The sequence below is a fragment of the Falco peregrinus genome, chromosome 17, assembly GCF_023634155.1.
Source record: "Falco peregrinus isolate bFalPer1 chromosome 17, bFalPer1.pri, whole genome shotgun sequence".
NCBI classification, from domain to species: Eukaryota; Metazoa; Chordata; class Aves; order Falconiformes; family Falconidae; genus Falco; species Falco peregrinus.
This window is the reverse complement of record NC_073737.1, coordinates 1,361,392-1,649,749: the sequence shown is the minus strand read 5'-3', so window position 1 is coordinate 1,649,749 and position 288,358 is coordinate 1,361,392. Positions and strand designations below refer to the sequence as shown.

At 39.9% G+C, this 288,358-nt stretch overlaps 1 protein-coding gene across 2 annotated transcripts; it reads left to right on the top strand.

The window, feature by feature from the left end:
• Nucleotides 1–85,228: 85,228 nt before the first annotated feature.
• Nucleotides 85,229–253,722, top strand: UNC5D (unc-5 netrin receptor D). Of its 2 annotated transcripts, none has more exons than XM_055820374.1 (16): nucleotides 85,229–85,442; nucleotides 164,290–164,508; nucleotides 171,272–171,415; nucleotides 175,805–175,908; nucleotides 200,844–201,024; nucleotides 201,888–202,055; nucleotides 203,350–203,514; nucleotides 215,226–215,330; nucleotides 217,476–217,853; nucleotides 219,183–219,267; nucleotides 231,017–231,185; nucleotides 232,908–233,135; nucleotides 235,951–236,100; nucleotides 241,203–241,367; nucleotides 243,253–243,431; nucleotides 245,667–253,722. In XM_055820374.1, the coding sequence occupies exons 1-16, from the start codon at nucleotides 85,346–85,348 to the stop codon at nucleotides 245,869–245,871; spliced, it is 2,742 nt and encodes a 913-aa protein (XP_055676349.1). In that variant the 5' UTR covers nucleotides 85,229–85,345; the 3' UTR covers nucleotides 245,872–253,722. The 2 variants fall into 2 exon arrangements, with proteins under 2 accessions (XP_055676349.1, XP_055676348.1); XM_055820373.1 differs by having other exon boundaries at nucleotides 215,226–215,411.
• Nucleotides 253,723–288,358: the final 34,636 nt, after the last annotated feature.

Here is a 288,358-nt window from a genome sequence, read left to right as displayed (position 1 = left end):
GAAATTGGGTAAATCTCAGGCAGCATACTTCTACCAAATGTATTCTCCTGCCAGAGCAGTGGCTCACTGCCACTGTGTGTCAGTCACATCCCTGTGTACACGTTCTTCTGGGCTGGAAGCGGTGGGGAAGGTACACATTTATTTCAGAGAAAGGCTTTTTAAATTAAGTGGGAAAGTAAGGGAGCAATGAGAGTTCACAGGGACAAATGCTATGTGCTGGATTGCTGCTTTCTGTGTGAGATTGGGTGGCAGGTCAGGTCAGGAATGGACTCGCAAGCGCAGCAGGACGGGGAAGGACCCACATTTGCCTTCCTCAGTCCTGTATTTGCTGAGGTCATGAGACATTGCCTGCTTGCCCTTGCCCTGTTCCACTCAAAAACAAGGGTGTGCCAATTAGTAGACATTTCCATCTATTATAAAACCATTAGCAGTATGGAATAAGACTTATAGCTTGGCAAACAAGTGAAAAATGAAGCTTGGCGTAACCGACCCCTGGGGAATGGCAGCCAACACAGCCATGTTGTGTAGCATTTATATGATGGCCTGTAAAATAGATTCACAGGGTAGGCTATTAGAACAGAATCAGTCTTTACAATTAGAACACTGCTTATAAGAAAATCCGAACTCACACGTTCCAGGAAAGATAATGATTTAAGTGAATTATCTGAGCCTTTGAACTAAAACAGCTGAGTTCATGGGTGATTTACAGTTCTCCATCAGCAGCTGGTGGCTCCACTTTCATCTAAACCAAAGTTAAAGAAGTCTCCCTGCCTTCATCTGTTTAGTGGCGTCATCTCTTGCAAAAGAAAAAAAGCTCATTATCCAGGTTGGTTAAAAAAAAAAAAAAAGAAAAGTCTTTCAGCTCATCTTTAGCTTCTATTTTCTGGCAAATGTTAGTCCAAGCAGATGCATTCCGTACATAATTCAGACTCTCAAGAATTCTTTTGAGTTGATTTCTACAGCATTTCTGGTACCTCTTAAGTTTTAAATACAAGATAAAATTATGATCCAGAAAACAGATTGTCAAGACTTGTACTGTGTAATAACAAAAGCACACAATACTTTTGATATCCAAAACTTTGTTTATTCTGGGGTGCAGATGTTGAAGAGGAATAGCATGCTTAGTAGCTGAGGGAATATAAGAAGAACAATATTTTCTCATTTCTATTATATTCATCACCATGGTGTCCAGGCACACTTTTATGATGTTTGAGCTGTAAATAATCCCCCTTTAGTAGCTGAAGTAGTTGTATTTACCTTGAACTGATCCAAGTCAGGAGTGAAGGGAGAGAAGTGGGAGACCACACAGCGATTTAAAGAACCATAGTTTCCTACCCCAAGTTCTTGATCAGCTTGTAGGAAGGGCTTTGTATCGGAATATTGCTGGGAGAGTTAAACCGGTCTGGCCATGATTGAGATTAACGGACTAGATGAATTATCAGCGATCACTTACAGTCCTAGCAAATCTTAGGTATTGCAAATTCATTAACAGAGAAAATCAAAGAAAACAAAAGGTTTTTTTTCAAGCGAGGTGAAAAGAAAAAGAGGATATGGGAAGACCTGGCAAAGCAGGGTTGCATGAATATTCTTATGTGTGAAAACCAGAAAAGAGACTGGAATCAAATGAATGTGTATGATTTGTTGGGCCATTAGCAAATACATATGATGCATATCATTTATTATCCTTCATTTTCCAAATTCATGCAGAACTTGGCCACATTTTCTTAGGAATACCTTATCTTTTTTCCCCCACCTCCCATAACACTTCTGTACCAAGAGAGCTCTCTATAAATATCTGTAAAGCCAATATTACTTTCAGATCACATTCTTCCCTTCGCATCCCACATAAGAATTCCCTCTCTTGTAATACCTTCAAAATAGTTTCATTGCAATTTAGATTACCTGTATGTTAAGACTATTGCTTATAAACACAGGGCTCAGATTTTGATCTTTTGTTACCTTCAATTATGTGCTGCATCCAGCTAGGGTCTTTTATCCTATATTTAGGCTGCTGGCTCTTCAGCTCAAGAACGTTTTTTTTCACCTCATGTTTATACAGTGCCCAATGCAAGTATTCACATGAGGCCACAGTTACTGGGTGAAAATCTGCATGGATGAAAATGTGGGAGCGCAGTCTGGAGATCTGAGTTCACACAGGAGACACTGGGAGTACTGGGTAGCATAAACAATCTGAAAGGAGAGGAGGTAATTTTTATTATTGTTCATAATATTATCATCCTTTCTGTTTGCTATTTAAGAAGCGATGATTAGGAAAGTGATCCAAAAGCCATGGAATGGGCATACACTGCTGTAAGCAAAGCGAAACTGTTTACTTCTTGGTTGATTTCCCTCACTTGTAACAGGTAAAGCACTCCCATAATCATGTTTTACTAAAGCCATGGCTCAAGGTACACTAAAACAGTCATTTTCTCTGCCTTGATCTGGAGCATTCAATTGAATCTCTATCTTGTTAAGAACAAAATAATAATTAAAAGAAGGAGGGGAGGGTTGCTTAATCTACAAGGCCATATCCAGCATACAGATGAGTGATTAGACAGCTTTTAATGTAGTGGTTTGCCCTTATTGCTGCGAAATGACTAACTGTCATCAGACATGTACAGACAGAGCGCGACAAAGCTTTAACATCAAAACTGTCACTACCATCTCAAGGTGTTTCTAACAGTCACATCAAAGGAAAAAGCTCCCACAGTGAGATCAGGAGCTGCACAGTCCGCAGCCTGGCTTTGTTATTACACTGTTGTGCAAAAAAAAAGCTCATTAAAGTTGCATTACAGGAAGGTAACAATGAAAGATTTCATTATTCCTCTTCTAGTCTGACACCGCCCCCACCCCTCCCCTCAAGAACAACAGACGCTCTTTGAAATGGGCTTGTAGTCAGACATAACGTGTTAAAACAGTGGGATATAGCAGAATTAAAGCCAAGGTGTGACAAAGGCAACTCAGTGGACAGGGGGACTCGCATTAGGTGTGTTTGTGTGTGAATACGCATTCTAGAACGGCCCCATTACTATTGCTTGTGGCAAATGCTTCACTTCAGGTAGAACAGAAATAAGATCACCCCTGTTTTATCAGTGCAGAGTTGAGTCACAAGGAAGTAAGTTGCCTGCCAAAGGTGTGAAGATGCAGACGTTTCTGGGTTCTCTGTGCTCAAAAACATACCTTTCAGGTGCAATTTGGTTTGTCTTACCAGGAGAAGTGATAAGTCATGGTGGATTCTGCCTTTTGGTATGAGCCAGTGGAAACAAGGAAGGGGAAACACGTCTCTCTCCATGCTGTGTCATTGCTGAATTAAAAGAGCAGATGAAACTCACAGAAGAGTGAGGAGAAGGAGCACACAGATAGGAATAAATGAGCAGAGGGAAGAGAGAAGAAGGTAGCCACTAAAATATGGTGTAGAAGGACCTGAATCAGGAAAGCACACAAGCAGAAAGGAACCTTGTTCTAAAGGTCACAGCACCTGCACATATCTCACAAAATAATCCAAACAAATGGCAAAGAGGTACTTCTTTATAGAAGAAGTTACCCAGAGCTAAGTAAAGGATACGCTCCAGCTGGCCTGCAGGCTTTGGCTGCTGCTTTCGATACAAACCAGCGTAGCTGACCTGCCTGGGATGCGGTTTGGATTAGGGATACGAGAGCGCATCTGGGTACGCCGCCAGCATGAGCCGCAGGTTTGAATTGCTGCTGGTGAGCTCGGGATGTCTGTCATGTTTATCTCATCCAGTCCACCCTTTTATTACTCGCTAGAAACGCAGCCAAAGTCAAGGCGGTGTGCTGATAGCATGCTTTATTTGTCTTCCTGGGAGTTAATAATGGACTTAGAGAAATGAGTTATTATACTGATCATCAAAATTAAGAAGGGTTGCTATTGGGAGGCTGTGGTTCTGTGTTCCTGGCCAAACAGCAGTCCCCTGAATTTCCTGCCCTTCTCTTCCCAGCGATTCAGCCCAAGTGTTTGCTGTGGTGGCCTCCCTGACGGACTTCCACGCTTCCCTCGATGCGCGGAGCAGCCTGAGGAAGAGCAGCGCTCCTCAGAGTGCAAAACGTGTGGCGCTTGTCATTGTGCTGGAAGGTCAAGGCTGGTTTTTAGTCCGAGGTAAGTAAGGGCGGTGGAGACCTGTATGACAACCTGACCTTGGTGCGTTTTCCTTTAGCCCTTGACTCTGAAGATCTCAGTGAACGTGTGACCTTGGTGAAATGACTTAGAGGATCCAAATCTTGCCCCTGTTCAGGAGATATCCAGGCCAGGGATGCTTTTATGCTCCTTTAGTGCTGAAATTGCATTAAAAAAACGGAAATTTATATTTAGGATTCTTGGAAATTACTTTCCTTACAGTTGAATAAAGAAAATAATATTTTTGAACTTGAAACAGAGTCATCAGGTTAAAAGATAAAGCACTTCTATTTAAATTTTTACCTGAATTGACCACCTTGAATTTTTTGGAGATATATAGAGATATATATATATATATATATCTCCAGGTTTTGTCACCAAGTGCTTAATATTAGAATCAAAGTTAATGAAACCATTGATGTACAGTAAGACAATATTAGTATTACCATATAGCTGTTATAATTAATTTGCTGCCAGATGAAAAGGAAACACTAGGTCCTTTTAGTGTTGGTGATTAAAGCAAAAAGTAAACCTTTGAAGGCCAGATTTGCATGTACAACATGTTGCACTAATTCCAGCAGATCACTTGGAAATTGTTAGTGTATTTGGAGTCACATTGCAAAGTTTTGGATAAAAGACTTACTGACTTGCAGGAGAAAAAGTCTGATCTGTGCCAGGATATTGAAAATTCTGGCAGTGTAAGGCTTGCTAAACTTATATTTTAGCTTAATTTGCTTATAAATTATAAATTATTGCAGGTCAGGTTTTTAGCAAAAGGTGGTATCCACAATAACAGATACATCCATTTAAAACCTAGGAAAGGAGAAGGGGGAGGTCAATTGATTCTGTAGAGATTTAATGTGTTTTTAGTAACCAGTCCAGCCTGGCTTGTTTTTACAGCTATATATTCACTCAAATAACTGAATACCTGTTCTGAGACAAGCTTGATAATTTGAGTTAACACAGTTTGTGCTGTTGCTTGCAGTTTGAGTGCTTTCACTGGTGCTTAAACTTATCTCAGGTTATCTCAAGGTAGGCACCTCTGTTTCACTATAGCTTTGTGAAGGCCTTGAAGCCAAATGATTTGCTTTAGAGTTGTACCATGTCAGAATGATACTGTCACTCCTGTTTTCAAGTTAGTCCTTTCTAGAAATACCATAACAGACTTGAAAAAAAAATCAATTTCAGGTTTACCATTTGAAGCAAGATGCATAACTCTGCTCTGTACTTTTCCTTATAGTGTGATGAAAGAATAAGGATGTAAGCTGCAGTCACCTTTGCTTGTAACAAGTTCTGTGTTGGGCCCGTGTGTGAATCCAGGATATCTGTGCTCCATATCTTTTAAAATCAGTGTTTCCATGGACTTTAGGGGCTCTGAATCCAGCCCAGTCGTTACGTTGCTGTTTTCTGCCTCCTCGCTTTGCAAGGCTCAGTAGAGGAAAATGAAGCGAGACCCTTCGTTTGCAGTGCGTGTTGGTTATGAACCTTCTGCTAGATGAGAGAAAGCCCTTCCCTGTGTTCCCAAAGTAGTTTATGCTGGTTCAAGTACCGTCAGTCATCTTGCAAATGGCATAAAGCTGTCCTAAAAGGTATATAGCTGGCATAAACTCTGTATTATGTTTGGAAGATCAGTCACAACTGATCCAAATAAAAATAATACCACTGGGTTCATCTGACAGAGCATACATTCAGTGTTAATGACCATGGAGCCGTGGTTGGAATGATTTTGTGTGACTTTCTACAAACCGTTTAACTGCTCCATGCAATGATTGTAAAGGCTTTCCTGATTCCCAGGTGCAGTTTCAGGCTTAATTAATTAACGTCTGCAAAGCACTTTAAAATCTTAGGTGAAAGATATCACAGAAGAGCAAGTATCATTATAAATTACATATTTTGAAGGAAAAACTTTGAGGAGTGATTGAAGTTTGCACGTAGTTGGAATATTCAATTTATGTTAGGTGAGGACAGACTTAATCCCTGCAGATGGTGGTTATATTGATGCGGTGGTGTGGTTTGCATGTTTACAAGCTATCTCGTCTCTCTGCCCTTCTAGGAATAATTGAAAACCCTAATACTGGACTCAAACTATAATTTGACATCATACTGAAACATGCTCTCAAAGGAATTTTCCTCCCAGCGCTGAATTTTCATAGTGATTATAAATTAGTCAAGTTATTTACATCTTTCACTCTCACTTCACTTAATGATAGTCAAATAAAAGAAACCCTGCAAACTGCTTTTCCTAATGTTTGATTTTCCTTGTATAATTATGCCCTAAAGGCTAGTTCTTTATACTCGGTCTGCAGCCCTTGATGAATGCAGAAAGGACAGAAGGGAAGAAAATATCCAGTACTTTATCTTGGGCTTTGATTTCCAAAAAGGCAACTCACATACATTACTTTCGTGTAGCCGTATCCCTTACTCTGGTGGCTCTTCTGCTTTTTCAGTGAGGTAACACCTGAGGCTGTAGATAGGCAGGTGAAATTTTCAACTGTGGATGGCCTCTAGCCTATCGAGATTAAAAATAAAAATCGTGTAGTGATTTCCTTATCCTTCCATATTACCCAGTTTCTCAGGTGCAAAAATATTTCCTGCTGAATCAACATGACACTTTCATCCTTGCATAATTTTTCTAATCTATGTGTTTACAAGAAAACCAGCAGCACTTAGATGTGAGTCTAGAAAACTGAGGAAAATAACAATACACTTTTAAATTAATCTGCAAGTACTAAATATTAAGTTTTATTATTATTTATACCCAGTGCGAATTTTTGAGCCTTTATGAAAAAATGAGTTTCACTCTAACTTATTTTTCCCTCATTGAAAATTCCATCACAGATTTTATGTGAGTTAATGGTACCAACAGTAACAGTTGCTGCTTGTCAGAGATCCTTTAATTTTCCATATTTCCAAATCAGGATGTCGTTCTACTCCCTTCCTCCAAAATAATTTTATATCATCATTAGCAAGGAAAGTGTACTGCTCTCCACCTGTATTACTGCTTGGAATTATGAGTCCATCACTTATGCCCAAACTGATGATTCACTCTATTTTCCCCATGCAAAATAAGCACGCAGTGAAGACCAAAATAGAATTCTGCATTTTCCAGCTTAGGAAAGCAATAAATGAAACAAGCTTTGCTCATTTTTTTTAAGGGCTTATATTTATCTGAACGTGTCGTATTTGTCACTCAAGCGCTATTCATTCTGCAGTAGTATAAAAAGTACATAAGGAGCAAAGAGTCTGGTGAATTCAAGGCATCGTCTTCACAATGCAGTAAGATCCACTTGGATGAAAGACATTATAAAATATAATTTTATGATTAGTGTGTTCCATATAAATACACTTCTAAACCTTATAAATCCTCCATTCCTCTAGCAGCAGCAAACATTTAAGAGACTTATTTGTAGTGGTTCCTGTTGAGGTTTTCTTTAACAGCACCAAGGAGTTTCATAATATTAAGTGGAAAATAATTATAATGTCACCAATATTTTTAAAATCTCATTATACTTTTTCTTTTCTTCAGATAAGTGATTTACAGAACAATAATTAAATGTCAGGAAATGAATCGCAAATAAGATACCAACATTTGATAGTGTTTTGTAAACAAACTAAATGAGTCCAGAGAGAGGTGGCAACTATTGACCTTCCCATAAAAAAAAAAAAAGTCTCCACAGAGCCTCTGGAAGGAGGATCTGTTATTGAATGTAAATACAGGAGCCTGATAAAGGTGGACTGTATTCTATTAGGGAAAGGAGGTGTTTAGATTCTCGATAATTGAAATGTGAAGCTCAGGAGACTGATTCCCACCAGCTGTCATCACTTGTGAAATAAGGGGGGTTGGCACTTTTTTTCTCCCTGGCTTTGCTCCCCAGAAATTTGAGGCGATGAGCAGTTAAGAGGTTTGAAGACTTCCACTTACATGAAAAATAGCGTGTTCCAGTCCAATGTTAACAGAATGGCAGATGCAAGGGGAAGCTGGAAAGCCTGAAAAATTACTGATCACTTTTTAGAAATGTATTAAGCACATGCACTTTATAAGAATTTGAATGCACATACGATCTTAGTTTTCCTTATTTATATTACCAGTAGATAGAACTAGGTGGCTTCTTAGCATTGCTGGTTCTACTGCTGATCTCATGCCATAAAAGTTAAAATTGAACTGAAGAAAATGATAACAAATAGATCTGTTCTCCTAATATTGTATTTATATGTTCTTTAAATATTCCTTAGAAAATTGAGAAGTCATTCAAGTCCTTCTTCCAGAACTTTGTGAATTACAGTTTTGAAGGAGAACTCTGGGAAAACTTGAGGACAGCTGTTCTGATTAGTACTTAGTTTACCTGAAAAGGATTATTCAAGTCTTGACTAATAGTTACTTGTGTTGATTACTGTTATCTATTAAGGCACTGTGGAAGATACAGAAGAGATACTGCCTGAACTGAAGAACTTGGAATATAAATGAAATAGTGCATCGGTTGTTAGTGTCTTGACATAAGTCAGCGCATGTTGTATAACAGTGCAATAGAAATGTTATGATTTGATTAATTATATGGAGTAATCTCACTCCCTGAATTATTGGTTTGCAATAAATTAGTATAGGAAATAGGTTTCATAATAAAGATGTGTTTTTTCCTGTTCCTACATCTGTACTATGGATCCTGCAGTGAAATGCAATGATTAATCAGTACGCAAACAGCTGCTATTAAAAACATTCTCTGAGAAAAATAAAAGAGAGGGCACTGAAAACCATGAATTAAGTCACCGTTTTAGCAAATAGCTTCACAGGGATGAAGGTAAAACTGTGAGGAGTGTTTATCGAGTGTATTGGCACAATTCTAGAAAGATGAGACTTAATTAATGTGTGAAGAGTGAGCTTCAATGCCTTCCCTGAATTAAGCCTTGGGAAGTAAGAAGGATCGTATGTCTCCAGGAGCATCCGGCGAAGCCACAGATCTTTTGAGGGCAGGGCCAGTTCTGGATACAGACTGACAGCTACACACACAGGTTTAGGTGCACAAATACATAACTTCATGGATGCTGAATTGTGTCTTTTTTCTGATTTTCCTTAGCTAATGTGGAAAAGAGAGAAGGTGCTCTTCTACCTGTGATCTGTCTGTTTGGCTGTAAGCTTTTATTATGAGTTTGTACAGTATGAAGCAAAATAAAGCCCTCACCTCGCATGTTTAGATGGTGCTGTTAAATAAATTACTATTTCATGTTACTTTTGATCCCAGGTGGGCTATTTTTTTAGTTTACAGAAAGCTTAAATTAATAAGGCTTATGTGCAGCTGTGAGGGGAGTGATGCGGCCATACATCTTAAAATGTATTGAAATGCGGAGCGACGTTCTCTGTGTCCAGAATATTTCAAATGCACCGATGAATGGTGGCAGGTGCCTACATCCTTGCACTTTGTCAGCCACAAACAAAGTTGGATGTGGCACAAGCTCCCAGCAAATGTATAAAATCAAGTATGGTGCTGGTAGGGATTTCTTTGTTTTCTTACCATTGTTTCCCCAAAATGAAATATGCAGTTGTGATAAAAAAAATGACATGGCAAAAGCTCCTTATGTGAGGGATTAAAAGTTAACTCTGTTTTTGTTCTAATTTCCTTCTCTTCTATTTCAATACATTGAGCAAATGAAGCTGATTTTCATTCTGTCCAAAGTCACAGCAGCTTGACTTTTTTGCATTAAACAGTGGAAATGTGGGTTTACTTCAGACAGTCCTTTAGGCAAGCAGAGAGTTTCCAAAGAGGAATTTTATTCATGTACAAGGTAAACGATCTTGCAGTTTCCTCCCTGCACCTTCCCAATTGACTCAGACTGCAGAAAAGTTCATTTACTGTAATCAATATCACTTTACCTCATGCCTCAATGAAAAAATACCTTCTGCAGTCAATAGCAATTAAAGAGACAGACAGGGACAGAAATATTGATGAAGATGAAACCAGCGATTTACACCTCCATGCTATCTTTTCTGAATATGTAACAGGACAACTCCTAATTGTAAAATATTGTATTTAACAAATGTTTATTGAGAAACTGCCTGGAGAGGGAATCACATTTCCAGTGGTGCGGGAGACAAAATCAGGTTTGGGGCAGTAGTTTGCTCAGTTACGTGGAAGGTAAATGCAGTGAACTTCAGGGGCACCAGTGGGGCCATGCTGGGTGTACCCAGCTGGAAACTGGCTGTAGGGCCAAGGGACAGGGTAGTGGAACTGCCCGCCCTTCCACTCCTGCAGAAATAGTCTGTGCTCTAATATCAATGGTCCTTTTTTTTTTTTTTTTTTTAACAGTGAGTGTAATGAGTGACTTGAATAATTTATGTAGAGATGGTGTGTGGTTAATTGGTACCTGCATTCTTTAAATAGAAAGGATATGTCTCTCTAAGAGGCAGTTCATCAAAAAGATACCTGCTTTACAGGGAAACCATCTCATGACACTTGCTGGCCCATATTGTATAAGTCAGGCTGTCTGGATCATAATGATCTACTCTGGCTTTTCTAAATCTTTAAGCGGCATCTTATCTCCAGCCTTCCCAGATGCAAGAGGAAGGCTTTTGTAACCAATCTCGTTTAGACACTCTGAGACCACTCCACATGTCTACCAAAGCATAGGAAATAGGGATGATCGGGCAATTTACTTCAAAGGCACATTCCTTATCTGAACTAACATGCTAATCCAAAACCGGCAGCATTCAATACCTGTGAAGGGGGAATGAAAAAAATGAAATCAAAAGCAGGGAGTATACAGTGTGCCTTGGGTGATAAAGCTCGTGCTGAGGGAAGTTCACCTTCCTGCAAAGGGTCCTGCAGAAGTCCCGTACCAAGTGTGTGTTGAAAGGCTCGGTGCTGTGTACACTGCCTGAAATTCTGAAATTCCTAATCAGTTTAAAAAACGAATCGTGAAGTTTTTAAAAGTTTCTTTAGGAAGTTACGCTACTGTGATGTATTGATTTAACCCATAATATGATCCTTTTGTAAAGAAATTCCTTCGGATTATTACAGCATTCATTTGTATTACAATAGCATCGAGGATTTATCATAGAAAATCATCTCCTGGTGCTGCCATCATACAAATGGAAAAATATCATCATCCTACATATTAACACCGCACTCATTCTGTTTATGTTTTGTGAGATGCTGTGTGATGTAACAAAGGTTGGGAAGATCTGTAACTACAATAAAGTGGGGAAATGAGTTTCCTTACAGTTAGTTTGTGAAGCTCCGGTTACTTCATATTAACATGGATCTGCTATTAACGGTCTACTTAAATCAGTTCATTTATCAGAATTGGGAATCTGGCTCCAGTCTACCCAGTCAAAAAACCTGTCAGAATCAGATTGTTTAATGGTGCATAAACCCTTCCCCCAGCTTGATATTAAACAAAAAAATCTACATGAAAAATGTATTTAAGTGCTTTAAAAAGCAGAACTAAGTGTTATATATTTATTATCCTCCTTCTAGCTGTTCTTTATTAGAACAACAAGTCTTTAAATTTGTGATCCAGTGACTCTAATGACAGGATCATCAGGACATTCTCCTCAGCAGCCTTTTTGTATTAGAACTGAAGTAAAAGAAAAATATGCAAGATTCAGTCAAGCGTTTTCTGCATAACATTTCAAACTGCCATTTAAAATGTACAAACATTCCTGAACAAGGGAGATTCTTTTCTTCTTCCATCCTTTTATTCTTTTGTGGTAACTTTCCCTGACAGTACCTTTGACAGCTAAACATGGTTTCTGACTTCTGATCAAAACTGCATGAAAGCTCAGTCAGTTCTTCCACTTTTCCCTCCCCACATCTCCCTTTCCTTTGCAGAGCCTGCCCTATAAAAATCAAATCTAATGCCCCCACTGAAAGACACTAGTTATCAAATAAGTAATTATTTCTGCTGTCACTCTGTTAAACCTTTGTTACCCCAGCAATGTATTTAACTGAGGTGGGGGGAGGACTGTAATTGAAATATATAGGAAATCTATAACTTGCAAATGGAAATGCAAAAAGAAAGGAGTGTAACTGGTGTGTAATGGAAGCACCACCTTGTGAGCTTCCAATGACCTTTTAGAGGAAACAGCAGTGATAATCATGCACTGCCAGGCTGCCGAGATTCTCACCATAAAAGTGTGTGTGGATCTCACAACGCTTTTTTTCAAACTCTGCAGGCTACATCTAAATATCATTATTGTCCATTTTAAAAAAGTCAGCCAAAAGATGCTTTTATATTTAGTAATGTAGCATCGTAATTCCTGTGTGATTCATCTTCCCATTATAAAGCCACTGGTTTTCTGCCTTAAACGTGCATTTCAACATCCACCGTTTATCTGAACTCAGGAATGGAGGAGTTTAGAAGTTGGGTTTGTGATTGACTGCTGTCCATTGCATCTAGCATGGCTGGCATCATGCAGCAACTTTCTTTTAAAACTTCACGTTTAATATTCTCCAGTAAAGTCCCTTTTATGTTTGTCTAGTATGATCTGACACAGGTAAAACAAATTAATTAATTCTTCTCTCATTGACAACATGATAAAATCTCAATTGTATGACAGCTGATGCCTCCTTTCATCTTTTTGTTTAGAATCTGATGCAGTGAAATGTCCCAATTTTTTTTGGTGGAAGGAACAAGGAAGATCCTCTGTCTACACAGGAGCAAGGTTGGTATTTTGTAGGATAATACTTAAGTGAAATCCGAGTCATGTCAATTCCAGACCTTTTTATTAGTCACTTTGTTCTCTGTTTCATGCATGTGTTATCTTTGTGTCTTTTACACTTACTGTGGCGTGGTAGGAAGAAGCAGACTTAGAGACTTCTGTCTGTATGGCAATGTAAAAGTATTATGGTGAAATAATAATGAAATAGTACTGGCATCATAATATTATTTCAGTAAATTGTGAGTACTAAATAATGTCAATACAGGAGCCTCTGCATCAGTATAACGTCAGTGCTAGGGGATGTATTAATCATGCAGCAACTATTAAGAAACAGAATGGTGCAGAAGATTCATACCGGGGGGCTGTTACTGAAGGGTTGAGATACCAACTGTGCTGAAACCTGTAGAAATTATGTTCAAGTGAGCAACTAGCGAAGTCCCGTTCCACACAACCTTCCCTATGCAACATGTACAAAGCAGAGGTCCAGTTCTTTCCCCAGCCTTATTTTTCATGTTGCACACATGCTGCTTAAAAATAATACCTGTAATATTTTACACTCTGCTTCAGAATGCTGTTAGCTGTCAGACAGAGACTTTTTAAAAAATGTTTTATTCATGTGTCATTTGACTGTTCATTTGCTAAGGGTTTACAAATGCTTCATCAATTATTAACAGTCCTGATACCTACCTGTTTTTTTGTTGTTGTGTGTTTATTTATTTATTTCTTTTTTAAGGAGGTGTGTGAGGGTGGAAGAGAACACTACAAATTTAAGAAAAGAGAGATTAAAGGAAGAATTAAATAATTTACATCCACTTGCTGCATTATTCCAGCCAACTTAATTTTTTAAAGGAAAAGTTATACTAGACACAGTTGAATTGTATCGAGTTTGTAATGAGTACAGAACACCTGTGTACCCTCTTGGTGCAGGCAGTATGCTAAAGAGATCAGCTTGTATGCTCTCAAGAAAGGGAATACACACAAGATTGTTTGAAAACAAAATGTAAGAGTGTACTTAACCCTGTCTTGCCACCTGAAATGAAATGGGTTGGTTCAAGGAATGAAGATCACATCATTTTAGTGATCAAGGTGCAAAAGGAGGGGTGTTCTGGCCTCTGCACAGATGTGAATTGTGATGCTACAAAAGGCGGCATCTAATGCAACATCTTTCTTTCATGCTTTTGTCTCTTTCAGAAGCTTCTGTTGCTTTTCCACCAGTACAGCTGTATGAGTAGATATACAGGCAAAAATAAGGCTTAAGTAAATGCTGACTTATTTATCAGAGTTTCATCCTACACGTTCCCCAGGTAAACAGGCAAGCGTAAGTGATTTTTTTCCTGCTTTTGTTTTCTAGAAGGCAACAAAATAACAAACATTTGCTGTTTTTATTTTCATTAGTAATTTATTAATACATTTATAAACTATTTAATAACTGTCATTTCCAGAAGAAGGAGAGCAGTGTTTCTTCCTTCTTCAAAAGAATAAACTCAAAAGGAAATTTTGCAAAACTGACTGAAAACTTGGACTGCTGGAATAGCAGCCTTTCCACAAATGCCTTCAGAGTTGTCTGTTCTCTTGTCCCTTTGAAAATTGTTCAGGAAATCTGCAGCTCTCTGTGCTGAAAGCCCTGTTTTGCTGAACAAATCAATACATGGGATTTCTTTCTACAAAGCCCTTTGAAGCTCGAGCAATTGTCTTGATGGGCTGTGACTCACTGCCAGGAAGACCACAATCAATTATCTAATCTCATGAAAACAAAGTACAGGAGGGAGCACGCGCGCTGCACGTGGTGCTGGCTCTGGCGCTGGGCAGCGTGTTAACACCTCACGCCAAGTACGGCTGGAAAATACGGCGATCATTATAAAAACATCAGCCTGTTTTTAAAAGTTAATGGTGGGCTTTCGGAGGGAGCAGTGCATTAAACGTGAGGATGGATAAACAGACTAATCTGCAGCAGGCATGAAGTTACTGCGCTTAAAGCACTGAGGGGGAGAAGCGGAGGCTCCAGGAGCCCCTCAGCGCTGGGGAGCTGAGGTAAAGCTTGAGCCCGCCTCCCCACCCTGCCCTGGCCAATGGGGCTGAGCCCCGCCTCGCCCCAGCCAATGGGGCAGAGCCCCTCCTGCCCTCAGCGTGGGCGTGGCTGGCTGTGCCTGAGCTGGTCGTCACACCCTTGCTTCCAGAAGCTTCTGCTGTGGCTGTCTCTGTCTTCCAGCTGCCCAGGCAAGCCCAGGGTCCCTGTCCTGAGCTGTGTTCCTCTCCCCAAGCAAGGAGTGTCCCCGAGGAGCTCTCTGGGGCAGAAATTCCTCTTTTGTACTTTTTTTCTCCTCAGAGTTCGTTGGGTGCTCTGGACTTGGGTGGGTTTCAGGGCAGCGCAGGCTCTGCTCATGGGGAGCAATGGGCCTCGGGCAGCAACAGCAGTTTGAAAGCTCGCGGGCCAGGCCCCAGAAGCACAACGTGGCCATGGGTTTGTATTTGCGGGAGAAAAGAGGGAGGAATGGGCTGACGGGGATGACTTACTCTGAGCTCAGATCACCTAGAAGAATGTAGTAGTTTAAGGCTGGCTTAGAAGTAACTATCTAGGCTGCATGCATCCTGTGGGTGGGCTGTTGCATGGATTTCCCCTCAGGCTGCTCTCTCCCTGCAGTGAACTGGAGAGGGCTGATCTCCACAGCAGTCTGCCCCGTGTTAGATTTAGTAGTTTCATACCTGAATCCACAGAGAGTCTGTCTTTACTACAAGTCACTCACATCCACCTTCCAAGGTATTGCCTCTGTGTTATCAAATAAAAGGCTTAATTTCATAATCATTTTGTAAAAGACAAAAATGTCAACACCCACCTATTTTAGTTTTAAGCTATTTTTGCAGCTAAACAGAGCTGTGCTCATTATTTCACTCCAAGAAATTAAATAGACTTATGTTTTTGTGTTCAGGTCTAATCTCACAAGATGTATAGTAAATACTCTCAAGAAATACTAAGGAGTACTTCTTTATAGAAGAAGTTACCCAGAGCTAAGTAAAGGATACGCTCCAGCTGGCCTGCAGACTTTGGCTGCTGCTTTCGATACAAACCAGCGTAGCTGACCTGCCTGGGATGCGGTTTGGATTAGGGATACGAGAGCGCATCTGGGTACGCCGCCAGCATGAGCCGCAGGTTTGAATTGCTGCTGGTGAGCTCGGGATGTCTGTCATGTTTATCTCATCCAGTCCACCCTTTTATTACTCGCTAGAAACGCAGCCAAAGTCAAGGCGGTGTGCTGATAGCATGCTTTATTTGTCTTCCTGGGAGTTAATAATGGACTTAGAGAAATGAGTTATTATACTGATCATCAAAATTAAGAAGGGTTGCTATTGGGAGGCTGTGGTTCTGTGTTCCTGGCCAAACAGCAGTCCCCTGAATTTCCTGCCCTTCTCTTCCCAGCGATTCAGCCCAAGTGTTTGCTGTGGTGGCCTCCCTGACGGACTTCCACGCTTCCCTCGATGCGCGGAGCAGCCTGAGGAAGAGCAGCGCTCCTCAGAGTGCAAAACGTGTGGCGCTTGTCATTGTGCTGGAAGGTCAAGGCTGGTTTTTAGTCCGAGGTAAGTAAGGGCGGTGGAGACCTGTATGACAACCTGACCTTGGTGCGTTTTCCTTTAGCCCTTGACTCTGAAGATCTCAGTGAACGTGTGACCTTGGTGAAATGACTTAGAGGATCCAAATCTTGCCCCTGTTCGGGAGATATCCAGACCAGAGAAGCTATCATCTAAACTAAGTTGACATTAATTAAGTTTTCTTGTTAGCAATTTCTGAAATGATGCCATCTCAAGGGTAAAATATAGCAACTAATTAATAGAACTTAATTTACACAGTGTCATTGTGATACCTCCACTAATACATAATCACAACAGTAAAAATATTAACAATAATAATGATAATATTCTTTGTTACTCAGAAAGCTTTTTAAATCCTGCTATAGCTGATCACATTTGTCAGTCTTTCTGGCACAAAGGAAAGGCAACATTATTTTTGTTATTCTTAGATGTGACTGTGCTTATTGCTTTTTTTAGTATGTTTGCCTTCAACTTTTTAAATCTAAATATTTCATTTTAATTTAAATTGTACCTTGTGATATATTTATACACTTTTCAACTAACTTTTATACTTACAGGAAACCGATTATTATATCTGAGCATCCCAGAGTTAATATCTTTGGGTTTGAACTTCACTTTATTTGAGACTATATAAGTAAGGTTCTCGTGAAGTATTTATACTTCTGTTATGGTTTAACCCCAGCTGGCAACTAAGCCTCACACAGCTACTCACTCGCTCCCTCACAGTGGGATGGGGGAGAGAATCGGAAGGGTAGAAGTGAGAAAACTTGTGGGCTGAGATAAAGACACTTTAATAGGTAAAGACAAAGCAACACGAGCAAAGCAGAACAAGGAATTCATTCACTGCTTCCCATCAGCAGGCAGGTGTTCAGCCATCTCCAGGACAGCAGGGCTCCATCATGTGTAACGGTGACTTGGGAAGACAAAGGCCATCACTCCAAACATCCCCCATTCCTTCTTCCCCCAGCTTTACATGCTGATGTCCTACGGTGTGGAGTATCCCTTGGGTCAGTTTGGGTCAGTTTTCCTGGCTGTGTCCCCTCCCAACTTCTCGTGCTCCCCCTGCCTGCTCGCTGGTGGGGTGGGGTGAGAGGCAGAAGAGGCCTTGACTCCGTGTAAGTGCTGCTCAGCAGTGACTGAAACATCCCTGTGTTACCAGCACTGTTTTCAGCACAAATCCCAAACATAGCCCCATACCAGCTACTATAAAGAAAATTAACTCTGCCCCAGCCAAAACCAGCACAACACTCTAACAGCTCAGGGAAAGAAACGGAAGCAATGAGTAAATAGTGAAGAATCAGATACTATTTGTGCTTTTACAAATGGAGAACTTGTTTTAAAACCTCTGTAAATTTTTAAATTCTTAAAGGAAAAGAAAACCAAACTTAGTTGTCACATGAAACCAAGACTCATTCTGTGTTGGTGAGATTCTACATTTGTTAACTCTTTTTGTCATGGTGATCTGGTTTTGCCAAAGTGAGTTATATTTATTTTATGCTTGTAATTAGCTCTATATACAGAGTTAACCATCACATACCCCTCTCCTATATAGGTGCATATCTCACACATGCATACATGTCTGTGTGTATAATCATGAACACACACCCTTAGCTATAACTAGTTAGCCACTTACTAATTTATCTGTGTCATGAAATACATAGCGTGCCTTTCAAATTCATTACCTCCTCTCTGTGATGATGCCACACGTCCTCTGCTCTTTCAGTGATGTGTGTTCAACTTCTGAAACCTTGGTGCAGATGGCTTTGGATAGATTTTATTTAATCCAAATATCAACGAAAACTCTCTTGTTTGAATTGTATCTAATTTGGTCTGTGTGTGATTTACTGGCATGTATGCAGCATTTATCACGGTAAGAACAGACATGAAATGTCTTAATAGCCTCATTGTGCTCATTTGGGTTGAAATTTGTCTTCTTCCTCATGCAGTGGCATTCACTCCATAAGTTGCTGTCCCAGTCTTATGCTAGTAAGTTCTTCATATCAAGCATTACCATCAATTATTCTCTGTCTCTTTGGCCTGAATTTGTAAATTGCTGAACACCTTCAGCTCTTTTTTGCAGTGATGAGAGCTGAGCTCACAACCCCTTTTTAGTATGGGATTTAAAATAAACCACATTCATCAGTGTATCCAACTCTACAACAAGTAATTATGTCTTCTTGAGATAATATCATTCGCATATACATTTATAACTCTGTGAGTGTTCTTAGAAACTTTAAAAATTAGGCTTTCATTTCCATGATTTTGTCTGTCTTTGTGCTGCTCCCACTGTTTTTTATTTTAGGGCTCCTTTCTCCATGGAGGGTTTTTTTGATGACCCTTCAATGTCTTCTAAAGACATTTATCCTACATGCATTGAATGTGATTTGATTTAGCCCTCCCCCCACCTCTGTTTTATAAATGTTTCTGAAACACAGGGGTGTAACAATATGCTGTGATTCAGCACATTTCCATCACATAAAAATCAAATTTCAGTGGCTCTGATTACTCCTTATTGTGCTGAGATCAATAGAAGGGAGAACCCTTAACCTAGCAGCGTGCCAGAGTGACCGACATGTATTCATAAGAACAGTCTATAAATTCAATAGAAATACTAGGTTGAGGGGGCATTCATGCTTTGAATAGCAAGGATTTTTTGTAAGCTATTCTACCTTGCTTTACACAAATTGGTTTCCTAAAAAGGCTTTGAGTCCTTCAGAGTTTGTACTTTGTAACGGGGTAATAGAGAGATATAGATAGTTATACAGTATCTGCCAAAATAATGATTCCCTAGGGACTGAGTCACACTTCATTTATATTCCCCAATTATAACATTAATTCTGAATTTCACCTGTTAAAACTGCTTTCCCACCCTGGTATTCTATATTGTACAACATGTGATATTACAAAGTATTGTATTTCATAGAAAATTAATTTCTAATTCAGGCTGCTGTATACTTAAGTGGGAAGAGGACACACTCCCTTTTAAACTCAGTGTTATGAATCTGGAATACTCTTCTGAAAACCACTGGAACGAACGTAGATTTTAGTGGTAAAAGCAAGAGGAGGACTTGACCCTCAGTGTAAAGATGGGCAGAAAAATATAGTGTCACTATTTGCAGTACTAGTTACGACTCCAATAAACAAACTATTGTGCCTTACATTAGGTTCCTTTTGTATAAAAGTTGTCAGTCAATAACTGATAGAAAGTTTGCAATTTTGACATGAAATTGAAAAAAATACATTATTTTCCAAGTTGGCATTTGATTCAGGATAAACTGTTGGCTTTGTATAAAAAAATATGAGCCAAATCTTGATGTAAATTAGTGTAGCTTCTTTAAAATTTTCCAATTCATGCCAGGGTTATTTTTGCCCTTTAAATGATGATAATTAATATTTTTACAGAACCTTGAAACTGGTCATATTGGTGTTTTGTGCACAAATACGCATCCTATATATTTGCTCTTAAGAACCTGCACTCCAATTGGATGAAATCTATCTTCACTAAAGAGAGCAGGCACCATTTTTATGTACCATTTTAAGGGTCATAGCTTTACTTCCTCTCTGCAACAAAAATGAGTGTCATCTATACTGCTTGACAAATCAGTACTCCACCCTCTTTTTCAGAAGAAATTCAGATTTGCAAGAATATACACAGCATAAAAACCATTTGTCTTGCTGAAACCCTGCCTCTGTGCAAATAAAATTCAAGTAAGCCTATTTTTATTTATTCAAACACAGCCTCTTTAGAGCTGATGAAATTGTTTTATTAAGATGCATCCTCTGATGAATTTGTGCATATGTATAGAATTTGTGAGAAAGGAACAAGGATGCTTTGTTTTGACAAGTACTACATCTCTCTCTTCCATGGAGTATAATGCTCTTTCAAACACATGAAATCAAAAGTCTCCCACCACAGGCAGGTTTTTGTGGTAGCTGGTTTAATTTTTCATGAAAAATTTGCCATGGGCTGTTTTGAAAAGTGCGTTGCTGTTGAGGTTGCAGAGCAACACATTTGTTTCACATGAATGGTGGCAAATTCCAAGACTGACTTACACCCTTCTCTACAGTTTTCTAGCACCGGTTTCTGAGAGTGCCAGACATAGCTACGTGCACTGAGACAACATCTCTGACTCTAACTATTAAAGATTTATCTGGCTTGAGAACATGTTTTGGTTTTGCAGATGATTACAAATGGCAAGGAGGCTGAAGACTGGCACTAGAGACAGTACAGTGTGATCCTGATGAGCTACCTGATAGACATCACAAAATAGAAACAACCTCGATTTCCACTCACATGCTATTGCAGGCCTTCCGAGCAACCAGCAACGGAAATAAGTGCATTTCACAGGTAAGTCTTAGCAGTTTATTTATGGTAACTTAAGACTTGTGATGTTCCTATTTTCTGAAATGCAAGTCAACGTGAAGTTTGTCAGGTCACTGTAAAGCCATCTTATAAACAGCTCTTTTCCATATTTATTATTTCTTATTACACATAAAGCATCTCTTTCACAGATGTTGCAAAATACTTCATGGAGAATATTTTCATCAGAACAAAATTCCTTTTCTGCTTACATACTGTCTAGAGATGACATTAAATACCTGAAACTATTAAATATATTTCTGTTTACAAGAAAATGACCTTGTATATGAAAAACCAAAGAAAATTATCAGATATCTTATGAATTGTAATGCGAGGTACTTTTTTTTTTTTTGTAGACTACTTACATGCTGTACTTGAATGCTTTTTGTTAATGTGTGGTCTAAAAAAAAAATCAGAGTTCTGAGTGGACCTTATTTTGATAGCACTTTGCCAAGTCTGGAATTTTGTCTAAAGCAGAATAACACCAAAGTTTAATAAGACTTCCACAAGGTCGCAAGAGAAATTAGCTTTTCTGCATCAAGACTTATAGGTCTTACAGGACTATACTTCTTCCTTGAAGTCGTTTCTTGTCAAACGGAAGAACCTCAGGAACATTTTTAGGTACCTACCTTTAAATTAGAAGAGTTGTTGAATACAGAAGAAACAAGGGTTATTAATAAAACACAGTTGGTTTCATCTACTATAAATGTGCCTATGGATTGGTATAGCCACCAATGTGCTTTTTTTATTGATATTATTCTTTCTTGTTTGCCTGCTTTCTTTTTCACCACTGCTACAGCCTGTCTTCATTGGCAAAATCAATCTTTTCTGTCCTTCTGTTTTTTATTAAAACCATTGTTGCCTTTTGTTGTATGTCCAGAATTGATCCCTTGTGATAAGGAAAGGTTGGGTGGAAGGAGGGCCATAAATAGAGTAAATCACAGCCAAAAGAGCGTGATATTTAACAGCTTGGGTTTGCAGCAGTAAAGGGCAAATTCGCAGGTGTCACATAGAGTGCTTTCATCGCCCAGAGGGGCAATTCCAACAAGGACTGCCTGCTGCAAAGTACAATGGTGTGAGGTGATTCGTGGGTCACCTGCACACAGTTCTCTTGATGGATAGCAGAAACTTTCTCTTGTACTGATCTTAGCTACATCCTTGCTGCCTGGGGTTTTCTGACAGGCCTTTTCTTCCGTCAGTAATGGACTCTGCCTCCTGTTCAGTATCTTTTTCAAGCTAGTTACAGAAAATCCCCTGTGATCTATCGCATAGAGCTGGCAATCCAAAGAATTGTGCCCATGGTGTACTACTTTATTCTTTGCTCTCTCCGAAGCAGTTGACCCTTTTGCAACATTGGCAGTTGGATTAATGTACACAATATGCACTTTTCAGATAATGCTATTGACTGCATCTTCACCTACTGAGGGAAAGGAATCCAGAAGGGTAAATGGGATTTCTGGTGACTGGGAGGAATGTGATTAACTGCCTGAGGTAACGCCAGCTAAAGTAAGCAGAATGGTTCCAGCTAATTCCATTGGACATTAGAGCAAGCCTTTTTGGACTAGACCTCAAAAACTCAGACAGTAATTTTTAGTAACAGCAGAACTGAATGGATGAAAGGGCTAAACTTCACATATTGGTTGTATCAGAGTGAAAAGCTGAAATACTATACAAGGTTTTTCTAACAGTGGTCATTAATAGAGTTTGACTGCTGAATCCGTACCAAGACCTCACAAGCAACAGGCAAAAAAATGAAAAGGTTTTAATACTAGAAAGCTTTTGTCCTTCTGTGACTGTGCACAAATATTAGCCCACATACGCACAACTTGGTAACTTTACAGTCAGAATGTTGGAACTGGCATTTTCCCAAATTTTGATAATGTAAATCTGAATTTAACCCCTTGGCTTAACTGCATCAGTTAGAAATGGCATTTGGTTTTGTCCCAGAAATTTCAAGGCATTCCACATCCACTGATCTGTGCAGTAAGCACTATTTTTTTTTCTGAGGTGAGAGAAATTATAGAGGCGTAAAGAGACACAGTTCAACTGCTCTTCAGATATTTCATTTCTGCAAAACCGGTGCAGCACAGAACTCCACACCAATTAAAAATAAGTGAATTACAAAGAAAAATCAGCTGTGAGAACATGGACTAATTGGGCTGGAAGGAGAAAAATAATAAAGTGGATACATATTTTGAGAAGTGCTCACAATAAATAAAAAGGAGAGACACTTTGCAGCCACTCCATTTTTGCTTTATATAGAGTGATGCTCAAGGCAGGGCGATTCATGTGATGAAAGAGAAGATCTGAGCAGATAATAGTTTGCCAATTCCCTGAGCTGCTCACAGGACACAGAAGGTTGTCCAATTAATCCCTCTTGTTTGGATTAATCATGCCAGTCTGTTCTATAGAAGCAGCAGTGACCAAGTAAGAGCAGAAGAAATGCCTCTTAGGAGGGATTTCACTCAGAAAAGAACTTTGGACTACATCAGTATCCTGAATTAATGCAATAATATTCACAATTAAATAAAAATCCCTCTCCTATTCACTTTCAATGTATATTACATATTGATTAAAGTAAATCGTATACAATAAGTTTGTAAATTCTGATATACTAGGTATCATACTCTCAAATTATCACCCTTACTTCAGGAAGGCTTTGTGCAACACCATTGCTTACAGCTCGAGTCCTGCAGACCTGCCATGTTTACTACTTCCTTTGTACCTTTCCCATAATTTTCAACTTCTTTCATGCTAGTCTCTTTTCCTAAGGCATAACAGAATGAAACAAAGAATGATCCTTCTGTGATGGATCCTAATATCTGTGTTACCTCATTAATACATCTTCTGAATACGCGAGAAGTATTCAGATACCACAAAGATAAGGACAGAATAAGACAATACAAGATAGTACTAGATAAGCTTTTTTTTTTTTTTTTATGTTCTGATTCTTGTGTAAAAAGGTATGATTGCTGCCATTTGTATCATTCTGTACACGTTTTGCAGGAATTCACTGCTCTACTTTGGTGTTAAATTGCTGATACATACTTGAAGAGGGTATCTGAAAGTGTGGAAGTGCCCCATGGAAATGACTGTGTTCTTTAAAGGCTATCTCAGACCCAATCTTATTTTACCTGCATTAATTGCAAAATATGTAGGCTGCAGCAAACTGGGAGTTTAAAAATGTCTGTGGAAGTCTACACACTATGTCACACTTTCCTCAAGCAAGTTTTGAAGTTTGGAAAGAAGCAGTTGCATAATTGTTTTAAAATCACACTTTTAGCGTAGTTCTTTTCCACATCGTTCCTATTCGCGTACTTGTACGCACACGCGTACACAAACAGGGCACGTTTCAGTCAATGTAGCTACCTGAAGCAGGACTGAGTTGCTGAATGTTCTCTGAGCCTTTGGAAGGTTAGCTGTTGTGCATGCTCCTCCGTGTGTCTCCTTCACGGCCATTCAGCTAATTGCAGCAGGGCCCTAGAAGGTCCACAGCCCTTAGTTGGAACAATCAGAAAAAAAATCCCTTGTAAACACAGAGGGGTGAAAGGAAGATTGCCTTGGGTGGTATACTATCACAGAAACCGTAATTACATCTCATTACAAAAGAGGGTAATTCCTAATTGCATCTAATTACAAAGGAGGGTAAATGATCAGCACAGCAACCACTTAAAATGTGCCTTAAATTTATTAAAAGAAATAGGAATGGAACTTCAGTCTCCAGAGGTAAAGTTTTATATGAGGCCAAGGTCAATTATCCCTAGTTTTTAGGTTTTACATGAAGACTTTGTGTCTTTCTAAGAAAAAGTTTAGCTCATACTGCAGTTTTGAGGTAGAAACAAAAATTAATGAATGAAGCTTTTATGACCTTTGTTATTCCCACATCTGTCCAGATGATTATGCTGTTGCCTTTCAGCTTTAGAGTTTAAGAGGCTGCGAATCTTATCATGAAAGTGTGTTTTCAGCAGTAACAGGGAGCTTTCATTCCCACTTGCTCAAAGACTGAACAATTTCATACTTTCATTTTCACCTCTTCATCTAAACACTTAAAATTCTGAGAAAAATTGAGAAATTTTTACAAAATGTTGCTTGTTAAAAAGCTGGCTTTACATCAAAAATATCCCAATGAAATATGCTAAGCAGATAAGTGGTTGTCTGCTGAAAAATGTTTTCATGCTTATGTTATTTCAATGGAAATATTTGTACAGATCAGTTCTGAAACATTGGCCTTGCTTTCCAGCTAGTGACACAGAAGCTGAAAGAGGCAGTTACGCCATTTGAATTGTCTGGGTCATCTTACTTTTTACTTTAACATTAGCCAGAGTTTCAGAATACCCGGTACCCTTCAGCTCCCTTTGTTCTGGCTCTTAGTACTCATGCCCCTGTGTTCTTCTGTCAGTGTTGTGCACAGGGCATCCGCACCATGTGTCAGCATGCAGAAGTGTAAAGCTGGCACAGGGTCAGGATCCGGCACAGGGTTTATAAATTGGTAGATAACGTTAAGGTTACTGTGCCCTGTGTGAAAATGAAGGTGCTATGGAAATGTAAGCTCAAGGGCATTGCCTTGTGAAATACAAAAGAAAAGATTCTACAGAACTGCTTTAATTTATTTTAAGTGCCTTTGCCCACATCTTTATCCCTCATTTCTGTCCTTCCTTCCTATGGATGCTCAGAGATTTGTATCACTTTATTTGTATCATTCTTGCAGTCTGAAGGCTTGAGGGGAGAGTCAAGAGAAGAATAAAGTCCTGGCCAAGCAGGGCCTGAATTTTCCCCTAGGAAGACTTGTCTTTTTATTGGCAAAGCTCATATTGATAAGAGAGAGGTGTGATTCTCACGTTTAATGAAATTCCTGTAACCTGAGGCATTCACTTAACATCTGCTATGTGGTGAAGATGCACTGAAGGTTATTCTGTGCGCTGTATTCGGTTAAGAGAACCCGTTAGCATGCTCCCCTGTGTAGCAAAAAATCAGAATCTGAAAATGGTCCCAGTGCCTGTTTAGGAAGCCAAAGCAAGCCACCTGACTGAAACATTTCCTAGCACGTGGAACGCCTGTTGTCCAATCTTGTAAGCAGTCCTGCTTCCAGCTGTCAAGGGGCTGGTGTCCTATAGAAATAAATCAAGGCTGACAAACTGTAGTTTAGCAACAACAAGCACCCTGGGTTGGAACTGCATGATTGGCAACCATGATAAATTTCTGTAATTACTATTGACTCTGGGCAGACTTTAAATGCTTTAACGTATTGCTAGAGCAGTGAAGTTTTGATTAGTTTAAAAAGATGTATTGCACATAACTTTCGAATGCTGGTAGACTCTTTTGGTGCCTTAAGACAGGTAACAATATCCTGCTGAAGATAACGGTGACAGAGCTAGTAACTCCTCTTATCCTTTCCTGAAAAAATTCTCTCTGTTGATGACAGAAATGATTGCTCTTGCTGTGATCTTGCTAATCTGTCTGTGATTTTCCATCCACCACAATTACTCATCTCTCTTTTCCCCCCGTTATGTACATTGTTATTGCTACTTTTATACGGTATCAGATGAGACAGTACTGCAAAGGGATGCCTAACTGGGTTTTGCTTCTGGGGCATAAGGCTTTTGATGACAATGGGAGTTCAGTAAATACACGCAGACATGCTGAGGTTAAGAATGTGAAGAACTGGCTTGGAATTTTGCATATTGTAATTTCTATTTTTCACACTGTTCTCATTATAAGCGTCGAGTTTATTTCTTTATCTGTCCATGTTGTCTCTTTCTCTATCCATGATGCCTAGTCACATCTCTCTGTTGGCAGCACTTCTCTCTCTTTCCCCCCCGCCCCCCGAAATGATCACAGAGAGCATGGACTCTCATATAACCTGTCCCTCATACTCTTCCCCAGTCTATCAAACTAAGGTTAAATCTGGTAAAAAGTTTTCAGTCCATCTGTGACAGACATATGTGACATGTAGAGAAAAATAAAAACAAGATTATATAACCATAATATTTTCTGGAGGAAGAAAATAAGAGGCAAAAAAGCAGGTACATTAGAAACAAAGTTAGCTCTGGAAAAATGCTACTGAAACATAAATATTCCTAGCCACTCTTCTGAAATTTTACTGAGTCTTTGGAACGATCTTAAGTCATACTCCTTTTATGTCCCAATCACTATGCTGTGCAGCAGTAAATTAAGTCCTGTTTCTACAAGCTCTGATTGAAAGGGACATGCATTCTTTTAAGTGTCCACCTCTGAACACCCGCAGCAGGACTAATATTAAATTAAACTTACAATCTTGGCATAATTAAAGTATAGAGCCTGCATGAATATTGCATTAGGCTTGTTGATCTGGAAATTATTATTTGACCACAGCTAAGCTTTTAGGATATATCTACAACCAGTTTTTTGCTGTCAAAAAAGGAATATCTGAATTGTCATGTCACTGTTTTATCTAGTCTCTAAGAATGATTCAAACCAAGAAGTCTCTACTTTCTGTACCATAACTTTATTATTTGTATTCCTGTGAGCCTTACAGCTCTGTTCTTTCAATACATTCAAGTATATATTCAGAAAAAGTTCTCGTACTGATGAGTTTGCAAGAGCAGTGAATTATCTAATGGGAGGTTAGAGAAGGAATTAAAGGAAAAGGAGAGAAGAAAGAGAAAGAAGAAACGTATTGTAATTCCCATTTTACAGGTGAGAATGACTGAGATGCAAAGATTTCAGATCAGGAAGATGTACTGATGAATTGATGTAATGTGTAATGAATGTTTGCTTAATTTTGAACATATACATAACTTCCACATAGAAGGCTACAGCCACAGAATCTATTCCACATACTCCCACCCGTAAGTTGTGTGTTGTTGTAATTGGGAGTAGTGAGTGAGATTCCTTTTCAACACCCACAGCTGATCATTTACTTGCAAAGGTCGACATCTGATTGTGTCTGCATGTAGTATTAATTTATCTTACACAGCTATAAAAGCAATTAATGGTCATTAAGTTATGGAGTACACTAATTATATCTATTGCTCTTCTTTCTTTCATAGATATACATCTGTGTGTGTACAAGTGTATATGTGTTTTTGAATAGTACATTATGGTGTAGTTAAGTAATAAGATAAGTGTTGCTGTACTGTGATTGAATTATGTATCTCCAAACTCATTCTGTCAGTTTGTTATGGAAGAAATGTATATTGTGTGTCCCTGTGGTGGTGCAGTTGTAGATATAAATGAGATTTTTTGAATTTCTGTTTACACCACAGATGGTTTAAGAAACACTGGGACAGAGCCTTGTCTGGCAACTGCCGTCACAGGAGATACAGATGATCGTAGTACCAAGGATTTGTTGTTAACAATATATCTAGAACATGTTTTGACTGCAAAAGAAATATATATCCATTTTAGAAGATAGCCATGAGTAAATAAAGGGGTCTCTATGTAAATAAGAATTTGTCATTTTGCAGTATAGCATTGAATTATTTTGAAAAGCACCAGTTTACTTCAAATAAAATGCACTTCAGCTGGTGCTTTCCAAAAAAGTTTGGTCTCATTGATTGTGATCATCTGTCTATGCCCTGAGATTCCTGAAGGTGGCTGAAAATTGACTAAAACTGCATTATGCATATTCTCAAAGGCTAAAGAATGTTTCTTTTCTTGGTCTTGGCAACGGTCTTTACTGGAACCAGCTAGACAGGCAGGCAGAGCTAATTGGCAAGACACAAGTGAATGACATAATTGGCTGCAGCATATCATTATCTTGGTGTACCAGCTATAATGAATGCCATTCACACAGGCCAGATGCAGCATCCCAACAATATGCTGGGGCAGAAAGAGTGTTTTATCAGTGGTGCTCATTCCTGGTGCTCAGTGTTGTCTTCGCTGCGAGAAATGAGCTCTGCCAAGATGCATTAAATCCATAAGATGTGCTTCATGCAAAATGTAACATAAGAAGGATTATAAAATTAAAGGGAGAACTCAGTTTAATCCTTGCTCAATAGATCAAATTTAATAGGGGCACTGTGTCTTGTTGGTGAAATTCCCATACTGAGAGTCTCAAGTTCTCTTTCTTGGTAATCTCAGGTAGTATCTCCACAACCACTTGCTTTCCCCGTAAATGGGAAAGATTACTGTGACCTTTCATTGTTCAGTACAAGAAGATATGGGTTGCAGAAATGCTGTTGATTTTTGAAACTTCTGTATCGGGTGTGTGTGTGCAAACTTATTCTGAGGTTGGTTTAGGATAGTTGTTTTCTGTGGTTGTGAATCTTAGTTTGACAAGGTACAGCTTTCAAACTGCAGTCATTGCTTTAGATAGAATCCAACTACACTCATGTCTATATGTACATCCTAGATTAAACCTTCTCCTCTGAATCCAAACTAAAGATCCAATAAACTCAGGAGACAAGATTATTTCACATATTTCCAATTATAATCAGCTCTGAAGAGAGACTTGTAGGTAACAAATTACCTGCACAATCTTTAACCCCAATTATCAGCTACTTGTGCTCATCCATAATTGTCTTTCTTGAAAACTCTTTCTTCCTGAGAAAGTAAATGATGAATTGAAGTTGCGGCTGTCTGTGGGTGGTTCCAAATTGATGTATTGTTTGAAGGTTCCAGTTTCCTCAAACGCAGATATTGGCAATCCCTTCAGGCACCACATAATCCTTCTGAGCTCCTCCCCGCTTATGCATATACCCCAGGAAGAAAAAAAAAAAAAAAGAAGTGATATGGAACTTTCCAATGCAAATTCAGCTTAAAAGACACCGGAAAGGGAGTGATTGTGGCAATTATCAATTGTTTTTTATTGAATTGGCTGGTCTGCACTAAACAGCATTTGAGTAGTAGCCCTGAATTTAAATTAACGAGGGTTGCAGTATTAACCAAGCTCTGAAATTTTAAAGTCATGGGTCATAAACTTTACATATGTTTACTTCAAGTGCTAAGTTCTTACTTGCTTTCTAGATTGTAGACTAGTCGGTTGCTCAGCCGGTGTTTTCAAACACTTCTGTGAAGTCATAAGGATTAGAAATACATTCCTCATTGAAGAAAACTTGGGATGCTTATTCTGTCTGGGGACTGAGGACTCCACGTACCTCGGTCAGATATTGCCAGACACAACCAAACAGCAGCAGTTGGGTGTGAATGGCTTCATCGTGGGTTTAAACTAGGAAGAGGTAATGTGATAATGTGTGCTGCCAGCGTTGGACTGCACGATGTGATTGCAAGCATATAGTGCCAGCTGGTGCTAGTGGGGACAAAAAGGAGAAAGGAGGAGAATTTCAAACTGGTGGGACTCCTTAGTTTTGTCCTACCAAGTAGATCTGTGTGTGAGATAACCATGGTAGACATGCAGTCTGAGTAGAGATTTTATATATGTAATTTCATCTCATGAAATGATGATGGCTGCACTAAAGACATCCAGATGATCTATGGAACTATGGCTTCAAATATAATAAAACAGAAAATAGAGTGGAAGTATATGGATTTTAGCACAGATACAAAAGCAAGTGTTCTTGTGATTGATAGCTCTCTTGCAGGCATTGAAGTGAATTGCTAGTAGCTTGGCAATGAATGAGCTCAGCCTACTTAAGAGGTAGCATTTAATACTGCTAATTTTCCTCTTCTGATCTGTTTGCAGAAATCCTGCAGTGTGAAAAACAACCCATATCTATTTTCTAATCTCTGAATGGATTGTGTAAGTAGGGAATCAAAAATCCTGTCCCTTCTTTCAGGTATGTTTGATATTCTTGTTATGTCCTGCTTTATGGGCAGGGCAGTGTGGCTGGCTTACAGGAGAGAGGATCTCTGTATCTCCACCACCTCCATAACTCTCCCTCTCTCTTCCTGGAAGCTGTTTTTCTTGTTATTATAGCATTCTTTATGATCCATTGAAAAGCCTCATGGTGCTAGGATTGGCAGTGCTGTTCTTCAGACCCATTGCTGCTGAATGCAGCATGTAAAGTAACTGTGGGAGGTGATGGGTAGGAAGGAGAGGAAAGGAGGGAGTACAGCTTAACCCAATATTAGATACTTTTATCTGTGCATTTGCATGAAAAAATCAAACCAAGGAATGACCTTGCAGATGATAAATATTACCTATGCTGGTACATTGAGATTGGGTTACTCAGAGTGGTGTGGGAACACGAAAAACACAGGATGATGGCATAAGTGCAGGCAAGTAGGAGAAACAAAGCTTCTGGATCATTTAATCCAAATGACATTAGTCTGCTTTGGAGAGCAGTGAAATCAGCAAAACCCCTTCCTTTATTCCTCACAACAATTTTGTGCTTGGCCACACAGTGGCTGAGAGCTTTTATTTTAACTTTACAAGAGAAAAATAACAAAATATTGTGCCAAATTCATTATGACTTAAATAAATTTCACAAATGATGATCAGGAGAAACTACACCATTAACTGGGCAAATGCAAATATTGCTAACTCACTGCCTGTGAGAGAGAGCCTCAGGTATTCTCCAAGAGTAAACAGATGTAATTGCATTGAGTTTAGCTGAGTTATACTGACTTATATCAGCAGGAGATCTGGTCCAAAATACATATCCAACTATCTCATGGAAAAATCTCAAAGTAATTCATACTCAATCTTTGATAGCAAATTTTACTGTACTTTGTACTGAACTCAGTGTTATGACTTGTTTGGAGCAGGCTTTTTACACTGGGCCTTGCAGGGGAGTTATGCATTTGAGTGCTTAGTGTCAGAATATTAAATAACCCCTGACATTACAGACATGCCAGCATGCTCAGTCCAGCCAAGCCATTCTTCTGTTTTCTGGTGTAATCAAATAATTCATTTTTTTTCTGGAAGAGAAAAAAAGCCACTGCATAAGAAACAGAACCTGTCATGGTCAGGAACTGGTCAGAAACAAGAAAAGCTGCAGAAAGTCTTTCATTGTTCTTATCATATCTTATCATTCATTCATTCTCTTATGGCTGGAGGATCAAGAGGCATCCTGTGCTTGACAGATAGCCTCTGCAGCTACGCCTTCCAGTGCTGGTGCTTTCCAGGAGCTTATTGAAGGTTTTGCAGCTCAGACTGGGGAGACGAGGTTGCTTAGATGGCTGACCTGTTTGGTTTTGACCTTGTAAGGAAGATTTCATTTCTTTACCAGTGCTTGTTTTAAAGAATCAGGTGTAACTTTGAAAATGAAAGTCCCTGTATTTGAGCATCTGCAAGCATAAAAAGTGTAAAATAGAGAGGATTTAGCCCAAAGAACTTCCAGCTTATTCCCACTTATTTTTTCTTTGTGACTCAAAATACATGTCTTTTGGCATACAGAACGTACTGTGTTTTTATGCAAGTAGAAAGGTAATGTTGAATGTCAATTCAATGTCTTGAATGCTTTAAGAATCTAAATATGTGATAACCTAAGGGGTATAGATTGCCAGTCTGCTTGCCAGATGAAAAGAGTACTGGGTAGCTCAAAGTTTACAAAGGAGTTCAGGAAATCTCCTTAAAACTCAAAGTATCTGTTGCAACATCAGTGGTGTTTTATCAGTTAATATAAAAGGTGTTTGCAGCTCAGTGAAACCCAAACATTAAGATTATTGCACATTTTATTGGCCTTTCCTGAGCTCTGAAACTTGAAATTCATCTGCCGCTAACCTTTTTCACCCAAGTCAGTTTCATACATAAGTAAAGAGCGAGCTGAAGTTACAGGGAGCTTTTAAGGAATGAATTGACTTGCTTTCTTCTTTCAAAACTGATATTAAAATATGTGAGGCACAATTGTCAAACTAAGAAATTGCAGGATGATTCGTAGGGAATGAATGGCCAGCCTGCTAGTCTTCCTGCTCCCTTACATTACTGATTTTTAACACTCTGAAAGGGAAGACATTTGCTTGTCATCTACAGGAAAATAGAAATGAGGAGGGGGTAGAGGGAAGGCAACATCTCTGCGCAGCTGCTATGTGCATATTGCAGATAATGCCAATCACCAGAGCATGCTGGAGATGTTAGATGTTTTAGTAAACAGCTTGTAAATGAAAACACAGAGGAATTGCCTTTCCCCCCTCCACCATATTTCATCCTTCCCGTTTTCTAAAAGATACTTGTCAAGCAACACTGTGTTTGTCAGTGTCATAGCCCAGCATCCAGGAGTAAAATATAAACCAAAATTGATTTGTACATTCAAGGGTGAATTTTCACTCCAGTTTGCTGAGCTACAGCAGTGAAGCATGTCTATTTAATTTGCAACATAAAAAAGGATAAGTGGCATGCCAGCTTTGTGAATGCTGTTGGTTCTACATGGGTAGCGAGGGCTAGAGGTATCATATAAACTGGGGCCTTGATCCTGGGATTCTGCACAGATGAGTACACTGCTACCTTCTAATGCAACTGAGTGAAGATATTAAGCACAAGTTCAATAACTTTAATGTTAAAAGCATCTTCCAAATTCCATTAAAACAAATTAAGGCTGGGGATATGCAGGCTGGAAAAATGGTTCAGTTGGTATCAGAGGACCTCAGATAAAGGGCATGTTCAGGCTCCAAACTGGACTCAGTAATCCCAGCTACGCAGCCCCTTCACCTGGACATGCAGACATGGTGGAAGGTAGGCAGAAAACAGGTGGTTTCCAAAAGGCATGTCAGAAGAGAGAGCATTCAGTGAAAGGGTTAATTGAACAGTCCCTCTTTCCCTGTTGGTGTTCCTTCCAAGGCCTGAGGTGTTAGTTACGTTGTTGAGATTTAGGGCTTTTTAGATAATGTTATAAAGATTTAATCAAACTTTTCTTCCTCAAACTTTTTACTTAAGATAAATGCATTCCATCTATTAACATAGTATTCATGTAACTTGTTCTTCAAAAATAGTTGTCTGCTTTTTTTTTTTTTTTTTTTTTTTGTGTCCAGCTTCTGTATATCCTAGTGCTAAGATGCAGGCAGTATTTGAAATGATACTATAATCTAGATTTTTGGTGGCTAGGTCTTGTAATGTTATTCACTTTTCATGCATTCTTGTCTTAAAACTACATAGAATTAAGTATGTCCATTTTTCCTTCTCCTTGTGTCCTAAAACAGTGCTTCAGTCAAAGTAAACTTGCTTTACTGGCATAGCTCTGCAATGTGGATATTCCCAGTGAGGTTTCTTTTTGGGTTTTTTCCCCCCTATTTTTTTGACACCGATGCTTATGAGAAGATCTGAATTTACCAAATTGAGTATATATTCTGTGCTGTAGTGGTGATTTCACTTTCCCACTGTAGCATTTTCCTGCTAGTACACCTTGAAAAATTCCAAAATATGAACAGTGCTTTTATCGCCTTGTTTAGCATTCACAATGGCTTTCTTTGCTAGTAGCTTTCTCACCTTTTAACCCTCTAATTATATCTTCCATTTCTTTGTTTCCAACATGAGATAGTACAGTGCCTAACTAAAGGTGTTACAACACAGGCAACCAAGTGGAGTCTGTTGAACCAGCCTTAAAGTGTTTCTGCCCATTTACGTACTCTTTCCATTGAAGCCTTTCCTTGCTTGTATTTGCCAGCACCTTTTGCTCTTTTCAGCTTACCGGTTAAAGTGGCCTTGAGTCCAGAGTGTTTATTCTTATCTCTTACAGCACCTCTTCAGCTTTTTCTGATGAATTGCTTCCTCTTCCATCTTCCCTGTTTTGCTGCTTTCCATTCTACTTTCCCTGTTTTGAGGAGTTCCTTGTTTTGGCCTGTTTTTTTTCTTTCATATGATTCCACATGTTCTCAGTTACTTGAACTCTGATTTCCTGACCTTGTACACCTGTTATTGTGACATCTATTACAGTGTCCAGCATGAAAGACTATGTCATACTAACGTTGACTACTGTGGTATAACTTGTAGTTGGGAGTCTTAAAGTGCCTGATATCTGTTCTTCAAATTCAGTTTGAAATGGTGACTGTAGGTCTCATCACGTCACTTTTTGCAATGCTCTCAGCAGTTCTGTGTTTCTGGAGTTTGACACTTAGTGTCACCACGCAGATGATTGCTTCCAATGTAAGTTATTTTCTATGTTCTGACACTTGGAAGGATTGGTCTTAATGTTCTTCTGTAATAAATATGATCACTGGCTTCTGGTGACTCCATCTGGGGCATCCCAGATTGTTTTGTGTGTGGCTTCTTCTGGAATGCTGTACAATCATTTATAAGCTGTGATCCCAGAACCACTTCCAATATTATTTTCATCATTTGGATTTTGTTATGTATTCCTTTCTCTTCTGAGCATTGTAAGCACTAATACTGGAAACAGCAACCACCATTGTAGAACATATGGCTCATCTGAGCATGCGATCAGTCACTGTTTGTAGGCTTTCATAGAACTGATCTTTGATCTCATCAATGTAGTTGTCTGCAAGTAAAAACCATCATCATACCATGTTTAAAACTTTGCTTAGAGAAATTAGCTGTGAATAGACTTCCAGACTATGAGTGATACCTGTTTTGAACTCCTTAATACTCTTCCCTTCCAGCAGTAAGGACTCTGCATTCTGAAAATACTATTGCTCCCCTCCCAGTACTGTTGCATCCGTTCCTGGCTGCTTACAAGCACACATTCAAAGTATTTCATGATAATATGTACCCAAAACTTCTCATTAGTTGTGTAGCTTGCATAGTTGCAGCTGCTTGGATGGTTCAGCAGCAAACTTTTGTAATTTCAGAAACTTCAGTCTTTGCTTTCTGATTACTTTTATCAAGATGTTAGCTAGACAGATTCCATTACTTTGGCACAGTGTCTGTCAGAATGGCCACACACCACACTGTGTCCCTAAAACTTGAAGGGCTCTTGAGGTCGATAATTCTCCTGTCAGCCCCTAACTTGTAGAACTCCTGAACTGCTTTTCCCCTGATACCTATTCTTTCACATTGCTTGGGCTGTCCTACCAGACTCCTACCTGCAGGACCCATACCCCCAAATCAATGCAGTACCTTCCCACAGCAAGGAAAGTTGCTAGAAGACAAAATAAGAAAAGCACAATTATCCATGATTCATCCCTGGTCTGACATCAGCTGAAGTGCTTTAGTTAGAGTTGTAGTTTTAAACTGTATTCAATGGAGGGAATAACTCAGACAATTTAACATCAGAATCATCCTTTAGCAGTTCCTGTTTTACTCACTGCTAAGAGCTGAGGACTGCTACCACTTCCATTGACTATGTAGATCACCCAGGTCATTGTGGTGTCAGCCTGGGCACTTTTGAGCGTCTAACACCACGCAGAATGAACCCTGTACACGTGAGCAGAATTTCTTTTTGAGGGTGAGGAAAAAAGACTTGCTGAAACAGATCTGCTACCACTGTCTGTCTAGTGGATCTTTCCTCAAACAGGGAGTAGGCAAGCATCTGGTTTATGCAAATTAGTCAATCTCTTTTGTGTTACTGTGACTGTAACCATCAGTGCAAACTAATCTCAACTCCCACCATTTTTCTGATGCTGAAGTCTGTTTATTAAAGCACCCGATATTTCTTTGTGTGATTGCATTCCTGTCAGAAGCGTGTAGATCCTTTCCCAGTGTTTTGCTTGCAGTATGCATCCTTGTAGAACCAGAGTTGATGTCATTTCTTCATGACATTTTTCTTTATCCTGTCAAGTTTTGACAAGATAAACTATTTTTTTACTGCTTATAAAAACAGAGGAGGTGGTCAATTTTATTTTTTTTTAAATTGCTTGTCACCTTTCCATTTTGGGCTTAAGATGTTCTGTGATTGAACCTTGTAACCAAACCAAGAAAAAAAATGTAACTGAATAACCTGAAGATGCTTTTTTATTAAAAAAAAAGTGCGCTGCATAATGTGTTTTGCCATTAAATCTTTAGCATAGCATATCTCTGCAATCAATATATTTAATTTATGATTTCCCTACAAATAAAATTACAGAAGTAATTGCTTAGGTTGAAAATTCTCAATTCCACAAGTAGTTTGTTGTTAAGTGGAAGTCTTGTAAAAGCCTTAAAAGCCTGGAAATTAGATGAGGTTTTCAAGGTGAAGAAAACTTCACACAGCGCATCAAGTAATTTGATGATTAGGGAGGTGTCTGTACAGCAGGTATCTGTGTTCCTGTCTATGGACAGCAGACAATTAGGTGTTGAAAATGCATTTGAATAATTGTACGGTGCTGTGCATTCCTCTCCAGAACACTTGTCCTGATAGGTGGGAATTCCCTATGATGGTTACAATTTATGCTTTTCATTGAAAAACCTCGATGTTTTCACTTTGCAAATGTTAAAAGTACGCATATCAGGGCAATATTATTGTTTTAGTTTTAATGTAATAATCTGCCCAAAAGCTTCTGTGCCTCCATTAGAAATAACCATTTAGCTAGAAACACTGAACGTTTATGTTGAGAAAGGCTTTTTTTCCTGAAGTACTGGAACAGCTCTGAAATACAGTAATTGTAATTCTCGTTGCTTCAGAAATTGTCTTCTAGAACTGAAGTAATTTTAAATAGATTTTAGGTACTACTTTTTAGGTATTGCAAGAATTTCCAAATACCCTATGGAGGCAAAATGTTCTTTTTTGCTGATAAGCTTGTTTTCTTTTTAAAAAGAAAACAAAATCATCCTCTGTGTTCTTACAGCTTCTTGCAGTACACAAGCTTCAATCATTAAGGTGAGGGTAGTTCAAAAAACCTTGCTGCACTCCCACTTATTCTTGACTGGAAGGCTCATTGTTTAAAAAATAACAACAAAACAAACAAAAAAAAAAGGTAGGGTTCCACTGTTGTGGGAATCTTCAGGGTTTGCTTTGGTCAGTTCTGATGCTGAATGTGAAGGGAATATTGCCAGGAGAACCCTGCATGAGGTTGACTGCTTACTGCAAGAGGTGCAAGACATTCCTATAGCAACTAATTCTCTGTTTCGACAGAACTTTCTACCCTGAGCACTAACTGCAGCATCTTTGTTCTGAGTTGTTCTGACTTTCAACCGCACAAAGAAGCCCAAGCATGGTTCTCATGTTGGCTGCAGCCCTGCTTCGTAGTAGTTCAGATCAGAAGGACTGGAGCATTGAAAGCATGGATTTCAGTGTGCAATTAAATTATTGCTGTTCATGAGCATCACTCACAGCTAAACTGTTTGCCTAGTGACAGAGAGGCTGATTGTCTGACTTTCTGCATTATATTCAAATAACATTGTCCTATTTCTCAAGGGATCCATTGGTGCACTTACAAGTTCTTTAGGGCTTTGGCTAGGCTTAATGAAAGACGATGGATTTGAACTGGCATCTTATGCAGTGAAGCTGGTGTTGTAGATGCCAATTAAAACTAAACCCTTCTCCTGTGCAAGAGTCTTATAAAACTTCACTGAGAACAAATGTTCTATAAGGAAATAGGAAGGACCAGAGAGTTATTTATCAGGAATAAAATTTTCTACCTGCATTTATAATGTTTTACAAGATTCTTCAGAAGGACAAAATCTAGAAAAGTCCCAGGTTTCTTCAAGTGAAAACCTCATTATGAACTTTTATGCAAACATGAATGCAATAGGATGTGAGGCAGGAGAAATAAGGGAAGAGATGAACTGCAATGACTGGAAAAAGCATGAAAAGATGGCAGAAATACTACTGAATTTCCTCCTTTCTCTAAACAAAATCAGTTTGTTCAGACAAAAAAAAATTTGCTTAGTTCAGGCTGGGGAAGTTTGAAAAATACTACGGTGAAATGGAAGAGTTGTTTCCTGGAGAAATACTGGTTTCCTTATCACGACATATTTTCTTTACTATTAGAAGAACGCAGGTTTTTCTGTGGCTGGTTTCCATTGTCACGTGTCAGCTTCAATTCTACCAGATTCTGTAGGACTTACTGGGAGAGTTGTTTTGTTTTTCTCATTTGCCTCTCTCTGCAAGTTACAACAGCAACACGTTTCTAAAAGTAAGAATCTGACTGTTCATTGCCTTGTATCTTCTGTTTTTATCTTCCCCGGTGCAAAGTGTGCGTATATATTTGCCCTCAAATTATTTCCTGAAAACCCTTATCAAGTCAGGGTGGCAATATGTTATACCTGATGTTCATGCTTTCTGTCTGGTAGGTTAGCAATCGAAAGATGCAAGCTAAATGTCCAGCTTGACTTCCGAGGTCATTGTGACACTGGGCAAGTCAGTTATGTTCTTTAAGGATTTCTTCCTTATATGTTTATGAACATACAATTTTTTTCTTTCATCAGTGTCTGTCACGTCTGCTTAGATTGCAAACTCCTTGAAGTCAGATATTGTGCCCTAATAGCTGTTCATATCATATTCTGTATGCGGCATCATGGCATTCAGTCCAATTCGGGGCTTCAAGATAAATTTCATTATGTCCAAGTGAGGGATTTTGTAGCCGTTGGTTTCAGGGTTGAGTGCACATGTTCTTTTCCAGAGCTACCTGGACTAGTCAGAGGTACTAAAGTGCCCGGCGGCCTGTTGGTGGCTGTCAGCTGGAGGTTTCGGAGTCCCTTCCACAGAACAGCCCACAGAACAGTGTGCACTAAACTGCTAGTGCACAAAATGACCCAAATGAGATAAACCCACTTTCATCAGCATTTGATGTTAATTTATATGACCCTGAAGAGGTGAAGAGGAAGAAGGTGTTTTGTTCTGTCAGCTCAGGTATAAAGATAAGAACAAGCAGTGCCTTAAACCATCTTAAGTGCTTGCAAAATAAATAAACACCTCTGTGACCTGGGAACCAGAAAAAATGCCTCAGAATTCTGAAGAGGTGCCAGACAGTAAAATCTGCTGGTCAGTTTGTAACCAAGGTTGAAACAGGAGCGAGGGTGCCTTTCTGGCATTCAGTATGTAGCCTTTCATAGCTCACTTTCCTGAAGTAATATCCCAATTAGGAACATGTTTGTGCTGCAGGGAAATCATGGAGCACCCTACAGAGTGCATCTCTGCCTGCTCAGAGTAATGAAGAAAACACAAGGAAAGGGCAATAGAAAATGTGTAATATCTAATAACTTTGTGAAGCTGTTCCTAAAGCTGGAATAGGGCAAGCTAGAGGGCGGTTGCTCAGTGAGTCAGTAAATAAGATTAATTAATAAAATATCTTATGGAAAACTCTGCATTGCAATTGCAGCTGCAAAAGCTCTTAAAAGCCTACACTCTATTATTAAATATTGGTGGAAAGAACTGGGGAATAGGTCTTATTTTGTCCTCTAGACTACAATTTTGTGTAAGTGCAGGTCAGATCCCATTGATTCCTAAATAAATCTGGGCTCTTGGCAAAATGGTGCCAGAAGCCTTGCTGAATGCTTGGGTGCAATCTCCATAGCAAAATTTATCTGATGCAGCCTTAGGTCTCTTGAAGGATTACTTCACTTATTCGTAACTATTTTCTGCAAGCATTTTAATCAGCTGCTAATCCTTATCTCTTCACTTACATTGTATAATTAAATCAAGATTATTATTTTTAAGTATTCCCTCAAAACCAGTGATCCTTATGAAAATGGGTAAGAATGAATGTGAAATGTCATAGATGAGGGTTTTCTTTCTTTTGGGAACTGTTCTGTGTCTTTTATTTAACGTTATGATGACAAGCTGTTTATGAGATATCTTCTTTCTTCATGGTGTACAGTGGGCCAGTGTTGAAACTACATTGCTAGGGAATCACTTTTGGGATGAGCTGTGGAACAATGTGGGACAGTTGTGAACTGCTCAAGGAGGAAATGAAGGAGCAGGTGGAAAGGAGGAAACAGAAGCCATTTCTAAAAACATTCTAAGATCTATGTGACAGGGTGTTACCAAGGCAAAACAGTGAATGGAAATACTCTGACTGTTTATTAAGTAGAGCACAATCAAAAGTCATCAAAAGCAAAGTAAATATATTAGCCTTACCCTTCTGAAAGGGACTGCTGAAAAATGGCAAAGCTCTGGGATGAAAATGGCTTACTGAAAAGATTAATAATCTCTTGAAATTTTTCTGTTGATACTTTTCCAGTATGGAGACAACTCATAACACGAGGATTGTTGCAGTCATCTAAAGATCCAAAATATTTTGGCACCTTGAATTAAATTCATTTCCCATGAGCAAAACCCAGGTTGGATAGCTGGAACTGCTCTATAAAAGGAAAAAGCCCAAACCCCTTCATATCTGTAGACTGCCAAAACCACTTGGAGGTTCTAATAGGGGTGGCCTAGAAAAGCTGTAGGGCTGAGTATGAAGCCGTTCAGCAAAAAAAACCCATAGGAAGACAGGAAGAATTGACAGGAATATCAGAGTAGTCTACATAAACAAAAACATGGAAAGCTGCTTAGGGGATAGCAGCAGAGTAACACATCTGAGTCAATGCGTCATAGGTGTTGCAGAGGACTGTAAGATACATTAGGGAAATTTGTGCTTTAAGTTTGTTTGTGTGGATGAGTGTGTGGTGCTGTACAGACAGATCTGAATGCATTGTTAGCTATTTTCGGAAGGAATGGATAACGCCAAGTTTCTGGTAGGCTGTTTTCACCTTTTAGCACTTATTTTTACTCAAAAAGACAGATAATAAATGTAATGATTTGATAGTAGTAGCTTCTAAGAGATTTTTGATAAATGAAGGTACTTGTCAAAAACAGCAACAGACAAATTATGGAACCAGAGTTAAATATGCATTGAATCCCCATAGACATATCTGAAAGACCTTGTTAGATATAATTGTTCTTATGTTCCACTTTTTCTTCCCTCAGGTTTTGTTACCGTAGGTAATACCAATAAAATCATCTTTGCCTGTATGATTAATCTGCCTTATGGCTTCTGCAGTCACCAAAACCTGTTTGTAGCATTTACCCTTATAGCAGTTGAGATATATTAGAAAGCCTTGGACCTGTGGACACACATGCATTGCACAGTGCCAATAAAAGCAAATTATCTTTTCATTTTTTGCACATCCTTAAACTTCAGGTGGCGTTGGCACATGATCCAAGATGTCTTGGATCAGATACTGTAACTTAACAAGATATTAAAGGCTACTGAACTCATACCTTGTTCTGCATTTGGTGGGCTAAGTCAGCAAACAGCAGGAAAGCATGGTCTCTGAAATGTCTGAGTCGCTGTTAGCATTGGAATGAGGATCTTGCATCACTTAGATACTTCTAAATCTCTTCACTTTTGACTATGTGGTTCTGGGTTCATTACTCTGTAGCAACACCAAGACTAGAACCAAAGTCTGATCCCTCACCGGTGATTTATATACAGTACCATCCTACTATTTCTCCATTATTTGTCTATTTTTTCTTAAGAGAACTTTGTGAATCCAGCAGGAGTTGAATTTTAATTAAATATGGCAATGCTTCTGTACACTAAGTCACTCTCCTGCTAGCATTAATGCCCACTTACTTACTGTAGCAGCCACCAATATTCAGGATTTAAATCTGTAAATGAAACATTTCTGTACTACTAGAGAGTAGGAGGTGCATAAGTAAAACAAAGTAATGAATTAAGCAGTACAAAAACCAACAACTGTTTCCAGCATTAATGTGTAATGTAGGAGACTCCCAAAGCATATCAAGTGAAGCCCATCAGGGAAATTCTACCAAGCCTCGACTCCTTGAATATCAGAGAGATTATTTTGTGTAAGCCATCTGAAAGGTATTGTAAAATAATTAGTTGTTCAGAGTTGTAGGAAGCTGCTTGCCAATTCTTCATGGATTTCATTTGTAATTTGCCTCAGGAGTGTGGAAGCTGCTTCAAAACCTGTTTAAAGAGAATTCTACAGAGGTAAGAGTATAAATATCCATGTAAGGTTAAGCAGCATTAGCATGGTTGAGCTGTTAGAGCCACTGTGGTTTGGCTAAAATGCAAACAAAATGGAACTTGCCTCTGTTGGGATCATTTTAAAACCACTAACTTTCTGTAGTCTGTACGTATAGAACTGTCGTGGTCTGGATGGACGTTTAGTTTGTCACTACTTCGTACTTTAGCTATTAATAGGTTTATCTAATTACATTCTTTGTAAGGTGCGCTAAGAAAAGTTACTTATTAAAATTCTGTGTCCTTCCTTTTTAAATGCATGACTTATTAAAAGTGTAATCTTTCAAGGGGAAATGAAGCATTGGGAATTATATTTATTTATACAGAGAGAACGAAAACCTTCTGAAGTCAGTGGAAATTTTTCTATTCATCTCAATGACTTTTGCATCAGACCTGTAAGATACAAGTAGAGGCAACTTCAAACCATCTTAATTGTTCTCATGTACAAGATGATATTTAATGGCTGGGAGTACTTGCCTTCTTTTCTGTTCCACGTGAAATATGCTGCACGACAGCTTTGGCAAAACAATATGAGACAAACCTGCAGTTGCTAAAAAAAAGGCTAGAGTCAGCATTTTTAAAGATGGAAAAAGAATTTTGGAATACAAATAATATTGTAAGTTAATATATTTGCATTCATAACTCTTCCAGGTTTTAATATCTTTTGTTAAACACTGTCCCAAAGGGAAACTGTGAAGTAAGTAGGTTATTTGAGTTGGGTTTGACTTTGGTACTGTTACTGATTTAAATTCTAGTTTTACAAAAGTTAATTCTTACTATTTTCTGAGGAAGTTTAAATGATTGTCTGGTTCCCACATCCTCCATTCATTTTTCCTTCCATCAGTGTTCTGCTTAGTTTGTTGGGCAAAGAAACATTGTGTATTGCTAGGGCTGTGCCATGATCTCAGCCAGTAATGACAAATAATTAACCTACTTGCTTGGATGATAAAAAAGTGAGACGTTATTGCAGAGGTTTTTGATATGTGAAATCATGGTTCTGCTGGAGACAGCTGGATCTCTGCCTCAACCATATGAGTTTGTGAGGAAATGATGAAAGCAGTGAAATGAATTGACTTCAGATTCCCATTCCTCTGCAGCTATGATTAGAAACTCAGTTCCTTTTCTCCCTTACCCATGGACAATTTCAAAAATCTTGGCCATTGTGTTTATTTCTGAGCCTTAAGATTTTATCCTGTTTCTGTCACGTTTATACGTCACTATTTGTTAACCATTTTTTATATGCAGTGATATTTTAACTGATTTGCTGAGTTATGCAATAATATATGTAAAATCTCCTTGGTGATATTTTGCAAAGAGGGTTAAAATAAAGCTGTGCAGGGAAGTGATGTTCAGAAATACAAGCTTTATCCTGGCTGACTTCATGTTATGTCCCAGTGCAAATCTTCTGTTACTTGAGAGTAAGAAGACTTAATTCTATTTTATTCACAAATCCAAAATTGAATCTGTTGCTTTCTCCGGTGATGAAGAGCAACACAAATATTACAATTAGTGGGGTTGCCTTGCATCAGCCGGAAGGACCGTTAGATCTGATAGTGTATAAGGATTTTTAGATAAATTTTACCTGTGGGAAATCTCCGGGTTTTCATTACATTTCTGGAATAATTGTCCTCCCCTTTTGTTCATTTCTAGAGGGAAAGATAACACCTCTCTTTCATTAATGAGCCTTCTTTTATCTAAATTATTTAAATACAAGGCAAGGTCCCTGCTCATTCTCCTGCAATATAGGCAGTCCTATACTGAGATGCTAAGGACACTTCTAAATGAGATTTAATAATATAGTAGGACATTTAGCATATATTAATTAAATATCAGCAGATGGTAAGGAGAGCCCTCGCTGAGAGTGAATAAGTAGAGAGAAATATAACTGCCATGTAATTAAGCCAAACCTGCTGAAACAATGAAGGTGCAATTACTTTTTTATTAACACATTACACTTGCATGCAATGCCGAGGAATTTAATCACTACCTAACTTCAATTATGTTCAGCTCTGGAGATGGTTCAAGTAACAAAAGTTCTGAATCTGGAGATCTGCAAAGTGTAAAGGTGTTTGGATCCACAGCTGCATGCCATCTAAACTGCATGAATAGCTATACTCTTAGCAGTCCAACGGTGTCAACATAGAAAAAGGATTTGTAAAGCCCTATTTTTCCATCCTTCCTTTTTTCTTTCTCCTAAACCTACTGGTGCCCACTGATGAGCTGCACTGAAAACCTTGTATTCTAACCCTGCCGGGTCACAGTTGTGAGTTTAGACGTGTTGTGTTATATGGGGCTCTGAGGTTCCTGACTTCCTGCCTCTGCAGCCTGTAACTGGTGGTAAGTCTGGAAAGGGAGATGATTCCGTATGTCACTGCTGTTAGAAACCTGCGCAAGAGTAGATAGAGCTCTGGCATGGGTGTAGGCGCAAGGTAGAATGTAAGTTGTGCATAAGGCTTAGGTGGTCTGAGGGAACTCTCGTGAGTCAACCTGAAAATTGATGTAAAATTTACAAAACCTAAATCATCTGAGTGCCATCACCATTGGAAGAAATGCATGGTGTCATGACAACAACTATGAATTCTATAGTTTTGCCAGGCCAAATAAACAGCGAGCTTTTTCCCCATCTCCTCCAAGCTTCTGTCTGTTATGTGTTCTCAAAGCCTTTTCTTGGGTGTTCCACATTATAATTAAAATGTAAACAGATGTGGGTATAATATTTTAATAGGATTAAAAGTCAACGCTTACAAAGAATGCCATAAAATCCTTAAAGATCTGTAAGAACTTTAGGTTTTCCATCCCATTTTAAAGGCAGCATTGCATGTATGCCTGGAGGCAGATACGGGTGAGCGCGCGCACACCAGAAAAGTACTTGTCAGGCATATGTGGGTTTGTACGTATAGTTCTCATTGGGTCATTAGGGGGGGAAAACTAACAATTAACACTAGCTAGCTAAGATGTATCCCCTGAGACGTGAGTGGTTGTCTAAAAATAAACCGATACTTTAATCCTGAGGATTTTTCAGGAAAAATGTCTGCATTTGCACGTTATTCCAGGGGAAAATTATATTTAGTTCCAGAAGCAGCTCTGTTAACTTACATTGGTAGAGACCCTGTTATATTCAACCTGACATAAAATCCCAAGAAATGGGCAAGAATGACATTTAAATGCATGGAATCGGCATACCTACCTGTAGGTGTGGGTTTATTGGATTTTTTTTTTTTCTAAATAATAATGAAAAGATACATTTGCCACACAATTCTACCACCTTAAAGTACCTTGTTTGACGTTTTACTGTGATGAGTGAAACTTTAACAAGGTCATTAGCTTTGAAGGATTTTCTCCTGGGATTGTGGAAAGCAGTTTATTCTAAATAGCCTGGAAAAGAGAAGAAAATATAAATAAATAAAAATAACACTGTGGTAACTGTGAAAGATTTAATTTGTAAAGAACATAAAGTGGTAGTCTCCAAAAAAAATCCAGCCCTTCACGAATACAGCAGTCATTCAAATAGAGAAATAAATTTAACCACACCAAAAATAACTTAATAACAAATCCCCTTTCATTGTTTATAATACAGGAGTAACTGCATTCACGGAATCTGAAGTACTACATTCAGTTCTGAACAGCCTGGTGCTAGAACTAAAAAACAATCACAAAAGAATTGCCACTGAACTTCAGAGGTAACCAGGGAGTAAATTAAAGGTTAGGCAGTAATAAGAATATAAATGGTCAGATTTGTACTTAAAAAGCAAATGTGAATGCAAAGAGATGAAAGCTGGAAGCAACCCTGATACCAGACCAGAACTTGATAAAACATGGTCTGTACACTCTGCAACTAAGTGGTGCAAAAGGCTCCTGCAGGGTAAGTACAGGGCGTTATTTGCAGCTAGGTTTGAACATCCGTGCGATCCTGGCCCTGCAGACTTTTTGATCTTCAAATCAGTTTGGGACAGCATTCATTTATTCTGTGAACTCATTGTCCCGGCCACCAGTATTGGAGACACATTGAACAACTTGATAGTGACGGTATTTCCCAGCGTGTGAAGCTATTTCACCAGCGTTGCCTGGGTGTTGCTGTGGGGTTTCTTTTTGTGAAGTGAAAAAAGGTTCAGGCTAGGTTCTGCCTCTTCCCATTTGCTAGATCAGCATTTGCCAGGAAACTGATGGATGATCTGTCATTCACTGGCATGGATTATCAGCCTGTTAAAGGTCACAATGGATATCTGCAGGAGACTTAATGCAATAAGATAATATGGACAAAGCAGTTCCATTTCACTAGAAATTGAGGTTATACCTGCTGAAATCCCTGTATTTGGAAGCCAACAAGGTAATGGAAAAATTGCCTTTAATATTTCTCTTTTCATAATTCGCTCCACTACTGCTTACTTTTCCTCTAATGAGTCTCATAATTATGTTTAGAGAAACAACCTTAAAGTTTCCTCCTTCAGCTCCCAGCGTTGGGATGAATTCTGAGTATCAGATCACTCCCAGTGGTGTTTTTGTGCCTTGTTCAGATGCACCCATACTTGAAAATACAGCTTTGCTTCCTGAAAAAAAAGCAGCAGTATGGAATGGTGATAAAACCTTATGCTACTGCATTTCACAAGATGCTGTTATTGTTGTGGCTAAGCAGGACTAGAACTCAGAGTGAATCTGGTGCGATTTCCTCATGTCGGATATGCTATGTTTTCCTCAAAAACTCCTTTAAATAATTATTTTTAGGTTTTCATGGTTCAACCCCAGCTGGCAACTAAGCCTCACACAGCCGCTCGCTCACTCCCCTGCAGTGGGATGTGGGACAGAACTGGAATAGTAAAAGTGAGGAAACTTGTGGGCTGAGATAAAGACAGTTTAATAGGTAAAGCCAAAGCAGCACAAGCAAAGCAGAACCAGGAATTCAGTCACCGCTTCCCATCGGCAGGCAGGTGTTGAGTACAAGGTATGGATGCAGACAAACCGGTGTAGTTTAGTATGGCCTCACATGGGAAGAGCTTGAAACAACCACAGATATGGTGCCGTAGCCCTGACTATCACCCTCATTTATTACATGACAGAGAGGAGACCCGTCGGGTGGTGTGATTCTTGTAGGGTGGTTTGTCTCCTGCTTTTTAGGGGCCTTGCTGGAAATGACATATTAATCTTCATTTTTCCATACAAGGTATTCAACAGGCCAATGCACATTTTCTGGTTTTATTCTGGTGAATGATCCAGGTGTTAAGTGGTGTGTAAGTCTTATGCTAGTCCTCTGCACACAGCCAACTTTTATTCTTATTTAACGTGTTTTTTTCTAGCTAGTCTTCTGTTAAGTATTCAGTGAAAGCTTTGTCCCTCTTGCCCAAGATTCATTCAGCAGGTTTACAAACTCATCCACTGAAAATATCATCTCAACTTCTTTTCTTTAGCTCTTCCTTCCTCTAAAGAACCCCGGTGGAAACACTTAATCACATTTTCCAAAGGAAGATAGCAGTTTGGCTGTTGCCGCTCTTCTGTATTTGTATCACAGGTGTGAAATTGAATGCCTGTGAGTTCTGCGCTGTAAGGATCAAAGTCCTTTTATCCAGATGAGTGCACAAGGTTATGTGACAAACCTCTGAGCTGAGGACCAGCCAGGTTATAACTAGAGAGTGATGGGGACTGCAGTGTCACAACTCCAGCTAACTATTTGAGAGGGTTTGGAATAACTGGATAATGAAAACTGCTTAGAGTCTTAAAAATTATCACGATGTTACTTATTTCACTCGGCAAGGTTGTTATATGACAGACAACAATGCTTAATTCTTCTTTTTCTCTTAAACTTTTTTCTTAAAACACTGAATTCTGAGAAGGTAAATCCTGGAAATAGTCTTTTACCCTATGAAGTGAGTGGTCCAAAGCCACCAATAGCTGGCTTTGATTATTGACTTAGGGAGAGACCAGGGGTACATTTTACAAATTTTCATTCAGCATGTATACATTGCAGACTATTAGTTGCAGCGCTCTGATCTTTTGCTCTCCTCAAGGTCATATAGTCCTCTGACCACTAATATGTGCACGGACCCTTTCATCACTGGATTAAAATAAAATCATCCACCTAGCATTCAAGAGGAATGATACCTGAATTTGCAGATCATCTTGCCTTGCCTGTATCTTAAGAAGGCACCTGCACTCCGCTTCTGTCCATCCCCTTTGACAATTTCCTGACATACTTCACTGCTTTGAAGGCTCTCATTTCAGACTCAAATGGAAGAGCCAGGCTATCACTGAGAAACCGAGTGCTATAAAGGGAAATAGAATGGAACAGAACAATGATTTGTGTGCCCCTGTGCCTGGTCTCTGACAGCAGACAATGCTGGATGCTTCACAAAGAAGATGTAATAATTTCCCTGTCCCCAGCCAATACAAAGCATGCAGGTAAGCCACTCGGTGTCATATCATACAGTTGACTTCTCTTCCTGACTGCTGATGACAGTGAAGAAACAGTAGTATTCTAGTAGCATTGGGTAGCAACACAGAACTGTGTGTTAACTTTGTGCTTTCTAAACTTCATTCCCTGTAATGCATTTTTAATTTTTTATTTTTTTAAATATAATTGTAACAATCCATTGTAATACATGAAATAAGAAGTACAATTGGGAATAGAACCCTGGAATCCTGTTCTCAATAGCAGGGTAAACACCTTGTTTACCTTGACAAGGGAAAACAGATTCTGTCTGAATCTTTTTGGCAAACAGTAACACCAAGTTCTTCAGCTATACTCAGAAGTAATTTATCCTTTTTCAAATTAATTTGCAACAGGCTAGGCAAACTCGTACAAAGATATAACACACCCGTATAAAAATAATTACAGCAAGTATAATCCAGTAAATGGGCAGCAGCATGAATTCCATTTTAAAACTGTGTGGATCCTGTGACTACTATGTGCTATATAGTGTTTCTGTGTATCTCTATTAATGCAGGCAGGACTCAAACCTGACAGATACTGACAGCAAAGTATTACAGTGTAGAGATCAAGTAAATGCTCTAGAGAGAGTGCTTGAGACATCTTTCTCAACTTATCAACATTAAGTGCAGACCAGAGCAAATAGTTGTTTCAGCCTAATTGACTGGATATCACATTAATTGTACTATTTAGTAAGTTATTATCAATGAACTCTGGAAGAAATTTTAATATATTTATTTTCTGCAGGAAACAGGAAACAAATCTTCTGTTTAATACACAAATATGTTGCACCTTATCTCTTGTTTCACAAGGGATTTGTTTAACTAAGACTCTGGCTGATATGAGCAGTTTCTTAAATTGAAAAATTGCAATTCATTCCCCCACAACTTTGATACAAGTCTTATCAGCATGAGGAAGTGACAAAAACATATCTCTTCTCCAAGACAGTGTAAGGATTAGCTGAGCAGCAAAAGACACTTCATTTTGTATCACAGAATGAAAATAATAGGTAAAAAGCTTTGTCCTTTATTGAAAGCAGGGGTGTAGACATAGGGGTTGATGTTATACCCAGGTTTACCCCTACTTATCAGCAAGGCTGCATCGTCTTTTCATTGCTCCTCTGACTTCAACTGTGCACTGGTTCTCAAGGTGTGAAATGCATCACGGAAAGGGAATGTAAGGAGCGAGCTAACTAGAAGTTGAGCAACACCACTGAATGTTGTTTATAATGAATTACTTTAGCTCAGGTCTGGAGCCAAGATTTGTTGTCTTCAGATGCTCGTTAAATCTTGGCCGTGGTGTTGTAATTTGTGATACTTCCTAAGACGTATATTTTATGGATTTTCATTCAGCCTAAGAGTTTCTTTGCTCAACGAAATTACTGCAAACTCAGAACCAAAGTGTGGTTTTAACCTCAAAAGAGCTTACAGTAAGTATAAGCCAGCTGACAACAGTTGGATACAGACATGAGATAAGAGGAAAACTGGATGATGCTCTAAGAATGGAACTGATTAACTGTTTTCAAGAGTCCTGGAGGAAAAGGATTCTTTTGAAATGAAATAGGAACTTCCTGAATGAGGAATGGAGATAAGGTGAAATGCCCAAGTTCACACCACAGATCTGTGACAGGTTCAGGACACGAAGGCAGCTCTTAATTTCCCAGTTCCATCAACAATGGAAAATGCTTCTTCTGAGGAGTGTACCCAAATGTAAAGAACTGGAAGAAGCCCTTTGCTGTTGATTGCACCCCAAGGAATTATCAATGTAATAGTCCTTATAGAGATTACAGTACTGTGGCCTCTCCGGTATTTTGCCTCCAATTACAGGAGTTATCTAGAGCTCATGACTTCGTGCAAAGCTGTCTGTGACTATGTGCTTTGCTTGTTTGCATGTATATGCCTCATGCTGTTGGCACCGAATCCATTACTGTAAAGTGGATAAGAGCACCTTGAATGTGAAAGAGGCTGTTTAAATCCAACTTACATTTAACTTACATTCTCTCTAGCAGCAAACACTCTCAAAAGGATGGGTATTTTATAAATATATAAATGAATTATACTGAATGTACCTAGGGATAAGAGACTGTAGACATTAATCTTTAAGGGAGTTGGAAAAAAAAATAACTCTGTGAAATCTCTCCCTGTATTAATTTCTAAGATAGTCAGCCAGCCAGAGATTCCTTTTTGAGCTTTCAGCATTTCTCAAAATACTTCTTGTAAAGGAAAAGGGATAGGGCTGGAAAATCTTAACTATATGGACCAGGACAAGATGTTTTCCACTCGTAGTTTGCTCTCTAAAGATGGTGTGCAACAGCTGATGACCAGGTAGGCTGCAGAGCTGGTGTTTGCTGACTGGATTAAATCATACTGTATGTGAGGCAGTGCAGTCCACTGGTCATAGACAGCAAGCAAAGTCAAATAATCTGAGGGGTTTTTTTTACAGCTTTACCATAAATGTCAAGTGTTGGTGAACACACTGAGAACACTTCAGTGTAGCTCTGCTTGACCTCTTCCCCTCTCATTTCTCCTTTCCAGACCCACAAAGGGATTGAAACCTGGCACCTTGATCTCATGGTCTCAACATCCTACTGTGCTGTAGTTTCCCTCTTTTGTCTGAAAGAAATAATTCAATCTCTGCGTGAGAATTTTGAGTGATAATAGCACTTCTCTCTCTCAGCATGTGAACATAAATACATTAAAGACTCTAGGTATGCAGATTACTATGGTAATGAGGCCATGTAAATACCTTGGATAGAAACTGATACAGTCATAAAACAGTTTAAAACCTTTTACAGATTAAAAAGTAATAGAGTTAAGCATAGTTATTTCACTAAACACAAGTCAATCGTTTATTGTCAGTCCTTTTGTACCCCATCTCTTACGTTTTCCTTTGAAATTCGAAGCTGCAACTGCCCACACACATGAACATCTTTATAAACAACCCAGTGCCCTATAATCAGGTGCAGGAGTCCTCTAAAGAAATGTAGCTTGTTACTTTAACCACTTACTCTAATAAGCCCACACAGGGCCTAGGTTACCAGTATTTTTTATGGAAAGGAAATTGTGAAGAGAAAAGCCCGTAATGATATTTGCTCCTTGCTTGTGCATTTTTATTGAGCTACAGGCACAATCATGCCTAATTAAGCCCCTTTGTTATTTTTCATCATTTTTGCTCTAGTCCTGTAGGTACACATACTAGTGGCTTAATTCTTAAAGAGGATCAATGGGTGGGATTTATGATTTAGCTGAATGGAAACTTTATTGAATGATAAATATGTAATACTTTTAATAATCGATATGTGATGGGAAACTGCTTAAAAGCACAAGACTCTCCAGGTCAGCTACAAACAGTTGAATTTACTAGCTTTTAAAATGTCTGGTAGCAAATCTGCAAAAAAAAAGGGGCTCATTATGTGACTGAACATCTAAGATCTGTCAGTCTAAAACATTCTTACATTACATTTATGTTCAAATTTAATTCTAGCTAAAATGTGTAACTCAGCCTTCTGTGTCTTTGAAAATAGTACGGCCCATGTCTTAGTCCTAATTATCTAAGATGGTGTCTGACTATATTGAGAGAAATTTATGTGAGATCTCTATTTCCCACTTAAAATTCCACAACTGCAGTTACAGTTGAGTGGAGTTATTCTCACAGAGGAGAATTGCTTCAATTCATCCAAATATGGATCGCTTTTGCTCTCCTTTAAAGGAAGAGGAAAAATAACTCAATTAAAGTGACATTGTATTAATGGTGGATTATGTCAGCTAATAAATAGTCAATGCTTTCCACGCCACATTTAGGTTTCTTCCTTCTATTTAAATAGCAGCACAATTTCACACTTGTGTGTGTTAAATCTTCTCTAGTAGACACCGTGAGCAATGAATTAAGTGTGAAAATCAGAATAACATTCTGGAAAGAAAAGGAACTTGTCAAACTCCTTTCTGACAAGTGCCTGAATGAGGATCATGACAGTTCGCATGTAGAAGTTGTACCGGACGGCAAACTGCATGGGCCATCAAGGACCAAAATGGAATTGAACTTGTAATTTCTTGCAAAACACTCTTCCTTCCAGTACAATAAGTATTCTTTTTTTCTTCATTACTAACATCTTTGTTATTTAATAACCTGTGTGAAGAAGAACATTTCCTTTTAGCTCTATCACTCTAACAGGTATTTAGTGTTTCATTCTATCATCAAAAATCCAGGCTTTACAACTATATAATTCCAAAATGTTTTACAAGTGGCCCTGATCCAGCAAAGACCTATCCATCTGTTTACTTGAATAACAATAAGCATTTATATTCCAATAGTGCCCTTTATCTTGCCTGGTCTTTACACAGAACCATCTGCTTCAAATTGACTGTCTTTCAGATTGAGCTCGCCAAGAGCGCTGACCTTGTAATCTCATCTATGCCTTTGACCTTGCAGAGCTTCCCTGAATGAAGGATTAGGGTCTGCCACACGCAAGGCGGCTTATGAAAGCTGTGTTTAACATTGCAAGTTTGTAATTGGAGTCAATGAAGTTTTCCTGAATATGACTTGAATTTCTGATTTACTTTGCAGTAAGACAAAGCCAGAGATGGAATGCAAGTTCACCTGTTCCATGTGTCGTCTTGTCTGAAAGTCACTTCTTGGTCAACTAAAGGTAAAGTAAGGTAAATCTCTGGCAGTTAGGCTGGACTGTTTATTCTACCCGCTGATTTTTATCTCTTTTCCAAAAAAATAAATGCATTATATAAGGCTTAGCAAAGCACGTAAAGGTATCACTACACAAGGGAGTACTTCTAACAAGCAGGATTTCAAGCAAGCAAGAACATTGTCCACTGAAGCATGTGTTTGATGGTAAATGAGTTGTATTTGTGAATTGCCTCCTATTTACTGTAAGGCTTTCACCAGTGATCTTTCTTGAGCTAAATTACGTTATCACAATAAAGTTGAAAGGACTATGATTTCTTCAGCCAAACCTACTTAATCATCAAGCACCCCAGTTGCTTTGAAGTGTTGCTGCAGCCTTAACTAATAGAAGATACTCTCAGACTTACCAACATGTGGCCTTGCCTTTCACAGAGACCTTACTGATAAAGTGAGAAGCATGCAGAGAGCACATGTGGAATATGAATGCATTAAGTCTGCTTGGTCTTTCCAATTTGAGACTGACTGTTCTGTGCCTTGATGCCCCTCTGCTCTAGCAGCATGAAGTACTAGCTTGCTTTAGAGGATTTTAAATTATTTTCTTCTCCCCTATATCCCTATCTTCCCTTCCTTTTCTTAACCCTATATTCTTGTCCATTTGCTGGAGAGAGAAATAGAGAAATTTTTGCTGTTTCTTATATACATCCAGTGACTGCAGTTCTCAGAAGAGCCTTTCACTTTTCAACAATGAACTCTGATTTCTTCTTTGATATTGGAAGCTACAAGAGTAAGAGATATAAACTCCTCCAAACTATTCTATCTTGAGGTCAAAATGTGCAATCAGCCTAATTTTTAGATGATCAACGCTTATAAGGACCATTAACCTCATGTTCTGGTCCTGTTTTGAGCAGGCGATTGAACAAGGTGACCTCCAGAGGTCCCTCCAAAGTAAATTATTGGAAGAATCTACGATTCCGGTCTATTGGATGATGCTGTTAACTGTACAGGTCCCTTGACTCTGCAGCTGTGAGATGTGGAAACTAGGGGTGAATATTTAACTGCAATCTCTTGTATTGACCCGGTTGCAGTCATGCTTTAAATTAATAACAAATTCTCTTAATTGTGTTTTTGGCATATTTTCTGTGATAAATTATTCTCATACTTTATAGCTCCTTAACTTTTTTTTGTAGCACTGTTTGCAAACCCATAGGAAGGGATGCCCGAAAAAACAGACAATAGAAGAGATATTACAAACTGCAATTGCATGTAATTGCTGCTTTGTAAGTATTCATGGGGGAAAGAAAAGACTTCCTTACTCTTTCAAATTTGACATTCAATGCGTAAATGTTTGTAAATCTGTCCTTTTCTTTTCTAATTTTTTTTCTGTTTGTTTGCCCTAATCATGCACAGAGAATGTTTGCAGGCTGTTAGGCATACCATAACCAGGATATGCAACAGTCAGGAACTGCTCAGAATCACTCCCATGATAACACTGTGTCTTTCTGACTTGTGGTGAAGCTTGGGGGAAACTTAGAATATTTCATTCTATTGGGCAGTTGATTGCTTTCATGCTTTTTAAAACTCAGTCTTTGTTTTTGCAGTTTTCTGCTCTTCAGAACTTCATAGACAGAAGTTGCCTCAGTTTTACCCTTAGAAATCCTGAGGAACATGATGTGGTTAGTTGTTACTATCCAAAATTTGACAAGAGTTCTTGTCTTCCTTACATATTGGGGGTTTCAGGATAGAAACAATAATCAGTTAGACTCTGAGTCCTTTCCCACAGATAAAAGAGAATGCCTGAAAGCAAACGGAGTGTATCTGAAGTGTTTTGCATTTTACATTGTGACATCCTGTGTCATCGCTTACAGCAATGAATGTGTTAAATGTTACCTCTTCAGGACAGTGGCACAGTTATTTTTCAGAGGTGCAGAAGGCACGCAGAATGGTAAATCTATTCTAAATACTTTGTGCTGCTATTTCAAGTGATCTAGTGTGGCAGGGGCCTGTCAAAACAATTTACACAAGTAACAGGTGATATAAGTAAAGAAAGAATTACCGGCAAAAGGTAGCAAATAATCTCCTTTTCTGATAATCTGAAGATGTTAGAAAGCTTTCTAATGCCTTTGCCCTTTGTCTGTTCCTAGCATGTTTCTCAGACTTCCTCTGGAATGTATTATGCTCCTCATAATTAGTTGCCTGTCTTCTGCTGGGAAAACAGAAAGCTGAAGAAGGAGGGGGGAGACCTTGAGATGATGTCTAAGCAATAAGTTCCCAGTGTTTTATTGAGAATCCCACATTTCTGTTAAGTAATTTCCCCCAGCAGCTGGGATTTACTCAGTGTTCCTTGTTATAATTAAATGATAAATCTCAGCATGGACAGCATCCAATATAGAGTAAGTCAGTTCTGCTGAAGTGGAGTAGAACCCAAGATACATTTAACTAGGAAAACAACCCAGCTTGGGAAGGCTCTGTTCCCCTGTCAGAGGCCAGACAAAAGGCAGACATCACTGCTTAGTAACCCGAGAGCTCTTTGGCAAGTAAAGAGTATCAGCCATATTCTGCAATATGCGATTTTCTATAAAACAAATTTATAAAAGGGCCTAATTTTTCATCATCAATGTGAGTTGTTCTTACAGGGCTCTCTAGTGCTGCTACTTGCAAGAAGAATCCCTGGTAAAAGAGTATGTTGATGAGTGAAGATACATTACAACGTACTTATTTATTGCTTTATACATTTCCATAAACCATTAAAACCCCATTTTAGATATGTCAGTCAGTTGGCCTTTATAAAACATTGTCATTAAATGTTTACATGACGGGGCCCAAGCCAGCACTGCAGCTCAGTAGCAGGTGTCGCCCGCTCTTCTGCGCATCAACAGGTTCAGCTGAACTCGGGCGTCTTTCCAGTTCTCTCTCTGGTTTTAGTCTTTGGATCTGTGTTAATCTAGACTGAAGCTGACCTAATGAAGAACGATCTCTTACTGACTTTACAGGGGAGACTCCTGACTAGAACGTCCTTATTATGGACAATGTCTCTTTAATCATTAGTGAAAGCTGCCTAGTTCATTAAGCATTCAAAGCAATCAGGAGGTTAAATCATACAGAACAAACACCAGTAGCTAATGTATATGCAATATAATACAGCAGAGGAAGTATCTCTTGTGGGCAGAGAGTGGCAGGACTAGTAATTTTGTGAATTGTATCATTAATAAAATATATTTTATTCTATTTGATGCTGACTTTGGAAGGTTCCTGTATGATTATTACATTTTTAAGCATCAGATTTTTTTTTTTCTAAAGGCTTTACTGGAGGCTAAATTGAGATCTAATACAAAATTCAAAGAGGTTCTGCTGAAATACCATTAAAATTTTAACTTTATGTTCTTTCAGGGGTTTAAAAGTTATAGAGGCAAAGCTGTACAAGCCAAAAGGAATTTAACTGTAAGATTCCTCTGTTCTGTAATAGGTAGAATGTCCAACTGATGTAGATTCTTTGTTGGGTTATGTATTCTGAATATTTGGGGTTTTTTCTTAGTAAATGGATGTGTTCACTAAGGGATTTTAAGCACTTGATCTTTTCAAGTGTTTTTCACTATGAAATTTCAAGCCTTTCTGTCCTGCTAAATTAAAATTAGACAGAGATTTCTAAATTGGTGATATGATGATATTGCTCTTCAGAGCTTGTCTGTGCAGTTATGGCACATCTGAAAGAAGCCGGGAAGGTGATAAACCTTTATTGCTTTTAGCCAGGACCCGTTGCTTTGATGTTGACTGTCAAGTTCCAGTAGTTGCATAGTGGTCTCTGACCGCAGTCTGTGTACGGATTGCATGACCCAGGATGCTGCTCAGTGCTGGCCTGACTCCTACCCAGCAGTATATACCAGGTATATACCAACCCGCCTCTGCCCCTTCTCTTGGTGGGAAGGGATTCTTGGTGGTGGGACTGTAACAGAGCTGAGGCACAGGCACCTCTGACCGTGTCCCCATCGCAATATCTGTTTGCCAGTAAATGTCTCGTTTGACAGAGCTAATAGGTAAGAAGCTGAAATATTCAGAGCATCCCCAAAAGACACAATTTTCCTGCTTTCTATGAAGAAAATTACCTTTTGGAAAATGTAACTGTTTGTGATATGTGAGGAACAAGTCCTTGGCCCATCGCTGACTCTATATGATATGTATGTGTCTTCATGGGTTTATTGCATGTTACCTCCTGTGATGGTTTTAATTTACAATCCAGAGTTATAAAACCCTGGGAAAAATGTCTTTTGCAGTCTGTTAAGCATTAGCATTCTCATATAATATTTTTAATATGCCACAGACACTCATGACAATTAAAATGCCTGCTGATGTCAGAAGTATCTCCTATGGCAATTCTGCTTTATACTATCCAGGAAAAAAACCCCAAGTTCTCATGCTTCTCTGAAATTATTCCACACTGGTTTTAATTTTGATGATAGCTGCTGAAAAATTTATGAATAAGCTTGTCTGCTATCAGAAACCACATCATGGAACTTTACTATATTGACACCCCATCATGATAGGGAAATATGTATCATCTCATTTAGTTTTGGAGAATGTGTCTGCAGGAGGTCAGGCATAGTTAATGACTCCAAATAGGCAGCTCTAAAAAACATAGACTGTATTTATCTCTGCTGTGAACCCAGAGCAAGTAGCAGTGCTACAAATCCCCCGTCTTCTCTCTCCATCCAAAATTCCTTATTTACCCTGCCAACATATCTCAGGTTTGAGCAGAGGGGAACGCTACTGGGGATGAGCACACAGTTGTTACCTCTATGACTGCAGAGTCATTGGGAGATCAGACCTTTCCAGCCACTGGAAATGAGGATTATATTGCTCTCTGGCAGAGAGCCTGAGTGTGGGACACCCCAGCCCCCTGTGGAAATGGTGCTCTCTAGGAGCAGCCCGTGTGCTGCTCTGTGCCATAGGTGCGCCTCACGTTAGGGGGGATGAATCCTTCCAGTGTGAGCTTTTTAATGTAGACACCTCAAACAGCAGCCTGGTTATGAACATGTGTTTTGCTGTGGTGCTAGAGTGTTGGTGGTGGTAGAGCAACCGGGCAAAAGATTTGTTTTCACTATACTATTTATAAATGGGAAGCAAATGTGCCAAAATAAAAGGCAGTAGAAAGTAACATAGTACTTTTATAGTCAACTGCCTCTGACAAACAAATTGGCCAGCAGCACTTCATTACGCAGATCACCTTGCCCAGCACACACTGCTGTAAGATTAAGTTTTGCCAGAAGTCATTGCAGTTTACTAATGAAAGATGCTTGGATAGTTTGCGTGAAGTCTCTTTGGTTTTATTTTTCTTTATTTAATTTGAAGATGTCAAACAAAAACCACTTTATAACTCCCTTGATCATGCTGTGTTGTTTTATGTGGAATATTTATTCATGCCTGTTTTAGGGTGGGAGTCAGCATGTACAAGAACTCACAGATAAAGTAAGTGCAGTGGGAAGTGCAGACATCAGTTGAAGGGTCAGCTGGGCTGGATGTGGAGGGCAGTGCTTGGACTTTATTTCTTTTGTTTTGCTTTCTTCACTGTATTTACACCCTTAGGGAGGTTTTTGTGTGTGTGTGTGTCAGAGGAATGGAATAGGAAACTGATTTGTTCCTTTGAGAACACTGGTTAGGAAAAAAACCCTTTCTCTTCTAATGTTCCTGACCGATATTACCTTTAGTAATTGTCAATGTGCTGGCTGTATGATTCATTCCTGTGTAACTATTAATTTAGGGACCTAAAACTGGACTTGGAAATATTACATAGCTGAATTCCAAAGTGAAATTCTGATTTCTTTTCCTTAGACATTGCCCAAGCCTAGAGGTGACCTGAGCCTTCCCAGCCATCAGCCCTGAGCTTCCGTGTTGGATTTATGGTGCCATTTGTAAGCATTTTCCCATGTGTGCAGCATCCTTCCTGCACTGGAAGGATTCTGCCCAGGGGACCTGAGCAACACTAGATTATTCTAAAGTAGCACCATGGAAGGGTTAAAATACCATGAACAGGGGGGTAGGCTGGAAAAATCTCCTGCTGTGTCATATCCATGCTACAAAAACAGGGGGCAGGAGGAATAGAGGCAAGGCAAGAAAGAAAATGAAAAAACCTTCAGGTTTCTACTTTCCTCCTAACCCCAGACTTTACAGCTTGCAGTTCCCTTTCACTATCTGTGCATTCAAGAGTAAAATTGCACCCTAGACAGGATGCTGTGATCTGCTACCTGAGCAACAGTGCTGGGTTATTAACAGGAGTTTCTTGGTACCCAGCTTGCTGCTTGTTCCCCTAGATCAGGGTGCCTTAGGTATGCACGTGAAAGGTCGGGTAATGCATATTGCTCGACTGGGCTGGCCCTTGGAAAAAGTTTTTGATCAGAGGCACAGAACAGAAATACTTTAAAAAGCATGACGCCTAACTTTTTCAAGCCTTTAAAAGCTTGCTTACTTCTCATAAACACAAATTAAAGAGATGGAAAGAGACCGAAGGAAACAGATAAAGCAGGATGTATTGTAAGAAGACGAAGGAAAAAAATGAGTGTGTAACTGGGGTATGATCCAGCTTCTAAGGAGATCTGGGCTCGAGGAATTTGGATGATGTAGTAAGGATTATCTTTTGCTGCTGGCTTTCTGCAGCAGCATTACAGTAATCATAGGGAGAATTATGACTTCAGTTCCTATGAGTGCACCCATACGTATGTTATGAACAAGAAACAAGTAAATATGCATGTATATGTGTATATATACACATTAAAAATACTGCAAAATCCATTACTTCTTTCTGACTCCGTTTTATAACACAAACTGAATTTTCTTATGCTTATTCTTTATAAATTTTGTCCTACTTGCTCACACAACTGTTTCTTAAAAATCTGCATGCTTTTGTTTTGACAGGGTTTAACATTCCCCAAAGGGTTATATGCGTTCATGTGTAAAAGCAAAAAAAACCAGTTCCTTGCTGTAGCAAGAATGACCCAAAATGCACATCTTCACTCCAAAGCATAGTTCTTGATCCCCTGAGTGGCTAACCATGTCAACAAGCTGTTATTATCAAAGTTTAATTGAATTATTTCTACAAGGTAATGTGCTAGTGTATAGGGTTATTTTTAATTCTTTTGTTTTCGTTTCAATGGAATGGAACAGATAGAAATCAAATCTTTTGGGGAGAAAGGGAATGAAAAGGGAGGGCATTAGAACATGTAGAGAGTGAGCTGGTCTTGCTCCTTTGGTTTTATGCCTCTCTCATTATCACTTCATGTAGCATCACATCTGTGTTCAATAGAAAATTTGAATCTTTCTTGCACAAAATGCTCTGGTGCAAAAAGCAGTATTAGATGAGCAAAGTACTGACACATCAAGATTTAAGATTTTGCTACACGTATGTTACATTATACATTTAACATATACAGACATACTAAAACCTGAAATTCCTGATAGCTAAATCTCTAGGCCAGTTATTTCCTGTCCTGCTTCTTAATGACATTCAACTGTTTCACTTTGTCTTATCCTTCAATCAAGCTAAATAGATTCTTGAATTCTGAAGGTTTAGTTCATTAGGGAATTGTGATTTTGATACCTTGGCAATACTTGGGTTTCAGCAATTCATCTCTTTTTCATACAACAAAACATGTAGTCTGATGGTAGGTGAGGAATTAACACCCATACTCACTCACATCATTATAATCTCATGATTGTGCTTTATTAAAATAAGATGCTGAGCAATTACAGACAGCCTACTCACTAGTTACTGAATGCTTAAAGGAAGGATTCAGTTTGCATTTCTAAAGACTTACAGTTAGAAATGGCTACCTACTACTACTTTTCCTTTGAGAGTCAGTAGAAAAGTATGGCTTAAGAGAATAGTAAAAAAAAATAATTCACATGCCTTCCATGTACAGTACCAGTAACAGATGAATTTGCAGGTGGCACGTACCACTTATGCTGGAATGATCACTTGGATTTAGTTGTTTGTGTTTGTGCTTAAAAAGATAAACTGTCCGTATTGGTTCTTAACAGCAAATGCACCAATGTTTATCCAGGAAAAATGTGAACTGTAATGAACTCAAGATGTGATCTGACTTAATCTCAAATTTTATACTGAAATAACTGAGATCCTGTCCACCCAATCCCTTGCATCTGTGACTGTCAATTGGAAAGAAAATTGGTACTAATTCTGCCTGAAATGCGAAGCTTCAGAAAGTTGCATTGATGAGTGTCACAGGAGTTACTCCTGACTTGCATTAACCTAACTGATGACAGCTTTCCATTGTCTGAATTTGTTGTTATTTTTGTTTGTTAGTTTCACACTGAAATAAGGAGCGTTTAGTTCCACAGAAGTCAGTGGAGCCTCCTCTGATTTATACCGACACCGGTACTGTGCTCACCACATGGCTGTGTTTAACCCTGCTTAGTATTTGTGCTCTCTTAACTTACCAGAATAACTACTGTTAGTGAAGGGCTTACTGATTCATTTAAAAGTCTTAAATGAAACACATGGTGCTTGCTGGGAGTGTGAATGAGCAGGGCACACTTTATCTCCTGTGTTGTGAGAGTGCCAGAACGCTAGGCTATTTTGGGATGAGGTAACAGAAAGAATTAATGTGGTCTCTGACAGAAGTCGGGCCAGGGTTTTCATATTATTTATTCTGCGGATGAGGGTAAGGGTTTCTGTTTTGTCTTTAAAACTATCACACTTTTTTCAGCGATTTGGATTAAGAGATGCCTTAGCAGTCACAAGATGGGTTTCATGAAAATTGGATGTCATCGCCTTCACTAAATAGCCAACTGGTGCAGAGAGCCCAAGCAAGCTGGGTAATTTCCCTCTAGAGAGGGTTTCGTTTAAATTAGTGGATAAAATTGATACTTTTTCAGAACATCTGTTCCTGCTTCTAGACTCTTGATCATGGGGGTAATAATATCAAGTGCAACTATCCCATTTTTTCTCACCCATGTTTTCTAAATCTTGGCTATTGATATTGTTTAGCGTTGTTAATCAGTCTCTCTGTTTTTCCTCTCCTTTTTACAGGCTTGCCTTTTTAGACATGATTAGACTTTGTTTATGCACATATTTTGTAAGCAGCTGTGTCACTCATTTTGGTAAGTTCAAGACTTCATGTTGTGGTGAGCTTCTAAATGTTCATTAAAATCTTAAATCAGGCAGACCAAAGGAAAAAAAAAATAGCATAAAATGCAATTAAAAGCCAGCTCGCATCTATGTCTAGGTAAACAGAAAGAATGAGAAGAACCAGATTAGAAGCCTCCAATGACTGACATGCAGCGTTTCTTCTGAGTGGCTGCCAAAAAGTTCATTTATAAATATATTGAACAAAATGTGCACTTGGTAGCATCTGACTTCTAACCTTTGGTCACGGTGAAAACTGATCTTTTATTTCTACTCTTGTCTTTTAATCACGACAGTGCTCTGCATCTCGCTCTTAAATTCTTAGCTTCCCGAATAGCCTCCTCAGAGATATTTTGAGGAATTTTATATTTAAAAGAATTCAAAAGCTAGATTTAAAAGCTTATTTTTTGACACTAAATTGCATCTGAGCTTTCTAAAAAATGGTGAGAGATTTCCCCTCTCGTTCTACAGTGTTTAAGTTGACACCTAATGATGTCTAATTCTAGATAAGCAGAGGACAGGTAATACTTAAATTTGGTTGTGCTTCATCCCGTATCAGTGCCAGCTGGATTCACACATGGACATTGGTGCTTCAGCTTGGCATCCTTCAATGCAGGATCTGTAAACACCACAAAAGGTGATTAAAACAGAAAAGAGTTTCCTGAAGTATATAGCTAGGTGACAACTACACTTTAAGTGCCAAAATTGCTAAGAATTTGTTTTTCACAGGCAGGCTGCGCAGAGTTCTAATATTGATGCCACTTTAAAAAAATGGTTTAAACTTGTGTGTGTGTGCGCATGCACGTTTCTATTACCGCAGCCACATTTTATTTTGAAAAAAAAATTTGTTTCATTTTACTTGTGTTTTTGATAGCTGGCTTTTCAGCTAGCGAAGACATGAAAATGTTCTAAAAATGCACTGCTGTCATATCCCCAAGTTCAACATGTCAGCGCTAGCACACCGACAGCCCTGCTGAGGGCCGCTAGCATTTCTGGTGCTGTTGGTTGGGCTCTGAACAAACTGACGGAGTGATACAGACAAAGAAGGCGGCAGGCTGTCTGCATCAGGTTCCCAGTGCTGGAGCAGCTGCGGTCTGAGTTTGTGTTTGCAGCAGAAAAATTAGAGTGCTTGTAAATAAGTCTGCTGTAGGATTCTTGTGCATAAACACAGTAGATACACGCTGCTGCCAGCGTGTGTGTTCAGTCCCTCCAACTCACAGGAAGTTACTGGGAATCAGCAGCAAAGGGAACTCCCTAAAGGGTGTTCCCAAAGGGTGTTCCCAAAGGGTATTCCTTAGTTTTCCCATCTCAAGAACAAGACTTGGTGCAGTCAGGTAGAACATAAACATTCTTTGATGCAGTAACTGTGGCCATGTGTTTCCCTTGGGAAACGATGGAGGGTTTTATTCATTAGTTTTTTGAAATGTTACCACTGGTAAATTTAGGTTTGGGCTCCTTTATTTCTTTTGGGGTTTGGAATACATTTCTCCCACTCACTTATTTATTACTGTTCTCAAAAAGTGAAATGAAATGGAAAGCAAGCCTTTTTTTCTAAGGAACATTGTCTGTTCCAGAGCCCTGGGTTTGTGGAATCTGGGTTTATTATCCAATCTTTTTAAAAATCTGAAGAAAATGCTCAATTCCTTGTTTTCTCATAACCTCTTTTCTTGCTTCAAACATGTTTATCAGAGGGATTTTTTCACAGGGTTACAATGAAATTATATGCATGGATATGTCTTTCTTATTAACTTTTTCTATATTCCAACTTTGCCAATAATCTTAGGTGTTTCATCAGTTTTTTTGTATTAAAATCATGCCAAAAAGCTTTAGTAGGGTCCCTCAATGCTACTCATTGCATGCACTTAGAGTTAAAATGTTTACCAAGTAGTTAAAATAGATAAGACAAAGGATGATGGGTATAGTCTCATGATCGTTCATTTTATAGGTAAAGGCACAGCGACAGCGATCAAGGGGCTCACCTGAGTTCATGCCTTGTCTGTGTGGTAGAGCTGGGGCCAGAGGAACATCTTTTACCCCTTTCTTGGCCTCAACATTAAAAACGTTAATAACAGCGATGGTAATATTGTGTGTGTCTATATACCTGTCTATAACTATGCACTGCACAAACAGAAAAAAGTTTGTACCTACTTCAAAAAGTAGTTTGTCCTTTGGCTTTTCTCTCTACTGCTCTGTAGCGATGGAGATCAGTTTGGATGCTTGAAGAAAGCTGTGTTGTACGAGGAGCTCCCTTCCTGGTTTAAGAAATTAAGAAATGAGAAATCAAAGGGAATTCTCATTAAGTTTAGCCATACTTCTGTTTATAGTAAACACATTACCTCAGCTGGTGATGCAGTGAGGGTGGTTAATTGCTTTTCTTATCAAGACAGATTCTGCATAGGTTCCTATTGTTGCGTTCTGTGTGCCTGAGTGTAAGCAAGCGAGTGTGAACTATCAGTGAGAACTGATAGTTCTGAAATGTCTTCATGAGAAGCAGCAAATATATCCTTAAAATTCCATTCAAGTATGCTTTCTGTCAATAACTCGTCTTGCAGTGACATGTTGGATATGCTTACTAAAATGATTCTGATATGTGATATTAAAGGCATTATATTTAAATAAGAGCACTTACAGTCACATAAAACCATGTTAAAAGGCCTATGAGCCTTCACATTTCTTGGCATAAATGACAAGCAAGTTTTCCTTGTTTTCTGGTTACTCCAAAGTAGCTCCCCAGGATGCTGCAAAATGTCTGGTCGACACCTTTCCTGGCAAAAGAAAATGGGATGAATTGTGTCCTGAGCTCAGTCCAAAGCAGCGGTTGCTCTGTTCCTCTGTGCAAAAACGGCTTGACGTTAGGTGTTGCCAAAAAAGTTGCCAAGGCAGTCCTCCTGAATTTGAGGACTGCTGACTGCAATGGGGAGAATTTATTGGCCATTTAACAGCTGTGTGTAGTGCACTCAAAGGATGAATAAACAGTAATGAATTAGAGCAGCTTATGCTTTATTTATTTATTTTTGATAGTGGAATTGGTAAGTAGTTTTGAATTATCTGCGCTGCTTCTGGTCCTTGCAGTGGGTAATTATCTCCTAGGCTTCCTATGGTTTGTACCGTACTCTGTCCATCTGCATTTCACCTGGGGAAATCCACCGTATGAGCTAAGCACAGCATTGCTGGCTTCGGTAGGGGGAAGGGATAAAGTCTTGGTATTTTCAGAGTAGAGCTGGCAGATTGTTGTTGTTGCCGAGCTGCTCGGTTTACTGCTGTCTTGTGCTAGTGACACGATGTTCCACGGTGGGGAAATGTCAGCTTCATGGATGAGCCATCCAATGTGGGGATCAGTTCTCTCAACAGGATGAGATCCTGGCTGAAACGAGTAACCGCCTGTGTGTGCATCTATCCTGGAGTCAGCCAGTTAGAGGGAGGAAATATTATCCTGCCCTTTTCTCTCTGTTAACTCTTTATTTCCATCTTTTAAAATACAATTCTCAGTAGGTGTTCTTACTGATATACATGTAAATCCTTATCTTACTTAGCTTTCTAAACCAGGTGCACACATGCCAACTGCAGCAGCAAAAGCAGATGGTGTAACTTGCTGAGGTCCCCTGGTACTTTTTGGAAGAGGAGATATTATTCTGAATATCCTGGCTAATTATACTGTATGCAATTGCAATTTATCTGTCTGTGCTTTCCCTTTCTTTTGTTTGAGGAAGCTGTGTATTTTTAAAAAACTGCTTCAGAATTAAAGGTGACTTACTGTGTTTTTAGAGCTGAGCATACAGAATTCTCACCTTTTCATAGCCAGTGAAGTTGAATATGCAGAAATGCTTGATGCTTGGTTAGATATTACGCTTTTGTTGAAGATTGTGACAAAAAGTGTGTGTTCAAGGCTAGTTGAAATGTAGAGGCATTTCTCTATTAAAAATTCAGTTTCAATAGTAGTATTAAATAAAATTAAATATTACTTAGGAGCAGGCTAAGAGAAAATTAGAAAATTTACTTCCTTTGGCTGTTTATGTTTTGTCTACAATATAAATTTAGAAGCGAGGACACAAGAAACAAAATATTACTGTAAGAAATCACCGGAACCAAAAATTAAAATGGACAGTTGAAATGGAGTCTGGAACATGCACACCTTTCTCTGATGCAGCTGACACTGGCCACAGTCAACCAGCATCCTACCAAAGAGATTCTTTCCAGGCACTTAGTAAGTTTCTGGCTGGCTGTGAGCTCAGCTGCCCTGTCTCACAAATTGTGTTACACATATTTTGAGATGATTTGGAAAAGAAGGGTGTCTGCAAAACACAAGTGATACAAGTTAATTTTAAGACTTTTTTTCTTCCTATCTTCCCTAGCCAATCACTAAGAACAAAATGCTGATGTACTGGTGACAGGAACTAGGATGAATGAATAAACTAGACTTGTACATATGGGACTTGAAGCCAAATAATGTAGGAAAAATATGCACGTGAAAAGATAACATTCATGACTGAAGACAGATATTGGAAAGCATGCACTGTTTAGATCACATAGAAGTAAAGGTTAAACGGGTCAAATAGCATCATATGTCAGTAAAAGGAGAGATACCAGAGCCAAGACTCTGTGAACAAAAAATCTATTTAGGTCAAAATCAATTTTAGGAAGAATGGCAAACAGTTTAAGTAAAATAGAACTGCAAGGCTTCTACAGCCCCTTGCAAGCTTATTTTAGTAATGACCGCATCTCTGCAACCAGAATTGGGTCATTGTAATAGATTGTTGCTTCTCAGATATGGTATAGAGAACAAATGCTACCAACAACTCCTGGTACAAATATTCCTGGATGAAATCCAAAAGCAGCCTTTCCCAGCTCGTCATTGAACCACCAGGAGGCAAATGCTGATGTCTTTGCGTCTAGCACTCGTGAAAACTTCAGAATTCTTCTCACAATGCACATTACGTGGATTCAAAAAGGGCCTTTTGCTGCCTCAGCTGTAAGGATTGGCAAGGCCAGCTGCAAGACAGCAGCAATACTTTCAGGGTTTGTTAGTTTGAACTGTTTCCACAAACTTAAAAAAATGTCAAGAAAACCTCAGGGTCTGAGCAGGAGACCCAGCACAAATCCAGCGGACAAAGCAGCAAGGGTTCCCCTGTTTCACTTATGCGTAGGTGACGTCAAAGCCAGACGCCAGCATTACAACTGCGATCTAGCTTAAACAAAACCCCAGGACCTCAGTTCTGTGAGACACTCAATATTGTGCTTTCAGGCGTTCAGGACATTTGCTCCCATCAGTGAAGGCCAGCTTTGTCTGGCTCCCTCTCCTCCATCCGTAGCTGGAGCAGCTGCAGCGCCCGCCAATGAGAAGCCAGCCAGGGAAGGGCTCCGGTGCTTGCTGCACTCAGAAAGAAATACGGAAACATCAAACAGAACCCGTACCTCTTTTAAATTGTATCAGCATTTGTTATCCTATCAAAATACATATGGATGAGGAAGATAAAACTATTTTTTTGAAGACTACTTCATTAAGTTCTGATTAATTTATATAATATACCTGCTACTGTTCTTTATTTTATTGTGAATATCATTATCAGCTGCCAAATTCCTTTAGTGACTTTCCTTTCATGATTTTTTTTGAGCTAAACCAATGCATTTTAGAGAAGCTACAGACACCTTGAATCTAACATTTGACCAGGAAACTGTATTCTCTCATGCATCTTCAGTTTGAAAATTATTTGGGGTCTGAATGAACCCCTCTTAGTAGCCTTTTATTACTAGTTGGACTGCTATTGAGTTTAGTAGAAGGGGAAAGATAAGTTTAGGAGGAGGAGCTCCGTTCCCAAAAAAGGGGGTTTGTTGCTTTATCTTTGGATAAGTGGAGATAGGATATGCAGGAACTCCACAAAGGCAGGGAACTCCTGTTCTCCAGCTGAGCTATGTTTAAGGGTCCACAGGTGCTTTCCACCCATTGCAGCAGTTAAGTAGAGGCAGCTGTGTGTGTGCATTAAGCCACCTGATGGTGTTAGATACTGCCTTCTCTTGTGGGGAGAGAGCATGGCGAGGGAGTTAATGCAGCTCAGCTGATGAATGGTAACTAATGAAGCCAGAGTGCTTCAGCTGTTTGTGATCATCTGTACAGACCCCAGACAACACCACTCCCAAAGTAGTTTAAGCTCTTTGTTTAGGTTCCCCAGCAGAGGAGGATATTTAATTAGCTGAATAGTGTGGTAGGGCTGTTCCTGCTACCCGTGTAGTAACAGACAGAGTAATTAAAAATCAGAAAGATACTCAGGCTGTACTTTATGGCTTTTTTCCCTCCCTGATTCAGAACTTGTCTGTTAGTAGCTGTGGAGTCACAGAAGCATGGCTTTTCAGCATGGGGTAGGCACACCAGCTTGCTCTGTTGCATTAGCTCTGCGCTTGCTTGGAAGAACAAATATGGCTTGCGGATGCATGGATGTAGTTACCTGAAAAAGAAAAGGTTGGTTTTGGTGCCTGTGACACCAAGAAACCTGCGGGAATCCAGGGCTGCGACACAGCTCTGCCTCCTTTGGAGTTGCTGAGTGTTTGTTCTGGCTGTGCAAAGACCAGACCACCTCGAGGGGTCTGTCAGTTTATTTGGCTGAGTCAGAGAAGTGAAAGAATGAAGTCAAAGTATAGAAACCGCAGTGTGGCAATTCCCTCCTACTGCTTCTGTTCCACAGGAGATCGTTAAACCTTAAAGGTAAGAGGGATGCTGTAACCCTTTCTTCCTTGTGTCCTAAAAACTAATGGCTGTATTTAGAAAAACAAATACAGTCACTTTGGTTTTTAATGAGACTTTTGAAAATGTACTTAAGAACCTGTCCTCTCCCAGGAGTTAATTGATATTAAAATTGGTATTTCTCCTACTAATAAATTACAGGAAAGGAACAAAACTTTCCACAGGGAAACAGCATCCAGCAACTCCTCTTGCTCTCTCTGCTCTGGCTTTCAGCACAGAGCAGTGACTATGACTACATGCTGCAGTGTGACCCCAGAGAAATAAGGGATTTCGTTGGAGTGTGGTTTTCACTCTGTCGTCCCCCAGTGATCTAACGGAGTTTGTTTAATAACATTTCCTTTTGTTCTGGCAGATAATCATGGGCTGGCCCAGATAGCATCACAAATTTGCTCCTTTCTGATAATAGGATCTTATCAGGGCTTCAGCAGCATATAGCATTTTACAGGATATGGCTTTAATTAAAATGACAATATGGGACAGCTGAGGTTAGATTCCCTAGTCTGGCATCTTTGTAACGTCAGGGACAGGGTAATAAATGTCTTTCATCTGGTATTAGAGAGAAGGCAGAGAACTATTTTGCTGACATATTAATCATCTATTGCTGCAGTTACTGCACTTGCATGGTCTAAGGTAAGCTGTTTGTGAAGGCATGCAGTAACTATAGACCCTGCTGATGGGTCCCAAAATGGGCCAAAACTGAAATGGCAGGGGTTACGCCTTTCCTTTCCATCATTAGTGATGGGAACCTCGGGTCTTGTGATGTGGAACACAAGACTATTGGAGTTCCTTGCAAGTCTATGGCTGTTCCTCCAATACCTTCTGTGTTTGAGCTGCATATAACAGGCAATGTGGTTCGAGCCTGTGCGTGCTATCACAAAAGAAATAAGCATTGTAAGCGGTATTTCTAAGGTAGTGGGGTGGTTTGGAAAACAAGCAGTATCCTCTACTCACGGTTCATCAACTTTGCAATTCAGAAATTATGAAAGACTGAATTTGCCTGGCTCTGAAAAAACAGCTGGGGGAGGGGGACACATTCTATGCACAGCACAGTGCACAAGTAGATTTATAACTTGAAGCTAGTTCTTCGGCGCCTTACATCAGATCTGTGCTGGTGCTGAGTGCTTAGGTAGATGAGAAACTTTTGGCAGCTCTGTGAACACACTCTTGAATGCCCCATACAGTCAAAGTTCCAACTTCTTTAAAGTTCACATATCAGAATTCACAAATCAATAGTAACCCCCAGCCAGGTGAAGGTTCCTTATCTTTGTGCTGCTTAATGCTTGCTGCTAGAGAAATCAGGCAAGGGATAGCGAGTCCTGCCTTATCTGTAGCAAAAGGCTGGCTATCAAAAAATCTGCAATATGCAGAGCCTCACCTCCTCTTCCCATCTGCCATCTCAAGAACTCTGCAGTCCTTGTTCCTACTCCCCAATTCAGTTTCATATTGACAACAGCCTGTTCTCCCTCGCCCTGTCCATCAAAGATCAATAGGAGACAGTGTTGTACTGCTGGTTACGGACCTTACTGAGATTGTGATAATGTTGATAGCTGATGAAAGAACAGGAATTTTTTCAGTAACAATTCCCCTCTGGAAAAGGTTGGTTCCTTGTAACCCCAGCTTCCTAACGGGCAAGGGGCCCCAGAAGTCCTAGGAGACAGCGTGCTTGTGCAGGACTTGATGTCAAACCTAATTTTCAAAGCTGCTAGCTAGCTGCAGTCATCTCTTAACTTCTGGAAGTTTTCAGTCTTTGAAGGTGCAACTGTGACACAGCAACACATCAAAGCAGGCATCTACCTTTAAGCAAGTTGACACACTCTAAGTTTTTTCAAGTACTAAGCATCTTCTAAATTGGAATTTCATTCTTTTAACACCATGACACGATCAAGGCTAGTTATACGATGTCCTAAATAACAAGAGATGACAATGGATGAAAAGACACCAGAAATCAGCTGACTTAAGGGAAACTAATTACTTTTACTCAGCAAAGCTGAAGTTAATATTTTTGAAGCCTTGAACCACCTGATAGAAACCTCTTAAGAGAAGGATTTTTTCCTAATAATCTTAGCAGTTTTTCTTGCTGTGTTATATTCCTTTGTATTTTGTAGCTTTAAAAAGCTAAATAAAAGTGCTTTATATCCTGTTATTATTGGCTTTGAAATCAGAGGTTAAAGAAAATCACTCAATGTAGTTCTCTTCCTGAATTTATAGGGTTTATTCCCTTGCTGAATATCATGTTCTGAAAGCCTGATGTGATTTTCTACTTTGGTGATATAATGTAATACACAATAATTAGATTGGTTTTAAATGTTTTCATGTCAAGGTCATGTCACTTGCAGTGCAGATTTCACTTACAGAGCACTGGAAGAATTGGTTTTGTGTTTTACTCTGCAAAGCTCTTGGATTTGTTAAAATATATGTGTAAGTGTGTTTAACTGCATGTGAAATACAAACTTCCTATTAAAAAACATCTGTGTTCTGATCTGGAGAGCACAAATTGTGCTGTGAACTGAAGCACTGTAGACTTTCTGTTACTGTAAGAACTTTATTGCAAGTCACAGCTTTGCCTCTAATCCAAGTGCAGTCTCCTGGTAATACCTGGTTGGAGTCACATTTGCAGCTTAAAATATAGTATCTGGCTTAGAAATGTGACATGTCTTTTTATCTTAGTTCATTACAACTACCCTTTAAATAATCAGTAATTACTATCCTTTAACCTTTAGTTCTAACTTGAGACAGCAGTTATTTAATATTATTGTATCTTAACTGTTGAGGAAAGTAAAAATCTGTATTTCAAAGCAATTTACTTTTAAGTTTTTATCATATGATGTGTGCTTCTAATAACTACTTTTTTTTTTTCTTTTTTTTTTTTTTTTTACCTGGACTGTCATCTTCTGCCTCCCTTCCTCGCAAATCTTCTTTATAGCATGATCAAGGAATTGTCTACTTCAGCTACTTGTGCTTGGAGGCATAAAGAAGACTCAAAGCATGAAGTGCCCTGGCTGGAGGCTAAAGGAAAAACTCCATGGTAAGCACTACACATCTCAAAACTATGTACTTCAGTATGTGCTCTGGGTTTTGCTGTGTAACATCTTTTGCAATGAAAGGTCATATTTGAATTGATATGATTCTAATTATCCCATTCTCTGGACTTATATTACAGTCACACTTAGATTCTCCAAGCAAAAGTTGGAGCCTTGCTTTGTAGAAATTATGCAAAGTGTGAGATGATGCCTGACCCAAGTGCACTGGGCTTTAAATGTGTAACAGAGCCCCAGAAACCAGAGGGGAGATGTGACTTGGAGTGAACTGACCTGCCCTGAAGCCTTCAACCAGGTTAGTGGTCTCCTGCAGCCCAGCCTAGTGGCCTAGTGTTCTTTCTTCTATTTATTATAAGGAAGAATAAAAATAAAACAAAAAAACACCAAAACAAAACCAAAAAGCCCACCTCCAAACCAAAACAAAATACCAGTGACCTCAGATAACTTATCCATGAATTTTGAGGGAATGTTTGACCTTGAATCGTTCTTCAAGAAGTGGAGTGGGAGCAGGAGAGTTAAATTTTCATTTGTCTAGGTTGAAATTCCATTTTCAGTGTCATAATTGTGTTTGTTACCTGTTTGGGAGTTATAATCCACTTACAGAAGTTGAAATACTTCTTGTAGGCCCTGTTGCCTACTATAAAAGTGAAAGAAGAATTGTGTGTGATGAAATGCATTCAATTCTTTTAATTGTTTTGCAATGACAAATACCTGAACTATGGGAGAAAAGGGTCGAAATCATACTGCAGGTGAGTTTTATGCACTGCTTAGTTCCAGTACAGAGGTAAATTGCACTCAAATAAAACATAAAATGTGCATGCTTTAAATACTAAAAATATATTGTAAGCAAAGTATTTCCTCCTTTGTCTCTCTGCCAGCACTTGAATATAGGGATGTATTTTCATGTACTAAAGCACATGTGTTTGTAAATCCTTAAGATACTTTTAAGATTAGAGGAAATTTCTTTTCTGTTGTTAGCAAGTTTTCCTGGTAAAACACCCAACACATGAAGTCAGGTCTTGATACGAAAAGCAAACCCCCCTGCGCTCCCCTTCTTTCTTTTCAGAGCGTGGGGAGTTTTCCCTAAAGCCTGAGCAAATTCTCCTTCATCTTTCGCAGAAGGCCACTCCCGCTAAGCCGCTGCCTTTGCGGTCTCTTGTGTGATTACTTGTGACAGAGTTCATTGTATTTTGTTTGAGAACATAATTAAGTCTGTAGCGCGTGACAGCCGGCTGGCTGGGCCGCGTCGCGGTGCTGCTGCTTCCCCCGCCGCCAGCCCCGGCACCGCTGTGCTGCCGTGCTGCTTGGCTCCACCTCGACTGGAAACTTCCCGGGAAAGGTCCAGTTGATCCAGGTAACTTCAGCCGAGAGTCTGGCTTGGGTGGTGCAGTGGTTTGCATCACTGAGTGTTCTTGCCGGTGACATTCCAATGTCGCCAAGGCTCTGAGCTGCGTGCCATTGGGTCTGTGCACCAGGGAGGCAGATCTTACTGGCCTTTACTGGTCTGGTGCTTGGGAGGGTTTGTACACACCGTACTAGAAGGACTGCTCTTAGTGCACCTGGGGCCCATTTGCATTTCAATCTGCTAGATGTCACTGTGATTTTAGTAACTTGCAGAATCTTTTGGAGGTGGTGAAAAAACACCTAGGGCTTGGTGCCGCTTGCAGGAGGGTTTACTAAATCCTGTGCAGCCTTTTATCGGTTTTCACTGTAATGTATATATCAAACCCCAGAGAAGCATTTGTATGGCCTGTTCTTGACAGGTGGAATAGGTTAATTCCTCTGAAAAAGAAGCAGTTGGATGTTAAAGAGATTATTGAAATGGTGGACAGGCAGGCTTGCTTTCTACATCCCTATAGGGTGGTTCTCTGATACTGCAAAACATCTGCTAAGCATTGTGCTAGCTGTTATCTAGTGCAAGGACAGAACAGTGTTTTCCACTTGTCCACACCTGCTGAAAACAACAGAAAGAGTTAATTCCAGTAAGCAGCCTCCAAACACTGCAGGCCGATAGGGGATATAGAGTGGGATTCATCTTCACTTTAGCTAAATTGCACAAACCCTGTAAAGTGGACCCAAGACAAATTAGACAGTGAAGTCGTGTCACAGGTTTGCGAGCTTTAACGTCAGAGTGCTGTTATTCTTACCGGTATTGATAGTGTTGTACGCGGGAGGCAAGGAACATTGGGTTAAGTTGAAAATGTGAACACTGTCACCACAGCCTATTAAACCAACTGATGTCATTTTCTGTATATATGCAGGATATTTATTTATTTATTTATTGTAAACTATTTGAGTACATTAGCTTAATTTCTGAGAGATTTCCTCATCAAATGGTCTACTGAAGATGTTGCAGGGTGGGGAGGAAAAGATGATAATGCCCAGCTTAAGAGCATCTAGTATCATGAATGATTTTGAGGTAGAGGGAGTCATCCCATTACATGAACAATATTAGCCACGTATTTTTTTTCACTTCTCATTTCTTTTGTTTGGTTGGTTTTTTTAGTTGTTGTTGTTGGGGTTTTTGTGGTGTGGGTTTTGGTTGGGTTTTTTTTCTAGCTTGCAACGGTTCTGCCTCTGAGAAAGGAAACAGGGTGTGAGTCTGGACAGACTCATTAGCCCAGAATTAGAAAGCTCAGAAAAGTGCTGCAGAATTTGCTATGACTGCTAGCAGGCCATGAATGTTGTGTGCCTGATACAGTTGTGTGCAGTGTACTCTTATTATTGGATACTAGTAATAGGAATAAAACCCTGAAAAGCTTAATAGGAGCAAAAGCCTGTGGGGCTATCTGAATTTGTCATGTTAGGAATTGTGCTGGGAAACTTACAGGTTTAACAAAATACAGCAAATCTTCTATGCTGGTTATAAAACTCTCTATCAAAATTTCAGAATGTTTGGCACCGTCCAGCAGTGAACTCTCATTTATATTCTATGAGAACTTTTATAAAAAGGAAGCTGAACTACAACTTCAAAATGAGAGCTTATGTCGCAAAATCTGCTTTGTCAGAGGACTTTTCAGTGACACCCTCATATGCTGTGCTTCTCCTGATCTAGGAATATGCTGTAATTGCAGTGCTGAAGGACCGTGTTTGCCCCTTCCTGAACATGCAGGCTGAGCTACTGCTATACAGTAATTAAGCAGGATTTTATGACCTAGACCTGTCATCTCCACCCACATGCCACTCCTGGCACCGTGCATTTCTGTTATGTGGTGAACCACATCAGGGAATTAATCTGATTTGAAGAAAAACCCTTCTTAGTGGCATATTTCATCTGTATCTGTCTTGATATCTGCTGTCTGACATGGCTTTTCCAGTACTTGTACTGGCACGGCCCTTGGTGTGTAGTGAGGCTGGGAACGAGGAGCTGGGGCAGAGGGGCCAAAAAGTGCTTCTCTTCACAGCCAGCTGCTCGGTGTCAAGCATCACCTGCAGGCTACAGGACTGAAAGTAAATTTTCTTTTATTACACGGTTTCTTGTTCTGCTGTGCATTTAAACACTGGGTAAAAAACATGATTATACAAAAAAGCACTGAAGCTGAAACATAGAAATAAGTGACTGACAAGTATGTGTCTGTTATCAGAGGGCATGTTTTGTTACAAAGTGGGAGAAGCTGATGTCTGAACAGTGTTTCTCACAGGAATTGCCTCTTAATTCAGGAGCTGGTTGCAATGGTTGTGTAGCTGCCATCTCTCTGCACAGTTGCATCACTTGCTCAGCTGTAGAAAGTCACTGAAAATCTTTTGTCAGTGTTGCAATGGTACCTCATCCCTGCCACGCAACACTTGTTCATCTTGCAGTGGAGTTATATGGATCCTTTGATGTGTTTTTTTAAATTACAGTTGCCTGAGAGATACTTAGTTCCTTTCTTAATTAACATGTTTGAGATTCTTTAATATCTCTCTTTTTTTTTTTTTTTTCCCCTTCAAAATCTTCAAGCAATTGTAGAAGTGAGTGGACGGCCAGTGGATCTGCCACTCTTCTAGACATGTGCTATGTTACACTTCTACAGCTTCCTTTTCCACCTGTATGTACACAACTGCGTTGGAAGAGGGCAAAATCTTCCCAGCAAGAGACCTATGTGTTGTGGTAGAACGCGGGTGGCTCCATGGCAGGACGTGCTACAGCATGATGGTTTCTCTGCTACAGTGACCTCCGTCTGGGAATGATTTACCAGGTTCTCCACATTCCTGCTGTGGTCCCCAGAATGGTGCATGGGCAGGTTCCTCCACCCTTCTGCAGCCTGGGAAACAGCCTAAGGGACGTGTACTTAGCAGCAGAAACCAGCGCAGTCATCTACCAGAGCAGTGTTCAGGGAGTGGCAAGAGGTTAGCAAGCACACTTCATGAGAATGGTAGGAGCTGTCAATAATTGGGTCCTTTGCCTTCTAATCACATTAAATGGGAAGAACAGCTTAGCTAGCTCTTTGGTACTTGATTGATACGTGTTAACTGCCACTTTCCAGAAAATGGTATCGCTTGCACCGAAGTGGGCTTCTATTGTTTCACTGCCTTGTAGCTGAAATAGTGTTTTAATAGTTAAGGAACTACTCAACTACTTGTTGTCTTTCACACCCGAGATCGTAAAACAGTTCATTTCATGATGTGTGACTAATTATGAATAATTCAGAACTGTGGTTACTAGGTGGATGCCCTCTGCTTTTGTGCCAGAGATTAAAATGAAAATAATAAAGAAAAGAGTACGCTTCCCCCTTTTCCTCTCGTTACTGAAAAGTCATTATTATGTGGCTGTTTCAGAGGCACAATTAGGTAACTTAATAATGACACCTGTGTATTTCCAGTTCTGACAAAATTGCACTTAATTAGGGTAAAAATAATCTCCCATTTCTCATGACTCACCGTGAGGCTTCACGCACTGGTTAGCAAAAAGGGGAGACAGGAACTGCGTGCGATTAGTCCAATAGTTTCAGCAAATCAAAGCAGGGTGAAGTGTCCCTAATCAAGCTAAACACGTTTACAATGTAAATGACCAGTGCCTGCTTCAGCATCTTTCCCCAAGCACCTCATGCTTCGCAGGAAACATGGCAACGTCCAGCCTAAAACTCAGACTGGCTCATTAGCCCTAGTCTGGAGCACAAGCCTCTTACCTGGCAAGTTAGCTGATGATCTTTCTTTGCCAGGTTCCATCCAAGGATTTTCTGGCCTTTTCAGGTTGGTTTTGGGTTTTGTTTTGGTTTGATTTTTTTGGGGGGAGAGGTGGGGAGGAGTGAGGGGGAGATTCAGCTCTCCAGTTATAAAGGAACTCCTTTATGTGTTTCTGTTGTCTTATGACCTGTGATTCTATCCATCTGCATTTGATGACCGGACTGCAGTCGTGCGTAGTTACTCAATATCTCTCAGCCTTCGCTGGTTAATTGCCAGAGGGAAGGTCTTGGTGGATTCTGCTTTTCAGTGCTGTGTAAGTTTGGATGGAAAAAAAAAAAAAAAAAAAGGTGGCAATAACTTCCCACTTGATGAGAAGGTTCTGAACTTATTCAGTAATAGCTTTTTGAGAATAACACTGCCTCTGACTGAGGCTGAAATAGCTAGACATGTCACTCACTTTTTCCTGTGCTGGCAGAACAGAAACAGACTTGCCCAGTGTTTCTTGTCCCTTGCCCTCTAACTATGCTCTTGCTCACAGACAGTAGCATCCCTGCCAGCTCTGAACTGCACAGCAATGTCTGCAATGTTTTGAAGAATCTCTCAGATAGTCTCTTACTGCTTGAACATGTAACCTTTTTTCTTTTTTTTCTTAACCACAAATTACGGATAGCTAAGCTACTGAATTGCTTGTCTAATGTCCTGCTGCTTTTGATTTTCTTTGTTTGCTCTCAAAGCACACCTTCTAATGCATGTGCATCTCACCCTTGCATCATCTATTTATTGTCGTGCACCTCCTATTCCAAGTAAAAGTTCAGACAGGAAGATCTGAGCCAGGATGCGAAGTCTGGAATAGATACTCAGTGAGTGACTTTAAAAGGTGGGGAGTACCGGTGAAGCGTGCTTTCCATTTGCAGCCCGAGCCCTTTGTACAGAGGTTAGAGCGTATTGAATAACTACCCTCTGCCTGTAATCCAGCTGCAGCCACAAGAAAAATGCCTGGATGTGTGACGAGTGAATGTAGGTGGGATCAGTATTGCTTTATGTGGAGAAATCTAAAAGGGCACGGAAATAAAATAATAATTAATGCTAAAGTAGGCATTCTTCTTTGTCCAATTGAAGGAAGTGCTGCAGGTAAAATTTCAAGTGCATCTGATTTCTCCAAATTGCAAATCAAGGAGTGAATTAGGTATTAAGATTATGACATTTTCTAAATGCCTGGGTCTTATGATTCTTAAAATCGATTAGTGAAGTTCAGATGTTCCTCACCCCCTTGGCATGTTAATCCATGGTTTCCTATTTGTATGCACAGCCAACCACTTCAGCATTTTGCTTTTTATCAGATTAACTTTGCTGTGTGGTGTCTGTCGATTTTTGGAATGAGTAAACACAGGAAAATGCAAATAGTTTGTATTGTATTTCATCTTAGATTAATCAATATAAAAATGTTTACATTTAATTTTAAATCTAAAAAAATTAAAAATAAGATAGACTAATTCATCAGAAATGATGGTTTGTGACAGCTGAAATGCTGACTTCACTTTAAAGCAAGTGGGACAGAATTGTTTAAAATAACATCATGGGCTTTTTTAAGGCTTCCCTCCCACCCCATTTCTGAGGAAGCTGAAGTTTATCCTTTGGAATAAATGTATTTCTATAACTTTTTTATTTATATGGAAATAAAATAATACAAAACTTGAAAGCAACACTCTCGTTTCAACTTACTAAAATGTAGAATAAGGAAAAAGCTTTCTGAAGTAAAGCAAAGCAGAGTTAGGTACCTTGCAAATAGTGAGACTACGTTATGAATCGGAGGTAAACATGCTACTGTGATTTCCTGATGGAAGTTAAAGCAGAAATTGGCATATGTACCCGTCACTCTCATGGTACTCTGTCCAGCAACGAGTCGGGGTTATACTGCAGAACAGAATAATGCAAAAATCCTGAGATGCTCTGAAGTAAGTCTTACTAAGCTTTAGAAAAGTAGATATGAGCTTTCTGACAGGAAATCTAAATAATATATTCCGATATGTGTGTATATACAGTAAATTATTCAGCCCCTAGATGTCCTAATGCAAAGCTGCAAATCCAATGTGAGCAACGGTGCACAAAAAGTACAAAGCTGGGACTGAAAACACGTAGATGATCTGGTTTTAGCTTATGTACTCTCAATTACTAGAATACTGCTAAGAGACTGTAAAACACAACTGAAAATGAAACTCTTCATGGAAGGCTTATATGCAGGCTGTGGCTGACTGATTAATTGCCCCATCATATGTATATGTTATGTTTTGATACTGGTATAGCAGATGCTATGGCAACTCAGTCCGTTAGCCATTGTTTCCAAGTACCGCATTTCTGGACCCAGTATTGTATCTTGCTGCTAAATATTTTTGTTGTGCTTGGGGTGATAGGTCATACTATTTTGTAAGATTTTACAAAGTCATGTAAAGATACAGACAGTTCTAGAGGAAACGCATCCTTGCAACCCTGATCTTATGGAGAGGAGCGAGGAATATTGCACAAGAGGAGAAGAAAATGATAAAACGGTTCTTTGATATACTGTATTTTTTAAATGTCTATGTTATAAGTTGTGGAAATGCAAGACCCTCATTTTGAAGTTGCGTGCTCTGCCCACCGAATCCCACCTCTCACGGGGCTGGCAGCGCACAGAACTGCCTGCATGACGCGCGCAGTGAAAGCAGCTGTGGCAGAACAGGTACGCCATGCTTAGGAAGAGCTTTGAGGCAGACCTTGTTGCGGAGATGGAGAAATGGTTGGATAGAACTAATACCTGGCCATTGTTTTTTATTGTTGGCCTGGCAGAGCGCATTCTTTAAAGGGAGAGGGATAAGGGACTGTGTTCTTTAAATGTCAGGGGATCCAAAGCTCCTCACTAATACATCCATCTCTGTATTTTGTTCAGAGACAGCCCTATAGAAGAGCACAGAGGCAGCTATATACTATCATAAACTTGAGGGCAAAGGTAAAAGAACAGGTTGAATTTCAGCTGTGTTTCTGCGTATTCATGATGTCTTGTGGAATGCTACACTCATCCGTTTCCTCTGTGTGTTTGGTGCATAAGAATAGCTTTGCTGGTCAGACTCTTAATGGTTCATCTGCCCTGTAACCCACCTCTGAGAGAAGTACTACACGCTTACACAAAGTATAGTATGCTTTTCATGCTCTCATAATTTGGCCATTGATGTACAGGCTCTTCCCAGAGTGGAGGTTGCTTATACAATATATTGGGTTTAATATTCACTGATGTGCTTATTGCCCATCAGTTTGGCTAGTTCCTTTTGAGCCCTGCTCTCGTGTCCTCTAGGATTGCTTTATAAAATACGTGTGTAGGACTCCGAAAGATCTCCACAACTGAAAATGTATCAGGCTGGAGTTACTCTTCAGTAATGATCTAGAGCACATCTGTGTGGTCCAGGAAGCACTCCTTTTACATTTGGGCGATCCAAATACAGACCCTACTGTCAAAATGTGTGGAAAACTCAAAATCAAGCTATAACTGCTGTGAGCAAGTAGTATCTTGAACCACATTGTGGAAGACGGGGACCCTTAAGACACTAATACCATCTCATACGTCCTGTACAGCCTTGGAACATGTATGATGGCGGCTCTCCTGTCCTTCAGGTGCTAAAGCACTTCATTTATACTAGCATCTACAGAACGAATGCATTGTTTGTATTCTATGTTTGGAATGCAGTGGGGAGAAAACTGGAATGTTTTCCTTTCTTCTGACACATGCACGCGCACCTCGGTCTTCAGACCAAAAGAATGCCTTCTCAGTACGTGGGGAGTGCTGAGAGCTACCACAGGGGAATTTAATCCACATTTACCTTTGCTACATGGCAAGAACTTGTAATAAATCATGTGAGCCCAGACTTCCTCTTTTTCTTACATTATCACAGACTGGAGCCATTTCTTTAGTCTGATGCCATAAAATGAAACACCCGATTCAATGGAATGCATTTTGAGGACAAAGGCTTGACCCTATGTTATTTCTGTGTGTAATCAGACTGGGGGCTTGTAGGTGCTGCTGAATCAAGCCAGGCAGTATCACAACTTGCTTAGAATTACGGCTCTTCTGGGGCTGTGGGTCATTTTTCAGATCCCATTTTGTTTAGGATGCGAGAGAGAGAGAAGGGGAAGGATAAATGTTGGAAATATGCTAAAAGCAAGTAGGATTTTTCTTTTTATTGGCTTCTTCCACTACAACTGAGCCCGCTCAAAGTGCTTCACATAATTGCACAACTTATTTGTTGTTACAGTTGGATGTTCCTACTTGCTCCTGAGTGAGTTGCCTCTTGTACGCATGTGAATACTTGCATTAGTGCCAACTGGTATGTGTCTAATGTTCTCTGTGATATACATCAATGATTCAGAAGCATTTATTCTCCTTTTATCATTATATATGGTAAGCAGAACAATAGTATGTTCTAGCAGATTCCAGTGCCATCTCAGGTATGTTTATATTTGCAAGAGCTGCAAAATAAAGCAGCTGTCTTTTCATCTGCTCCTGAGAGTATGTCAGCAATGATCCTCCCCCAGCTTATTATCTGACAAACAGGTGAGGTGCATTCTGATTTATTGCAAATCACAGGTGGGTTACTCCAAGGTCATACATCAAATAAGAAACAAAATGTAATCACCTGGCTGCAAATTTTTATGTTGCTCTTGAGAAGAGAGAGAGAGAGACCGAAAGCCCCTTTGCAAACTCAGCTGGAACATTCTGCCGAGCTTCCAGGGTGGAGGAGGTGATTTATTTTTTATTTTTCTTTACTCCTTTAGGCTGTAGCTGTACAGTTTATTGAAAATTATTAGGGTATTGACATATTCTAGCTAGAAGAATTTACTTCACGGTTGTCAAGTGCTGTATGTTTAGTAAGTTAATGTGGTTGAAGACTGTAGAAATCTCTTCAGCAACCAGCTCAACGGCACATCCAAGAGGTGACCTGAGATGCAGAGAAGTGGGGAAAAATGTGCTTAGAAGCATCTGTTGAGTGGGGTGGTGGGCAGAGCTGGAGATCAGAGTTGAGGCTTTCAGTTACAGATTCTGCCTGTCCCTCCTGTAGGCACTTTCCTACTGCCTGGGTATATGGTTGATGCAATTAAGGTATTCAAGAAAGTTGCTTTGGTTTTCTTTGTTTCTCTTTTTAATTTCTGTTTATGTTGTTTTCAGCAGCTGCATCAGACTTTAGACTTTCGAATTCTAGGAAGTCTAGAATCCCAGATGTGGAATATGGACTTTGTCAGAAAATGAATATTGCTTATTGTAAAGTTTAACCCTTGAAGTGCTAGAGAAGAACAAATGTCTTCCTTGCAGCGTTTTCAGCTTCTCCATTAATTTTTCTTAATTTTCCTCCATTAATGACATTAATCCACTTTGGCTCGATTCCTGTCTTAGCTTTCATTCTTGCTTACACCCTGGTATGAAAAGTAGATTCTTGCTTTCCCTGTGACTTTCCACTTGTTGAAATGCTGTGTAAATAGTCCCCATTCATAGAAATACAGCAGCATGTTGGACTGCCATAGCATATATCGAGCTTTGTTTCTGTAAAGTGCTGTGCGTTATCAGTGTGCATCGGTGCTTAAAGGACGTGTAATTTCATCTTTAGCTGATTTCACCAGCTCAGACTGCCACGTGCTTCCCCTGCCCTGAGATTTTAACTTTGTGGAATATTCTTATTTATGTTTCCAAGTGCACTGATTGGAGTTACCAGCTGTTGCCCTTTTTTCTACTTTTGCTCTCTCTTCCCAATCATAATTGCATTATAAACTGAGAGCTGGATATTTTTATCTAGAGCACCAAACACGGACTTGGTGGCATAGGCAAAAATAGATAATTAGATAAGCTTGAAGCAAAAGTGGCTGTATGTGTGTGCTAGAAAATAGCACTATGTTGCTGACACGCTAAGACTTTAAAGGCAGTATGCTAGATGCTCTGACGTTTAAAAACTTTCCTGTGGAGCTTCTGAGTTCTGGTCCACAATGTTTTTTTGTTTTGTGTTTGTGGGGTTTTTTCCTTTCCTTGGAACCCATTGAATGTGGAGAATGATCTAAAAGGCTGTTGAAGAAAATGTATTTTTCATATATTTGCTCTCTGCCTTTGCAGCTTTGCTCTTCATTGTGAGCTGAAGTCTAGCAAACACATGATGGAAAGGGAATAAGATCTTCTGATGTGATGTTCTGGGATATTGATTTTTTTCCTCTTAAAATTCTGTTTACAAATTCCTTTTGCTTTAATTATTTGCTCCTGAAAACAGTACAAAGCTAGCCTGCAGGAGGACCAATTGACAAGCCTTGTTCTTAAATATATGTAACTAACCCTACTGCATTTTTCCTGAATTTATCAGTCAGGGATTTCAGAACATTTTGTAAATAGTAACTGAGTCCCCCTCAACTTGAGATATGTGCACGCTTTAGGTTTTGTGGAGCTGGAGCAGAGTGAGCTTCAGTGCAATTGCTCGAGTGTAAAGCATGGATGGGAATAAACCCTGCCGTCTGACTCTTGCGGTCTTGGCACCTGATGAAAACAGAGTTTATTTCCAAAAGAAAAGGAAATGGATAGCAAACATGGTATTTCAGGGGTATGAACGCTGTAATAGCTTGGCTAGGACTATTCCGTGTTTGGCTTCCACGGCGATAACTTAGTCACAATGATACAAACGTGATCCATTTGTTCGGATCCTGCAGCGTGGTAGGAATCTCACGGTGAGATACTTTGTTAGTCTGAAACCTCATTTTGTACCTTTTTCTGCTCTATTACTGCAGCTTTTGCATCCCACTGAAGCACTTGACACCCCAAGTTCCGCTGTGGCCTTTTTCCCTTTCCTCCCCTACTCTGCCCCCACCCCTAGGGTAAGGACAACCGTGCTAATGCCTGGAATGGGGTGTGTTGGTCGAGGGCTGCTCCGGCAGCCTCCCTGTTCTGGGCGCTACCCTGGATTTCTGATTTCTTATCGATCAAATCTATCCAGAGTAGGAACAGCAGCAATTTCACTTGAGCAAACCGGTGATTTTTTGGCCTTATAATTTGCTTGGATGTGTGTCATCCTTCCTTATCAGGTATGCAATAAAAATATTTATATGCAATTAGTTGGGGGGGAAGGGAGAGTGAAACAGTGACACTCCTGGCAAGAAAAAGAATTTTTGATCACAGGACCATGCAATATTAATAAAGATGGCACAAAATGTGTTTGCTTTGGGTGTGGGGGATGGCTGTTGTAGTATTTTCCTCATGTTCTTGTTAACAGTAGTACTTCCTTTTTTTTTTTTTCTTTTGTTGTTGTTGGTTAAGGGGTGTGTGACTGTAAGGGGGGAAGAGCGGTGGCAGCGCGTGTGTGTGTCCCCCCCCGGCACGGGCCGGGCACACAGTGCGCCCGGCGGCAGCTGCGCCTGCACCCCCGCGGAGGGGGCACGGGGTCCGGGGGCTCGAGGCGCACCTGCCCTGCCCCCCCCCCCCCCCCCAACCATCCCGGCCCCGCGCTGCCGCGGCAGAGCCCGCCCAGCGCGCGCCTAATTGGCTGCGGGGGCGGGGCGGCTCATTAGGGCTGCGGGCGCGCGCGCCGCTCGCGAGCCGGCGGCGGCTGGAGCGGGGAGCGGAGCGGAGCGGCTGCACCGGCGCTGCCCGCCCTCGCCTCGCCCGGCCGGGCGCGGGGCGCCTCCCGCCGCTGCGGGGAGGGGGGGAGAGGGGAGGCGGGGAAAGAAGGGGGAAGAGGAAGGGAAAAAAAAAAAAAAGCCAACCAAACCCCTAACCCACAAAAAAAAAAAAAAAAAAGAGGCGAATTGTCTGGCTTGAGCTCGGCTCCGGAGGGACCGCGAGGAGCTTTGCATCGCTCCCGCCGCCGGCGGCGCGGGGCTGCGCGGCCAGGATGGGCGGCGGGGCCGCGCGGAGCAGCTGCCCCCCGCGCCCGGAGCGGCGGCTGCTGTTGCTGCTGGGGCTCTGCAGCTGGACGGCCGCGCTGCGAGGTAAGCGGGCACCCGCCGCCCCCGGGGCTCGCCTGTCCCCCCGGCCGGGCAGCCCGCAGCCGTGCCGGCGGCAAGTTTGCAGGGGGGTGCGGGGTGTGTGTGTGTGTGTGGGGGGGGGGGGGGTCCCACCGGTTGCTCCGCGCGCGCCGGCGGTGCTGCCGCGTGCGCTTTCCCGCGCCTCCGCGGCCGGGGAGAGGGGCGCGCGCCCGGCGGCTGTCGCCTGCGGGGCTGAGGGGAGACCCCGGCAGGGAGAGAGACCCCCCCCAGCCCCCCGGGACGGGGACGGGGCGGCCCCTCCCTTCCCCCCCCCCGGGCCGGGGCACCGTGCGCTGCGGCGGGACGGCCCGGGCGGAGCTGCGTGCGGGGGGAGCGAGGGGCACGGCGGCCGGAGCGGTGGTGGCGCCCGTCCCTCCGACCCCGGGAGCCGAGGTAACGTACCGCGAGTGGTGGCTTCGTGGGCAGGGAGGGCTCCAGGCTGAGGTGCACAAGCATCCCTGGGAATCCAGCGTGTGCGTGGATCCTTTGGGCACCGTCTTCGTGACATAGTCACGATAGCCCTGGCGACTTGGGGCTGTCCCGAAATGGTGGGGTTGGGGACGGTCGGTGATGTCTGGCAGCGGGAATCTGATTACCTGGCAGAGAACGCCAGCGCCTGAGGCTGGGTGCGCATACACCTGAGCGCGTGTATTTTTTAACGTACCTGTGAGGTATTTGACATGCTGGGAGCCCTTTTTTTTTTAATTAAACTTTTCCCTGGTAAATCACGTGAGTGACACAATCTCTTTAGGGTAAATAGCCCAAGGATGCGGGCAGCTCCTCGCCGGCTGGCATCCCTGACACCTGGGCTGGCGCTGCTGGACTTGTCAAAGTCCTGGGGGTGCCTGGGGAGCAGGGGGCAACCGAGCGTTACCTTATCCCTTCTGCTGTTGATAAGACATAGTTTCTGTATTTTGAGTCTGTAATCACACATTTTTACAGACGGCTTATTTTTACAGAACGGAGTAATCGGACTTGTTAAGTCCTAAAAGATTGCTCTCGCTGTTTGGATGCTAGCAGCTCTGTGGAGGGCTCTCTGCGTGCCCCTTGTGTCTGTGCTTCCATTTTCTGTTGTGTGCGCTGTATTGGGTTTGGGCTCTGTATAGGAGCTCATCCGCGGGCAGCTGGCAAGTTGTGGCGTCTGGCCACAGCTCCTGGGAGCCTCGCTGGCCCCTTGCCTGCTGTGCTCTGTCAAGTCCAGTGACTGGTCCAGCAGAGGGGAGTTCTGAGAGGCTCCTGTGTAACGGATAAAATATGGCCTTTTGGTGGTTCTTTGGAAAAAAACCCCAAACAAACAAACAAACCCCTCACACGCTTCACAGAACAGTGAAATGAATGATGAGTCTAGAATGAAGTCTAGTATTTCTTAGCACTTTCGTCAAGAAACACCTGTGACTGCAAAAGAATGCATGTGTATTAGTGGTGTGAGGTGGTTATTGCCTTTTGTTTTACACGTCTGGTACAACTCCGTAGCAGTTTTGCACTGCGTGAAGTACGGTCAGGATCAGGCCCTGTAAGCATCTGAAATTTCATACTGCAAGTCATGTGTAGCAGGGTGGCTCTTCTGTTGCTGTTAAGGAAAAAAAATTCAACTATTTAATTAAAATCTGCCACACAGGACATTTCAAGTTCTAGACTGGAGCAGAGTTGGTTTTGGACGTTATTCTGAGGAAGAACAGTGTGGTTTTTTCATCAGTTTGGTGCCTGCAGTCTGTCAGTTGTGATGTTGCATAGTGTTTACTTGTAGCTTTGGCTTAAGCAGTTAACAACCCATTGAGCTGTGAGATTTTAGTTTATGAAGTTGTTTAAAAGCTGCCTTTGAAACATTATATTCCAGGATTCTATTCTGAATGGGGATTCAAAAAAGAAATGATTGTAGATACTCTTCACACAGCATTTTAGATCTATTGGAATTAATATACATATATATAGCTTTGGGCATTTATTTTACAGGGAAAATTACAAAGACACTATGGTAATTTGAAAATGAGTCGCTAATATTTATTATCTAATTGATGCATTGAACTGATTTGGGGCTGCATGTGTCTGAATAAAGATGTCTGTAAAACATGAACATTAGTATTCTTCTGTGTCTTGATATTAAAGCCTAAAGCTATGTGTTACATGCTGGGCTTAGATCTGAGTACGTTTTGTTCTAAACAAGCATTGTTTAGGGATTTTCCTTTTCCAATAGTATGGCACTTACTGTACGGCTTGGTAGCCACTGCATATTGCTGCTGATTTTATTATGATAAAAGGCTTCACTAAGCTACCTAATGGAATATGGGTGGGTCTGTGGGCAGTAAGCTGTTGAAGCAAGTATCTCCTTTGAGCTTGAAAATTTTGCAGTATTTTTTTAAATTGTTTTTTAACATAAAAAGCACTGACAACGTGCAGTCCAGAAAGCTGCATATTTGAAGTATTATTCTGCATCTAGCAAACAAGACAACAAACCAGCCTCTGGACAGGAGAGCTCTTGGAGAAATAATGCTGGTTTTAGGAAAGTAAAAATAGCAAATTCTATTGATGCTGAAATAAATCTAGTGGTGAAGACAGGATTGGTGTGCAAGTTATCTGTGTCCTGATTGTACCTTTTGTCTTGCATTTAATAATGCCCTTGTGCAAATTAGATGAGCTTCCATTTATTTCAAGTGGGCTAGAATTTCATTTGCGTATCTGAGAATTCTGTCCATATTTGCAGAGTACTTCATTGTTACCAGCTTAGAGCCGTGTAGGAGCTATCACTGGTGCTCTATTTGAGGAATGTTGTTGACTTGCTGCGGCCAGCTCTGCTTCAGAGTTTACACTGCATTAGCGGAGTAGGGAGGGTTTTTTTAGGTGTCCCGATTTCTGCATCCAAAAGAAAGTATTTTATTTCTGATGCTTTATTAGACTGTCTCAAGTTTTCTTTCTCTGTTCCTGATACCCTGCTGAGAGTAAAGCTGTTTTGATTATTTGTAAGTACTTTCAACAGTTTACTATTTGAAATATTCCTGACATGCCAGCCCCAACTGAATACGCACTGTGTCAGCATATTGATTTATTTGATCTTAAAGTGTGCATGTTATTAATATCTCAGCTAGGTGTAGACTTGAAATATTCTTAATGAGTGACATAGGAGTAAACAAAAATTAAGGCAAGACATGGGTGCTTTAGGAATCTCTTTTATGACTTTGTTCAAATCACTCTATTCAGATAATGTTGTATTTTTGGTTTGTTAGGACAAAACTTTCATTACAGTAGCAAACCACATGTTCTGCTTTGAGCCATCCTTCAGGGTTGAAGTGTGTCGTGTGTTAAATGGGTTTCTCTGTCAATGTTTGTATTGCTTAACTTTGTAACTATTCAGAAAACAAACTTCCTTTACATGTGGGTTTGTTTACTAAACAGTTTATCACCTTTCTGAGATCTTCACAATGATACAGGCTCAGTTTGACAGGGATAGCATTGCTCAGTAAGGTTTCAAAAGAAATAATTTTTTTCTAAAACCACAGGAAATCTGGGGGCTCTAAAGATCTGGGTGCAGGATGCAGAAGTTGTCACATTACATTTTGGAACTCATGAAGTATCTATGTGTGTATCTTTTTTCAAGTCATTGTCCAGTTTTGTTAAGGCTTCTGTTCAGTCCTGAATTTTTTTCTGCATTCATTGCTGTCTTGTAACATAGGAAAGAGTGGGAAAGTCTGAACATTCCTTTTGAGTGTAAGACATGAATGTGCTCTGGTTTTGTCTCTTATAGAATGATAATCCTTATGAGGATTGTTTTAGTTTGCACTCTGATAATACTTGAGTACATTACTGCTTTGCACAGGGAGCATACTATGAATTTCTGGAATGTCACAGATCAGAATGGCAGTAAGTTTTCCGTGTTTTACTCAAACAAAAACCTGAAGAGCTACGCATGTGATCCTGTCCTGGAAGCGAGGTGTGCACAGCCTCCACCATGTGCTTTCTAACACATGCATCTCTGTGAAAATACTTAATTTTTGGAAAGACAGGATAATTTCTCCCTTTAAGGCGGTGTATTGCAGGGGTGGTTTTTCTTGGCTTATCCTTTGTACACACGTGCTTGTTCATATATGTCCTCAAGAGATGTGTAATTTCTGTCTCTTCAGATGTAGAGAATAAAGCTTGAGATGTACAGGGGTGAAATGAGCTTTCCGTGCCATGAAAAAAAATTTCCGTCTTCATTACAGTATGAGGACTCGTATCAAGATGAATTTTCACCAGGGCAGAATAGAAGCTAATCTGGTGATATTTTCCACAGTGAATTGCAGAGGGCAAATACAAATAGTATGGTGTATGCTAAGATGGAAAATTACTTATGGTGCGAGGGACTCCACAGGGCCACTTGATGTATCTTTTCTGTATTTTGAGTCCTGCTTTCTGTTGAAAGGTGGAGTCTGGGAAAAAGAACAGAGTTTTAACACCAGAGGCTGCTGTTTCAGTTGTTTTTAGATGCTGCTGCTGTTGCAGTGAAGCAGATGGTCAGATTCATTTCTATAAAATACAAAAATGTTTCGTTTTCTGTTTATTCTTTTAAAGAACTTTGATAGTCATGTATCATGTGGCCTTAGCTTAAAGCATGAGTATTTGCAAGTATGAATTTTTCTGTGCTTCATCATATCTTGTTAGAGGTCAATAAACCACATTTCAGAGCACTTGCAAGTAGGCATTAGAAGATGCAAATACCATGTACAAGATGAAGTAATCTAAACCTTGTAGTTCACCTGCATTATTATGATCAATGACATTTTCAACCGTCTTCCCCTCCCCACCCACCCTTTTGTGGCCTTCTTTGACACCATTAAAAAAAATTCTGTTAATAAAGAAACCGTTATTGCAGGCTTCTGGTTGGTGGAGTGCAGTTACTTGCCTGATACTGTTTAGTGCCAAATGCTTTATAGGAACTTCCATGCAGGGGATGCTGGAGGGCAATTACACTCAAATGTGATGTACCCTAATGAGTATTCTGCCGATTACTGCTGTAGGTGCTTTTGTCTGCTTTTTGCCTGTTTCTTTTTTGAATTTTAGAAAGTTATAGACCTCAGTGAAGCCCTAATGCACTGAGTTCATTTCGGTTAAAATATTTCTGTTAGGAAGCTTAGCATGGCTTGAATTTATTCAGCAATTAGCTTGCTTTTGGATTATTGAAGAGGATGAATAGGCAGTATCTAATTAATTTACTTATACAAGGTATTCTCTGTGCAATACTGTGTCTGTATTGAGGTAGAACAATGATGTATTAACGTGGTTTTTCAGACAAGAATATATATGTGAGATTACATGCATGCATCGTAAACAGAATTTCAGCACACAGCTATCCTACCCTTTACATGCTTTGCTGAAGTGTTACCGTACATGTTTGAAATTCTTACTGTGAACATCTCATTGGAAACCTCTGCTTAGTGTGTCACGGAAAGAGAAAAATACAAGCCGCCAATGACCTTAATTTCTGGTTAACAATGTCCTGAAGAGTTTTCGAAAGACACAAACCTATTGCAAGCCACTGAAGGAGAAGCAGCCTGCATCTGGACAGTTCCTATGGAAGACCAATGCAAACTGGCAAGTCCTAATGCTGGTTAGCCACTCTGCATCCAGCTGATGCTGGCCACGACTAGGTTGCCATCCAAGGGGAAGCTGGCCTGTGAAGGGGCTCGCTTTAGATGCCAAGTATGTGCTCTACGCATCTACTGTTTCACAGAAAAAAATGTTTTGAGTAAAATCTCTGCCTTTAATGGGCATGCCAGGCAGCTTTACAAGGTGGAGGTGGCATAAAGCTGTAGCAGCCAGTCTGTGAATGCTACAGACCAGTTTTCTGTCCTGTCTGGACTGTATAATTGCAGTCATTACCAGTTCTGTAACTGTCATGACTAGGGAATTAGGGAACCTGCGATTTAGTTGCAGCTCCAGAGCTGACCGGTGTGTAACCTTGCAGAAAGTGACTTTGTGGTGAGAGTTAACTTCCCTGGCCCTGTGTACAGTATCGGCCCAGTAAGGGTTCGGGCGTAATTTTAAATGGTCTCTGTACTTTGAAGGTCCAATGGATGCTTGAATACTTGAACTGCCATAATAGAAGTGCATAATTAATCTGTAGATAGAGCTTATTGAATGTGTCTAAACATAAAAATTGTAGTCAAAATGAATGGAAATAGTATAGCCGAGCTCTTTTTTGTTTTGTTGCGTCCATGCCTGTTTTGAAAAAGCAATAGGAACAACAAGAGGAAAACTTTTTAGAAATTGCTTCTGCCTTTTTCCAGGAGACCTGCTTTTTGTCTTTAGGCTGAATGGAGAATTAAAATAACATTTAACAGGCTTTTATGTCTAACTTGTGTTGAATGTCAAAAAGCTTTTTGAGAAAAATCTGCTTCTGGTTGATGAGAGTTTTATTTGTAGAAGGATAAACCAAATATTTTGGATTTTGTACTGTGCATGTTTTAGTGCTCTTTGACTCGCTGCACAGAAAACTGAAATATCATTGCAGGTTGCTCATGTGTAAATGGTTAAAAGAAGTGTTATCTTGTTGTGTGGTTAGATATGCTTAATTTTTTTTCAGCAGAAAGTGCTTTTGTGGATCTAAAACTTCTTTTCTGTGAGCGTTTCTGCATGTGGAATTGAATTGCTTGAATCCTGGCAGACAGTGAACATAAAAAGAGCAAACATGGAGATTTCTTATAAATTGTGAACAGTTATTCACAAAATTGCTTCTATACTTGCACCATTCCAATTAATGAATTGCATTACAGAAAAACAAATTTGCTCTATTAATTGAATTCAACCTTTCATGTAAAGCCGTATCTGATTTGCGGTTCCACAGATGTGTCTATGACTTTTATGGTGACAGATGCTTCAGGTTAGCTGTGTTCTAGGCCAGATTTAAAACTGCTAAAGATCTGTGGTAAGCCGTTACTCTTTGAAATATTAATTTCAACTTCTACCTTCTTGTCCGATAGGACAAGGGGTAATGGCTTTACACTGAAAGAGGGTAAACTTAGATGAGATATTGGGCAGAAATTCTGTGCTGTGAGGGCGGTGAGGTGCTGGCACGGGCTGCCCAGAGCAGCTGTGGGTGCCCCATCCCTGGCAGTGCCCAGGGCCCGGCTGGACGGGGCTGGGGGCTGCTGGGAGGGGTCCCTGCCCGTGGCAGGGGGTGGCACTGGGTGGGCTTTAAGATCCCTTCCAACACAAACCGTTCTATGATTCAGGAGGTATTTGCTGCTGCTGACACATACAGTGCTAGTTTTGAGTTGGAACTTTTTGGTTTGTGTCTTTCAACTTGGCTGTAAAGAACATGGGCTGTTTGAAATAAAAACGTTGTGTTGGGTAGCGGTTAACAACACTTCGCCTGTCGGAGCTCTGTACCGCAGGTCAGTTGTGAGTAGGGGGGACACACTTGAAGGCAGTAGCCGGTGCATATACTTAATGCATGTCATTCCTCTTTAGCAGTACATCCTAAATGAAGGCTTCCAGATAAAATTCGGAATGTTGTTAATCACATCATGTAGTTCTCAGAGCAAAGTAATTTTGCAATAATACAGATTTGTTAAAATAGCTTTATAATTCTGGATATATTCTTTTCCTGGAAAATTGTGCGTTCTTAAGACTTTGAGCCTCCTTATATGGCTCATAGTCAAATAATAAGTGATTTCCCTTTTATAAAAAGAGTAAAAGGAGCTGACAAGTATTCTGGTGATAAATATAGCAGTGAAAAAAATGCGTATTTAGCATTATAAACTATAGAATCCTGATAGAATCAATGGGTCAAATGTGTAGATCCAAGGTTGAAGTGACTTGGTATATCTTAAGCTAAGATGGAGTAACATGAAGTGAGATGCTGGAGATTTGTCTTCTTTTTCTGCCTGCTGCGTTCATTCTGATGTTGTTTGAGGTTTTTGGGACCTGTAATAAGCTAGAGCGGTATCAGGCCTGGTATATATTATTTATTTTTGAGTGAATGCTAACATCTCAATTTATTGCAAAGGGCTATGCAGTGAATAATTTTGTATAACGAAAAGTTTCCAGGTCTCAACATTTAATTTTGATCAACCAAAGTATGAAACTAGCCTTTTGAAAGGTTTTGTGAGTAAAATACCAGGACAGTAAGTAATCTTGTAGCTAGGGCTTTCGTGTAGAGCAGAAAGGGTCTGTATGTAGGTTTGGGGAGTCTGTCTGGCAGTTGCATCTGGGACTGAGAAACATTGCTGTAAGGTGTTTTGCTGGTGCTGAAGCACGGCGGTTTCTCGGAGGAGAACGGAGGAGGATTGCTTGGAGCTTTCAGGCTGCTCCATTGTTGGAGGTACGCCGGCCTGACTTCAGGAGCAGAAGGTTGGCAGTATATTTAACCCTATTTTTGTATATGTAACCCTATTTTTAACACTTTGTTATAGGGAAAACATGTTTATTTGTGCATTCTTTCTTGTTATCAGTCCAGCTTTTTAGGCTTCTTCTAAATAGAAAGCAAATTCAGTAAAATTAATTTGGTTTCTAATAAATAGTGGTAGTACGTTGAAAGTGGAAGCAAGTTAGTCCTTTCCAGTTGTCATCTGGTAACATCGTTTATAGTTCTACTGAATACCCAGAGGCATTCCATTATTACTGAATTTGCCACAGTAACAGCAAAACTCCTTCTACTCCCACTATAATATTAAAAACGTAGGACTTATTTTGTGTCAAATGAGCTAACAAAATAAAAGATGAATTTAAAGTATTTAATCTGTCAGCATCAATGAATCTAAGAGGATTATCATTCCATTATGGTTAATAGATTTTTTTCCAAAGATAACTTTGCTACTTGACTTGCCTATTTCTGTGAAGATTGTTGCAGATCTAATTTAGACTACAATTTAAATATTCCTGCTCTATTTTGATTGAATCTGGGAGTTAGTAACGTGGTACCTGCCTTATGCTGAGCTTGATAACTTTGTTTCAATTACCTGAATGCAAGCTCTCATTCTTGTATCTTTAATTCTTCCTAAAGATTGTGTAGTGTTTTCTGTTTTGAGTTGTACTAAACATGGCTTAACAGTTCAAGCTTGAGAGCTGTAATTTAGCAACTGACGTGCCAACCTCTCCTTGCTTCCTTCCTAAGGAATTAATGAGAAATTGGAATAGTGAGAATAAAAATCAGGGTTACCCTTGTGATGGTTTTCTTCCTACTCCATAAAATGAGTAGCAAAATTCCCATTGATGTACCCTAGTGTAAGGAAAAGGCCCTGAAGATTGGGTTTCTTATCTTCTGAGCCATCATATCTTCATCCACATGTTGAAGTGGACAGCGATGTGTTAAGTTTCTAAGAGATAAACTGGTATAACTTCATTTGATGCCCTAAAGAAATAGAACGCGAACACTTGTATCTTCCTTCCACCTCCCCATACAAACTCTGTGGAGGAGAGAGAAGAGTACATAGTAGGTGGAGAAACTCCCTGATTTTAGTGAGAGCCCTGGGCTGTAACTTTTGACTTACGTAACTATAATAATGCCCTCACAAAGGTCTTGCAGTTCAACGATTAGAAGTGCAGTAGTAAAAGGAGAGTGTATGGTGATAGATATTAGTCCCAGCAAGTAAGATCGCACTATCATATTACATGCTGAATTTTTCGTCAGAAGGTTATCATGAGATTTTGCAGCATATATGATATTTCACTAAGTTGTAGGTAAAAATTAGAAAGTTTTCAGTGATGCTAACCACTAGTGAGTTGTAATGAGGTGTTGTTACTGTTTGGTTAGTGGAATTATTTTAGCTACATCTGGGTGGAGTGATGCACCCCTAAAATTTAGAATTTAGCAGATCCTTAGTCCTTTCGTAAGACAAACCACAGATATGTGTAAATGAAGACTGAATCAACCTCTTACAGCTGTAATCATCTCCCAAATTAGCATCACAGTGCTGTAGTTTATGATGTCAGACTGAATTACATGGCTATTGAAATGCCACGGTGTACTTAAAAAACTGTTTGAAATCTGTGAATAATTTAAGGACTTTCAGTTTCCAATATTATTTAGTGCTTTTCTCTAGTTTGCTGTTTCTAATCACCAAGGGTTTTTTTTGATGAATACATTAAATGCAGAAAAGCTGGCAAATGTAAGAGCAAGACCCCTTCACAAGTTGAACAGTGATGGAATACTGTGGTAGGAGGGGAGCAGACTAGTAAAACACTGTAAATGGTGACCACAGTGTTCTGAGCTCTCATCACCTATTTGATGTAAGGTTGTGTCTGTAACTGTGTGACATTTCTAGCTGGCTGGTTTTACCATTTCCAGTAGAACAGCTTCAGCAGCCATGAACTGATTTGTGCATTTGTGTTTGAAATACAGCCATGCTCTTTAGCACTTTTACCCCTTGAAGATATGAAAGCACTCAAGAGATTTTGTTTTTTTTTTTCAAAGGGCAGGAGCAATGTTAGTAAAAGGGAGGAGGGGTACAGAAAACTGACTGATCTCCCTCTATATTTTTTTGAAAGTACTGTTACTGAAATACTCTATAAATGTTCTCTGGCATCTTCTAGTTGAATGAAGGGGTAGCGGAGGTGAAAGGTGAAGGACCTTCTTTCTGCTGCCCAGATGTTCTGGCATTGTGTGGACTGTTTGCTGTTTCTCTTTAGAGATTTACCTCACGTAAAAGATAAAATAAGACTAAATGTATTGGAGCTAATTCAGACTCCTGCTGCTGCCTGCTGTGGTGGTGGTTAGCCAGCCTACAAGCCCCCCTCAATGAAATCATAGCCATTAAGAACCTAGCAGAACTATTCTCGAGAGATTTTTGTGCTTTCAGAATGTCAGTTACAGTTACAGTCTCCTCAGTCCTGTGGGGACAAAAGATACACCTGTCACAATGGAAACAAGTAACAACCGCTCTGCGGTCCCCTTGCGTTCAGCTGTACTGCACCTGCTGCAGTACCATGCAACCTGGAATGTTCCGTCATCCTGGCCTGTCACACTTCACCTCTAAAGCAACTTCACATGAGAAGGTAGAAAAAGCTGCTACTGGAAAATAGGACTTTGCCTGGTTTTGGTTCGTGTTTTTAACCCCTGCTTTCTTTGCAGGCATACACAGTAAAAATCCACAGAATGCTCACAGCTCACACAGTGGAGGTTTGGTGGTTGTTTTTCTTTTGAAATGCTTTAGTTGATCTAGATTTATAATGCTTTGTTAAAGGTATAAAATGTTTTATAGGGGATCAAGCTGTTTTTCATATGGGGTAGACAGGAAGGAACCCCATTAATTCAAGAGTTGTTACGGAGGTGGGGGAGTACCTGCTTCATTTTTTTCAGTGCGCAGTACATCTGGAAGTAAACAACTGCATATTCTTGCTTTCTGTTTTTATTGTTCTTGTGTGTTTGGTTTTTTTTTAAGCTGGCCAGTGACAGAATGACATATCGTGTCCAGCCAAAACATTGGCTTGTATACATAGGACTACAGTTTGCTGCCCTGTGGGTCTTTTTGCCATGTCACGCAGAAGGAATGTCACATGTCACACAAAAAGGGAAGCAATGAATTTTGACTCAGCCTCAAATGAAACTTGTAGAAACAAGCTTTGATTAAAAAAAAAATAATAATAATGGGGACCCTGTGCTCTAAGTTGGCTTCTGATTACTTTAGATGGGGTTGATCTTTGCACAGGTACTTGTAAAGGGGCATTCCACCTGCAAAGAATCTGAACTTTTGGGAGAGCAAAAAGCTCTGCTGTTGCTAGAGTAACTTAGGAGATACTCATTCTGATCTGGGCTCCAGTGTCCTGCAAGCAAGCTGTATTTCTCTGCGGTGAAGGCTCACTATTAAGCCCTAGCTGATGATGATGCATAGTAATGGCTTGTCGTGCTTCTCCAGAGCTAGCCTGACCCAGCAGCCAGCTTAAAATTCATGTATGGTATCAGTTGTGAAGCAATGTCTGAAACCCATAAAGAGGGCTGCAATATTCTAATTTATTACTAGTACCTCTTTTATGCCCATTGAACTGTTCCAGTCTTTCCACAGTTGATTGTTCTTTCCTGCAGTAATGGTGGAGGGGGAAGGAAGGAGAGAAAAAGTTCCCTTCCCACATAGGCATGTTGCTACTTCCAAGCAACCTTTTGCCTCTAAAATAGGTATCTCTAATAAGATAATGCAAGAGAAATGGATCACTTAATAAAGGGGAGTCAAGTGCATATGGAATAAATAACATCTATAAACAGTAGTTTGTTATAATGAGATCTGCCACAGCTGAGGGAAGTTTGCTTCCATTTTTATATAATTACTTTAGCTTGGTAATGCTAAAGTGCATTCTTGAAAAAACTTCAAATCAAGCTAGAGAGGGTGATTTTTTGCTGTGAATGAATTGAACACATTGCACTATCTTTCAAAACACTTCAATGTGTATTATCAAGACTTCTTATTTAACCAAGCTTTGTGGTGAAATCCTTTATTATCTGTTGCGACATGCGTTGTGCTCACACACCATGCTTACTTCATGGAGTTTCCAGTGTGACTTTCAAATTTCCAGTATTTTCAACAAAATGTAGCTGACATCTAAAAACCTCCAGGTGGAAACATTGTTTCATTATTTGTTAGCTGCTTTTTTGTTTGTCTTCTAGTGCTTTTCTCTTGGTTTAGGCTGAAGATTTTCTTTTCTCTTGCCTCTGTGGGATTAAGTTGGATCTGAGATTGAAAAGAGATAGCAGTTAGACAGGGAATGAGGATGAGGAAATACAATCTATATAAATAAAATAGCTTCCATTCCTAGGAACAAGCACAGAACTTGTTTTAAGCCCAAGCTGTTCTTGCAGCAGTAAGAGAAACCCTCTTCATGGCTATTTAAAGTGCTGTCTCAGTGGTTTAATAAAAACAATTCATGAAATTCTGCTCAAGCATCTGATACTGCACGTATCATAGCAATGAAACACAGCTATTATTTTTGCTCTTGATAGTGATGTGTGCCTCAAAAGGGATGTTGCAACATACCGCTTTCTCTGTTAGTGAAGGAAGTTCTGTTGCAATTCCTTGTCTCTGTTGTCTCCTTAATGCAGAAAAAGTGGGTAACTCATATGTAGTATTTCAGCCATTCCCCAGCTGTCCTTGAAATACTGGTACAGAACAGTGTTACATGTGTGTTGGTTTTGTGAAGGAAGTACAAGATACTAGTGAGCAAGCTGGATTTTGATCAGGGCAGCTAAGCATTCTGCTGCTGCTGTCCTAATGTATCTGTGATTTCCGCTTGCTAGTAGCGCTATGACTTTAAGCAGGCTACAGTCACCTTTGCAACCCTTTTTGTGTAGACTGCTTTGTAATATTTATTGCTACGTAGCTGTCCACAGACAATGCATCTTGATAGTTTTTAATACTAAAATACTGGAAACAAGGGTACTTGTTTTACTTTAGTGCATTGTCTGGAAGAACTTGCTTACAAGTGTAGAGCAAATAGGGTTGATCAAAGGATTGTAGCCTTATTTTTTAGGTGGTGAATGTATTATATTGGCTGTTGAGTGGCTTCCCAGTAAAACAGATTTGTCACTGGCAAGTATTAATAAAGATTTAGACTGTTCCATGAATAGACTTCTATACAGAGTACTGAGGTGATGTCTTGTATTTATGAAAACAGATTTTGACCTCTGCATTATCTTTAAGCTATTTCTGCTGGAGATCAGCAAATCTCCTGTGGCTATTACTGTTGTAGTAACCTATTCCACTGATTTGGCAATACAAATTTCTCAGTAACAACACAAAGTGAGTTCTTTTCATAAAGAGAAGATAATGACAAGGTGACTATTGAGAGTGTCTTTTTATCATGTCAAGAATCTTTTAAGACTTTAATTGAAGAAGTTGGGTAGCTGTTAGTGGTCCTGCAGACACACGTTTGCATATTTGTGCATAGTTTTTGTGGGACTGGTTAGAAGACTAGAGATCTACAGGATTCACAGAAGATTACGCAGTTGGGTAGGTGTATGAGTTGCCTACATATTTCCTACCTCCAGTTCAGCAGTCAGAGGAGGATATGTGATCTTTCAGCAATTCTTCATTTGCTGTATGTGACTTCTAAGATGCATCCAGAAAGGTTTGGTTTCCATGAGTGACATTGAGGCAAGTAAGAATGAAAGTAATTTCATTTATAGTATGGTTACTTGCAGTCTTTTCTTTATCTTCATGTTTGCTTTCAAATGATAGATAAGCTTGTTGATGGATGGAAATGAAAACTTCACTACTTAAACAGGGTCAGTACCTCTCGGGTAAATTCAGTCTCTACCAAATACTCATTTCATAATTGGGTGAATGTAAGTAGTGATATAAAAAGTACCTCCCTAGTTGTACAGTGGGTTAAAATTAAGAAAACCTCCACTATTTTATTCCAGCCACTGGAGTATAACACCTAACTGTGTATCTGTGCAGAAATCAACAAGGTAATACATATACATTTGAAAAGCTGGGGTACAATAGAGATCTCCAACATGCTGTGTTATTTTGTTATTCTGCGTAGTGTCTATAGAAATGATCACATTACATTTTTAAAACATCTATGACACCCTTCCCTTTGCGCAAGATGAGTCAATAAATTAGTAAGTTGTAACTGTCCTGCTGGTGGTGGTACTCCTCGTAGGCTGCTCATTGTGAGCATGTAAGTTAAATGTAGTGTGTCTGCTACAGTACGAAACTGAGTTCATAATCAGCATTTGCTGTCCCTGATTCTGTGTCTGCTTTCCATGCTTGAAGTGATAACTGAGATGCTGATGTGAGAATACACAATGTGCTTAGTCGCATAATGAAATCGGCATTTAAACTGAAATCCCCTTTATCTTGCTCTTAGGAGATTACCCCCTTGTAACCTATAACTCAGCACATCTAGATCTGGTCTGACAAGGCTTTTCTGGTTGATGGGCTCAGCCAATGAGTAAGGCTTTAGACTACCTTCAGTGGGTTGTCTAGAGCGCTTGATCACCCTTTATGGTTTGTTTTCCTCTTAACAGATAGCGATGGTCTAGAGTGAAATTTAAGAAAGTGAAATTCATTATTTGTGCCTTGGTTCCTCCTTTGTTGTTCTCCCTCATTCTTCAGTACTGCAGGGATACAAAGAATGAACCTGATACTGCAGTAGTTTGGGCAAGCTGTACAATTGTTAGCTCAATCCTAAATTTTCATAGAATACTATGCAGCAAATCCTTATGTTTATAAAGAATAAGTCTTCTTCCACACTGGAATAAGCTAGGAAGCTACTGAATTAATGAAACACTGAAAGTGCATGTGCTGAAGCTGTTCTCTTGCTTGGTTTATATCTTCCAGTAGATGCCTGTAAACTACTTGATTTAGCCTGCATTTTGAGCACAGCAGAAATGAAAGACTGGTGGGGGCTATTTCAACAAATATTCACTTACATTTTAGGTTTTTTTGGTTTGTACTTACTTTATGGAAGGACACTTACTTGTGGCAGAGCGTGTGCCACGTGGCGTTCAGAGGGGAGGTTCTGGAGTCAGTTCCCTGGGTTGGGCATTGATGGGAAAATGGATAACAAATGTCAAGTAAAAGCAATAATCACTTACTTATAGCAGAAGGAAACACTGTGCGCATTGCTCATCTGTTCTGAGTGGAGGAAACAGGAAAAAACCACCATTGGGTTCTTGTAGACCTGTACTTGTAATATACAAGAGAATAAAGAAAGAATTAACTGCCCGTAGCCTGTAAATTGTTCCTAGCCTGCATCACACTTTGCCAAATGAAGACCAATTGCCAGTATTATGTTTTAGTTGTGTTCACAGCAACAACTACTGAGCAAAGGTGTGGATTTTGAATAGTACCACCTCCTTTCTCTCATCTTATGCTAGTTAATAACCTGGACTGTCTCATTGCTCGTTGGATTCTCCTCCTCTTTCCCCTCTCCATTTATTTGCATCTTTTAAAAATGACCTCATTATATTTTCAGAAGACAAATTCTAGTGGAGGCAGGCTGCAATAGCTGCTGGCTTTCACAAGCAGAGTTCTCTGGCTTCCAATTAGCTGCAGAAGAAATCCATCTGACAAGGAAAAGATGGACTTTGTGTAAGCAGCTGCATGTAATCAGGACATAAACCACCCCGTAACATGCTTCAACAGGGCCTGCAATAGCAGTTTTAAAGATATTTATTATGTTCTGTAGAGAAAGGGTTCTATTTGTGGTTTTACATGTGACCTAGACTATGATCTTGCCTGATATTGTAGAATATTCTGTCAGTCTTCCACTCTGCTGTGAAATCCCAGTGTTGCCCTGGCTTACTAAAACCTTTCAGGAGACTTTGGGTTATGTTCCCAGCTTCTCTCAGTGAGATTTCTTGAGTGCTGGAACATCTCTGTTACATGTATTTTGTGAACAGGTTTTCTGCTGATTATTATTCTGAGATTTCTTTGAGACATGATTGTTTTGCATATACCCCCTCCTTCTGTAAAATTACATAGTAACTCCTTGTTATTAATAGTTTTCCCTAATTTTAAGTTGCCCTGTGAAGTAGTATTTGAGTGGCTTTTTACCATGACTAGAATAGCAAAAAAGCACGGTGCCCTGCTGTTTAAATGTCACAACATTGTTAAACTGTGTTTGGTTTCTTGTCTTTATTAATAGCAATTCAAACCTCAAGGTTCTTCATATCTAGATCTTGTCGTATGACTGTTTCTCTAGAAGTGGTAGTTGTCTTTAAAAAAACAGTGTGAAACCTAAGATGTCTGCCTGCCTCAGTAGTCTCAGTATTTGACTATTATTACAAAATTGCAGAGAATTTCTTTATATTAGATTTTTGGCAGACGTTTCTGTATATGCCAGTATGCTTATCAACTGCTCTGTAATTATTAAAAAAAATATTAGTAGTTATTCAAATACTTCATACTGTGAAGTTTTGGAGCAGGGAAGGAAAGAGTCTGAATGAAATTTCCTTATTTTACTGGATTGCTGAGTTATCAATGAGATTTGCATCCTCTGTTTTCCATCGTTAACTCAGAAAGACTGAAGCAGATAGAGTATTTTCTTTGACTTACTGCACCTCTTTTTGCATTTTTGCATACGTATTTCTAATTCTTTCATCTAGGTTTATAGCATGAGTTTGGTTTTGTTGCACAAACTAAATAGTCTTGCACTAATTCCAAAGTGAGTTCATTTGAGTCTGTCATGATTACCTTTAATTTGGTTGTCTATGTATGGTGTTTCTTCCAGAAACAGTTTTCCTAGTTTTCACCTTTATCAGAGGGCTTTGGAGAGAAAAATTTCCAAAGCTATCGTAAGGAGGCTACATGGTAATTTCATACTCCTTTGATCAAGATACTGATACTGCATCAGACTTTGTTTTCTGCTGCAGCTCTGTGGATGAGACTTCCTAAATATTATACACAAAGCATTACGTCTATGTGTGTATGTTTATAAATCATATACAGAAAACAAAAGTAACCTATAAAAGTTTTGAGTTACGAATGTGTAGTTTGCTGTTTGTTGGTGCTGCAAATTTGGGTACTGCTCTAGAAAGAATTCAGCTGGTGCTGAGTAGGCAGGTGAGAATAATTTTTATTTTATGTTGTGTTCTGAAAGGAGTTTTCTACAAATATCTGCAAAGTTATTACTTTTGTCTTTCTAAAAATAATTCCTTAGAACTGTCCTTTATCAAAACGTTTACAAAAACTTAGGAATTAAACTCACAGTGTGCTGAAACTCCCAGCCATCAGGCCACGCTCAGGAAGATACGTTCACTCTATCAATGCAGGTGGTTTTTAAGGCTATGGAGAAGACTGTAAACCTGCCATGAGCCCTGTCCCTCCTGCCTTCCAGCCACATGGTGTCTTTTTTTTCCAGTATCCTCCGTGACTGTCTAGAGTTGTACGCACCTTCAGAGAGCACAGAGACATCTGGAGAATTCTCAGCCTGAAAAGGCGTTCTGCAGCCACAGGCACTTGAGACATGCTTTCAGGGTCTCTGCATGCATAACTTTTGCGTCTGGTCTGCAGAGATGCCTTACAGTTGCTAAAGTGTCAAGGTAAACACAGCCAGTATGTCTTTTGTCCTCTTTTGACTTATCTTAGCCCCGGAGAGTCTAATACAAATAATGTTTTACTAGGAATAATTCTGCACTTGAAGGCAAGCAGAAGAGATGACCTAAATAGATGCCTTTCACCTATGAATATCGCTATCAGACAGTTCTTTGTATCAGTCTGGCCGTGAGAGATAAAAAATACAGAACAGTGCTGGCTTTTAAAAAGTTTGAGAAATTCTTAGTAACGCTGTGAACTAATAAATTATTGCTTATCAGAAATATGAATGTCATGTCTCAATGTCTGCATTTTTAAAAGAAACTTCAAAAGAATATCTTTGTCTTACAGATTCCCTAGCTTTTTATAAAAGGCTGAAAAACACTTTCTGGAACCTTAAACTGCTGACTTCTCTCAAATCTGTCTTGACAACTGTTTAATGGTATTATCATCACAAATGGCCTTCACCAACACTGGAGACATGTGAGCAATTTTAAATGTCATTGGAGTTCATGTAGGCATTCTGCCTAGAAAGTAGCTAGATTAAAGGCTAAACTCATCTTGTTTGCTGTGAGCTGCGGTATATCCAATGTAGTAAATGGTAGCGTGATAGGCCAGAAGCTGGAGAGAGAGCAAGATGGAAAGAAAACAGTACTAAAGACTAGCGAGCGGGGGTGTGGGTACTTTGGTGATGGCATTAACGTACTATCCAGAAGCATGGGCTCGTTTCTAATCACCATTTTTCTGATCAGCATAACTCCTGAGGCTGTGCACAATAAGCCTCTGGTTTCCTCATTTCAAGCTCTTAACCTGGGTTCTTCAGCTTAAAGCTTTTGGGGAAGGATTTCAGTGCTTGTGAGATGGGGGAGAGAAGAAAGCATACAACTCACTAAAATTTTACTATTGAAATCAGTTCTGTCTCTTGGACAACGGCTTTAGATCTGACTTGGAGCAGGTTGTGAATAAAACATAAAGCTGGCTGTTGTGTGGACTTCAGGAATATGTGTATGATTAGAAGGTACTGGCAAGGGAGCATGTGTCCGTGCGCTTTGCGATGCCGTGATGGGCGCTGATTGTTTTGTAGGGTTTTTTCCCTGAATTAGTTTCATTTTCAGGTGACCGTACAAGCTTTAGGCCTGACATGTTCCACATGTTTCACAATACGTGAAAAGTTTTAAGCTGTGTATTAGCTGTCCAGATCACATATTTCTATAATAGTTTTATTGCAGAATTTTATTAAATAGCCTTAAGTCACCCCAAACAATTCTGCATCTGTAAGTGGATATTACTTTCTAAAACTCCAAACAACAAAATAAAATAAAAAAAATAGAGCACGTTGAATGTTACAGTTTTTCTTAGTTATTACTTTCCAAACCAACTCACTTCAGAAGTCTTTATGCTTATTATCCTTGCACTGAATGTGCTATGGGCTTTCTCTCTGGAAGCTGTCCCTATGATCCCGCAACTGCTCTTAGACTTCATCATTCCCAGGTGTCAAGTTGTTGTACAAACCCATCCTTTTAACTCCTATTTTTTTTCTCTTTAATGAATAGGCAGGAGACTTTCTGTTGTCCTTGCAGGTCAGGTGTTGTGGGTCACCCTTACAACCGCACCTCTGTGAGAGCCTCCCTGTGTTCAGAAAGGTGATGTGAAGGCTGATAATGCTTTAGGGAAGGGAATCACATGAAGTCTTGTTTGTGATCCAAACGCATAACACTCAGACTACAGAATATTTTTTTTCTTATCTGTAAGGTGAAGATAGCTTAGTGAATGCATTTGGTAAATATTTCTAACTGATATCTAGGATTGTGACACTGGTGACAGTACAGTGCGGTGTACTGACGTTTTAATGTGAATTATATGTATTTACAGCATCCGAAGTCATGTCTTGACTGCCTTGTTAGTTGCCACGGTTGATAATGCTTTCTAGAGGTAAAGCTGGTTGTTTCCGATTTCTAGAATATAGAAGTAAGCCAAATGGTCCGCTAAATGACTTTTCTTCTTTTTGTAGTAAACAGTATTCTTTCATACTTTGTTAATGGTATGTGATGTCCGCCCTTGTCATAGTTCTCCTTGTCTTTCTCGTACTAAAACCAAAGGATATTAGTTTGCCTTCCTCAAGGGAGGAGCGCTGATCTACTCATGAGGAGGTCTGGCTTACAAAGCTTGTGAAATCCAGAGGAAATCCTTTGATTGGCAGGGAAAATTGCCACAGACTTGACTTTGCATGCTGCAGCCTCACCAGAGATTTGCTTTGATGCTGCCTTGTTTCCTGCTAATATAACAACAAAAGTTGCTGCATTCCCAATTACTACTTTATCTGTTGTAAACATGGTCCCTTGGGAAGGTGCTTACTCGGAAATGATTTGCATGTTTGACAGCAGGTTCTTTTCCCTATGTTAAAAATGTAGGGCAGTATCTGTCAGTAATAGAGACCCTCTCTTCATTTTTCCTTCTCTTCTGTGGGTGGATAATTATATTTGCAGGCCCAAAGAAAAAAATCTGCTGTCATGCAGACAATTTTCATTAATTTTGTAATAACTTAATCTGTGTCAAGGAACATAAAATGGATCAAAACCTAAATGAGAATGACTTTTTAAATAATAAAATATTGGCACACAGCTAAGATTCAATGCATTATCATTCAGACTTGAGAAGCTGTTAAAGTTGGAATGTTGCAGTGCATCTCAAAGGAACCATTTTTAGTTCAATATGTTAAATTGCATTAAAATTAAAGTATAAAAATAGCCTCTCCTAAATTACATCTGCAGTATGTGACTTCTCAGGCCTATTTACATTTTTAATTTTTTTTTTTTTATCCTGCTACAGTTATGACTGAGAATGTTACAAGCTTTTCTATTATATATACGGTGAAAACCAATTAGTCTTGCAGTGCTGGGCCTAGAAGCCTGCTCATGTAATGTACTGAGTCACGAACAAAAGAAAGTTGTTAGAATCATTTGCAGGAGGCTACTTTGGAAGCTGTAGAAACAGATTCAGTTCATGGAAGGCAGAGCTTCTGAGAATCAGAATTGTTTAGGTCAGAAAAGACCCTTAAGATCATCGAGTCTGACCGTTACTCCAGCGCTGCCGAGCCCACCACTCAACCATGTCCTGAAGCGCCACGTCCACACACCTTTAAATACTTCCAGGGATGGTGATCCAACCGCTTCTCTAGGCAGCTGTGCCAGAGCCTGACACCAGAGCCTGAACAGAAAGAGGCTTTTGATTTGACAGGAATAGAGAATGCAAAGACAAATTGGAAGGGGGGCAAATACTTCATGTAAGTGAAATAAATGGGCAGCTTGAAGCTCTGAGGATTTTAAATTAGAACTGGCTGGCTTTTAAAGTCTTAACAAAATACCGCATTTTTAGTGGCTCTGTTCACCACAATTAGCAAAAGAAATTACTAATTTTATGTTCATTGCTGTCCCTAATGTCCTTGGCAATTGTATTATTTTAAGTTATATAGAAAACAAAGTATTTGGCCAAACTGTTTTCTTTCTGAGAAAAAGCTGAGTGTGGATGTTGTATTACAGAACTGGTGCATCAATAGTCCCATAGCTATGTTTTGTTGGGTTTTTTTGAAGAGTGATTAGTGTTACTCTGTTAATGTGTATTTTAATATTTTAGCAGAATATTATCTAAAACCAGACGGTTGAGGATTTGTGGGTTGACACAACGAATAGGGAAGCAGACTCTTAACTTTACACTTGATTTGCAAACAAACTGTTGAATGGATTTGCATCCATTATTTTTCTTCTGCAGACTCTGGTGTACGTGTGATGCAAACTACCACAGATCAGATAATCTAAATGTACTTGAAAAAAGTTTGGTTAACCACAAGAGGTTTGACAGATGAGAAGTAAACCTTTATTTACAAAATGCTGTGAAGACAGCTATCCTCTGTGGTTAATTATACTTTATGTAATTGGCACAATAGTGCTACTTTACCTGAAGATGATTGATCTTGCATTTTTTTACATACACTCAGAATAAGATCTATTCCATATTACTTCCATAGTTGATTATAAGGTGGCTTTGAGTTCCTGAGTTATGCCTCAGTGCTGATAATAACATTCTGAAGGCTAGCATACAGTGTAAAGGGATCAAAAAAGAGTCATCTTATGCTTAATTAGTCCCACAAATCTAACTTCTTGCTTTTTGTAAAAAGCAGTATAGCTTTTGGGAAATCACTGCCCCTCATTTTCTGTGTAAACGTGTGCAAACACATAAATGGCTATGCTTTGAATTAACAGCCAGTATTGATTTACTGTCAAAGATAAAAACATGGGTGACATGAGGGAAGAGCTGCAGGAATTTTTAGTTAGAATGTTCCAAACCATGTTCCTGATTAATCTGCTTGTTCTCGGAGTTCTGAAATCCATAAAATGAGAATTTTGTGTCTTGACTGTAGAAGACTCTATGTTTCCAGTATCCAACATATGCTTAAATAGGATTATACAAGTTAAGGGAATTGGGTATCTCTTTTTTGGGTGTTGTTTTGTCTTGGTTTTTTTTGTTACTAGGTCAGCTGAATAAGTGTAGCTTGGGTTTGTAGTCATGAAGAGTATTGCTTGGAATTACCAGCTTTAGTTTAGTGCCTTGGGAATAGTTGGCCTTATTGGAAGCCATCATACTAGCTGTATTGATCTGGAACTTTGTCACTTTTCACCAAATCATTTTGGAATGTATCATTGCGTAAGTCTGTACCATTCTGAGTGTTTGGCCGATGGAGCAGCTGAATGTATTTGCATTCTGTTCCCCTTCCGTTCGTCAGACTGTCTCCCAGCAGCCTGTGTGAGCATACTTGGTAGCAGTGTGAATACACCAAACATACTGCAAGGGGTTCATTCTCTCTGTGCCCAAGGTCACGCTTGTAAGACTGCCAGAACAGAAAGTAGTTGAGCTTTGTCCTGAGGGAATGTCTTAGGCCATGTATGTGCCTGCTAAGACGTAAAATGTTTTAATTCTGATAGCTTGTCAATTTTTCAGACAGTTTGGGAGAAGCATTCCTGGCTACAGCCTGTTAATGGAAGAAATTTTAAGGTAGAAGGGCTGTGGTCTGTGGCTTTGCTGCCTGAGAACTCAGTCGTGCTTCTCTTGCTCTTTGTACACGGCCCTAGGATGATACCTTGCTAGGTATTTCACAGTATCTCCCTGTGACTGGCAATGTGTCTTCCAGTAGCTGTGGAATAGGATACCTTGGCAGGAAAAAAACCCAGAATCTTGAATTTTCTGGTGGCTCTGTTGCTATTGCTCGGAATACAAAGAGAGTCTGACCAACGCAGTGAAGATTTTTCATGTAGTTTCACTGAAATCGTTGAGAATGCTAACGGTGCTGCTGTCTGACCTCTTGAAATCACTGTTGTGTCCAGCCAGGTACAGCAGTGTGACAGCTGCCTCCCCACGGGCTAGTAGAAAGGTTCAGCGATGGGCCTTTAAGGTACAAACCCCAGATTCTACTGCTGGAGGATGGTTACAGGCCATCTGCAGACCAGAAGTGGAAAGATGAGAGCACTTGGCCTCAGAAGTGAATTACAGAAGCATTTGCTAGAAGAGCATTGTTTTGTTTTTTCCCATTTAAAGAATGATTTAATTGCATGTGAATTAAGGGTTTTTTAGAAGGATTACTGCTGTCAATGAATTTCATAAACTATGACCTCTGCTCTGCAACCTCCTCTCACAGGCTTGCAAAAATATCCAAGCTGCTTTAACCATGATGACATAATTGTCAGATACGTAATTGTGCTTTGACTGCCTGTAGCACTCGCTGTCACTTGAAAATGTCAGAAACTATGACCATAGGCTACGCAGTCATTTAAGTATCTGTCCATAGGATATTCTTCGCTTGATGAAAAATAATTTCAATGCCTTGTGTACTAGTACATGCGTCCTGATGGCTGGGGATCATTTTAGATTTCATCTAAAAAGCCTCTGAATAAGGTACAGAGCTCTGATTCATTGGATAGAATTGGATTTAGAATCCTTTAAAAAGAATTCAGCATAGGACCTGTCATAATATGCAACTAGAAACAAAAATCTGCCAAATGCTCCAAAGTTGGAAATAATTTCCTAGTTTCTCATTGTACACATGAATCGCGACGGTATGTTAACAGACACTGTTACAGTCCGGTACCGGTTTGCTCCGTGGGTGCACCTAACCTGATGTTGTGAACTGATACTGGAATTGCTCTTTTAAGTGTCCGTGTTAACGAGAAGCAGATTGTTTACTGAGGTCAAGTCAGTCACTGTTGTTATGAAAAAAGGACCATCAAAACCTGTTTTTGGAAACAGATTTTACTGTTACAGATAGGAAACATACACTGCTAACACATCATCATTTCTTACAGACAGATTGAAGCATTCTGGAATGCCCTAAACGTCCCATTTATTGTCAGTGAACGCAAACCTCCACAGTAACTTTTTTGCTTTGTAAGCTCCAGCCAGGAATATTGTTACTGGGTTACAGAGCAGGAAAGCGAGTGCTAGAGGTAACGTGCGCTTGTAATAATTGGTATGGTTAACTTGTGTTCTTCAGAGGAGAGAAAACCTACCTGGAATATTGTTGGTCGTCTGTCCGTCCCCCCCCCCCCCCCCCCCCCCCTTTTTTTTTTTCTTCATTTTTCTGTGAGCTGTTTGTCTGTATTAAGCTTGATACTTGGGTAATTTTTGTTATTTTGTTAGAAGCTTCACTTCTAAGAGTCCATCTGCTTGAAGAAGTCTTCAGTGTCTCACGACAACTACAGTATTTCAAATGAACCTATATGAGCTAACAATGGGGAGACTTTCCAAAGGTTTGTATTTTGGGAAGCAGCCAGAGCTCAGGATTGCCGGTATCGCTCTGCTGCCCTCTGCCTACCCATGTATTTAACTCCCTAAGTGTTTCCTCTCGTGTTTTTCTTGTCCTGAAAATTTTCCTTTCATCTTGTTTTTTAAGTATTGTCTTTACTGTTCAGCTTTGATGAAAGTGGCCTTACAGTTCACACCCCTTTAGCACGGAGTCTTGAAAAGTCTGTAGAAGAAAATGACACAACCCCTGTGCTATTTTCCTGTTCTTTTGGTTGGGGCTGTTTGAAGTCTTGCTGCTTCGTTCCCCCTGCTAAGGCTGAGCTCTGACACAACCCGTGTCAGGAGGGGGAAAGCACCAAGTGTGAGAGGTGAGTGTGCGCTGCTGGGGGCAGTAAATCCAGAAGGCAGTCTTTTTCAACTCTGGCAATCCCCTGCCTACGTTTTGTCTTCTGGAGTTTGTCCCTTCAAACCTACTAGCATCCCCAGGTGCAAAAATATGTGGTATAGCTCTGTGTGGAATGATGTCTGGAAGTCTGTATGCTGGTTAGAAATTTGTGAAAACATAACTGTTGACAGCTGTGCCATTCAGCGCTGTCTTTCAAAAATACTTTTTCTGAGTACCGCTCTCTTTGAAAGCAGGAATGCTGATGTGAGACAAAAGAGTTCTAAATGGCAGGTTAAGAAATACCCAAGTCCCTGTCTGGGCTTTGACAGTCGTTTTTCCATAATCTAGTCAAGTGAAAAGGAGTAGCTAAACTTAGCAGCACAGGGGTTTTCCTCTTTTTTTTTTCTTATGTCTGTCTGATTTTTTCCCCCCTCCTTCTTCCTAGAGTCAAGCTGAAGTGCTTGTTTTAGGTAACGTAGGAAGTTTTCTCTTTCAAAATAGGTTCTCGTTGCAAAACAAAAGTGCTTTCTTTTCATCCTGGATAGGGAAGAGACACTCCTGACTGCTGCCTTTAATATCTGTATTGAGTTTTTGAAAGTGAAATAGTGCTACTCAGCTGGTGTGAATTGGTATTACGCAGCACTTCTTGCTCCGCACCTTTGCACCTGTTGAGTGTGCAGACACCTATTCTCTGGAGAGAGATTGAAAGACAACCCGATGGAAGTAGCGTGAAGAGTGTTGCGGTACCTTAGAGAGGAAGGGTGTGGAATTGGGAGTTTGAAGAAGGGTTTAGTGTTCATAGAAGTATGAGGTGGAACGCATCAGGTTAAAATCAAGGAGCTGTTCTTTACAATATGTGATTTTACGTTGAGGGGAAGATAATCAGAACTGCCAGCCAGCTTCGTCTAAGTGGTGGTTCTCTGCTATTTTAACTAGCTGTGTATATCCACACCTACCACTGCTACTTTGAAGTGCATTGAGACACAAACATGGTAGCAACCATAGAAATGCCTCCTTTTCCACTTTGCTCAAAAAGTTGGATTTTTTTTCTCTTATGACTTTTTCTTCTCTTTTTACTGGTATGCAAGTGGCATTTTCAGATAATCCTTAAAAAGAATCTATGCAAAAATGCTACTTTACGGTATAGTTTTTGGCTTATATATGTAGAAGGATCCATTGTTATTTGGTTAAAGCACTGGACTGAAATGCAGGAGGCTTGGCTCTGCTTTTATAGATTTTAACGATGACCTTAGGCAAGAAACTTTCCTGTTCCATGACTTGATTAATCTAAAAAAGGTAAATCTTTCTGGCATGTGCCATCACTCAACTCAGTGATAAATCTGGCTGTAGAAGCACTATTTCAGTGAGTTGGGTGTAAAGCTGCTTGTTGCCAAAGGTTTTGTTTAAATTAGTGTTCAGTTAAAATGTTTTATAGACGATGATGATGACTGCATTTTTGCAAGCTCTTGCAAATGCATGTAACATCGTTTTTTATTCTTCTTTATTTAAGCTTAAGCTCTTGGAAGCTGTCCTGAAGAATCCATACAGTCAGCTTCTCAGGAGAGCTATGGCAGCAAAATGTTTAGAAAGCTGGAAATTCGGCAATTTATAGCGGTGTTCTTTTTATAAAATATTTGCCTGTTTTGTAGTAGCTAAGGGTAGGCTGTGTATTTGAGAGTTACGAATGGAACCTTTGCCAGAGTCTTGATTTATGTACAAATGTGCTGTAAAATCTTCCATTATTGATAGCATGATGTATGCATAAAACATCTGTAAATAGAACTCTCTCTCTCGAATGATGATGACCAGGTGATTGCTAGGATGGCAGGTGAAAACTTCTGTGCTAACAAATATTTATGATCAGAGCAAACAAAATCTTTCCTTACCCGTTCTATATTGTTATTTCTCTTCTATTTAGAAAGGCGTCTAAGTTCTGATTCTAGGCCACACTTAAACAAATGGCTGTCGTGAATCCTGTTTCAAGAACGGCTGCGTGTTCCTGAGTAAGAGCGTAAGAGCTCCAGAGCTGCTTTTAAATATGGGTGCAATGAACGTTAGCTCAGGTAAAATCCCCTCATACCAAAAGCTGATCTCAGAGTGAGAGAATACATTACATTATCACCAATTTAGGAGTTGCAAGGAGAAAAGAAAACACAATTGCAGCCCATGGGGTATATACAGTAATTGAAACCATCTAAATGTAGCTGAGAACTTTGGGAGCTCAATTTGGATTGTTCCGAAGGAGCCTTAAGGCCTTTAAAGCAGGGTGTATGCAAATGGCAGCCCCGTCATTTGCACAGCAACTGCCGGGTGAAGAGATGCTGTCCAGGATTACTGCATTTATTGCTTCAACAGTAACTAAAGTGGTGTAATTCCATTAAGATCTAATCTGAAATTGTTTTAAAGCTCCGTATGTTGTGTAGAGAAGGCCACAAATTATATGTCTAGATTTCCAACCTGTGTTTTGAAGATTTGAAATATACATAGAAGAGGGGATCAGTTTAGCTTTTTGATTACCGTATAGTGATAGTGCTGGGGGCTTTAATATAAAGGCCTATGAAACTGAACTTGATATGAACCATGACAGGCCTGTTTAATGTGCTGATGCTTGAGCTTTCTAGGGTTTTTTTTCAGTATTTTATACAAAATGGGGGTGAAGTGATGTCTGGTTAAAAATTACTGTGTAGGTGCAGCACACTGTCATACAGTAAAGCATTTACCCTGGGGGGAATGGTATGTAGCTTGGTGTTTGTTGTTCCATCCCTTGAAAGTGCCTGTTTTCTGCAGCTGCTCTTTCCTTGAAGTCTCTGCTGTTGTTTGTCTCCTTCTTCCTATTCAAAATACTGTTACATTGTGAGCTGGAAAGAGGAGGATAAACACAATTCTGAAGATAAAAATAATTATTGTCCTTAAAGAAGATTAAAAGAAGGCCTGACTATTTAGAAATTGAGTGCTTGTACATGCCTTTCAATTTATTTGTGGTATGAACCAATTACTCAGTTCAAGATGAAATTGAATCTGGACAGTATCAGAATAGTGAAAACCTGACCTGGTAACATCTATTTTTGACAATTCACATTTGTGCCTGTCTGTTTTCTTCTGTTTGTTCTGAGAAGATATTTGTCATGTACAAATTAAAAACAATTGAGGTACTTGTTGATCTCTTAAATTGTTATTCATTTGTAACTATTTAAATTACCATCAAAACCGTGTAATTTAAATAATGTTTGTAAGACTAAGTTGCATGAAACAGTGTTTTCATCAATAACATTTCAAAACTCAATCAGTGTTAATCCAAGTTTAGATTTTAGAGCTCTATAACTGATGGTGGTATTAAGAAACAAAACAACCCTCTTGAAGCACTGAGGTTTCATTCTGGTAGGAAACTCACTATGATATAGCACTCTGGCAGTAAAGGTTTGTTAGAAGCCTAGAAACAAAGTCCTTGACTTAATATCTTTTGAAGCACAAAGCATCTTTAATATTAAAGGATCAAACGGGAGAAAATTACAGAGTCTGTGTGAAAGAATTTGCTGATAAAAATGTATCTCGTTGATGGTTTGTATTTCTAATCTTGTTTGGATTTAGATGAAGCATCCTCTTTGTATATTCCACCGTCACTGTATGAGCTCTGATGATACATCATAGGTAGGATGAATAAATAGGGAATCACTGAAAACATATATGGTCTGTTCTATAAAGAGTAAGAGTTACATGAAGGATTATATTTTTAATTACTTCATTATGCTTGATTTTTTTCAACTGTGCTTTTCTAGTTTTTGTATATTTACTATATGATGAAAGGTATCTCCCTATTAGTCTGTTTATTGAAACACGACCTTCAGTAAGGTGAGAAAGATCAAATAATGAATTAGATTCTCAGCATTTGTAAGGCCTCATTGGTTCATAAAAATTGATCAAATTATTTGGTCTTGTAGGCCACACCCTTTGGTATATTGGCTAATACACTAATGATTAAAAAGTAGATTTTAGGACATCTAGGGCTTCCTCTGGCTTCTTCTGTATACTTTTCTTTTACTTTATTTAAGTCTTCTGATACTTATTCAGAAGCTAGATTTTTTTTTTTCCCTTATTCCACCTGGATTTTGAGGAGCGTGAAGATGAGAAGTAATAGAATCAATGACTGCATTACTGTAAGTGGTTTTGAGTAAGTTAAGTGCTATCAGTCAGGTTTTTTTCAAGACCTATTTGGCATCCAGTAGCTCCTAAGAACAGATGAGAATTTGTGAAAACACTTAATCTAACCCATCTTATATAAAATAGCTAATTGGAAGTGAAGATTGGCTTAGAAACATGGAATGTTGATTTGTAGGTCAATTGTGAAAATCTAATACCTGTATAATGTTGGTTTGTTTTTTTAAAATTTCCAGATCTTTCACAGAATATAAATACTGTGTTTGTCCAGTGATACACAAGTGTTTCTTTCATTTTACTTTTTTGAGTGGGCTATCAAATGCTGAATGGTATTAGTGGTGTCAAGAATGTGAGGGTATGCGTTGCTTACTACTTAGCACTGGGTAACTGTAGTGGTCAGCACTGTACTGCTCTGTTCTCCAGTGTGGCTGAACTCACCTAATTGAACAGAGAGTAAGACTGAAGTGCCCTGTCTTCAGCAGGCTGGGTTTTCATTTTTTGGCTGTTTAGTGTCTTTTGTTTCGGTTTTGGTTTGTTTTTTTTTTTAATGTATATGGAACAACAACATTCTTGGGAATGTATGTAAGCTCTTGCCCACTGAAGGCAAATCTTACGAACTGTTCCATGTGTTCATAATTGGCCGTGTACATTGCTCATTTGTAGCTATAGACATACCCAAGTTTGGATTATTAAAACAGTACTTTATTAGAATTATGACAACTCTTCTGAGCCTTCTATGTGTTTGTTTTACTTAATCTACTTCGATGTTAACAGAAGAAACTGTGTGGTTTTCACTTTGCTTATGTAATGTTTGCTGCTTTTCAAGAGAAATTGAGCAAAACCAGGTCAGTTGTAAGGTTGTCCTAAGAGGCCTGGGTAAAGTTTATTATGCTATTGAAAGGTCAATACCAATTGCTTTTCTTTTCAGTCCAGCCTCTATAAAGTAATATAACGTTTTCACAGTTTGATTAGAAGCTGTAGGTTGACCTTCTGAAGTACTCTCTTAAAGGACTTGATTTTCAGACAATGGTAACTTCTCAACTGGAAAGCAGAGATAGCACAGCTGCTGCTCTTGGATAAGGTTACACACTGTACTAACAGTGACTGTTAATAAATTAATTACTTACATGCGCAATGTAGCTTGTGTGACGTGTTGGTGTTATGCAGCAGATTATTATCAGGAGAATGTGACCCCCTTTAAAATGGGGAACCTGAAAGGGCATCATTTGGTTCAGATTACAAAATAAACTAGTATCACTGTGGGAAGTGAGTTCCCTGGAATGCAAGTGCTGTGCTTTCCATCAGGTAGTCTTTGTCATTGTTGCACAAGGAAGCATTCAGAGTCTAGAAAGATGGGGTGTTCTGCGAATGCTTAGAAGTAAAACACTGTGCTCCTGTTGAGCAGCGATCAGGGTTTCTGTGCTGTTGATGGATAAATTTGAGAATCTTGACTGATTTTATAAAGCTGCCATACTGTTTTATCCTTTATAGCATTGGGTCCAAACCACGCTATTCCTAAGCGGTTGCTGTATACAGAAGTAGGAGAAGAATTCCTGTGTAAGCCCTGTGGGACTGAGCGTGGCAGGTGTGATAAGGTGGAAAACCAGGCTAAGCAGATGGGCAAGAACAGGAAGAATTGTGTAGAAGGCTCACCCCCTAAACTAACCAGTGCGCAGGAATTTGCATCAGTGATGCAGTGAAACAAACCTCTGTATTGTAACAATTTAATTGTAAATTGAAACTGCCTTGGGATGTCATAGCAATTGAGTTTCTCTGCAGAGTCATAGGACTTGAATTGCCTCAGCTCTGCCAAATGACAAAAGATGCACATCTGTGCAGAAAGATGGGTTTCTCCCCTCAAACATATAAAACTGCTGGATTTCTCTTGGATGTCTTCTTGTAAAGAAATAAAATGGGACAAATATCTTTTTCTGTAGCTACTCCCCAGGTTGTTTTTGCTCCTGGCAAAATCAAGCAGAATAGTAGCAAAGACATGGAAAGGAAGGAGGAGCTGGACACTCACAGGGTTAGCCATGTGATATTTTTTTTTTTTTCTTTTTATCTCAGTCGGGAGAGTGTAGGGAGAGAAGTCATGAATGCTGGAAAATAAAGCAATATCTGTGTTTCTGTCCTATCTTCTTTCATGCAGACACTGTTTATATATTTATGACATAGGTGATGCTTTTGATGCTATGCAGTGTGCTATTGCAGGTGTAATTGAGGGAGTGAACTGATAGAAGCATTTCTTGTTGTGTTTGCATTTGCACAGGGAGGCTGTACTGCCTTAAAATGTTTCATAAAGCATGGCAGTTGTAAAATGCACAGGTCAACGCTTGGAGAATTGAAGGAGGAGACTTTGCCTTTGAAGGGTGATGGCAGGGAAAGGACCTGTATGTTAAGATGGAGCAGTGCTGCTTCTCTAAAGCAGAGGTGGCCATTTCCAGAATCATTTTCAGCAGAGTTCTAATGCTTGCCCCTAATCAGGCACGCATCGTTCCTTGTGTGACGCACTAGTTGAGGCTCACTTGTCTCCTTAGACTTGGATGAAAATATGTGGGCCTAAATTTTAGAGTAAAATAATTAAATTTATTCCCTGAAACATGGAGAAAGTGACTTCTGTATTATGCTGTGATTTAATAATGATTTATGGGATGTTACGAACCATGTGAGTCCAAAATTTTAACTTAATATAACAAAAATCACCTTATTAGAAAGATAATTGTTATTTGAAGTTTAAATATATCATATGCTGGTATGATTTAACTTTTTAAAACGAAAAACCAAAGGAGCTAAAAAGTTCCTTAAAGACTACAAATCTGTTGTGGTTTGGTTTTGTTTTTGCATTTTTGGTTTTGTTCCTCCCCCCCCCCCCCCCCCCCCCCCCCTCATAATTTCACAGAAGCTTTAACTAATGTAATATCTGAAACAGGAAAACGATTTGGCTTCTTTCCTGTGTTATTCTAGTGATTATACAAGAAAGGAAAAGCTGAAAAGGGGGCTAGTGGAAAGATAATAAATTGTTTGTAAAACAGTGATACCTTTTAAAAGCCTGAATGAACTACAGCTTAATTTTTACCATGTTAAACTGTCCTGTGAGTTCTGAAGCTTTTCTCATAGTTCTTTGCAAAAATCAGTTTACTTCCTTAGTTTTGTTTGGTTGTTTTTTTTCCTTAAATCCATGCTTCTTTCCATTGTTAAAGCAGAACGCCATATTCTGTTACCCTTAGCGAAACTTACGAACAGGCATGGTAGAAATAAATGGAGTTTATATTAAAAAATGATACAAAATTATTTCCAGGTAGATGTACTTTAACAAGCTGTTATAAGACAAACTAGTTAGTCTTTCTTAATCCTCACTTAGTCCTGTAGCTGAAGAATCCACTCCAGACTGATCTGTGGTTGTCATCCCGATCTGAGTGGTGTTTATTTTGCCATACATAAAAACCTTTTCAGAACAGTTTAAATATAGTAAGTTCTGCAAATAAGACTGTAGGAACAACTGGCTATGGAGTAGACTTTGAGAATGAGATCAAACAAGACAATGACATAAAATGTTCGCTGCACAGTGGATCAACAACTAAGTTTTATTTATATTCTTGACTGTTCAATGCTGTTCTTGCTCAGAAGGCATCTCTTAGCCATAGTTGGTGGTAAAATGCTTTGCCCAGGGAGGTGGTAGTTTTCATGGGATGCTTCACAAATTTTAGTAGGATCAGGAGAAACGTAACAGCACAACCTGTTAGCAAAGCTTCCTACATGGCAGCCTGCATCTGACTTCAGTCGTGTTAAAGCAAGCACAGTGGAACAGATTCAATAAGCAATGCAGAATTTTCTTTTTTGAGTGCGACAAGCCTGCTTGGACCCACCTTGTGACACAAATGCTATGTTGTTACTTTGTCTTAGAGGACCGTCCCAGTGCAGCAACTTGAGCTATGAATTTTGCTTGTTTCACATCAGTTTCTTTGAGATGTTTGCGGGCAAGGAAGCTTCACTTTCTCAGTGAAGCAATCTCCTGTAGTTATTTTTACTTCTGGAAGTTTTGTGGGAAATATCTTCTACATTTGTATTTCTGTCATTATGCCTCTCTTCATTCCCTAATATTTTTCCCTTTCAACCTCATCTTTCCTGTTCTAGGCTGTATGTGATGGTGCTTTTCCTTTCCCTTTGTCACCATTCGAAAGTGAATTATTGGGTCAGCAATGTAGCTCATGAGAAATGGCCTGTAAAACAACTCAGCAGATCGTCTATCCTTATTTGATGCATTTAGATTCCTTAATACGTTCTGGAAGAATTTATCTGACCTGTGTCAAGATTTTCTCAGCAAGCAGCCTTTTCCGTAGCAATAACAGTTTACTTAAACCATCTGGTTTGCTCCTTGTAGTATTCATTTGCTTGTATTAAGAAGATGAGTGTCTACTTAAAGGTGCCTCTCGATTTATGGCTAACAGATAGCCCTTTTCTGTCAGTGCCTGTTCCTGCCTTTGCTTCTATGCCAGGTGTCCACGCGAGAGGCAGGGAGCAAATTGAAATTAGTAGTTCCATGCACACGGGGATTTGTGAAGTCTGGTTCATTGACTTAAAGACTCTAGTATCCTGTGTGCTCCAAATAGAGCTTTTTTTTCTCTAATTGGAATATAACTGATGTCCTTTCTCTCTCTCTCTCTCCCTTCCCCGGATCATGAGGTCACTGATGTAAAGTGACAGTTTTTACTACAGACCTACTACAGACACACTGATGTCTTGGAACAGGGATTTTGGCTTCCTCCCTGCCGGTGGGTTAATGTGTGCAGATGCTGCTGTGACGGTGGTTCACATAGATATTCTCGCCCTTCCCTCCTATCCCAGCTCTTCAGAGTTTAACCTTGTATTCACTGTGTATCCTGTACTGTAAGCTGCCATTCTGATGATCTGTCAGTATGGCTGTTGATTACCCAACACTGTCATCTGAATGTCAGCAGTCCAAAGAATGAAATGTAGAATTGGGAATGGATGATAGGGAAGCTGAAGGATAAATCCAAATCTAAATTCCAAGATGTGTGCATATCCAGGCACATGTACTTGCAGTGGTGTGATGCACAGAAACCAACAGCATCTTTTGATATTAGGTTGGGTGGCAAATGATGCTCAGCTATAATAGAATTAAGTAAAGGAAGCGTCAGTTTAGTTTACGCAGCAAATCTTAGCTGAAATTCTAGAAAGGTAGAAAATTACACACCACATGTTATTGACCATCCCTTGCAGTATGTACTAGTCCTATGTATACAACTAGAAGTTAGTTGTAAACACAGTGACCAAAGAACTTGAACAATTTTTTTCAGATTATATACGCTGAGATATTTTCTGTGCTTATAAAACAAGCAAACTGCAGTGCAACACTCAATACTGTGTTAGTTATTAAACCTTTTAAACAGCTGTGGCCTTTTGTTTTTTCATTATTTATGTCAGGTAAGGGTATATCTGTTCAGGTAATCATGCTATGTAACTATAGAGGAATGTAAATGATATTTCTTGATACACTGAATAGCAGCCTTGGAATATAAATGATATTTATGAGGAAGTCGGGAGTGCTTTAAATATTGTGAAACCGCTTACTTTGACACATTGGGGATAATGATGCTGAAACACTAGGCTCTTTGTAAACTGTTTAATGGCAACAATTTTCTAAAGCAAAGCAATCTAAGCTTCCCCATTTACAATTTCATTTCTAAGTACTAAAGCCTCATAAAGAGGTTTACAACATTGAATCTTCAGCTTCTGTGAACAGTTATCTAGCACTGATGCAATAGCATTATCTTCAATTGAACATTTTATCTTTAAAATTTTGAGGATTTTTCCTGCTATTTTTATAATGCAGAAATAGAATGCTAACAGATGCAAAATTTATTTTTAAACTGTGTTGGGGGCTGAAAAAGCACATTTTGTGGAGGTGTCATTTGATGCTTTGAATATAGTTTAGACTCTAATAGTAAAATGTTTTAAAAAATTACAGTGCTGACCATTTTTTGTACTAGAGAATAATACAGCTGTGAGAGTGGACACAAAGCTGTTGTATCTCTGATCTTAATAGTAACGATGTTACAGTTCCACCTGCATATTCACTTTCATTGCTGACCTTTCCTAACTGGATGCATTTTTGAGAAGCAGGTTTAATATTATTTGTTATTGTTACATTAATGAATATGGATAGTCTGAATTGCATAAAGCCTACATCACTTCATGTCTGCTTTAGATGATCCTTCCTCAAGATGTGCAATTTTGTGTGTATATACACTGGACTTTTAGCTGGAGAGCTGTAGTTTCAGGCTCCACCTGTAATTTACCTTAGTTCATGCTGGCTGTCGGTGCAGAATTGTTCCTTACAGAACCCTTTCTAAGGTATCTAGAGTAACGTCAACAGTCTCCGGTGATGTCCCCACCACTTTTTCCATAGAGAAACTTCCCCATTCTCAGTTCTCACTGTCAAGAAAGCTTTGCCTCCTGTTCATCTGAAATCTTTTTTTAAGAAAGCTTGCTTCTTTCCATTGGAAAGAGACTGCGTTGTTTGCTTCTGCCTTCAGTTGTCTGCTCTGTTGGCATGAGCAGTACAGTAAATCCATGGTAAACTTTCTTTGGACATCTTGCAAAACAGTCAGGTTTTTTTTTTTTTATATTGTCGGGTCTGCCCTGTGAAGTCTTACTGCAGTGTTCTCCTGAGTAGAAAAACAAAAACTTGGGTAATTTAAAATACACATCGTACTTATCTGAGACAAGCTGTATGTAAGTGTGTAGTACATGTGTTGCATTAACACTTGGAAGTGAACATTTATGTCTTCAACTCGTCTTTACCCCTGTCAGCTTTCTTCTTTCCTGTCACTGGCAGGTTATTTTTAAATCGTACATGTAGTGTTGTGAAGACTTCTGATGAGCATAAACAGAGCCTAACTGAGGCTTGTGTGTTTATATCACCCTCATCGTGGATTACTATACAAAACACACAGACATATTCCTTCCAGTAATTCTCCTCCTTTTCTTTGAAGGGCAGTCAGGGCTTGCTGTAAATGTTATTTCCTGAAAGAGGAGTCTTTCCATATGACCTGACCTTGCAGAGGAGGCAGGACTGTTGTCTTATTTTCTCTTAGCCCAGTATATGCATCTTCACTGGCAAGAAGTATTAAATCTTAATTTAGGATTTTAAGTAAGAAGTCATGAGTATGCAGGTGTGGAATTGCTGTCGTTTAAGCTAACAAGAATGGATGGGGACCTCTGTGGAGATGACCTTGTGTTGGTTTTCATTCATACTTAGGAGTAAAATATAGGGTGTTCAGCTTTATCAATTGTATGTAAAATTAAAAGTTTAAAATGTTACTAGATATCACCGAGCTGAATGATAGGAATAAAGGTTTTTTTGATGGGTTTCTTTGGTTGATGGGTTGTAGGGTATTGGGGGACTGGGGTGTGTGTGGTGGTTTGGGATTTTAGGGGTGGGTGTGTATTAAGGTGTTTTATTCCTGTAATATTTTTGATGTCATTAAGGCTGGTTATTGTCGTGCTTTCAGGTAAAAAATATGACTTAAAATACGACAAGAGTGATAATTGGCCCATGATAGTTCTGGGCGTAGTAAGTGTCAAAGTTGCTCACAGACCGCACAGTGACAGCGGTGATTCCCGGTTCGGTAGGTTTCAGTCTGTAATCTCATCACTTGTTACCCTGGCCGGGCTGGTGAGCGGTGACTTGACTTTTGAGATCATCCAGCCTCATGGTGACGTGACAAGATAAATCTTTATGGAGAGATTAAGGAGGGAGGGACATGTTCCTTTCTGTCTGTACCGATCCTTCACTGTCAGGCTTTAACACTACTAGGATTCAAATGCGTTCTTCAGGAAAAATGTTGGATCAGTTTGTACTTAGCTCATCAAGCTCATCTTTTTCTTGTTTAAGAGCTTTCATGTGGGTTTTAAATTTAGAAAATCAGCAAAACTGGAAGTTGGTCAAATCGCTGGGTCTTGTTTTGTTTTTTGAAAGGTTTTTTAGTATTATTTCTTAAATTGATGCTGTGGAAGGCATGGTATGTGGTTTTTTACTTGGCTACAATTACTGCCTAGGTGGATGTGGTGGTGTTTGCATTCTTCTAGAACGCTGGCTGTGCCCGTATTCTACAATTTGCCTTGTTTAGTACAATGTCGGTTCATTTCTAGTCATTGCTAGCAAGAAGATTGTCCTGTCTGTGTATCTGCCATTTCTAACAGTGGCAGTCTTTTAAGGGTGTACTGTTTCACATTCATCCAAAGGGAATTTTTGTCTATTTAATTTCAGTACTTGGGAAATCACTGCATGGCTACATGTGAACGTTTACAGCACTGTTTAAACAAACTGAACTCAGCGCAGGTTTATTACAGGGTGTTGGAGAAAATTCAGGCATATTATATGTTCTTCTGTGATGTGCAGCAGACAGAAGCAAAATGAACTTAATCACTTCAGATTAATGGAAATTATTTTCTCAACTCGTCATAACAGTGAATATCAGCAGTCATGCATTCTTGCTTTATCACATACCAGGGAGGATAACTAAATGTAATAACTAATGTAAGACATTAAGATTGCCTGCTTGACACCACAGTGATAGTGCCTTTACTTATACGGTAATGAAAGTGTGACAGAGTATGAGTTTCCTGTGAAACAAAATAATATTTCTTATTTTTCTGCTGACATTTTTGAAACAGTGGTAAGAATAATAGTCATGTGGTAGCAGAATGGACTTTTTTTACCTACCTAAAATGATGTCAGAAATCTAAAACATGATGCTTATAAAACAAGATATCCAGATGGTCTTCCTTTGCATGGGGGGGGGGGTTTAGTTGGTTTTTTGTTGTTTTGTTTTTGGTTTTGTTTTATATCTCTTAACTTCCTTTACCTCTTGAAAGCTAAGAGGTAGTGCTTGTCCCATCATCCTTTGAAGATACAAAACTCTAAGCCTACATAATAAAATGGAGATGTAACTGTAGTGCAGGATAGTGCAGTTATATTAATTGAATGTGGTTAGAAAAAGTAAAAGTGACAGTGAAGAAGCAGTGGTGCATACTTTAAATACTAACAGTTGGAGGATGGGTGCTATTTTGAAAAGCTTGTCTTTTTGTCTGATAGCTCAAGGCTAAGCATAGTTTGCCTTTTCTTTTTCTTTGATGTAGTCTGCTGCAAGTTTTGGCAATAGTTCTACTTCATGAAACACTAAGCACATGCAGAAAATCTTTTTCCGTAGGAAAGATCTCGACTGGAGAAGTTTTTCTGAGAAGTAGTTCATGAGCTTTTTTCTGTTTCTGTTTTGACTGTGCTTCCCTTTGCTCTGAGTATCCCTTTTAATCTTGCAGATTTTGCATAATCCTAATATGCAGATCTTTACAAAGTTGTGTTTCAGACGTGCCTTTAAAGGGTTTAAGCTTTAGAAGCTCTGGAAGGCTGGGAGAGTCGTTCTGGCGACCAGTGTCCTGCCCTGCCATACCCAACTGTAGCTTCTGGGGCTGAAGGCTGAACGGCGCTCTCCACATGTCCCCTGTACAGTAATTATGAACTGTTTCTGAATTATGTTCTTGTCATGAAGTCATCCTGAGGCTTCCGTCATAGACCTTTAGAAAAAAATGCAGAACATGTGTTTTTACTGTGCTAAATGTTCAGAGTTAGTTATGTATGCTCTAATCCTAAACAGAGATTTGAAGAGAATGCTTTAATATTGGTTACTATCCCATGGCATATGGTACATTAAGATAAAGAAAAAAAGAGTTATTTATAGTAACAGATGGGTCTTTTTTGAGCTGTTGAATACTTTTTAATTTTTAATTTACAATGAATCTTTCATACAACATTTAACTAACTGTTCTGTCATACTCTTAAAATATATGATGCCTTTCCAATACAGTTGTCTAGAAATTGCGTATGAATACTGAGTGGTTAAAATTAGACAGTCATTAGAATATGAAGAAAAGTAATTTCACTGAAATTTTGATGCGTATTTGCTGTTCAGAGTGTTCGTGTAAGGAAAAAACCCAAAATATTTTTATAGCTGGTTTGCGTTTGGTTTGTTGGGGTTTTTTTGGACTGCCAGTAAATAACAGGCAAATGGATATAGCCCATGTGAAAAAAAAACCCAACCCAAAACAACAAAAACCCCCAGACCACCAGAGCATCTGAAGTAGCTTTGAGATACTTTTGTTTCTTGGCTATGAATTTGATATTCCTTTGGTTGTTTTGTAGAATGTATGCTTCTGCAGTCTAGAAAATGAAATCAAGCTCTTGAAAATACCGGTTGAGATTCAGAAATATTTCAAACTGAGTTTATCAGAGTTAAAATTTTTTCCTTGCAAATAAATTGTCCTGCCAGCATTTCCTCCTGAATTAATTTTAACTTGGATGTTAAAGAATTTAGAAAACTTCTCAAATACTAGATTTTTGTCTGCTGGAAAAAAGCTCAAATATTACAGAACTTCTTGCAACAGTAATAATATTAAAACAAAACCTAATGTGTTTTGTGAAAGATGCAATTAAGTCCGTACTCTGAATGCATTAAAATTACCAAGTGCCTCTGGGTGGAAACAGGCATGATGTAACTTGCATTCTCTGCTATTGAGTTTCCAAGGAATACTAAATATATTAGTGCAGGAAACAAAGGGTTAACTCTTTAATTAGCAAAACTTCTAAGCTGACTTTTCTAGGCGTTTGTTTACAAAAAAGGAAAACAAGTTGAAGTGCTTCACTTGTTCTCCAATTTGAAAACATAAAATGTTTCAAAATTTCTCTGAAACCTGAAATGGGCATTTAAGCCTTTGCAAGCTTGAAAACAGACTTGCTCATCAGCTTGCCAAAGTATGGAAGAGGAAAGAACAGAAGAGAAAGGAGGCATCGTAAGGAAAACCCTTGCCTATGACAGTAAAGAAGTTAGAAATAAAATGAAACGTTTTAATCCCAGTCCTAGGCCAGCAGCTCAACCAGCCATAGTAACCAAGCTGCATTTGGACCATTTTCAGTGTTCCCCATCGCACTGGGTTTTGTATAACCGTAATGGGTTTAGCTAATCTGCCTTGTTTGGGTTGTGTATCTTATCTCACCATAATGTCTGCATTACTGTTTGAGATGATTGCACTACCGTCTTGTGAGTTCACTGGGACCAAACACCAGTGAAAAATTTCTGTGTGTATGAGGGTCTGAGAGTAGTGGGACCTTCATGTATAAACCTCATCTGCTGCAGTTGAATGAAACCAGGGAAAAACCTGGGTAAAACATTCCCTGGAGCTGTAAATTAACAGACATAAGAGCAGGAGTGCAAATTTTATTCCAAAATGCTCCTAGAAAACAATACTCTTACAGAACTGATGTTGGAGAAATTAGTTCACATCTGTCTATACTTTTCATTTACAAAATTATAGAACTATTGCTTTTCATCCCAGTGAAATCACAAAGCCTTAAGCAGCTGATACTGTGTCCAAAAGCCAGACACCTCAAAACTGGATTTGAGCAATTACTTTAATCTCCCATCTGGTGGGTGGACTTGTCCTGAGCTCTGAATGTCATTCCAGCCGAGGTTGTCCGCAGTCCTTCTGGTGTGCAGACAGCGGCTATTCCAAGTAAAACAAAATTTAAGAAGTTACATTTAATTCTCTCAAACATGGTAGGAATGCTCACCTTGGAACAGTGTAAGTAGGCATAGATTTCTTTAAGGAGCTCTATGATGTTTGAAGGAGCACTTCTTTCTTTTTTTAATTTTATTTTATAATACAAAAGACTGGTAAGGGATGGCAAAAGCAGTGGGCTTGGAAAAAGACGGGACAAGAAGGAAGAATGACAGGGAAGCTATGTGGATGTAATATGTCTGAAAATGATTTCTGTTCAGTCTGTGAGTGATTCAAGCCACTTGCTGTGGTCCCAGAAAGGAAACACGGGTGTGCACTGCAGGTAGCTTGTGCTTGGATTATTTTTCTTGTTTTTTTCTTTATGTTTTTTTTACTTTTTTAAGAAAGCGCCATTCATTCAAGCATTTTTTTCAAGTAGTCTTTCAAGTTCGTCTCAGTGTGTTGCCTCCCATGCTACCGTCAATGCTTGAGAAATACTGAAACATTAACCTGTAGTAGTAATGTGTCGTGTGTGTGTATTAACAGCCTGCTGCTGGTATAGTATTACTTATCACAGATGTTTATTGTGATATATTGGGAAAAAATACACAGTGTTCAATGATTTGTCAATGACGGTGATCAATATTCTTTTCTCACGTTTGTATAGTAACAATATGGGAGAAGTTAGCAAACAGATCTTAAAATCAGGAGGTAAAAGCAGATTCAACCCACAATCCCTAACTCGCTGCATTTCTTTGCACTAATATAAATTCATATAAGGTCAAAATAAATCTGAAGTAAATTTGATTTAAAGATAATTTTTTTTAAACGTACTAAAGTAAATTTGATTTAAAGATAATTTTTTTAAACGTACTAAAATGATATACAAAACATTTCTAGATTTTTCTGGGCAGCATTGGAAAAAATACTGGAGAATGCATTATTGCAAACTGTCCGTGACAGCACTGTCTTGTCCTGCATAGCCTTGAATAGTGGATTGAAAATCTCCTCGAGATTGATGAGGTTCCATATCGAGTCTTCCTGCAGTGGGAGCTCTGCAGCAGTAGTGGTGCCTCTTCCTATACTCTATGCTGGACCAGTAAGAATGGAAGAATTTCTGTCCCAGTGCTTTTCATAGACAGCAAGGCCCAACGGAATCAGTGAAAACATAAGTGAAATTCAGGTTGTGTCTATTTTGGCTCACAGATTACCCGAATTTGCACTATTCACCAGACACCATCTGTGCTTCCTCAGTATGCTCAACCACCTACCCAAGAAACACTCTGTTAAGCTGCATGTTTGTAGGCTTTTTAGATGCTGAAAACTGTAGCTTTTAACCCTCTGCAGCCTACATTATTTTAAAAAAGTGAAAGGGTAATTTAAGGAAGTTCACCAGGCTGAAGTCTAAATCATAACTTATCCTAAGTTATCTATGAATTGGTGTGAAATCATGGAATGGAAATGTGACCTAACTAAAAAATATCCGCTTGTCAGTATATCATCCTCTAGACATATGGATTTTAAAAACAAAAATAAAGCCAGTATTGCAAATGACATTTACTACTGTGGATAGTGTTTTATGTTTGAATGTATGCATGCCAGCGAGAAATTGCAAGGGTGGCTGTGGCACTTCCTATGTGACAGAGAGCAGCAGGATGGCTCCGGAGCGTTCAGAGGGGTTTGTCTTGGGAAAGCATGGAGCCCTGTCTTCTACAGAAGATAATCTATTTATACACCAGTGTTGTCATAAGACTTCAAACTTGGCTTATCTAAGGGTATATCAATACAAGCTTGTAAATCTGTCTGATGACTTTTTATATTAGCATGCGTGTAACAAGTGCTGAAGCAAAGATGTTGGTCAGATTGTACGCGTGGTGTGCAACTTTTTTAAAAATGTGAGATGTGCACTTTGCTGCCAACGTTCTACATGCATACACTGTAGTATGTATGTAGAGTGCTTTGCCAGCATTCTAGGTTTGACACTTTAGAATGTATTTGGCTTTGGTGTATTTTGTTTAAATTACAAATAAAAATATTGAGAGATGTTATGTTAAGAAGGTTCGTGTTTGATGTTAAAGAAGGTTCGTGTTTGAATTGCATAAGAAAGTCATTCAGTTGGGGGGGGGTGGGGGGGGGGGGGGGTGCCTCATTAATTTCTTGGCAACAACTGGACCAAAAAGGTTGCTTATATATTAGAAAACTATATTGAAAGTGATTCAGTCACTCAGTAGGGTGAAAAGTTCCCCAAAACTTCCTCTTGAGGTGTTATGTGTAACCAACAGGTTTGGAAAAGAAGCCTACAGTTGCCTGGTGTTTCTCTGAAACATTTCCAGTAGTGGATAGGGTTTTGGGCTTTCTTCCCCCCAGCCAAATCCTCTGTCTTTGGAAAATCAATTACATTCTTGCCTAAGCATTTCATGTTGGAATAGTAGTTTACACATTATGAATGGAATTCTTATTTCCTTTTAAGTTGGATTTAAATACAGAGTCCTGTATTTAAATAGCCAAGGGAGGGTAATGAAGTAGGTTTTTTCACCATTAGGAGGTTGGTTCTTTTTCTGCAGTTGCAGTCTGGCCATTAGATCTGCAAGATGAACTGCATGTTGTTGTTGATTTTTTTTTTTTTTTAAATGAAATCTGCAATTGGCATTGTGATGACAAAGTTCAGTGTATTATTAAATGACTTATTTGCTCAGGAAGAAGCATGTTTGTGGCACAAGGGTCTCTTTGGGCAGGATAGATACATGGTCCTATCAAACAGTAAGGAAATACCTATTGGGAGTACCTATATGCACCAAAGCATCATTGCAATTGCACAGAGGATTTAGTTCTTCCTTCTAAATCTTTTTTAATGCATTGCAGAGGGATCCTGCTGTCTTAGAGGGATGCACAGGCCCCCCTTTGACTCCTCCCTACCCCAATTATATATTGACCAATGTAGTCCTAAGTTTGGAGATGCAGGGAACAGTAATGTGCCCCAATAAAAGCATTGTCACTTCAATTAAACTTGCTTATTAGAGCACTGGAAGTATGGAGCTGCTTATCTGTCTGAGACAGTGTTTGTGTGTATCTGGGGGTAATCACAACCAGAAGGAACCAAGAAAGACAAAACATCATCAGCTCTACCAGCCTTCCTTTTCTGGAAGACATTTGAAAAAGAGTTGTATAAACTGTATGCTGTGACAGAGGGCACAACAGGACACAGAATCATTAAACCAACAGAGCTCTGAGTACAGAAACGCCACAGGAAAATAAACCCTCAGGCTGTGGAAGCTGGAATAAGCATAGGGAGAATTGGGAAAGAGTGGAGGGACAGGGAGCCACGTAGTTCTTCTTGGCTGGTTAACAGAACTGGAAAGAATAGCTTTCTGGGTGTTTGTGAGGTTCTGACAGGTCGTTAATTTGGGAGAAATTGCTCTAAATCTGCTGACGTGTGGGTGCCATTTCCAGATATCTCATTAACTACTGCCTAGGTAAAATGCTGATGTTCACTACTGTAAACCCAGCTGTGCAGCTGGTGAATAGGAATTGGTTTGTAATGCATTTGAGCTGGTATGTAGTCTGGGGGGGGGGAGGGGAAGAAAAGGAATAATTTGCAGTGGGACATTTGTAATTTTGAGTGTCGCATTCTGAAGTATAAAATAAATAGCTCCTATTTGAAGAGGAAGATGATAAAGTTTCCAGCTGGTAGAGACAAACTCTTCAGATATGTTCATTAGCCACTTCAGCAAAAGTCCCTGGGTTGTGTGTCATAAAGCACAGAAACAGCCATGAATTTCATGATAGACACATAAATAAGTATTGCTTAGTTTTTATTGTATTGCTACCCTTTCTTCTAACGCTTGAAAGGAGGGAGATGTGGGGTACCCTTTCCCCATGGTGGAGAATGAGGTAAATCCTACAACTGTAGATTTGAAGCAATAAAGAAAGAAACTTTATCATGCAGGCTACCAAAATGGCCTTGCACCACTTACATCTCCTTAGTCAGCATCTAGCTTACACCATGTCTTTTGCTAGTTGCAAGCAATAACAGAATCTAGGAGTGCACTGATTTCTGGGATAAGAACTGCATCTCTCTTTGCAAGACCAGGAAAAAAAAAAATAGTAGTATTGTGTTGATAGTGTGAAAAATGATAGAAAGTTTCCAAACTGTTGTTCAGTTCATTGTATGCTAGTTGGGCCCAAGAGAACATCCACTATCTCCTTCAGTTGATTATGCAAATATGAATAAATATGTGAATACCTATTCCTACTTTTTATCCGCTGTAATCTAATGTCTCCCCTGACACAATACTCTCAAATTATCTTCAGTGAGTAATGACTTGCATTTAGCATTTTATACCAAACTGTCATATAGATCATCTTCTGTAATACTTTACATAAATTAGGAATCCTCCCCCATGGAATATGTATGGCTGCCAGAGAGTTTTTACAAGATTAAAAGTGCAAACAACACAATTCTGGTGTAATTTGGAAACATGTGAATGGAATAAAATTGTAAACTTGGAGGTTACAGTAAATTACAGTGTCGTTAGTCAAAATCATTCGGGGAGTCATTTGGCTTTCCCAAAATAGGATTATTTTCTTTGCTGGTGTAAACTGGTAACTCATAGTCATTATCCTGTTAATTGTTGTTCGGTAGCCTTTATAGGTCTGTCCGGAACCTAGTATAGGATCACCTCATTACAAAAAATACAGATGCGAGCACTGCTTTGTCGGGAAGCAGGCTCGACAGTGAAATGCGCTGAAAAGGCTATAATCAGCGTAGTGCTGGGGAAGGTCTCCAGGGGCTGAGGGGGAGCAACTGGGAGCTACTGCACCAAACAGAGCGAGCAGTCTGCTCTTGAGGTGTGATACCTACTATTAAGAGTATTTTCTGGAAATAGAACACTACCATTCAATATTTTTTCCTGATACAGATAAACGTGGCTGAATCATATGTACCTTTGAGAGTAAGGAGGGGTGTTGTTTCATGTAATTATCATTTTAGCAACTTTCAGTGCTAGACTGAACTTTATTGTTCGTTTTCTCCATTGGAAGTTGAATATGCTAAAGGGAGGACGCACATACAACATGTCTAATTCAAAATTTTCCAAACCCTCAAACATGTCAAGTATTGTGAGCAAATTTTCAATTGTTCTGTACTCTTTACAATTCATAGAGCCCATTTTTGCAGCACAGGCATAAGGGGTTGGGGTTGTAGTAAATTATGGAGTTGATTATATAATTGATTGTCATGTCCTGGATGAGGAAAAATAAATGGAATCTTGAAGTGTCCCAGAGTATACTTTGTTGAAAAGGGTACTGTTTACACTCATTGTGAAATGTGAAATATCTGAGAATTTGCTGTCTGCAGATACTTTATTCCCATGAATACCAAGCTGATGGTAAATTCTGGCAAATGAGCAAATTTTTCATCTGAATAAACTTTTAATAGTAGGAGATCAGTGCTTTTCCTTTCTAAGAAGCTGCAAAGGCTTTGGTGATTTTTGAGGCTGGATAAGATGCTGAGTGATAGAGAGACTTCAAGGTACAAAGTACAGGGTGGTTCTTAAATACATAGGAAAATGCTAATTTTTCTTCAACTATAAACAAAGTGCGATTTAAATAAGTTCACTGTAACTGTAATACATTAGGGAGTGTTTATAATACATGGAGTTGGTTTGTTGTGTTTCAGTGTTCTTCAGATGTAAGGTCAACATAAAGCTGGTGCTGAACAGTGGGTGATTTGTGCATGCAGCTGACTTGAGAGCTTTCAAAAACAAAACTTGGTGTTCTAATTCTTGAGTTTAGCTGTCGACCTTGGTTTTTCCCATAGCACGACATCTTTAAAATAAAGACATGACGCTTTTATCCAGTCACAAATAATAGGACAACATAAAATAAGGAAAGGCATGCTGAGATAAAAATCTGTAGCCTGCTATACCTGGTAATGTGCTAAATAGAATATAATTTCCAGACAAGTCATATTTTGCAGGTGCCGACAGCATTGAAAGCTTTGTTAGGTTAACTCTGAATCTTGCTAGAAAACTTAAACAGGCTGTTCTGTGCTTCTGCTAAACACTACCATCCCACATGGAATCAGCAGAGGTGGAAGCGTGCCAATTCTAAAAAAGATACTTCCTAACTCAGAGCCTGAAATCGGGGCTCCAGCAGGTCCATGATGACAGATTCCAGCAGAGGAAGGGGCCAGTCCCACCTCCTCCGGCCTGTTCTGTCTTCCTGATGGGTGTTGCCATTCCACAGGTGGGAAAATCTGGTTCTTGATGGGCAAGTCCTTTGGCATACATGGAAGACGTTGCTTCTAACCAGGTGACAGGGACATGAAGAGGCCCATGAAATCAGAGGACAGTTAGTAAGAGGTGTAGAAAAATACTAACAACACTGATATTTAGAAAAGGATTGTAATAAGGAAAAAAGATGACAGAACCAATTTGAACAATTTTTGTGTGCTGCAAGCAGAATAATTGTTCTTGTTTTGGAAGGGAAACCACTGTAACATGGTGAGAAATTCTCTTGATATATAAGCAGCAGCTATCAGAAGCCACTTGAAAACCTGTAACAGTTTACATTGAAGAAAATAAAATACAATTTCAAATTAGCTGTTTTCCTTTTAAGAAGCTCCTTTATTCAGGGGAGAGTTCATCGAGCATTAAATGTCAGGTTTCAAAATTTTAATCAAGCACGTGGACTCTAGGGAAAACATTACTGTAGAGGATAAATCCAGATGTAGATACTGCAGCCGAGTGTTCTGTTGGCCTTTTCTCCTAATCCTGGCATATAAAGTTCTGACTCGATGCACTTGGGGGCTCTTGATACTGAGCAAAGTAAGGCCAGATTTCTGATAGCTGTTGCAATGCATCCTTAAAAAAGCGGGTTGAACAGGGTCTCGGTAGGTTTTGTGGGACCTGGCACTCTGAAGAGGAGCATATGAGAAGGAGGACCCTAGCAAGCTATCCTGCTGCCAGCTCCTCTTTCATACCTTGCATTTATTTTCCCTTCTGTTACTCCTGTTCTGTTGCTCACCAGCTCCATGTCTGTACCCAGCGTGTCTCGGGATTTCGGTATAGCACTGCCCCTGTCCATGCAGCTGGTCTTGGTGCCTGGAAGGGGGAACGCTGCCATCACAGACCTGCCTGCTACTGGCAGCAGTTTCACAGAACTGTGGATTATTTTATTCCATATGCATCTTGTCAGAAGTATTTATGAAGTTGAAAAATGCCTTTCTTTGTCTCAGTCTTGTACTAATGAGTATTAAAAGGCAGCAATTCTTGCATGCTTTTTCTGTTGCACTCCTATCCTTTCTGTGTCCCTTGTTCCTTAATAGCTCCCAGCTGTTATCCTGGCAGTAGGGAGGCAGTTTGTTACCTGCTGTGTCATCACCAGGAGGTGATATTTCACAGTCATAATATAGTTCCCATAAAATGTGACTTTTAGGAAACAAACTTGGCCAGGCCATCTGAATTCTCCTAAGAGCATCCATGTTTAGCTTTTCCTGTTTATATCGCTACGGAGGAAGAGATAAATTTTTATGTTGGTTTTAAAAAGAGATAAAAAGTACCGTGAGTGTGACTACTTTCTGGGGACAAGGAGACGGGGGCAGTAACAAGAGTTTCAGGTTATGGAAGAACCAACTGATGGCAAAGAGGAAAGTTCTGTGGAACAGCAGGAGAGGAGGAATGGCTCAACGGAGCATCAGGAGAGGTGGTGTTGAGGGAGGGAGAGAACTTCTAGTGTGTATGGGGAGAAAATCTGTCATTGAGCTGCATGTGCAGATGCTGAGCCTGTATTGCTGAATCAAGTCTGTGTTTTGCAAAGGGTATTCGCCTTCTGTACTGGAAGCAATGAATCCTGTTTTAAGTGCAAGAAATACTTGATAACTCTATCTACTGTCTTTTGCTTGGCCTGAAGTGCCTGGCATTTGGTGGGATCACAGCAGTGTCTAGAGGGCTTCATCTGAGATCGTGTTACAAACCAAAAGCGCAAAAAGCCACGCTGTCAACTGCAAACGTAGTGAAAAGTTCAGGGGAAGCTGAATTTTTCTCCTACTTGCCTCACCTGGAATAGCTCGTCTTTCTCTTGCTCAATTCATATTTTATTAACCATATAACATGGAACAGGGTTCCACTGGAGCAGGTCCAACAGGCAAGGGGAAAGAAGAGCAAATCCCTGAGCAATTCCAGTTGCAGCTTCAACAAATTAGCATTTTCAGACAGAAATTCCCCAGCAAGCTCATGTGCACTTTATAGTCACTTGTCCCCAGTGACCCAAGAGACAGGGGTGCAACTTACATTTTTTTTTGACCTGATCTTCTACATTGGGTTTTGTAGCCTCAGCTATTTCTCTTGACTTATCCTTTGAAAAACAGACTAAGCGTTTGCTCAGTTTGCTCAGTTTGGTGGGCATGGTTATCGAGATAGAGAAATTTACTCAGCCAGGAGACTGTGATTATGGTCCTCTTTTTATGCTTTTTGTCTTTGAAATACACATTTCTCACCCTATAGAAGAAGCCACGGCCAGTTAGAAAGTTGTACTCTGGTGAAAATTTCTGTTCTTGAACCAGAAAAAAAGGACAAACAAGGTTATGACTGTCTATTCCAGACATAAGACTAATTTAAAATTCAGAATTACATATTGAAATCTAATAAAAATGAGAAAGATGGGATTTGTTACGTACACTGCTCTTTGACATCAAAATCACTTGCAAAAGAAGCAGTGTATTGTTGCCTTAAAAAAACTGAGGTTTGATCAAGTTTATATTTAAGGATTTTTAATTTTAAAAAAAAAAAAAAATATTCATTGCTTTACTCTTAGAAGCTGCGGCTAGAGACCAGAAGGACCTCATTAAAGATTGCTGAATGTTTCCCCCCCGCCCTTCCTCATTTTGCTACTTCCCTACTGATACTTTTATTACTTTTCCCTGTGGTGCTTCACAATGCATGTGTTTTGTGTAGTGCATTACTAAGCATAATAGGGAAAGCATGTGGGGAACAAAAAGAAGTGACTCTTGAAGCATCCATAACATCAGCTAATTTATGTATGAAATCTGCCAGCAATATAAAGAAACTAAGCAGTTGTGTGTTTTCAAAGACACTTAGGCATTTTGGTTATGCGATTCCAGAAAGAAATCTTTCAGCTCATTGCTTGGCAGGGCCAGAAGCAGCTGCAGTGTGGTAGTAAGGAGAACGGAAAGAACACTTATACTGTGGTGGGTGATGCTAATCAACTGTAGAAATCCCTTAGATAAATCCTGGTCTTGATAGTGTTGTAGTTTCCTCCTTTGACCTATTTCTTTGGCATTCTGTCTCATGCTGTGCTAAATGCCCTTCGCTGATGTATCAATGCCTATATGCTTTCCTAGGGCATGCAGCCCTGTTGGCTAATACTAAACCCCACAATGCTTTACAACCTCCACCCTGTGACAGTTAGAATGTGATTTTGCAAATAAAACTCTTCTACCCTAGGAACAAGTTGCAGTTATGCTGTTTAATACCAGGAAGCTCTTATGCCCAGTCTTTACAATGAAATCCAAAAGGTTACTCTTCACCTCTGTAAAATTCTTAATTGGAGAAGTGGCATAGGTAATGGATCCCTGCATGTCCAGAGACAAAGCGAAGTAGCGCATTCTGTCCTCCTCTATCCAAAGTGTTTTACTGTTCTTGCAATAGTGTGAGGCCCTGTACCAGTGGCCTTCATGGGATCTGACCTCTTCGGAGCCTCCTTTCTTGAGCATGCATTGTGGTGCATCCTGGCGTTCACATAAGCCTTTGCCCAGACTTCAGGCATTGCGATTAATAATTCAGTATTATGCCAGGCATGGATTACAGGCAAACAGTAGTAAAAAAAGAGTAAAGGTCATTTAAATGGCAGAAAACAAGATTCTACAAATAGCATATGTCTGGCACAGCTTTGCTAAGCCCCATCTCAAAATAAATTGGTGTTAAAAGCCCACTGGATGTCCATCAAAATCTGTGAATTCACTGTGAAAAATCCCTCATTGACTATGTAGGTATTGTCACTGTGTGCCGTCTTCTTTACGTGATGGCCTGTATTTCTTCTGAAGTGCAACAGTACATTAGAAACAATCACATGCATCTACTAAAAGAGATGCTTTCACTTGTCAGCATCTCCCCTTTACTTACTGTATTTTGGTTTAACTATAAATAAATTCTTTCTCCTTTACCATCCTGTCTCCATCATCCTTTCTTTATTCAAAGAAATCATTTTACTCAAGAGACTGTAGTTGCTGTTTTGTTTTTTTTGGTAGATAGAGGTTAAAGTGAATTTTCTATTTACCATTTTTCATTTTAATTTCTGGGCTTCTCTGCTTCTTCTTACTCTACCATCAACTGATGATGGCTTCTAGCATGATCTAAAGGAGCTCACTGCTACCGTTGATTGTCCTGGAAATGGAGGGAGTGCAGCATTGTTCTGGTCACCAGTCCCTCAGAGATGGCTAATAACATCAGTCCTTTCTTGTAAAAATCCTGCACTTGCCTAACTGGAAAAAAGTCTGAAAAAAATCAAAGCAGCAACACACGCAAACATTTTTACAATTCAGTCAACCGAAGTGTGAATAGGTTTCATGATCGTAGCAACTATGATTTCATTTACTGGCCTAAATGTTCAGAACCTGGTGGTTTGCTACCAGCCTCTTGGCTGATTGGGTCCAAATATTGCCTATACCCGACGCTGTCGATTGTCACTTGCTTGGTTTCTTTTCCAGGTTGGTACTGATCCTTCTGAAATGCAGCTATGACCACGGATGCTGAGTGCTTTTGAAAATCAAGACTTTGTGCATTCTTTTTCCTTCTTTCACTACGCTTTATGGACAGGGCACTAGATTTTGTATAAACATAATAAAAACTTAACTAAATATTCAGCATTTAGTATGCATTTCTTTAAAAACAGATCAATTAACAGATGACCAGAAAGAGAAGTCCTCACAGTCATGCAAGAACTCTCACGACAGAGAGCCCCTTTTCTTGCCCGTCCTGCTTAATTCATACATGGTGACTTCATGGTGAATTTCCCTCCCCCCCCCCCCCCCCCCCTTGATATTATTCTTAATTAAGCCTGAAAAAAAGAGACAAAATGTGTCTTTTGGGGCTAAACTCAATTTAATTAACAATATATTTTACCAGATTTCTTGGATATTACTACACTTCTGCTTCTTGCCTGTAAGACACACGTTTCTTGTTTGTGTAGTTAACAGATTAAATAAAACCATAAAAAAGGGTTATATTTTTAACTCCAGAGTTTTCTTACCCCCACATGCACCTTTTAATGTTTGAAATTAAGCAGCAGGGAGATTTAGGCTGAATGTTTCAAGGCCATTATAGTTAGCTATACCTCTGAGATCCATTCAGCAATGCAATGCTAACAGAGCACTTAATCTACGTCACGGCAAAGACTCTAGGGTGCGTGCCCCAACGGAAGGCATTTATTTACCAAATTAAAAGCACAGCAAGTAAAGGCCTGGGTGGTATTTAAGCATATTTTATCGACTCCTATTCTGCTTCTATTTACTAAAGTTCTTACTGATGGAAGATGATGGATGAGCTGATTGCTTGGCTTTCGGAAAGGTGAAATACATCTTCTCTGATTTATTCTTCTTGCATTGACAAAACAGCTTTTGGTGGAATTGGAGAGTGTCCAAGTCCAGCTAGATACGCAGAGTCCTGGCAGCTTCTCTCATTGCTGTATTACACTCAAGCTTGTGTATGTCTCATAATGGAGATTCTTGACAGATTCAGATTTTAACGTCAAGTCCAGTCTTAAAGCCAATTATAGATGTATATAAATCTATAAGCCTGTCTGTGGATAATAAAAAGATTTGTATATTCAGTTCCTGACTTAAATGAAGCTATGCAACTTCATACCAGAGAGGGGATCTGGTGGCTCATAATTTCTGTGCTTATGTGATATGCAATTATGTATGGGAATACGTTACCAAATGTTGCCTAAATATGACTTCTTAAGAGTACCCAGTGTGTAACACTCCTTTGGATGTATGCGTTGACTTTTGTGTGTTGTGAATCTACTGAAGTTGGTTTATGTGCTTTTGATTAGATTCTGATGTAACTGAATGGTTATGGGCTTGGCTGTGCCCATAGGTTAGATTTCTCACAAGATATTATGGAGTTTTCAGATTAAGAAAATTATTTAAAATATGTCAGAATTACTGCACTGTGAAAACGTGATAAGGTTAATCATATCAAGGGCTTATTATCCAAACTCATGTATTTAAATTCAGCCTAAGATAACACCACTAATTTTACTACACAGGCAAGAGCAAAGACTGTATCTTACCTTTACACTAAGCGTCTATGTCCCATTTATATCTGTTGATTTTTCAAGATCTAGAATGGAAGATTTCTAGATGGAACTTAGAGAGATACATATATCTTCTATAAAAATCTATGAGATATATGTTAAACACATGTGAGATCTAGCATTTCAGTGTTCCATAATGCTTTCATGTCATCTTAATGAGTCTTTAATGGAAATGCAGATTTTTATCTAGGTATCTAGTTTGTCTCCTTATTTCAAATACCATGCTTCACCATGATTTTGGCTATTTCTTATAGTTCATGATTTTATAAATTCCTTTTCAAACACTGATGTTCACTGCAAGGCCACATCAGAGCTGTCAGACTTGACAAATAAATCTTCAAGTCTTGGAACAAAGGGGCTTTCAGTCACGGAGCTGGCGATAAACATTACTAGGTTAATAATGCTGCTTTTCATAGGGAGAAGATGACTCAAACAGCAATGAAGTAACAAGTGATTTTTATCATCTTGCAGATATGAAAAGAATATTGCTAACAGAGCATTTGAACATAGTTCCTGAATAATTCCATATTCTTCCCAGTGCTTCTTGTAAAAGATGAGGCTGCTGGGGCTTGGGGCACTCTAGATCCAGTTTGTGATCATTTACTAGATACGAGGTGTCAGGTGCAATGTTATGTGTGCGTGTGTGTATGTTTTTAAATAGGTGAGGGTAACTGTAGGCTGGCAGATTCTGGGATATACTATTTCTTTCCTCCTAATGGGGAAACTGGCTAAAAGTTAATAGTTTAGTTTGGAGTGGCACGTGTTTTCATCTAGTTGGTCAAACGTACAAAAACTACTGTGGCAGATTGACCCTGGCTGGAGGCTGGGTGCCCACCAAAGCCACCCTGTCACTGCCCTCCTCAGCTGGACAGGGCAGAGAAAATACAACCAAAGGCTCATGGGTCAAGAGAAGGATGGGGAGAGATGGGTCGCTGATGACTGTCATGGGCAAAACAGACTCACCTTGGGGAAAAAAATAATTTAATTCATTACCAATCAAATCAGAGTACAATAAAAATAAATAAACCTGAATCTTAAAACACCTTCCCCCCTACCTCTCCTTCGCAGGCTTATCTCCATGCCTGATTTTCTCCACCTCCTCCCTTCCAGCGGCACAGGGGGATGGGGAATGGGGGCTTCGGTCAGTTCATCACATTGTCTCTGCTGCTCTTTCCTTCTCGCGGAGGGCTTCCACACTCTTCCCTTGCTCTGGCGCAGGCTTCCCATGGGGTCACAGCCTCCTTCGGGCATCCCCCTGGCCCAGCATGGGGTCCTCCAGGGGCTGCGGGTGGGTATCTGCTCCCCCGTGGGCTCCATGGGCTGAGCGGGACAGGCTGCCTCGCCATGGGCTTCACCATGGGCTGCTGCGGCACCTCTGCTCCGGCGCCTGGAGCCCCTCCTGCCTCCCCCCGCACTGACCTGGGGGCTGCAGAGCTGCTCCCCTCACATACTCTCACTCCCATCCTCAGCTGCCGTTGCCGTTGTGCAGCAGCTTTTCCCTCCTTAGATCCGTTATCCCTGAGGCGCTGCCATGGCCGCTGACGTGCTCGGCCTTGGCCAGCAGTGGGTCCGTCTCGGAGCTGGTGGCATCAGCTCCATCGGGCGTGGGGGAAGCTGCTGGCAGCTCCTCACAGAAGCCACCCCTGTATTCCCCCGCTACCAAAATGTTGTTGTGCAAACCCAATACAGCTATGCTTTTTTTTTTTTTTTTCCTGCACAAAATCCTTAATTTTATGACTTTTCCAAAAAGGCTGTGGTGTTGTGCTGAGGTTTGTGTGAAATTCCATTTTCCTCCCTGCAATTTCTCTTTCATTCCACAGTTCACGTAGCATGTACAGTGACGTGTGACTCAGTGGTGCAGCGCTTGGGCTGTGTGCGTATCTTGTGCTGCAGGTGGTGTCAAGAACTTCTGTTTGAAAACACAGTTCGTAGTCTGGAATTGTATTGTATGCATCGATTTACTTTCACCAGAGAAGTTGTCATCTCTGAATTGAAATGCAAGTTCTTTTTGTTACTTAGCTTATTGCTTTGGTGAAGAGGCCCAAAATACTTCTATATTGAATTCTTGTTGTTTATGTCTGAGGATATTAGGTACTTGCAGAAACTGTTGGAGGAAGTAATAGAATGTTGGCAGCTGTGTGATCCAACCATTGTATCTACATTCATAGTTCACAAGCAGCACCAATGCAAGCATTAATTAGAGAGCTGGCTGCAGATTCCCAACTTTAAAAAAACACAATGAAAATCCCCACTCAAATCCTTATTTTTCAAAATACGTGCTTTTTGCACTTCTGCTTATTATTGTTCTGTTCTCTCTGTGGTGCTCATTTCCTTTCGTACTGCTATAATGGCTTTCTTATTTGGTATGCTGCAGTTTCCAGACATAATTAAATTACAGTATGCTGTGTTAAGCAATGCAAGTCATTGTACTGACAAGAGAGCTTTCCTGTGAAGAGATTGCAACAGAAAAAGCACAGAGAACGAAGTGCTATTTTACGGATCAGAAACTGAAGCTTGGAAACAAGGTACTTGCTCAAACCCACATTCACTTTCTCTCTGGCAAGCCAGAAACCGAAACCTAATCTCTTTGCCTCATGCACAGGGCCAGTGTTAGCTACAATTTTTTTTCTTTTTCTTATATATGTATATATTTATACATATATATTTATGGGGTTTTCCAGCAATGGGAAAATACAGAAAGAAGCAAACGTTACTGAAGCTTAAAGCAAAAATCAAATAGGAATCAAACATGCAGACTTTAGGAAGTTAAAAGCCTTGTTTTCTTCACAGTCTTGGAAAACTTTGTGATGTTAAGTACAAAAAGAATTGATCAGAATCCCAGTGGAATTATTACTTTTTTTTTTTTTTAACATAGCATTCTTTTTCCTATAATTGCATGACTTTTTTTTTTTTTTTTTTAAGGACTTGCCACTATTTGAATAGAGGGCTTTATGGCTATTTTACTTCCTTTTTCTTCCTAAAATTTAATAATAATAATTGGAATAATATTAATCAGGCTTGCCTCCTGCTGCGGAAGTGGGAAGAGGGAAGTTTCACTGCAGTCGCTCTTTTGGAAGGTAGTCAGCTACCACATTATCGGAGACCACATAAATGAATAGATGGATGTAGTCAGTGTGTTGGGATTAGCTGTCAATGTCATCTCTTCTGACTTAGTTCAGCGAGTCATTTATCTGTGGCAATGTTTTTGTTCAGCATCATTAACTTATTAAAGGTAAGGCAACAGTAGCGTTTGCAAGACTTTCTAGGATCAGTTGGCATTTGGAAGGGAAGATAAAAACCTCTATGCTTTGTTCTGTTCTGCTTTTTTAAAAAAAGACTGAAAATGCTTATTTGACTTTGACATGCTATGGAAGATTTTTGAGGAAAGGCTTTGTACATTATTAATAAAAAGATTGTCATCAGTATAATTTCTTTCTGTTCTCAGTTCCCAATGTGAAATGCGTATTTGTTGATTTAGCAGAGCTACTTCTAGGTGTATGACAAACCTGCTGAGGTTTGAGGCAAATCAGAATAGATTTGCCATGCTTTTGTAATAGGTACTTGTCTTTTTTAATATGTTGTGTATTATATATTGTATTTGTGTGTGTGTGTATATATAGTATTGTGTTTCTGTCTGTTTCCTGTGATATAGATCAATGGGATCAAGCTGGGAAGCAATAAAAAATTCCAGTATTACAGCACAGACAAGTTGCAGGGAGTCTGTTTCATCAGTGCAATTTTCCATGCTGCTGATCCTAAGTGTTTTAAGGCGGAGGCGTATAGAGGGATGATACTGACTCAAACTCTCATTCATGTATCTAAATAACATCCTATTTAAGAGTTAAATATTCTGTTATAAATTGATACCAGCTCCAGGAAGGTCAGATGTATCAGTCACTGATAGAATGCAATTCTTCAGATTAACTAGACTTGGCAAATGAGTTAAGCATAAGCTGTAAGTCAAGCATGTGCTTAAATCTCATTGACTTTTTAAAAGTGATATGAGTGCTGTTCTGTGCTAAATTGGAAACTTAATGCTGTTTCACTGTCATCAGTTTGAATTTATTTTTAGCTGTTCACATAGTACCAGGAAAACGAGGTTCTAGACACTTAGTGTCTTCATAATGATGAAGAAACTAACCAACGTCACTTTTAAGATTTTTGTGCTGATATTTCTCTTGGAAGTGTGGCATCTCTTCTCCTTTTGCAGACTGATAATTAGGGGTCATCAGATAAACAGTACTTGAATAGAAATACAAACAGGGTTTGCAGGGTATAAATATGTGCTGCTTTAAATGGTAAATGAAGGAATTAGGGGGATATATTGGATCAACTTCCCATTTTTCACTGTGTCCCTCACCAGGACGTTGCTGTACCTGCGAGTGAAAGTCTTGGCAGGTGAGGTATGACAAAACCCCGACTATACTGGACTTAAGTGGGTTCAGCTGTCAATGTAATTTGTGTCTTACTCATCAAATTGCTAACTGAAAATTGACATTTATTATAGCTAATAAAGCATCATGCCTTTTAACGTTGAGAAGTTGAACTTCAATATCATGTTTGTAGAGTTTGAAGGAGATGGATTTTAATGTCGCACTCCATAATTTTTGACATGCTGGGGAAAAAATGGAAGTATTCTGGGATGTTATTGCTGCTTTTTGTTTTGAGAGTGGGGCTTGAGTTGGGAGTGCACAAAGGTGGCCATTTAGCCCTCTTCACCTCCCCGGTGCGGGGGGGGGAAGTATTTTTTTTATCAGGTGTGGTTTCTAGCTATGGGTTATACAGGCCTATCATGGGCATTATAAATTATACAGCATTCAGTACCAGAGTCTGTATTTCTGACCTGTTCTTGATTTAGTCCAGTACTTTAGTTTGTAGGTTGCATTACATATAATGACACTGCCCCTCAAGCCATCAGGTAGCCTCCGCTTCAAAATTGAAATAGTCCAGCTCCTAATGGCATGAAAACCCCTGTACAATGGGTGCTTTGTTTACTCATTTGGCTTGTTCTGTGTAAAGATTACGAGCAATTTTGGGGTAAGTTATGAAGAAGAATGTGATGTCTTGTATTATTGGACAAGAAGTAATACAGCTTAGAAAAACTGAACTGTGAATTGGAATCCGAAGGGACTGCATTGTCCTCTGCAAGAAGAAGTAGTACAATCCTTACCAAGACTTAAGGAAAATCACTGCTCTGTGGCTTCTTTCCCGAGAGCCTTCTATCTGTGAGAAAACCTTTTTGGGTCATAGTGCGGCTTTTCCTATGCAGTAAAGAAATAGAGGTTGTTAACTGAGTAAGAGCAGATGAGGTTCTACTTTCATGGAATCCAAAAAAAAGAAAAAGCAAAAATATTCCTTTAAACATCAACCAAAAAGCCCACCTCAAAGTTTCTTCCAGTCTTGCTTAGAGGATAAATGCTCTCAGGATGCTGGCCTGGCACTTTCGGAAATGCTTCCTTACTCAAAATGCAGGAATTTGTAATGTCGCTAAATGGTCGGGGGTCCAGAGCTTGCATTAGAGAGCAGCCAGCCGTAGGCTTCTTTGTAAAGCGTTCTGCACTGTATAAGATCAGAACACACAGCATTTGGTAAAATTGCTTGAAACCACATGGGTAGACAAAGTTGAAAACAATGAAATTCATCCAAGGGTAAGCTGCAGTGCTGGTGAATGCCTGAAGTCATTTGCGTGGAAGAAGGGGAAAAAGGTGGGTGCATTTTATTAATTCAGGTGTGTATCTGCCAGTCTGAAGATTTCAGTACAAGTGAACATCATCAGTGGATAATCTATTCAAATAGAGATTGCCAGTATTACCCAAAAGTGCATGTTTGCAGCACGAGCAACTTGCTGCAGAGCCAACAGCTGTAAATCTTTTTAGGTCTTTAACATGACAAAAGCAGTCAAAGCCTAAAATGCCCTTCTCTTTGAAAAGCAGCATGGAGCAGGATATAGAAAAGATTTTTCACAAAGTAGCATGCGATTCAGATGGAAAATGTCAGGTTTTGAAAATTATTAATCTTTGTGCTGCACAGAACTGTCAGCTGTAGGGGCGTTTAGTGTAGGAGGTTCTCGAGAGAGTATTTTCAAATGGATTTTTTTTTTCTTTTCTTTTTCTCTTTTGTTTTGTTTTGGGGTTCTTTTTTTTCTTCCGCCACTGGTAGCTGAATACAGAGGTAGTTTAACTTCATGATTAGGACAGTAGCTGCCAGGTAGCAAAAGTTACAGGAAACTGAGGCAAATTAGTTATGGCTCACTGGAATCACACGGGAGTGTTACCGCCCCTGGATTCTGAATCACCCTAAAGGAAATGTAAGCTGGGGGGGGGGGGGGGTGGCGGGGAGAAATTATTTAAGAAATCAGTAAGCAACTGAATGAGAAATCATTCTGTGCCAAGTTATTACAGAAATTTCATTTTCGTAGGAGATGCTAAGCTAGCTATCTGCCATGGCTGTGATCTGGAACGCCTTAGATTGTTCTTTTCTGCTGATAGAGGATGGTTTCTGTACAAGCTTATCTGAATTTGAATTTGCTTTAGCCTGTCAAAAAGGTGAAATGGTTCCAGTCGCTGTCAAGGCCCACAGTAGGAAGCATTCCTTCGAGGTGTATCCCGTTGACCACAGGAACAGCTCTTTGCAGGGAAGCTTGCTCTCCGTTCCCAACCAGGTACATCAGGGGCTGGTGCTTCGAGCAGAGCAGCCACGCGGTGCGCGGTGAGCATCGTGTGAGCTGAGGACAGAGGTGTTCGCACTAGGGTTGTGTTACCGATCCGCCAGTAACTCTGCTTCCTTGGGATCTGCCAGGTATTTCTAGGCTGTGTTGCATGATCATTATGGTTGTTGAGGAATGAGTTTTTTAGGTTTTCTGTTTGAAGGATCTTTAAGATTGGCACGCTCAAGAAAACTGAAAGGATTTACTCTCTCATTTCAGGTAGGGTATCTTACCTTAATTTTTTCCAGGGTTTAGGAAAAGATACCTCATTGTAAGAAGACTTAAAGTAGAATTGCAAAATATTTATTTGTTCAAACAATTAACTGGAGGGCACTACAGAAATCTTACCATGTTCTAGTGCAGAAAACAGCTTATGAGAACTACAGTAACATACATAAATTGAAATGCCTCACAGGGCTATGTGTATAATATTACAGTGTGCTAGAATGTTTTACTATTTCAATTTTAATTGCATGGAGGTTAGGATAGCAATTAAATCTAAAAAGGAGGGCAATGCTAATGCATTGTATTCTCATAAATGCATCTTTTTCATCTTTTCTGTGTGTGGGTTGTTTTTTGGTTTATTGGGGGTGGGTTTTTTGTTTGGTTTTTTTTAAACGACCACTGTTGTTATGTACAATACATTATAAGGTGTGTTTTATAAGCTTTTTCTTATTTAATTATATACGTGTATAGATAGTACACGTTCTGTGGAGGTTAGATCTTTTACTAGTATGTATTGCAAATTTTAGGCTATACTGGGTGGGAAAATAGCCCGAGTCATACCTTGAAATTCACTAAGGTATTAAAGTTGAAAATACTCTTTGCAGTAAATCTTGAATCTGTAGAGCACATCTGCTTACTGTAGGCTGTGACACTGCAGATGTATTGGCTTAATCAAGCTGGCCAATAAAGCTACAGGACATTTTCAGCAGAATAATAGTAAAACCCAGATTGATTTAAGATTATGCTTTGAAAATAGTGATATTAAGGTGAGTAAGCACAGCTGTTCTCCTGGCTTTTAATGCCTTCAGTTTTCAACCTATTAATTGGTTACCACTTGTTAGGAAGCGTGTGAATTTAAATGCTGTCTGTCTTGAGAGAAGAGATTCCATGATACTTAGGAGCCAGAAGGAAGGATGTAATGGATCCAAGCTTTCAACTCCAGACTAAGTTGGCATAGTCAATAGGAAATACTAAGAGTAAAGACCACACATTAATTGGGTTCCATTTCCTCTGGGGCTTGAGAAGAACCTGCCAGATGCTCCTGAAAAGGTATTTCAGCAGCTGTGGATATGGCAAGCCAATCTGGTTTTGAGAAGGTATTGTATTATTTCTCACTTGCAGCATGTGTCAGGAGTACAATTGGATGGAGATAACTTGTGCTGATTTGGAACATTAATGGTAACTGTGTCCAGTGTTCCTTCTGGAGCAATTTTCCTGTTGTTTCTTTTTCCTTGTGTTGCCTTATCTTTCCTCCCCTGTTATGTCTGACTTGGTGAATTCATTCGTTTAATTGGAGAGGGAGCACAGGAATATGTGAATGTGGTTGTTTCTGGATTGTCCTTTGGGTTTTCATCTGAACTGCTGTTTCAGAATTTGAATTATAGTACCTAGACAGATTGGGTTATGTACGTGACAGCCAAGGGTAGCAGTGCTCTGGATGAAGGCTGACCAGTACATGGCAGGTGGGTTAATGAAGAACTGACCAGTCTGCAGTGCCACTATACCAATAAACTATAAAAGATGTGTATTGTACTATGTCCTTGTCCTGCTTCTATCTTTGTGTCTAGTTCATTTAGCTGGTGCAGCCACTCGTGTGTCTATTTCATACAATAATTGAAGCAGGGGGGATACCTTGAAAAAGTATTTAGATATAAAACTAATAGCCAGTACAGGCTTATCCATTAGAGTGAAAGCGCTAAGATTGCCCGTAGCGCTGGCTTCCCTCCACTCCCACGCACCCACCCCGCCTTTGTCGTATTATGTTCAGTTGCTGCACATGTTAGAATATTTGAAATATCACTTGTTGCTGTGATTGGAATTTACAGAAAGATCTAAAAAATTCAGGTCTCTCCATATGTAGAAAACATCTGTTAATTGGGTCTTTCCCATTACGAGGGATACTGTATACTTCATAAACTGGATAATATTTAAAATACCTCATTTTTTGGTAAGAAAAAAGCATTGTGAATGTTTGCTTCCAAAACTGGTATTACTTAGCTGCAGATAAAGCTTTTTCCCTAATCAAAATAAAATAAAATTTCAGAATCTCAGGATCCATCATTAAATCTAATTCATCTCTCTGTTTAATTTGTGTAAAGTGCAACAAGAAATGGAAATGCTTGCAAATACAGCTAACATGATTTGCCATTCTGTATTTTATAGGAATGTGGAAATCTGGTGTTCTTCTCATCTAAACCCTATCTAAATTGTGCACTGTATATTATAGTTAGGATGATGTATTTTAATACCTAATTTCTTATAAAGGTTGAGTTACCTCAAGAAGCAAAAATAACTACAGCATTCTTTAGTCCAACTTTAATTAGATCATTAGGGATTTAAGACTCAGTTGATGAGAATCACACTGTGATGTCTTACTCTCGGATACTGAGTGTACCTAAATTGTGTTTTGATGCATGCATTGCTGCAGTGGTCTCAAAAGCTATCAGCATTAAAATAAAATAAAGGCCATATCTTTTAAGAGCTTGTTTTCTCACTTTAGGCTAGAAGAAACAAAACTGTATTTCTCTCTTAGCTTGTGTTTTTTTTCAAATTACCATTTCCATATCATTGCCTCAGTAATTAAGATTAACTGAACCCAGATCTCTTCACAGGCACAATACTGTCTTCTGTGAACACAGTAGGAAGGAACATTACTTTATCAGGAGAAACCTAGAAGTTTCAGTAGCAGATGAGTTAATTTAGGGCATCATCTTTTTCTCTTTAATCCATTTCTTCTGGAAGTTGTATTTGTCAGTCGTAGGAACATACTTGTTATTTAATAGCATTATGACTAGTAAAATAACAGGGTGAATGTTTGCTGGTGAACACCGTGCGCTGAAAATGCTGTATTTACTGTTATGTTTTAGGGAATTTGTTATGACTTCTGAAAAGAAAACCTCTTTTACTTTCCTGGAAGGAATTAACAGTAACAGATTGGCTTATTCAGTGAGAACTGCAGGAATTTTAACAAAAGATGGTAATAATATATTATTACATAATAACTGCATGTAATTAAAATTATTAGCGTACCTTTGGACACAGTGGACTATATGAGGCTATGTTAGCTAAGGAGGAGATGGAGAGAGCTGTTTGTACGTGCCAGGAAAGAAATACAACCTCCTCTTACTTCTGTTCCTTGTTATGTATTTTACTTGGCAGAAAAGTCACTGTATCTGTTTCTTCTCAGGTCAGGACCCAGTTTTAATTTACTTTATACCTTTATAAAACAGTACCTTTAAATAAACCCAAAGAAGCTCTGTGATTAACGTTTTGTTCCACATTACTCATGTATTTGGTAGCTGGCTATAGCTAAAAAAGGGAATGTGTGGGAGGGAAAGTTCCTTTTGTATTTGGAATTGTGCTGTTGTCTATTCAGATGTTAACAATTTAAACACCATACCACTTTTTTCCATGCCGTAGTGTCCTTGTGACAGTGGCTGGTATTTGATTTTGCTGCTTGATTCACAGCAAGGTTACTGTACAAGGCAAAAGAAGAAAATAAATGAAAAATGCCAACTTTTCAAGTGGGAACAATATTTTTGCTGATAGTAGTAGTAGTGCGTGCAGGTATAAGAGTGGTATCTGAACAGAATGAGGTCAGTATGCCTAAATCACTATAGGCATACCGCTCAGGATCTCTCTTGTCTTATCCCTAGTTATCACAGCTCCTACATATGTGATAACCCACATGGGTTTGGATGGGATGGCTGCCTTGAGTTACTTGGGATCAAACCATGATCTTGCCAGGTTTTAATGCCAAATCAGGCATCGCCTCCACACTGGTGAAGCTTAACTAATCTTAGGGCCGACAAGTACTAAAATGAGCCTTTTGACTAAGTAGGTTTGAGCTGGTTTCATAGCAACTTATATTCAACCAATTCACCTATTTTCAAGGCTTTTCTCATAGTATTACTGCAGGTTTTATCTAAATACGAATTACAAGGGAAGAAATTGGCTTTTTAACTTTTATTCGGCACAGAACCTGAGGTTTCTATGCTCTTTCTTAAAGGAACAGAAGATAAAGGATAGTATTTATTAATATGAAACTTAAGTTATGAAAACATCCAATTCTAGAACGCTTTGAAAATCTCAAGTAGGATCTCCATACATTTTTGTAGAAGAACAGTATTTTTATCTGAGTTTAGAAATAATAAGGCTAGTTGTTAACGTTTGCATATTTAGAAACTGTCTCGAGACAAATCCTACTTTATTCGTGCAAACATCAGTCTTTTGACAAATCAGGATTCCTTGATCTTTCTGTTTCAAAGGATGTTGGATGCTACTCGCTGTTCTTGGCTCCAATGCATTCGCGTGCCCACGGTGTTTGAGAATAATGGGTCATCAATACCTGCCTTTCTTACAGGGATGCAGGGCTTTGAGGAGTTTAAATGGACAGGCTGGGAAGATCTCTGCTGAGATTATGAACATAGCGTTAAACAAGTACTGCCTAGCTTTCCTGTGCTGGCAGCCAAGAAAAAAACTTGATGTGGCTTGTTGTGCAACATCTGTTGTCAAGAATTGTATGCATTATCAATTGGTGGTGGAGGAAGAAAGGTGGGGATTTTTTTCCCCTCAAACATTTACAAAAGAAATTAAACTGACATTTGTCTGCAGAACAGCTTTGATGCTGCAGTAGTTTTAAGAGAAGAACAGTTTGGCATATGTGTGGTTTATTTTTGCCCCCTCTTTTTTAATACATTATCAGCAGTTGAACAGCAGCCTTATCACTTGCTTGCAAACAACACAACAATTTGTCTGTAGTCCAGTTTGAAGCAGAATGAGAATAGCTCTGTAGTCAGCATCTCCTCCAGCAGTTGAATTGGTAGTTGGGCATATCAAAGCCTTTAGCTTTAATAACAACAACTGATTTGTGAATTAAGTTGAAGGAAAGAGCTCTGTGGCTCATTCAGTAAATAAAATGCTGGTGTAGCAAAGCATTGTAGCACAGGTGCAAGTATGAATTGGGTATGAATTCATTATATTTATTATTGCTTTGTTGCTGAGCTAGAAGTACTTGCATCAGCAGGTACTGTATTTTGGCCCAGGGTTTAGTAAGAGGAGACATAAAGTCAGTAATTGTACTTGGGAGAAATCCTAGTTTACACTCATCACTTATAGAGAAATCGGCGTTTTTAGTTTACTTCAGGTTAATTTTGCCCATGGAAGTTATTCTCTTTGGTGTATCGCAGTGCAGCTGATCCAAATTAGTATTACAGTCTTGCCGATCAAGGGAGAGCAATCAAGGTGGAGTGTCTTTCAAGCAGTACTAGCAGCTGAAGAATCCCATCCTCATAATTTCAAAGTTGATTTCAGTCTTTGGGGGGTGGGAACGTGGAAGGAGAGCAGCAGATTAGAGTTGTTAGCGTGTATCTGATTAGATTTGGGCTCAAATGCATTCTGCAGATTGCTGGGTACTAATAAAAATGAGTTGGTGATATTTAAAAATAAGTTACATTATGATCATTTCCCCTTGGCTTTTACGTTAATAAACACATTAACTTTATCCTAACGTAATTCACTTTCTGTTGGTGAATTATTTGTTATTCTTGAAAGGAATCCAAGCAGTTTCATATTTTATTTGCTGCACTCTTAGTATCATTAGTAAAATAATCGTTGGTTGTTTTTTTTTTCCTAATGTTCTTACAGGTGGAAAAAGTCCACTATTTTTCTTTCATTGTTGAAGATCAAAATGAGCATTTTAGCCTTGCTGTAGTTTGGTTCTAATTCATTCCCTTTCTGGGTCATAAACACTTGAAGTTCAAAGGTACTTTTTAATATGTAAACTGAAAAATTAAAGTTCTAAAAATGTCCTTAGGTTAAAACACCCTAAAATGTAGACTTTAGCAAGACAGTTTATTTGCCTTTCTGTGCGGAAGAATTACATGTATAGCTTTCAATGTAAATGTGAGCTATCTTCTAAATCTACAGAAAATCCGAGTAGAGCACTCCAGGGAAGCCTTCCCTCGCTTTTATATCGCCTGCTTTATCTTGTGCTTCTGTGCTAAATTGTAGTAGAGACTGTCTCCAGCTGCATGCAAGACCTGTCTCATAGTGTAGAAACTGTAAATAAATATTTGACTTTTCAATGGCAACCGTTATAGCTGGCAGCCCTTTGAGGCACATGGAACATCAGTTAGTGAAGTGATACTGGTTAATTTATTCAGAGTTCATTTCTTGTCACCTTAAACAGGCTAAGTATCCTAGGCAACAACAAAGCCTGAATCTTCAAGGCAATTTGTTGATCCCAAAGGTGATCAGCCCCAAAGGTGACGCATCTGGTGGTCTTACTACACCATCTGGAAATACGCGGCTGCACGGTGGGATAGCAAAGCTTCCCCCCTCTCTCCCTACAACCACCTGATAAATATGACGTATTTCCAGGGAACCGTTGTTAAAATTTGTATAACTAATGCTACTGCCGTTGAAGACAAACCCTGTGTAGCTGGCATGTGATAGTAGGTGTTTGATATGTACTAGAATTACAGGGTTGTTTTGAGGTCGTTCAGTAATCCCTTGAGGCTTTGGTCTTTTCAGTCCTGTTTGTTAGCCAGATACACATTGTCGTTCTCATCCAGTTGATCCTCTTTACATGTACGAGTCTGATATTACCACATATTTTCTCATAGAATTTTTAAAGTAGTGGTTTGTTTTTTTTTTTTCTTCTAGCTTAATACTCTTCACACATTGCGTGCTGGAAGACTGTTACAGATTCATCTATTTAGAATGCTGGAGAATCTTTTTTCCTTTAAAGATTTATATTGCTTGTGTACTGCTTAAGGAAAAAATCTAGATGTTAAATAAATGTATGAATATATGAAAGATTCTTCAAGTTTGTAATCCACTTAATATTTAATAAATGCAATATATCATTTTTATAAATATGTATAACTTAGATATAAATAGATTTAGAATACATAAGCGATTACAATAGGATAACACATTCATCTTTGTTGGCACAGGAAAGACCACTAATATTTTATGAACGTATTAATCTTCATTGGTGAAAATAAATGCCCTACCCTCCTGCAACCCATTAACAGTGTGGTTTATGGAAAGTTACTTCTATGAATTTCATTGAACTGTAGGTTTCTCGTGAAATGGCTAAAGAGAGGGCACAGCAATGTCAGCCGAATATTAAATTCTAGAGGGAAGGCGGTGCTGCTGAAGTGTTGCTTTTATTTTTTTCTTTTCCATTTTTTTTTTTTTTTTTTTTATAAAAAGGGCCCACTCTAGCTGTGTGAATGGGAGCTGGTCTCCACGTACCATTCTTTCCTTGGTTCTCTGCCAAAACTGCTGGATAAACCCGCCAGGACCTGGCAGTATGAAGTGAGCTGGTGGTTTATGGTCAGTGTTAAGAGTCGGTGGAGATGGTGGAAGGTGACCGCTTTCATTCTTGATCAGTGCAGGTGATGTGATCAATTGTAGGTATCAGCTTTGTCACAGTCACTTAAACACCTGGAAGTGTAGCCCTGTGTACAGCTGCAGAAGTACTTTTTATTTGGGTTGTTTGACAGAATCAGAGAATTGAGGCTAGAATTTGTGTATAAAGGTGTGCTGCTTTTAAACTTTATTCCATTTTATATAAATAAATGTAACTAAATTTTGCTTTCTGCCAAAAGTATAGAGCCCTTAGCTAAAGCTCATAAGATATTAAAAAGTAAGGAAAATGGAATAAATGAGGACTTAGAAAATGGCCTCACATATATTAGCATAAAAATCCTTTCCATGGAAGAAGTCCTGCTCATGAAAGGAGTAATGCTTTGTATTCTTAAAGAATAGTCACAGCAAAATTGTGTTGACTTCATAGGGTCTTTCTCCAATGGATCCTGTGTGAGGAGACATTTGGATGGTAATGTTGTTGCTGCTGTTTGGTGAAGGGGGGGAAGGGTTTGGTTCAGAGAAATACTAGAAATCGGACTGTATGAAGGATGTACAGCTTTTCTGCTCAGTTCCAGTTAAGGGGCTCCGTGTGTGTTCCTTGTCAGTGAGAGGAATCAGTGGTCAGACTAACACGTTGCCTTGCCTTGTAATGGGCAAGCAGTGTGTACATGGTTAGCTCTCGTGGGGTTTTGGCCAAGGAGCAGTGAATTATTAAAGCAGGCTCACTCAGTTGCTCACTACTGTGGCAGGTCATTCTGTCATTCTCCAGATAGTTCCACTTGCTGCTTGTGAGTCTGTGGGTAGTCTTTTGTGCACTGTGCCTTTCTCTTGCATGTCTGTTTTATCACTCTTGAAAAAGCATTTAACCTTTCATGGCTTTGTAGAGGTGAAGTTGGTTACGTAGGAAAGGACTGTTGAAGTGAATAGAGGACCAGGCACTTAAAAGTTATGCATCGTATACTTCACAGTTGTCTTGATTTTTAATCCTATTGCGACAGCTTATTTCCATGATTATATATTGACTTTCACTCCTCTTTCCTGCTAACAAGCTAGAGACAGTGTCATCCGAAGCCTTCCAAGTAACAGGGGAATAGTGTCTGCAGCTTAGCATGGGTTTACTGTGTACTGGAACAGCTCTGTGGCATTTGCTTCCTGTTTTCATGGCTTGCTCTTAGTCACATAGTTCATTTTCAGACTTGACTGCTTACCCTTCTGTAAAATGAAACTGATAATATGTGCTTCCCAGATCTGTTGTCAGACTTCCTTGATGCATGCAAAAAAACCACCCCAAAACCCCACCTAATGATCAGAGAAGCCACAGTGCATTTCAAAGGAAAGCAAAATGAAAAAGAAAAAAAAAATCCACCAGGTATGTAACTAATAGTTTCAAGTAGAAGCATCCAGCTTAATATCTAGTCCTATGCACACAGAAGAAGAAATGAGATTCTTTAAAATTCAGATAAGCAGGGTTAGTTTGCAGCTAAAGATTCTGAGCACACTGCTTTTGTGTGATAATATTTTAGGTTTATTTCCACAACTTATTGCACATTCATTTTTTGGAGTTTTCATTGCAGAAAATTGCCAGGAGGAATGGATTTTGTCTTCCTCAGCTGGCAGAACAATTTTCCACCTGTCGCCCAAATATTTGATGAGAAGGATTATGGTACAGCTGCTGGAAGTTTATACTTTATATCCATAGGAAGCAAGAGGGTCTGATGAAACTAATATACTGATATCAAAAGTTGGCTTGCTGAGATGTATATACAGCACTTGTGACTTTCAACATGTGTTGAAAATTTAGGAGGCTTTGGTAAGATGTGAAATACAGAAGTCATCATGTGTTTTTTTACTTTTTACAAAAAGTAGAGTGTTTTTAGGCAATCCTTTTGTTCAGAGGAACACCCATCCTTTTAAGTGCCTGACTTAGTTATGGAGGCATGTGGGTTTTCACTGCCATGGTCAAGTTTTTCAAGCAGGGATAGGTTTCAGACCCATTTAAAAAGGTAAGTGGCAACTACCTTGCATGTGAACTGGGAAACAGGAGAAATGCCCTCTCCTTGGAAGGTAGAGTGAATATCCAGTTAAAAAAAAAAAAAAAAAAGGCAGCTGTATTATTTGATTTCAAAGGCATTTCCAAATTCTCTCTGCTTTGCAGAATGCTCTGAAACTGTTCATAGTCTTCCTTGCTCCTGGGTATAAAAACATCATCAAAAAGAGGGGTTTTCCTCACAACATTTTTGGTAGGTACTTAACACTTAAGCCATGAGTTTTGCCACAAGGTTCAGTCCGTTTTGGAAACTGAGTAGAAATAATTTAACTGTAATATGATTTTATCAGCTTAGAATCTTCACTGTGCTATTAGCCAGGTTTTTTTCAAAAAAGCAGAGTTGATCATGGAAGATGATCCTGGGTTTTAATTTCTTTGGGTTTTAGGTTATTTGTGTTTCACAACTGTAAAAGCTACAGTTAGAATACACACAAACAGAGAGAACCAGTGCAAATATACGTTATTTTGATGTCTGCTGCTTGCAGAGGTTTTTTTTTTTATTCCAAAGCAAGTTCATCTGCTTGACAATTCTCCAGTTGTCTCTGCCTCGGTGTCACAGCAAACCCAGAATACTCTTAGGTCATGTGTATCTCACATATAGCCGGTAATTATTTTTGTGTTTGGTACGTTAAGCATTATTCTTCAGCGGAGCCCTGGTGGGCAGTTGCCACATGGTAGTGGGAGGTTTCCTTAAGTGCACTGTCCTACACTGGAATGTCGGGATGAGACTGAATCTCCAGGTCTTCCTCTGGAAGATTTCCCTTCATGTGCTGTACACACCTGCTCAGCTGCGCCCTGCGCCAAGGCACCGGTGAAGCGGAGTGCATAGGTGACAGATGCTTTCACCGACATCACATTCATTTCCACTGGCATTGTGGTGTTTCCTGCAGAGGAGATTGTTGTCGATGCAGATGTCTGTTAGCAGCGCCGGGTTTGCGTTACTGGTGTATCGTCTCTACAGGCTTACACTGACATTGTTCTGTTTTCCTATCAGAAAGTCATTTCAGCTCAAACATCAGTGACACTTTATGTTTTTCCACTTTGATGCTTTATCATTACCTTATACTTATGGGATATTGTCTAATTATGATTTCAGGCCCTACTGAATTGAGAAGTGAACAAACATCTCAGGGGGGGAAGAAAAATGACCCTAAATATATATTTATGATATATGTACATGCTTCAGTGCTAATTACCTGTTCCATATGCCTGGAGGTGCTTCAGGTATCTTATAACCTTCGGTTAGGCACAGAAGTCACATTAAGAAGGGTTCTCGCTTCCATACCTTTCACACACAGTGGCGTTTCCTTCTAAAACTGTCCAGTTTTTTATAACGTGGTTCATGTACCAAAACAAAGTAGACGTAATTCATAGTAGCACAAATGTAAGCGAACACAGCTATGCTTAATCAGATCATACCGACAGTAAAATTTAATGCCATAGAGTCCCCTGAATCAATTACTGATTAAATTAAATCCAGATTTTATTAATCCATTAAACCTTATATGGAAATTTTATAGGCATTGTGGGAAAATTTTTAATGAGAAAAGGTTTACACACATTGTAGTTCTTACTTGTGAATGCATAGTGTACTTACAGGTATATAAGCACATTTTCTTTCTGAAAATATTCTTCCCAAGCTGCTTTTAATATATTTATTTACTGAATTAAATAGTCTTCATTTAAGCAAATCATTGTCATGTGGAATCTGCTGGAAAATAACACTGGGTATTGAATGTGTCTGAACATAAGCAGTACTGATTTCTTTACTCATTGTTTTGCTGTAGCATATTCATACTGTGTCTTCTGCTTGCGTTTAGTGAAAACCACTATGTTTTAGGTAATGGTGTGGATTCTTCATTCCCAGCTCCAGCCTGTCTTTCCCAACAGGACTAGGAACGCATGAGGACTATTTCTGACATGTATGATGAGAGTCACCAGTGGCTGAGATTTATTTATAAATATTTAAAGGCATCAAGGATAAAGTCTTGGTAGTTCCTTTGGTAACAGAAATTACTTTGAAGGCCGAGTTACTGGAACAATTTTGAAAATTTTAGTCTGTGTCTCATGAGTGAGTCCCTCAACAGGATCACATGCTGGTAAAAGAGATGACTCTAGTATAGCCTTCCCACATTGACTGTGGTCTTCTTAAATGTTGAGGAGCAGGAGGAAGAAAGTTTTTTAGCTTTTGCCATATGTAGTTAACAGTTTTCAAGAATTTCCTCACTGGATGCCATAGTTTTGCATCATTCACACGTGCTCGCCAAACAGCTATAGGACATTTTTCTTCCTCAGCATATTACATATAACTTCATGCAGCACAGGACATAACTGAATATCAAATATTCTTAGAATATGAAAGATTATTTATCCTAATCCCCAATGCAGTGAATTAAATGTTTTGTTCTTTCCCTTTCCTAGTCTTGCGAAGTTTTTCTGGAATTTGCTGTAAAGTATGTATCTTTGGAGAAGGGGGGAACCAATTTGCATGGTAGTTTTGCATTTGTGTGCCCTTATGTGTCAGGTTGCACAGATAAAACGGAGTGCATTGAAAGAGGCATATAATGTGTACCACAAATGTAGTATCAGCATAGTAGTGATCACAGTACATAGATAATATATATAGAAATCTGTGCATTGATGCAGGCACTGGAGGTGCATGCAGACATATGCATTAATAAAACTAGATCTGGCGTTGTGCTATACAGTAGCCAGAAAAAACAGGAATGCAGTTAAAAACATTTTTAAAAAATTAAGGCACTCCTCTTACGTTTATATCTTTGGGGAATATACTGAAGCAGAAAAAGCAGGAAGCACTGAGGAGACACCAGCTCTGAGATTGCAGGGTCTGGAACAGAACGTCGGTTGTTGCCTCTTTGCCTGGCCACAGATCTGTCATATATTGATACAGATTCGGCAGCAAATGGAAATGGCTGTACAGTAGGTGCTCTATGGCCGTCATACCAATTAAGCAGTTCTGTATCATTTACCAGGAGTGCTGAATAAGTAGTAATTGGATTCCCCTTCAATGTATAGAGTTTAAAAGAATTCAGGCAGTGAAACTCATCAGCGTGCCTGTTATATTACTGACCATTCTTACTGTTCCTGTATTGTCAATCTTTGCTAAATGTGTCCCTACAGGCTTTAGTAAATCCGCGTACTAGAGGAAATAACAAAGGCATTAAAGGATTTTATGTGGGCAACAAAATCCCATATTTCCATCAATATCTGAGTGACTTCCAAAAAACCCCCGTTGTTGCAATGGGACAGGGTCATCTGATTAAAAGAACGCAGACAAATCGCACTAAGTTGCTTTTCTGACTAAACAATGACCCCAAATCCATTATGAAACCATTCCACGCATAAAGAATTTATGTATTCTGTAATATGAGGGTTTTTATCTACTGACTTCCTTGTGAAAACGAGCTTACGTGTAGAATAAGACATTATTTAGTTTTGTAGAAAATGATGACTGCAGGTGGTTCAGAGTTCAACAGGCATCAGCAGCATCAGATGCATGGAAAGGGCAGAAAGCGTGTCCAGAACTTCGGTTATCACCAGCTGTCTTTCAATTAGTGGACAGACCTGTGCAAAAGGAGTGGTTAGGATGTTACATCTGGGAAAAGGCTTTTTTTTTTCCTAACGAATTGTCTGTAGGGGAGTGAGCCTTGGAGTGCAGAAAATATCCAAAAGACTGACAAAGAAATAAAATGCTAATGCCAAGATCTATAAATGTAGCAGACTTGGAAAAAGGAAGCAAAGGGCAAAAAACTTTTGAACAAGACAAGGGAGTCAGAGGGAATGCTTTTATGTCAAAATGGCTTTTGTCTCCTTGTGGGCACAGCTAATAAAGGAAATAGTCTTCAGGGCAGTTACATAAATTAGGAAAAAAAAAAAAACCCAAAGAAAAATTCCCACAGGCAGAAAGGGAAAGCAGGGATCCTCAGATCTTAGGAATGATTAATTAGAGTGGGAGGAAGCTAAGGTAGAAAAATAATCAGGTTTGGTACTCTGTCTAGAGCTTTGTTTTTCTTGTACCACCAAATTTTAAAAGGGCCTGTGTTTAGAAACTTAGGAGAAGTCTTTGTATCTGTGCTTCCAACCCGAAGACAACTCTGTGTTCTTTCTTGCAAGGGTGGGAGGAAGGAGGTGGAGCGATAACGGGGTTAGAGAATACTTCACTTTGTACTGGGGTCTATAATGTGAATGGTGATGGTGGTGATAATGGAATCTGCCACGATGGGTCGCACTGAGGGATGCAGTTGCCTTATGAGGGTGATTGTTGCAAAAGGATTATTCACATTTATTTCCAGCAAGTTTTCTGACTTTTTTTTTTAAATATAGAAAGTAATGCTACTTACTTATTTTTAATAATTCTTAATTTGAAAAAAAAAAAGTTTTGAACTCAGGATTTTCTCATTGTTTTAAAATCTCACTTTAACTTCTAAATTATGGCCTGATCAGTTTTGAAATACTGGAGGTTTCAGGTCTGCTGCTATGAAGATTTTCTAACGTGATCTGACAACTAACAGCAGTATATTTATTTCATAGAAGAATCCAGTGTTTGTTCCTAAGGTTTTTTTCTCCTTTATTTTTTGTTTCTATTATTGTCATAAAAAGATTTAAAGTCCCTATTGGACTAGTGTGCGGAACATAAAACACAAAGCACTTCCTGAAAGGTAATTTTCCAGGAATGAAAAATACAAGGATTGTTTGATGGTTTGGTCTTCTGTCATTCACTGTTGAATTAAACCAGCCATTTTTCTATAACTATGAATGGTCTGAATCTTGAAAAGTGACAGTTATAAATGAAAACCTTAATAAGCTGAAATCAGAATCCTTGCAAAGTTCCAGTAGGCTTTCAGATGAATTTGAATACAAGTTAGGCTACAAAAAACATGATGCACAAAAGAGAGATGCATTAAGTTTCCAAGTATTAAGTATACCTTAGGAGAGGCTTTGCCTTGGTCAGCAGCTACTGTAGTTATCTCAGCTAAAATACAATTTATCATGAAACGTGTGTATATTTATATAACATCAGTAATAGCCTTCTGAATAATATTTTTTAGGATTTGACCCTGGGATTTTTTTCTATCTGCTTAGGGCAGTATCTGGTCCTTAGAATGTCAGAACATCAGTCTAGATGTTATCTTCCTACAGTTTATCTAATTGGCACTGATGTGATTAAGGTCTGTGACAGCTCCTGTGATTTACATATTTAATCATGTATAGTCATAGAGATGTAAATATGGCTTCTTTATTTTATATTCAGGAGTGCTCAGATTCTGTAGTGTATCTCCAAGAAGTGTGCCTCTGAAACAATGCACTGCATTCGGTTCACATGATCAGTGAGGGAGGCGAGTTCCATCATACAGACTTGGCTGGCTCAATAAATCTTCCTGTTTCAGCTAAGTACTTCTGGATTGTTTTTAGAGAGAACTGAAATGCCTCGTAATAGTCTGATCTTGTTTTGCTGTCGAGGGCAGTGGCCAGATTGCTTAAGACCATGACATGTTTTGGGCCAAATACTCCTTTCTTTAGTCTCTTTGTTCACATAATTTTACCCTTCCCTGAAGCTTGTACAAGTCTGCTGCATGACCTCCGATTGCGGTAGCATCAAGATGAGCAGTACGCTAGCCAGTGCAGTTTGAAGCCATGAGACCAGTTCTTCCTGTGGTCTTGAGGAAATGGCCCATCAGCTCAGAAAAGTGATGGTCAGCACAGAGCGGTACCAGTGTGTCAGAGGTTGCCCTTCAACACTTGCAAAAATCCAGGAAGAAGGATGTAGCAAATTTGAATTTTGTTGATACTGCAGTAAGACTGAATGAACTTCAGTGTACTGAGGGGAGGAGTTCTAGGTTTACTGCAACATACCAACTAGTGGAATAGTGGGATGAGAGAAGTATCCCCTAGAACAAGAACATTTTACGTTTTTCAGCTCTGTCATGCCTGCATGCACGTATGGAGTCTGTTGATCTGGTAGGTGATACCAGAAGAGAAAGTACATCTTACCAGTGTTTGTCACCAAAGCAATTTAAGGTAATTGCAGAACACCACTGCGTAAGCATCTCATGGTGGATAGCTTGTACAAGGGCTAATGTTTTGGGTTTGTTTTTTTTTCTACTAATTGTTGTACTATGGTCATTGAACAGGAATGTTTCAGAGGTAAGACTTAACATTGTTTTTAAATGCATTTGATATGGTCGTGTGTGAAACAAATACATTTCTGCTATAGCAAAGTATTCTAGTTTATTCTGTGGTTTTTAAGATTTGTAAAGCACTCAGAGAGCCTTTGCAGACAAGTTCTGTACGGGTCTGTCATTTCTTTAGCAGGACACACTTATACAGACTGGTAAGAACATATAGCTTTGAAATAAAAGCTGGAAAGACTCCAAGGCTGGAAAGGAGTCCTTGCTAGTAGAAGATGCAGCATGGATGAAAAAAAAAGTAAGACTAAAGAAAAGGGTGGCCTTTGAAAGTGAAGGAAAAAATACCTCATTTCTTAATCTAACTTCACTCTTGGCATCAGGAAACTGTTGAAAATGGACATGAGTATGCATTCTCAATTCAGTGATGAATTCCCTCTTCTAGCTGTGGCTTAAGTAGACAGTAGCAGTTGTTCAGAGTGTGGTCATACCTGTTCCAGTCCCAGGGAGCTGTAGACACTGCAGCTTGTCTCGTCATCAAACATTTTGGTAGTGTGCATGGGAAGAAATGGCATCTTAATTAGGGTTAGAGTGTGCATGGCAAGAAATGGCATGTTAATTAGGGTTAGAGTGCAACATTTAAATGCAGAAGAGTATTTATTTTAATGTATCTGAAATATGGCTGCGTGACTCTTACCTTTAAGCATGATAAAGGGGCCAATAAAGTAAGTCTTGTGTATCATAAATCACACTAAATATTTATGATGCAAAACTCCCAAATATCGCAGCACATTGAATGGGTGTCCTTGCAGTCCCTGTCTGATTAGGTAGCCATATGGAGAAAAGCAGTATCTCCACAAACAACAAGCAGGGAATGCAAATCCTTTGTGAATTTTCTTACAGGCACAGAGTTGCCTTCCAGCCTGACCTCACGCAGGACAGGCTACCGAGTTGCTTTGCTTACCCCTGCTAACAGCTGCACAAACTTGTGCTCAGTGAAGTAAATTCCTGCCAAATACTGATTTCATCTGGATTATAAAATGTCGTGCAACAGGGAATTCAAGCAATTACATTTGTACAGCATGCAAATATACAGTAATAACTATCTGTGAGCCTGTTGGGGGTAGGCTATAGAAAATCATTCCTCCTTTTGTATACTGTGGTCTTTGTTGGCTTGATTTTCAAGGGCAGTTAATGTATTGCCAGTTACACTTAAGTGAAAGATGCACCTTGACTTACCTCTGTATGTTAAATGTTTTTTTAGGAGCAAGCCACTTCCACAGCCCAAAACCGCTCTGCTGGTGATAGCATAACATATTTTGTGCTTCCCTCAATTTATCTGTTGGTGAGGTGAGCTGGAAAACAGCTTGGCAATCCTACAAGAGGTGAAGAATCTGTGGTTTTCAGGTTCTCATCAATAACACTTTAAAATAATGTAAAGCCATAACATTAAATCTGGATGCCACTTGCAAGGAGAATTGTGCCCTTAATTTCATTGGGGCTGGGATTTCGTCCTTTGCTTCTTGCCCGGAATTGCAAACTTGGTGGAATAACAATGGGTTCTTCTAAGTTCTCTGCCTGAACGATTGTCCACTGCTCTTCCTCAATACCAGCGTGTTGCTGCCTTGTGAAGCACTCAAAGCATTGATGGGAGCATGGGATTTCAAGACTTTCCAAAGTCTTCTAATGACATTTTTGTTATTTCCTATAAAGCATGGACTTAATAAAGCCTGCAGGGACACAGTATTACTGAAGATTGACAAGATGAAAGTTGGCATAAATGTTTAGTAGTAAAATACTAAAAATTATGATAATATTTTATAAAATACACTATGAATGCAGTTTAAAGCATTGAATTCATTTGAAAATCGTAATGATTTCACAGCACACACACAGCGCCTTATTTGCATACGCAGATATACTGAGTGTTAAGTGATACCTGTTTTTAATACAGACAAAGTATGTTTTCATTATTCCGTAATCTACTAGGCCTGTGAAGGTTCTTAGGCTTACTTCATATCATCACAACTTATCTTTCATCATTTTTGGTTAAATCACACATATTGCCCTCAGCTATTCCTCTTCCTCTGCATCCCTTTCATCTGCATATAGACCATGTCCTCCTGTTATCATTTGACTACGCTGTGTGTATTCAGTACTTTCTAATCTTCCTTCATACACTGATCCCTTCTGACTTATTTTTTTGTTGTTCTCTGAATTTTCTCAAAAAACTACTAAAATAAATCCCAGCATTGCTAAAAATCAATGGGAATTTCCCAGTTCTGAGAGCAGCAGCTAGGATTTGACTCAATTAGAAGAGCTGCAGTAAAGGAAAATCTTGTACTCCAGTGCTTCTAAATTCATGTCTAAGCACAGGAATTCAGAAAATAAGACACCTAGGGTTATGCATTGCGGAACAAATGCCCTTGGATCCTACTGCCTGCGATACAAGCTGAGAACGCTCACTGTCTTGCAGTTTCTGGCCCTACAGAAACCACTTTTCCACTTCTGTATCACCTTAAAAGGGGCTGCGGTAAATGGGAACAGTGTAAAAGCATATTGAAAACTTCCTCTAAGTGGGTATGAAATCACAGTTTACTTATTCCAGTGTTGGAGTGCTACAGTAATGCTGTTCGTATCAATATATTTCTCTGTAGTTAAATCTGCAGCAACTGTCTGAAGGAAATTAAATTTCATGAAAGGAAGGAAGATTTGGTAGTTAAGGCACTGGGCAGTCACTCGAGAGCAAGGTTTAGTTTCTCCTTCTTCCACAGGCTATCTGTGTGACCTCAGGTGACTCATGTAATCTTTCTGTGCCTCGGTTCTCCATCTATAAAATCGACAATAGCGATGATGCTTCAGAATCATCAGAAAACTGCTTTTGTTCTGTCCATTTCCTTGACGGTTCTTACTCTTAAATTAGTTGATATTTTTGTGTGTGTATGTGTGTCAGGTTCCTTGCAAAGCACAATCCTGACAGCTGTTGAGTTCTACAGGTGTTTCTCTAGTAAAATTAGTTCACAGTAAAATCCAAAATGGTGTTTAATCAATTACATGAGATGATACAAAGGGTGCAACAACATGAAAAATGTGTATTTTCCTTTCCTTCCCTTTCAGGAAATGATAACAGTGAAGCCCTTCCAGAGTCTATCCCATCTGCTCCTGGAACACTGCCTCATTTTATGGAGGAACCAGATGATGCCTACATTATAAAAAGCAACCCCATTGTCTTACGCTGTAAAGCTATGCCAGCTATGCAGATTTTCTTCAAGTGCAATGGTGAATGGGTCCATCAAAATGAGCACGTGTCTGAGGAAAGCATGGATGAGACTACAGGTAAGGGCTAAATTGTCCTTCGGGAGATGTATCTGAAGGCAGTGTCTGTCAGCAGTGTACAAAACCGAGCAAAGACCAGGAGATGGCGTTCAGAGATGCACAGGCGGGAGAGTCATGCGACTGAGCGGATGGTTGCAGGCTTGCACTGAGCTAAAGGAGCAGGAGCTGGCTCCCGTTCAAGGGTCACGCGCCAGTGTCCGCTCTGCCCTGAGTGCACCCAGTAAGCCATGGCAGGAGGGCACAGTGTACCAGCACAAGCCTCTTGCTGGGCAGCTGTGGCAGCGTGCTTTGGTTGGCTTGGTGTGTCTGTAAAACCAGCTCATCTGGTTGTGATGTACCACGTAGACGTGGCTCTGCAGAGCTGGGAGAAGCAGTTTGCCAAAATGCAAAAGGGAAAGCAGTGGATGGAGGGGGGTAAGAAAAGGACAGAGGTGACAGGCAGAGAGGGGGAATACAGATCCTGGCAGAAGCAGCGTAGTGTAAATGGGGAGAGCAAAGGGAATTACAATGACTGTAGATGTCAGAGGTGTTACACAGGGACTGTAACAAACTGGATATGCACCAACAACTTTTCCAAGGGGAGATGTAGGGCCTGATGGAACACTAACCGCAGACAGTGAGCTTTCTGAAAGAAAATAACAGTTGTGGAGGGGAAGGTAGTTCTCTGTATTTCAATGGCGTAATTTAAAGTGGGAACTAGAAACCAGGGAACATATGCTTTTATGAAATTTCTGTCAGGATGAACCATGAAGAATCACCAATGTGGTGGCTGAAATTTGCCTTCACCCCCAAGCATGATAGCTATTTGGTAGGTAGGAGAGATCCATTCTGTGAAAGTGTGTAGTTAAAAGAGGAGAATGAGAAGGGGGAAAGTTGAAAATGATCAACAGATTTTATCATGCTCCCAGCACACCCTATATCTTTTCTCATTTAGAAGCATCTTGGTAAGTATTGCGAACCAATTTAATGCTGCACCGTCCTGTAATTTCACAATTCTGTTTTGTTATTGCTTTTCTCTCCTTCTTAAATTCCAGGATTGCTAGGCAACTCCATGTCTTGGAAATAGCAGTGTATGTATAACATCCTCTCTATCAATACAAGAATTTCCTTTTTAGAGGAAAAAAATGCCATTTAAAAAGAAGTTAGTCTCCTAAAGTGGTGTTTGGCATTCTTTAAGTGACACATTCTGAAGAAACTTCATACTAAAGGCTTTTTGTAAATGCTAATCTGGATGAATTTTAATTTTTACAGTTACCTTTTCGAAAATAATTTAATAGGCATAACCTTTACTTCTAAAGGCACTGCTGAATCAATGTAGAAGAAATGTCGTCCCTAAATGTTTTTCTTCCATATGGTTAATGAAAATCTGTCTTGTGAATACTGCAATTATGTTTTCTAAGCCTTGGATTAATAACAGGAAAAAAAAAAAGATAAAGTAACATTAGGTGGGTTTTTTTTAAATAACACCAGGTACATTGAGGTTTGGGACATGGAGGCACAGGCTTAGCAAGTGAGATCTGGAATATAAATGTTGCAGATCTGAGTTTAGCCCAGGGACAGAGCTAAACCTAAAAGTATTGTTCTCGAAACACAAGTGCGGTCCAGATAGTGCAGTGTGTGTGTATTCCAAAACCTGCCAAAATGGTCCTCAGGACACAAAAATGTAAGTAAAGGCTATATACAGTGTAATGTTGAAGGACAGACATGGATATTCTCTCACCATGGTGTATCCGTACCCATAAATTATTTTGGAACTCTTTCTTAGCCTTCAGTAAATAGCAGACTATTGGGGTTTTTTAGAATTAATGTGCATCCTGGCAGTGCCCTCATTTCTGGAGTCAAATCTGGGGCATAAATATGTCTGTTACCAAGCATGCAGAGCGTTCTGCGTACTGCGTGGGCTCCATCTGTGAATAACTGCACTAGAATTTATGCCAGGAATGGTGCCTCTGGTTCAGGGTGCGATTCTGGCGTGCTCACTGAAGGGCAGCTACACTAAATTAAAATGGGTCTGTCCTTTTCCATCCTTCCACTATTTGTTATGGGACTAAAATCCTGAGATGTGTAGAAAAGTGGTGAAAAACAGCAACAAGAAACCCAAACAAGAGGGAATTTAGTGCTGAATACAAGAAATGTTATCTTAGCATCTCTATAAATCCCTGCCAGCAAGCTCTTAGCCAGGCATATGCAAGAAGTACTTGGCAATAGCACTTGAAGGCACGCTGTTCTGATGGATTTTACCTACAGCACTGTGTTGTGTACACAGAAAAGGACAGGAAGGACAGCTGTTGGTAGACAACGGGTGTGTTTTGTCAGTGTGATGAACATGGAATCCAATTTTGCATGATTTTGTTTTTATAGGACAGAAATAAAAATCTTATGAGTAACACAGGAGTCACTGTTAATTTGAAGAGGAGGAGCAGCCAGAGAGGAAGGATTTTTGTGGCTTTCTAAGCTTTGCAGTTGCAGGCTGCAGCACGTGTTGGCTGCCTGAGAATGCAGGGGGTCCAGGTGGCTCAAAGAGTTAGCGCTGAAGTCTCTGCTGTTGTGGGTTTGCTGCTGTTTGAGCAGAAAATCAGTGCAGGCAAGAAAACACGTGCTGCAGCTGCGATGGGCGCAGGTTCCCATCTCTGCACTGCCGCAGTCGGTCAGTTAGAGACCAAGTTATTTCATCCTCTCCTGCCTTATTTCCTGAGTTGCAGAAAAGATAGTGATCCGTAGCCTGCCTTTTCTGTTTATTCTGTAAACGTGGCAGAGCAGGAGCTTGGCGCTCTCTGAGTACTCTGCTTCATAAAGTGAGAGCCTGAGCTAGTAGATGCTACTGTGATAAAAATATAATAATTATGGTTTGATTAATTTCCTTCAGATTTATTGTTCTTGCCTGAACGTTGCAGCATGCACCCCAGAATTAGTCTGCAAATATTTCAACTTTTCAGTTTCACCAGAGGATCAGACCTGCTAAGACTAGCTAGAGTTTTCTTGTCTGATAAATAAAAGGATTACAGCAATAACTGCTGTCAGTGTTTTTCTCATTTAAACAAATAAAGCTGACAAATGCTGAAGTTCTGTGCAGCTCTGTTATGTTTAGTACATGGAGAGCAATTATTCATCTGCTGCCAGCATTAGTCTATCTGCAGCTAAACCATCCAACAGTGCAGAAAGCTTATTAGCATATCAGTACCATAGTCATAATTTTATATTCTGTAAGGCTGTACTGTATAACAAAAGATGATGGTTATAATTTGCACAATAATTTAAAGGGTTGGACTTGCAGTGCTTATTAGAGTTATACAAGTCACAGGTAAAATGTTGCTCTTGTTTATTATATGCCTGGTTTTATTTGCATGGATTTTTCATTCTGTGTCATTTTCTATGAACAATTTTTCTGGCATTTCTCGGGATGCAGAGGGTAGGTGGGTATATTTGTTGGTGAAATATAGGGATGATAAATGAAGAATATGTCTCTGTTCCCAATAGGTTTGCTTTCTGTAGTTGTTTCTAAAACAAATGAAAATGGGTGTACTTTCTCCATAAACAAAACATAACTTTCCCCAAAGATGAGATGTTCTCCAGAGGGTCCCTTCCAACCTCAACAATTCTGTGATTCTGCTATTTTGGATACATTTATTTTGTCTATTGGCAAATTGTGAGACCTTTAAAAGGACCTGAATTCCTACCCGTCCTATTCTCAAAATGCTGAACCTCCAGCTTCTCAGAAGCATGTGCTGTTCGCTTGCCTGATTCAAACCACATTAAATGCTGCCTCAGAAAATACAGGCTACTATATAGATTAATTAGATAAGGTGTCAATGAACGGCAGAACTCAGTTGGAGAATTTTCTACCTTAACCAATCTGAAGCTGTAGATGCCTGTATTCACTGATGACTGCTCAGAACCAATAAGCCCAGAAATGGCTTCTGCTTCGCAAGAAAATCATCATCATGTGATGATTGTTTTTGTCTGGTATCAGTAAAGATTCTGTCATTGTTAGCATGGATGCACCAGTAAGCTGTATGATACGCAGTTCTCGTACCTTCCTTACTATTTGCTGCTTCCAAAGATTCCTAGAGTAGCTCAGAAACGGAGAGTTGAGAAGATGGTGTAGCAGAACCAGGCGGGCGAGCGGCAGCGCTGTCAGCAAGGCTGCAGTTAGCGGCTGGTGACGAGGAGTATGCTCTGCCTTGGAAGATGCTACTTAGAGGTCATGGTGGGAACAAGCTGATGATGGGATGGCACAATAGCTAGAGGTACTCGGGTAGAGCAAGCGGCTTACCTTCACAGCAACACACAGAGCCGCGCTGTGTGTAAGGCAGCAGAGACACGCAGGCAGATGCGATGTGCATGGCTGCACAGCAGTGCGTGTCGGCTCACAGGGTGCCGGAGCAGGGATTCCTGACTGGAGATGGGCCAGCTTGGAAGGGTCGGTGCTTCTCAAGGGCTTGATGCGTTTACACCTGTGTCGAAGAAATCTGTCCGTAGGTGGGTTGCAACCGTGTTGGACAAGGGTGCAGGTTAGCTGGGATTTGGAGGCTCTGGAGCTTGGTGCGCTGTAGCTTGGGTTGCAGTCGTTCAGGCACACAGCTTGATGTGCTGTAGGTAATTAAGAAGAAAGTGTATGTCTGTCACTGTCGTATAGCATGGTGGGGTGCCAAATCTTCAGCCAGTCAAGACTTGCTGCGTCAGGTCACCAGGACTCATGGTCTCTAATGGAAATTAACTGTAGCTGCTCTTATCCTTAACCTGTGAAGATCCCTCTACAGAATGGTTGTGTGACTGAAGAATCCAAGGAGTCATCGCTGGCGGAGCAGCCTGGATGTTCAGTTTGAGATGATGCATTTCCATCGTGCATTCTACAGTCAGTGTGTCAGCAAGGAGGGGAGTTTCTGACAGAACTGCTGAGTTCCATGTGCTGTGTTTATTTCATAATGGCTTGTTTTCACCGTGTCAGAAAATAAAGGGACGTTTTGTAAACAGTTTTGTTGAAGACTGCATCGACATATTTAAAAAAAAACAAAATGCAAATAAAACCAACAAGGAAACCTCTGTTTGTTTATTACAGAGTGAATAAATATTTAGAGTGACTAAAATAATTATGGCTACAACTTAGGGAAGGTGTCCCACGTTTGTCCATGTCTTCAGGTATTGTTGTGAAATATAGCAAGCCAAACAGGCTAAATGGAAAGAAGTAAAAATTCCCTTTGCCTGTTGCTGGAAAGGCAGCAAAAATTTTGTATTGCTTTATAGTACTTAAAGCTTGTCTGACCTTCCCTGCCCCTTCAGTGAGCATCCCCAGTGGGCCGCATCTCTCCTGTTTACCAGAGGAACACGCTGACTTCCTAGTGCCTTTCAGAAGTGAAATACCCAGCTGTTAATGATGCCTGAGATTAAGTGGAAGCCAATTTTTATGGAGTTCAGGCTTAGAAATTTCTTGCTGCTTTATAAACTTCACAGGCATGAAATATTTTAAGATTGAGTTTTCATTCATTTCTAGTGAAGGGGAAATAAGTATCTTGGGACTGCACAGGAGAAGAAAGAAGAAAGTAGTAGGCATGAATGTTTTCTATTTTCAAATTAATGTTTTTCTGACTAGCTCTTTCAAATGATTCCTAATGCCTTTTAACCCAGGCTTGGAGTATATTTCCTCTCCCCGAGGTTCTCATGCAAGGGTAGTTGCAGGTAGGACAAACATCCCAAGTGTATAAAATGAGGTGTCAGGTTTACAAGGCTTCTTGGCATCTTGTACTGATGTACCTTCAAGCTTTGTCTGAGGGGCAACACTGCCCAACTCCACCTGTGCCCAGGCAATTACAAAACTGGTAGCAGGCTAAGAAAAATTCCCATCTTTACTCCTGGCTAGCCTTGATTATTCCCTTAGATACTTTGTCAGCTCTTTAGGTGTGACTGATTCCTACCCCAGGAAAGGGGTAAGCATCCTTTTTGATAGACAACAAGCAAATTTGAAGTAGACAGCAGCAACATTGCACTGCAGATAATTTAGCAAGGTTATCTTTGGGAAACTGCATAAAATAAGCAAGATATCTGTCCGATGTAATACACGCTTCTGTTTGTGAGTGTTAAGAAAGGCAAGACTTCCAGGTTTGTAGCTGCTTCACTTGCTTCCCAGAAGGACAGGGTGGCAAAGGGGACCATCTCCCATTTGTGAGCTGTGAAATTTATTCCCCTCTCTTTCTTTTCTCCTCCTTCCAGGCTGTAATGGCTTGAGCTTAGCTTTTGGGGGGAGGGGGCTGCTGCAGCATGACCCACGTGCAAGGAGATGCCTGCTGGACAGAACCGCGGCAGCAGCGGCTGGAACAGGCTGAATTCAGTGGGGCATTTGATTAGTTCCTGTCATACGTGCATAGTTCTGCCTGTTTGACTTGATTGGGGGCCTACCAGGGTGCTTCAGAATGGTTTTCAAGGGCACTGAGATGTTAGATCAGGAGACATTTTTACTGTATGTTATGCTATAAAATTCCAGATAAACATTCTGGGTGAAAAAGGCAGAAGAGACAAGGTTTCAGGGGGAGGCGTTAAGTTCTTGCAAACACCACAGTGGGTGGGTAATTCTTATAACGCAATGCACTATGACCTAATCAGCTTTTAGAGTTTAATTAGTGGCGATATATTATTGTCAAAGTAATTAAAGCTTTGCCTTGATTAAAAATGGGATTGTTTAATTAAAAGAAAAGGTTTGGTTAACCTTAGCTTTATGCCCAAGTACGATAGCCTGTATCAGCTAATTTTCTGTATCTTTCCCCTTCAGGATTGAAAGTTCGAGAGGTTTTCATCAACGTGACGAGACAGCAGGTGGAAGATTTTCATGGGCCAGAAGATTACTGGTGTCAATGTGTTGCGTGGAGCCATCTAGGGACCTCGAAGAGTAGGAAGGCATCTGTCCGCATAGCGTGTGAGTAGAGTAAATGTTCTGCTATTCCAGGTTTTGTAAGGTATGGAAACACACTGTTCCTTTAGGATTAAATATAAATGGATACTGGTAAGGTAGTGCTGTCTTTGCAAGCCCTCCCTATGACTTGCTGTAGGAGTATCGTGGGAAGCATGCGTGTTTTGGGGGTTTTTCAGAGCTCTCTTTTATTTTAATGTGTATTGATTGATTTGCATTTACACTCGGTAAATCTGTTTCAGAGAATCTGGATTGTGCACAGCGTCACAACAGTGCAATATAATAGAAAAGGTTAATGCAAATTGAAAATCCCCTTAGAAGTGCCCTTTTGTTCCCATTTGATCTAAAAAAAAAAAAAAAAGAAAAACTATTTGACCATGTTTGCCTGCTACACTTCGTTTAAAAAAAAAAAGGCAAGAATACATTAGAAGCTTTTGTCATATAGTATTTTAAATCTGGCTTTCAATATCGAAACATATCGCTGGTCTTCAGGTATGATAAGCTGTGGGGGAAATGAGATAAAAGTAGGAAAAATAGAATAATTCCAATCAGTAGAGGAAAAAATATCTTCCCTCCTTTTTCTGAGGACATGAGATCCAAACATCCTAAACAGAACTAAGACTGCTTCAGAAACACCGTCATTCCTCAATGGAACTAAGCATACGCTCTTTAGAAAAGAATAATTTTAAATGCTGTTCATGTAGGCATTTACAAGAGCCACTAGTGAAGATAGAAGAATTGTTCATAAGCAAGGCAGGTAGTCTTCCACTTCTTTAACTATGTAGCTGATGTGAAATCTACATCAGATGGTGGAATCTGTCATTCAGACAAGTTAACGTGGCTTCGGAAAAATTTCCTTCTTGTAACAAGGTGAAAGTATTATTGCCTCATCCTTGGACTGGAAAACTGGACAACAGCTTTTCAAAATCAGCCCATAATATTGCCTGTGTCATAATGAAGAAACGACCAGCCCAGCATGTGCTTCCCATGTTGGACATCACACAGGATCAGCCCTTCTGGTGTGGGAAGACAGCTGACAGCAGTCCTCTTTGGGAACCTCTGGGTGGTGGGGTTGCTCCATCTCACTGCCAACCCCATTGTGACCGAAGGTTACTGGAGGGAGACAGAGGTGGATTTGAGGCTGGTGTATGTTCCCAGGTGCTAACATCTGCTTTTTCATATCCTTCCACCAGGCCTTGTGCTTTGACTTCAGAGCCAGTTGCATGTGACATCTGGTATTAAAAACTGGACCCTATATAGTTACGCTGTGCTGTTAAGCTACTTACGATTCTATGTGCCTGCTGCTTGCCATAATGGGATTCGAAAGGAATTCCACTGTGCAGAACTGTGAATTACTCAGTTAAAATGTACGTCTTTCTAGTCACACCAAACAGGGATGGTCATTATTACCAGCAGTGGTTCTGAAGAAGGCCACGTGGTTACGGTAGCTGCCGTCGCTGTTGGCTTAGGGGGCACCATTACTTGCTACTTTACACAAAGGGAGTAACTCTGGTCTTTTAGGCTGACAAATGTTTAAGTAACAGCACTGTAGGTTAATTAGAGTTACGAGGGAAGGGGGGTTATTTGGTTTTATCTGTTCGAGCATAGGAGACTCATTCCAGAATTTTTAATACAGTGGGGAGCAGAGGACAGCCGTTGTCCTCAGAGGAAGCTTTCAGACTCTGTTATCTCTGTTCTTCAAATCTGAAATAGTATGCTGGAGTGTTACAACTCACAATCAACAGATCGTTATTGGAAAGACGCAAAAAATGGAAAATGCAATAAATGCCATCATAGCAGAAGGGACATAAAAAAGACAGAACCCAAATACAATTGTTACTATGAGGCTGTGGAGATACTCAAAGCCTCATCCAATTTTTACCTTGCAATTAGATCTGCTACATTTTTATAGCAGAATCAGAGCCTGAAACCATCTTTTTGCACTAGCAGAGAATTCAGGAAATTACTTCCCCCCAGTCTGTTGTGAACCCTTTTGCTTTAAATCACCAGTTCAGGTCTTTAAAGAACTTGTCCAAGGAAATGATGGCAACAACCTGCAAAGAACTGGGAGAAATACTTCTTGAAGGAGATGAGGGGGTGGAGGAGTGGGTCGGGGAAGTTCAAGCAAGAAACTCTGAATGGTAACTGTATCAGGTAGTGTTCTAGCAATTCTTGATAAATCTTTCTAAAATTATGCTCTTTTAAGAGGGTAACTTAAAATAAACATTAGAGGTAAGTAATAGGACAATGTAGCAACTCCTTGATTTTATAAATGACAGATCTTTTTGTTGGCTGACTTAGTTTAAATGTGTAAATATGTGTAAATTCAATTTTTTTATTTTACTGCATTAACTGTCATAACACTGAATGAGCTAATAATTCCCCTGTATTACTAAGCTGCAAAGGACTATTATTCTGAATTGAATTTTTATTGACTTTTCTCTGCACTGTGATTTCCCAACCCCATAATATGGCAATACGAGTAAAAATCAGAATGAGCAGAAGCAGGTGGAGCAGTGTGCTGGGACTTTTAAACCCATCGCTGTGGTACCGGTTCTTCCGCAAACCACTTCCCCAGCTGCCATCCATAACGGCAGATATCACATTAACCTAGCGGGCGCTCCAGAGAGCGCTCTTCATTTCTGCTTTATGTACGGTGCTGAGCGGGGCTCAATGTTTCACCTGAGAACTGCGTTCCTGTACTGGCCATTTGCTCTGCTACTTCTACTTGAAGCCTTGTTGGTTTGGGTTTTTTTAATGAAAAGAACAGCAATTCTCGAGTGCAGAGATGATGGGACTTGTTAGTACCCCAGGCAGAAAAAAATCGTAGCTGCCAACCATCACCTGTAAACTTCCCGCACTGTTCCCAGGGCAGAGCGTTTCATGGACCTCTGTCATCCTGCCCGTGCTGAACACCCCAGCTACTTAATCTGGGGCGTGGATTTCGGTGTGAGGGAATACCCTGTAGAGGACCAGAGATGAGAATGTGTAGGTCTAACCCGTGATGGCACACAGAAGCCATAACTTTTCACAGCACCTATCACTGTGATGCATGCTGTGGTAGTGTCGACTTTTTTATTCTTTTTTTTTTTTTTTTTGGTGTGTGCTTAAAGCATAGAGTTTCTGAATTGTGAGTCAAGTCCAAAGCATTTCAGCACTTTATATTTCTCTGAAAAAGCAGGTAAGTATTTCTTTATGATAGAGTGGAATGCAGAGAAAATGAGAAGATGGATCTTACTCCATTTTTCATCCTAATAAAGGCATTTGTAGGCACAACTGCAGCCTGACTGTTAATGAATGACTTTTTAAATAGAGTACTGGAAAAGATATTGGTTATCTCTGAGGAAAAAAAAAAATCAACATTAGCAAGGAATCATAAAAAGGAGAATACATGCACCGTGTGCATCTTTCTCCAGTGACCAGCTTGCTAAAATAAGTCTTAATGTATTTTGTAAAATATATTGAAGTGTAACTGATTCAGAGCCTCTGCTGTTTAAGGGGTTTTATTTCATGAAATGTAACCAATGGAGAAAATTAAATCAGTAAATTCACACTGTGGAATCTGAGACACTGTTTGAAGAAAATGAGTATGTCCAATGGAAACTTCCTAACTCTCAAAGCACGCGTAGCGAGTAGCAAGCAAAACTTTACATATTCCTGGTGTACCTGGGGTAGGTCAGTGGCATCGGACACAGGTTTCCTTTTTGTGTCTGTTCTGGTTTGCCCAGGCACTTGTACACAGGAGCGCTGTGGCCACACCAGTGTGACTCTGAGACAATTCACCCTGTTTTTACCCGGAATGCCTGGCTGGGCCGCCTATCTGAAATGAAGCGATCTTGTGATCGGCCAGTTCGGCACGTGTGGAATGGCTCAGCCCTTCCTTTCCTTCCCCTACAGCGTGCAGTGCGTCGGCGATCTAAACGAAACACCTAGCTTAGAATGTTGTATAAAATACCCTGGCACTCTTCTGAAGTAGCATACACCAGGAAAATTTTTCACCCAGTCTGGGGTTCATTCAGCTGGCCCTAACAGCACCCTGACAGCGCCACGTGGTTGTTCTTGCATTTAATTCTCCTGTTCTGGAAAGGCAGGAGCTGGAGGGATGGAATGTACAACTGCAGCCACCGAGGCTGTGGGTTCTGAAATTGTCTCTGTAGTCACACGCACATCGTTTCTAAAGGTGCAGAAATGGAAACGCAGCTAAAGATGATGGAGTCCCCCAGCCTCTCGCCTAGGGAAGAATGCGTAGCTCTCCGTTGCCCATCGCTTTCTGCACACACTTAAGAGGAGAATATGGCAAAGCGGGATGGCTGCTCGATTCTGCAGCCTGTGTAGTATTGCTTGGGGAGTAACGGCTTCTGGAGGTATAATGAATTATTGCATTAAACTCTGCAGATTTACGGAAAAACTTTGAGCAAGACCCCCAAGGGAAGGAGGTTCCTATCGAAGGGATGATCGTTCTCCACTGTCGGCCACCCGAGGGAGTCCCTGCAGCTGAGGTGAGGCTTCGGGCAAGTCACTGCTGGTGGCTGATGCCTCCGGGCTGGTGACAAGCCAGCAGGGAAGCAAAAGGGCTTTGCTAACATGTGGTTTTCAAGCTCCTGTGTTGGTTACCGTGTTCTTCTCTCACAGCCTGCTTTAAATACAGGTTTTTTTGATGATATGTTTTAAAGAAGTATAGCTTATTATCAGAATTCAGGAATGTTTGCTGAAAAAAATCCTAGTTTTGATACAATTTGCAAGTTTTATGTTTACAAACCAAAACCAGATTGTTACTTATTTTCTCAGAAATTACTTTTCTCATTGAAAGATGAAACAAATTAAAACTGAAAATATTATGATAAATCATTGCTGGAGAGAGAAAATCGGCTGCAAATAATAATTTGGGGTTTTTTTGCTTAGCTCTAAACACGCTTTTTGTCAAGAGAGCGGAATCTTAACAGGAAACTAATAGGGATGCCTTAAAATGATAATAGCCAGACTATTCTTGGAGGAAGTGGGTTGTGTTTAAAAAATCTGCTAGGGAGGCATTAAAGAAAAAAATAATCCGGTAGAAGCTAGCATGGCATCACACTGTTCTTACCCATCAAAAGCAGACCGGTGGTGGTAGTCTGGAGCCAGTGCTGCCATGGCAAGGCTGAGACCTGTAGTTCCAACCTCCTGCGTACCTGGGTGTGCTGCAGTCACCACGTGCAGGCTGCAGCGCAGCCCCGGGAACACTGTGCCTGTTCCTAATTGCACACTGCAGCGTGCTCGTCAGCATGTGCTGATGAGTAAGAGAAATAGTATCACTCAGAGGTTATTTTTGCCCCTTATTTCCACAATTGCTGTGGAATGTTCTGATTGAAGGAACAAAAAAAGTAGGGAAAAATAAGCTCCAAATGTGTCCTTTCATTTAAGGAGAAGCATGTTGAGCAGATGCCATTGAAAATAAAGAGAGGAGAAATGCAGCAAACTAGGGTGCTAAAGCCACTGAAAATCAGGTAAAAGTGTTAAAGACCAAAAGGAAAATGAGTTAGAAGTAAGAATGGTGAGCAGATGAATTTGCTTCTAGGCATCTAATGTGCATTACTCTTGTCACTCAGATTTCTGCAGCTATGCATTATTTTTATTCCTGTGTTACTCGAAAAATGGATACTGCGTTACAGAGAATTGCCAACATTATTGAAATTTGTATTTTGGTAAATATATCTATTTTGTCGACGACAAATTTCCAAAAGTGTAATTGCCTAAACATCCTTGGTCTGTGAAGGATTCCCTGCCCATGCTCTCTGCAGAAGGGATGGTAATCACTGCCTGTGGAGATTCCCCAAAGCCACCAGCTGGCAACCTCGGTGACCTTTTTCTCTCGAACGCTGTACGTTGCTAAACGAGGTTTTCTGAATGCATGTCCCCCCAGATTGCCAGCGTATCCTCTCTCAGATAAGTTTGCTATCTCTCTGGTAAAACCTTCCGCTATGCTTATTCCTTTCACCCTGGTTAACGTTGTTCCACAAAACTAGACAGACTTTATAGTAAAAGAAGTGAATGTTTACTACTAAAATGCCCCAAATCAAGAGCAGAGTTGTAGGAAAAAGGCTGGAAACAAGCAGTTACGAAGTGAAATGAGGTGTGATATGGCCACTGCTGGACTGCAAAAGATCTCTTAGCTGTGGAAATGTATCTGCCCTGCAGCCCTGGCGGTGTGTCAGCCTTGGGAGCTGGCAGCCCAGTTTTCATGGGGGAACTCTGCCTTGTCCAGCACCTTCATATTCTGGTCGTCTTCCTCTTCTTTCCCTTCCCCTTTCACCCACCACCGTTTAATTTTCTTCTGTTCAGTTGCCTAATCTACTCTCTCAAAGTTTTATAGGCTCAAGTACCCCTTGTGTCTTGCATTGCACTGTATGGTCACTGAAGGAATGTTCCTTGATGTGATAAGGATCCTAGTACCTTCCTTAGGAGATTTGAGTGCATTTTTCTACATTGACTGTTTTCATGGTCTGAAGAGCATGCTACCGTGTCTGTCAGTTTGGGTTTCTTGCTAATTCTAAAAATACAGCATTTAAAGGTGAGCTAAAAGTGGAAAAACTGTATAAAATCTGTTTTCTTTGAGACCTGAAGAAGCAAATAATGATATGTACACTTCTACCCAACAAGTCTGGTTTGCTGAACTGATTGCGTACATTTTGACTGTTTTCCAATTTCTGTATAGTTAAGTAGCCAAAAATGCTGTCTTTGTTGGAATTCAGCCATTTGGGGAAAAAATGGTAATTCTCAGTCAGCACTGCTTGGTTTTTACTGAGAATTTTAGAATTATTCAAAATACACTGCTTTACACTCAATGTTTAAACAGGATATCTGTCTTTTGTGAAAGTTAGGAATTGTATCCAATGAAAAACTGACATTTTAATTGCTTTCTACAGATAAAAATTGTGGAGTTCTCAATAAACCCTGATTTACTGATGTTGATTTGTAAAATTGTTATTGCTGCTAATAAAGCCTGTAAATCTTAACAGGTCATATTTGCTTTGGACAATTAAATTTCACATAAAGGCTCAGGATACAAGGCTAATTCTGTGTTCATCAAGGTAAACAGTCTACTGGAAATAATTCAGTGTTTCAGAAACTGGGTACCAGATTCAAATAAGTAACGGTTCTGGTCTGTGGCAGTAAGCTTGAGGTTATAAACTCTTTTTGTTGTTTTCAAGTTAAAAATGACCTGTTCCGTAGAACATGTGGATGAGAAATAACTGAGATAGCCAGCAAGTCTTGCTCAATAATTGTTTTGTGGGTACTGAGAAGTGTAGACCCTGTGCTGGCAACAAATCTATGGTTCTGATCCAAGAACTGATTTCATTAGAGTTTGGATGAAGCCCTAGATGAAAACATAAGGCTTGAAATAACTACGGACAAAGAAGCTCGTCTTCTGTTTCATTAGATGCAAAATAGATGCTAATTGTGGCATTGTTTTTTGTTTGTTTGTCTGTTTAATCCATTCTCTGCCTGGACCTGGAAATGCAAACTGAAAACAAAATGGATAGGAGACTCCAGCCCCTTTAATGTTATCATGCCAATATTTGTCTGAATCCCTTGGGAAGATTTTGATTATTCTATCAAGTGCAGAAGTTCAGGAACATTATTTTCCTGAAGAGCACACATTTCCTGTGCTTGCCATAGTCACAAGTTAATCTAGCGATTTATTTCTGACAGTGGCTATGACTGACTGATACAGTCAAACCTCTAATCATGCACTGCAGCTTAATAAGAGACAGACACTTTACAACTGGAATGAAATTTCAGATTCAGCCCAATTATTTATGTGAGTCTGCCCCATTACCAAGAATATAAATCTTCATCTCTGGAATTGTTTTTCTGCATCTTAGAGGTGCTGAAGATTTCTTAAATCCAAGGATAGAAGCATTAAAAGTAAATGTTCTTAATGAAAAATCCTGTCCTTAGTCCTACAAGATGTGGAAAGCAGGGATATTTTTTAGTGATGGCTGACAAAATAGTATCTTCAGAATCGCCAGGAATGGGCGAGCCCTTCTTCCCCACTATTCCTTTCCACATATCTAGTCACTTCTCAAATATTTCACCTAAGTGGCTTTAGTCACTGCTGGTGCTTGTTTAAAACTGCGTGAGTGGATCTCAGCAGTTCTTAGTAGGCAGAGGAACTCGTTACTAAATAGATCAGCGTTTCCCAGGCGTATTTATGCCATTATGTGCCATCAGTGGCAACCTCTTACCGCAGAAAAAAAGCATTTAACTGAGTAGCAGCATCTGAGAATTCCTGAGCTGTCATCACAGTAAGCGTTTTTGCCAGTGGTGCCTCTCAGTACTAATATTTTTATTTTTTATTTATTTTTGGGGTGGGACAGCAGGGATGAGACAGAGATCAAGACCACACCTCACAGAGAGGTTCTTTAAAGCAACTTGCTCTAGATCAAGTTTAATTTCATTGGGAGAAATTTCTGTTTCTACCATCTGTTCCAGAACAAGTAAGGTTTCTGTATCTCGTCACCAGTAGCAATGAAAATACGGAGATTAAGTTTGCTTATATGCATTAATTTCCACACACAATATGTATAAAAGGAGTTAGGAGGATACAGATTAAAGGTTTGGATCCACAGTTTAAATGTATCTAAACTGTATATGGCTTAAAACTTGGCTTGTGTAAATTAATTTACAAATAATGGAAGCTCATGTGACATTGTCAATGGTCTTTATACAGCTCAGTTTTAGTAAATAGTCTTTAAGCCAAATAGCACATTAGTGAAAGCAAACAAGGAAGATTACAAATAAAGAACGGCAGTGTTCTAATTCAGCTTTAATGTTGTACAGGCACAAATCAGGAGCACCAAATCCTGCTGAGGCAAGCACTGATTTTAATGCTGCCTTGAAATGCACTGTACTGTCTTGATTCATTTAGCAGCAAATTTCATTGCTTGTGTCATTGGTAGGTCTTAAGTAAAAGACATAAAGGAGCATCTCTCTTGATCTGCGTTCTTTTTCCAAGAATCTGATTACACAGTTCATGCAGCCAAAGTCCATCTCTTGTGCATGAAACACTGTTGAACGTACCTGATTTTACCGATAACGAAACCTCATGTGGGAACAGCAGTCAAGGAAACAGAGTAGCTGAGGTGTTCCCCGTTGTTTGACCCTCTCAAATCGTTCAGAAGCCTTGGCAAATTCTGAAACTGCTTTGAATTCTGTATGGGCAGGACAGGCCCCTTACCTCTGAATGTGGTAAGACCTCATACCATCTCTTGGAGCACCATGGCTCGGCTCCTGGAACGTGCTGCCTTTCAGTTTATGTGCAGGTCCAGGTCAGCCGCCCTCACGCTGTAGCCCACCCTGTAGTTCTGTCTCTGCAGCCTTTGTCTGCAGGTTTCCAGCTCCAGAGTTTGCCTCTGCAAAGAAGGGAACGTGAGAAAATTGTGCACATCTCTGCTTTGCAAGGTTGCTGAGGGGCTGGGGCGTTCTGGGTGCATTGCTACAGCAGTAAGAGTAAGAAAACCCAAATCCTGATGCTAGGCAAACTGGAAAAAGGTTTAAAATCCTCTTGTTATGCATTCACATGGCAAGCGAAACAGAGCTGGTGAGCAGCTGTGCTTGCAGGCATCAGCACCCAACCCAAATAAATGCTGGATTTTCTTTTTTATTTTGCTGTTTAACTCATAAAAAACTGAATTTAAGTAGAGCATCTGATAATTCCCTGCTGTGGCAAATGTTGATTTAAATATAACAGAGTCTCTGCTGGCACAGGCTTGATGGGACCGGAGCCATTTCTTTCACTATTGATGCAGAGTTGGCCAAGGGAAGAGTCAGTTCTGGCTTTCAATCCCACAACAGATTCTCCGCATAGATATGTTTATTAATTGTATGCAATAGAGGCCTCATTTAGCTTGGAGTGTATGCAGAGAGGCAGTTGCGGCACGGTGTACAAATCAGCTAAACTCCCTGATGAATCCTCGTCTGCTGGTCATTTTTGTTGGGCTGCCAGGTGGGTGCCTTGGGCTTGGATCTCTGGGCCCAGTTCCTGTATTGCCAAGACTGTTTCACTCCGTGGATATCAGAGAAAGTATTTCTGATTTTCATTGGCATGATGAAAATGAGAGGAAAGGGAGGGCTCAGTTCTCCGCTCGGGAAACATGGAGTTGAATACTGAGTTTGCCAGAACATCTTTAGCCTTGCTGCTGCTGATTATCTGCATCTTTTCACAAGACTAACCTTGCTCATTATACACAGCTTGCTGTTTTGGGAACGTTTTGAAGAAGCTTGTGAAGGGAAGAATGGCTTCTCTCTATTAAAAAGACATTTTTAAAAGCGGCGCATTTGACAGTGACATAATACATGATGCATTTCTTCAAGCTGCGCTACCTGCTGGCCCGCCTTTGCGGTAGCCTTCCTTCACACGCCAGCGTCTGTTCCTGGAAACCTTTGCTGCAGCTTGCAGGGTCTGCGCAGAGCAGCTTAGCTGAGGTGAGGTGCACCAGCCTGTCCAGTCTTCGTGGCACACTGGGCTCGCGCACGGCATGCGCCGGGCTCTGTGGCTCGGACAGCCCATCGCTCGGATACCGCTGCAGGTCCTAGTGGGCAGCCAGCCCCATGGACGATTGGCCTCAGGTGCTATGAAAAGTGCTTTGTTATTGAGGTACAATGCTTGATTTATATTATTTTTTCCCAGTGTACAGTGCTAAGTTTTCTCTGTGTGTGTTTTGCGCTTGGTGGTTGTTGTTGTTGGGTAAGTTTAGTTTATTACTTTACACTGTTCCTAGGAAGACACAGCAGTTTTTCATGGCGCACTTCTTTGTCTCGCACCAACAAAGTATTACTTGGGTTTCAGATGACTTCTAGAGCATATCCTTAACCTACAGCCTTGCATAAAATATACTTCACATTCAGCTTTAGCCAGGTTCTCATGTCCTGTGTGTGGCTTATAAACAGCTACAGTTCAGCCTTGAAAATGTGAAATGAAGACTGGCTGGAGGCAATGAGGCATAGCTGAGCGCGGTTATAAACAGAGAATGAGTTGCATGGTGCCTAACGGAGCTCAGGTATCTCTGTTCGCTTCCCCACCCCTGCTTCTCAAGTTCTCAGGCGTTTTCGTTTATCCCAATCCTGGAAAAGGTTTATCAAGAGGCAGTTGTGTGCTCCGTCTTGGGATCGTGCAAGTAGTAATGCGCTGAAGTCAGAGCTTCGGTGTGTGGTTCAGTCGGCAAGTGGTACAGCTCGATTTTGCTTTCTGTCCATGTAATTCTGGTGTTGCTTAGGCAGGGCTGGTTTGTGGAGTACAATATATAAACCTTTTGTTTCTTCTCCTGTACATCTTCTCAAGTGAATTTCCTGACATATTCTTTCCTTATCTTCTCAGCTGACCTTTTAGTTTTCCTTTAAATAGTTTTTCTCTAGTCTTTGTTCTGTTCAGTTTCTTGAAACTCCTCTTTTGGTGGAATGGGGGTGGAGGAAGACTTAAAAAACAGATCCTTGGTTTTGCTGCATTTGACAAGCTTGCTGCTTTTTCTGTATATGCCGAGTATCAGCATTTTCAGTCTCCCCTTCATTCTAATACTTTCTCCTCCTTCCTCTTCCTGTCTTTGAGTCATTCTGCTCTTAAGCGAATACTCTTCCAGGTCCTTTTTCTTTTGTTCACCTTCAGCATAAATCTGGCTTCCCCTGGGGCCCCTACGGGTGTAAAACAGCGTTTGCGTGGGTCGGGTGGCAGGGCCAGGGAACGGTGGTGGGATCTTTGTGCTTGACACCATGTACAGTCTGATGGGAAGAGTTCTGGGTGCTACCACATTACGTAAGGTTCTGTGACCCTTTGCATTAAGATCACAAAGACGTTTAAAGGAGTTAAAGACATCTGGGGGCCTCAGCCAGTCGAGTTCACCCAGCCGCTTTTTACAAATTTCAGATTTAAATTGATAGGCAAAGTGCAAAGCAATGGAGATGCAAGCCGTGAGATTCTAAACAGGTATTAAGCCCTCATCCTTGAGGAATACATGTTGTACTGCTATTTTCTATGTATTACAGTCCTGCCATTAACGTGATATAGTGCTGTTCATACCTATTACCTTGACTATAAAAAGCAGCTTTGGTATGATTTCATATCTGTAATGCTGGCAGGCTGGTAACCCTAATCACACCGGAGTGTTTTCCTGTACTCTTGCCAAAGGATATTTTTCTTTCTATTAATTTTAAGAACATACTGAGCACTGGAGTCACTGCCTCTCAGTGACACAATCATTTACTTTCAAAGTGAAACAATGAAGAATGTGGACAACTTGATTCTGTCATTTTGAGCAGCTTTGTACCAGCTTAGGTGTAGCATCTGGAATCAATATGACTAATACATCCTGATGGTTTGGGACAGAGTCAACAAACAGGATAAATTATAACATCCTCTCCAGTTCGCTGATGGTAATTCCTTCTTACTCTCTGGTTCTTAATAGTCATAATGTTGCACTCCATGACTGTTGTTAAACCAATCTTGAACTGTAGCCTGGAAAATACTCAACTAATATCCATTTAATTAAGTTTAGGGTAATCTCTGTTCCTTATGTTCAACCTTATTAGTGCTTCAGAGAGTAAAATAGTAATGATTTTTGGTGCAAGAGCCAAAAAAAAAAAAAAAAAAAAAAAGTGCTTCCTTTGGTAGCTAGTAATCTTAGACAGGTGTTGCGGTATGCTGGAGGCATGTTACTGCTGAATTTTCCACCGGTGACAAAAGGGCTTTAAATTTCTCAAGCTGTCATAGGGTTGGTCCTGTTGAATTCAATGGACTTGATAATCGGAGTTATAAATGCTTCTTTGATTCGATAGCGAACGTCTGCGTTCTGTGCTGAAATTAACCATCAGAAGGAGTTTCTATCACCTTCCCGAGACCTGGGTTTAATGTGAACTTAGTATGTCTTAAATTTGAAGAAGAGTATGAAACTGATAGCCCTGTAAAATGGAGCACCTTCTGGAGCAGCCACTGAAACGTGCACAGCTGGCCTGTGGTGAATTTGATAGATTCTGTCGTCATCGGTAGTGTAGACCTATACTGTTTCTTGGAAATGCCAGTCCCTTTGTGTTGAAGTGGCATCTAAGCCATGATAATTAGAGGTAAGCATTCATAAACCTCAGGCTTTCAAATAAATAAAACCAAAACACAACATCTTTAGCTTACTAGACTCTGCTTATCTTTACTGGGCCGATGCTGCGGTGCTTAATGTGGACCTGCGGCTTTGTGCTGAATACGGTATTGGTTCCAGGGAGCCAATTCCCAACTAGAAATGCCTGATTTGTAACAGTATTGAAGTCCATTGTGATGCATGAGGTGCAAATCTGAGCAGAAGTTGACCTTAACATTTATTCTAAATCCCTTTTATTATAAATGAATACTCTCTGAGTGTAAATCTCTGAATAGCTCGTATTTGAGCGTTATTAGCAACTTGCAGCTCTTTCTGCATCAACTGTCTGATTTTTTTTTTTTTTTGGTTTTGGGGTGGGTTTTTTTCTCAATAAAATGGCAGCTGTTGTGCTAAACTATTACTGATGAGTGTAAACTTGTGTTGAGTGCTCTGCAGAGGTTTGTGGAATACTCTAAAATATCTTTATCATTTAATATATGCATATATTTAAGTTTTAAATGTGCTGCATCCAGTGCTACTTTTTCAAATGTTTAACACAGATTTTGACATTTTAATGGACTGCTGTAGATGTTCCAGTGAATATCTGCATGAGTTCCAATGGTTTATTTACTGCTGTAGCTTTTAATGGAAATGCAAAAATCATTTCTCTTCTGGGCAGTACATACTCCATTGCAAACATATCAACAAAATGTGAAACCCACATAAAATTCAAAAGCTGCAAGTATTCCAAAAGTACTGAGAGTCATTGCTGCCTATTTTACATAGGCTTGTGTATTTATGGGACTTGTATACATACAGTAAAATGTAATATGGCAGGATAATGGTATTGTAGTAAAACACTATGGCAAAAAAGGCTGGTGAATTATAGTCCTCGATGAATCTTGTTTCTAGTTATAGAAAACAGAGTATGATTACTAAATGCAAACAGCATGCATTTTATATAGTTAGTTATAGATCCTGGGTCTTGTGTCTGGAATATCAATATTTGCTTTACTTTTAAGGTATATTAGTTGCAAATACAGTAAAAGTGTTTCATTTTTCACTGAAAACATTTCACTTCCAGGACGGAGCTCAGGTATGTGCAATATGCCTCAATTATTATTTATCTACGTGGTAAGCTCTTCTGTGGACTGGTTGTATTTTTAAGCAACCACTGCAGCCAACGTTCACATTTCTAAAATCACAAAGTTATGGGAAGCTGTAGGAAATTTAAGTTAACTTAGACACGACAAAACTAGATGTCATTGCATTTGCAACAGTGAAATAAATATATTCCTTTTGCTTTGCGAAGGAATTATGCAAACTCTTAACTCTTACTGTTAGTAACAAAAAGTAGGTTTCAACATTTCAGAACCCCTGGCTGTTTCTCTGTAGCGGGCTGGCAGCACACATGCCATTAATGCACTGCGGTCTCCAAAGCACCCCCTCTCCGTGGGAGGGAATGTCGTCTTACGCTTCAGATCTTCAGCCTGCTACCGAGGCATTATTCCAAACTGTTAATGAGGAGCATTGTTTCTGGAAAAGAAGCTGGTTGTATGAAAAATCCAAGTTTAATTGTAATTGTTAATGTCTCAACAGGCTGCCTGGGCAGCAGAGGGGTCACCATCCTTGGAGGTCTTTAAAAGACGCGTAGACATGGTGCTTAGGGGATGGCTTAGTGGTGGGCTCGGCAGCGCTGGGTTAACGGCTGGACTTGATCTTAAAGGTCTTCTCCAACCTAACCGATTCCGTGGCTCTAAACAGATGCGTTCACCTTGAAATAGTCCATGCTATGTTGTGATGGCTGGTTAGTAGGTCAGCCTTACAGGATACAAAGGTATTAAAATGATCAATAAGGTCTTCTGAGGCGCTACACTTAAGAGTAGCCACGTGTAACCTTCGGGCTATTTGGGTGACAACCAGCTGGCACATACAAGATCTCAACGTTATGGTCGAATTGGTATGTATGCTCTATGGTGGTGTTCTATATGAAGTATACCTTTACAGTGCTGATATGTCGGGGGGGGGAAATCCCCTATTCTAGAAAACATTTTAATGACAGTATATATATATCTCCCACAGAATCTTCTGGAGATGTTGAGAACGCACAAATAATTAACTTAAAATTCTACATGGAAAACACTCATATGTAAGATCAGTTTTGGCATAAAGTAGTAAAGAACTGTGAGGTACAGGTATCACTTTGGAAGTCACTACACACATCTGAGTGTAAGGAACGTTTCCAGAGGCAAATCACATTTTGTGAGTCCTTGAACAGATTGTGATTTTTCATAGACTTAATGGCCTGTGTCTTTGAGGAGTGAAGGTTCTGGTAACTGCAGCACCACTTGCAGACTGAAGCCCAGTTATTCATTTAGCTGGGGGAAATAGGTATTTCTTCCAGGTATGTACATCTTTGCTGCCTCTTTTCTGTTACTCCTCCAAGGATCCAAAAAAAATCGGGGGGGGGGTTTGTTGGTTTTTTTTTTTTTTTATTATTAGACATTATCCAACACAGTATGTGCGGTGAAAAATACCACAGATTAAAGCAGCGGTTACTAGGCTAATGAAACCGAATGGCTGAGTGTGTGGACAAAGCAGTTTTGAACCCACTTTGAACATAAAATTCTATTGGAGAGTCCTTACAGGTTTTAGAAGTACCAAATTACCTTCCCTTTAATCTCCGTTTATCAGTTCTCAGCATACCTTACCGAATGCAACAGAACAACCTCTAAATGTTGATTCTGCTCTACCAAAACCATGTGGCAACTTACTCGTAATTGCTCAATTATTCTAGTAATTTCTTCTCCAATGTTATTTGCTCTGCATTTTAAAAGTCTGCCGTTTCTCTCCGTTGCACACACGCAGATGGGCCCTGTTCAGATTTTTAGCTGCTTTTAAGAGCAACTCCATGATTTTGATTTTGCTTATTTTCACATCTAGCAAAGACTGAGAAGTGTGCAGTTATTACGGATAATGCATGACATGCTGGTGTGGACGGACTGTGTTCAGAACATGACAATTGAATAATATGTAGGGCTTTATTCTATAAAACATCTGCTTAATTAAAGACTTTTTGTTTAAGCCTGTGACTACTTCACAGAAGCGTGGACAACAGACAACCAGAATCAAGATTCAGTTTATTTTATATGCTGTTTCATCTTTGGTCAAATCTAGTATTCCTTCCTTCCCCTTCATCACCTGTCTTCTTAGAGAGAAATGTCTGCTTCAGCATTACATTTCTGTCTTTTTTTCCTGAAGTACTTCATCTTCAACACCCTGAACTTTGGTGTGTGTTTGGTTTTTTTGTTTTGTTTTTTTTTTTAACTCAACCTAGATCATGGATTAGGTATTACAACAGCAGCTGTAATACACACAGTACAGAGCCTGGAGTAATACTCTGTAGAGGTTCAAACAAAGAACAGGTTTCAAAGCCAAAAGGCTTGTGATTATCAGGGCTTGTAAAAAGCACTTTAATGCTATTGCTCAATATGCTAAAATAAAAAGCCTTAGATTTCAGTTATTCTGTGTAAGTGGGGAATAAAAAGGATGTGGTCTTGCATAGAACTGGCAGTCTTTTAAATACATTACACACATTTTAGTGGGTTTTGTTAGCTCTATGCCTTTCAGGGCAACACAGCCGGTTACATAAATTTGGATATCTGGTGGTGCCACTTAGATTAATGGCGAGTTTATTTTTTTCCCTGTTTTTTGTTACAATCACTTTTTTAAAAAAATTGTATTGATGAGCTATTTAACATTGAACATATTTTGGATACTCTTTTTTGGATGTTGGCAACTCTGAAATGTTAGAGGGCCCATGTTGTTAACACAATGCTTTTTTTTCTCATGTTTATCCTTGTTTCCACTGCAGACAGCTGAGTAGCAAACAAGCATCTCCTTTAAAACGTACTTGAATGAGCAAACAAGGTCGGCCAGGTGTGCTGCGAGTCACACATAGCTGGCTATTGAGCCTCTGCATATAATAATGTATTTTAAGACTTTGACTGCCTTATATTGTTTTAAACTGCAGTGGTAACAAAGTGACATCATGGGCAGATAAAGTAATGCCTTCTGAGTATTTGAGTCAAGAGGAATTTCTAAGTGGCTTTTTTTAGGGGTGCCCTGAGCACTTTTCATGTATCCTGGGTTGTGACCCGTCGTTCAAGCTTATCATAAAAGACCCCCCAATCTCCATGGCCTCATATACAAAATGCACTGCGTTCTATGCAAGCGATCTCAGGGAGTCACAGACTGTATAAAAGCTGCATAAAACTAACCTATTGATGTGTGCTCTGTATGTGTTAGATCAACAGTTGTTCTCGCTCGGTAACACGGATGTCACCGAATTCCAGTTTTCATGGCTGTGCCTAAATGCAGTCTGTCTGTTCAGCACTGGTACGTCTGCTGGCCAGAAGAGATGCACAGTAGACCAGCGCTGTGCAAACTGCTTCTGATACATGTTTATCATTTAGTAAAAAAGATAATTAGGTTCCAGCTATGGTTCGTCTTGGAATCCATAGATACTTAGCATGGTTTCAACCCATGTACTTTACCACGAGTATGCGGAATGCTGCAGAGTTGACTGAGAGCTGTTCCTCTAGGAGCCACTGCAGCCTCGGCGTTCCCGTTTAGGCCAGCTGCTAGGGAGAGGAGGAACACTTACACTGTGTTTGTTGCCTTCTGCCATCCTAATATGCAGTTTGAGATGATACTTCTTTCCATTATTCTGCCACTGTGCTGCTTGAAAGCACGGAATCTGTCACTTCATTTTTTACCTTGTACCCCTTTTTTTTACCGGTACCAATTATTTGAAACAATGGCATTTGTCAGCTCACTTCTTGTCTCCTTAGTGATATCTCCAGGTGCCTCTTTTGCTGATTTTGTACATTTTGCAGCTATTGGAAGCATCTTAGTCCCTGCACATACACCCTTTATTTGAAAAAAAACCCTTGGATGTTCTCTCCAAAATGAGTATATGTGATGGATTTCATGCAAGCAAGCAAACTGTGTACTGTGTTTTCCTCCAGTAGAAAAAATGTTTGTTTTCCTTCTGAGATCTGACTTTTTCTGAGTGAATCAGTATACCCAGGAGGTACTGAGGCTGTGAAATAAAAAATATGGAGCAAAACATTTCTGAATTAGATTGCTAAAATGAGGGGTGGGGGGTGTGAGATAACTTTGTAGTTCCCCTGAATAGATAATTCCTTTTTATAAAGAGATGTGCTTTGGGCTTTTCTTTCTTTGACATGCTGTTTTGCAGTGGCATATATTTTTCTGGTACTGTTTTCAGAAATGTTCTTAATTTTGAATGCTTGAACATGAAAGGATGAGTTACAAGACTTTATCATTATGTTTGTAATTCTAAATAATAAAGGTAATTGCGTGAGAGTCTACAAGCATCTGGAAACTACTGTGGTGTATGTTTTGACTGAACAAGATAGTTGGAGGCTTTATCAATACTGGCCTGTTGTTCTGGTCAGCAAGAGGACTGAGTGCTGGGGTTATTTATTGGCGCTGTGGCAGTGCCTAGAGGTTTGTTTGGTGGTTGGGTTTTTTGTCCCTGATTTCTGAAGATTAGATTTGCAGCATGTTTGGCAGGCTTCTGATACTTACAACTTTCTGATGCAACAAACCTGCTGTATCTCGAGTCTGTGAAGAGCATATAGAACGTTTTGCACAATACTTTCATGCGCAGCTGCTTTTATTCCCTTTTCAATGGGATTCAAACTTCTGAATCTGAATGCTGAAAGCAAAGGTTTGTGAGGATCAAATCTATTTGGTAGAAAGCTGTATTATCCTCTGATTGTTGGTTTATTTATGTACTTTGACAAAGTCTTGACGATCTCACATGGGCAACTAGAATTCAGTAATTTGCTATCTTTTGCTTGGGGAGTGGGCTGTTGTGAAAGGACAAGATGCAAGGGCCAGTGAAAGAGAAGCATGGCAGAGCGTTCCTCAAACCTTCCCTATTTTATACATTCGGAAACAGGCAGGAAGGATATAGGACATCTTCAAAGCTACAGAGAAAGCTTCTCTTAGAGTTGGTTCTGGTTTTTCTAGCCGAAGTCATTCAAGATGTCAGGAACAGATGCCAAGTACTGTTTGTGTTGGAGCAAAGGAAGGAAGCTGCATGAAGAACTGCAGGGAGGATTGAGTGAGAGTGGGACAAACCTGCTAGGAGTCAGTTCTAGACTGAGTGCGGGTTCTGAGAGAGCACTGCTACTCACCCGGACAAAAACGTCTCCTGGGCATAGCTTGCACGAAGTAAACCAGACTGCATTAGCGATTTTTGATCCTGTCACATCAGCGCCCATTTTGCTAAATGGCACCTCACAGTCAAGCAAGAGCAGCCGGTTTACTGTCACCTGTGACGAGTGCTCTAATCGAGGAGGGGAGAGGTGAGAGGAGAAAATGCAGCATGTCCTTGGAGTAAAGTGTTTCCGTATTTACTACACTGCAGTGCAGATTCAAATGTCTTCTGCTAGAAAGTATCTTGTGGTGAAGCCATGTCCTTGTAGTATTTTTTCTTTAAATCACCCTTGAAGCTGTTCTTGCTTTTCCTTTTTATTTTTGTAATTTCTGTGCAACTGAATTTTCCTTTCTATGGCTAAGGAAGCTCCTCTACCAAGTTGTCTCCCTCTCAGGATCAGGAATCCCCAAATATGTTGATCTTTCTGACCAACCGCTTGTCTTCTCCCAGAAGCAAGGGAGATGTGTATATGCCCTTATGTTCAGTTTTTTTCCAAGATTCTTATCGCTTCCCTGTTCCTATTCAAATTGTGTTTCTTTATACAACATGCATTTTGTGTCTAATGTAGGGAGGGTTCTCTCTGTTCAGATTCTGCTGATGCAATATACTTGGCCTGGTCCTTTTATAATCTGGAATAAATACCTTTAGGGTACTGTGAAAATGCCATAATGTTAAATGTTTAGGGAATGTTTTACCTGTCTGGACATAGATCAACACCTTTTTTAATTGCAAAAAATGTTACAAGAGAAAGCAGGAAGCTGTGAATCTGGTGCTCAGTTGCATTTAGTATGCATCTAGTGATGCAGCATAAATGTTACACATTTGCTAACTAACCATTGTATTTCTTTAAATATAGAGTTTGAATATTTTTTCCAATATGTAGGAAAAGATGATTCATTAATGGATCTAAAGGATATTTCTGTTAGCTGGTCTTATCAGTTATATTCTTGAAATTATCATATCTGAAGGCTACTAACAAAAAAAGAGCAACGTTATGTATTGATGATTCACCATAACTCTTGAGAACAGTAAAATTATAGCCTTGTTTGCTGTAACAGTTGGAACAGGAGTACAGAGCTTGCTGTGACAGTCAAGGTGAGGAGGCCATGCAACCAGCCAAACTAATGACAACTAACCAGCTGACCTCAGGTGTGATTACGGAAAGCAAATAAGACTGTACTTCTAGGCAGGATCATATTCACACTACCTGAGCAATGCTCCTGACATTCAGTTTTCAAAGACCTGGACCTTTCTTCTAAGTTTTCTTGAGAGCAACAACCTGAAGTGTGGGTAGGGACAGTACTGGGTTCTTGCACTGCTGTGTGGTGCTGTTTCATCAGAAGCAGTTAGAAATGCAAGAAGAGAGATCTCAGTTTGTGCTGTTTTCAATTACTGTAAGGTTTCTGTGATTATTTTCTTATCTCTAAGAATTTTGTCTAAATGTGATTCTGCCTATGAGGATGCCATGTTAGCAAAACACTGTCAACATAATTTCCAATAATCTTATCTAAAAATGGTTTTTCAGTGTCAACCACGCTTATAATTGCTTTTGTATTGTCTGTGCATTGAAAAACAAGTACAGCCTCACTTGTGTGGCACCATGATGCTATCCCTGGAGCCTTTAGCTGTTTGTTTCGTGCTAACCATCCTTGTTCACAGTACTGGGTGTGCATTGCATACTTTAAAAACAAGATTTGTGGATTACCGTATAGCCTTAGATTCTGAGTTCTTTAGAAAAAGAAAAGCCCTAGAATGAGTCTCATCTGTTTACCCATATTTCTGAGCTTTATAGTCAAGGGACTAGGATTTGAGTTTCAACTAGATTATTTCTGCTTACCATGAAATAATTGAAGTCAAGTCATTTGTGTGCACTGTCCCACTGGAAAACTACCATGTAAGCCCACATAATAACCTTTGGTTTTATTTAATGCTGATTCATTCATAATTTTTGCAGGTAGGTAAAAAAAACAGTATTCCAATTAATGTTAGATACTTATTCCTCCCAAAATAGGAATAAAGATTAAATTTATTAGGGGATCTGATTATATCTTTGACAATCAGGCAATGTACCATTAGTAATGGCATATTTAGCAATGTATCTTTATAACAATTTGTTTAAAATAGCATGTCTGAGTCAACTCCTTGCCCACCTTTAGCATTATAAATTGACGTATACACACAGGCTGTCACCTCTCCCATTATACCTACTCAAAAGCATATTTTAATTTCATTTTGACTCACCCCATCCTGTGTTTATTCCCCTCCTCTGCATTTTTCAGCAATGTGAATTTTTGGTTGTGATTTTAAAGCACACAAAAAATGCCAACGTCATTGTGAACTGGACACAGCTCGTAGTGTGAGCTGTGGCATAGAGGGTGCCGTGAGCGAGCATCATCGCTCTTGGCTTCCCTGCTGTTGGAGGTTTATGCAGCAAATACACTAGCTACATGCCACGTAAAGGGAAATAATAAGAAAGAAAATGTGTATTAGCAGCATGCAGCACTTGAGTTTTCAGGTGATCCCTCCTGCAACAACTGAGTGCATCTTGTCAGAGAGAAGATTCCTGCGCTGCTTTCCACACTTCAACCAGTAAAAGCCCAGGCTGATTTATGAGTTAGTTATTGTGTCAGATTTATGTAATGAGATTATATATTCAATCTAATGAAGGAAAAATATGCTTACCAGAACAGTATGACAGCACTGTGATTAAACGATTCGGCAACAGTATTCCCTCAGTGGATTAATTTAAAAAAATGCAGCAGGTACAGTTGACCTGCATCTTGTGTGTTGCTAGCGATAGGCTCCTAGCAAGGAAGATTAATGTTTTTTGATTGTGTCTATAAAATAACTATGTGATTATAAAGGTAGAAATGAATGGTTTGTATGCAGCAAACTGGCCTTTGTTTTTTATATTAATCTCCCATGATGATTTATGCTGATGGTGGCTTCTGCTACTTATTTGTTTGAGTCTTAGAGCAGAAAGCAAAATAAAACTGTAACAAAGATACGCTGCCATCCTAATGTATCACTGTAGGCAGTGCAGGTGCTCCAATTATATTCATCCATTCTAACTGTAACATTAAGGAAGATTTCTCCAGCTTAGACACACTTGAATTTTCAGAAACAGGAGTTTCATGCTAGATCTGAAAGGAATTAAAAGGAATGTATCTTGCTGTCTTCCACTAAACATTATAGGTCATTGAAAAAGCCATTTTTAGTAAGTCTTTTAAAGATTGGGGAATATGAGACCTCAATCGATGATAAGATAGAAAGAACTTTTTCTAGCCAGAGGCCTGAGCTGATTAGTGTGGGAGGGAATATTCATAAAAGGTACCGTTACCCCAGCGATGCTGTCTGCCTGCTCCCGAGGCAGCGGAGAGTGTCAGAGCCTGATATACCTGCTGTTAATCATGATTTGGAGGAGAATCTATTGCAAACATTTCCTATGAAAATAAACCTTTTTGTAGAAAAGAAATTGGCTTCAATCATGTTTTCTTCTGCAGTTACAAAAAAAAAAAAAAGCTTTCAGCTAGAAATTAGATAGTTCCGAGCTTTAGAAGTTCTCAGCCTTTTTCTTTCTCCTTTTTTAATGCGAAGTCATGTTCCAGAGGGGAAAATATGGTATTGCCTGGTTCTTTTGTATATACAGCACTGTTGGTTTTGTTCCTGGGGAGCTAAAAGCTCAAGTAGAGATGCCTTCTTTATTATTTATATTGAATTAATAAGTATCTTCATGGGCAACAGCAAAACTGGTACTGGAATCAACACTGAGGTAATTTTTCACCGTTCTGCAGTTGCCATTACAGCAGTGCAAGCAGAATTAATGTTCAAAGAGGTGTCTCCAAGTTTTACCTATTTTAATGATTCTTTGTCAGTCTGGGGTAGCTTGGTTCTGTCAGGTCAAAGTTTGATGTGCAAACTTTATTCCTCTCTATACGTTGAAAGTTGTGGGGGAGGATTGCTCAATTAAAAAAGAGATGATGGGTATGTGAAACAGGTATTATTGACAAAGGACACACGTAAAAATGCACCTACATTCCATTTCTTGTTACATTTTCTTTAAATGGTCTACGTGTCAAGGTATCTCCCCACCACCAACCCTTTCTGCCCCCCACACTTTTTTTGTCCTCTGCAGCAGGAATCTTTGCATTTATCTTTAACATAATGCAGGTATTTTTAACAGTTTCACACTAAACATGTCTTTTGGATCATATTTCTTACCAGATACAGGGTTCTGACCCTTGCAAAGTTAAAGCTACTGTTAGTAATGACAAGACAATCAGCTACAGTAGGCAGATGTATGGAGGGGGAGAAATTTGCGAATAAAGAAATCAGAACAAAAAAAAATGCCTGGAAAATATATGAGACAGTGACAAAATGTGGGGTTACAAAGCACTTCATCTCAGATCACTGGTTTTAAATTAACGTCTAGTCAGGTGTGACCAAATATCTGAGAAATATTTACTGTCATTGTCACTTGTAAACTCGCTGTTTGGTCATCCTCCTTGGTGTGCTGCTTCTGGTTGTGTCTGGTTCGCTGAAACACGGTCCCTGCAGGGAAACGGAGGGTGTCGGGGCGCGAGCTGCCCTTGGGGTGTCGGCTGCACCCTCGCGAGCGGCAGCATACCTGCTTCTGTGCTGCACTCCCTGCCCGAAGCGCTGAACACTGGTCTGTTGTACGCGCATGTAAAATATTACGTGAATCTGGGATTGACAAAGCAGTTTTATCCAAAAGATACAAACATTGGCTTGTTCTCTAAGAACATAACGAACAGTGGTTTTGGCTTAAAGGAGGGGTGAGGATTTGTGTACTACTTTCTCCATCTGTGACGGAATTTAAAATCTGTAAAATGGCAATGCTGTAAGAGACAGCTGTGCTGCTGTAAGTCAGGTGTTCACCTTTCCCATCTTAAAATCCTGAACCGTTTATCATGAATCGAGAAAGAAATTGATTCTTTCTTCAAGAGAAGCTGACGTTCTAACTGTATTATCTTTGATATATATGTACTCTATCTATTGACCACCTGAGAAAGTCAGATGTGTTTAAAGGGCAGGATAGTATAATTTAGAAGCAGGAGTACTAAGGTCTTTTGTCTTCTGACCTACAAAATTATCATGTGTGCCCACAAGAACTCTGAGGTGTATTGTTGGGTATTAAATCTCTTTATAGTCTCAAACAAGATACGCAAGAAAGAACAGAAAATTAGGTCATGGGCAGCCAGCTCCAGGATGTTTAAATTAGATTGAACAACTGATGAAGAACTCTTAGTGCATCAGATCATTAAAGGCCTGTAACTAACACCTGACCTATTCTGATCTCCAAGATTTAAATAGTAAGTCTGGTATTAAAATCAACCAAATAAAAAAAGTAATTTCTGTTACTGCAGGTAGGAATATTCTTTAGTCTTACAAAAGCTTTAACAGCTGTATGGCCCCCCTCTCCAATCTGGCAAAGGAGGAGTAATGCGTAGCCAGAAGAATGGTATTTCCTCATCTGGAGTTACTCAGCTTTTGTCTTGAATTAGACAGGTGATGTCTGTGTAAGGCCTAACACCATGCCTGTCAGCATGGAGTAAAGTGCTCCTGGTGGTACTGCCATCAGGCTCAAGAGCAGCTGAGATTCTGGGGCGTAGCATTCTGCTCCCGCAGATGCCATAAAGTGGGCAGTTTTAAGGGCATCGTAGCAACTTCTGCCAGGGCTTTCCTACAGCCTCTAGCTCGGCTCTGCCTTCATCAATATTCTCACAGATATTTGTGACTCCCTAGAGTGTTTGAATTTGCTACATGGCAACTAGAAGATGTATGTCCGTAGTATCTGTATGCATACAGATTATTTTGCACATGCTAAGCACAGTGCGACTCCATCACCTGCAGCAGCTCAAACAGCAGTTGTGTTCCTGTGATGTGAGGCTGACAGGCTGCTCTGATGTGTATACAGGAGACAGAAATACGGATGAGGTGTGATAAGCTTCATTTTTAAAGAAAAAGAGTTTGGTAACTCCCATCATAATCTACCTAGGACATGGTGTATTTAACTGATTTTACTTTGATAATGCTGTAAGCTGGTCTTTGATAATTGCTTTCTGTAATTGGAACAAATTTATGATTATGCTAATTCATCTGCTGCCACCCAATATGCAGTCGCTGAGTTAATCCATATCTGCCTCTGCATTTCTTTGGTAGATCATTACGTGATTAGCCTTTGTTAGAAATTGATGGGGGTATTTTAATTCCAAGCAGATTTAATGTCAGGGGGGAAAAATCAGATATCTTTATATAAACTTATGGCATATTGTAGCAGTTTTCAAGTCTTGTTCAAGATTTAAGATCATCAGACAGCCTGTATTTTAAAAAGAAATGTATTTCATTGTGTTACAAGCAACTGTATGACCTCCACTGATGATAAAGCGAGGGAAGTTAAATGCTAATGAGTTCTGAGTCTACTCTTCATCCACTGCAGGCTGGCAATTCTCATTTAAGCACAGAGACATTTTAGGTTTCTTTCTTGCCTTTATTTTGCCTGGTTGGGGGTGGGTGGGGGTGTGTATTTGTGTGTGCACTGAATTTTTCCAAAGGTTCCATCACTGCAAGCAACAACAACCTTTTGTCATCGTGACTCTATCAGTTTCTTCCTATAAATTCATCCCTTAGTTCTCCATCTTTGAAAGCATTTGTCTGCTGAGGCAAAGGCAGTGAATGAGTTCGAATAAGTCTGTTTTTCCTTCAAGGGAGGGGGAGGCTGGAATTAGAGATGAGTTTTCACGGTGTCGTCAAGCCTCCAGATAAGAAGCAAAAGGCAATGCATGCCCTCACTTATAAATCATCTTTTGATCGTGCATCTCTCAACACTTTCCTGTTTGTGTTCTGTCTGTTTAATGTTCTCCCTTCGCTGTGATCATCATTCTTTTAAATGCTTTGCTTTAATGTAAATGTTTTTCATTCACCAAGCCTTGCAGTCCTAGGCTCGGCGCACAACAGATCCGTGTGCACTCCCCCCTGGAAAAGTTGTCCACAGGAAAAATAGCCCACGGTGCTCGTGTGATGAGGACCCCAAACACTTCTGTGCTCCACCTCGCCACCCTGCAAAAGCCCCTGACCTGATGAGTGTCAAAATGCAAAATTTGTAAATATACTTGTGAAATGATGAACTCTGGTGATATTAGATGTTAGTCATTTCTTTGGACATTACTATGTTTGTCATTACACAGCATGTAAAGTGAGTTTAATTCTGACTGCGACCATTGAATTTCTGTCACTTGATTTATACTACTGCTGCTGTTCCATAATTTAAATTGCATTCCTAGTTTCTTTGCTGAAACCCCCTCTGATAATTAGTATTAAAGTTAACTGCAGAAAAGGGAAACTGAATGATAAATGGATTACTTGATTGGAACCGGTTGCCCAGAGCAGCTGTGGGTGCCCCATCCCTGGCAGGGTACCAGGCCAGGCTGGACGGGGCTGGGGGCAGCCTGGGCTGCTGGGAGGGGTCCCTGCCCATGGCAGTGGGGCTGGAACTGGATATCTTTAAAAGGTCCCTTCCAACCCAGACTGGTCTGTGATTCCTCATCTTCCAAGACCAAAGGAAAATGTAATACATTCAAATCGCTGTTACTAAGGGAAGAGGTTAGCGTTACTGGATTTAGTAAGGCAGTTTGGTTACTTCTCCAGGGATGTGCCTGGCCACCTGCGGTCAATGCAGCTGGAAGTGTCAGCCGTGTCACTTAGCTTGGGGGATGAGAGGCGGTGCGTATGAGTGCTAGCCGTGGGACTGCCTAGGGCGCTTCCAGCAATGGAAATTCGGATGCCTAAGCTACTGGGTGTGTTAAATCCGTAACAAAGTATGCTTGCATCTCCTAATACTAAGCAAAGCAAATGCACAGTGAGACAGAGGTGCACAGAGAGGTGAAAAGTCTCCTCAGGGTTTGCCTAAATAAGCGTACCTGTGCCAGGCGCTGCCTCCTGTGATGCCGTGGGCACACCTTAGAAACTCACTGCCTTGCAGCTTCACTCTAAATGTTTATTCTGATGTGCACTGCAGCGTACAAAAGTGCTTTAAACTTTAGTGATGGAGACTGTGTGAAAAATCATTAAAAGGATTTGAGAGGAAAACCAAAGCGGCGTTCTGGCAGAGTCTTGTAAGAATGCAGAAAGGACAGGTGTGCCTGGCTGCTTGGACAGCGATGTTCTGTCTCTGTTACCGTTTCTGGTTAACTGTGGTTTTGGGAAAAAGGGTATAAAAAGCTAAAATCTTTTAACTACTTCCAGTATGAAATACGAGTACTTCATTCTCAGGTAAAGCCTCTTTTGATAGATGTGTAAATCTGTTGAATTCCATAGCCACCGTGTAGGCAGGGTAAGAGTGCCACAGCTGCAGACTCTTTTCAAGGTAAGCTCCCAGCTGACCGCTGCAGTGCCGGGACGTGAGAAGCTATGGATGTGTCGGTCACACACCTCCTGTCCCCAGCTAACCAAAATGACTGATGCTGCTGGAAGGGGAACCTGCTGTCTGGCATGAAATCTAATTGGCTTTGATGGTCAGCTTTTGCAGATTTGTTTATAAACTGGAAAATCTACAAATTGCAGACCATCTGCGCAGAGCAGTGTGCTAATGAATGCCTGTAGCTAACAAATCCATAAGCTTATTACCACAAAGTTCCAAACCCTTCCACAAGTTCCTAAACGAGGTTATTTATCTGAACTGAGAAGTGTATTTGACCTCAGGGTACAGCCATACCTCCTTCAGGTCTAGAAAAGCTATTAAAATAACTCATATTTATTCAGTCTTTTAATAGAATCTGTGGATTCCCCTTCTGTTTTTAATTTTTCACTTTTGTAACAGCACCTTAGCGTGTCTTAACTGTTTTGGGGTTTTTTTTAATGTTTGTAGAGAAATGCCTTGCAGATAACTCTTGGGTCTACTCAGAGATGGGTTGGATGGTCAACTAGAGAAGATGTATTGACACGTATTGTACATGGCATTTCATGGCTGTTATGTACCTTGACAACAAATACCAGTGGTCTCTGGTTTAATGTTTATGTAAACTGGGAATCTTTATGATGACTTGGCTCTTCCACTGTCTGTGATGTCAAGCGATTTCATCCTTCTGTTTCTCTTTCTTAAAAAAGTGGAATTAATTCTTATTACGTGTTACCCTAATCCATTACAGGGCATAACTGTGAAGAGGTTGGGGGGGGGGGGGGGGGGGGGCGGGGGAAGTGGCAATCATTAGCTGACTTTCACTTGGACTGCTAATCTCCGCTGGTCCTGTCTCTCCTCCTGCTCCTTGAGTCGAAGGAAGTATTTCCCTAGCAGATTAATGAGGTCATTAGCCCAAGACATCAAGTGCCTTCATTTAGCTTTACAGGTTTACAAACTTCTACCCCTGTTATTTCATTCTCTTAGGGAAGCCGAAAGGGCTCTCCTAATTAGGACAACAATTGAATAGATGAATATTTACAATAAAACCAAATCACACAGTATAGATTCAAGAACAGATACAGAGGAAATAATAAGATGCAAATTATTTTAGAAAAAATTATTTCAGGTTTAAGCTTAAATACTTACGGTGATGAGAACCAGGAGGTAAATGAAATGCATTCAACTAGAATGGTCCAGTATTTTTTATGAGCACTTCTTGATTCCTTGGATTAAATATTGAAGCCTACTACACAAGGAAAAGTGTGATTAATTGTTCTCCTCCTTTTTTCTCCTGTCCTCTTCTTTCTCATCTCCTTTTTCTTTCCTCCCAGTAGAACAAAAATAGTATTTTCCTTATGATCCTCACCCTTGCAACTCTGAACGTGCTCTTTGCCAGTTTCTTTTTTGTACTTTTAAGGTTATTTTACTATGTCCTAGCATTTCATTTGGTGTGCCTCCGTTAATAAGCTCCAGGGTCTTCAGAAGTGGACTAGTTTCTTTTCAGAATTTGTGAATGTCTACCTTTTGGGAATCCCTTCCTAGCTGAATGTTTTCTCTTTAATGTTTATAATAAAGATAATTATAATAAAATCACTGAAATACGATTTTGCAGATTTCCATCTCATCCTACTTCATGTTCTTCTCTGCTCCATCCCTCCCCAGGTGGAATGGCTAAAGAATGAGGAGCCCATAGATTCCAACCTGGATGAGAACATTGACACCAGAGCAGACCACAACCTCATCATTCGACAGGCACGTCTGTCTGACTCTGGGAACTACACCTGCATGGCTGCCAACATTGTTGCCAAGAGAAGGAGCATGTCTGCAACAGTTGTGGTGTATGGTCAGTGATAATTATGGAAAAAATCCATGTGTGTGTTTTTATTGCTGGAGTACTTTATATTTTTAACATACATCTGGTACAAAATCAAATGGCTAACCTCCTTCCTGCTGCAATGAATTTCAGTTCTGCTGTTCAGGGCTGAGGTCACGCCTGCTTTTAGAGTGGTTAGAATTACGACTTTGTTTGGGGTGGATTCCCAGAAGTTACGCCATCAGTAACAATCCTTGCTTCAGCTATTAAGAAGATCCAATGACACGCTGACCCGCCTAAATAAGCCGCGCGTGTAGCAGGAAGCCCTGAAGCACGTCCCCAGGGGTTACCTGAAGGAGGTACCTGAGGGGCTGCCTTTCTCCTTCTGCCGTGACTACTGGGTGTTACGTGGCAAAGGACAAAGGAGCGGAACCGCTACTTTATTACCAGCCGCTGCTGCTCGCCACGGTTATTACCGCGTGTGACGTTCTATTGGTGGAGGCAGAGCATTACTAAATCACCCTTTAAAAAATGAATAGGTGTTGTTTATGATCTTTTATATAAAGTTTTATTATAATAAAGTTTATATAAAGCTTTATTTCTATAAAACTTATTTTATGAGAATTGAGATGCCTGCTTTTACATCCCTCCCAGACTCTATCAGTCATTGCACTTCTCAGCATATTACTCTTCCAAAACAAACATTCATGTTCTTTGACACCGTGGCCTTTAGGCAGGTGTGTACTGATAGGCAGCAATGCTTCTACTTCAGCTTGGAATTTACCTGCAGAATGTAAAAACTAAATTCTGCCTTTGAATGAAATGATCTGGTCAGACTCGCTGATGTCTTTCAGCACACCCACCGCAACCTCAAGCATGTTTGTGTTTTGCAGTTAACGGAGGCTGGTCATCGTGGACCGAGTGGTCAAACTGCAACGCGCGGTGCGGTCGGGGCTGGCAGAAGCGATCGCGGACCTGCACCAACCCTGCTCCACTCAACGGAGGCGCGTTTTGTGAAGGAATGTCAGTGCAGAAAATTACCTGCACTTCTCTTTGCCCTGGTGAGATATGCACAGTCTAAGGAATAACTCTGGATGTCACGCTTAAGGGAGAGCTCTTTCAGTCTGACATGCCAGGTAGACAATTGTGCTTTGAAGAGCCCACTGAGGTCAAAAAGGAAATTGGAAATACTTCGCATCCTTGTTGAGTCTACAGCTCAGAGCCTTGTGCAGGGCCTGAGCAGCAGGGACAAGCACCTGTGGCCTCATCTGCCAGTGCTTTGTCGGTGCTTTAACTTATACTGAAGCTAATTAAATACTCGTAACAAAACAGCAACTGATGTAATGTGAAAAATCATCTAAGTGGGTGGGGGTATGGGGAGAGGGGAGGTGATGTTAGTAACGCTAGAAAGAGAAACACAGAAGCCTAAGCTGAGAACTTGACTTAAAAAGTGCTCTTTAGCTTGCAAGTAGATTAACCTTTGGAAAGCGAGCTTATGGTATTTGTGGAGGCTGGTGTTACATCCCTGGACGCTGTACATTTCCTTTGTTCACCTGAAACCTCCCTTACCTGATTTGGAATTGGTGTTTCGCATATACAGCTGAAAACAGGAGGATTGTATGTATGTATGTATGTTTTAAGAGACTTACATTTGCCTGTGGTCACTGCGTAACTTGTCTGGATTCTGGCAAATCTCTCTTCTAGCTTTTATTAGTTTTTAGATGCAACGTGTCCTGAACTGGGATTTAAAGAACTTAGTATTACATTTATATGTCTCTGTGTTCATCTCACTGTCCTTCAATCAGATTTATCCATGAAAAAGAAAGGGAACTGTGGGAACCCTTCTCATTTGGGACGGGGTCAGAGACAGCTGTAAATACCAGTCAGCAAAGCAACATACCGATCCGCTGTGTTGCTCAGGGCATTAGCCAGAAGCCTACAAGGCCAGCTATGCTCCTGCTTTTTTAAATGTCAGCATCATTTCTCTGGTAGGAAAATGTGTGGGCTCTCTACATCAGCCTGTTTTAAGGTAGAATTTGTGTTGAAACATTAGGAGCTAATGACTGGGTGGCAAAGAAGTGTTTCCTCCTGCAGTTTTAATTGACTGTATTTGCAGAATGTTCTATCCTGGTGCTATTTTAAAAGCTTCCATATTGCATGCCTGAGGTGGTATGTTCTAATGCTAGATTTTAACTTCACATCTGATAAAACTGTAGTTATTTCTCCTGGGAATTATACTTCGTTTTACTTGCTGGGACCTGAGGAGGAACATGAAACAAGCGTTGTTGGTAGGACCTCTTCACTACACCAGCTGACGTGAGTGATGATGCTTGTGTTTCCTTCCTCCCCATTTAGTGGATGGAAACTGGGAGGTGTGGAGCGAGTGGTCTGTGTGCAGCCCAGAATGCGAGCATCTGAGAGTTCGGGAATGTATCGCACCGCCTCCAAGAAACGGAGGAAAGTACTGCGAGGGCTTGAGTCAAGAGTCAGAGAATTGCACTGAAGGGCTTTGCATTCAAGGTGAGTAACAGGTAGCACTGAACTGGATTTAGGAGGTACAGCCTAAAACGTGTACTGTAACCCAGGTAACGTGGCATATCGGCCACACAGCCATGTGAGAAGAGCTCTTCTGGCTGAAATGTTACTGTGGAAAAAAATAGATCTTTTTCAGAGGGTTGCGTATGTGAAGTTTGAAATTCACAGTGGTTTCTGAGTCACTGGATTTGTGTAGCACATACTTTACCTATTAATTATCAGATGATTCTAAAAATCCAAATAAAGGTTTTTTGCAATGTGTAATTACGGCCATCTGCTGCAACATATTTCACAGAATGTACTACTTAGCCTTCTACCTTTTCTTCCAAGTAAACTGGCAAAGCACCAACACAGATATTCTTGGTGCAAGAGGTTTTTAAGATGGAAGTTTGCTGCATTTCTTGTCTTGAACACAGAAGTTAAATAAAGGCAAATCTACTTCGTGGTGAGTTCCCTGTGAAAGGATTTGCCCATCATAAATGTCTGGAAAGCATCTGGCATTTGGTAGTTGCTACTATAAGCAAAAAAAACAGGAGCCAAGAAAATCAGCCCTGCAGCTGCACAGTCGCAGACTACCCGGGACGGCTGCAGAATCTCAAAAGGAACAAGAAATTTGCAAGTTTGTTCCTGCACTGAATGCTGCTCCCTGTTCATAGAGTGATACCGTCCACCTCATCGGTTTTTAGCGATGAAATGGCAGCCACGGGAGCAATCAGGAATGCTGGGGCTGAGAGATGTAAACTGACATGTCTACTTTAATTTTCTGTTTAAGTGGTCCTCTTTGTTTCCACAGTACGGCATTACCCTTCCTTCTTGATCTTTTGCATATATGTGTTCATGTTATGCCCAGCAGTCATTTTCTTCTTCCACCATGGTGCACGCAACAGAGGAGTATGGCTATAAACCCCAAGCCTTGTGCTCCTAACCACCACACAGGCGTTCACAGGAGTGTGCGTGCCTCTGGCCTTCCCCCACGTGCACCCTCCTCACACTGGCTGGCAGCTTCAGTGAGAAAGGAGCAGCCACTGTGCCCAGCCAGTTCCTCAGTGGAGTACATCTGGTGAGATGAGGAAAATAATTTTCTAAACAAAATGAACTCCCTTCTTTGCCCTGAGATTTAAAGGCATTCTTAATGGCAGACAGTATCCTGTATATTTATTCAGGCTTCAGAAACATGTGTACCTCAGCTGAGACATGAAGTAAGATTTTGTTTGGGTTTGGAGGGAGGGGATACCCAGCAGCCTTGCTATATGGCTCTAACTACTTAAAGTTTCCAGGGTTAACGGAACCAGCTCTCCAGCTCCAAGGTGTCGGGCAGAGAAGCCTCAGTGTTCAAAAGGACAAGAAAAACTAGTGAGAATTTGTAAGCGCTGCGATTCATTCCACTTTTGAGGACCAATGCGGTGATCACATGATGTTTTGTGAGGTCTTTCTCCTTCCTATACATTAAATGAATACCCTTCCCTGCAGATGGTTTGATAAATCCAGAATCCATTCATGTGTGCAGATTAGCATATCCATTGGAAGGCAGTCAGAAGGATATGCTGAAAGGGGCATGACAAGATGCAGCTGATGTCTGCACAGTCACCGTTACTTGTGACAGCCATGGGTTGACTTACCATCTAGTTGGCTCCTTCTGTGGTTCTCAGCAGTTAATGAGAGGTGGCTCTATTCAGGGCACTGCTTCCATGAAAAAAAACGGTAAAGATCACCTGTCCACCCTGGAGAGTAGCAGCCTTTCCTGTCGGGTAGTTGCATCTCAGTGCTGTCACCTTCCACGCTGCACTTGCGCTTTAGAGGTAGAGAGCAAATACGGTGTGATGGTTATTTTGGTAGCCTGAAGGGAGCGCACGGCCTGGGGAAGAGCTGTGGTGGTTTAAGCACTGAGAGTCGATGATGCGCATTTTACTTGATGGCGATGGCTTCGTTCCATGGGGGAAACCACTGACACTCCTCGAGTCCTTGTAGCACAGCTGCTTTCAGGTACAGTCTGGTCTCTGAGCGCTGTTGTAAAAACAACAAGCTATTGTATCACATGGGCTAATTATTTGATAGATGCGCTATTGGAATAGTTACAACATGGCAACTAACTGAGTTTTAATAACTACCTAAATTTTTAATCCTTATTTTCATTGTCTGTCATATGCTTTGTGCAAAATCAAGCTCTTTGGATCAGGTGCTGTCCCTCTGCTTTGAGTTTGTACAGCTACTGGAGCAAAGAATATTGTTAGTAATGAACCACTAACTTACCTAATGGCACTGCAGTAAAAAAGAAAAATGCCCCAACAAGTTGAAATCGATTGAACTAGCATGAGATTTCATCATTGTCTTTTCTGAAAAAAAAAAAAAAAAAAAAAAAAAATTCTTCATCAATATTTAGAATCACTTTATAGATGCCATTTTAAGAAAATAACTATTCTGCACAACCATGTGCAAACAGAAGTGATGTGTATGTCTGAAAACAAATGTCTGGAATAGCAAAAACTTTCTCTTTCAGAAGCAAATCACTTTTCTACACATGGGACTTAAAATGCTTTTAATAGACTTTAAATGTTCTTAATACAATACGTGTGAAGAACTTGCCGCCTGTAAAACAAAGAAATGGATCATTATGGGTAAAAAGATACAAAAAGCAGTTTTTAAAATATGAGTAAATTTTGCACAGATTTAATCATCTTAGTGTCAACTGCGAAACACATAGTCTGTAAAATATAACTTCTGTGTTGAAAATGAACTATCAAAATCATTTTACAAAGGATAAGTGGCATAAGTAATAAACCCCACATTTTATGACTGAAGCGAAAAGCCATTTAACATCTAAACCTACTAGGGATCCATATGTTGACATCAAACCGATACTATTTAAAATTTTAAAAAATAAATTCTCAGTTTATGCTGAATGTGGGGGGGTGGGGCATGGAATCTGCTGCTGCTGGATTTTCCCTGCAGAAATCTCACCGGGTGAGGCATTTCTGTTCCTTTTACAAGGCGAGATGGGAGACAGGGAAGCTCTGAACTCTACAATTAATTCGATGACATATATAATGGACGGTTTCGCTCTGCTGCACACGCCAGCAATTTTTCACTTAGTGTTGTGATCAGAAACTGATCTCCAGGTATTTCGTGGAAAAATTATCTACTCCAGTGTCACTTGAAGTTGAGCATGTTGTCAGTGTTACCCTTCCCAGGTAACAGCACCGGGTGGAAGGGAACGCGCCGCGCTAAGCAGGGGATGCTCGAGGCTGGCGATAGGGACGCTGCCCCCGTTAGCCAGCCAGCTGCAAGTTCTTTGCGTTTGAGATAAGCTCATCTCCTGCTGCTGCTGTGGCGGGCAGGGACAGGCAGTGCGTGGTTCTGGCAGGAGGATTTCCATAGGCACTCGGATCGACTGAAGTATTAAGTTCCTCTTGTTTCTTTCGTCCTGGAGTGCGATACTATAGCTCCTTTACAGGTTGTGCTGTATGTATATACTTGTGTCAAATTATTTTTAGGACTGTAATTGCTTTCTCAGCTAATAAGAATTGATGCAATTACCCTATTTTTTAAAAATCTTTTTCCCCTGTTCACCTTCCAATACGTGCCTTTTCTGCTCTGCTTCTCATCCCATGGGGAATTGTGAGGGAAATGCAGTACTGTGCTACAGAAAACTAATCTCTTGGAGGTTATTTATCAGGCAGAACTTGTTAACTTTGTTCCTTTCATGAGGCAAACATAGAAACAAAACATTTCTTCGGTTAACAAGTAAGAACTTAAATGAAAGTAAAGGTGAGAATGTAATACACCAGGATGGAAAGCTCAGGCCTGATTCTGAGCTAGCAGAAAAAGTACTAATCATTAGCTTGAATTTTCAAATTTGGAGACAGTAAATGACATGGTGATAAAACAGGGTCTACTCTCAGGTTCTTTATTCCCAAATCATAATAATGTACTAGATTCTTGCTTATTTGCTCTTCCATCGTTTATTCCCTACCAGTAATCTCGGTAGTACTCTTTTTCCATGGTGGATTTCTCTCTGTCTTGCAGAGGTGAAAGCTTTTTCTTTGCTTAATAAAAGAGAGGGGTTTGTAGAGGTTTTTGTTTTACTTTTATCTCCTTGCTTTAAAGTTATTTTGTAATAACTTCAAAACCTATTGATTTCTTTTTCCAGTGCCCCCAAAAGAAACAAACAAGTAGGCCAGAAGCAGATGAACTATAAATATGTTTTTACTAATGCATCATAAATCACAAATAATTTTGTTTTCCATTTTTCAACCAGCCATGACACTGAATATTGCCCAGAGGCTGCTGGATCTGGCAATGCCGCCGGTTTATGTGGCGAACACGTTTCAATCCTGTTGCAGTTTTCTGTAGATAGCACTATGTCAGCAGCATGGAAGTGTCTGTTTCCATTGCAGAGCTCAAGTCTGACACTATTAATTTGGTGTTTATGTACATAATTTCCTAGCAGAAATAAAAACCACCTCAAGAAGAACCCTCCCTGCACACACCCCGCCAGAGGTAGCCAGTACCAGATCCTTCGTACATTAAGAAATCCAAAAGATAAATCAGGGAACAGCTCAAAGGGATTTTCGTTACAACACAAAGCCCCTACAAATTGATATAGTCTATCTGCTTAAGGATTTATATTCTGCATTTTATTCTGTCTAATAGACTAGTATAATTCTGCCGAACTGCTAGCCTTTGTCGAATTTTATAGAAATAAGTTACATGTTGTGTTGTTTTCTTCAGACCACCTTTCACCGAACGGCGCTGGGAAGTTGCCAGTCAGGCTGCTCACGCCTGAGCCTGAGCCGCCAGCGCGGGGGGTAGCGGGGAGCAGCGGGGGGGCAGCCCCGCTCGGACCCTGGGTTCATGCGCAGGGTCTCGGGCACGGCAGGCATGTTCCCCCCGGCCCGTGGGGCCGACAGGCGCGGAGAGCGGCTCGTTACCTGGAGCCTGCGCGGGCCCGCTGCGGGGCTGCACCAGCCCCAGCTCCCCTTGGCTACGGGGGGGCTTTTTCAGGTACTGGGTTATAACGATAACCCCAGTGCTTATTGCGGGGGAGACAGAGAAGCATCATTTTTGAGAGATGCGCTACTGTAGAAAAACTATTTAACAATATATTTGTGTATCTATCATAGTATATTGATGCTGTACATTCTTTATATGCGCACACATATGTCATTATTGGTGTACATTTAGATACATAGGTGTGAATATATAGTACATTTTTATATTTTATAAATTACTTTTTAAGTGTCCTTTCCATATATCTAACTTACAAAGAAATAATTAATTCCAAACTGCCAAGTGATCCACTTCAAAGTATTGTCCTTATTGCTGAGATGTATAATATTCTAAATAAAAGCGTCCAACAAAGCTAACAAATACTTGAATTAACCAAGTGAGAAATTACTGCAAAGAAGCATCCTGAAAGAGATTTAGGGGGGCAAAAAAAAGATGAAGGGGAAAAATATGGACAATATAAAATATTCATATTGTCAGCAAACAAGGAGAAAATGTTTCATTTATAGAGCTAGACAGAAGCGATATGGGAAATAGATATGCTCCATGTAAATTTATTAAGTGCAACTCTCTCTCTCTCTCTTTCTCTCTTTCTCTCTCTCAGATAAAAAACCTCTTCATGAAATAAAATCCCAAAGTAAGTTCGTTTGGTTTTTTTTCTCTTGTAAATATGATTTTTCTCATCTTCTCTGCCATTCTGTTTTATTTGTTTAGGAGATAAATAAAACCGAAGGTTATATGAAAGGCTTTCACATCTACTGAAAGCATCTTCATAGCAACTTTGTGATCGTAAGTTTTAGACTAAAAATAGCAAAGTGACCATTCTTTAGTAATTTGTGTCTGACTGGGAGCCCTTTCTACAGGCATGCTTACCTTGAAATTGATCTCTTGAGAACCTGTAATTAGAAAAAAAGAATATAATATAGGAGTTTGGCTTTCTTGGTTCAAATCTGTTTCCAGGACTGGCTCGCTCTGATCTTGTTCAGCTCACTTTGGCCTCCATTTATCAACGGGTAAAGGGTGTTTCTATTCTTTTACCCTGTAAAGAGCGTGTACTTATTGGTTTTATCCTGCTTGGGGGGGCTTCTATCCTGCACTATTTGTTTCTTAGTCTTAGATTGATTTCAGTGGAATTTTAGCTTAGAGCAGCACATTTGGAGTGAACTAACTAACTGAAAGATTTTGGTTTTTGTTTAAAAAAAAGACAATCTCATCAAAACCACAATTTCTGTGAGGCCTTTCTGTTTTAAAGCAAAGACATTGCTTTTTTTTTTTCATAAACAGTGCACAAAGTTTTGAGGATTTGAGGATTTTTGACTCTTTGGCTTAATTCCTTTGAAGGACTTAAAACAAGAATCCACCTGTACTGAGAAGTAATGCATGCAATTGGTTGTATCGTCTTTGAAGACAGAATCTCCTATTATGTATTATAAAATATGTAGGGTTTAAGTCGTACTCCTCCAGGATCTAGGGGCATACGGTGATCAGATTATTTGAAATTTTATGGAACTTGGGCCCTAAATCATTAGAAGAACATTTGGAGATCCTAATCTGAACTGTATTTCCTTGGAGCTCACACGCTGCAGGCTGCAGCGTCAAACCGCTCTGCAGCAGAATTTCGTACTGGCTCGAAGGGAGCCTGGCTGGTTATCAGATCCCAGCGACCTCCGCTCTCTGTAAAGGCTCATAAAGGAACTGGTCAGGTTGAAATCCGTGTAATCCACAGACAACTCCATAACTAGTTACAAAGGAACGTAACCAAATTGCAGCGAAATTGGGATGCAATTAAAATAGTAATTGTAGAGGAGCATAGTTATTGTCCCAGGTGGCTACAGCCCTTGGTGAGTGAAACGCACGTGACTTTAAATTTAGAGGCTCTCGGCTCTGAAACGGTGTAGTCATGTAGGTGCATGATAACCACCCATTAACAGATACAAACGCACAGAACGCTTGCATGAGAGTATTTGTCCTTTACATTTCCAGTTCTTAAGTATTTCTAAGGATAGACAGAATCAAATGTAGATACTCAAAAAGGTGCTGTGGCTGTCTTGCCTGCTTAAGCATTTTTAATTTTGTCTTGTCTTTGTCTTACTGGAATCATCCCTAATTGGTCACATACAACTGGTGTGTGTCATAACTTAGCTCAGGCAATTGGTATCGTTTAGTTTATGCAGTTTCCATTTAATTAGAGAATCTTGAAAAAGTATCAGTCAAATCGCTTTATTTTCTGATTTATTAAAAAAGTAATTTCATTGGGATTGATTTAAGCATATGAGATACCTAGGAGAATTAAAGGGTTTCTTTATAACTGTGGGGCTAGAAACATATAATACAGCTTGTTGCTGCTCAGCAAAACAGGAACTTAGTTTAAGACTGCATGAATCATCACTGATGCAAAATCAAAGTCAATTATGACAATAATTGAGAAACAGCCTGTTCTACTAAATAACCTCTTACGTGATTCCCTGACTTTTGACCCTTGTTCTCAAAGACTGGCGATATGAAGAAATGGACTTCAAGTTGCTAAGGGGTACCGAAAGTGAGAGTGACAGGGACGTGGGGGAGGATGGGAGGCTGGAAAAATCTTTCAAATCTCTGAGCAAACTCTGATGGCAGGTGGGGGGAAATGTATGCCCTGCATAGCTCCTGGAAAGCACTTATTGTAAATGAGATAATTTAATCAATTATGTTTCCTAATGTACTAAACCAAATGTTTCATTTTCTGCTCCTGCACATCTTAAATTATCTTCAGGTGCTTTATGAAACTTAATCATAGTTAATAGAAACTTCATTACCATCAAATGTGCTTTCAATAAATGTTGTGTAACAGTGTCAGGAGGTGGAGTGAAATATAGGCTACAGTTACCACAAACACGTATCCTGTAACTGAAATGTATAAAAATCGTAGTGCTTTATGAGAGTCCCTACCTCCTCTGGGCTGGGAGGATACAGTTCATTAAATAGTAATTGGTTGACTATAAATGTTTTCTTTTTTAGTTTGTTTGTTTTTCACTTTGTTCCCTTCTGGGAAAAAATAAAAGCAGAAAATTACCCCGTTCCCCAAATCTGCCATGCTTTTCTTACTTTCTTTTAGTCTTCCATAAAAGGAATTATCCATAAGAAAAGACAGAAAGGTGACGAGATTAAAATTACTTCGAAAAACCCAGTATTTGCTTCTAAAGAAATACTAACATCCTAAAAAAAAATGCAAGTCCACTTTCTTAAGCAGTTGTATTCCATAGGCACGATTCAAAGGAACACCATGTCACTCTTGTTTTACTCTTTTAAGATAAAGCTATTTAAAAATCTCCTGAATTCTGAAAAGGATATCCTTTTCCTCTCAAATAGTTACTTTGGGTTTGTGGGCGATTTTTTTCCCTGTGCAATGGAATAGTTATGGGAGCACTTGAATGACTCTTCCAGTTCTTCTAGGAAACAGAACAATGACCGTTTTATTAAAGATAATTTGGAAAGAATTACTGTAAGAGGTTTTAATAATACGATTTATAGAAAAGTGTCAAATTCAAGTTCTAGGGATACTTAAGTGTAGTCACTGAAAACAAAATTCTCTCCAGAAAAATTTTGCTTGAGTTGGACTGCTCTCAATTTTTAAAATTCTGTATTCTTGCTCTCATCTTGTACCCCTGTGTGCAAGTGTTGTACATTTGTAAAAGTATGAAACTTAAATTACCTGACACCTGAAGCAATTGAAAAGAAGAACTTAAACTATTTAAGCAGATTTAGAGTAATACATTGCAGTTACAGGTGAGAACCTGAGGTGTGTTTTATGTTCTGGTTTTGATAGGGAAAGATCAACTCCTGTATTTCCTACCTGTTGCCACTATGCAGTAATTTTTTACTGAAAGGTTATTTCTGCATGTTTCAGACTTCATAATTTATTTTCTGAGGAAGGTAGAAGAGGTAATTCAAATTTGCAGCACTTTTCTGTTTTAAAGTAGTGATCAAAATGGAAGACCTAAAGATGGTTTATGGTGAAGTAACTATCAGCTCACTACGGCCCTCTGGAAAGGAGAAGAACCCACTTGCTCTTAGGTTTCCTCTACCACCAGAGATACAGAACATTCCTCCTCTTGGCTTACTCATTGTACTAGTTACCCACAAAAGTTAAGTTAACAGCAGAGTTTGATAATTGATTCCCTGTAACAACGATATAGCTTGGGAACAGAAAGAGAAATGCCATTAATGTCTGTACTTTTCCTTCTGCACCTGATCCGAGAGTAGGCTGGAGGGAGCCCCGTGTGCCAGAGGCCCTTGGGCAGCGGGGCGGGTTGTCCCAGGCTGGTGGTGGCACGGCCCGTCCGCCTGCCTGGCCTGTCTTTGCGTTTGCTTCTTCCATCTGGCGTGGGAGAACATGGGCATCTCCCACGGTTGGTCTAGTGTATTTACGTTGTCAGCTACTGGCGTACTTTGTAGAATTCCTAAATCTGAACCTCAAATGCTTGCAATTCTCTTTACAACATTTTTCAAGGGGGCATCTCATGGAAAAATCAGGGGGGGAACCTTCAGAAAGTCTTTTTCTCTAGTAATTTCTTTAGTAGAACTGTGCAGCAATCGTAATGTTCTAAGAAGTTGGATAAGAGCTACTTACAAGTGTATTCTGTTGTGATTACTTGTTGTGACATGCCACAGAAGATGGATTTCTTCTGAAAGCTGGTATTTGCATGGAAACTTTGTGATTTATTTTTTTCTCTCCTTCTCAGCACATCCTAAACATGTTAAAAATGGAAAACTTTTGCAGTATGAGGTTATTTGAAAATTCAACAGAATTTTGTAGAAGTATTTTCTGGGCTAAACAGTGGTTCTAGCATAGATTTCAAAATGCCTATTTGGGGTTGAATGTGGTGTTGGAGTGTTGTTGTATTTGGGGTTGACAGGGAACGCTTAGAGAATGGGGATGGAAAGGGTGTTTTCTATTAGGGATGTTTGAGCCAAACTGTTTATTTTAATTTTGATTCAACTGCCCAACTACAGAAAAAAAAACAAAATACACAACAAAAACCAGTGACATTGCCTTATTCTCAGCAAATCTCCCATGTGCTCCAGCCCACTTAAAGCAGTGTTTACACGCTGGGTTTCCTCGTTGCCGCAATTCATACGGCATCTCGCTCCTGTCAGAGCAGTTGGTACTCGGCCACCGCCGCTGGCAGCCCGCACGCCCTCCTGGGCAGTTCAGCTGCTGGGATTGTTACTTGCCAGACATCTCATTTACGTAAGAAACTGGTGAGCCAGGAAAATTAGCTTTTCTGATGCTGCCCATAGGTACTCATTTCTTTCATCTCAATGGTCTGAAGTTTCACGTTCATTTTAAAAATTCAGCTAAAATTAAGTTATCTGAAATTCTGCAGAAAAACATACGCACAACAGAAGCCTCCTCTCAAATACTAATTAAGTAATTTCAGTAATTGGCTATTTATTAAATGCCGAATTTAACTTCTTACCCTATTTCTGTACATTGCAGTTTATTTACTGATATTGAGTAGTCTGGATTTCCTAGTTATTTTTTGTCACTGTCATTCATTATAAATAAATGCACTCTCTGTACCAAGTGCTTCTCACTTGACAGCAGAAGCACCGCATAGTAGGATAACAGATGATGTATAGGGTGAGTACATGATTATCTCTTCCTCTAAACTGGAGGTTGGCATTAAGGGAACTATCTAAGGACCCACTAAGTGTACTTGCCAAGTAATTTAATTTCATGGTACGTGGTCCCAAGTCCCTGAAGATCTAGAATAGCGGGACTGGATAATTCAATTACATAATATTGCAGGTTTCATTTGGATTCATTCTTTCAAAGCAATGAATTCTTTTTCTCTGCTGTAAAAGTCTGAAGTCTTGGAAAACTGGGTTGTAAGCTTAACGCATGCATGGGTGCAGTCACGGGGAAAGTTTGGTTTCCAACCTGTTTTTAAAGACTGAAGATGCTTGAGGAGTCTGAGAAAGTACATGGGATCTAATCGGCCCCTCTCTGAGCTGAGAGGATGGACTGTTTCTTCTTATACTAAAGCTCACACAGAAAATAAAGAGGGGGGCATGGAAACCTTCGCCACGATTTTGTCAGGGGATTCATGGTCTCCTGGATTTAGCTCCAGAATTTAGACTTAAACCTTGCATGTCCCTGGAAGCTGGCAATAGCTGAGACTTGTGCCGATAGCCAAAGCAGCCCTCCCTAGCGGCAGCTGTCCCATGTCCTCCCTTTAAGGGACCGTGACGATCTCCACCAGGCTGGAATGGGAAACAATGGCGCACCTCTGCAAGGAGCCTGAGCTAGCAGGGTGTGCTGCTGAGACAGAAGGCGGTTCAGTGGCAAGTGCTCTGCTCCTGACTGCTACCAGTCCAACTCCCCCATTAAAAAAAAAAAACAAACCACAAAACAAAAAAACAAAACAAAACAAAAAACCCCACAACTGTAAAGACCGTGATGCAATCCCTGAAACAACGTATGCTCGCCTGTACGGAGTGATGCAGCAGGAAATTTGCTCATGCTTTCAGTGCTTGCTTTTCAGTGTTCCTTTGTGCTCCACTATCCTGCTGTGATCTGCTCCACATTTCTGTTCCAAGCTTTACTTCCCTGGCCACATCCGGGGCCTCATACAATCACCTCTGCTCATGGCCAGCCAGAACGGCCTCGTGAGTGTTGCTGACTTGGTACCCGCTCTCTCTCCTTTCAGATATTGAGACCGCCAGTGACATTGCCCTGTACTCCGGCCTGGGAGCAGCAGTCATTGCTGTGGCTGTGCTGGTGGTTGGCGTCACCCTTTACAGACGGAGTCAGAGTGAGTACGGCGTCGATGTGATTGATTCATCTGCACTGACAGGAGGCTTCCAGACATTTAATTTTAAAACAGTCAGACAAGGTTAGTGTTGTGATTTCATTTTCTTCTCTCCAGAGCTCCTACTGCCCAGAGATACTGAGCCCCTGCTCTGCCTGGTGGTGGGAAGGCATCGCAGCTTATTGCTGAGCAGATGCGTTGGCAGCCAGGGAAGGGGCAGCCGCAGCGCACGGAGCACGATCTGGTGGTTAGAGCTGTCTCGTACTGTCTCTGCTACTGATCTCTCACGGCAACTTGGACAAACACATAATCTTTCCTGACCACACTCTAAGTGCTTTAGAAATACTGTCACTAGCTTCTTCCACGCTGACGTTTGTGACTTAGAAAAAGCTCAACCAAATCCAAAGAAACCCAGAGCGCATGCCTGTAGTTCCTTCCTATTCAGTTACAGATCTCGTATTTTCTTTGCTGCAGTAAAAGTGATTAGTTTTTAACTGTTAATTTGACAAACACAACTTTTAAGTATTTTTATAAGCTGCTGTTAGCGTGCAAACACCTGCATTCTGAGGTCTGTGGGAAATAAATGTGTGTAAATGTGTATTGATTTAAAAAAAAAAAAAAACAAACCCAAACTTCAAAAAGTCACAATACAATAAAATATGGAAGAAATAATTACTTTTAATAAAAGCAGCACTCAGATGTTTTCTGGAATATTATTTCCTTTGGTCAGAAAGGTGGGGAGGGATACAAATGTTGATTACCTTTAAATGATACGTCTCTTTAATCCTGTACTGACATTCTAACATAGAGACCTGCCTTACTGTGAGTGGATGGGTGTGTTGGTGGAGTGTGGAAGTATCCCCGTGTCTCTTCTCTCTTCAGAGAAGTAAAATATGTTGCAGAGTTTGTTTTGTGCAAGTTTTTTTTTGTTGTTGTTTTGACAGTGACTTTATTTTCTGGGAGACGTTCCTTGCCAGGCATAAATTGCAAGAAATTGGAAAAAGGGCTTGGTAGACAAGGATGTTCGAAGGATGTTTACTCATTCATTTAAAAATCTTAGCCTTCTATCAGAGTCATGTAATTCTCAATGGCTGCCTCAAATAGCAACTTTTTCCTTTGCTGTTCAGTTTGCCTTGAAAGTCTTGTTTTGAGTCTGGAGAATTGTTTGTGTGACTTAATGGTTCAAAAACGTTAGTTCTGGATGCTCTGAAAATGCCTGAGCAGGCTAACTTCTCTCATGCCAGGATGCTGTTAGCTCAGTTTCACTCACTTTGGGTTCTCTGTCTGTGGGTTTTCTAAGTAAAAGCATTTGTAAACAAAACAATTCAGCTGAAAAAAGGCCATTTCTCTGTTCAGTTTGCTGAGAAAAGAGAGCACAATCCTGACATATGAACAACGGATTAGTGTGACCCAAATTTTGTTCTTCAGAGAAGTATATTTATAATGTTAGCAACCCAGCCTGCAGTCCCTTATAGTGATCAGATTTTCAAGGATACAGCACAGATAATTTCCAGAAAATTAGTTACTTCAGAAAGCTTTTATTTACTAAGAACCAAACAAACAAAACTAACACCACCAAAAAAAAAAAAACAACCACAAAAACAAACAAAAAAAAGGTCAAACCAGCTAAAGGATTCAGGCCCTAAATCTGATATCCATTCCTTTGGTTTTTTTAGAGTGTTTTCTGAGCTAAAATGCTCCAAAATGGATAATTTTTCCTACATTATTCTTGTCCCACTTTCTTTTCAAGCCGGTTTCCCTCAGGCACAAAGCTATCATTTTGTGTAAGCTCAAGGAAAGTCTGCAGGAAGACATGTATTCACCCAATGGGTTTTAATGTTAAAAAAAAAAAAAAAAAAAAAAAAAAAAAAAGGCATACACACAAACCTGAGTCCAAAACAAAAAGCAAGTTCCTTCCTGGATTCATGCACTCTGGAGTTGCCTGAAGTGTGAAAACATAGTGATCAAGTACCCGTTAGTTCTACAGCATCATTTCATCCGGTTTTTCAACATTGCCTTCTGTGATTTTGAGCCCTGAGCTATCAGGAAGAGCAAGTCATAAAGAAGACGGTGCAGAGGTCAGAAAGAGATTTCTGATTTAACATCTCGGTGCCGTAACTGACGCCCTGATCTGCTTCGTTCTGCCAGGTAACTCCCTGCTTTTGAACTCCTCCATGCAGCCTGACCTGACCGTGAGCAGAACGTACAGCGGGCCCATCTGCCTGCAGGATCCCATGGACAAGGAGCTGATGACAGAGTCTTCACTGTTCAACCCACTGTCAGACATCAAAGTCAAAGTTCAGAGTTCATTCATGGTGTCCCTAGGGGTGACAGAGAGGGCTGAGTATCATGGAAAGGCGCATTCTGGAACTTTTCCTCATGGGAATAATAGAGCTTTTGGTACAATACAGGCTAGAAACAAGGCGACGTATATTCAGAACCTGTCTTCTATTTCAACAACAAGTGAGCTGAAGACAACTGCCATTTTTGGACACCTGGGTGGCCGTTTAGTGGTTCCAAACACAGGTGGGTAGATCCTTTTTCATTAAAAGCATATAAAATAATTCTAGATTAAACTTATCTTTTCTGATGTAGTGTTCTATAAGTTTAAAAAAAAGGGGGGGGGGGGGGGGGAGAAAAAATAGGTCTCCCTTAATACAAATTTTGGGAAGTAGAGCATGTTGCCCACACAGGAGATGACTGATCAGAAGAAAGCTTGGGATGAGTCGTGAAGAGGCATTATGCCTATTTGAACTGTTATAAATTGCTGCCTCTCTTGATGTCTTCAGCATGAAAGTCATATTAATCAAAGCTTTTGCTTACTTGGATCCTGATCCAAAAGAAGGGCTCCCCAGGAAGGAGGTTGATATTGGATCAGCATCTTATATAATGGGGTCATATTCAAAGCAGAATCTACGTGCATCAACATCTGACTGCGTTAACATTGTCAGACTTCATTATGTTACTGAAGTCTGCAGCATCTAACAAACAGACGTCTCTGGAGAATAGCTTCCGCTCTCCGTGAAAACTCTGGTGTGGCTCTCATTAGCATTTACTCCTGGCTTTCTGGGTTTCTCTTTCTTTTAGCTTAATAGCTTGACAGATTTCCATAGTGGGGCACTTCAAAGTCAACTGGCATTTCAAGATTGGGCTATGCACTGAAACATCACAGCAGAGAAGCTCAATTTGCATTCTGTAAGAAGTAGAGTTTGTTTTGTGACTTCAGAGTTTCGGGAGAGATATTTTAGACTTAAGAAATTGTTTGTTAAATTAGCCAAAAACATACGGCATGAAATTAGAATCAAATAAAAGATGTTAAAATCATAGTCCTGCAGGATATTGCACTACATTACTGTGTTCATATCATGCTAAATAAAATTCCTGATGTTGGATACTTTTGCTGGGAGCCTTAACTAAGCAGCTGATGTTACCTTTTGTTTCCGTACATTATTCCTTTTTGTGCAAGTGGTGAAGTAGACAAAGAAGTCTGCCTGTACCCAAGGACGAAGAGAAGCCTTCAGTAACATCTCGACTATGAATCCAGTGTCATTTAGGGACACAAAAGAATGGGAAGTAACCGCTTAAGAGCTCTGTTGGAGCAAGAAGTTTTTAGGCTTATGAATCTATAGAACTCCAGGCTCTAAGACAGTTAAATGTTAATAACTATTTGGACCATATTATTAACCTTTTTTCCTTTCATCTGGTAATGTTGTAGTCAGAACCACTATTTCAGAGGAGCGTTCTTTGCTCTAGTAGACGGCCTTTCTGGGTCTTGTAAATCAGAGGCCAGTTGCGCATTGTTCTTGACACCTAGTGCCTTTCCCAAAGGTAAGTTCTGCCTTTGCTCTTTTGTAGGAGTCAGTTTGCTGATACCACATGGAGCAATTCCTGAAGAGAGTTCGTGGGAAATCTACCTTGCCATCACTCAAAAGGAGTCCAGGTGAGGACATAAAACCACACACACATGTGTGCGCGATCTGTGGAACTGCCTCATTTAATGAATTTCTTGCCAACACTGTCTAAAGCATGGAATGTGCAAGAGTCACTCCATCTTCCCTGTTACTGGTTGTGACCACGCTGTTGAGACATGCTCAATCTGTATAAATGACAGCAAAAATGATCTTTGTGTGATGCTTTTGTGAAATCACATGGAATTATTGCATATGCTGTTAAAGGATGGGATACCTCAAGGAGACCGATGTAGAAGTGCTAAATACTGAGTCAATGATTTTATCATTTTTGATTTGCAGACTTATGTCACAAGTGTACTAACAGCACAGGTGCTTTCATTAATTACTTAGAACCTTTGGGTCTATAGACTCTCATAATATGCAGGCAGGAGGTTAAAATGCACTATCCAGGTCATCGCTTTGAATGACCCTATGGTCTGCAAGTACTGAATTGTTGTTACATCATGACAGATGTTTGGTAGCCTAGATGATGTGTGTAAGTGAATGCTCAGGACCATTTCTAAAAATATTTTGTTTTATAAATCTGTTCCCCCAGCTGGATTTGCCAGCACCAGCAGCTGTAAGCAGAAATTAAACTGTACTTTGATCCTTAGGGTATTTTCAACATTGCATCTAGTGGGGCAGGAAGGTGATGTTTGAAATACTGGTGGTCTTCCATAAATAGACAAGTTAATATTCACTGATGTTCGCAAGGTTTCAGCTCTGTCATATTTATTTCTAAGACAAGAAGGAAAAAAGAAACAAAGAGAAGAACTATGGTTTGGCAAATGGAGGTCATAGGGGTGGCTTTTTATATGTTGGTGCATTATGTATGTTGCAAATGTCTGTCGTACAAAAGAATCCTAGCTCATTTCTAGATGCTTTTAAAACTTTCAAAAATGTTCTGTTAGATGCAGGGCACTAAATCCTGTTGCCAGCTGCACAAGTGGGTATTGTCATCGGTTCCACTGTAATCACTTCAGGCTGCCTTCATTCTGCATGGGAAAGACAATGGGATTTGGCTCAAAGTCACTTGCTTTAGAGTGGATCTTCCCCTTTATTTTTAAGACTAAACGTGGCCAGAGAAAGAGATGAGTTTAGTAGATTTTGATAGCTGTTTCCATAAAAAGACTTCCTAGTGGCTTTAATTTTCAGACAACATGGATTCTGAAGAACCACAGTGCTCTGCGCTCCCTGCGTCTTTGAGCCTGACAGACCACCCAGCAGCAGAGCCCAGGCTCGGCTCTCTGTGCCTGCTTGGTTCATTCGCTTTCAGCTGCAAACTGATCAAACCCTACAAGAGAGTAGAATTAAAAAAGTGGTATGTAATTGAGTATAATCCAGCAAATTAAGAGAGCGTGTTCAGGCTGAGCATAGCATGCTCAGTGGACTAATACCTGGATTCAGAGGGAACGTAAAGCTTATGAAATGCTAGACATAGTCTTGAACCATCAAGGTTGGTTGAACATACTCTTCATTTTTAGACCTATGGTTGCTTTTTTTTCCCTAAGACAATTTTTTTTTTTTTGGTGGTGTTTTTTTTTCATGAGGTGAAAGCATGTGTTATTTAGTTTCATATGTAAGTTTACTCTAAAGTGAAGACTTTAGAGAACTATTGCATTTGGTTCTTGGCAAGTTCCCTGTGAATTTGAGGGACTTGAGAGATACTCAGGTTGCACTACTCTCTTAAGAGGCGAGGTGAAAAGGACTAGAAGAGCTTGGGGTGAAAAGTGCAACCTTTTGTTGACTGAATCATGCGTCTAGTTGCCGGACTGAGATGCAGGACTGGCCAGCAGTGCCAATACTGGGTCAGGATGCCTCAAGTTGCACATGAAGAACTAAAAGGGATTTGAAGTAACTTCTTAAAACATCTTGTCTGAAATTACAGTAGTAGAAGAACAGGGAAGAAAAACAGAAACGTGATCCCAAGTTACTGTCTAGACACTAAGCAATACTTAAGATACCTCTCGAATTACTACACCTTTTAGTGTTATTAATGACTAGTCGTGCTGTCTGCATCAAACCTCCACCTGCTGTTTTAAGTACTTGTCCCAGTCCCTCTCCCAGCGCAAGCACCTGTGTTCAGACAACACAACAGAACCCCTCTACCAGTCTGGTTTTCCCCCCTTTCCTGCCTGTGTTTTCCAGGAATTTCTGTCCTGCAGGTAAAATAAGGTAAAATACAGGTAAATACACCCTGCCTTTTAGCTTCTCAGTGAGGTATGCTCAGGAAAGCCAGCCACAGTCATTCTGGCTTACGTACTTTGTTCAGGTCTATTCCCTCCCCACGCTGCCCCAGTTTAAGGAACCTTGATGTTGCCTTTTAAATTATAAGTGTCAGCAAACACAGAACATTTAGAAATCTTGTTCTCAGCCTTTAAGTTGCGCCACTAGGCTGTGGTATGGATCACTTAAGACTTTGTTTTCATTACCACTAAGTATACTTCACCTCCTTGACCTGTTGTTTACATTGGGTTTTCATTTTGTGACTAAGTAGAGTCAGTCTAGTGCCTGGACGAGGCTTCTCAGGAATGTACTCACACTGCAGGCAGCAGAAACTGCAATTTACATCTTTTTTACAGCACTGCTCACCTTGGCATCCCTCCCTTTTCTGTGCTAGATAGAGCTCTACTGCAGCAGGTAAGCCTCAAAGACTAAACAAAACTTCTCTACTCACTAAAGGTATGTGAGAATGGTTTTAAAGACAAAAATTATTAAAGGCAGAGTCTGTCCCCTTTGAAACCTATAGGAACATCTCGGTACCTGATCAGCTTCTGAAGCAGGAGGGTGTTGTCTTTAAACTGTCACGTACTACTACTCTTCCACACTTCCGAATGACCACATTTCAGCCATGGACAAATTAATCTCTCTGCTGCCCTTCTCTGGGGGATAAATGACTGCTAAATCTTTTGAGGTTATCAGATGACAAGTGACAGGGATAGTCAAACTTTATTTAATTGAAATAAGCTACTGAAATGCACTCTGCAGTCCCCCTTTTTCAGTTGCCACAAGTCAGTTGGTGCATCTTGTGTGCACGCCTGCAAGTACAAGACCATGTCTTCACCTAGTGAAAAGTTAAACTCGCTGAGAACGTGCTATGTGCAGGTTCTGTAACAGGGCTCGTTAATTCTGTAATGCAGCTTTGTTCCACTGAGGCTTTTCAGTTAAATTTTCTGACCTTTTTTTTCCTTTCTCTAATCTAAATTTCTCTTGAATTAATGTCATCTATTTTGATGTTTGGTCCTTCTGCTGCTCCTAAGTCTGCACGAGGCTGGCAAATTGTAGTTAAGTACACTGACAGAATTTATTGGTCCTACCTTTACTTCCAGATTTAGCTGTGACTCCAACAATGGTTTTGCCAAAAGAAAGTTCTTAAAAAACTTTCCTAGCCTTCTCAAACTACCCTTTCACAATTTACATTCCAAATAGAGATAAATGAATAATCTGTAGTATATACTTTAATTGATTAAGGATAATTTCAGGAGAAGAGCAGTTCACTGATGAAGCCTCATTTCGAGTGCTTGTGAGAGGGACATTTTTCAGAAGTAGTAATCAAGGGCAGGCTGGTACAACTGGAGACGGGAGAGCTGGTTATAGTTCTCCACAGCAGTTATTTCTCTCATCTCCTTCATCTTAAATATACACTCAGCTAAAAGCTCTGTAAAAATTGGTGGTATACCTGAGACATGGAAAGAGGAAAATAACTGTACATCCAGTAAATATTTACTTACAATAACTTACAGCCGAATGATTGCTGGAATTGCCCTTTAAGAACCGAAAGATACAAAGCTGCCTATAAATATTTTTCGAAACTTAAAGTGAAATCTTTTTTTTTTTCTCCTCTGATATCTGCAGTCCTTTGTGAAAACTTCTATATTCCATCCCCATCTGCTGCCACAGGTTTTTGATCATTTTCAATGAAAGATTAAAATATGTAAAAGGAAGGAAGAAAAAAACACCCCAGCTGTTTTATGCGTGAGGGTTCTGCAGAAATGAATTAAAATAGGTTAATTAAAAACAAGCAGCAAATTTTGCCTACTGTTTTCCTTTTTTGTGGGCAGGAGCAGAGGTAGCAAACCCAACTGAAGATTATCACAGGGAGATTTTTCCTTCCTTCCTTCTTTAAAGTGAAATTCTATCAAGTGAGACAAAAGCAAACATCATTTTCCATCAAAACACTTGGATTTTTCTTTACATAGTTGAGACAAGACCGATGTATCCTTTGCCCACCTGAACTGGGTGGAACAAACCAGACCTTCCTGGCGGGGGCCGCGGGCACTGCCGTGCCGGGAGCCCTCCCCTGCGTCGCCCACCGGCCGCCGCGCACTGAGGGTGGCAGAGTGTGGCCGTTCAGCCCCAGTGCCTGGTTTGTACGTGTGTAGGGAAGATGAGAGACGTATCACCCATTAAAAATTAATTTGCTTGAGTTGTAATTTCTGAATGAAACCTTGTCCACGTCGTATGGTGGTCAATGGAATTGAATGTAGTACGGAAGTTAACGAGATCAGTAGGTGCACAGAAGAAGGAAGCCCACTGTTCTTGCAGAGATTTGAACTCGCCGTAAAAGGTACCTTATGGATCTTAAATGCGTGAGACAGAATAAGGATCAAATTGGTCAGATTTAGATTATTTAGGACTAGTGGGTTAGCTGTCACTTCCAATCTTCATTTATCTATTGAGGTGGTTGGTGTAAGATACACATTCAAAGACGCAGAGGAATGGAGATGATACGGGATCTGACAGAGGTACGCTGAATTCCCTGTCACTTTGTAGTGGGGGAAAAAAAAAAAAAAAAAATCCCTGTCTGTGCACTACAGATACTGTGATGAGATTATCAGCTGGTTTTGCTGTAAATTGATACAATCCTCTGTGGAATGAGAAACTCATTTATCCTAAAGAGAAATCAAATTCAGGTTTGAAAATTCTTTAGCGTCTCATGTAACTGAACAGATCAGTGATGGAACTCGTGGTCCCACCAAAAAGACATCAAACCAAAAAGTTTTAGGGACACATATAGGGGCTTCACTGCATAGATCCTCTTCTTGCAGCTAGAATTTCCTAAAGAATCTCTGAAGGACTACTTACAGAGAAAAATAGCTAAGCTCAGCCTTCAAACACCACGTCCATGCTTTGATGCTGGCAGAAAGTACAGCTTATTGATGTTTGTGAAAGAAACAACAAAGCTATTGATTCTAGCCCAAGCAAGAATTAGAGTGAAATGTCTCTTGCCTCCTTGCATAATTCTGACTTCCTACTGAAGCCAGAAAGCCCAAGCAGAGCCCCGCTGGACCAGAGACCGCTGTCTGCTGGTTTCTTCTCTGAACCAGCTGCCTCAGGATGCATCAGTGCGGTTAGTTACAGGCTGCAGGGAAATGCAGCTGGTGAGGGGTTCTGTGCAGTCAGAAATTGTCACTTGGTTACCAGGACAGGGATGTTAAGTTTTGGTACTGTTGGCCGGGAGATCCTCTTGCTAGTTCTGTCCCACCACAAACCAGCCAGAGTCTGTAGGTTACTGTCATGGAAGGACTCCTCACCCCCAGGCCATTGTTCACGTCCCCCCATCTCGAACTCTCCCCACCAAGGAGGCAGGTCAAGTGTATTTCTCCAAGAAAAGCAAAACAGCGTTTCAGCAGATGTGACAGCAGCTCTGCGCAGGTGACAGCACCAAAATACTTCAGGATTCTACTAAAGATGGCACGTCCATTGACAACAGCTGACTCCTGAGCCCCATGTGCTCCTCTTGGAAGAGCCAGCAGAAGGTCTGGTGTGTGGCTGTCATCTTTAAAATGCTAGTGCTGCACAACCACCTGCTGCCAGAATACATGCTTGAAGAGGTTTTAGAAGTGAAAAATAAATAAAAATACATACTGCAATCCAATTAGATTGTTGCGAAAGAGAGAGATGTTTGCCAGCTGTGGCAGAGTAACTGGTCTTACTAGGTCTAGAAATAAGATGAGAACAGCTGGATCAAAATTAATAGAAGCACTGACACCTTCTGCATGACAATTCAGCTTTGAGCTTTCCTTTCTATAGAGGGAGCATAATACTCTATTTAAAAAAATATAAATAGAATTGTAAGAAAGGAAGGTGTTGAAGAGAGACAGGCTGAAAGGTGCCAAATTATGATTCTTATGTGCTGAGCCCTGCAGAGATAATTTCTTCTAAGTCAGCAACACTGGGGACAGTATTTTACCCCCCAAAACTTGCCACTTACTGATGCTCTTCAGGTAAAGGGGGGGAAACCTTGTCGTGTACTTCAGCAGTCAGGGGAGGGTTGATCTACTTCTGTGTTTGGATTTTACACTTTCTAGTCATGTGCTAATGAAGAAGTAGGTGTTCTCGGATGCAGTGAAAGGTTTGATATTCCAGTCCGAGGGCTGATAATCCCATCGTCTAATGCCAGAACCTACTGATGGGGCGGGCAGTACGAGGCATGGGCAAGTATTTGGGATCCTGGGCTCTGGTCCCAATTATGTTACCGATTCACTTTGAAGCAGTAGGCAGATTTGTTGCAGTTCTCTTACATGCCTGTAATGCACGTAAAGCTCTCTAAAATACCCTGTGTGAAAACTGTATCAGAGAAAAAAGGTCGGTCTGCAATTATTCAGAGAGCGCAGTATCCGTGTTGAATGCGGTCTGTATTCCATAAACAAGGTTAACGGAGCTGTAACAGAGGGCATAATCTGCCCTGAAATATCTCTATTTTTCCTGTTTGTCATTTTTTTTTCTGTTTCTCCTTTCTTGCAAACTTTTTCTCTTACGCTTCGCTCTACGTGCTGCTGTCATTTTAACATTATGTTTCAATGACATACCCACTGCAATGCAAGGAAAGATGAGAACAAAGTGATTCTTAATTAAGATGACCATTTAGTCACCTATAGTATAAAAAAAATATTTTTCTTTACATGTGCTGGTATAAACTGTAAGGATTTGGGTCCCTGAACACAGAGAAACCCTCACACTGCATTCTGCCATCAAACATGGGAGTTGTATATTAGTGGTTGGTTAGTATCATACAGAAACTTGTGAATTTAGATTGACTAAACTTTGTAAATTGTGAATGTGCAGCTATATGCTAAATATTTGCAAAAAAATTTTAATTGAGAAGCAATGACTATGAAAATACTGTAAAATAATATTTTCAGAGATTCCAGCTATACGGTCAAAATTAGAGTTGGAAGATTAGAGTGGAAAAATAGGAGAAAAGAAAACTGAGAGGACTGTGAAGACCAGGTCTCATATTACTACTCCCCCCCATTTTCTTTGTCTTTTTGTTTTGTGGGAATTTAGCATAAATGTGAAGGTTCAGTGGTAACTGAACACGTTTGGATGCACAGTACGAAAACCGGAATGTATTTCTGCTGCACACCTAACTTCCAGTGTCCAAGGCCTATACATATTATTCACACACTGGAGTTCTGTGGCGTACACAGAATGTATCCAGATGGTCTTGCCCAGACTTAAAATATTTCATAGTTACATAATCTGAAAAATGAAAGTTTCATAAATGTGTGCATTTACAAGCAATGTGGTATATGAACGTGACAAATAATGTACCTTTATTTTCTGAAGGCAAAATGCTCTCATCTCACAAATGCAACCCACAGCAACAGAATCCATTTCAGCTGGAAACTGCAGGCTCGATGGGTGTATAGTTTAAATATCATGCTGTTCCTCTTTCAAATTGATTTTTTTAAACATGCATTTATTTTGCTGGTTTTACGTCACATTCATGTGTGTAAGTGTCAGTGCAAAGGGGAGGGAAAACCAGAGTTTCAGTGTCTGTGGCAGTCTGAAAGCAGGTATTTTTGCCATCAGAGGATGAACTGCAATGAGAAACCCAGACGCCAGGCAGAGGTGTGTTCGCTGCCAGACAGGTATCACGGTTCATTTAGAGGAGTGGGATGTGCCAGTCCCTGCTGCAGAAGCTTGTAATAAGTCACTGGGAGAGTAAATATTGAAAGGCAAATATTAAATTCTTCTCTGAAAGTCATTGTGTCGAGGGAAGAATGGACACTCAGCATTGTTTCCTCTTCACTTCCTTGCTTCTCTGGTTAATACTCACAGTATCCCAACACAGAATTTTAATGGAGCAGCGCTTTGGGGTGGAATACACGCCTTGGTACCCCCACACCTGCAACGCTAGGGCCTGTGCACAGCAGAAAGTGGCAAGAACATGGAGCATCTGTAGCAGCAGTTGCTGTTGCTTTAGGCCAGGTTGACAGACGCAGAAGCAGCTGCTTTGGCAGCTGACATGAGCAGGGCTTGGAGTGGCACAAGACCTCTCCTGGAGGGACTAGATCCTCCCCAGAGAATTTCCTCAGCGTTCCGGCTTCAGGTACAAATGTCCCTCTAGCAGCAATTTCTGAACTGAAAATGAAGCTCTAAATGCAAGAAACCTCTTTACTAGTACTTTGTAGAGGGCAGAATATTGTGGAGTGAAATTCCTAATGTTTCCTTACAGTGCGGTATTTTTAGAAAAAAAAACAACTAATTCTTGCTCAGCAGCAGTGACCAAATATTTTCTCTTTCTTTTACTGGAAAACTTACAGACCTTTGATTTTGATGGATTTGAGGGGACAGAGCTAGTTATTGATTTGTTTTGCCCTGCAACAGTGGGAATATTAAACACTCGCATTTGGTGATGTTCTTCTTGCCTGTGTTGCCGAATAAATGGCTCAGAACTGCATGCGAGTCTTAATGCCATGTCAGTTATTGCACAGAAAGACTCTTGCTACTTGCAACAAGTGTGAGAGTTCATCTAATTAACTGATTTCAGTTCATTTGGCATTAAATAATTCCCAGAACTCCCATATGTTTGTCCAATATGTTCTACATGGGGAATGAGTCTCTCAAGGCAATTAAATAGCTCCTTTCAGACGGGCTTGTCGTCGGTCACTCACACACGTCCGTGCGCTTCTCCTCCCCATGATGTGTGCAGCCAGCCATCGCACGCAGGAAGGCTGGCAGCGGCTGTGACCAGAGTGACCAGAGCCTATGCTGTTTCTGTGACTGGATTTTATTTTTTTTTTAATTTATTTATTGTAATGAGGGGGGTGGGGTGCCTCCCAGTTGTCTTTCACATCAGCTTTGCTAGGCTGCTACCAGGACTCTCCTACCACTATTGACGTAATTTCTTTTTTTGTCTTGTATATTTGTTTTGTTTCATTCTTGATGCTTGAAAAATTTGAGCTGTTTCTGATGGGATTCATCACCATGGCATATCTAAAGCTCTGGGTTCACATCCTCTAAGACTGTTATGCTGAAAACAAAATAATCTCTACTTGGCTGCCGTTATCGAAGATGAAGTGTCAAGCTTTGTACTGGAGGTAACTTTAGGAAAATCCCTCCACCACCACCTCCCCACCCTCCCCATATTTTATGCATTTGTCAGCAGCAGCCACCTGGCAAAGGACGTGTGTGTTGGGAGAGAGATAGGATAGAAATGCACCGACCAAGTTAAATAACTAAGGTCTGACTCTCTGGAAACGTGCATTTGTTACCCCCTTCCTGCGGCTCCATCGAACAGAGATAAGGCACGGAAGGCACCAGCCTTTGCCAAGGTACAGCAGAGAGGAATCATATGAACTGAACAACTTACTGGAAAATAAATACGTATAGATGTTGGCTTGAGGGTTTCTGATAATCCTGAGACATTTTTCTTTGTATTTGTAAATAACTGAATGGTTTCTTAGATTAACTGGAAGGAGAGGTGATCCGGGTAACTGCTGGAAGGGTTTTAAGGAAATCAAATACCATTTGTAAAGGGTAGCACTGGTTCGTGTTAAGTGACGGTATTTTGTGCAAAACCAGTGTTTTCCTAGCAATGCAAGAGTTGTGAAAAATTGTTATTCATAGGCAGAAGCAGAAGCAAAGCATTTTGTGCTTGAACTGTTTGCTTAGAGTAGTCATTCTGGTATCGCTTCAACAAATCTCCCGTGCCTGAACGCGGCAGTCAGTGCCGCGGCCGAGATGCTTTGCTGCAGCAAGGCGCGTGAGCACCATGTGCTTTGTGCTCTCCACTCTTCCCTCCCCCTCACTGTACCTGCTGTTCAAGAGGAACATGGCAGCTGTAGTAAGAGGCTGTGTTTGTGCTTTGATTTTTTTTATTTTTTTTTTAGCCTAAGAATCCTACAAGCACTTAGAAGCACTGAGGCTTGGGGAGCATTTATTATGACACTTGAAAAAGAAAAAGCAAAAGCAGAATCGGCCTTTTTTTGTTAGCGTCTTGTCTTTTTTTTTTCATTCCAGTCTGCATCTCACAAATACTTGTACATGTAGTCTTTTGTAAGGGATGTCACTGAAGCTGTTGGAACTTTTAAGGTCTTTAGCGAGCATGGTGGTTTTTAACTGCATTTTCTGACCACCTACCATTACAGTTCCACTGAGAATGCTACCCCCAGGTGATCTCGGATAGATGTGCAAAGTCAATTTGCAGGATTGGAATCTGATTGATTTAAGTGTAGGGCTACACATAAGTGTGCCTACATGAGTGCTACATTCACTTAAATGTATTATCCAGGCCAGCTTGGGTGACTTGGAATTTAACAGCATAGCCATGAAGTGCTGGGCTTGGCTTCAGCAGTGCAGGATGGTTTGGTTGTTATCTTGTTGTTAGCTTGTGGCATGGCAGTGGAAGTGTATCCTAATTTAAAAGCAGGGATTTTCCTTTTATTTATATCTCGGTTTTATTTTTGTATCTTCTTATTTGTATCTTGGTTGAGGTTCTTCCCCTTATTTTTATCCTGGAAGCACCATTTGCTTTAATTTTAAGAGTGAACTACATGTTCACTAATTTAGAAGCAAAAAATTGGGATCATATGACCCAGATGAAGGACTACAGTGTAAAAAAACCCTGACACACACACACCCACCCACCCCCCATCCAACAGGGAAGATGTTTCAATTGCTAGTTTTAATGTCGAAGTAGTGAGCCTCATCTGTTTTGTCAGTGGTTCTGCACAGGTATTGTAAGAGGTACAGAAAACACGTGATGTGGGACAGAGTTAAATTTAGGTTTGAATGAAAGAGAAGAAGATTCTTGTCAGATACTTCATCTTTATACCTTAGTAAGCAGTTAATCTAACCAAACACAGGCGATTACATTCAGATTAGATGAATCCCCAGACTTCAATTGTGCTGATGGGATCTCCACTGACTGTAATGGAGCCCACATGCACAGATCTATTTTGCAGATTTCTAAATTTAAGCAAAGAAGTCCTGTCCCTGATGTCTGCTACAAGCTACCTAGCTGGTTCATTCTGCAGAATATAAATGTGTTTTCAAACCAGGGAGATCACACTCAATCTGGAAAAATTTATGAGACTGTGTTTTTAAACCATAATTTGTTTTATCTTCGCTACTGTGAAAATATTGTTCGTGACAGACTTTGAAGGCAGAATTAGATGGTAATACTACCAGCTGGTGCACAAAGCAAAGCTTACTTGCACAGAGTAATTTTAGTGTTGTATTTGATTTAAGTAGATTTCAATGTAAAGAGCAGAATTCTAAACTGACCAACCAACGATGTGAGTAGATGTGGCCTAATAGTTGTTTCATGTCCAGTTACTGCTTCTACATGAAAATAGCACAGTAATTGGCTTGCTTATCCTTTTCTGTAACAGATAAGCGAGGCACTCAGCTTTTAACTAAAATATTTTAAAATTTGCAGTTAAAGTAAGTTTTCACTCCTTGCTAAAAAGAGCCTGACAGCTGTTTTTGTCTCTCCCCTGCACAAAGCCTGCAGCCAGAAGGCACAGATGTTCTTCTAGGACCAGAAGTAACCTGCGGCCCCTCGGATCTGTCGGTCAGTACCCCCTTTGCCTTGACGATACCACACTGCGCAGAAGTCAGTTCAGAGCACTGGAATATTCACTTGAAAAAAAGGACCCAGCAAGGAAAATGGGAGGTACGTTTAGCCTTGCTCCCGCTTGGAAGGTTGTACTAATGATGGAAGCATGATTGCTCTTATTCATGCAGGTGCAGGTCGAAGATTATGTGAGTGATAGAAACAGACATCTTAAAGAAACAATTTTATAACAAAATATTTTGCATTTTATTAAGATTCAGCTAAACTGTTTTCAACTATTTTACCAACATGTGCAAAAAAGGGTCAATTGTATGATCAAGCCCATGTGACATGAGAAAGTACTCATTTTCTCAGATGACTTGATAATGGAGCCAGTAGCCATTTATTTTAAAAAATATTGTTTAGATAGATCATAGCTCCCAAAGAGACTCAAGTCAGAACAGATCATTATATCCATGCAGGAATTGATCATAACATAAAGAAAGTTCCGGAACCAGTTAAAAATACACACTTGAAATTTCTTTCCTTTTTTTTTTTTTTTTATTATAAGATAGAAGGATCCTTCTGATTTAAAAATCTAGTCTCTTTGTACATATCATTTTAGTAGGCATTCAGTGATCATGCAGTGCTCATAACCTCTGAGGGATTAGTGTACATTAAATAAAATATTTTGCTTTTTTAGTTGAACATGTATTTTCTTATCCTGATTTACTGGAGAAATAAAGATTTGTGACATGGGCATTTAGCATTTGTGTCTGTCCACCTACTTTTTTTAAGCTCATTGGCCATCTTTGACTTAAACTGCTTGGTAGGGAGCAGTCTCAAACGTATTAAACTTTCTGCATCATCTGGGGAGACAGCCTACTAATAATATTCCTAAAGGGACAGCTAAAGCGTGAACCAAACTGTTAGTAAGCACTACTGAAATCCACACAGGATGGAAAGGTGCTGAATTTCCCAACTGTAAAGTGTTCGCTGTACCTGTTATTAGAACCGCCAAACCCAGTAACTAGACACAAATCCATAGTCAATCAGAGTTTTTTGCGCTGCTGCTGATGGAATTATTTGGTTCATTGCATTGTGAGGGGAAAAAACAGTTGTTAAAATATTCATGGATACCATAACTCATGCCATCCTTTTCCTCCCCTAAACCACTACGTTGTTTGTGGCTCTCATTTAAACCAATTGAAGTTCAGCTTAGTTCTCCTACTTTAGATGTACTCAATCCTTAGCTCCATCAATGTTGGTTACAAACACCCTTGAATTAATGAGGAGGTAACACCAGGCTGTAGACTGCTCAAAGACCTCATCTAATGATGCTGTAATGCAGAACTAAGCATGAAAGGCAGAAGAGGGGGTAGGTAGATTTTGATGAAGGTAGATGCAACTGTAATGAATGTTCTGAAAGGAAGTCAAATACCAACTATTGTTCAAGGTTTGCTTATTGACTTTAGTCTTCAAGATAATTTCTTAACTTGACATTGGGAAAGAAAATTGGCTAGAAAGTCAAGAGCACTTGAAAAAACATGCTAAAATTGCTTACGCATCATCATTATTATTAGATGCTGTACATATTGAATTCTGCAAAATATATTGCCCCAAGTCCTACTGCTGACTCAGGGCTAAATTGGGAGCAGTCACTCCCATAGGTAGTCTACCTTCTCCCCTTCCCTGAGGTCAGCATGAGTAAAGAGTGTGCAGACTGGCTCTCAGAAATACTTCACATACCAGCTGGATAAAATTAAACAAATAATGTCATGACTCCTATTGTCAAGGCCTATTGATTTTTTTTTTTTTTTAAACCTGAATTTCATTTTGCAGGAAGTGATGTCTGTGGAAGAGGAAACTACTTCTTGCTACTGCCTGTTGGATCCTTATGCCTGTCACATTCTCTTAAACAGCTTTGGAACTTATGCTCTTATTGGAGAACCGATCTCTGACTGTGCCATTCGACAGCTGAAAGTAGCGGTTTTTGGCTGCCTGTCTTGCAATTCTCTGGATTACAATCTGAGAGTATATTGTATGGATAACACACCTTGTGCATTTCAGGTAAATGGTTTCATCTATTTTTCCATAGAACACTGACATGCCTTTATTCCTGGGGATAGTCCCTGGGCAACAGCAGCAGTCTGGAACTCACGCAGATGAGAATGCATTTTTGTTATCTTGCTGCTGCGTGACTTGCTCCAAGTCCCATTGTTTCACTTGTGGGTTTACACTGCAAGAGCTTTAGGACAGCCAGACTGTCAGATGGAAACCCACTCCGCCCACATTCTAGCCTAACCAAAACTCATGCAGCACAAAGCTACAGCTGACAAGCAAAGATGCTAGGCTGGGCTCGGTGCCTTGGCTGCTCCGTGGCACAGGCAGAGCTTGCTTGCATCTGGAACTGAGTGCTGCTCTGCTACAGGCAGAAAATGTAAGTCATTATCATTTGGTGTACAGTATTTATCACGCTCGTTACCCTTACATTGCCATTAGTCAGTTCAGGATTTCCTCTCCTGTTTGCAATTTGAGCAAGACGGAAGATTGCCTCGCCATCTTTTTAAACAAAAATTAAATTATAATTGTGCATTTCCCCTTTAAAAAAACAACAACAACAACAAAACCACAAAACAATCCCAAAGTGGTGATTAAAATTAGCTGATTCTCAGACACTTTAACAAAATTATTTTCCTTTGGGAATGGAAATGAAGACAGTTGCTACAGATGAATTTTTGCTTCCTATTCCTATCGAACAGAATAAAACATGAATCTTAATGAAGTACACACTAATGTCTGTGTGCTTCTAATAAAAGCAAAGCCACCAAAAGGATTGTTGAAGTCTTACAATAGCTTTGTAATTATACCCCTTATAACATTTACACAGTTTGTGGGCTACCAGTATTTTCCTGGATGAGTCTGTAGAAAATCCTTAGAAGCATAATTACCAGATTTCCACATTCACAGAAATTAGAACAGGGTGTTTGTATATAATGAGACAACTGTATATTTATGAAATTATACTTCCCTTAAAGTGTGCTGCATCATCTTCATGCTAATGTAAATATTACATGGTAAACATGGAAAATACAGATGGTTTTGGATAAAGTATTGGAGTTGGGCTTACCAAGTTCTGTTTGACACTGTTAATCCTTTACAGTACAGTCTGATACAAGATACAAAATTCCTTCGTATTTCACTTTGTCTCTGTGTAAAAACTTTCCTTACTCTTCCAATAGGTGACTTTGCCCTTTTTGTAATTCCTAGTGTGCTGGGAAACTATCTCTTGGCTCTCAAAAAACGTTAGAGAACTAAGTCCTTTGTATTTTGCTGTAGTCCTGCTGATGTTTGTGGAATTGAGGACCATATGCATTATTAAAGGTAGAGCAGTATTTATAGAACTATGGTACATTTAAGAAAAAAGAATTCAACACATTCAGGGAATTTTGAGAAAAGATACGAAATAAGCTACTCCCTTTGCAGTTGAAAATAAAAAACTAAAGTCTCCCTTGTTATTCCTTCTTCCATATAAACCCAGCCATCGGGAGTTAACACAAACTGAACGCCTGTAAATTGGGTTATAATAGAAATCCATTGTTGCAGTTTCAGAAAGCTCTAGCAGTCATATTTTCAGAAGGTCACAATGATTCCTGTAGCTCTTCTAACAATAACTTTGCTACTGACAAGCACTAAACCTCTTTGATATACACAGATTTTATATAAATTATGTGGACTAAAGGTAATTTTGAAAGACTGCTTGCTAGCTGATTTTTAAAGACGTCTGCAAGCTTTCCTTCCTCACTAGTGTTTTTACTGTAACAGTACAGGGATAAATATTGTGTAAATAGAGGCAAGGGTGATTTTTTTACTATGATGTTTTAAATTCACAGAATTACATAAAAATTAAGGTTGGAACAGAACTCTAGAGGGCTGTAGTGTAAATACTTGCTCAGTCAGCCCTTCCAAGATTGCTCAGGGTCTTGTCCGGTAATTCTGAAAAGGACCAAGAGAGGAGAATCTGAAACATTTTGTCTGACGTGTACCCTTGGTGTGGTGTTCCTAGCGCTGTTTAAACCCTGAGACTGTTTTCTCACCAAAACTGTTGTCATCTCGATCTGTAACTGTGCAGACTATTCACCAAGCATGCCTCATGTTGTCTATCTTCCTTTTAGTCCATTAAGCAAATATCTCACTGAGCTTTGTACGTCAAGTGTTTAAGGATTACTAGACACAACCTGTAGGAGCTTTTTATTCAAAAGCTTAATTAATATACCAAGGGTAGTTTTGTTCTGTCCAGAACGGACAAGGGGCTAAATTACAATGATGTCACAGTTTAACCGGTTTCCATTTTCCCTTTGGAGGGAAATAGCTTTACCTGGAAATGGGCTGACGTAGGCTTCCCCCTCCGTGCTGATGTTAGAGAGGACTCGGGGTAATGAACTTCTGGTAGAGTTCTTTGTAACAGTGATCCTGTGGGACAATAAAAAAAGTCATATTCAAACATGAGTAACTTTCAAGAAAAAACCTGCTGGCTTTGACCCAAAACCCCAAAACGTGAGGACAGCCACTCCTGTGTTGCCAGTCCCGTAAAGTTTCCTTCTGGTCCGAAGTTCTTGTGAGTATCGGAACCGAGGTGGCCCAAAGAACATCCACTGTCACAACACCCTGGGCAGTAAGAGCTGATGGCACCTAACCAACCTTTTCACTCCAGAGGTGAAATATAAATGCCAACGCCCACCATCTGGCCCACAAGAGAAAGACTCCGCTGCTGCGTCCCGATATGCTGTAGGTGAACTAGGCACCTCTCGTGAAGATGAATTTCCTTTAGATATATTATTTGTTCCTAATACTGAAAAAATCCTTTCCTCCTCTGCCATTGCAGGAAGTGGTTTCGGATGAAAGGCTCCAAGGAGGACAATTACTGGAGGAACCAAAACTTTTGCATTTCAAAGGGAACACCTTCAGTCTTCAGATATCTGTCCTTGATATCCCTCCTTTCCTTTGGAGAATCAAACCATTTACTGCATGTCAGGTACTTTTTAATTTTATCCGTTTAAATTTGAATTCAGAGGAAGTAAAAATTTTCACTGGTATAGGCATAACCCAAGTAAGACAACGGCCCCTTTTATTTTTGAAAGGTGTGGGTTTACTCTCTTGAGTATGCAACAGAAAAGCGTTGCCTTCTGATTTTGACAAACACAGATTTCAAATATAACAGGATGCTTTGAATTTTTCATTTTACAAAAATGCAAGCTTGTACTTTCCCCCATTTCAATTTCCTCCAAGGGAAGGTCTATATTCCAGTTAAAATTTATCACCCATTAAGGTGTTTTTTAAGATTTTTGTCGTTCTGATTTCAGTATAACTGTGAACGTATGGCTGAAAATGACATTTAAATGTAATCATTTAAATGTCATGAGTTCAAATTACAGCATGTATATACTAAAAATTAGAACTGAGGAGGAGCAAATTTTTTTTTCTGTACTATATTAATTAAAGAGGCTGTTGAAAACAGGAAAGTAAAAATCAAACAAAAGAATTCCTAAGCATATGGGTTTCTGGAAATTATAAGCAATGTGCTGGTACTTAGACTGGGCTGGTTTTTAAAATATGGAACTTAATTTGACTATATAATCTTCCCTTTCATAGAAGCATAGAGACAGACAGTGATCTAGTATTCAGGATTTCGGCAAAAAAGATGTTTTAAATGTGTTGCTGTGTTCTCCAAAACATGAGTGTAACAGGCTCTGAAACTTAAAACCCTGATCTATATCCAGATAAATAATTGTATCATTAAGAATGTAAGGATAATTTATGCTACAGTTTAAGAAATTATGGAAACCACATCATTTTCAGCTTCATATGAAGAACAGCTTGATTTTAAGTGCTTTGTTTATTCTACTCCCTTAACTTCATTTTAGAAGACAAACCGATCAGTGGGATGCCCCACTACTGTATTAAAACCAGTACCTTCCTAAAAAAAAAAAAATATCATGGGAGTTTTCTCTTATAGAACAAATGGAATTTTGCCTCACACCCTATTATTAACACAGCTCCATACTTTGATTAATTTAATGTCTCTTGATCCCTTGTCCAATCCTGGAGAATAAATCTGCATGATAGTATAAAATTCAACCTCAAAGCTCTATTTAGAAAGCCTCCGTTTTCTGAAAACTGCTTTCATAATAAACATTACATGGATTTGAACTAAAAATACGTAGCAGTATCTTATGTCAATCTCTTCTGACTTCTTTAGAAGGCAGACAAAACACCTTCTGCAGGCCCCCTGTGCAGAATTAGTTAAATGTCCAGCATACCAGAGGAAAAACCAGCGAAGTTTTAACCGAACTTTTCTCGCCATGGTGACTGCTTTGGTGAAAAATCCCCCATGCTTTTCTTGCAGCCAGGCAACTTCTTTCAACAGATCTAGCGACAGAATAGGAAACGGTTCAGAGATGAACACTTTCACTCCCCTATATCAGACGCAGTAGAAATTCCTGTCCATAGCGCTTGCCACGACTGCTGCAGGAAGGCGTTGCAAGTAGCCAAGGAGGAACAGCCCCTGAGAACCCAAATAACACCATGGCATGATCAAACAGGGAAACGGCCCGCAGGAAAGAATACTTACCGTGCTGTCTGCAAACAACTTTGCTGATAACCAAAGAAAGAGGTTTTGCTACTCTAGCCTCCATGTTTCTTTGTAGTTAAGGATTCAGGGAAGATTACTTCTGCCTGATAATTTTTGCAAAGCTGTTATTTCTTGGGGGAATTACCTCGTTTGCTGGTTATGACTCTGGTGCATGCAAAGTTCCGAGACTGACTCAGAGGCCTTGAAATACTCGGTGTGCAGTTCAGCACTTTTCTTAATGCTGTGTACAACTTCTGTGAATAAATATATTGCTTGTGGTTTATTAAACTCAGGTATTTTTATTCTCTGTTGGCAAGTAATAGTCTAGATTTTCCAGTCAAAACTGAACTGCAGGGTGCTGTTAAAACAAGACACGATAGCCAATGCAAATTTCTCTATTAATCTTCACATGTTGCAAGGACCTCACTTTACTGAATCTAATGCAAGTGGCGCAGTCCAAAGCAGCTATTAAATTTATTGCTGCAAGATAAAAACAAAAAATAAAAAGTCAGATGAGGGAGCCATAACCCACAGAAGAATGCTCAAGTGCCGCGCATGCTGTAGGCAGGCGCAGCATGGCAGCCCTGCTGAAGGCTTTGATCGTAGCAGGCACACCACCTCCCAGCAGCCACTCAGGGTTAAAAAGAAGTATGTACAAAACCTCTGCTGACAGAAATGTCCCACACAGTGCTGATACTGAAGCCAAGTAAGTATTTACATCTTATAATTGAGTATAGTTTGCATGACTTGGACAGCTGAGAAATATAATAATTGTTTCTAAAAGAAACTGCAGAACAACTTCCACTGGCTTTGTATTTCCCTCCCAGTGAAATGTCCCAGCTGTATTGACAGCTCGGATTTGGTTCCAGCCTCTTTATGTATAAAACAGTAGTTTTTCATGTGCAGCTTCCTCCAGTGTTGTACTTGCTTTGTCTCCTACATACCATGCTTTACAAAGAAGCTGGCGCTTCTGGTTGTCACAAACAACTGAAGAGCCTATTCCGTAACTGTCTATTTGGTCCACCAAATCAAACCACTCTCAGATAGTATGATGAAGAAAGCTCCATGTTAATGGGTGGGATAAGTAAAGATCCTGCTTCAAGGCTTGAACAGATAGATGAATAAATCGTCATGTAAAACTGTGGCATAAAAGCAGTAAATGGTGGGTGGAAGTCAGAATTTCTCCAGACTACGCCAAGTGCCTTTGTTTGTCCTGGCCGTCCTGCAGGAGCAGATGCTGAGTGCTTGGCATCCTTCCCACCATGTTCACAAGTAACCGGGGGGAACCCTTAAAAACTGGTTGGGTGTTGGGCAGGAGGAGGCTGCGACAAGCATGTTAAGCCAGACGGGCACCTTTGGGGGTTAAAAGCAGCTGTCCTCCTAGCACCTTGTGTCTCTTGGAGGATCCCGTGTCTGTCTGTAGCTATGAGGTGATTTACATTCCCTAGGACTTAATTATAAAGGGAGAATAAAACTGAAAGCATTTCTGGAATACTTTAGGCACTCATCGTGCCGCCATGCTTTGCCCCCTGTATTATGTTTCATATAATTTTCAGCTGAGTGATTCTTGCACTGTGACTGAAAGCAGAGATGATTACTCTGGAAAAATCTAATTACACTTCCTCTACTTCTAATATTTTGCTAATGTTTTCTTTATCAGTGTTGGTACCTTGCTACTGCTACCACCTCAGGATCTAAATGCAGAGTTTATCATTATCACTTAGTGCAACATTACCGATAGTCTGAGACTCTCCTAAGAAACCATAAACTGCGCATCAGCTACGAGTACGACTATATTCTCCCTAGTTAAAAAAAAATAAATAATAAAAAGTCAAGACTGAACCGTAGCATGAGGCTGATCTTTGAAGCTGTATATTCTCAGATGGCCGGGGCATGCCGAGTTTCTTCAGGGACAAAGAACAGGTCACAGCCCAGGTGCAATACAAGTTGCTTGTAGAAGGCAAGAATGAAGACATGCATGTTCTCTGAGCTGTAAGCTCTTGGGTGAGCTTCCGTATATAAACCGGTCATGAGAGCTACATGCATGGTTTACTTGATCTAAACAGCTAATTATGACAAGTGACTAGTTGGTAGGTCACTCAGTTATAACTGCCAGTGTTAAATACTGAAGGAATTACAGATGCCTACAGGTAGCGCTTTTTATGTCCTTGTCTGTGTCATTTATTAACCCTTTATAAAGCTCTGAAAAATGGAAGCAGTATGCATGCCCAGATTAAATCTGCATATAGTAATTAGTGCGTTTTGTTTGAAGAATCAGCTTCACATGCTGTTCAAATCAATTCTAAAATTTAAAAATAGTGCATTAAAAAAGGAGAGAGCAATCTGAAAATTCATAATCCTCTAGAAAAAATAACGTAAAAATCTTTAAACTAGTTCTTCTCATGTTAGAAAAATTGCTCATTGAAGCTGTTTAATGCTGTCCCATAATCATGTGGAGGAATGCTAAGATGTAATAAAATGAAATATTAATAGGTTGCCAATTCTACACTATTTTCCAATATTTTGAAATTAATAGAGAACTTTTTTGGTTTAATGTTTTTTATTATTTACATGCCTTCATGGTTACAATATGGAACACCAAAGTGGGTTTTTAGCTGATGACAGTTTGGAAATAAAAAGAGAAAAAAGAATTTTTCTGAAAGCAGTAAGGAGAGGAGACCAGTAAGAGAAGTTTGGTATTTACAAAGTAATCATAGGACAGAAGTTAGCTGCGCCTATGTACTTCTCCTGTCTATTCCATACATTTTTAGGAACTCAAAGCAACCAAAGCAGAAATCTCTGATGATTAATTGCTGCAGTTGTCTATATAGCATTTGATGAGGGCATTCATCCCATAAACTGCCTCTGGCTGAAGTAGAGGAGTCACTGAAAGTAGTCACAGAATATAACAGGATGAAACTAATAAGTAAGTAAGAAGTAAAACTGGGACTGCCCAGTGACATGCAGTGGTAAATTATTTATATATTTATATAAATAAATATATATATATTTAAAAAAATATTTATATATAAATATATAAAAACCACTACAGGGTGTGTTTCAGTATGGATGGAACATTGATACAGAAGAAAGGCTGTCGAGCTCCGGCTGCATGAGCTTACAGGGGGCGTACAGTTTCTGATGGGAAGTTCTGGATTTTTGGGATTCTGTAGTTACAGGCTGATGGCAAGGAGACACAGATTAGAGTTCTAGTCCCTGCCTAGGAGGAGTGAGCGAAGTGCATCCTTCTTAAGTTTCATTAATGATGAGAGTCTCTTGTCATTAGTGTAACCGAATGAAATCTAAGTTTTCAGTAAATGTAACATCTCAGTGTTTATCAATTGAATTGTCATTTATTGGTTTGTCCTGCTTTGAGTTTGCAGAGATGTTAGTAAAAAGTCAATTAGAGAAAAAACATGGAGTTTTTTTCTTATTTTGTGATTGTCACAACTTCTCTCTCTCTCACGCCTGCTTGCCCGTTCCTGTGGGACACTCTCCTCTCTCAGGAAGTCCCCTTCTCCCGCGTGTGGTGCAGCGGCCAGAAGCCACTGCACTGTGCCTTCTCACTGGAGCGCTACACCCCTGCGACCACGCAGCTGTCCTGCAAGATCTGTGTCCGACAAGTCAAGGGCCACGAGCAAATCCTGCAGATCCAGACATCCATCCTAGAGGTAAACTGTTCTCTCTCCTTTTTGCTTTGTTAAGTTGCTGTTAAGTAGTAGGAGTTACATGAAGTAATTGAGTACAAGTAGTACGAGACGTGATCCCTCCCCATTTTTAGCCTTTCTATCTCTATGTAGTTTCTTATGGCCTGTTCAAAACCGTAACAAGTATATAAAGCCTTACGCATTTCATTTCCAGCAGAAATCAAAGCACAGATATTCTACAACACTAAAAATAATTTATATTTGAGCTGGTGGTAATAGTTTTCTTGCAAAACATTTTTTAATAGTTTGCAGAGCGCTGAGATGCGGACAGAGGGCTTGCCTGCGGCCGGTGTGCTGCTGGGCTGGGCGATTCACCCATCGGAGCATTTCTGACACGCACAGTCTTGCAAGGACTGCAGCCTTGCGCACAGGCGAAAGAAAGCAGAGTCAAGCAAGCTGGGGATGTGTCCTACAGCCAGCAATGAAAGCTTCAGCAGCTCTTTTTAGATTATTGAGCATCTTTGTTGACTGATCCAGATTAATACTTCTGGATTAAAGATATATGCCCATTGCTAAATGCACTATGCAGAGCACGCAGCAACTGAGTAAGAAAACCACAAACACCATTATGTATAAAAATATCCTCAGAGTATGGCCAAGCTTTTTTTCTGGTTCTTTATTGTTACTTCATAAAAAATGTCTGTCATTCCATCTATATCTCTCTCTCAATGCAATGTTGCAGCTGCCTTCCCCCCCCCCCCCCCCCATATTTTTAAAGGGACCTATCTGTCCACAAGTCCCCAGAGCATGTTACCATTCTGCCTTAAAATGGATTTGCTAGTACAGAAGGCTTTCTCATGCCTATCTCAAAAAGTGATTGAAGAGTGAGGATAATTTGGCTGTAAAATAAATATAAAAATAACAACTGAATACTTGAATTGCTCAGTGCTGTACAGTTCCCTGAACTAACCAGGTAGCAGTAGCTTATCTCACATGTGCAGGGTATGGAAATCTACTACTGTTCTGCATATTTAATTTTAAAAGTCAGACCATGCGATATGTCTAGAGCACTGCTACTACTTTGCGCAGATGACTTTTGGGATGTGTCATAAATGTTATATGAAGAGACTATAGCATCATTGTTTAATATTTATGTTGCATTGCACTGGAACGAATAATGCATGGAAATGTGACTACTACACAAGACCGGTATAATTTCATAGGAGGAGAATAGGCCAGATCTACAGAAGAACCTGGATTCCAAAGAGATTTCTTAATATGGAAGTACCGAGACAATTATAGAATTTAGGTGTTTTTAAAAAAGTCATGAATGAAAGATTTATGTGTCCATATTTTAGGCTTAAGCAATTAAAAATTTAGGAACCCATATGCTTTTGCGGCATTTGATCTAGTCTCTATTGGACTTCATCTGTAACACAAATTAACAAAAAGGGGAAACTTGGAGAAGGAAAATGACACTATTTAAAATGTTTTTATATGGAAGTGCTTGTGATGTTCTAGCAGTTCCTTCACAAATCAGAAAAATACCTCTTAGCTATTTAATTGTCTGTTGTCAATCAATTCTACAAACTATAGCTGGAATCTCAGGTTTGATTCTTTCTTCCTCCAGAAGCAGACTTGATAGACCAATAGGTGTATGTAGACAGGCTCGCTGCAGGTAGGTCCCTGCATAACAAGGCAGCAAAAAGAGTACAGAACTGTCTGCCCGCACAGCTCTTCTCATTCCAAAGAGGCTGTGCAGAAACCTCCGTTCCCTGTTCCTGCGCAGGTGCATACGGCAGGACTCCTGGTGTTGCTCTGCCACGGTGCCCGCAAGAGCCGCCTGCAGACACGGGCAGGCAAAAAGCCTGATGCCCCGACTGACTCTTTGCTTTTCTATTCCGTGTAGAATGAACGAGAAACCATTGCGTTCTTTGCACATGATGACAGCAACTTCCCTGCACAGATGGGTCCGAAAGCATTCAAAATCCCCTACTCTATTAGACAACGAATCTGTGCAACATTTGACACACCCAACGCCAAAGGCAAAGACTGGCAGATGTTAGCACAGAAAAACAGCATTAACAGGTAATGGAAGGCACTTTGAAAGGTGAATATTTACATATGCAAGGGGAATAATTTGTTGCCGTTACAGGTTTTTTGTTTGTTTGTTTGTTTGCTGGTATTAAAGATGTATGCATAGTAATTAACATACTTACTCTCAAGGATAAACTGCAGTTCATACGTTATTTTATTTACAACTAGCTGCTGAAAACAGGAACTGCTTTCTCCTTGGGACAAACACGTGTGCCCTGTCCCACCTGATGCCTGCCGCTAAGGTTGCTTTATTTCTTCTGGGCTGGACCTTTTCTTTGAACACCAGCTAGAGTGGGGTCATGGTAAAGTACAAGACTGCAGAAGGATTTTGGCACTGCTGTGTACTATGACAGCAGTGGTTTAAAGGACTTAGGAGTTGCATGTTCTCTCAAAAAAAAAATCATATAGCCTGTTGCTTGGGCTTCTACCTATGTATTTTGTATTCCAAAAAGAATTGCATATTTTGCACATTATTTTTTTTAAGGAAAAGGCATATTTAAAAAAACAAAGTCATGCTCTAATGTTTAGGAGTAATAATATTATGATTATTAAAACTGAAAGATGCTGTAAAAACCAATTTACTACTTATTTTGCTCTTTCCGCTTCGCAAAATTAAATTGGTGGAGGCAGTTCACTCACAGAAATATTTTCTATATTTTCTAATTGTCACTATCGCCACAAATATGTTCCCAAGAGGGTAGAGGAATACTTAAGTCAAGCAAAATGACTTGTTGCTATGCAAGGGTATCTCAATAAACCACACCCGAACCAAAGGAAAAATAATTTATAGCCTTGCAGCAGTGAAAGAGTCAGAAAATTCTGCTTTACTTAGCAGCGTTTACTACCTATTGTCAGGCACTTCAATCTCTGGTTTCTGTTCCTCACGTGTCGAGGAAGCTGGAGATTTCCCTTTCTCAGGGAACTGCGGGGCACCGTGCTAAGGCAATTACACTGACCGGTGCAAGACCACAGCTGTGATGGCCCTTTACCTTTTGAGTCTGTGTTGGAGACACCTGGTAGGGTCTTTGCAATATCTGTTTGTATAAAATCAAATTTATAGATAGCTGAGCCATTTAAACAACCCAAAATGCAGTTATAAAACCAGACGGTAAAGCATAAATACATGACCTCACAGACTGGCACGTAGCTGCTGTGCAGCGTAATCCATTAGTGTCATCCTATTTCCCCCATCTATTCCAAAGTTCTGTCGAAGGCAAGGTGTTACTTCACAGAGCAACAGCCTGGCTCCTCAGGACAGACAGCAAACTTCTTCCAGTGCACTGAAGCTATCCATGTCAGCGCCACAAGGAACTTGAGAGCTGGAGTTGTCCTGCACATACACGCGAGCGCAAACTCCTCACGGGGTGCTAACTTTCTGTCGCCAATAGAGGTTAATGTACTGAGGAAGGGTAATTAGCAAAGCTGGAGGAAAAAAGTGGTATCTGCCTGTTTTTTACTGATGAGTAACAGTCCAAAAATGGTCAGTAGCAAATATTTAATTATCTTGGAGTTGGTTTAAAAAACCAAACAATGGCATTCAAGTCCAAATTCCCTTTTCTGTGCTACAGGCTTATCTGTTTCTTCCCATATTTATGTGTAAGTATCTATACATAATGCATGTGCTATAAATAATGTTTATGCTTGTGAATGTGAAGTTAATGTATTTATTTGGATGATTATGTCCAAAGCCCATAAATACCAGGAATTATAGGGTAATCTGTTTAAGATGAACACTTTGGTTTACCAAATCCTTTGCAAATATCACCCCTGCAAAGTCCTAGAATTTACATGCTAATAAAATATAAATTTTAAAATTAAAAGATGTCATATCTTCACATAATCACAAGCGTGAATTAAAGTTATATAATTCCTCTCCCTGCCAAATACTTGCTAGAGTTTACTAATGATGCTTTCCAAAACTGACTTGCTTTCTAAATCACACAGGATGGTACTGCTGGCCAGCTTTTATCTAAAGCAGAATACTCAAGTCCTTGTTCACTCCTCCTGCTAAACTGAACAAGTGACATGTGAAGAATAGATGCACCACCGTGTGTCCCCTTGAGGGTTCCCTCAACTCATCTCATCTAGGTCATGCTGAAGGTTTTTTGTTTTTTAAAACACATCTGTAGTGCGAGGCACAACAGAGGGCACTTTCACATCCAAGGTAGCTACAGTAGATACCTTTCCTCAGCTTTTTTGTTTCACCTTTTTCTCCCCTCCTTCCAGGAATCTCTCCTATTTTGCTACACAAAGCAGCCCGTCTGCCGTCATTCTGGACCTCTGGGAAGCCCGACATCAGCATGACGGCGACCTTGACTCCCTAGCCTGTGCCCTGGAAGAAATAGGAAGGACACACTCCAAAATCTCAGACATAACAGAAACTGAGATTGAGGAGCCTGACTTCAACTACAGCAGACAAAATGGACTTTAGTCACCTTTTTGCATTCAAGAACTGATGGCCAGCTTTGACTATTACACCAGAGATTCTCTTTGGCAGGGAGGAAATAAGGGTTTCTGCACCGTGAGTGTGGAAGCAGACACTGATTTCCACAATGCAGTTTTCAGTTGGAGGAGCAGAAGCAGCCCTATTAAAAACCATCTTGTTACACCTAATAAGGGAAACACAAGCTTCTCCCTGTCCTCTCTCATTTAAAATTCACGTTTTAATGTCAAAACCACAACTACACAGCTATCATTCCTGGGACAGGAAGGAGTGAGATACAGAGCCATAGGAGGTAAATATTATGATGTAAAGGATTTAGGAGACTGTAATGATAATGTAATGCCTACTGAAAATCAACAAATAGGATATTGAATATTTAGAACCACTAGAGGTTAAACCTCGTTTAAAGGATTGTCATCTTGGGGCTGTTAGTCCCCTTTGTCCTGTATCTCTAACTTACCACACCTGAAGAGTAGCTTTAACATGTCATTTCATAGCATCATTTTGTCATTTTCTACAGGAAAACTGAAAATCTGGCCTTATCCTGTTCAGATGTTTGAGGAATTAGATCTCGTAACTATTTATATTGGTATCCATGTGTATTCCAAACATTTCTTTTAAAAATTTAATCACTTAGTGAACATACATTTGCTGCAGAGCTTTCCTGCCTATTCTGTTAACAAAACAACAGAACCCTTCTCTGTGAAATTAGTGTGTGTGAGAGATAAATTTTCTAACTTGGTCTGCAAACTTTCACTTGGTCAAAAAATGTTGCTTTGGGGGTGGATTTAAATAACCAAATAAACCACAGGAAATTGCCAGCCCTGTTTTAGCAAGCTTACACATTTTTTTATCATTCCATGTTCTATGGCTAATCTAAAAAGTAAAGGTGAAGTCAATCAGCACTGCTTAATTTTGGTTTTGTTTCAGATTGAAACAATAACCCCCACATGGTATTGCCAAAAATTGGCCTGATTTCATCGTACAATTTGGAAACTTCACAAGATACAAAGCTGGCTATGTTACGTTTGGTTTAGTTACAAACATATTGCATTCACCACCAAACCCAGAACCTAGCTAGAGAATCCTCATTTTTTATCCATTTCACACAAAAATAATTTATTACTTCAACTGAACCAAAAAAAGAGCTGTCACTGTGAGTGTCCTAGTGGAACTAGTACTGAGCCAAATTTAACCAATGTTTTTACTCATATATTCTTTAAAATTAGCCAAGGTGTTCGTTAGCTCTGTGCCTAGGCTATCAGTTTTTGTGATAGGAATACAATCAGTACAAAGCAGGAACACAAACAAGAGTTTGGGAACTTCATGGAAAAGCAAGAAATTGAAAACAAGCATTTGGGGGTGGGGCGGGATTACCCCATTTTGGCTGAGGGTAGGTACTTGGTGTGCAAATCTATAATAACCTGAAACTATTATTCACCCAGGATTCCAGTTCGGAAAATATGACAAACAGCTCTTGATGTAAGACTGCTTGTTCTTGCTGATCTGAAATTGCAAATTTCATTGCTTTCCCAGCTCAGCAGGCTGGAATAGTCTTAAGACTTTTATAAATACTTAAGACTTCCCCAAATATTTTCTGCACTTTAGTATTTCATGCAGCCTGACATGCGAGTTCCTGTTTGCAATGGGAAATCATAAAGGCTGCAAGCATATTTAAGACTGAGACAAAAATACCAGGTTATTTGGCAGCAAGCTGTCACTGTTTTCAGCAGCACATGGTTCTATCTGTGTTTGAATTATATTTCCAGTGACTTACAGTCCTCCTCCTCAGAAACCTGTTCTTCATTGGGCAAAATGTCATGAATTAAAAAAAAAAAAAAAAAATAAGGAATGGCATCCACAGAAAAGCAGTGGAGATTTAGTGAGCTGTTGTTGTCTGGGAAACCAGCTACAGTCACTCTCCAGCAGTTAATTTGTTCTCAGCTTCTCAGACGCAGTTTAATTTCCAAACTAGCTTGGGTTAGCCACCACAACGGAGGGCAGGCATGACCCTGCAGGTGCTGCACCACAGCCGTGTCATTTGAAGAGCTGTATGTATTTTCTCCTCTTGTTTTCTACATACATGTGAGCTACACACAGCATACAGGGTCAAGAAGAGCTGCTCTGTGGAGCTCAGAACTTACAGCTTTTTCTCAGGAAACACACAGTGGTTACTAGCAAGACTTGGGTAGCTTTGAAAAACCCCTGTGTACAGTGACACCCAACTCGGAATGGTCGGTGAAGCCAGCAGCTGTCTGGGCTGACTTCCCCCAAGGTGCATCTGCCAGGGTCCTCGGGCTGAAGGTACCTGGGCTGCACCCCAGAATCCAATGAAGTCTGGGCTCTGAGCTAACCTACTGGCAAAAGTTCCTTACAATGCCAGAAAAGACGCTGTTCAATTTTGGGCCAGAGGTAAGATATTAATTTTACATTGCTCAATGGAGTATTGTTGTTTCCCTTCTGGTCTTGTTTCCTGAGTTTTCTTCACTTTTGCTAAAGCAGCTTCTTCATTACTGGTCTTACTTTTCTGAATCTGAATCAAGAACTCTGACTTTTTCTAACCTGTTACTTTTTTGACACTCTTGTATTGAAAAGTGGGCTAGAAATGCCACAATGCTGCTTACTTACCTCTCTCCCACTGGAACGGGGTTTGAAACAGTAACCAAACGAGCCTGATTGCTGATGTGAGCTCACCTGGCTGCACAGCCGAGTCATACAGGAATGCCACCGTGTGTGGCATCTACTGGTGACCAGGGCTGAACGTTCGGGGAAACCGCGTAAGGAATGTGCCCTGTCCCAAAGGACCTCCTCACCAGGGGGCTGCACCTTGACCACTGTAGCTAAGATCCGCTGATACCGTCCTTCAAAAACTGACTGATCCCTTTGGAACCCACTGAAACGCTTGGCCTTCATGGGCAATGTCTGGGAGACACAAGTGCCACAACCATCTTTTGCGTTTTTCAAACAGCCTTTCCTTCCCAAGCTTTCCTTTTGTTTAACACGTGCTGCCTGACAATTGCCCGGGCTCCCCCGGTTCCCTATAAGAAGTAACGCTGAGGAACTGCTACGGAATCTCCTTGTCTGTATTACACACGCCTTTACAGGCTTCTCTCACCTTTCATCTCTGCTCACACTCTGTCTGGGCTGAAAAGCCCTGGTGAGCCCATCCTAATCTTTGAACATCCTTGCTGTTATTCTACCACCTCTAGTTCCATGTCTTTTTGGAGATGGAGTGACCAATAACTGGCTTTTCAACAGGAATACGGGCTAAATCACGCAGTTCCTCCACTTCCTCAATTTCTTGCTGTTCCCACACTCAGTATCAAATCAGAGACATATCAATTAATATCAGTTAAGATTTTGCTGTAGCATAAAGCCACAAGAAACACCTGTGAGAGAGTGCAGAACAACTGAGAATGCATTAACGGACTTCACTACGCAAAGTACTCGAGCTGATACATACCGAACAGCCAGAAAATGAAACCTGTGAGGAAAAAATGTGTAGCTGAAAAAAAACTGAGATGACAGAGATGATGTCAAAAATCATTAAGAAAAAAAATTCATAAAAGGAAATAATTTGTTCTCTGTGATAACGATGAATATCGGTAGGCAGAAGCTGGACAATAAGAAATGAAGTTAGACTTCTGAGTGGAAAAATAGGCTACAGGGTTTTTTCTTTTCCCTTTCCCCCACTGCACCTGTTGATTACCTGACGTGTCGGGTACAGACGTGCCTGTTTCAGGTGCTCCCTTTCTGTTGTTTCACATTAGCATCGTGGGAGGATATCAATAGTACTTGGCACTTCTACTGACAGAGGCTTATGCCAGTTCTCCTCCCTTTATTATGCACAGTCCTGGTTTTAGAGTTGGACAAATTAAAATGTTTTTTAGGTAAATGCATCTGCTACCATACAAATGAGGCAGCCACATGGATTTTGTTAATATCAACAAACAGCTAAACAATAAAAGTAAAAGATGTTAAATGTTTGCTTCCTATTTTCTACAGAGGAAAGCAGTTGACTTTTGCCAGCTCCCCCCCCCAGGATGTTGTAGCTATGGTTTGCAAGACGGTATTCCCTCAGAATAATTTACAATTTGTATGCAAATGCTATATAAATAGATAATATTGATCATTATTAGGAATCTTAAAATTCCAGAAACACATTTTTACCATCTATTTTTTGGAAATTTCTATACATTTATCTACGATTTGATCCAAAACACAGATGTCGGAGCATCTGAAGAAGGATTAGAGGCCAGAAATTAAAAATCTATTCCTTTCCTCTCTTTTATAAATTTTGTCTTTCAAAAAATAATTTTTAAAATCTCTTCAAAAACTAGAAAGTAAAAGGAAGAGAAATGTAATGTTACACACTTAAGATTCCATCTAGCTGCCCCGAGTCTGATATGGTGAAATAGCCATTTTGATTTTACATCACCAAAGAACCTGCTCTAGTATATTTTCATCTTCCTAAGCACTTTCCCAGATATTTTCTGTGCTGTGAGTCATTTAAGACTAATAGTTGTGTTTTAAAAATGACTTACAATTTTGTCACCAAAATGGTGTGCTTCACAGCTCTGCCAGACTGCAGCATCATAAAGCTAATTTACAGCTTTTACAACACTGCTTTTGCAGTCTTACTAGTTTACATTAAAATCCTTTAAGCCACAAGGAAAGGAACCCTGCTCTGTAGATTTAAATTCAAACTTCATTTACCAGTGCAAGTCCCATAAACCCAAGATGTACTCCCACAAAAATTTTATTGGGCTTTTTGTAATAGATGAAAAGATATTGACACAATTTTTTTAAAATATAGGGAATTATTTTTGTTATTATTTTTATCTCTGGCAACAGCTGGTCTCTTCCTCTGTGGGCCTGTGCACAGCTTGCTCTCAGTAGGTTAAGAGAGAAGCTTACTCAGCATAAATCACTAGAACAGGGATCTTGTCATAGGACTCCATGGTATTAACATCATACTAAAGGTCTATTCTTTTTTTTTCCACTTGAAAGATAGTGCTATATGAGGGTTTTAAAACATGCAGTAACTGGTCAATTCCAGATACAATTTTTCACTACAAAAAATATAGTTGATGTATATAGTGCAGCTACAACAAGTGAGCAACTGCTGTGGACTTCTGGTCATGGTTTGATTTTTATTTTTTTTTTCTCCAGTGTGTTTCTGCCTGTAAAACATAGATTTAAGCAAAGGGCTGCATTATTTCTTGTATGGTAATTAACTGAGTGGAAAACCAGAAACTATTTCCAAGTCCTTAACAACTGTGAATGATGTGAAGATTTGTCTATCCTTTCTTTTACTGATTTGAATGGTACCTGGGAAGTTCTCCCACTTGTTACACAGCAGTAGAGCTAGTTAACATTATTCACCAAGAACCTTTTTCACATTAAACCCGGTGAAGAATGTTTTCTATCAGTTGTTCGTTTGTGGTACATGCCTTGGTAAAATACTCCCTTGACACTATTCCTGCCTCAGAAGAGGCCGGCGGTTCTTCCGCAGCAGCATGTAAAATGGCACATACATCCTTTCTTTGCTATATAATGGCTGTCTACTTGAAATTACTTAAAACATAAAGGATTCCTGAGCAAAGACAGTAACTTAAAATACTAGGTATATAACACACAATACCTGTAGCAACAAACAAAACTCAATATGCTGGCAGAAGATCATTAATCATTTTCTAGTAAAGTCTAGCTCTTTTCTCTCATTGCCAATACTAGCATAAATGGTAGCAAAAATCTCCTTTCCAAAATGGACAAAAATAAATAAATCACTCTAAGATTAAAGAATCACTTATGAAATCATTTGATAGTAACAGTGTCCGCAATGCAGAAAACTGAACAGATGTTCTACTCATTGCTGCAAGTAAAAGAAAAATCTGTCGGTGTCCATGTTCACTGTTCTGTCCAAAAATAAAATAAATGTCTAGGAATTTGCCACTATATTTTTTGTATTAGAGGTGAATAGTACAGATTCTACTAGTGTTTCTTGTCTGGGGCTTGGGTGGGTTAGGGGTGTATTGTAATTTTCAAGCTATTGCAAAAGCTGCTTTTAAATAAGCTGTTCAGTTGTATTGAATAACTGGTTTGTGCTTTCCAAGGGAATCCAGGTGAGCCAGGACTCAATGGGTAGCCTCCTTGCCTTGCTGTCACAGGGTAACTAGAGCTGAAGTCACTTGTGAACATTTAGCTAAGGGATAGGGAGATTAGATGACCCATCCCTGATCTGTAATGTGGTGTACTGTAATCTAATGAGATTAGACACTCACCTACTGTAGAGCCGTGGTTTTGTCAGCAGCTACTTAGTTTGTCTGCCCCCGGTGTGATAACCTTGGTTAAGGATGTACTTCTGCAGATTTAAGAAGATGTTAAACCCCTGTGTTATCTGGTCTCTGTATATAAATCTTATTGTCTAATCCCAAAAGGAAATGTGTAGCACAACATGAAGTTAAGGGTGTTCTGCACCAAGCCTGGTTAAAGTTTATTTCTGATACAGCAGGAGGGGGAAGGCAGATCTAACAGCAAGTGTATTTGCTATAGAAAACAAGAACGTTTCCTAACGAATACTCCCTTAGAACTGACGGAAGCTTTGTTTTTGCAGCTTAAAAAACCAGTAAGACCTAGTATTTCCCGTACTGAGATCTGGAATATTAACCTTACGGTGATGGTATCTTTTCAAGCAACTCCTTCAGTTTTTCCCCATTTATGCACTGAAGTTGGAGAGGGAGGGAGGAATTTTTTTATTTTTTTAATTAAGCTGTAGACTTCTGTATTCTTTCCACTTTTGGCCTAGAACCCGGATACCATTACAGAACCTCACAAAGTTCCCTGATGCATCAGTAAGCAGTACACACACACATGCACACACACACACAGATAGATATATGTGCCTCATCGGGGATGTGGCATATACATGCTTCTGATATATATTTGGGAACAGCAAACTGACTTCAGAGAATTTGTGACTCGGGAGATGTTGCTGCCTCCTCCCGTCTTCTAATCAAATTCATGCCCACTGTGACTCTGCTGATCTCTGTTTATACATGGGTACAAAAACATTACGTGTACACCTTCTGTTAATTTGGATGAAGTAAAATGTGTTGCTGGTCAGTCTGGTGAGACTTAAAGTGTTACGCAGGACTGGAGCTAACTTGATTTCCATTGCATATTCAACATTTTGACCAGCCTCTTGGTGAAAAGGGGAGGGGGAACTTCAACCTAATCAAATACAAAATAAATTATTATTTTTTAAAAAAGAGAAAACCACAAGTATTCCTCTAGAGAGACCTATTTTCTCTTCTGCTCCTTTATTTTCGCAGTGAATAGGTTCTGAAAATGTTGGTTCTTGCTCATTTGGCTGAGCATTCTTCCCTCCCCATGGTTTCAGTGTGTTTAGAACTGAAAAAAGAGCAGAGGTTTGAATGCTTTCTTTAGTATGAAGCTGAAGGAGTAGGGAAGAGAGACAGAAAAATAATTAAATAAAAAGCATGGCCTTGGCTTCATACCACACTTTCTGTGCCTTGTTCTATCAATGTAAATTCTGAATGTTGTACAGTAAAATACTTGGGAAAGACTCCTTGGAAAAGGCTGCACTGGCTTCTTTTTTTCAGCACATGTACATATATAAATATATATACATATATATATTTGGTAATGCCAAACAGCTGTGTTATATTGTACTGAAAAAGTAATAATGGACAGTTTGGATGTTTTATGTAGAGTTTGCAAAAACTGTATGGCTGTAGCCTTTTGAAGATAAATGTACAGACGTAAACTACTGCATATCAGTTATTTATGAATAAAGAGTCTTTTACTGACATCTTAGATTACTGTACGAGTGGCACATTAATTTCAGTGATAAAACAAGATGTTCTGAAATGAGTGCTTTGGGATGCCTCACTGGTTTTACAGTGAGCGCTGTATGGGAGTTTATGCTGGAGAACTATGTACTGGCCACCTTTTTCCAGAAAACCCGCAAAAGCTACAGGAATAGGACCAGAAGTGAAGTTTACTGACAACACTGAAACAATTCAAGAACATCATCCTGCTTTCTCATACTAGTCTGAACTATGCCCCAAAGAAGGCCAAGTACATTCTACCTAAAATGTGATTAAAGGTATTTCACTAAAATGCCTTATTTATTTGTCTGAACAGATGTACAATACTCCAGGACGAGGACATCTTTGTCCTTCACACTGCAAAAGCAATATATATTATTCTGCTTTTTGCAAGACGGAAGATACAGACCCTCCCTGTGTATGTGTATACACTGGCAATTCCCTCTGAAACGCAGGTAACTCCATTGCTACATTCCGTAAGTGGTTGTACCTTGAATGCTGGATCACTGGCAACAAAGCTACGTGTCCTGTTCCATCTACCATGCCAATGTACTCTCTTGATTTGTAATACCCTTTACTGAGACGCACCAGATAAGAACTCAATTAATCCTCCCCATACAGATGTGCCCATAACCTTAGATCCCACTTAATGGAAATACCCTGTCAGCAACAGAGCAATCAGGAAGCCTCTCAGTAGCTATCACCGATACATCGCAAACTGACAAGGGAGGTGGCAAGAATATAAGTATCATCCGTGTTTATCTTCGCATGCACAGCCATCACCAGTGCTGGCAGAAGCCACAGGGAACAACGGTCCCTTGGCTCAAGCCAGTGCAACACCGTGGGCTTTTGGGTTTGTTTTTATAATTTAGCTACTTGTCAGCCTTGCTTCGCTGTCTGAGGAACAGTGACACACTCCTCGTCACACCCCCCACCACAGCCATCCCAGCCAGATCCCAGTATCTTAACAAAACCCTAGCTTTCTGCTAGTCATAGTACATAGCCCTTTTCTGGATGGATTTGATCTACACTGGTTACCGCTCTGTCACGTTAACACATACAACTAAGCATCAACTACAAATAATGTTAGCATGACAAAATGAGACTCTGGATATGGCACTCACCTTAAGTGAGATGTTATAAAATGTATGATTAATATATACATAGCAAGGGATGCTAGGACAAGACGTTATAAATCAAGATATCCTTCAAACATTTTATTGCATGCATTTAAGTTGTTATCATCCCAGATACCATACACCATATAATGTAATGGCCACCCTTTATAATAAATAGGACTATCATGTTAACTGCCTTTGACATTCATTGTAAAATTATTCATGATTAATTATGTTTGCAGAGACATAACGTATGTTATGGTTAGAAGTTCACTGCATCGTGACTTAATGAACAGCCACTTAGAAATTATACTGCAAGTAGAGGCTGCTGTCAAGAGTATTTCTGAACAGAATTACGGTCCCCATTGAACACAGCAGCAGGGTGGCATTCTCGTTATTTACATGCCACATTCCCTCACACATCCATAGTCCCCAGTCCACGCCTAGTGCCCTGCTGCACTCACGTACATCAGAAATAGAGGCAGTACTCAAAAATACAAGGGCATCTTGCATTCCTAAAAGGAAATTGCTTTTCTACTTCAATTATAAAATTGCTGTAATAAGATATGGCTTCTTTGTTCTTGATGGGCAAATTAAATTGCTTTCCTTCCTTCACAAGGTTTGATTATTTGAGAACCAGATTATCACTTTGCAAAAAGCCCCAGCTCCCCTCCTACCATCCTCTTCTGGTATTACAGAGTCATCTGACCATACATTGAGGGTCCAACTTTTTCTAGCCAAACTGGCATGAAAACAGGTGTCTACAGACAGCACATGTTTTAATAAGCCTTAATTCTTAGAAAAGTACACTTCAACAAAAGCGTCCTCGCCACATGTCTTCTGACACCCACAAATACCAAAACCCTAACCACTGGAATGCAGGTTTCACCATTTTTAATCCACATTGCTTCCATGCCCTGTACTGTAACTACCTTCACAATGAAGCCATGAGGCGTGACCACTGGAGAATTCAGGAAAAGGTGTGGTTAAAATTAAACAAATCTTCCCCCTTCCTTAGTCCTGAAAAATACACACACCCCCTATTTATTGTACCCTTTATTTATAGCACAGCTAAGCATACCTGTAACACAGCTGTTACGGAAGGGATTGGAGACTACTGGTGTTCCACTGCAGCTTCTGTTCCCAACTCTATACTTGGCTTCCCTCTGCTCACCTTCTCCTCCCCCATTTTATCCATCTTCTCTGTAGAGGACTAGAGCACAAAGCACATCGGAGCACTGAGCCTAGCAGAGCTCTAATCTTAAAAAAACAAACACGCAAACCCACACCTTTGCATTAGTGCAAACTACTTAGAACACCACACGACTCCAAGTACGCCCCTGCCCCCAAGCGTCTTTCCTCCCCTGCCACAGTTTCTTGATGAACTCTGACATTAGCGAAGAACCTCGGTATTACTGTTACTATACTAATTCGTTTGCTTTTAAACAGTCAGCTACCTAACTCACTCTTAGAATCAGTATCTTCCCCCTGCCAACGTCAGGAGGTAATCTTTATTGATGCAATTAAAATAATAATTACTCTCAGTTCCCCTCATCTTGCACATACTTAAGGATTTTTGAAGAATTAGGATTTATTAAAGCATATGCTGTTTGTAGATACCTGGTTTGAACACAGATAGAATGTCAGCTCACAAACTCAAGTATAATAAAGCACTGATCTGTCTTCGAAGATAGTGAAAGCTGGGTGGTGCTGCTGGAAGAAGACAAAACCTAAAATTGAAAGAAGGTGGAGACCTAAACTGTAATTCAAACGACTAGTAAATGTTATTTAATACAACAAGGGTCCCACCTGTTGTGATTAGTAAAGTGATTTTGGTCTCTGAAATCATAGTCTGGCTTAGAGGATGTTTGGTCAAAAACATGTCACTCTCAAGTTCAGATGGGGAAGACCAAGAAAACGAGAGGAATTTACATAGCCACTGTACACACGAAAGTTTTTGTGCTCTGAAACCACCTAACAGATGAGATTTAGGCAGAATTTCCACCTACAGAAGATCACAGGATCTAGGCAAAACTATTGGGTTGGTCTAAAACCTGGTCTTGCAAGAACTGCTTCTCCAACTCCACAAAGCAGGCTGCCACCCCCCACACATGACCGCTCGCCCTGCTGCCTCCTTCCCACCACGTTCGCCCGGAGAAGCACAAGGAACACATGCTCCTTGCTCCCTCAGAGTGCCAGGCACAAAGCAGCGGTCCCTGTCGTTTTACCAGCCTAATGCCCACCTTTCTGCTACTGACAAAAGTGTGGAAGACGTTACAGGAAGGGGTGCCATCCTGAAAATGCAAAAAACTAAGACAACATTTTCAACGCAAAGGACCAAAACTCGCCTATCGTTAAGCATATCAGAAATCCTTATGTAAAATGGATTCAATTTTCAAACAATTCCCAAAGATTGCATTTAACAAAGTATCACGTCAAAAGACTTTTATTCTACTTCAAGCTTAAATATGCCAACAATAACTGAACATGTGACACCACTTAAATGACAACTTCAAAATCAAAAAAGAAATTAGCTGTCCAGTCCCCAAAACACCTGCAACTCAACTATTGTAGCATTATGAAGTTTAATGGAATTGCAAAGTTACCTCATTTCCTGTAACTTTTAACATCCTCCTACAAACTATTTTTGATTTTTGTGAAGCATAATCTAGTAAAATGAGCATGTGGTCATTTAATGTATGATAGCTCATCTAAAGAGTCTAATGTGCTTCAGTTCAACATACAATGCATACCATTGCCTAATTTTCAGTCCTGTTCTGTCTTCACAGAACTGAGAAGGAATAATTACGGAATCTGTGAGGAATAATGAAGCCATGAGCTGCCTTCACAGTACAGTCATGGCTGGTCACTCGAACAGGTCACAGACTTGTGTAGTGACATCAAATTTCCCCAGGGCCCTGCTGTATAAACCAAAGGATTTTGTACAGTATGTTCTCGACAGCTGTTCATGGAGCTGATACAGAATATGTGGTAGGAAGGATGGCTTTGGTTGGTAGAAAGAGAAAAGATAAGGAGATAAATGGATTCTTTCCCTGCATGTGTTTATTTTTTGTTTTGTTTTACGGCCATTTGGTTGCTTACTCAAATCCTCAAACCCTTCTGTTGTGACAGGAGGCAACACTGGAGAGAACTACTCCTGGTTACAAACACCACAGACTAATTTAAACTAAACTGAATAAATCCCAATCTGTCCTCTGCTAAGGAGGTTTGTGCTTTTTTGCATTTTTTTTCCTCTTCTACTTGTGCGATACTGGTTTGATTTTATGTAGTTAGAATTCCAATATTTACCACAGCTTCAAGGCTATTTTCCCTTATTTTGTTTTTGTTTGCTTTTTCCCCTGTCAGCTTTATTTACTAAATAACAGCAGCCACTAGCAGATTCAAACCTTAAGTAATGGTCAATGCCTGCAGTCCTACAGAAAGCGTTGTTGGTAAAAAAAGCAAACCAACCAACCAACCCTAAGCAAGCCAAATCGCTGACGCGTGGCTACATTTTGCAGAGATTACCAATGTTTGACATTGCAATTACCCAGCAATTGGACATCCCACTTTTCCCATGGTTGTCTTCACTCAACAAGAAGGAAAGAAAATATTACTATAGGATACAGATATATTGCTATACCCATTTCAATTAAAACTTTCATGATGCTCTTGGAAGCACTGCCCTCCCAGAAAACCGAGAGCTGTCAGAGGGCTGGTAAGGTCCTGTCACTGCGCTGCACCTGTAAAGAAGAGATCTGTGGACTAGGAATTGTTACAATCAACTTCACACTTAACGTAGCATCAAAACTATCTGCCCTGAAGTAACTGCATTTTGGTTTTCCAGTGTGGGTGAACCTCTCATGAGTGCTAGAAAATCTGACAGGCTTTGTAAGACACAGCCCCGCCACCATCACATTGGCAAATCCTCTGACACCAAAAGCTGTGCTGGAAATATTCAGCATATCGGTTAGTGTTTGATCAAGATCCTCTGTCCTCTTGAAGGAAAAAGTACTACACAGTGAAGCATGAACTCTGCTACAGTATGTTGTTTGACTCCTAGCCTTGATTTCAAAACATGTGATTGATAATATAAAGAAAACAGCACTCCGCCCCTGCGGTCTCCCCACCTGGCTTCAAAGCACACCGTGTAAAATCTTAGAGATCAGAGAGGAGGGACCTAGAGGGCCGATCAGATGGCACATCTCGAGCGCTTTGAACTGCTGCATTCTCTGCTGTTTTCTTTAATGGAGCATTGCTGAAAGCTCTTTCCTTAACACAATACTGTGCTGGTGGCTGCAAAGTGCCATACTGTTTAATGTTTAATTCCCCGGTGGAACGGTATTATACTGCTAGCCTAGAAATTAGAATGACCTTGCTTAAGGTAGTAAAACCTACTGGAAAAGAGAGAATAAGAGAGAAACAGCACTAATTACTCAAGCTGAACTCAGGACAGTTGGGTCTAATTCTGTGCTACGTTTTGTGTGTGATGTCAGTTAACCTGATTTTGGGGTCCTCTGATTTCTCACTCTGAACTGAACGCAGCAATACTTCTAACTCCTCCACCCTCCAGAACAACAACAACAACAAAAAATTATATTATTTTCACTCTTCAGAGCACTGATGATCTTTATTACTTACCAACACTGCTATGCCAGGCATGCCATAAAAAATTATGTGCTATTTTTCTTAGTGGGGTAAGGAGGCTGAAAAAAACAATATGGCTAAGACACTGGTTTGTGATTGCATTTATAAGATAGGAGCACCTGACAAGTGCCTCTATAGCGTGGCAGTGAGTTACGTATTACAATAGACAAAGCACATTATTTGCATGGCTCTTTTACATACGAATAAATCATTCAGCTCTTCAAAAATGCCTTTTGATGAATATACAGTTCAAAATACGCTTTAAAGCAGGCCCTTTAAAAAGTTTGGTTCCTTATATCAGAAATACTAAAAGTGTTTTGTTTTGAATCATCTAGTAGTAAAGCATACTTCACTGTGAATGAGGACTCTTAGTTCTTGATCATGCCTGCTACAAGGATAATTTTTCTGCAGAATTAACGCGAAGAGTAGGTGAAAAGTAACTACTGAAATCAACACAAGAGCCAAGAAATTCTCATGATGGAAGAAGGTAACACTGGCTTTCTAGGAGTATGTAAAAATAAAACACTGTCATTTACTGAAGTATTTTAGTCTCACTGTACCACTGTAGAGAGCGTAAGTTTTGTTCTGCCTGCAGACACAGACATACATGTCTGCGCTGGGTTGATTTTAGAGGCAGAAATATCACACTAATAAGGAGAGAGACTACACTAGGTATGTATGTGCACGCACACAACCCAACCCCTCCAGTCTTGCCTTGGTAGGCAGATACGTCTTGTGCCAAAAATCCCTGGGATATGCAGGATGACAGTATTTTCCTCCATTTTTAGTGGGATAACCAGCTCATTAAATCTTAACATGAAGGTTATTTTATTATGAAGTGACAGATCTAAAGATTTACTTCCCCATTCTTCACCTGCCTTCTCCCTTCTGCTTATTCCTTTGTATTTATTAATGGCCTTTCTCTTGTTATATAATCCTGTCAAGAGTGTAAAAATATCTCTCAAGACTGCTCATTTGATCTAAATCATTCAGCCTGTACCAGTGACAAGAGAAAGTGTACATGCCATGGCTGATGCAGAGAAGGAGTTCTGTCCTATACTCCAGTAATTGTCACTGCATGATAAGAAAGTGTAAGATTTAATAAGGTCATAAAAAAGAATGGCATGAGCTGGTGTGGTAGGTATTTTTTTCATTAACATTCACAAAATCTGGATTCAGAGGGACAATAAATTACAGCAATTGAGCAGAAATGACCCATTTGATTATTCAACACTTTCCAGCAAACCAGTGAAAGCAGCAGGGCTGGGAGCACCTCTACCATCACAACAGCAGAAGTATCTTCAGTCACATTAAAACCATTATTTCCTATGCCACCAGGCTGCCTGTGGTGATTTCAAGAACTAAAATCATACTCTAAAGTAGTAAGAAAACTGAGTTTTTGCAACTAGTTTAGTTTTGAATGTAATGAATGTAGTGAAACCAAGTATTTCTATGAAACATGATATACATCCACTTTAAAGTGCTGAGTACTGACTGTTGATCTTTGGGTTATGACAAATTTCTGATGCAGATGCCTAAATCAACACCAGGGTAAAATAAAAACAATTTAAAAAGAAAAATAAAGATACTTAAGTGGATTTCTCCTTTCGTCCAGTTCCAACTCAATAATACAGACCCCTCAAAGACTTCCATGCACCAGTGCTGGAGGCTGCAAGACTGGAGTTAAAATTTCTTAGGCAGAGTGGAAAGAAGCTGGAGGACTGAAGACAGATGCACAGAAATTCCCAAGCACAGAGAGGCAAATCTGTTACTGTTCATCAGTACCTTTCCTGCCAGCTCTTCGGCTTCCTCTGCTGACCACACTTGGCATGTTTATCCGAAGTCCTCTCTGTGTTTGCTCTATGTGGTGTTGCTCAGCTCCCTTCGCACCCCCCACCCCACCCCCAACCCCTATTCTGGTGCATTATAACTTCTATTTCAGCAGCTGGCATTTACATTGTACATAGACATGACACTTGCATGCGCACTCCAAAACAAAACAGAAAAAAAAGTAATTTAGAAAAGTTAAAGGCAGAATGAGTCAAAGATCACTCCTGTGCCCCTGTACCTTGTCCTCATATTTTCATTTGTTTTTGACTGCAGCCATATGATTTTCTAAAGATTAAGCCATATAAAATGACACAGCAGATACACGATTTTCTCATCTTTATTATAGTCTGCAAGAAGGACCAAAGCAGTTGCTTTGCTCCTCAAACTGAAAAGGAGGGGATCCAACACACTGCTGGCAAAAGCAGTTCAAACTGCTCGATCCTTTTGCTACAGGTAGGTGCAAGGTAGCCTGAGCTGCTCGACTGACAGCCATGTACACTGAAGAACTGCTCTTTAAAACTAAGGAAACCACTGCAGCTTCTCTAATACGGGAATGAGTTGAAGGTATTTGAAAATCTGCATCATTCTACTTAGACACGTTTCTCCTTTGTGCACATTTCAGGGCTGTTGCTTCTTCTGTCTTCACTACTGGTTTTACTGTTTCTGAATAACATTTGCATAAAGATTGAGGTCTGTTGCTAGAAAAGTAAGGACACCCATTACTGAAAGGAGAGTTAAAAATGAGAACGTCATTTTACATCATGCTTTTGTAATGAAGTAAAAATACAAAAAGAGAATGATCCCTTAAATAAAATATGAATGGAAAAATCATGATTCTGTATAACAGCACATTAAGATGGATATACGTTACATGACCTATGCAACTCCCATAGAGGGAGGAGAAGGCTGGTTTTATACTGAAGTTACCGACCTGGGAATATGTACATCAAATCAATTCTCAAATCTATGATTCTTGGAATAGGCTGCTTCCTTGCAATGTCTTTCCTTATCTTCCATATATATGACTAAATATTTCCCTAACATACATAGGGATATCCTAGAAAGAGAAGCCCACTACAAAACATGGCATTTTCATCCTCACAGTCATACCATTAGTTCCCTCCTCCTGTTATCTCTGTTTCCTTGCCAGTCAGGCATTGTCCTTCTGCTCTGATTTTACCTTTTCCCCCAAAGCAAACTTCTTCCAAGAAATGCACATGCTCAGACTTTTCTATTTACTATCGATGCATCCAGAGTGGTCAGACTCCTCTAAAACCAAAGAAAAACAAAAGCCATTTTACACTTTTCCCCCAGCATTCCCTTCCCCACACAAATACTCTTCTCGTTAAAGCAGTCACAACTGGACTGCTGTAACTCCCTTTATTTTATCCTATCGCATCCTCAAAGCTACGTGCGGCTCCTAAGGCAAATCACAACTGGAAAGACACAAACATACCTCAAACCCACATTTGCCCTTCCCCCCCTAGGAAAACACAGCTTTCCCTAGCGCCCCACGAGGCACGCGCTACACCCCTTCCAAAAGCACAGCATCCAAGTCTGCACCCATGGAACAGCCGTAACTGAAAAATACATGAAACGTTACCATCACTCCTGCTGGGGCACACATGCCTTTTGAAAAAATCTGACTTTTTAAAGGTGCTAATTAGAAGCTGAGGTCTTTTCAGAAATGTCATACCATTTCTGGGTGATGAACACTTTTGGAGGTAGGACCCTCAATTTCTTTATTCCCATTTCATATACAGAGATATATTTTCCCCCTCATTACCTGGAAACATTTGGGTTTGCTTCTCAGAAGCTTGCCCACATCTAGCAATTATTTACTACTCATTATCACTATCTTCTGCTTATCACAGCCACCTACAAAAGTGTCAGATTCAGAGAACTGAGACGTAGTAAGAAACAAGACACACAGATCCTGGTTTTATGAAAGTATCAATAATAATAAAATTCAAGGGAAGAAAAAGTACATAAAGCTTAGGCTTGATTTACAAACTTTTTGAGGAAGCAACAGTTGTTCTTTAAAGGGTGTGCTATGATCAAACTAATTTATGGGGACGTAATAAGAGTGGTGAAACCTCTGTACTTAACATTTATGGGGAAAAAGAACTTAACAGTTTTGCTGGATACAAATCCAATTAAACTTTGACTGCAGAAAAGATGCTGTGAGTTTTTTCCTTGCATTTTGTCCTCCACTAATTACTTGTTCTTTTTAATACTCTTTGCCATCTAATACACTTGGAGAAAGATCTTTGCAAATAGCAGCCTCATTAAAACCCTGCAATACAGTTTACGGAGATTACAGATGTGTACAAAAAAAAAAAAAAAAAAGGATGTTAGTCTTTTGAAAGTGTGTCTCCCCCCACCCCTGTTACTCCTTGAAGAATAAGTTACATGCTGAACAGACTGTCATTTTTCTGAACAGGTGAAGAAACCACTATAAGATATCCTAGACAACCATGCACCATTTTTATCCATGCTTATTTTAATCCCACAGTACATGGTGCTATTATGCATGCAAAAAGGTAATGAGGCAGGCAAAGGTTATTACTAGGGACACTATTGGAATGATGAGGGGCTGCCAATGCAGAAGACTAACCTCAGGCTATCTGAAATTGAAATTTTTGGTTAAATTAATAACTCAACATGAGACCAGACGGTAATGCTGTCTGTCCCCTGCAGGGCTGAAAATGTCTTTTGACATTAATAAAAAAAAAAGGGGGGGGGGGGAGGGGGTGTTACCTGTGAAGATATATAGAGAAGCAACGCACTCAGCCGTGTTGATGCCACAGAAATGTGGGAGGCAGTAAGCACCTGGAGCAGGACAGTGCCCTTCCTGACTACTTGACAAGTCAAGTGAATGCTCCTGCTGACTGTGGATAAGTTGCAAGAGGACGCTAATAACTCCCTCCATCCTTCCCAATACTTTCAGGGTTTTTTTTTATCACTAACAAGGGAAATTGCCTCATTATCCTCATTATTATTCATAATGGCACCAGAAATTTTCTGAGGTATTTTCAGAGCGATTTTTTTTAAAAAAAGCCCTGCTCCCAGAGCTGAAGAGTTTACAGTCTAATTTACACATGCAGCTCTAGGTCAGATGCACACACAAACAGCATCTATGAAGACAGTGAGGAAAGACAAAGATTAGAGTAATAACATCGCACAGTAAATATGCTGGTTTACGTGCAAAACTGGATGTAGTATTTGGCTGAACTGGTGGTATCTAGACACCCAAGACAGACCCCTTTCTTCTTTGAAAGAGGTGAGGAAGGTAAGGGGAGTGCGGGGAAGGGGAGAGGAGGAAGATGTTAATAAGCAACTTGAAGAAATCAAGTAATACTGCAATATTAAGCTGGCAGCAGTTCTAAACTGGCCAATACTTGAAAAATCTAGTAGGTTTACCTGGAGTCCTTTTTCCAGTGAAAGAGGTCAAATGATACAGTACACAGCCATCAGCAAGGACAGACTTCTGATAAATAAGATCAAAACCAAAAACAGGCTTTCTTTATTAAAGGTAAGAAAGAAAGAAAGGGAAATGAGAAACAAAGAGAAGACTAAAATAGCTCATAGTGAATGTCAAAAGACCATGATACAGCTTAAGATCTAGACACTGGGGCAAACGTAAGAAGCCATGAGAAAACTAGATGAGGAACGACTGCATCAGTGACAGGAGGAGGGAGTCACTGAGATAAAGTATATTGTATCCTACTAATTTTCTCTCGGAAGAAATCTGTGGGCATGTCTACCTTGCCTTGCATTGGTCAGACTGGTCCCAAAGTTGTGCGTGGCCACGTCTGTGCTAACACACCCTACTCCTACTACAGCTGCCTCACGACTGCCTGGATTATACTAGCAAAACTGGGAACTCTGGATATTTGGAGGTAACATCGACTTGAGCCTCTGAGCCTTTATCACAGCAAAAGTAGGGGACATTCTCATCACAGAAAGGGCTCATTGCTTTGACAGACACTCCACTGTTGTTTGTGTATTTCCGTATTACAAGTAGCCTGTTGCCTTCTGTAGTGCAGTATGTGTCCATGGCCTCTGAAGTCTCATTCATTATTTTATTAGACTTTAACAGTGTTCATAGGTTCTTTAGGATTAATGAGGCAAAAGTCCTCAATCAAGAAGCCATTTAAGAGTACATTGCTAATTCCACAGAGTTCTGTAAATGAACTAATTCAATACTAGTTGACCTTTTTATTTTGGGGATGATTTGTGTCTGTATTTTCCCGGAGTGGTGCCCTTAAGCGTGACAATTTGGAAGGGCATTTCTGGCCCAATGACTGAAATCAATCATGTTACAAGTAAGATGAACACACAAGTCAGGAGCAATACACTTTAAAAATGTACTGGCACACAGCCCAGTCGTATGAGGATTATGGCAGCGTCTGTCTGGAGGAGTAAGGAACACAGTTCCTGCAGACGAGCAGAATGAAAGGCAGAACAACCCAACCGACTCATTTCTAAGTTGTAAGATGGTGTGTCAGGAATTTTCTGCAAGGTTCTTTCTTGCTTAGTGTTGAGAGATACTGCCTTGTTGCATTAGCTGGCAGAAGCGGGCAGCACTCAGAGCCCGCTGCGCTGCGTTGTGCTCGGGGCATGGCAGCGGCAGGTGCATTAGGCGGGTGCTCTGCTCTGAAATGGGCAGGGAACATCCAGACGCTTATGTTGTCATTGGTACAGCATCGCCACATGACACTATCTGCAACTGGCTAAACCAGGGCTTGTGATTACCATTTTGCTGTCATCTAGAGACAAAATACTGTTATCATTGCCAGGATGGTAGCATTTGGTTGTTCTTCAGGTCCTTACGTTAAATATTACAGTAAGGACAGAATACTAGACAGAGATTAAGAGACGCACGCTGACCTACCAGAAAACCGTCTTTTTTAAAACAATGAGATAAATACTTTATAGATAAACTCTGCATTGCAACTACATACACAATTAAATAAAAAGATGAAGCAGGTAACCATGTGAGTTAGACCAAAATAATATTTCAGATCTGGAGAAACCTTTGTTGCTACATTATGACCCTGCGAAGCTAGGTCAGGTGTAAGGTACTGCTGAGTCCTGACATCCCTCGCAGTATTTACCCTCACATGCAGGCAAGGAGGACAGAAAAGAACAAAACAAGCCACACAAAGAACTAACGTTAAGAACCTTAGGGAAGCGATAGTTTTGTCTAATCTGAAATTACTCTTTTGTTCTCTGTGTTTCTCATTGTAATTAAGATGGGAGCTGCTGAAATAACGGCAATGGATAACCAGCAGTTGTGTTAGTTTCTAAGAATACAAGGCAGATTACTGCTTTGTTCGGATTTCCTTTTCTTTACAGTAGTAGTGATGTTGTGAATTAACAAACACAATTAGGGCTTCTCCTTTCTTTATTCTTTTTTTTTTTTTTTCAATAGCATAAACCTTTACAAATAGTCATTATTCTGTTAGCAGAAGGTTGCTAATTTTACTCTGAATTAATGTGTTCCTGTTGTGATGTAGACCGTTTTATAATGCACTTTAGTTAGTTTTCTCCTTCCCTCTTTTATGCATTGATTTCAACAGCCTTTGTGGATAATGTCATTCAAGTAACTAATAAGCAGTACGATCTTACAATTGAAGATACACACTTCTGCCTCCTGACAAACATTTATCATTATGCCTTCACCTCTCATTTAGCAACCAGAAATCCAAAGTTTAAATATGGGGTTCTGTTCCATAGACCTAACACCCTTTCAGGTTTTGTACCACTGCAAAGCAGCTGCAAACACTGGCTGCCTCACGTTTGTGACACAGAGGAAAACCAGGAGAGTCCATCCACTAGCAAGGATTTTAAAATCTTACTAATATGAACTGAAATGTTCTGTGGCAGGGAGTGCAAAAACGGTTTCTGCCTTCTAGCGCCACAAAATAGACACTATACCAACCAACCAGCTTCTCCACGAAATCTTATTGAACAGGGACCCTCAAAGCACCTCATGACTCCACTCAAAATGAATAGCAGAAGCATTTTTCTGGTGCTTTATACTGATACGTTTTCACCTCACATTTCTAATTCATGGAGCACATGACTGTGGTTCACTAGTGTCAGCCAGCTTGCAAGTGGTAACCTGCGAAGCCATTGCAACTTAATGGCTTGCAACAGTCCCTGAAAGCAAGATGAGGGGGTATCTTCTGGCCCTGAGAGCATATTATTGAAAGGGAATGACGGAAGGAGAAAAAGTCGGGGGAAACTCTTAAAAAATTCAAAGTGTAATCACACATCACTTTTGTAATGTACAAACTGCTTTGAAAATGCTAGTTTTACATAAACTCAGTGGTAAAATAAAAAAGTAAAAAGAACATGTATCTTATTAACTCATGATCAACAGATGAATCTCGGAAATGCTGGAATGAAAACACTACATGATAAGCAAGCTCACTTAAGTGAAGTTTTTTAGTTGCTAAGACAATTACCCTAATCAATAATACAACAGTTTATAGCTGGATCAAAGCCATACTTCCCACAGTGCTTGTAAGAGCGGTGCAATCAGTTTAGCTGGGTGCAGTACTGCATGGAAGAAAACGGGGAGAGCAACAGGGCTGCAGGGAACGCCTGAGCAGGTGGAATGTGTGGAGTGGACAGAGCACAGAAAGCAGAGGAGGGACTTCGTTGCAGTTAAAAGACAGGACTGAACTAGGAAAATAGAAAGCAAAAAGCTGCAGCAACACCTGAAGTTAAAAAATAAATCAGTACCCTGCCTTGTGGAAGATATTTGAACCTAAAGACAAAACGTAGGGTTGGAACTTGCCTTTATATATTGCCCAATCTTGTCAGTTATCACTGTCTTCCCTGACATACACTCTTAAATATCCGAGTTACACTGTTGATGCCCTTCCTTATAACAGACATAGTAATATCTAAACACTAAAGTATATTCATAGTAGTGTTCTCACTCGATTGCCTAATAAAAAAGAAAAAACCACCTCTTACTTCAAGACATAGATCTACTGAGTAAGTCAACAAAGGCATGAGATTACATATTTTTAAAATGACAAGCACTTTCCCAGGAATTTTGCCTATAAACTAAATGTTAAACCAGATGTAAAATGCCATCACAAATGGAAGTTAATGCACCAAAATAGTTGTGGTAGGCAATGCAAACACTCTGGCCATCTATTGGCTGGCAATGACTCCTTAAGATCACAGCTGAGGCAACTCTGATGTATAGATATACAGCAAGCCTTTCTCAAACGTTCCTTCTTTCCCTGACCTCCAGGAGTGACACCCTGATGTCAGCCAGACCTGTTAACTCCCGCTGCAAGTGCAAGCAGGGAAAATTCTAGAGCTGAGAGAGGGCTACTCTGACAGTCTAATATCTCAGACTGAAATTAGCGGAATTTCATAGGAAAAGGAAGAGAACCCTGTGTAAAATGTCAAACAAGAAAAGAGACTTACAGGAAGCTCAAAGTACAGTAATCGTACTACAGAATCATACTGGTTTTCCCAGTAAGTGGTTATGTGTGGCTGACACGTATCTACTTGCCATGCAAACATTTTCCAGTGTTTAAGCTGAAAACCTTATACGGTTTGTATGTAGTCTGTGGGACTCAGTAGATTAATAAATATTTTTTAATTGAGAGGAGGTTTTAAAGCTATTAACCCTATTTTTCTTTCTTTTTTTACAAGACAAAATATATTTAATGTCATGCTTCACAGCTGAAGTGATTGTGGGCTGGAACGGGAAGAACTGTTGGCCTACCCCGTTACGCACATTTACACAGCTGGACAATCTGTAAAAGTGATGTGAAGAAAATTCACAGGAACTAGGGCTCAAAATACATTATTTCTAATCCCAGTTCAGCTACAGAGCATGTGAGAGACTCGGGGAACTTTCTTCTAGAAGTGGGAACATCTTCCTACATCACAAAGTTTAACAAGCCAAGACACTTACTGTACCTCATGTCATATACAGATAAAAGAATAACTATACATCCCTCCTGTCATGCAAAGCTTAAATTAGGTTGAATACATCTATTACTTCAGAACTTTTCTGCTCATCCATCAAGCTAAGAAATACTAGAGAAGTTTAAATGAATAGTTTTTATGCACTTTATTCTCATAGTTAAGTTCTCTGGGAAGACTTTATTAGACTTAACTCAAGAACAGCCTCCTGCAATAAGCAGTCACATCAGATTACTGCTCCTAGAAGACTTATGTAATGAAACAGACACATCTCCTTCTGCTTTCATTCTACATTCTTGCTTTAATTATACACATTGTCTGTTATGAAACCTTGTCATGTTGTCACAAGTGACCTCTGTGCTGAACTTTGCCTTGTCAAGATAGCTTTATCATTCATAAATATTTCAATGAGAACCAATGACTGGTTATGAAAGATTGATTTCTTACAGTTCACTGACCCTTCCTTCGAGGCCTTTTATTAAAATTAGAGTAAACCCATCCCAGAAATCTGAGCATTAATTGTTAATATTACAGGCTACTGAAACACAGAGTCCTCAAGGAAAAGAGATACGTTGCTGCCTTAAAGTAATACATCACTGTAGAAATTAAAAGCAATCAACAGAGTTTAAATACATTACTTTCCACGTTCAGAACCAAACTGAGGTCTTTAATGGACTTTACATTAAATCAGGCAGGTTAAGTGCTTTGGAGGCCTCTTGTCAAAATTTGGTTTGGAAAATTGAACAGCAACGAGTTAGATGTTCGGGCACCCAAGAGATTTGGCTGAGTAATCAGCTGCTGCCTGTGCGCCATCCCTACCTCAGTTAACCATCCTGCTGGAACACTGCATCCCTGCCCTCCAAGCACCCAGGGGCACAAGATTCGAAACTGGAAGCAGAACAGGTAGATCCTCTTTAAGATCTGACTTATAACAGCTGTTTCTGTTCTTATCTGGTGCTTCATGTACTTCAGCACTTTAAGTAGCTGCAACTTGACCAAGGGAGCATGGGTGAAATTATTTCCAGAGTTAAATTTACTGCAGAGAGAAAATATGGAAAAAAAGGAAAAGGAAGAAAAAGAAAAGCCAAGAGGAGGCTCTCAAATCCATAAGCATCTCAGACCCAGGGTTCTGTCTTCCAGATTGCACTCTGCATACAGGTGAAGCTACATAAATAGCAAATCATTTAGCTGATCAAAAGCACTCCAGCAGCAAAGGTCTGCCTGATTTCTTCACATCAATAATGTCTTGATAACATCTTGGCTCTATTTCTCCAGGACATTTTCCTTTCCCAAGGAAACCTCTGCTATCATCCTAAGAATATCCACATACCTCAAGGACAAGCCTCAGCAACATATTTACTTAAATGTCTTCTTTGGGGTATATTTCTAATCTCTTAGGACATATTTATGACCATCAACTGATCCCTCTTTATATTTTATATCAGTAAACACAACTAGGAGCTTCACTAAGGGCATTTAGTGTCGTATTTATAATTTGTATGCCACATCCAAGGAGGATATACAAACTGCAAATTAATCTGATATTAGTCTGTTCCTAGACATCATATTTCATCACCGTAGGGGCAATTGCTAATTTACATAAAAATGTTATCAACCCTAAATCCAAATGATCAATTACTTGTGATCCTTCATTGTTAAGTGGGGTCAGAGGAAGACAGGGACATCATTACCAGTTTAAATGCCTTTTATTTACTTAAAGTCATACTTTAATGCAATTCTGTCAGAAATGCAGACCTGTCCTTGTACTCAGTCTTATCTACTACAGCTATGCCAGATGGCTTGACAGCCATTTGGGAAACTTTGTGTGCCAGTGTGCTCACCTGCAGGAACTAAAGACAGCAGGGGTGAGAATTTTCTGCCCACTTTCACCTTTGAAAAGAGTTGAGTGTGAACACCCAACTCAAGATAGGATGCTGAATAACTAGGGGAATGAGCTTCCAGGTGCCTCGCACCTGGACCACAGGTGCTTCCTTGTCAGCAAGTAGAAAAATTCATACATCAGATGAAGAATGGTGGGCAAGTAATTTTGCTTCTGCTCTAATTCCAATCCAAATCTTTCCACACTATTTTTTTATAGTTGCCTTTTTTCATCTTATACCTCTCCCAGCCTGTGTTCCACATTTTTCTTTTTTTTTTTTTTAAAGATCACTTGTTTCTCATTTAAGATTCCATAGCTGCTCCTTTCAAAAAACAATGTTTACATTACTATAGGTCCCTTGTGGAAGAAATAAAACTATACTCAGCATATTGATTGCATGCACTGATTTCATCAATAGCCCCTCCCCGGTTTGGGTAGAGGGTTAAGCTTGATAGATACTGTACCGAACCTGTCAGCTCGGCGCTCTGAAACGCAGCCCAGAGCAGCCCAACCACACTGTTTGTTTGGTTGGTTTTTTGTTTATTTTAAACAACACTTTGTAACTTTCCAACCTGGACCAGAAGTTTCCCTTCAGGTGGATAAACAAGCAGGGACACTTTCCACCTCTCAATTACTCATGCATAAAATTTCATTTCCAGAGGAACTGTGAAGCCCCAAGCTTTTATGATGAGAAGCGAATTGAAGCTTGAAAGTCCTGATTATAATGAAGTTCTGATTTCACTGAGAGAATATAAATAAATTGCACAGCCCAGCATTATTTAACATGTAGCTCATCTCAGGGAGGAAGATTCACCATGGAGATAAATCTGAGTTGCACTCCAAGTCTTCAGTCTTCCTGTAGAGGAAGCTGATCCTCTGATAACTGAACCCGAAAGCTGAGCATCACAGCAAGAAATTTGGACGAGTATTATTATAATTTTTTGGGGGGGTGCCAGGCTATCATTGTTAATTGCACTAGGGCCTTTTCTTGCCATTTTCTTCTTAGATTAAAGACTTCAAGTACCCTCTGTCTCTTTGGTGGAATATCCACAGAACACATTAATTAAGTTACTGTGGGGGCTTCTTGTGGATTCTGGGCACAGTTTATTAGCACAGGGCTGCAAATAGTTCACTGTCTGCTGGCGCATCAAGTATATTTCCTATCTCAGAACTTCTATTACACCCTATCATAAGCACATCACAAATATTAGTTAATTCAACTTTGATAACCTGGAAAGTAGGGCTATCAGATGAATGATCCAACAGAGTGCTAATTTGAGACCTGGATAATCGATTTTCATGTCCTTGCTCCCTCGTCTCACGGTTGTTTTATTAACTCCTACGCAAGTTACATGGCCTTTCCTTAGCTCTGCAAAACAGGAGCATCACAGGTGAGCTTCTGGAGATAAATACTTGAAATGATGCAAGGTGCCCAGAGTTGCCCACAGTAGGTCATATCAAGGGTCATTTACATATTTTAGATAGCTAGTTACTACATATGTCTTTACAGACAGTAATCTCAAACAGGAAGATATTTTAAAATTATTTGCTGAAGGACACACACCAAGTAGCAGTTATAACCAGCAACAGACCCCCCTTCTCCTGAGCCCCATTCCTTTGGAAAAGCAAATAAAACAGCACAAATTTCAGGGGAGGGGGGAGGCGGGAATCAAGTATGCTTGTCTATAAAAAGAAAAAATAAATCCACAAACCAAAAAAACACTGACTTTATGGAAGAACAAATACACAGTATCTTACTTTTCACCATTTTGAGAAGAGTCTCTTAATTACATAATGTAGTTGCAAACTACAAAAGGTACAGGGAATAAAATCAGATAACCTCCTGGCAAATTCCGGGGTTCTCAGCAGGTGCTGGTTCATCATTTCTGTCCCAGTTAAGACACTGTTGCAAGACCTCTGGAACCAATGCACTCAGCATTTTCCAATATTGCAATTAATTCAACTGAGTGAACTTCAAAAAGTATGTTAAATGGTAATGACTTGGGTCATTAACTTTAACAATGTCAGTGTGTTCGCACCATCATATTTACTATAATTAGCGTGCATATTATTAAATAATATGCTAGACACAAAGAAAAGTATTTCAATCTACAATCAACACTACAATCCTGAAAAATATCAGTGATTCAAAGTCAAATGCCTACCTGTACACTTCCCCCCTACCACATATGAAATAATTCTGCTAAACTGCAGATTAGTCTACCTTCTTTTGGAGGATGTGAAAAAAGCAGCGCAGCTTTAGAAAACAGGCTGCTTAGAAGTTAAAGAGGGTATTTTTAACAGAACTGACAAAAACCTGACAAGTATCATTTGAAGACAACATCTCTACTACACGTGCAAGCTGTATTACCTGGATGGCTGTGCACAGGCACACCATCTCCCGCACCCCTTTTTTTAAAAGGAGCACTTAGCATTACGCACCTGCACCACAGTAAGACTACAGGCAGTCAATCATCTCCATTGTTAGAGCTTAACCTCTACGGAACTACAGGACTTTATAACTAGGAAATCTAAGTTTAGCTAAGGAAATAACCCTTACAATGCTATCTATAGATAAGTAGATCTTTTTTTCTCTGACTTGGGGCAATTTCAAGAAGTAATATCACACTCAGGCTGAGCTACTAGGACCAGCAGTAGACAGATCATAGAATCATTTAGGTTGGAAAAGACCTTTGAGATCATCAAGTCCAACCGTTAACCCAGGACTGCTAAGTTCATCACTAAACCACGTCACTAAGCACCACATCTATGCATCTTTTAAACACCTCCAGGGACAGCGATTCCACCATCACAGAGGAAAGACAGGAAAGGAGTACTAATATAAAGAAACCTGAAGTTGATGGCAGAGGTTACAGATTATTACCTTTCTTCTGGTTGGTCTTGATATCTAGGTGAATACATTACATTCACATTACTCTGTGTGACTGACACAGCACCTAGAATATGAGACATCAAGCCCCATACCTTTTTGCATAAACATCGACTCTCCATGAGTTAAAAATGTCCTTTCAATTGTGATATGTGCATGTCCTCATGTTCCAGCATCTCCCATTTGCCTGTCGGCATTCTCCAAATGCCACTGCTGCTCAGGGCTCTTCCCTCCTCTTAGTTTCTAAATCGTGTGGTGGCTGAACACATGGAACAAACCCAGAGTATGGCTGTGTGTGAAGATTCAGAGTTATTTCCCTGCAAAGGGAAGTGGGATGATGCTCCAGAATGAGCACAACACCAAGAACATAACCCCCAATGTGGCCATTAAGTGCCTGGATCTGAGGAAGGAATCATATATACTGCAAAATGGCTTAAGCTGAGTCAAGTCAGTGAATCAACGCATTCCCTCAAGGCACAGAACAGCTGGCAGAAGGAGTTCACTGCTGTCTTTGCCCACAGCGTTCCACGGTTATCTTGTCAGCAGCGTAAGAGTAACACATTGCATCTGCTTATTTGTGCTGTTGTCTTAAGGTGGCTGCAGATTATTGTTTAAACCTGAATTCTCTTCTCCCTGCAAGTACATTTGAGCACATCCATGCACACTCTGGGTCTGAGTCTGCAAGGACACTTGGCACTGTAAAACATATTACGGATGACATGACAAATCAAACGGGATTCCCTCAAGCCACCTATGAAGGCAACTAGCAACTGTTCAGCAGATGTCATAGTCTCAAAGTCAGCTGTATTTTCTTTTGTGACTATACCTGTCTAAAGTTTAAAATGTGTGAAGTTTATTTAATTCTTTTATTATTTTAACGAATTCATTCAGTGGTTATTAAAATCACTGCCCCTCCTACAAAATCGGAAAGTGACTTCACTGAAAGACAGGACTTTCAGCTCAACTGCATAGGCTACATCTTCAATTAAGACAAGAACACTGTACTACACTTCCAATCTGCCCTTGAGAAGGTTGCATGTGTAGAGAACCCAGAAAGGTCAGTCAAGGAGCAGGGACGGTTGAGAAATATGGAATAACTTAAGTGGCATGTGTTAAACTCCTGATCCCAGGGGAAATGAACACAGGTCAAATCAAAGACAAGACAACACACTCATGACTGCCTGAGTGCCTTGTTGCAGTGACTATAAATGAAATGGACAGATCTGTTAAAAGAAAAATGTATCAAGACCCACTTCGCATAAAAAAAAATTACTGCAAGCCACAAAACACCTACAACACGTTATGTACATCAGCAATTTGACAAGATTTTAGCTGGTGACTAAGAGGCAAAATAATCCCAAGAAGAGCCCCTGACCAAATCATCTTCCTGCTCTGGCTTCCTGCGTGTTGCCCACTGATTAGCTTGTTTCACAGTCATGAGGAAAAGCAACATAAAACATACTGAGGGATTTTTTTTTCCCTTTCCCAAAGTAACGAGTAGTTGACACCCATTTAAATATTCAACAGTGCAAGTGTTCTGCCATTTAGTCTCATCACGTTGCTACACTGTGGAAACACTGGCTCAATTCACCTCTTAAGATTTCCCACAAGAAATAACACAAGTCTGGTGTGAACTGAACATTTGTGATAAGCAAACTTCCTCCTGCTGTTCACAAACTGAAACCTGAACACAGTCGGCAATGCAGAGCCTCCTCATTTTTCTCAACGGCTGTTGCTTCCATGCCTTTGCAGAGATCAAAACCTTAATGGCTATGCACTTGCTCTCCCATTTCCTAAATTCTGCCCCTCACAGCTACTAAGAAATACCTAAATACCCATTAGATTAGACTTGCAAACAAAAGTTGGACTGAAGTGTGGGGCAGAAGGCAGGACAGCTATTTCTTTAACTATTCCAAATGCCAAGGAACAAAGAAAATCTCTGGGACCTAGAACAGGAAACAGAGCTCCTGCTTATACACAAGTACAGGAAAGCACCACTTCTGCTCTTTGAAACATTTATCACTTCAAGTCTCACCAGCAAGGACTGTTATTGCTGCATTAGGCTGGCATCAGGCAGAGAGGTTGGGATAAAGGGGAAATGGAGAAGAGCCGAGACAGAAGTTGCCAAGAAGATGTAAGAAATTCATTTCTCTAACACAGGGCCAAGCTTGTCATTAGATGTCAAGTGCTAGATTAACAGCTGTAGCGGACCAAATCTCTGTTTGAATCTCTAGGCTCTCAGCAAGATATGGTAAAAATCCTCCCACAGAAACACTGCCTCTAAATGGCAAAGTATTTTTGCTCCAGTTTCACTATGGACTTGGACTGACTGCCAGATAACCATACACAGCTGTTACCAACAGCACCTATGCGTATCAGTTGGAAATACCAAGTTTGCATCTTGACAAGTATGAGCCAAAATAATGCAGTATGCCACCAGCACCTATCCTATGAAACTAAGAAGGACCTGGCTTTAGATGCCAAACCAGGCATTCCTGATTTGGGTATGAAGTACCCAAATATAAACCCTGCCCTCAGTCAGTCCTAGATCAATCCTTTTGGCCTTACACTGGGATTGAGAAAACCAGAAAAGAAAATTCACAGTTGACTGAGCTAAATAAAAGGCTAAAGGAGGTTGCACACGGAAGTGAACACATAAAGGATCTCCCCTACATTTTAGAGATCCTATCCCTACCCCCCACCTCCCTTAAATTCAGGTAAAAATCTTGCCCACTGTCCTACAGAGTCAGATGAGTCCCTTCTACCTTTTTGCCTTCTCTGTCCTTGTATTTTCTTCTAGGTGAAATGACTAAACAATCCAGGAAAATGTTCAACTTTGCAGAGTCTGTCTTCCTATTCATAGTCCAGACACTGAGGCCAGCCTCAGGCAATGCTGCTGAACACACAGCAAATGGCAAGAAAATTAACATAAACTTTTTTTTTCCTTTCTTCCTTATTTGAATTTTTTTTCCCCAACAAGGTACCCCATTGAAATTCAACATACATTTTAGTGAAGCACTCTGATGCTGGGTGACCTTTGTGTGACATTTTCTTTGCCTATGTGCACCAGGAGAGACCAATCCACCCTTTAACAACTCCATAATATAGCACCATGGCCATGGCAGGGAATGATAAAGACTGCTGTGATGAGTGCTAATTCTTGTGATATTGGAAGGCTCCTTAAATCAAAGCACTGAAAGTGAGAAGTGAGGTGCATAACTACAAGGTTTATTGATCATCATTACTACACGAGCATAATTCTAACCTGAGAGAACTCCACAAAGTCCCTGTATCGGGGCACCTACCAGTTTTTACTAAATAAAGGTAACAAGTGTTTAGCACAGTTGACAAAAAGAGAAAGAAAGAGTTAACCTTATGGGCTGCTAGCTTCGCATATTTAATATATTTAACTTATACCTTGCTATTCTACTTCCAAACTGGACTTAATGCTAAGCAGCGACTCCCCCTACTTAAAACAGGAAGAAGGTGAAATGCACAGGCAGAGAAGACTGGTACAGCAAACCCCAGTATACCCATCTATGAAACAGTAGAGATAGCAATTAAAAATAATCCAGTTTGCCAAAACTGATATAAATCATAAATGGATTCCTATTTGGATAGGTTCTGCATGATTATTGATTTTTTTTAAAATAAAGATATTTAGAAAAATAAACCTTTAGAGCAAGTTCTCACAGTTTGCCTGGGTTTTTAAAATACTTTTGTAAGTAGGATTATCTGTTTCAGAGACATCAAATCCACCAGTGGAAACATTACCACATTGCGAACATCTGACCTCCAACACTAGGAAATAATGAAAAATTAATGGATCCAGATGTGCCAATCCTGCCAATGGACAGATGTTCATTTTACACACCATTTAGAAATCCCCAGTGCATTTGACTACATGATGATAAAATGACTAAATAACAGGAAGAAATGGAATAGTGCTTAGAAAGTGAAATCTGTGCTTTTCCAATATATGAAAATTCACAGACAGGCATGCAAAAGATTACACTAAGAACACGTCATATATATGGCAGCAGATTTAATTCAGGAGTTTCTAATAGGACAATTAGAAATTGCCACTATTAGGGACAACCCTAACAACTTCATTTGAGTCATACCTAAAGACTCCAGCATAAAAAAGTGACAAATAATTCGAAGAAACACAGAACACCCTCAAAAATCATCCTTCCATTAGACATTTGACTAGCCTGAATCTATTCCTTTGCCATTATCTAATATATATCTTTAATTTTCATTTTCTTCTGGAGCTCTTCTGTCTTCTTGGAGATTATTTTTTCTTCTATTATGCTTGTCCAACATGGCACTTACCCTTTAATGAGAAACAGGTAAAATTGTCCCTTGTCAGTCTGCGCTTGTCATGCCTAGAGAGGGTTTTACTACATCATAAAACCACAAAATGTCCCAGTACTTAAAAGAGATCTTGCTATCATTATGTCATCTAGGTTCTGCACACAGTTCTTTGCAATACAATAAATCCCTGAGCCGCAAAGCAATGGAAATAGCTGCTGCATCGCATGTTCATATGCGATGCATTTTTTGAAACACATGTATGTTATGTGTTTCATATCAATATGAATGAAAAAAAGACTTTTTACATGAAGTACTGAATGCTGATAGCTTATTACTGGCTCCTACTGCCAACAGTGATAGTTTTCATGTAATTGTTGCTGTAGTGTCTAGTGTTGAGACTGCACACCCTGACGAACAGTCTTTATGTGTGGGTTGGGTGCGCTTGCTGCTGCGCCCGGGATCCCCAGCGCCTTCCCTCTACATGCGCAGCCGCCACCACCTCTCATCCTCATCCTCATCGGGGAAGCTTTCAGTCTGCGAACGAGCATCTGTTCATGTGCTACAGAACAATTTGTTACATTAGATTCTGAAAGCATTTTACTAAGGAGCTTATTTATGCTTTGTGCTTTGATAATGACTCTGATGAAGAAAATTCCAGGAGCAGAGAGAGAAAATGGAAGTTGATGGTGTTTGAACGTAATTTCAATGCTGGCTGCACAAAGCTCAACCTTTCAGTAGCAATTCTGCCTCCGTTCCATTGATTTTGCAAACAGTTGACAAAGGCAATTCTACTGACCAGGCAGATTTGATTAAAATACTGTATTAAAATATTCTATGGGGCTCTCAGTTATTCCATCCTTCACCCATAGGGTTCCTCTAGATAGTACAGATTCATCTTGGTGACCGAAATAAGACCAATTCCCTGCTGTATCTTGTTTACTATCTGTCTTGTCTCTCATGTTGACTGGTTCCAAGTACTTCAAGGAAAGAAGGTATAGGCAAGTTCTCAAAAAAATCTTTCAGCTGCTAGTGCAAAGGAATAGACGTATCAGACTACAAATAACACACAGAGGAAAGTTTCTCCTCAGTCCAACAGAGCCAACGATGCCTTTCAGAGTAAAAAACAGGAGGAACAATATTGTCATTGAAAGGGAAATAATTGAAGACTGGTGCCAGTCATTTAAGAGGGATACTACTAAGAGTCACATTTTACTTTCAGCTCTAAGTGCAAGTTACAGGGGAAATACATCATTTTGCTGTATATAATTTTCCTCCTTTATAAAGTGGAGTAAAAAAACATCTAAAAGCAGGGTATTTGCCCAGACAAGGTCATATGCTTATGTTATGTCCATTATTGGTGCTACTGTCTTTAGATTTCAGATGTCCCTTTACATAAAAAAACACAGCAGCAGAAAATTAATTCCCTGATGCTTGATACATTTTACACTTTGACAGTAATGCAGGGTGAAAATGAGAAAGGCTCAAGCCCCTTTCTCATTAGGCTGTGACTTATACCTGAAACTGCCCAGCTATCTACAACAGCGTAAGCTGTTGGGCAGTAAAGAATCAGATCCTGCACTGAACAGCAGTGGTGTTCTGCACAAACAGTGCAGATATGCAAATTGGGGGGGGGGGGGGGGGGGGGAATGCGATTAATAATTATTAACAACAACACCCTACAGAGCAAGCCAATCAGCAGCTCTCCTGTTGACAGATCTAGGAGCAAGATTACAGAAAACGCTTTATACAAGAACCAGCAATTTAACAAGCTCCTAAAAAAAGCCTTGTATTTTGGGGACTTTCAATTTCCTTTCTTTATCACACATGAAACCTGAAGCTCCCCATGGCTGACTAGTGACTCTCCTTGGGATCATCACCTCCACCCTGCCCACGCTTCCTGTGGTATGCATTCACCGCGCTGCGTACACTGCACCCTGCCCAGTGCTTGCAGGTGACAAAGTCATCAGAAGGAAAAGTCCCCCTCCCCTCAAACCCAGAGCTTAGGAGAGAGGACTCACCAGCAGCCCTTGTTTATTAGGATGATGCCCCCTGCTTTTTCTTTTTCTTTTGAATCTTACAGAATGAAACTGGTTGTTTACAACAGCCCATAAAGATGCGGAACTTACACAGCATCTTCTGGTCCTGAGAGGTGACCAGCCTGTTGGCGACAGAGCCCCGGCTGGCCGGGAAGCACATCCAGCTGGAATCTCGTGCCATCACACCGCCTCGCCCAAGGGCACGTGCGTAGCGGTGGCAGAGCTGGGACAGGCTGAGGCTGCCTACTGGCTCGTTTGGACAGAGCGGAACCGCAGGCCCCGTGAGACAGAAGAAGCAGCATTGCCTACAGCGTGCTACCACGGGGAAAGAGAAGACACCTATAGACAGTGGTCCAGTTTGTTGTCCTCAGCCCTGAAAAAGCCCACTCCCGTGGAGAGTGCAACGCTATGCTTCTCACTTAGCATTCATTAGGTCTTCAGTGGACGTTAACTGCAGAGTTATTTACACAGTTTATGGGGAATAACACAATGATTTATCAATCCCCAAAAGAAAAATAAAGCCCAATTTCTCAGCTGAGATTAGAAGAGAAAAAGAGGGAAGGGGCAAATCCTTCAAGCATAAACAGGCTGCACTATTTATATACGAAAATGGTTTCTGCATCTATAAACTTACCATGCCCAAGTACTTTAATTAATTGCAGTGGTTGCTATGGTAACCTTCCTAACTCAATTATAGATCTACAAAGAGGTGCAGTGTATTTATGACAGAGCAGCAGGTAACTCCTGCTGAAACTCAAATAGAGAGCAGATATCACAAAAATAAAAACACTGTGCAATCACTGTCAGAAGGTACAAAATGGATGCAATGGGTTTTTGTTTAACCACATCTGACCCCCAAGGTCCCTACCAACTAAAATTATCCTATGATTCCACCCACTGTAGCCTCCTGAGGGATGATCATACAACATGGGAGCATCAACAGATTAGTGACTGAACAAAGCTGATTGCATTGGCTCCATCTTAAGCTGAGCAAAATGGCAACATAACAGGTGGAAAGGAAAAAGATTTCAGTGAGAGGACTGTAGCTTTTGAAGGATGAGTGAACTCACAGGGCCTCCAGCTACTGGGGAACACAGCTTCCACCGGAGGCTGCACAGCATGACTTAACAGGTAGAGCTCAGCTACTTGACCCCAAAGACAGCATTCTGCTCTACTGCAGTTTTTCCCTCTGACACTAGAAAACCAGTGTCTGTTGTTTGTACCTCAGTTCCCCATCTGTAAAATCAGGACTGTACTTCCTGATTCCTCAAGAACATAGAGACAAAGATTGTTATCAGCTGCACCAGCTCAGAACGGATAAAGTCTGGTTTAAGGTTATTATCAGATTAATGATCATGAAGATTGATGATTCATAGCCAGTTCTCTCTCCCACCAAGTACTATTGGTGTTACTATTCAGCTGCAGAGGCTGAGCACTAGAGAAGACTCAAAAGTCTCACAAAGACCTAATTACTTTCCTGCATTACAGCAGACAAATGGGTCTGCATCACAATCAGTATTCCACCTCCAGCAGTGATGTAGATGTTTCAAAAGTGGATGCAGTGTTCCCTGTTTGTGCACTGAATGACCAACAGAAAAGGAAAGGCAAGAATAAACAAGTGAGAAAAAAAAATTGGTATTTCCTCTTAGCCTAGTCACCTGAAATCTGAGGACCGGTAACCTTTCCATCTATTATGAAAAATCACCTTGCCATGTGAACTGGGCTCTATTCTTTCCCATACCTGTATTGCTCATATCTTCATTTCTCTGGCATCTTTTTCAGGAACAGACTCACATGACAAAAAAGACACGACTTTCCCGCTCACGTGTCTGTCATCTGTTTGCCCTAGATGTGACTTTTAGTCACTGTGGCAAGGTATTTTTTTGCCCCTCTACAGATTCTGTCACTTATATTAAGTGTCCTTTTCTCCCATTTTAGATTAAATGCCTTGTTAGATATTTCTAAAGGTGTCTTTAGTGAGACATAGTGATATTTCTTACCCTCTCTGCCCCTATCCTTCAAGGTCACAGACAGAGACTTCAGCTTGTTTCTTAAAGGTTAAATGCAAGTTCCAGAAGAGCAATGTGAACTTTGGAGAGCTAAGCAGAAAAAAAAATCAAAACCTTCAGAGGATACAATATCATTATGTAAGAAGTAGTGAATATGAATGATACAACTAGCAGTTGGAGATGCTGGACAGAAAACAGCAGCTCCCCTTCTGCACAACAACTTCATCTGTCTCTGCAAACCGACTGCTACTTTTTCATACATTTTTTTCAGGTCTGCCCTGCTCTGAAGAACGCTGCAGCCTGCAGAGCAGGAGGTTGCCAGAGGCTTTTCATTTCAGGAAAGCCCCCACCAGCTGTGACTGCACTCCCTGGAGAATATACGTTAACTCTTCAGAGATGGGTATTTTCCGGTCTTTCAGGCAAATAGATGCTTACTAAAAATCAGTGTTCAGAGGTTGAACAAATTTTGCTCTCTTCTTAAACAGCTACTTTAAATCATAAATTCCTGCTCACCTTTCTACACCCATACTACCCTCTTAGGACTGAAATTAGCCCAATTCAAAGGATCTTATCCTTAGAAAATACGTTTACTCTTTTTTTCATTCTCTATTTTTTTCTGTACCCATCATTTTATCACTGGCCCTTCCAATTTACTGGGCTTACGACAGGTACACTGCATAATTCTATATGGTTTGCATGCTGAAATTCACATTAGGTGATACTATAATCCCTGCTAGCCTTCAACTCATTCAACCAAACAACTGTTACAGCACACAGCTTAGCTGTGTAATGCCTATACTTCAAACCTTTGCAGGAAAATCTGAATCCAGACTCAGAAAAGCAGAATCTCAGTCTGACGCATTGATCCTGAGTGCACTATGATCACTAACAGCAATTTGTCCATTTTCCAACAACTTCTCATGATCTTGCAGTATTTCACAGTTGTAAAACACACAGAGTATTACAACTACCTAGTGTATAAATGGGTGCTGGGCAGCGACTCTTCATTCTAGCAAACCTGCCTGTTGTTCCAGCTAAGTCTGGACTCTTTGGCCCCATGTTTTCAGGGCACAAAACCTTGCGGTGGAAACTACTTGAGAAACTACTTTTATTTTGAGTCTTACAACTGAAAGGGTGTTTTTCCCAAGCATAGACTGCTAGTATTGGGTCACCCTGTTTCATGTTCTTCCACTTTGAGGAAATCCCATCTATAGTCCCATTTTGTTATAGATGGATCTGCCACACTCATGCAAATGCCCTAGCAAATGTAAGTCTGGAATGAAAAAAAATCCCAAGCTTCTACTGTTAAATTATTAAGGAAACAAGAGACTTTATAGTGAGAAATTGGCCAACCAGCTCTAAGTAACGTAGTATCACAAGTGAGTTTCTTCTGGGTTTATATACATCCAGAATTTTCTTCAGTCTATCAAAGGCTCCATTTTTAAAAGTATTTTTTTGCTCTTCAGCTTTTGTACTCAACACAGTTCTGGTAATTGGACATGACTTTTACCTTGGCAGCATTGTGGAAGCAGAAGCTGATAGGGAATTAATCCATGCCTCACTAGCATAGCAGCAGTCTCCAAGGGTCTGGATTATCAGGGTGAGTTTAGCAGCTAGCTCTGCTACAGCACATTATACATGACTGGGCCTCTCCAAGGGCCAGAAAGCACTGCTGAGGAATTCCAAAAACATCTTACTGGAAAACACAGCAAGAGAAAGGCATTCTGTTTTCTTCATCACAGTATGGTTTAAGCAATGAACAACACAGAGCAAACCTTCAGTAGGTGTCAACTATGGTGTTCACTTATTTTTATAAGTTCAGGAATGACTACAGGTTTGCAACTATTTTATTCAATTCCATGAAATTTCTGTTATCGACAAATTGATGACTACATTAGGATTGACAATGAAAAGAGCTGTAGACACTGGGACCTTTCTATACATATTTTATATCTATTTCTATTTATAAATATATGTATAAAAGAGGCACTGGATTAAAATATGTATGAAAATGGTAGATCAGACACTTGCCTTTCCAGCCTCTCTCAAGAGCAAGGGAGATCAGTGAAACAGAAACAAAGAAAACTTACAAGATCTAGGAAATGTTCTATGCTATTTGCTAAGAAGCACTAATCAGATACTAGGTTCAGGTTTTTTTATCTGAACAGATTAAAAAGCCAAACCAAGCTACTTAACATATGCACAATGAGAAAACTCTACCTTTGCACCAATTTAAGAAAAGAAAAATTGACCTTGCTTCAAGGCATAAATCGACCTCTAATAGATTAGGATTTTTCCTGCAAGCAGGTCTTAATTAAAAAGTGCACAAAATCACTTTGCAACATAATTGTTGGTGGTAGCCACTATTGGAGAGGTTATTACATTAAAAGTACTACCAGACTTGATAGTGCCATATGGCCATTCCCACGCCACTAAAGAAATAATTCTTACACATCCAGTGTGTGAGCTGATTACAGTAACTGGTTGCTATCCTGTCCAGAAAAAAAAAAAAAAAAAATCCAGACAAAATCCCCCTAACTACTCTCTACATACATTCCCCATGGAAACTGGCGTTCTCAGAAATAGCTTGAACTATGCGGTCCAGAGAAGAACACAAATAATAAAGAATGTAGGGATGCAGGACACTCATAATGGCAGTAGCTGTAAGACTTGGTTTGGAACCAACCCAGATATTCATGTGATTTAAGAGCGATCTTTGCCATTCAACACTATGGCTACAGATTTAACAAGAGACATACAAGCAGTGCACCAAGAAGCCCAAACACAATCATTTCTGCTATTCATAGTTTACCTTTTCAGATTTCCTCTCTTTCTATTGCTCTGGTTCTTCTCCCAAGGGAGATTAGATGTGGAAAACAGCAGGCTGACCTTTAACATTGCTTTAACACTTCACCTTCTTCAAGTCCTTTACAAAGTAGGTAATTAAACCTATTGTTCCCTCAGCACAATACAGAAGGCACTATTCCTAGCGCTGGAGATCCAGTTCTCCTCCTAATTGCATCCTGCACAGTACATTCTAACAGGTCAGACTATCTAAATCAGCACTGCTCCACTGAAGCAAAAGGAGCTTTGCCAATTTACACCATGGCTATATTGGGTCAAAGGTATTCCTTGGAAGTATGTACAAAATTATTAGGCCTATTACTATATGAAGTGCTGAACACCTTTCATATTTTACCAGGAAATTTGGAGAAGCAAATATAGAGATATTGAGAATCCAACTAATATCACTAAAAAAAGGTCACGTAGGAAGTTGAGATCAAAGCCCATGCCAGCATTTATCCCTCTTCCATCTCCATTTCAGTTCAGTTTTTAAAAAAAGACAACCAAAGGCTATGGAAACTTGAAGCTTAATACTTGATGTAAAGGTAGCTGCTCATCTACATTGACAACACTGCCTTTATAGTATCAATCTTTGACTATAAACCTCTCTGTGAACCTAACACTTGACCCCACGCTTTTATTTAGCAAAGAACTACATGCACAGCATCATCTTCATATTTAAAAAGTTTCTGTAAAGGGATTTTAAGCAAAGTCAGTAAATAGCTAGGCAGCAATTGTCTCAAACTCAGGTAAAACAAAAGCATGTGTTGGTAAGACCCTGTAATAAATGCTAATAACCCGGACAGTATTTGCCCTGCATGAGTTGACCTTATTACATATGAACAGTTCATCTATAATGCATTAAACTCAAGTTCTTCCTGTTCTAATGAATTAACTGCACTCCAGTGGACTGCCACTGAGAACCTGTTTGGGAAAATAGCTCCAATAAAAATCACATCAATAATAACACCTCCAAACCATTTAACAGTCGGGAAATGCTTAAACAATGATTTTCTTTCCCTTCTCTTGTCAGAAAGTCTTCAGAGAATATAAACATTCCATGATAATCTTTTGTAAACTGAGTGCAAGCAATACTCTTTTTGGTTTTTTTTAATTAAAAAAAATAATCAAGAAATAAATAAGAAAAAATAGGCCCACAATGGAATGCAATTTCTTCCTCGGGGTTAGAACATGATGTCCTTACACCACTTAATTACTCTATCAGAGTAAATTCTCTCTTAATGGCTGCTGACAACAGATGACATTTGCATTACAAATTTTTCCAACACTTTTGAGAGGTACTCAGATTTCTTAAAGGTAATGCGAAACTGGTACTTAGATACTACTATCTAAAATGATGGCACTGTCTAATTGTTTTCATGAGATCACCCAGTGAGATTCCAATGCATTATTTATATTACTGGATAGGCAAACCATTGTGTTAAGTGCTGTATGAAGTTCCTTGTCCTATGTAAACTGTAAAGACCTCAAGTGGAGAAAGCATATAAAATACATCCTTAATGTTAAAAGCATATTTTAAAACTCATTGAAGTTAGTCTTCCTTTTGTAAAACATATTAATCCTCCATCATACAGACTAGATAGTATCTGAGAGAATACAAGCTCCTACATTATTCTGCCGGTTACTAACTGCTGTAATGCCCAGGACACAACAGCTGTGCTAGTATATATATCTGCATCATAACGGGGTGGGGGGGACATGACTTAGCCCACTAGATTAAGTGTGGCTAAAGGAATTGCTATAATAATTCAAACAATGGGCTAACATTCATATTCTTACAGAAAGATGACGATGGCCAGTTTGTTAACCTGAAGTTGCCTCTTCTAAAAAGATGGCATTTCAACAGACATGCTACCAAAAAACTACACTTGGGAAAACTTTTTAACACTTACTTTCTCTTGCATATGCAGTTACATTTCAGAAAGCATATGTGGCTCCTATTACCTTTAAAATAGCGGAACTGTGCTAACATGAAAAGGGTGGGAGAGAAGAATAAGACCAAAGTAGTTTAGGGAATACAACGAAGTTTCCTCAAACATAAAATCAAAGCAAACAGTCTGATGATTATGTAACAAGTGTTGAAATGACAGCCACGTTCCTGGTTTCCTTGTGCCAGTTGAATATGCCATTATTTTAAGGATTACTCATTCTCTAGAAATGGTTTTCCTCCTTCCTTCTGACTTGATTTTCAGTGCACAGTGGAAGACCGTAGAATGCCCCAGTTTCATCTTTCACAAGTAATCAGTTAGCATGGATATTTTTTCCAGAAGAGCAATTTCTCATTTTTATATACAGCATTTTCCTATATCACCCATAACCATGAGCCATAACATGCAAGAGTAAAACCTGACTGGGGGCAGGGGGAAGGGAAGGGTGATGGGGAATTGATCTGTGGTAAAGCCACAGTGACACACACTAAACAGTGAATCAAAAGACATGAACGAGGCTATACCTTAAATCACTGAACACTTCAGAATGTCCCCTTTTGTGCTCAAATCTTTAATCCCCTTTAAAAAAAAAAAATAATTTAGTTTAATTCTTTTACTGTTTTCATAAAGTTATTTTTTGTTGTTTTTTAAAAGTGAATTGCTAGAACAACCACTGAAAAATTAAATAATTTTGCTCTTAGAATTGACCTGAAGTCATCCAAATCTTTTTATACTTGTTTTTAACAGTTAAGAGTTTACTGCTGCAAAGCGATAAATTTTAGTTGTAACCCAGTAAGCCTCTTTGAGCCTGCAAACAAAGATCGCGCTGGTAGGAAATAAGAAAACTCCATCTTTACACTTCGCTTTCATAGCAAGGCTACTTCAAAGTGTAGCACTGTACTGAGGTACCAGCAGCGCAACACGGCTTGAGAAACTTTGCATCCTTTGCGTCACATGCCATATAGTTGATATGCAGCCTCACACATTAGAAACTGTTCTTAAGAAGTGAGTGAATGTCGAGCAATGAGGAGGGTCAGAGAATGTTCTCTGCACACTCTTCGTCTGAGCAGGAAAGCATGCAAAATCATCAGCTTTACCCAGGTTTCTAGGGGGATACTGCACCTGTCTTGCTGCCCTG

Coding starts and splice junctions, on each gene's coding strand:
- UNC5D (XM_055820373.1), top strand. CDS start 85,346: ATGGGCGGCGGGGCCGCGCGGAGCAGCTGCCCCCCGCGCCCGGAGCGG. Junction 85,443..164,289: donor CTGGACGGCCGCGCTGCGAG/GTAAGCGGGCAC, acceptor CTTCCCTTTCAG/GAAATGATAACAGTGAAGCC. Junction 236,101..241,202: donor AACCATTTACTGCATGTCAG/GTACTTTTTAAT, acceptor CTCCTCTCTCAG/GAAGTCCCCTTCTCCCGCGT.